The sequence below is a fragment of the Schistocerca cancellata genome, chromosome 4 (genome assembly GCF_023864275.1).
Source record: "Schistocerca cancellata isolate TAMUIC-IGC-003103 chromosome 4, iqSchCanc2.1, whole genome shotgun sequence".
Lineage (NCBI taxonomy): Eukaryota > Metazoa > Arthropoda > Insecta > Orthoptera > Acrididae > Schistocerca > Schistocerca cancellata.
Genome location: NC_064629.1, coordinates 732452108 through 732695900, shown reverse-complemented (window position 1 = coordinate 732695900; position 243793 = coordinate 732452108). Strand labels below are relative to the sequence as shown.

Here is a 243793-nt window from a genome sequence, read left to right as displayed (position 1 = left end):
CAATTCATCACACAAAACTTGTTTAACTATAAGATGCATTCAAATGAAAACGAGATGGGTGGAAAAACGTAAGTAAACAGTTTATTATTTCAAAAGTAATTGCCATAACTGTTAATATATTTACCCCATTATTAGAATGTATTCATGGAAAAATGTTTGCAGTTGTCTATGAAATCATGATTATACCCAGGTGTGCAATGGTCTTACCAGAAAAACTTCTGGAGCATAGGTGAAACAACCTTGACAACATGTGGGCACTCCCACACATTGCCAAGGTTGTTTCGACTATGCTGCAGAACTTTCACTGGGAAGCCCTTACACATTCTCCATACAGTATTGATATCTCCCCATGCAATTTTCATACTTTTGGAGACCTGAAGAAAGACATTTGTGGCCATCAATTTGCCTTTGACAAAAGAGGTGCATGCCTGAGTACAGCCATGGTTCTGTAGGAAACCGCAGACATTTTTTGATGAAGGCATTGATATTCTTGTCTCAAATTGGGATAAATTAATTAACAGCTATGGCAATTGCTTTTGAAATAATAAACTGTTTACTAACTTTTTACCTTCTGTCTCATTTTCATTTGACTGCCCCTTACATATTCTGGTACAGTGATTTTAAAATGTTTACAATGACAGTGGAAATAAGGAAGTCCCAGGTATATAAATCTATAGGAAAACTATTTATCTTTACTTACAATTTCTGCCAATTATTCACATTTCTGGTATCTGAGTAGGAAATCTTGATAGATCTGTTCCTAGTGATACAAGTCTTCAAATTTTTTAAAACAACTGTATTTCTTCCCCAAGTACATAAATGTGAAAGTCTGGATTCTAACCGCACATGAGTAATAATACTAGAAAAGAAACATATTCCTGAATGTAAATATGAAAGTATGCAGCTGAATAATTCAGCTTGGAAAGATATTTTAGAAAAAAGTAAATTTTAGTGTAAAAAATAAGATCCTGCTACCTGTAGGTTTGTAATTGTAAATAGAAATCATGAAGTATCCCAGGTGTATATCACACTAATGAGAGTGCCAACAATATTACTGTTTACTGTACAGAAAGCATTTTTCATAGTTGCTTCAAACTGTCAATGTATTGTAAGGTATGTTACACGTTTTATGAAAGTATTCATTTGTTCTGAGATGTGTGAAATAAAATGTCTATGTATGTGTGAGAAATCATGTGAACTAAGACTTTGTTACCTTCCTCTTCAGATATCTGAGTGATTCTGAAACATGCCAAAGAGACACATCTGATGATATGCTATAGGCTTCCAAAACATATATTCAGTTATGTGATTTTGAGAAACTAAACTGTGTTCCAAAATATTTTCTTTTTTAATTTACTATATTGTTTTCTCAGCTGTGGGAACCCCATGAAATGTATTTTGATTGTAAGAACAGGTAATCATCCCCTACATACAGCCATAGATAGTATTCATTGATAATGTACGAAAAAATTTGGAAGATAAATAGTCTATTACCTAATAATTGTAGCATCAATAGTGTTTCACAAGTATGTAAAGCTCAAGTTTTCAGTGAATAAGACATATGCCTTCAATGCATGTGTTTCAATGTAAGTGAAATGGCTTGAATAAATTGCACCAATATTTTTAATGTTTTTTCACTATATCTGAAATAACAGTAAGAGATCACTTTTATTAGCTACTGTATTTATAAATCACAAAAACAAATTATATATATAATACAACTTGAAATACAATATGTAATTGTCACTAATGACTCTGAGTGAGATCAGAATTTGTGCACACTTCTAACACTGAGGACAATAAAACTAAAATCCTTTCATAGATAGGATTATCTTTCTAAAGAAGAAAGACAGTGTGTCATAACCACAGATAGGTTTGCCTACAAAGAAAAATAGTTATTTCTGTGTTACATAAGAACCAGCCTTACATAACAGAGTATTAAACAGGAGATCATTCCACCTTCAAGCATAGTTTGCCTGCAACACTAATCTACAGTACACTGATTGAGAAATGTGTCACATAAATCATAGTGTCACTCATATAATTTTGTTTGTTGTACAGATGTATTCAATCCACTTCTATTACAAATTATGACAAATAAAAAATATTCTCCATGAAGGACAGAATTTTTAAATCCACATGAACTACAACATTTGTTTTGTACTACTTTTGAAGCAGCTGTAATATATGTACCTTTATGGAAGAACTACAGAAAATTTTAGTCTTCATTTACCTGAAGAACAAATGTCAGACAACAGTACAACTTGGTTTTAGGTTATTTCGAGATTCCTTTGGCATTGCCCATATCATCTACATTCAAAAATAGTTCAAACAGACCAGGGCACCAAATGAAAACACAATTAATATTCACTTGGAAAAAAAATTGAAAACTGGTTAGCAATATAATAAATAGTGGTAATCAATTTGCAATTTTGGTTTCCTTGAGAATATTAGCTACATTAACATTTGGCTTTGTATCCAAAGGAGGGGAAAAAAAGACTGATAAACTTTACCAGGAAATTATGAATCACTACTCAGTGTCCTAAAAAAGTGATATACCATAAAGACTGCTTTACCAAGTCCATCTGTATCCACAAAAACCCTTCATTATATATTTATTTCATATTTGTTTATTAAACATTAATGTAAATCTGTATAACTATCTTTCCTCAACACATACACTATTTTTAGCTTCCTTACTTCTGTAGGTGATGCAGTGAATGCAGTTTCAACTGCTGAGAGTATCATGGAATGCCTAGTTAGTGATTAGTGAAAATTTTATCAAATCTCTAGAATATATCTTTTATGTTATTTGGGAGGCATGATAATATTTGGAAATTATAGAATACTATTACTCTTATGGTTCTCCCAGGTAAATTTCCCATTGTTTCCTTGAGAAATATTAGACTACCAGTATTTCAGTAGTTCTTCCAGGTACAGCACATCAGCAAGTAATGTTATAACATTATTATAAATTATCTCTTACTCACTAATTAGCCCTGAGTTGACACTGCACTTACATAATTAGCCTGCCATACCCATGTTCATTGTTATTCTTTATCTTTGTGAAAAGAATATACATTGCAAATCAAAAAACCAAACATGACTTTCAACAATGTCTATCTCACTGTCAATTTAAGACTACCTCCTCTTTGGAAACATATGTCTTTAGTGCATGGACCCATCAATATGGTAACAGAAACTGACACATTCACTTTTTACCCTCAACATGAGCAACAATCCAGTGAGCAGTGTCAGCCACTTTGTGGTATATACCAGGTTGGTGATCGACAGCACATCCAAACCCAGCACTTGTGATTCCAGCAAGAGTCCAGCGTCCATTGACCTTCACTATCAGTGGGCCCCCTGAATCACCCTGTGCACAAACCAGTAAAATTTTTATAATTTACAGCAATAGATGCAGATATATTTAGACTGTAGCATTCAAAATTGGAAGCTATAGGCTAGTATATTTTGTATATCATAATTTCCAGATATTAAATTATATTATCATCTTTTAACCATTTTTAAAGCAATCACCACATAATAATCACCACATAATAATGGCCTCCTATATCCAATTCTAACTCTTTTATTAATAGCACTTTGTGCAGAGTAATAACTTGTACTAAATCAAACTCTTTAAACCTCCACTAAATTTCTGTACATTTTTTCAACATCACATAGTTAGGATTCAGAAAAGAGTACTTGCTTCAAATGGTTCTGAGCACTATGGGACTTAACATCTGAGGTCATCAGTTCCCTAGAACTTAGACCTACTTAAACGTAACTAACATAAGGACATCACACACACCCATGCCTGAGGCAATATTCAAACTTGCGACCGTGGCAGTCACGCGGTTCCAGACTGAAGCACCTAGAACTGCTCGGCCACTCCGGCTGGCAAAGAGTACTTAAAAAAGAAGAGAGTGAGAGACAGACAGACAGGGAGAAGAGGGGACAGGGGGGGAGGGCAGTTAGGGGGGATGATATAGAATTTCCATATTCTTTTTTCGTGCGACAGAGACGTTATCCTCTATCATAAATATTTAGGAGCCAGTTCCATTCATTAACAAAACAGGGATATCACAACTTAGCCTTCTTCATTGTTAATTTCCCAAAATGGGAACTTTAGAAAACCTAAGAAAGGAAAGTAAAGAGGAAAGATAATATAAGCTAAGTGGGGTAGGACTTCAAACGGGCTGACTTGGAGCAGGAGAGGCACCACGGGACATTTTAATTTCCACTGTCTATACTTTTACAAGTAAATGCATAAAACTTTGTCAGTATAACCAGGAAGGATTCAGGATTCACACTTGTAGCAGTGGAAGTTCAAAAACATAAAAAAATAAATTTTTGACACGTGAAATTTCATCATTTTTTCACTTACTATTGGCTGCATTTGTTGCTATAGGTACTCTTTTCTTCATAAGTAAGTGAGACTGTTTGATGAATTTTGCAAACCATATAAACCATACTTACAGGTGTATGAAACCCTAGAATTTTCCAAATCTATTAAAAACTGTGGTAAAAATTGAGATAATTAACTACAAAATTTGATTTTTTTTCTAAACATAAAATTTTTCATAAATTAAATAGATTCTAGAGTTTCAGACACCTGTAAGTATGGTTTGTATGCTGTGCAAAAGTCATCAAAGAATCTCTCTTACTTGTGAAGAAAAATGTACCTATAGCAACAATTGCAGCCAACAGTAAGTGAAAAAATGATGAAATTTCATATCTAAAAAAATTTATTTTGTTATGTTTTTTGCACTTCTACTGCTAAGAGTGTGAATCCTGAATCCTTCCTGGTCATGCTGACAAAGTTTTATGAATTTATTTGTAAAAGTATAGACAGTAGAATATAAAATGTCCTTCTGCTATGTTTTACGTGTAATCACATTACTGAAGTATGAAACGGGAGCCTGTGGCACCAGTGTACTGTATGGAAATATTCATTTAAATTTCTCACCTTTCCAAGTTTTCATGTAATAGCTACATTGGGATACTATTTTTACTTTTTTATGTTAAGAGAAAGTAATTATTCTATAAATTAAATTTGTTCAATTTGACTAGAAATGACATATTTCACATTTTACAATAATTTGGTTACAAAATTTATTATAACACTTTATTAGCCATTAAATCAAGAACTGTTATAATTTTCTTAAAGCAGACTCAGTTTTTCATAGAAAACAGTCATATGCAAAAAACATAAACTGTTTATTATTTTGAGGATGTGGCGTATTCAGTAAGTCAAAGATTATCCACGAGGTTGACACAACTGTTCTTACATTGTTCACACTGACCTCATTTCTTTTATTGTTATCCCATTATTGTCCTGCTATGAAAGTTTGATCCTAATTTCTCCATTTGTCTTCCTTTTGTTGGAGATAGACCATGGCCACTCCACTAGAAGTTTGCAACAAAGGGAACAACAAGCGGTGACCTGGTTTTAGTGGTTGGAATTTGTATTGGGGACCACAACCCATCAAAGACTTTTGGCAAAATACAGGAACATTGCCTTGCTGCAACAGAGCATCTATGAATAGACTGCAGAGTTAAAAATAGTCGCACAAGTGTTACGCATGTGGAAGAAGTCGGATGACCATCCACAGCCACAAATGATGAGCTTACACATGACATGGCTCTGGTGGACAGAAGAATAACTACTGATGATGTGGCACATCATCTGCAAGTTAGTCATGGTTTTGCCAATTAAATCTTCCACAACAGCCTTGGGTTTCATAAAATCTGAGCAAGATGGATCCCAAAACAAATCACAGTGTTGCATAAACACTCGTTTTTGGACATCTGCCAAAACCATTTGGATCACTATGGTAATGAATGTGATAGCTTCTTGGACAAAGTCATCACTGATGACAAAACATGAATCCACCATTATGAGCCAGAGAGTAAATGGCAGAGTATGAAATGGAAACACCCAAAATTCTCCAGTAGGCAGAAGTTCAAAACCCAACCATCTACAGGAAAATCGATAGATTTTTTTTTGGGATGCACAAAGCCCAGTACTGGAACATTATCAGGAGTGTGGAACAAACAACAAACAGAGCACATTACAGTGAGATGTTTACTGATAGGTTAAAGCCTGCAATTTCAAGCAAATGCTTAGGACTATTGTCGAAAGGTTTTGTGTTGTTGCATGGCATTGCCCATCAACATACCCCTTCCCACACTGTTTCAATGCTCCAGAAACTCAAGTTTCAACTAATGGTTCATTATCTGTATACTTCTGACCTTGCACCTTCCAACTATCATTTATTTGGTCCACTGAAGGAGACATGAAGGTGTAGTCAATTCACCTCAGACCAAGAAGTGAAGGACATGGTGTACGCATGGCTTGATGGTCAGTGAAAACTTTCTTTTCTGAGGCAAGCCTGTGCAACAATGGACCAAGTGCATTGAAAAGCAAGGGGACTACATTGAAAAATGATGTTACCATATGTGTGCTCTTTGTAGTGCGTAAAAGGAACACCTACATTGCAGATAATTTTTGACATACCCTCTCATTTAATTATTTTTACCTTTATAAATTTAGATGAACTCAAAGGATGTGTTTTCTTTGTAACTGTTCACTCAGGTATGCAGAAAACTATGTATGATAGTTAATTTGACCAGTTACTATCTCTGGAACAATATAGAACTTCATGCTGAAATATACTGTTGGTCATATGCACCAAAAGTTAGATAGTCTTTGTTTTGAGCTTATATGGACCAGTATTTGTCTAGATGCAGAGCTGTAAGTTAGTCTTTCTCCTGTGGACAGAAAATGCACCATGTACATCTTTTATGCTGAATGCTTTGATTTGTGTTGAAAATGCATTTGAAATGGTTTATGAACTTGTGAGCTGAAAACACAGATTAGTATGAACTCTGTGTATGCTTGCAACAAGACTCTTGTTAGTGAGGTGCAGAAAGCTGATGCATAAATTTCATTGCTTGCCATATCTGGATGGGAAATAAATCAAAATGTGACAAAAACATGAGTAATGTTCAACAAATATGGATCTTTACTTCATCCCTTGAGAAGACAAACTCTGGAGCCACAAATGCATCCCCAAAAAATATGAGTATTAAAATGTTTTTCTCAGTGCAACAACCGTTTTAGAACTGTTTTTAACACTGCATTTACATAACTAAATGCAATTCATTGTTATCAAACTATGTAACAAGGACTTTTAATTGGACATATGGAGCAGCAGTGTCAGAAGTATTACAGAGATCCTGAAAAACCTGAACAAGCAGGCTCTTGAAGATTGACATCAACTATTCTCCAAAAGACTAATTATGAAGTTTCAAGAACCAGTATTAAGTGAAGAATGAAGGTCTTTACCACTGCCCCCTATGTACTTCTCCCACAGGAACTGCAAAGAGAAGATTAAACTAATTACGGAATTACTGTATTGCACAATAAGATAATGTAATATGTTCATCCAAATGTGTGCTACAATATAACACTTCCCCTGCCCCTCACCCCCCCCCCCCCCCCCCCCCACACACACACAGTTAGATAAGAAATCATGTATCATGTAATATCGTAGCTAGTTTCATATAAGCTTTTAACTGTGTCCCTTGTACATACATAAATGTGTAAAATCAAATAAATTTGTTCTATTGTATTCTTGGCAGGATGGACTCAGTAGATAGCATTTTGCTATCATGTGCTCTTTTTAAAGTTATATATTTAACCAAATAAGGTTCTGACACATGCAAATGTTAGTCTCTAACTAATGTGAGCATTATCTTTCTTGTGAAACTGTGATCTACTTACAATTATACCATAAACTTTGCCAAATAAGATTCTAACTCATGCAGTCTTTAGTCCCAAACTAGTGTGAGCATTATCTATCCTTCGAAATTCTATGACTGGAGATTGCATTACCTGTACCTCATACTCTGGATCATTGTTGTGGATCCAATTTCTGTCTATCCTAACCTTGTTTCATCTGTGAGGATCTCCTACCTATACCAGAACTACTAGGTTCCTACACACTCACTTCCTCACACTTAAGACTATTTCTATATGGTCATGACTACCATCAAAAGATTTTAGACTCTGCAGCAACTTGTTCATTTCTAACTATGGTTATGCATCATATTAGCAAATAATTTTACAGTTTGTTCAACTGTATTTCTGTATATTCTGGAGTTATGACTTCAGAAAATATTTAGTTTAAGAAATGACTAATGTAAGCAATGCAAATCACTGTGACATCAGGGAAGGAGAGGGGAGGGAAGAGGGGTATATATCCATATACATTGGATACTTTCTGTAACCACCTGCCCAACATCACCTCACCTAATGAATGAAGGTGCAAACCATGATAGAGATAATGCTACTGAGACATGGATGACACATCTTTGATAATCTCATGTCAATTTTCCACTGTAGAAACTTGCTCTCCAGATTTTCTATTTACGTATCAAGCAGAGTAGTTCATCAAAGATTTCTGTACATCATTGTGGTAAAATATCCATATTAGTATGAAGAACATTTGAAGTACTGTTTCTGATACTCACAGTTAGATAATAGTTATCAGAATACAAACTATGCATCATGAATAAATGCATAAGTAATCATTACCAAATTACAAGTTGATCAGCTAAAACCTACTCCTGGCTTAAAAGTAATATTTACTCAAAAATTTTATTATCAGTGCAGCATCCCTCAGTACATTTTCAACCTTTCGTGCCCTTTTCCATTTTTATTTGCAAACTATATCTGATTTCTCTTAGTTGGTATGTGCTTTTAGCCATTGTCTCCCAAACACTGATACTACAGAATGTGTTGACATTAAATTCAGTGTATCAGTAAGTCTGCTGCATATTTCTCCAATTGGCTTGTTTCACCCAGCTAGCCCAGTATGTGATCCATATTCATCACTATGACTACCATCTGGAATTCTTAATTGTTATGTCTTTCTATGTATGTACTGAGTCTGGAAAGTTTTACTGTCTATATGACACATAAGATTGGCAGTACAGGATCAGATACTCATTCCACCTTTGGCAGAAGATTTGTATGTCTTTTTTTTTTCAATTTTTATTTATTTATTTATTAAGCATTCAAAAGTATATTTTCTCTAGGAAATGTAATATTATTTTGGAAATTTATGGACCAATAGTTAGTGTGATTAATATTCCCAGAATGTTCCTGTTGCCATCCTCAGTTATGTATTTATTTTATTTCATAATTTATTTGTCAAGTTCTGTTGGACCATCCGAGCCATGTCTTTGTCATGGAACAAGTCAGTACATAGTTTACAGAATGCTGTTTAGAAAATTTATAAACAAAGAATTCAATAACTAACTAAGCACAAAAAAGACAATGTAAGAATAAGCAGCATATTATGGAGAAAAGTCCTTAACTACTGTGAGGAACTCCTATACACAATAGAAAGGGTGTGCCACAAACAAACCTTTCAACTTGAATCTGAATACATGGGGTTTATCACTCAATTTTTTCAGTTCTGTTGGGTGTCTATTGAAAATGAAACTAGCTAAATAGTGCACACTTTTCTGTACAATGTTTAAGGAATTGTTATACGACAATATAATGTGTTTTCCATTCACCATGCTCCCTGAATGAATATTGTAGATGCTTCTGAAAAAGTCACTATAGTCAACAACATAACTCATGATGAAATATATATACAAGGATGTCAGAGTTAGAATCCTGAGACATGTGAACAATTGACTACGTGAAGTTTGCAAATTGACACTGCAGATCGGGCTGACCACCAATTTCTGGTCGAAGAATATTGTTGATGAATGCATAAATTTGTTCCAAAATGTAGTACTATACAAATTAATAGAGTGAAAGTAAGCAAAGTAGACATGCTTTCACCTTTCTGTATCAAGAGACAGTGGAAATCATTCCTGTTGTGAAGATAGTAGCAATTCAGTTTCTGCACAAGACCTTGGAAGTGATACTTCCAAGAAAGCCCTCTGTCTACCCCCGACCTTACAAATTTAAAATGTTTTACTTCACTGCCTCTTTGACCACCTTTGAACAATAAATTTCCACTTTTACAAGAGTTTCATGTCATAAAATGCATGCATTTTGTTTTGTTAAGGTTAACGGTTAACCTGTTCTCTGTAAGCCACATGTTGGTACCAGCAGCAAAATGCATAAATGTCTTATGAACTTTTTTGGTCAATTTTGCACTCAGGTGTCATCAAATATTGTTGACCAGATACTTTGTATCCATGTTTGACAAATTTAGTATTGTTTTACTTAATAACATGTTATAGGCATTTTGAGTCTTTGAGAATGTTGTAAGGCCAAAATGTGTAAGGTAGTACAAGACTAATATTAGTTTTTGAGTACATGCTGATGTTATTGACGACATTATTATCTACATCATTTACATTAGGTTCCATGCCTTTCACAGTAACAATTGTCTCATCTGCAAAGGGAACCATTTTTGTGTCATTTGTCATGTTTAGTGGTAGACCATTGATATATACCAAGAAAAGCAATGGGCCCATAACAGATCCCTGTGGCACTCCTCAATTTACATGACATGATTTAGATTCAAACCTCTTCTCCATTTGTCGACACTGGAGGACAACCTTCTGCTTCCTCCTTTGCAGGTACTGTTGAGCTTACCCCTGAATCCATAATGTTCCAGCTCATGCGAAAGTATTGCATAGTCCACACATATCAAATGCTTTTGTTAAACCAAATAAAATATTTTCTGTTCACAACCTATTGTTGAGTTATCTGTTTTATGCAGTAATGTTAATTCATAATCAGTACCCTTTAAGCTTCTTAAACAACACAAAATCCTCGGCACACATTTAATCCACAAAAATTTACTTTACTACATAATACTCGTGGATTTTCTTCTTTCATTAGGTTATCTCTACTGCTTAAACTTAAAATTATGTCTTATAAGGTAAATGTGTTACATTTGGTTGAAGTTTCACATTTTCATCAATTGAAGTGGTTTAGAAAATTCAAAGTGTATTATGTATCCATTGCAGAATAAATATATTGACCCAAAACATAACTGTTAATTTTTTACATTTTATTTAGCACAATAAGCAATGCCATAATGCATGCTAATAGTTTTCAAAAATCATAAAAAAAACTATTGGTAATGTTTAAGCTATGTCTTTTTTTTTTTTTTAATAATATAGTTTATGGCAGCATTAGAGTTACATGTTACAGATGCACTTGTTAGTTGTGAAAGCATCCCTTCAGCTTCACATTTTCAATGACAGAAGGAATAGGAACACAGTACATATAGCTTACCAAACAAGCATCCATGTGTCCATCACTGTGACCAGCACAAAACATTTCAGAGTACAGTTCCAAATTTATATTCTTATGTTCATGCCACTTTAAACATTCTTCATCACTGAGAATTGGTACTGTAGCTTTCTGTAAGATATTTGTTCCAGTCTTCCCTAGAAATTAATAAATGTGATCAGTCATATCTTTACACAGACTCAAGTGAAAAAATAAATAAAAATAATAATAAATTACAATAAAAATGTCATCCACAGACATGTTCACATTGTTTCTGTCTTTCTCTTTGAGCATACACTGGGATGTCTATGGATTCATTGCAGGGAGTTCAGAGAGAAAGTCTTGCAGAGTACTTTTGAACAAGTTTTCAAAAAATTGTCTTGAGCAGCTAGTTCAACAGCCCACACACAATGTAAATATTTTACACCTTATAGCTACAAACAGGCCTGACCTTATTGATGGTAGCAGTACAGAGACAGGGATTTGTGATCATGATGTCCTCATAGTGACTATGGTTACTGAAGTTAGTAAATCAGTCAAGAAGGCTAGAAGAGTGTGTTTGCTTGATAGAGCAGATAATCAGTTGTTAGCATCCCACTTAAACAATGAATTCACATAATTCAGTTCCAGTATGATGGACATAGCGGCATTATAGGCAAAGTTAAAGCTGATTGTACCGGGTGATCAAAAAGTCAGTATAAATCTGAAAACTTAATAAACCATGGAATAATGTAGATAGAGAGATAAAAATAGACACACATGTTTGGAATAACATGGGGTTTTATTAGAACCAACAAAAAAAGTTCACAAAATGTCTGACAGATGGCGCTGGACAGCAAAACGTCAGTGTCTGCGCATGACAATCGTGTATAAAAGGAGCTGTAATGAGAGAGAGAATCAGATGCGCCAGCAGTCACAGCATGTTGACATTCCCTGAAAAGGCACTTTTAGTGAAGCTGTATTATCAGAATGGGGAATGTGCTAGTTCAGCATTATGATCCTATTGCCATAGGAAGGGGATTCGAATGAGTAAAGGTCCGTTGACAAATGCAGCTGTAGCGAGAATGATTTCGAAGTTCGAAGCCACGGGTTGTTTAGATGATAGACCCCATAATGGCTGCTCGAGCAAAAGGCACAATGCTGCTTGCTGCTGTTCAGGAAGAAATGGAGACTGTAGCGGGTTCATTTATGCACGGGGAAGTCAGCACTCGTGCAGTTGCATGTTGCAATGTCATTCCATACACTACTGTTTGGTTGGCACTTAGGCGTACCCTCTGATGCTATCCGTACAAAATCCATCGGCATCATGAACTGTTACCTGGCGATTTAGTGAAGTGGAGGGCATTTGTGGTGTGGGCGTTTCAAAAGATGGCGGAAGATGACAATTGGTTGAGTAATGTGTTGTGGACCGACGAAGCTCATTTCACACTCCGAGGGTCTGTCAATGCCCACAACTGCAGAATTTGGGCTACCGAAAATCCTAGAACTGTCGTGGAAACTCCATTACACGACAAGAAAGTCACAGTATGGGTTGGATTGACCACATCTACCGTTATTGGGCCTTTTTTCTTCGCGGAAATGCGTGATTCTGGTTTTGTAACTGCTACTGTGATGGGTGAGAGGTACGCCGATAAGTTACAGAATCGCATCATCCCCAGCCTGGCTGATAAACACCTGCTGGAACGTACGATGTTTATGCAGGATGGCACTCCACCCCATATTGATAGATGTGTGAAAGATCTCTTGTGCGCGTCGTTTGGTGATGATTGTGTGCTCAGCCGCCACTTTCGTCATGCTTGGCCTCCCAGGTCCCCAGACCTCAGTCCGTGGGATTATTGGCTTTGGGGTTACCTAAGTCGCATGCGTATTGTGATTGAGCGACACCTCTAGGGACGCTGAAAGACAACATCTGACGCCAATGCCTCACCATAACTCTGAACATGCTTTACAGTGCTGTTCACAACATTATTCCTTAACTACAGCTATTGTTGAGGAATGATGGTGGACATATTGAGCATTTCCTGTAAAGAACATCATCTTTGCTTTGTCTTACTTTGTTATGCTAATTATTGCTATTCTGATCAGATGAATCGCCATCTGTCCGACATTTTTTGAACTTTTGTATTTTTTTGGTTGTAATAAAACCCCATGTCATTCCAAGCATGTGTGTCAATTTGTACCTCTCTATCTACATTATTCTGTGATTTATTCAGTTTTCAAATTTATACTGACTTTTTGATCACCCGGTATATTATGCTCTGGAGAAGTAGTATGTACCGAGTAAATGGATTAAGGATGGAAAAGATGCACCATGGTTTAACAACAAAACTCAGAAAATGCTGAAAAAGCAAAGGTTGTTGCACCCTTAGTTTAAAAGAGAATGACAGGAAAAAAGTTAGTAGAGATTCACAATTCAATAAAAAAGATTGTGCATGAAGCTTACAACTACCATTGCCATCCCGTAGCAAAGGATCTTGCTGAGAACCCAAGAAAATACTGGTCCTATGTAAAATTGCTGCACAGCTCAAAGGCTTTTATCCTGTCATTCATTGCCCAGCCTGGTGTAACAATGGAAGACAGCAAATGCAAAGCTGAAGTTTCAAATTTCATGTTTAGGGAATTGTTTACACAGGAGAATCATACAGACATACCATCATTTAACCATCGCACATAGTCTTTTATGTAGAACATAGTAATAAGCACCCCTGGTATAGTGAAACAACTGAAAGAGTTGAAAACAAATAAGTCATAAGGTCCAGATGGAATCCCAATTCAGATTTACTATATGACATTGGCTCCTTACTTTATCTTGTATTTATCTTGAATCTCTCCCCCAGTGCAAAGTCTCAAGTGACTACTTATACCTCCCAAGGAGATCACAAATGTAAAATTAGAGAGATTCGAGCGCGCACAGAGGCTTTCCGGCAGTCGTTCTTCCCGCAAACCATATGCGAGTGGAACAGGAAAGGGAGGTATAGACAGTGGCATGTAAAGTGCCCTCTGCCACACACCGTTGGGTGGCGTGCAGAGTATAAATGTAGATGTAGATGTAGGTGAGTCCTGTATGTAAGAAGGGTAAAAAACAGACCCACAAAATTGCAAACCAACATCCTTAATATTAGTTTGCTGCAGAATTCTTGAACATATTCTCAGACTGAATATGACAAATTTCTTTGAGATGGAAGAGCTTCTGTCCATAAATCAGCATGGTTTTAGAAACTTAGCTTGCCCTTTTCTCACATGGCGTCCTGTGAACTACGAATGAAGGGCAATGGGCAGATTCCATATTCCTAGATTCCTGGAAAGCACTTGACACACTGTCTGATTGTAGAGTGTTAATGAAGGTATGAGGAAGCAGAATAGGTTTTCAGGTATGTGAGTGGCTTGAAGATTTCTTAAGTAACAGAACCCAGTATTTTTCCCTTGATGGTGAGTGTTCATAAGAGACAAGGCTATCATCAGGAGAGAACCAACAAAGTGTGATAGGACTGCTATTATTCTCTATATACATAAATAATCAGGTGGACAGGGTGGGCAGTGGCTGTTTGTTGATGATGATGTGGTGTACAGGGAGGCATCATCATTAAGTGACTGTTGGAGGATACAAGATGATGTAGACATAACTACTAGTTGGTGTGATGAATGACAGCTTGTTGTAATTGAAGAAAAAATGTAAATTACTGCAGATGAGTAGCAAAAACAAATCCATAATTTTCAGATAAAGTATTAGTAGTGTGCTGCTTGATTCAGTCACATTGATTAAACATCTAGGCATTATGTTGCAAAGTGATATGAAATGGAATGAGCATGTAATGATTGTAGTAGGGAATGCAAACAGTTGACTTCTGTTTATTGGGAGAATTTTAGAAAAATGCAGTTCATCTGTAATGGAGACCACATGTAGGACTCAAGTGCAACCCGTTCGTGGGTACTGCTCCAGTGTTTAGCAACCCCATCAAGTCAGATTAAAGGAAGACATTGAAGCAATTCAGAGGCAGGCTACTAGACTTGTTACCAGTAGATTCAAACAACATGCAAGTATTATGAAGATGGGAATCCCTGGAGGGAAGATGATGTTACTTTTGAGGAACACTTTTGTAAAAATTTTGAGAACTGGCATTTGAAGCTGACTGCAGAATGATTCTACTACCATCAATATGCATTTCACGTAAGGTCCATGAAGAGAAATTGAGAGGAATTAGGACTTGTACAAAGGCATATAGACAGCCATTTTTCCCTTGCTGTATTTTCAAGTGAAACATGAAAGAAAATGACTATCAGTGGAACAATGTACTCTCTACCACACACCATATGGTGGCTTCCAGAGAATGTGCTACTGTGTTGCCTGTCCCACTTAAATTTCACTTTTACATAATACTGTGATGCATACAAGGCATAATGATTATAATTTCAGATTTCTTCATATTAGTACATGAAGGTAAACTTAGCATGTTCTTTACCCAATGCTCCCCAAAATAAAAAATATTTGCTACTGAACACTTCTTGCCGTACTGAATGTTTGTGAATTCTATTGTTGTTCTACTTGCAAATTTATGAAAATTTTGCAGTAAACAGATGTGGATTTTACTCTATTTTTGTTAACCCTTGGATAAGTATGCCATTTTTCATAACATGAGTTCGTGCATTGCACACTTCGTACACATGTAAGAATAGCTGTATTTATGTTACCAAGGTAAGCATGTAAGAGCAAAACCAGAGTTAGTCTTAGTTTAAGTAAACAATGATAAAATAAACTTATACGATTTAAATCACTGTTTAATTAAACAATAATAAAACAAGCTTTGGCTCTATTACTCTGTTGCTCCATACAAGTCCTGCCCCACAGTAAAGACCCAATCAAAGCATTAAACAGTGCAGTTGTACCAGATCCCTGGAAACCATTTGTTTGATTACTAATTATGTTGTAGATAACTGCCTCATTGTGGAATTGTGCGGCTAGCTCAGAATCTGGATCATTTTCTTGCACAGATCATAAATTTTTTTCCAGCTAGCTTGCTGTTTATTTTATATTACTGCTTCTCACTTGGACATATGATAATACAACTTACTATTGTGTTAGCTGAAGCTGTAATGAAGGATTAAGTACAGGCTTGTAATTATAAAATAATAATGGAATGGTGCAACACAATGTTATTTGCGACTGACACAGTTTATAAATAGGTGCGCCTGCCTGAAGATTAAATGGCTTGCAGACAAAATATTGAATTCTGCCTAGGAAAATACCACAGTGAAAATATTCATTACATGTTTAACTTAGTTTACTACATAGCTCATCTGAAAAACATTGAATTATTTTGCTACAGGTTTCTTCACAAGCACAAAAATATTTACTTTTTAGAGATTTTCATAAGACTGAAAAATTCTGCCTTAGTTTGGAACATTTTGCTCAGAAACTTTAGAATATGCTTATAATTTGGGTTCTAGCTTTGGTCATGACATTATGCTCTAAAAAAGAAAACACTTGTATCCCTTGTTCATTCCATACTATGTTCCAGATAGTTATCATCTTGTTACCTCGCCACTAGAGGAGATCATTTGTAATATACAGTATGTTTTTATAATCTAAAGACTTTTGTTTGAATTTTCTGAACCAGTTCATAACTTGACTTAAGCCTGTGATCATCAGTAGCAAACAAAAGTATTCCTTGGTCTTATTTCCACACAGTGATCTGTTACAATTTGTAACCTGGGGTGCAGGAGCCGCAGATTAATGTTTTATAACTACAGTTTTTGAAGTAGCCTATGATTACATCACAGAATATATCAAATTTAAAATTTATACCACTACTATAGAGTGTATTTTTCCAATTTCCATTTCAGAACTAGTATAGTATTATGTTAAAATAAGGCCATTTCAGAAATTTTATATTTAAATCTCTGGTTAGTCTTACCTCATTCAATTTAGAAGTTGAAATGTTAGACAAAGCGTTATATCATTCTATGAACAGCTCAAAATTACAACTGCAGCCATGCATACGGTTCCCTACCATATCTAAGTGACAATTTCTCCTTTCTTTATAACCAACAGTGTTTGGATGCTAAGCTACCATTTGTCAAGTTTTATTGATTTGGAAAAAAAGTGGAGTACAGAATGTGGAGGAATCAAGCTGTACCCAACACACATTCTACAATGGGAAGATGAGTGGTGCTCAGTTTTGATGGAATAAGTATGCTAATAAGTTCCTGCAACAAAGTGTACCTTGTATCGAAACTTCCCAACAGAATAAATATTAGTCCCAGAAGGGAATTTGAACCCAGAGCCTTGCCTTTTTGGACAGAGCTCCTACCAACTGAACTATCCAACCATTTCTTACAGCCCATTTCAATGAAGAGAGTGTGAGAATAGTAATTCGTATAATTTAAATTCTGTCTTATCATGATTACTAGATGAAGATGATTGTCTAATACCTTCAGCTGATGTTTAAATTTTTTGAAAATACTAGTGAGAAAATTGTAAAAATTATATTTTAATTGTATTATTTTAAAGTATTCATTGTTTTCTGTTTCAATAGCACCTTAATAAAAATATTTTTGCACACTATCTGATCAACAGTATCCTAACACTTATTAATGGACATTAATATAAGGTATGTCCACCTTCGAACTTTATGATGGCTTGATTTTCCATGAGGTGTCTGAATGCCTGTGGGGAAATGACACAGCTTCATAAAATAACACCACCTCCTCTGTACTTCATTGTTAGTACCACATGTGATGGTAGGTAATGTTCTCCAGGCATTCGCCAAACTCAAACATTTCCATTCAACTGTCATATGGTACAGCCTGATTCATCACTCATTTACAGTGTCATTCTTTACACCACCTCAAGCATCATTTAGCACTGACCACAGAAATGTGTGCATATGAGGAGCTGCTCGGCTGTTGTACTCCATTTTTTTTTTAATCACAACCACTGTGTTAGCTGGAGTGTTGCAGATGGTGTAAAACCAGAACCAGGTGGCCATGTGACCCTTTAATGTGGGCATAAGTGATGGCAGTTAAGTGTTATGTACCTTATCTCATCAAAACTATAAAGACATCCATTATCAGACATTAATATGGGGTGTGTCAGTGCCTCACATTTATTATGGCTTGAACTCTGCTGCGAATACTTTCAATGAGGTGTCTGAATGTCTGTGGAGGAATGGCAGCCCATTCTTCCTCAAGAGCTGAAACCAACAATGATGGTTATTGGTTATATTGGATCCTGGGGTCTGTAGTAAAGTCAACATTCTAACTCATCCCAAAGATATTTCATGGGATTCAGATTGGGATTCTGAGCAACCCAGTATAATAATATTATTGTGCTCAGACCATTGCCTCATAGATGCTGCCATATGATAGGGTGAACTATTATACTGATACAAACAATCAATGTCTCCCAATGATTCCTCCGCTGTACACAGTACATATTGCTGTAATGTGATCATATTCTTGCACATTTAGAGCTTTTGTAAGTGCAGTAAGGTGACCACGATCTAACCACAAAAAACATCCTGCATACTATAAGACCACCGCCTCCATAATTAACTGTTGGCACTACTCATGAGGGCAGGCAACATTCTCCTGGGATTTACAAACTCCAAACCCTCTGATCAGATCATCAGGTCAAATCAGCTCATTTCCAGTCATCCACTGTCCAGTGGAGTCTCTCTGTACACTACTTCACGCATAACTTATCATTTTCTACAGAAATGCGAAGCATATGAGGAGCAACTTGACCACTGTAACACATCCTTTCTATCTCCCTATGTACAGCAACTGTGCTAGCTGGACTGCTGATAACACTTTGAAACTCATGTGATTTCATGTAATTTTTTTGGGATTACCCTCCACAATGCTCAACAGTCCTTGTCTCTCATTACATGAGGCTTGCCTAGCCTTGGTTTAGCTGTGGTGGTTTGCTGCATGTGTTCACCACAGCCACATCAGCAACATCTGACTTGGGCTGATTTAGAAGGGTTGAAGTATCACCAATGAATTTGTTGCTCAGGTAACATCCATTGACTTCCCTGTCTGAAGTCACTGAGCTCTCCTGAGTAACCCATTCTGCTGTTACTGCTTCTCTACTGACAATACAATGCCCTCTGCCTTCTTTTACAGTGGCAAGTCTAGTGATCAATTCTGCATTACATAGGTGTGTCCAGATATTTTTGATCAGATAGTCTATCTGAGGACACAATCGACAATGTTAGTGTTCATCCAGTTTTAAATGGGTTGTTAGGCTATGATGGCCAACTAACCATAACTGACAACATGACAACTATAAAATGTATGTTAACTGGGAAAATCATTAGAATAGTTACTGAAGTCTCAGTAAAAACCTTTAGAAGAAAACTGCAAAGCAGTGAGGGATATGAGACAGCAAATGTAAATTTTAAATTTAAGGCAATAATGAGTAAATTCCACTACTTTTGATATGAGGCAGCTGATGTAAATTATGAATTTAATGCATTTGTAATATATTCCTCTATGTTTTAATCAGTTGTTTTCCAGCAAAAACTAAAATATGTCACCAGTAGTGTATCAAAGAAACTGTTGATAACAAAAAGCATTTTAAAGCATTGTGTAGCAGAAAGAAAGAACCATACCTAATGATCAGAATAAGCAAAGATGTGGAACTGCTTTCATATTACAGTAGGTATTGTTGTATATGGAGAAATATATTTTAAAAAATCATAAAAGGTTTCATGTCATGTCAGAGATTAATAATTCTTAACACAAAATCAAAACAATATGGACTGTAGTTAGGAGGGAAATGGGAAAATTTAGGGACCATGGCAGTTTTGTAATTAAAGATAATGACCAAATGGTCCATGCTTCCTAACATGTAGCAAGTATCTTTAACAGTTACTTTCTAAATCTAACTGAGAAACTCAGTGCAGTCAGCTTAAAAGGAAAAGAATTGCAGCATGTGTGACAACCAGTGCCACAAGCATTCACTTAATTTGAGATTGCTCCAACTTTTTCCACTGTAGTAAGCAAAATAATTAAGTATCTTAAAAGAAAATGTGGTACAACCAGCTCAAAAGAAAAAGAATTGCAGTATATGTTACCAACAGTGACTCTGGCATTCAATTAATTTGAGATTGCTCCAACATTTTTCACTGAAATCGGCAACGTAATTAAATCAAGCAAAAATTGTCATGGATTTGGTAACATTTCAAGCAAAATATTAATAGCTTCAATAAAGTTACTGTACTCAACAATATATTTAGTGCATCACTTTCAAAAGATATCTTTCTAGACAGACAAAAGTGTGCCATGTCTTATACCCCTCTTCAAGATAAATAGCAGGACATTATTAATAAATACCAACCTGTTGCACTATCAGCTATCTTCTCAAAAGTTTTGAAAAAGGTAATGTGTTTAAGAATGATTGAGCACATCTGCAGATTCTGGGTCAGTCACAATTTGGATTCCAGAAGGGCCAGTTCACTGAACATTTAATCTACCATTTCACTGACAATGTTTTAAAATATCTTATTGACAAGATCTCTCCCACTGGAATTTTTTGCAGTCTGTTAAAGGCACATGCCTGTGCAAATCACAATATTCTTTTGCAGTTCATGATTTTTGAGGTATTATGAGTATGTGGTTCATTTCACACTTAACTCATAGGAAGATAAGGGGCATGTTAGGTAGCTCATGCAACCCATGTGATGAATATTCTTCTGAATGGAGACAAATTACTACTGGTTTTCCACAGAGATCAATTCTAGGATAGCTCATGTTCTTGTTATTGTTGCACCATGACCTAGTCTGGTGTAATGGACTGCCCAGTGTCAATTCAGCAGATCAATGTCACAGGGGGAGAAGTGCCTGTCAGCACAAAAGCAAGGTGATGTGAATTAAGAGACATTTTCAGAATGCAAGAACACTCGGTCAGCATGCTGGTGGTGTAGAACATGCCAGCGACCATGTCTGAAAGGCGAAGTTTGGACACCCTACAACAGTGGCAGGGCTCCAGCCTGTTATGATTTCCAGACTGAAGTGCTGCCATGGTGGAAAACACCAGCCAGTCTAGTTTATGTATAGACCACTTAATTTAGATCTTTACTCTCAGATGTTCATTGTGTTCAGTACTAACCTGAAGAGTATGGTATGCCAAGTTGCCAAGTGATACAATCTATGCCAGGAGATGACTATAAGATGAAGATTATTTGCAGTACAAGGTGAAATAGGCAGCTGCAATTCACATACTTTAGCACCAGTAGCTCCAGGTTTCCACCTGGGTTAAAGTCTGCATGTGGTCAGCTCTGTATCTTCACACCAATGGGTCACCCATTGGGTGACTACCATCTACAGACAGCCACCTCCCATGGGGGAAGGGGGGGGGCATTGAGTTTAAGTGTGGGTCAGCTTTTTGCCCAGCTACACTGTCACCGTTCTCTAGCCCATGCAGGTCTACATTGTTGCTAATCATTGCATGGGGTGAGCACATGCCATAATCTTCATTCAGGCTGGGCACCATTGTTTAAACACCATTGAATCCAGCACATTATACACTGAAGCAGTCAAGAAATGAGGGGTAGCCTCTGTCATCCATCACTGCTGGCATGCCACTTAACACCAGGACTCTGCAGCTGTGCATATGCCAGCAGCCACTGCCACCATCAAGTGCTGGCCTGGTGAGCAACTGCTGACAACAGCATACCATGTGACCATGGCCTACCATGTCACAGAACACAACAACCTTCTCTCCTGCTACAATTACATCTCCCTAACTGACATGAATAAAAGACTTTTGCACCTAGAGGTGTTTTATTGATGGTCTGCCATACAATTCCAATCTCCACTAACTCCACAACCCACATTCAGGTGGGAAACAGCATACCATCTTGATCTGCCAGCAGGCAATTCACTCACCACCCACCACCTCTACACTATATGCAAATGACTCTGCATTTTACTGATCGTGCAAGTGCAATAATAAAAGCCAACAGAGCAGCAACAACAGAATGAACAATAAGTGAAATATTCAAAAGTATTATTGATCTGTTCCTGGTATCATTTAACATAGAAAAACACAATTCATTCAGGCCTACACAGCACAAGTCATAAAATCATCACCAAAATAAGCTTACTTTGGATACTTTCATTCTTAGAGGCAGTATGAAACAATTTTCTGGGTAAATTCCAGATATAGACTTGTAATATTCCCAGCGAAGAAACATGGTGTACAAATATTGTTTAATGTCTATCCTTGAACATCAGGAAGATAACTGTTTAAAAGATAGCCACACTAATAACAGCATCACAGTGCATTTACTATTTCATGACATTTGTTTTGAAGAATCGGGCATTATTTGAAAATCATTGTAGCACCCATAAATATACACTAGCAACAAGAACAGCCTCCACTATTCACAACTTAATGTTACTCTTGTACAGAAAGGTGCAAAGTACGCAGTCATATAAAAATTCGACCACCTTCCTTGTGAATTAAATGTGTTAGCATATAATGAAGGTTTCAAAAATAAATCCAAATCATTATTGCTGATATTTGTTTTATGATTAGGCCATGGTCCAAGGCATAATTCTCTAATTACGTTTTTGTATTCCAATGCTGAAGACATCATCAGAGGCTTTAATGACTCAGAAAGCAGTTACAGTCTCCAGCACTGGAAGATGAAATATTAGGCAGAGAATTATGCCATGGACCTTGGCCTAATGCCCATAAAACATACATCAGCAATAATACAAATACTGGCTGTGAAAGCCCGCAGTCTATGATTAAATTGAAATAATTTGCACTTGATAACTCATTCCATTCCATATATGAATTTCTGGGTAGATAGTATGTACAGGGTTGGGTTATATTATTCAAATTTGGTTGTAAGTTAAGACTAAAACAAACAATTCCAATTTTGTAAATGGCCAACTTGTAGCCTTGTTTTTGCAGAGAAAATGTATGTTATTGGGTGCACCTATGACCCATTCCATATCATACGAGTTGTCACAAATATGATCCACAAAACATGCAAAAAAAAACTAAACTACTAAAGCATTTGATGGACAGACCATCCAAGTACAATTAATCTGAATTTTCAGTCTTCATAACTACCACCTGTACTTACTCTGAAGAGCCAAAGAAACTGGTACATCTGCCTAATACTGTGTAGGGCCCCCATGAGCATGCAGAAGTGCCACAACATGACGTGGCAGGTACTCGACTAAAGTTTGAAGTAGTGCTAGAGGGAAGTGACACCATGAATCCTTCAGGGCTGTCCATAAATCCATAAGATTATGAGGGGATGGAGATCTCTTCTGAACAGCACGTTGCAAGCCATTCCAGATATGCTCAATAATGTTCATGTCTGGGGAGTTTGGTGGCCAGTGAAAGTGTTTAAACTCAGGAGCATGTTCCTGGAGGCACTCTGCAGCAATTCTGGATGTGTAAGGTGATGCATTGTCCTGCTGAAATTGCCCAAGTCCATTGGAATACACAATGGACTTGAATGGATGCAGGTGATCAGATATGATCTTACGCATGTGTCACTTGCCACAGTCATATCTAGACGTATCAGGGGTCCCATATCACTCCAACTGCACGCGCCCCACACCATTACAGAGCCTCCACCAGTTTGAACAGTCCCCCGTTGACATGCAGGGTCCATGTATTCATGAGGCTGTCTCCACACCAATACACATCCATCTGCTTGATACAATTTGAAACGAGACTTGTCTGAGCAGGCAACATGTTTTCAGTCATCAACAGTTCAATGTCGTTGTTTACAGGTCCAGGCATGGTGTAAAGCTTTGTGTTGTGCAGTCATCAAGGGTATGCTAGTGGACCTTCAGCTCCAAAAGGCCATATCAGTGATGTTTTGTTGAATGCACATGCTGCAATTGTTGATTGCAAAGCATGGAAATCTGCATCAATTTGTGGAAGGGTTGCACTTCTGTTACCTTGAACTGTTCTCTTCAGTCATCGTTGGTGCCATTTTTTCAGGATCTTTTTTTGGCTGCAGCAATCTTGGAGATTTGATGTTTTACCAGATTCCTGATACTCAGGGTACACTCATAAATTGATTGTAAGGAAAAATCCCCACTTTGTTACTACCTTGGAGATGCTGTGTCCCATCACTCATGCACCAGCTATAACAGCAAATTCAAACTCACTTAAATCTTGATAACCTGCCATTGTAGCAGCAGCAACCAATCTAATAACTGCACCAGACACTTGCTGTCTTATATATGCACAGCCGACTGCAGAGCAATATTCCGCCTGTATACATATCTCTGTATTTGAATATGTATCTCCATACCAGTTTCTCTGGTGCTTCAGTGTATGTAATTATCAGTATTAATTCTGTTCAGCAATATTCACTGAAAAATGCCATCAAGGTTATATTTACATTCCTGTCTGTAGGTTAAAGGATCTGCAAGATCCATGAAAGAACATGAGACTAACAAAAATGTGTGCCGTAGAAGATGCCTTTGCAACACAGTGATATGTGACCCAGTGATACAAGTAAAAGGTGTATCAAAAACTGACCATATATGACCTACAAGCTGCTACAAGGCCTCAGACCAGTATTTGTACTATACTGACAGGATGTCAATGGGTGGTTAAGACAATATACTGGTTCTAGTTCATGACTGACTTTGCTGTACTACTTTTGGACCTAGAAATGACATTACCACTGTCACCAAACTCTCAGCTTATGTAATGCTGACTGTGATCAGAATTTAATCTGTCAGTTGTCGAGCCATGTGAAATGTCACCTAAATGTATTTGATGTGCCATTGAGCTTCCCTATACTTGCATGCTATGTGCCAAAAACAAATACAATAATCACTCTGTCAGAATCATTGTATCCAGGTCCATATAGATTGTTATGCCACCATAAACAGTCTTGTAATGTTGTAAACAAAAATTTGATTAATATATGGCATTGTAAGTGTCAAAATATGCATACCAACAGATGCACTGCAAGTGGCTGTTCCACAGTTTGCATCTGAGAAACCCAACATGACCATCTTCATGAAGGATTGAGGACTGCTGGTAAAGCTCTTTTCAAGAACAGTGCCTGTGCACCAGCACCCTGCAGAAGTTCTGGATGCTCAAGGGTATGAAAAAAGGCATTGGTCTGATGTCTGCTAAGGATCTTGAGAAACCTATTTCAAAATTTGAACAGACAGGCTCTTTTGAAGTGCATTTCCATCTCCAGGGATATGTCAACATGCAGAATTCCATAACATGGGCAACGGAAAATCTGCACACTCATCAACCGGTTGTGGCAGTTCTACCTACTTTTATTATTTTGTTGATCATTGATTGTTCTTGGTGTCATTGTACTGCATTGCTACACTGGCTGAAAAAATGGGTTGTGCATTCCAACACTGACTACTGCAAATTATGTAGCCGACAGATGCACAGTTACGTTTTACGGTACTTTAATTTCACTGTTCACAACCCCCAATAACACACAGTTGTATGGTCAGTGCACTATTGTTTAACCTTTGATAAGCCTCATTAATAGTTTTCAGGCAAAACTCCACATACTGCTACAATAGTTTCTTGTTGAACATCTACAAGCAGTAAAACTCAACCACAAAGTTCACAGTTCTTGAAGAATAATCAGGTATGTATGGAGCAGACACTGCCACTGTTTTTACAGACAGCCTAATTGTTTAGCACTTATTCCACAGTTAATTTGAAGCGTTATTGTTCTTTTAACCAACACAGGTTTCTCATCTGAAACTCGGCCGTGGACTGACTGCCTCGTGACCAAAATTTGGGCCCTTATATATCATCACAATAATCGGTACTGAAACAATACATTGTTCAAAGTTAAATTTACAAAAATTACAATTAAAACTTACCTCATTAAATTAACTGAATACATCGACAAATTGCATCTTTTTAACAGTTTCTTCTACTACAAGCGTTAAGCCAAATTATTTGTTTAAATCATGAAACTAAAAAATATATGTATGCAAACAATACTTTGGACAATACTGTTATTTACTTTGGAATTAATTAAGGGCTGGTTTTTCTAATATGTTTTTGAATATAGCCAAATAGATACTTTAAGATTACTAGCATTTTGTCTTCCAAACATTTATAATCAGTGCAGAATTTATATTTGTTTATATGTCACCAAAAGAATTTAAGTTAGGAAACAATTATTGATTTCATCATGTAATGAGAGATACTAACTAGGAATAGTCTAAATAAGTTAGAAAAATCAATTACGTACATAAAACTGAACACAAAATTAGATCTGGTGTTGTATTCTTTAAAACTGGGGGCCAATCTTTCTCTTTTATGAAAATGCAGATTATATTCACGCATGCTAATGGTTAATAGTTAAAGGTAACAAAACAAATTTAAGGAGGCAGATGGCAAAACAAGAGGGGAATTAAAATTATCCCAACTTGCTTCATAACAGGGCACCACTTTATTCTGCAAAGGTGACTCTGTGGTGTGGTTTTATGGCGTCGATTATCATAGGGCGGTATTTTTTCAAGTCCTGTGAGTCCTACTACCTGCACCATCACTGGTAAATTCTGTGAGATTCTTTTACACATCAACATCATTCCAGTGCTTCAACAGCATTGATGTGTGGGTAGGATCATTTTTATGCAAAATAGTGCCCCTCCACACATTGCACAACCAATGAAGTGGCTGCTGCAGAGGCATTTCAGATATGCTAGAATTATCAGCCATCATTTCCCTACAGCCTGGCCAGCCGAATCACCTGATCTTAACCAATGTGAATTCTGGCCATGAGTCATCTGAAAGATGTGTTCAGTGCTCCAATTATGAACATAGTTGAATTGAATGTGACAAATTCTGAACAGGACCCTCCAAACATCCCTATCTGTTGTGGAACAGGCTGTTTCTTGATTTCAACTTGTGGTAGAAACTGGTGAACAGCATATTGAACATGTCTTACACTACTCTTGTGTCTACAGTCTGGTCACAATTAGAAACAATGTTGTTTTGCTTGTTATGCAGTTTTTTGGTGTCAGGACAGTTAAAAACAAATGTCATTTTGCTTTTATGTGATTTTTGGCCCCAGGACAATTAAAAACCAGTGCTATTTTGCTTTTTATGTCATTTTTGTCCTCTGGATGATTAAAAACAGATTTTTTTCATCTGATGTGGTGCAACCTTGTCATGGTGGATGGCCTTACCTAACCAACAATGCCGCAGCTGTTGACTGCTAAACTTTGGCAGTCATGCACAATGAACAGTATGGATAGTGTAATGTGCAACTCAAACCAGAGCCATCACACTGTGATTCAATTGCCATTTGTAGCGAATTCCATTTATGTTAAGATGCTTACAGTGTCATCTATTCATAAAATTTTTGTTAGATGTTTCTTTGTCATTTTGAGCAGTGGTGTTCTTTCTACAGCATTTTGAAACTGGAACTTTAATTATGGACATCTTGCACGTGTCTCATCTATTTCCAATGAGCTTTCAAATAAGTGGACACATGCAGTCATCTCCTACATTAATTCAGTATCCACATAGTTCTGCTGATGGAGTTGTGCAGTGTCTACAAAACAGAACTACAGTATTTTCCTAAAGTGACTGGCAAAGTGAAATTTTTCTTGACAATGGCTCATCATGCACTGTGAGTAATCAAGTGCTCACCATGATACACATTCTTTAATGAAAAATACTGGCTTTTAATTTATGGCATTGATTCATATTTCTAAGAAGGTGGATTTAAGCATACATTTCAGAAGCTTGTAAGTGTGGCACACACATTTGTCTCCATATTTGAGGTATCACACCTCAAAAATGAAAGTAAAACCTGATAAAATGATGATGTAGAAAGTAGATTAGTCATGAAGTGAAGTTATATACTCTATGAAACTAGACAAACATTTTAGAAATGATGTGAAACAACTCAAATTGCATGAACCTTTTTTTTTTTTTTTTGTATAATCTCGTTCTGCATCTCTATGGATTAACTGAGAGCTTCTTGCAGAAACTTATAGTTTTTTATTAACGAATACTTTCATCATCTCGAAAATAATTTGGTGCTGTAAATGTGCTGGGCGACTGAACTATCAGTTACCCGGAAACAATGCCAGTAAAAAAGTAAGTCAACCAGTACCATTCAAACAAGTTTGACTAGAGTATCTAGTCAAACACTAAAACATATCAGTCAACTCAAAAAAGATAACAAAGATGAACACTTCACAGATTATGTTAAGACATACAAGAAAATTTACAGGAAGGTGATCAAAAAAGCCAAGACAATGCACAATGACAGTGTAATTGCTGGGTCGGCAAACAAGTCGAAAGCTATATGGAATGTAGTAAAAAAAGAAATGGGCCCAAGCAAAAATGTCAGAAATCCAGATGACTTTGTTTTAAAAGATGATCAAGGTGTGCTAGTCAGAAATCTTACTTTAGCAAATTACATTAATGACTACTTCATAAATAGTCCAATCAATCTGAGTAAAAATTGTTCTAAGATTAGTAGAACATCAATCCCAGAAGAACAAAGTGTTAATTCATTATTGCTACCTCCCATGAACAAATTGGAAGTTAATCGAATAATAAAAACAATAAAGAATAAAATGTCCTCAGGGATTGATGAGATACCTTGCTCAGTTATGATGAGATGTGCTAGTATCATATCAGACCCACTCTCACACATCATAAACATATCATTTTCAGAAGGTGTCTTTCCACAACGATAAAAAATTGCAAAAGTAAAACCATTGTATAAAAAGGGCAATATACATGAAGTGGGAAACTATAGACCAATAGCTTTATTATTGGTATTCTCAAAAGTAATAGAGACAGTCATGAAAAACAGAATTACAAATTACCTTGAGAAATTCAATCTATTGTATGTAAACCAACACGGCTTTCACAAAGGAATGAGTACAGAGTCAGCCATCACCCAATTCATTGAAAATATTGTAACGGGGCTAGATAAGAACAACAGTACAATAGGAATAAATATGGACCTCTCAAAGGCATTTGATACTGTCCAACATGATATCCTGCTAGACAAATTAGAATATGTCAGTATACAAGGAGTAGCCAAAAAGTGGTTTCAGTCATATCTCCATAATAGGAAACAGGTAGAAGAAATTGCAACAACAAACAGTAAAAACCAAAGTATTGTTTACAGATCGGATATTCAGACTGTGCCAATTGGGGTACCGCAGGGGAGTGTTCTAGGACCTCTCCTATTTCTTCTTTACATAAATGATATCAAGATTCCAGTAAATGGTACTCATATAACCCTGTTTGCGGATGACACAAACATTGTAGTAACTTACATAAACCGGGTATTGCCAACATCTGCAACCAGAGTTATAGAATATTTGCAAAATTGGTTTGAAGTGAACAAATTAATCATAAATATCTCTAAAACTAATTATATCCATTACAGGAAAGCAAAGTCACACTCTGATCTAGATCTCAGAATACAAAATAAAGAAATTGTGAGAGTTGCTACCACAAAATTCTTAGGTGTACATATAGACGAAAATTTAGACTGGAAATCCCATATCCTGCATCTCTTGCATAAGTTAAGCTCTGCTTGCTTTGCTTTACATGTTATTAGCTTTGTATGTAGTAGGGAATGTAGCAGAGCTGTTTACTTTGCTTATATACATTCTGCTATTACCTATGGCCTCACCTTCTGGGGTCATAGTAAGAAAAATCTCAAAACCATCTTCACTCTACAAAAACGAGCTCTTAGAATAATTACCAACAGTTCAAGGCTAACTCCTTCAAAGCAATTATTTAAACAGCAGAATATTCTACCCCTACCATGCCTCTATATACAGAAAAGCGTAATTAATGTAAAAAGAAATATTAACAATTTCCAGTCCAACTCGGATCTACAAACTTACAACACAAGAGAGTGCAATGACATTCATATAAAAAGAGTTAACAAGGCTTTGACACAGAAACAAACAAACATACAAGGAAGCAGATTGTATAACAAACTACCGGTAAAGATAAAAGAAATAAAAAAAATTGTCTTCATTTAAAGAAGCAGTATTCAAATTTTTAATGACCAACTGCTATTATAGTGTAAAAGAATACCTGGAATAGCTTCATACTAAACAATTATATTTATGTACTCTGTGCCAATAGTAATTTTTATCTGACTGTTGCTATGATCTAAATAAATAATATGTACAAAAGTGCTAGAATTGTATGTGTTATATCTAAATATCAACTGTGTATTCCATGTAAAAAGTCTTTCTCGTACATCAATGTAAATAATCAAAGTTGTAGATGCTATTTCATTGTGGTCTGATGTTATGTAGTCTACTATGCACATCTGTATTTTGTATAGTATTGTTCACTCTATATGTGTGTATATATATATATATATATACTATGTATTTTTTGACGAAATCCATGCAATGTACATTGTCTCTGGATAAATAAACTACTACTACTTGTGCTCAGTTTTGGTGAATATCAACTAAATGTGGAAAGTGTAGTTGCAGTAACAAATTATTATTTGAAGATAACTATGGTCAGTATCATAACTTTCAGCTAAATGGGGAAAATACTGTAATAAATACTAGCTGTTCAGATTACTAAACATTCTTCTTACCATACGTTGTGTCAGTTTTTCCCCATCCAGCAACAACACCTGTGTGTCCCATAAATGCTTCATTATGCTTAGGAAGGCATATAGGTAAAATGTTTTCTCGGTAGAAGACTGGCCGTGATAATCTAAGTAGAGCCAAGTCAAACCTGAAACAACACTGGAATATGTACTCTACAAGCATGAGCATACTTATGGTGAAGTGGTCTTTATTGTATGCCATTTGTATGAGCTTACGATTTCTCAGTGATTTTGTAAAATACATATTACATTAGTATGACTTTACAGTTATTGTTGACTTACTTTTCCTGGGTATTTTATACATCACATTTAAGACATAAATGAAGTAACATCTCATTAACAATAACTTCTTATTTTTGTAAGAAATAGGTAAAATTTGTATGTTTAGACCACATAATTTCTAATGTCTATGCCAGAAAACACTGGTTATTCTACATTAGGATAATCTTCCAGAGCAAAACTCACCTGTCAGGCTGTGTAATCCTGAACTGGAAATTTGGGTGAATTATTTTCTTTATGACTCTGAATGTTTCTTCTGGAAGGGGTTCCATGTACTGACCAGTGTTCTGTGTGTCATATTCACCCAGAAATACAATTATATCTTTCAGTCGTGCCCTGTTAAAAAAAGTTTGTCTTGGATTTTTTTGTTGCAAATGAGAACTTCAATGGTAAATTAATTAAAAATATATATAAGAATATTTTTTAAATGAGCTGAATAGGTGTATCATTTAAATTTCACATTAAATGTTGAAGTGTTTCATTGAGACACTAAGGGATAAACATGAGGTAATATTATAGCAATAAAATATAATACAGTAACAACATTGCAAGAAGCAAAATCTGATAAGTTATACATGCTTCAAAATACTGCGACAAAGTACTGGTGTTCTTCCAAACCTGAAAACGTTAGTGTTCTTGGATTTCCCATCTTTATCCTGTGAGGTTTTAGTATCTTCATATGTCATGGTTTTATGGAATTTTTAATGTTATTTACATGTTTAGTTATCAGTGATGATTAATTCTGAGAGTGATTAAGGAAGCTATGAATAAAAGTAATCTTTGAATAACAAAGATGAATTTTGAGTTGCCTGTGTCAAATGCTGTTTGTCTGGGAATGGTAGGTCTTGTCAAGATGAGTCAGTATAATGGAGATAGTTATCAGAATTCATAATGGGCAGTTCTACAGTATCAGTGTGAAACAGAGTAATGATGATTAGTGACATATTGTGTGTATGGTTACTGGAACTGCGTAAATATGCTGTGCTCTGTTTTGCTGCTAATCAGCCATAGGGAGAAGTAATATGATGCGACTTAGCTTGCACCATTATACCAAGATGGATAAAAAGGACAGAAGACAGGTGTTCAACATCCTGTCAGCGATGGAGTCGTCAGAGACAGAGCATAAGCTCAGATTAGGGAACGATGGGAAAGGAAACCAGCCATGCTATTTCAAAGGAACCATCCCAGCTTTTGCCTGAAGTGTCTTAAGGAAATTATGTAGAACCTAAATCTGGATGACTCGATGGTGATTTGAACTGCTGTCCTCCCAAATGCAAGTCCAGTGTGCTAACCACTTCACTACCTCGCTCAGTGCCATGATGGAAACAGCAGGACAGTGTCACAATTCTAATAAAGAAATTTTACAAAATTAAAAAAAAGCTTGAGATTAAAGTGAGATTTAAAATTTTTGTAGTCACCTGCCCTGCTCTTAGGCATTTCTGCTATGCTCCTCTCCTGGTGTAAATACTGACAGAAGTTTCATATTATTTATATTTTATTTTGTACTGAATTGTGATACACAGATGCAAGTATCTTAACATCTTTTGTATACATTCACACAGTAACTTCATATGTCATAATCTAACTCATTCCTTACATAATCTTCATTACACATTAGTGCATATTACAAGAAATAAATAGTGTTACTCGTCAGCATCAAGTAGGAATTTCTTTAACTAAAAAAGCAGCTTCATAATATTTGAATTCTTTCATAAAATATTTCACAAAAATTACATCTATTTACCTATATATGGAAGCTCTCTGCTTCATATATTATCTTCTTTTGGCTTGTATACTAAATATGGTATAAATCTGGGCCACATATTCCAAAGCTCATTTCCTAAAGCAACAGATTATCATGCCTTCAGATTATACAAGTAACTTCAAAGGAGGATAATCTGCAGTCAGCTACCTGAGAGATTAATTGTTACATTCTCCAAGCAAAACTATCCATAAAACAACCATTATCATTCTTTCTTTTTCAGAATAATTAGTGAAGAACAATTTCAAGTGACAATTTCCTGTGTGGTGTCAATGCAATCGAAACTAGCAAACCATTGTCATAAAAACATATCAACAGTTTCTGCTAGGTCATTGATTTCATACTGTTTCCCACACAGGAAATCTACTATATTTTCAATGTCTTAGGTTTCAAGAAACAAATAAAAACAATTTTCTTACACATTGAATTTGTACTAATATTAATTTTTTCTCTTTCTTCATATAATTAATATTTTTTGTTAGGGTTAACATCCTACTAAATACAAATTATTCATTGTGCAACAATACCTCACTTAAAGAATTATGCATGACTTTGTTGCTAGCATCCTCCTAGTATTCATTTGAAAGGTCTGGGAAACAACAGAATATTTAAATCATGATGACGGCACTGCAATTTGAACCGATTGCCTATTGAATGTAAGTCCATTTTCCTAATAATTCTGACACATAATTTATTAACCTCATTATTTGTTTCACACACTATCAATTTAGCAACTTGTTCTTTTTTCTTCTTCAGAATGCCACGCAAGAGCAACCATGAACTATGACAGTTGTAGAACTATGAAATAATTAAGAAAAAATAATTGTAAATACATAGTATTTATTGAAACAATGTAGGATATTGAAAACAAAATGCAAGACTGAAAATAAGAAACTGAGGGGGAGACAAGTTAAGGAATTCAACTGAGAGACACAATGAAGGAAAAACTTATAGTTATACAGAGAGGTTCAAATAAGCCTGTGTTCCCTTTTCTAGAAGAAACTGAAATGTAAGATGACAAAATTAAAACAAACAATTAAAAATAGCCAGGCATTATGCAGTTTAAATGTTAGTTAACTTCAGGGTGTCATTTGACTGCTGAGTAGTAGAGAAGTTCTGTACAAATGCTACAGAGGCACCACTAAATTTGAAAAACGGTTTAGTGAGGATTTCATGTTAGTAGAAATATCTTTAAAGAAAAAAAAAATTATTTGCAGATTATGACACTGTTGAAATTTGTAGTAAGAGAAGTGAACAATACTCTCCAGTTGGGCCTCACAACAGGTATGTTACTGCATGTTACATCTAACATGCAAATTTGAAGCGATGCAAACAACAACTTGTCAAAGCAGAATTTAGATGTATAGCAGTGTCAGCAACACAGAATGCAAGGCTTAGTGTACCTAATGCTTACTGAGATTACAGTTCAGTTTCCCTTTGTAATAAAGATAGTGAGACATACGAGGGTCACTCCAAAAGAAATGCACACTATTTTCTTTTTAAACCCATCTTTTATTCTAGATGTTTGAAAGTTTTACAGTGTGTAGATACATCCTTTAGGAACAATATTTTCTTTTCTCCACATAATTTCCATCCCTCTCAACTACCTTATGCCATCTTGAAACCAGCGCATGTATACCCGCACAGTAAAATTCTGGACCAACCTGTTGGAGCCACTGTTTGGCAGCATGCACAAGGGAGTCATCATCTTCAAACCTTGTTCCACGAAGAGAGTCTTTCAGTTTCCCAAAGATATGATAGTCCCATGGAGCCAGGTCAAGACTGTAAGGCGGGTGTTTCAGTGTTGTCTTTTGTGATCACTTACATGGTTTTTTTGACTGAAATGTGGCCGTTCATTGTCGTGCAACAGCAAATCATCCTGTTTTTGCCAATGTGATCGAACTCGACTCACTTGAGCTTGAAGTTTCTTCAGTGTCGTCACATACGCATCAGAATTTATGGTGGTTCCACTTGGCATGATGTCCACAAGCAAGAGTCCTTCGGAATCGAAAAACACTGTAGCCATAACTTTTCCAGCAGAAGGTGTGGTTTTGAATTTTTTTTTTTTTTTCTTGGGTGAATTTGCATGATGCCAGTCCATTGATTGCCTCTTCATCTCTGGTGACAAATGATGGAGCCATGTTTCATCACCTGTCACATTTCTTCCAAGAAATTCATCTCCTCCATTCTCGTACTGTTCCAAAAGTTTACTACATACCGTTTTTCTTGTTTCTTTGTGAGCCACTGTCAACATCCTGGGAACCCACCAGGCACAAACCTTTTTTAACGTCAACACTTTCAGTGTTTTGCAAACACTTCCTTCCCCTATCCCAGCGTAGCGTGACAATTCGTTCACTGTGATGTGTCTGTCGGTAGTCACCAATTCATTAACTCTCTGCACATTGCCTGGAGTGTTTGCAGTACAAGGCCTGCCGCTGCAAGGACAATCCTCAATATTGTCATACCTGCTTTCATCACGTAACTTTCTTGCCCACTGACTAACTGTACTGTGATTGACAGCAGCATCTCCATACACCTTTTTCAACCTCTTGTGGATGTTTCCCACTGTCTCGTTTTCACAGCACAGGAATTCTATGACAGCACATTGCTTCTGACAATCGTCAAGTGTAGCAGCCATCTTGAAGACATGCTGTTATGGCACTACTCACGGGAACAGGTTGAATTAAGTTTGAAAACAAGCAGGAAGGATGTATCTACACACTGTAGAACTTTCACACATGCAGAATAAACTGTATTTTTACAAAAATAGTGTGCATTTCTTTTGGAGTGACCCTTGTAAAACATACTTACCAAGGGAAATAACACATCCCTGAACAGGAGTAATGTAGTGGTTCAAACTACGACCAAAATTGTATGAGTTGATATGTGTCTAAAATTTATGTTACCAATACTGACATGTAAATGTCACTACCTTAAGTTTCTCTATCATGTAAGTATAATATCTTCTTATTTACACTGACAAGTCATCTTTCTGCTTATTTGACATATTGAGAACTTTCATGTACTAAGTTGCGTAATTATCTGGGATCCTCATTTTCAAATAATGGCCTGTTATCTATACAGACATCTTACCTGTGTATACAGTGGGCTGCTGTTGCAACATACCACTGACTGACAAGCACTCCTCCACACTGGTAACCCGCTATGCGAATGTGTGCTTGCCAAGGAAATTCCCCAAAGTAAGCCTCATTGCCACCAATTATTCGTTTCTGGAAAGTAAGCTGTGGTGTCCCACATTCTGAAAAGATATTCACCAATTAAAATGCAAAATGTAACTGTAAAGGAAAATATAATGCAGTCTACATAAGGGTCAACTTCAACACAGTTAGTTCATTTATGTCTCATAGTAACACAACTGACAACAAAATTTATGTAGAAACTCAGAAGAGGTCACGCTTTCTTCACCAATTATCATTTTTTTTCTTACATCAATATTTAAGTTTCAATATTAACAATATAAGTATAAAGGTTGCTACTCACTATTAAGATGAGTTCAACACAGGAGCAGTGAGAAGGCACTTACATATTAGTTTTCAGCCAAAGTCATCTTCAGAAAAGAAAATACACACACATTCATTCACACAAGCAAGCACACCTCACACAGACATGGCCGCCATCTCCAGTGGCGCTGCCTGAGATGTCAGAGATGGTAGCCATGTTTGTGTGTGAGAGAGAGGTGTGCTGGGTTGTGTGAATGAATGTGTGTGTGTTTTCTTTTCTGCAGAAGACTCTGGCTTAAAGACAGTATTCAAGGGTCTTTTTGTTGTGCCTGTCAGCAACTCAACATGTCATCTTCATGGTGAGTAGGAATCTATCTTATTCATATACTGTTGATGCTCTAACCTAGAGTTTCCATTGTTTAAGTTTCAATATTTCATTTTCTGGCATATTTTACATGGTTTCACATATATATTTTCATAAAATGCTTAACAAGTCATACAATACTGGTAAATTGACAGTTTGAAGCAGCTGTCAAAAATTCTTACTGCATGTTACATTAAATAGTAATATCAATGCCACTCCCATAAATGTGCTATACGTCTGGGATATTACATAGGTTCCATTTACAGTCAAAGACCCACAGGCACCAGAATCTTATTCTTCACATAGGAAATCGGTTACTTTCAAAAATATGTTGTTTCCAAGTTGAATTATTCAACCTTCTACTGCATACCTTCATATTTCCATTCAAAAATGTGCTGCTTTTCTAGTGTTATTACATGGGTATTGTTGGCAGTCAGACTTTCAGCTGTATGTACTTTGGGCAGGAATTCAGTTGTCTATGAAAGTTTGCAGAGTTGTGTCACTAGCTATCGAGGTTTGCTTCCGGCAGAAACTGTGAGTAAAGAAGAACATTTTTCCTGAAGATTTAAATGCTTGGGCCTTCCTTTACCCATTGTTATTCGCGACTTTTTAAAATCATTCTACTAGAACATATAAGAGGCAGTCAGATGAAAACGAGAGAGAGACGGAAAAAAGCAAGTAAATTGTTTGTTATTTCAAAAGTAATCGCCATAACTGTTAATAAATTTCTCCCAGTTTGAGACGAGATGGTCAGTACCTTCGTGGAAAAATGATAGTGGCTGCCTGTAGAAACAGTATTGTACTTAGTCGTGTACTCTTCGTCCAAAGCAAATCGAGGGCAATGAATGTCTTTTTTCGGTGATCCAAAAATATGTAGATCGTATGTGGAGAGATGGGGATTTTGTAATGGCTTCCCAGCTAAAATGCTGCAGCCTAGTCGAAGCAACCTAGGCAACATGTGGGCCTGCCCACGCTAAAGAAGTTTCACTGGAATGCCCTTATACATCGTCCATACAGTCCCAATCTCTCTCCATGCGATTTCCATAATTTTGGGGCCCTAAAAAAAGATCTGTGGCCGTCGATTTGCTTTAGACGAAAAGGTGCACGCCTAGGTACAATCATGTTTCCATGAAGCTCTTAACTGTCTTGTCTCGCTGTGGGATACATGTACTAACAGCAGTGGCGAATACTTCTGGAATAAACAGTTACTTAATCTTCACCGTTGCTCTGCCACTTGTAGATCTTTTTTAAATACTGTAGCAAAGGATGAAGATTCTGTGGTGATTCCCTCTATAAGTTTCTTGCTGCTCCAGTGATTATCAGGACCTTCCTGTGGGATCAGAGGTGTGCTTTGATACTGATTTAGCAACCAGTAGGTCAGAATTAGTGCTTAGAGTCCTTAAGTTTTACCTTTACGGTTTTACCTTTACAGTTTACATGGATGGCTGATATTAGGCAGTTATGTGGTCGAATTAAATATGATTTAACATTATTCTATGACCACAACTTTCATTGTAAACTGGCGACTACTAAACATGGACAGGAAAAAAGTGAAAAACATAACTGTGTCGATAGATCTTTATTGGAAAATTTGCATATTATATCGAAACAGCCCATAAGACTTTCCTCTAGAACCCCATATTTTCTTGCTAATAGGTGCCTGAGCCTTATTTCTCAAGGATACTGTTCCATTATTGGCTTAATGCTATGGGAATTAGTCAATCGGTTTGAAATTATAGCGCTTTATCCATACCGCGTTTTGGAGATAAAGAAACTAATATCTTGTCATAGTGATTAGAAGTATTTCGTTACACGTAAACTGCGAAGGCGTCTCCTGCAGTCAAGTGAAGGAAGGTTGTTCTGCAAATCTACCAGCGACGCAGTGCTCGCTCACCTTGTTCACTGAAGGCCAGCAAGGCCTAGAAGGCGGGACACACATGTTCACATATTTCAATAGTATGGAAACCTTACAAAAATTTAGCAAGTATTTCAACCAGTTTTTAATCCGACTTCAGAAGTTGCTGTATCCGCATTTTGACGATATCTGAAGACCATTTCCACTCATTTCAGTACGACAAACAGCCAAAGTTGTAAAATAGCTCTTGTTATTACTTGATCATGACTAGTTTCGGGTTTTTATTCATAAGCCACTCTCAAATCATCCATCCAAATCAGAATAAATATTACTCCACATATCAAAAAATCATGACGATCGTTATCCAAAGGAGTACAATGCAAGTGACCACGAAACCGGATACAAACAATCGCAGCGCGTTAGGTACGGCATGCAATGACCAAGGTTCAACAGTGACATCGTTATGCACTTGCAGAGGAATTACTCATTCGCTACCACAGGGTGGGTGAATACTTCCTTGGAATGATCGTCATTATGGACGAAGCCTGGGCTCTGTTGTACGAACAACGATTAAAGCGGCACTTCAACGAATGGAAACGCCCTGGTTTTCCTCTTCCACAGAACGTGTGCTGCGAGACAGTTAACCAGCTGGTACCAAGATGATGGATGGCTATTCTGGATTGCGATATCCATGGGTTAATCCTGTATCACATCGTACCATTACCTTCATCCCTCACTGCCACTGGCATTTCATCCCATCATTCCTCATGACAACGCACGATGCCACATGGCGAACCACGTGCAATAGCTCCTGCGTATGTGGGAGATATTGAAACATCCACCACATTCACCCGATATGAGTCCGTGTGATTATGATCTGATCACCAAAATGAAGTAAACCCTTTGTGGCACACTCTAAAACACAAAAGAAGCTATGTGTCCTTGGAGACTTTCGCGGCGGCACACTTCAATAAAGTCTTCTCGGTTTACAAGTTTCGCATTAAGCACTCGAACTTTCGATGGCTGTCTCCGTCATCGTCACGAGGAGTTAAAAATCACTGACTGCTGGGGGCAGGCACGGTGTTTTGTTTACACGGGCTGTCTCTCCTAAGATTCGTCAGGAACATTTTCTCTGGTGTTTCGGCAAGTGATTGCAATTTCTATTTTTTTTTTTTTTTTTATGTGTAGCTGGAGTCAGCCCAAACAAATGCTACTCGTCACGTCTTTCATGCGACGTCTAGTGCGGACGGAGAGCGTCGGTTTGTTTCCCTTTACAAACAAAATTATTTTTTTAAGTGGAATTTCACGTGTCCGTTCGACGGAGCGGTCACAAATTAGTCTACTTCGATATTCGTGTTATGAGCATGAATTAACAGGGACAATAAAACACGAAGGACAACCAGTACTGCAGCAGCGGCTCAGCTGTGGTACTGCATGGCAGTAGCAGTCAGCGAGGGCCAGGGCAGTGCTGGGCTGCTGGAGTAGTGGTTATTCTTCGTTTTTTTACTGTCTCTGTTAATACACATCGACAAAGGGAATATCGCACCAGAATAATGCGGGACCGCTCTATCCAATGGACACGTAAAATTCCACTTTAAAGATCATTTTGTTTGTACTGTAAAACAAACCCACATTTTCCGTCGACATTGGTAGTTGTATGAAAGTCGTGATGAGCAGTGTTCCAAGATGCTACTTCAGGCGGGTGTAAAATGAATGTGCGCGACATAGAATAATAAACTCTAAAATGAAGATTTGGCCCTGTCTGACTACCCCCTGAAGCAGATCTTAGGATCTCTTAATTCTATAAATTACAATCTAAACATACATGAATGATGAAGGCAACTAATCCTACTAAATGATAAACGTTGTTCTTGCTTATATATTTATTGCAGATTTAAAAAACCTTTATATTACAAAGTTTACATTTCCTAAGTAAAATTAGTAATCAATTTGCCCAACTCTGCCCCTTATTATGACTGCGCGGTCTAATCTCAATAACGCGAAATGACTGACATCATCTACGTACCAAACACTAGAAGACACTACTTTCAAAGATGATCTACGGTGGTGTGGAACCTCGGTGGAAATAAACTAATGCGATCACAGCAGTTTAGCTTTTATAGCCCTAATAAGCCGAAGCAATTTGCGATATCATCGTATGTAGTGCGTCCGGTGCGACAAAGTGATGGTTCTCGTACTCGTCTGCGACAACGGAAGAACTCCAGCCACAAATAGACTCTTTCAAACACTAGGACGGCAGAATGCGGTCCTCTGACAAATATACTCTAATACTGTTTTCTCTACTCTGTGTTCTACAGACGAGAACAAGGACGGAGTTCAGATAACGTCTCAACATAAGTATAGGCAGAGGAGGTGCTCTCAATTACAGAACGCTGTGAACTCAACGACGACCTCCAAATCGTAAAGGTTTCGCAACAGTACAGTACCTAACTGTTGTAACAATAAACTATCATGAGAGCAAAGACAGCAAGAACGTCCGTACCAACAAAGCTGATATCGAGTGACCGTCCACACCCGAGCGCTCACAACGGAAGACCTCGTCTCTCCACTGCTGGCCTCCCAGCAAGGCTCGGCTCCCCACCCTCGCAATTCCGAAAACGAATCATATTCCAGAAATCACGGACTATTCTCCCTCTCAGCAGATTCTTCCGAACGCCGATCAACCATATTTTTGTCTTTTGTCGTCCAGCGCGGAAAGTTTGCGAGGAAAAACCTGTACTCATACAGTGGTACGCTTCTGAGTAAAAGTCCTTGGAAATAACCCAGCCTGCGTGGTTTCCGAGGTGCCGCTTCTTCGTTCCTCTCACCTGCGTCCAAGATTTTCAGCGTTGGGAAGTATTATCCGGTTATTCTTCCGGCCCATTCTACAGGGTTATTACAAATGATTGAAGCGATTTCACAGCCCTACAATAACTTTATTATTTGAGATATTTTCACAATGCTTTGCACACACATACAAAAACTCAAAAAGTTTTTTTAGGCATTCACAAATGTTTGATATGTGCCCCTTTAGTGATTCGGCAGACATCAAGCCGATAATCAAGTTCCTCCCACACTCGGCGCAGCATGTCCCCATCAATGAGTTCGAAACGGTAAGGCTTCTGCTTTAGCCTTTTCCGTAAGATTTTCCAAACCGTCGGCTGTGGTACGTTTAGCTCCCTGCTTGCTTTATTCGTCGACTTCCGCGGGCTACGCGTGAAACTTGCCCGCACGCGTTCAACCGTTTCTTCGCTCACTACAGGCCGACCCGTTGATTTCCCCTTACAGAGGCATCCAGAAGCTTTAAACTGCGCATACCATCGCCGAATGGAGTTAGCAGTTGGTGGATCTTTGCTGAACTTCGTCCTGAAGTGTCGTTGCACTGTTATGACTGACTGATGTGAGTGCATTTCAAGCACAACATACGCTTTCTCGGCTCCTGTCGCCATTTTGTCTCACTGCGCTCTCGAGCGCTCTGGCGGCAGAAACCTGAAGTGCGGCTTCAGCCGAACAAAACTTTATAAGTTTTTCTGCGTATCTGTAGTGTGTCGTGACCATATGTCAATGAATGGAGCTACAGTGAATTTATGAAATCGCTTCAATCATTTGTAATAGCCCTGTACAATAGCGGCTGGCCGTCAACCTATTGTGCTCCAGAGCTCATGTACCACGACGTCTGTCAGCCACTTCCTGTGTTTAAGCAGGACCAACACCTATGTGAGCCTTCCACCAAGAGCTTGAGTTCTGTCTGCCGTTTCATCTCCACTGGTATTCCAACCTCTACTAGTATAGTCAATCATTCATTACGCCGTATTTATAATAAAGACACACCGTCAGCTTTCATGCCATAAGCGTTAACAATTATTTACAAGACGTACGTGACAATCAGTCTCCTTTATATATTCATATATACGATGTACAACCTATCACATGATACCTAATTGTGTTTGTAGCTCACGGCAAAGTATGTGGATGAATTCTTGTAAGGTGCGAAATTATAATCACCTTACAGTGTTTGTCTGGGACGACTCCAGCTACACATAGCAAAAACGAAACTGCAGGTATCTACCGACACACCAGAGAAAAAGTGTCTGGCGACTCTTAGGGAGCCAGCCTGTATAGATGCAAAGGCAGTATCTGGAACCTTTCATAGGGCGGTCCCTGAGAGACATCAATAGAGATGGGTGTGCTGACGGTGTACGACGCCTTCCATCGGTGTAGAGGAAGGTGACCGAGGTGCGGGGCGATTATAGTGAGAAAGTGTAATGTGATGAACATCTGTCAGTAAAGTCTTGTATGGATTATAACAGTGTTGCCACTATCCTTTTTATACATCCCATTTATTTTACTAATAATAAATCAGAATAAAGGAAAGTAGCTGATGCAGAGGCAACACTCGCCTTTCATTCAGTAAGGAACCATCCCTCCTACAGCTCCTACCACGTGTATTACTTATTTGATCGACAGCGCACTATATTCCTCCCGTTTTGTAGAAAAGAATTAGGGCAACGATACGTGCGAACCAGCCCACGGCCCACGAGTCTCTAGAGTGATCCATTCTTCCGGTCGAGATCTACACCTGCATCTACATCCATACTCCGCAAGCGACCTGACGGTGTGTGGCGGAGGGTACCTTGAGTACCTCTATCGGTTCTCCCTTCCATTCCAGTCTCGTATTGTTCGTGTCAAGAAAGATTGTCGGTATGCCTCTGTGGGGGCTCTAATCTCTCTGATTTTATCCTCATGGTCTCTTCGCGAGTTATACGTAGGAGGGAGCAATATACTGCTTGTCTCCTCGGTGAAAGTATGTTCTCCAAACTTCAACAAAAGCCCGTATCGAGCTACTGAGCGTCTCTCTTGCAGAGTCCACGCCGGTAAGCCTATTCAAGCAGTGGACGAACAAGTGTACTGTAACCTACTTCCTTTGTTTTCGGAAAGCATTTCCTTAGGTTTCTTCCAATGAATCTCAGTCTGGCATCTGCTTTACCGACGATTAATTTTATATGGTCATTCCAATTTAAATCACTCCTAATGCCTATTCCCAGAAAATTTATGGAATTAACTGCTTCCAGTTGCTGACCTGCTATATTGTAGCTAAATGATAAAGAATCTTTCTTTCTGCGTATTCGCAGCACATTACACTTGTCTTTATTGAGCTTCAGTTGCCATTCCCTGCACCATGCGTCAATTCGTTGCAGATCCTCCTGCATTTCAGTACAATTTTCCATTGTTACAACCTCTCGATGTACTACAGCATCATCCGCAAAAAACCTCAGTGAACTTCCGACGTTATCCACAATGTCATTTATATATATTGTGAACAGCAACGGTCCTACGACACTCCCCTGCGGCACACCTGAAATCACTCTTACTTCGGAAGAGTTCTCTCCATTGAGAATGACATGCTGCGTTCTGTTGTCTAGGAACTCTTCAATCCAGTCACACAATTAGTCTGATAGTCCATATGCTCTTACTTTGTTCACTAAACGACTGTGGGGAACTGTGTCAAACGCCTTGCGGAAGTCAAGAAACACGGCATCTACCTGGGAACCCGTGTCTATGGCCCTCTGATTCTCGTGGACGAATAGCGCGAGCTGCGTTTCACACGATCGTCTTTTTCGAAACCCATGCTGAATCCTACAGAGTAGATTTCTGGTCTCCAGAAAAGTCATTATACTCGAACATAATACGTGTTCCAAAATTCTACAACTGTTCGATGCTAGAGATATAGGTCTATAGTTCTGCACATCTGTTCGACGTCCCTTCTTGAAAACTGGGATGACCTGTGCCCTTTTCCAATCTTTTGGAACGTTAGGCTCTTCTAGAGACCTACGGTACGCCGCTGCAAGAAGGGGGGCAAGTTCCTTCGCGTACTCTGTGTAAAATCGAACTGGTATCCCATCAGGTCCAGCGGCCTTTCCTCTTGAGCGATTTTAATTATTTTTCTGTCCCTCTGTCATCTGTTTCAATATCTACCATTTTGTCATCAGTGCGACAATCTAGAGACGGAACTACAGTACAGTCTTCCTCTGCGAAACAGCTTTGGAAAAAGACATTTACACTACTGGCCATTAAAATTGCTACACCAAGAAGATGACGTGGTACGGACGCGAAATTTAACCGACAAGAAGAAGAGTCTGTGATATGCAAATTATTAGCTTTCCAGAGCATTCACACAAGATTGGCGCCGGTGGCGACACCTACAACGTGCTGACATGAGGAATGTTTCCAACCGATTTCTCATACACAAACAGCAGTTGACCGGCGTTGCCTAGTGAAACGTTGTTGTGATGCCTCGTGTAAAGAGGAGAAATGCGTACCATCACGTTTCCGACTTTGATCAAGGTCGGATTGTAGCCTATCGCGATTGCGGTTTATCGTATCGCGACATTTCTGCTCGCGTTGGTCGAGATCCAATGACTGTTAGTAGAATATGGAATCGGAGGGTTCAGGAGGGTAATACGGAACGCCGTGCTGGATCCCAACAGCCTCGTATCACTAGCAGTCGAGATGACAGGCATCTTATCCGCAGGGCTGTAATGGATCGTGCAGCCACGTCTCGATCCCTGAGTCAACAGATGGAGACGTTTGCAAGAAACACGAACAGTTCGACGACGTTTGCAACAGCATGGACTATCAGCTCGGGGACCATGGCTGCGGTTACCCTTGACGCTGCATCACAGACAGGAGCGCCTAAGATGGTGTACTCAACGACGAACCTGTATGCACGGATGGCAAAACGTCACTTTTTTGGGTGAATCCAGGTTCTGTTTACAGCATCATGATGGTCGCAACCGTGTTTGGCGACGTCGCGGTGAACACACATTGGAAGCGTGTATTCGTCACGCCATACTAGTGTATCACCCGGCGTGATGGTATGGGGTGCCATTGGTTACACGTCTCGGTCACCTCTTGTTCGCATTGACGACACTTTGAACAGTGGACGTTACATTTCAGATGTGTTACGACCCATGGCTCTACCCTTCATTCGATCCCTGCGAAACGCTACATTTCAGCAGGATAATGCACGACCGCATGTTGCAGGTCCTGTACGGGCCTTTCTGGATACAGAAAATGTTCGATTGCTGCCCCGGCCAGCATATTCTCCAGATCTCTCACCAATTGAAAACGTCTGGTCAATAGTGGCCGAGCAACTGGCTCGTCACAAAACGCCAGTCACTACTGTTGATGAACTGTGGTATCGTGTTGAAGCTGCATGGGCAGCTGTGCCTGTACACACCATCCAAGCTCTGTTTGACCCAATGCCCAGGCGTATCTAGGCTGTTATTACGGCCAGAGGTGGTTGTTCTGGGTAGTGATTTCTCAGGATCTGTGCACCCAAATTGCGTGAAAATGTAATAACATGTCAGTTCTAGTATAGTATATTTACCAATGAATACCCGTTTATCATCTGCCTTTCTTCTTGGTGTAGCAATTTTAATGGGTAGTAGTGTAGTATTTCGGCCTTTAGTCTGCCATCCTGCAGTTTCTTTTGGTGAATAGTTTCGAAGGGAAATGAGCTTACCTATACTGGTAACGTCTAGTAGCTGGTTATTCCTGTGATCTATATCCTCCCTGCGTGACGGGAGCCCGCTAGGCGAAGCCGGCAGGAAAGAGGCGGAAGGCGGCAGCGGCGGAGGCAGCTTGGGTGGGGGCGGTGGCGGCGGCGGTGGCGGGGGCGGCGGGTGCGAGTGGTGCGCGGGCACGCAGCACGTGAAGAGCAGGTCGGCCACCACGTCGAGCGGCCCGCCGGACGAGCTGCAGCCGGGCGTCAGCTGGCCGCCCACCAGCCAGCAGGTGAAGGTCAGCGTGCAGCGGTACGCCGCCGCGTTGTGGCGGCACGAGCTCGGGTATCCCAGCAGCGACGACAGCAACCGCCCGCCTGCCGGTATAAAACATTTTAAAGTACTTTAGGATTGAAAGCCACGAACGAAGTAGCGGGGTGAGGCTCACGCTGGAGGCACGGCACACATCCAGCCAGTCTCAAGAGACCCCTAAAATCAGCAGTCACCCGACTTTGTCAGTTCTTCACCCATACCATTACGACATTTGCCACGCGCGCTATGCATCAGACTTGAAACAACGCAAGGGGCTACCCCCAGAGTAAATCTTTGCCTTCAGTAATCCTTAAGATACAGTGAGGTGACCGAAGTCTTAGCGATATACACATATACAGATGGCGGCAGTATCGCGTGCTTTATGTATAAAAGGGCAGTGCACCGGCGGGCCTGTCATTTGCACTCCAGTAATTCATGTGGAAAGGTTTTCGACGTGATTATGACAGCACGACCGGAATTAACAGACTCTGAACGCAGAACAGCAGTTGGAGGTAAACACATGGGACGTTCCATTTCGGAAATTGTTAGGGAATTTAATATTCTGAGGTCCACAGTGTCAAGAGTGTGCCAAGAATACCAAATTTGAGCCATCATCTCTCACCACGGCAACACAATGGCCGACGGCCTTCACTTAACGGTCGAGAGCAGCGGCGTTTGCGTAATTGTTAGTGCATTACATTACATTAATACTTGTTCCTTAGATCGTGAATATGACATTTCGTAATAATGTAATGATTTGGAATGTGTAGGTTTAACATAAATTGTCTTTTCACGGTACAGTCTTTTTTTTTAACAATTACAGTTACTACTTCACACACTTTGCTGTTATTTTTGAATTGTTATGGGTTATTAATAACAAATTTCATAAGTGAATATATGTATTGTGGAGGCACTGTGAACATCCCGTGTTCCTTAAATAATTGCACCATGACATCTACCATTTCTTCCAGATTTAATAGAACCCTTCTTTTTGTCTTCCCATTCTTCTCCATCCCTTTTCAACAATTTGGTTTGGTGTCGTGTTCCAGTTCCAGTTATTCCACTCGCTTCCTTTCCGAAACATTCTCCCTCATAAAACCAAAATCATCTGTCGCCTTCCAACTTTCAGCAAACCCCCAACTACTGCTTACTTCGTCCTCCAAATCACCAAATTTCACTTCTCATCCAACCCTACAATCTCGTAGTTACGAACCTACCCAGCAGCAGTCTCGTCAACAACGGAAAATCTGTGGAACACCTTAGTCTAAGACCGCAGCTCGTGGTCGTGCGGTAGCGTTCTCGCTTCCCACGCCCGGGTTCCCGGGTTCGATTCCCGGCGGGGTCAGGGATTTTCTCTGCCTCGTGATGACTGGGTGTTGTCTGATGTCCTTAGGTTAGCTAGGCTTAAGTAGTTCTAGGGGACTGATGACCATAGATGTTAAGTCCCATAGTGCTCAGAGCCATTTGAACCTTAGTCTATGCAGCCATCAACGCATCTTTTACACAAACAACTTATCTTTATTTTAATTTAAAAGTGCTGTGTCATAGAGCGCCACTAAAGTTTTAAATATTTTGAAACTGTTAGCCTTAAAAGTAAATGTTCTTAATAGCTTGAATAAAAAGTATTAATGTTCTACGCCGGCCGCTGTGGCCGAGCGGTCCTAGGAGCTTCAGCCTGGAGCCGCGCTGCTGCTACGGTTGCAGGTTCGAATCCTGCCTCGGGCATGGATGTGTGTGATGTCCTTAGGTTAGTTAGGTTTAAGTAGTTCTAAGTCTAGGGGACTGATGACCTCAGATGTTAAGTCCTATAGTGCTCAGAGCCATTTGAATCATTTTTTAACGTTCCACAATAATATTTACTAGTTCGTTATGATCAGGCTTTCAGCCTCATAAGCCATCGTCTGGTAACTTAAGTTCTCTGACGCTGGTCGAAGAAGCTGAAAGCCAGTTCATAACGAACTAATAAATATTATAGTGGAACATTAATACTTTGTTTTCAAGTTATTAGTATGTCTATTTTCCTCCAAAAGCCGACAGAATGTTCCATAAGCATTAGCAAAAGTTTTTGTTACCGATGATAGTCGCCATCCCCACTTGAGCAGGACAAAGGGAATTGAATGCTAAAACAAAACAAAAAAGACTGATGACTATTCTCCCATCATCTTCCCACTACCTGTCCTGTGTGTTTCGTGACAAATTGCGATAATTTTAAAATATGAACTTTTTTGTTCAACTTACAGCCATTTGTAGGGGATGGACGCAGGTCCCATGTGCGAGAGAGGAATTAAAGTGGGTAAATAATGAGCTGTAATTGGAAGAGCTTAACGCAGTTGACGTGTGTTTTAACTTCTCACCATTTTAATTAGCTGCAATAGGTTTATTTTTTATAATTTTTTATAATTTACTACCTCATTTTAATAGGAAGAAGCGTATACGTTGCACCAGCTTCATACGTCTTTTCACGTGAATGACATTGTAACACATTTTGAGCAAATAACAGAAATTTTTGGAAAATTATCGTCTCTGGGAGTTACAGCTTAAATTCCGGAAAAGAAGTATTAGCCATAAAAATTTTCTGAGTTCTATACTGTCGCGTAAGAAACGATACTAATAAATTTTCGCAAATCAGTAAAGGAGAAAACTTACGTAACACTACTATCAGAAAAGTACACAGAGCACTAAAATGTATTTTTGCGCATACCTTTATAATTAACTACTTAATGAAAGTAGCAGTGAAAGAGAGAAACAGTAGACAGAGACTATCTGTGACACAGCTTAAGGAAGATGCAGTCTGTGGGAGATACGCAAAAATGAACACGTCATAAAAGCAAACAGATAAAAAATGGCTCTTAGCATTATGGGACTTAACTGCTGAGGTCATCAGTCCTCTAGAACTTAGAACTACTTAAACCTAACTAACCTAAGGACATCACACACATCCATGCCCGAGGAAGGATTCGAACCTGCGTCCGTAGCGGTCGCGCGGCTCCAGACTGTAGCGCCTAGAACCGCTCGGCCACCCTGGCCGGCTGCAAACAGATAGTCAAATGCGTATTTCATATCGGTTTAAGCAAAGAAGTCAAAAATTTTACCAATGTGGCAACTCCAGTTCAAACAACATTAGATATTCCTAAATCTTACGAACAAGTACTGCGGTGGGAAAACCTTTAACAGCTCGACCTTACAGAATTTTACTCAGAGCTTCGAGATACTTTCGACTTTTTATACAATGCATGAACCTACTAGGTGGGATATGAAATATACCTTTCCGGTGGGTCAAAATATGTTACTCGGCAATTTCACTTATTGTGAATGCACAGCATTTTGAGAAGTTGCTCTCATTCGGCTGAGATTATAAAAAAAGGTTTGCTTATTCCTCTATGGAGCAGCTCCTTCGGTAGGTTCTGCTAATTTGTTGGCCCACTAAGCCACAAAAGACGTTTTTGTTTTCTCATTAGCTACGAATGAAAGCCGGCCGGTGTGGCCGGGCGGTTGTAGGCGCTTCAGTCTGGAACCGCGCGACCGCTACAAACGCAGGTTCGAATCCTGCCTCGGGCATTGATGTGTGTGATGTCCTTAGGTTAGTTAGGTTTAAGTAGTTCTAAGTTCTAGGGGACTGATGACCTCATATGTTTAGTCCCATAGTGCTCAGAGCCATTTGAACCATACGAGTGAAAGACAGATCTTATGAAAGAAAGATCTTATTAAATACTACTGACGTTAGAAACTCACAAAAAATGGAGTGATTATTTTTAGTTGATGCTATCTACTTTCGGAGCAAGTGCGGCTCCACTGACACTTCGCGCGGAAGGAATCGAGAAGTCAGGCACGCCGAGTAGCGACAGGGAAACCGTGACACACAAGTTGCCTCAGTCGTGAACGACGGCGAACGCCAAGCGAGAAAAACTTGGCTGCAGTAATGCAGCTGAGCAGGTATTCCGTGACATTCCTTTTTAGCGAAGGCTTCACTTTCTGTCTCAATTTCTGAGAACTTCGCAGCTGTTCCTATGGCACACACCATACCTCGTAGTGGGCGTTGGAAATTTATTCGCAGCCAATACACAATGAGTGAAGTACTCGAATATCGTGTACAGTTTTTTGAACTCTTTTCAATACACCGTTGCAGACGGCATTTAATTTCTTCTGCTACTCTTGCATTATTACACGTCACCTTTGTCAAACAAACTGTGATGTCGTCATGATAAGAAATAGTACGGGGATTTCAAAACAACTATTTTGATACACTGCTAAAAATAATGTCCAGATTAGACTCGTACAGTATGTATGAACATCTACATCTACATCTACATGGATACTCTGCAAATCACATTTAAGTGCCTGGCAGAGGGTTCATCGAACCACCTTCACAATTCTCTATTATTCCAACCTAGTATAGCGCGTGGAAAGAATGAACACCTATATCTTTCCGTACGAGCTCTGAATTCCCTTAATTTATCGTGATGATCGTTCCTCCCTATGTAGGTCGGTGTCAACAAAATATTTTCGCATTCGGAAGAGAAAGGTGGTGATTGGAATTTCGAGAGAAGATTCCGTCGCAACGAAAAACGCCTTTCTTTTAATGATGTCCAGCCCAAATCCTGTATCATTTCTGTGACACTCTCCCATATTTCGCGATAATACAAAACGTGCTGCCTTTCTTTGAACTGCCGGCCAGTGTGGCCGTGCTGTTCTAGGCGCTTCAGTTTGGAACCGCGTGACCGCTACGGTCGCAGGTTCGAATCCTGCCTCGGGCATGGATGTGTGTGATGTCCTTAGGTTAGTTAGGTTTAAGTAGTTCTAAGTTCTAGGGGACTGATGACCATAGATGTTAAGTCCCATAGTGCTCAGAGCCATTTTTTTTTTCTTTGAACTTTTTCGATGTACTCCGTCAGTCCTATCTGGTAAGGATCCCACACCGCGGAGCAGTATTCTAAAGGAGGACGGACAAGCGTAGTGTAGGCAGTCTCCTTAGTGAGTCTGTTACATTTTGTAAGTGCCCTGCCAAGAAAACGCAGTCTTTGGTTAGCGTACCCCAGAACATTTTCTGTGTGTTCCCTCCAATTTAAGTTGTTCGTAATTGTAATTTCTAGGTATTTAGTTGAATTTACGGCTTTTAGATTAGACTGATTTATCGTGTAACGGAAGTTTAACGAGTTCCTTTTAGCACTCATGTCAATGACCTCACACTTTTCGTTATTTAGGGTCAACTACAACTTTTCGCACCATTCAGATATCATTTCTAAATAGTTTTGCAGTTTGTTTTGATCTTCTGATGACTTTATTAGTCGATAAACGACAGCGTCATCTGTAAACAACCGAAGACGGCTGCTCAGGTTGTCTCCCAAAACGTTTGTGTTGTGTGATGTCCTTAGGTTAGTTAGGTTTAAGTAGTTCTAAGTTCTAGGGGACTGATGACCATAGATGTTAAGTCCCATAGTGCTCAGAGCCATTTGAACCCAAAACGTTTATATAGATAAGGAACAACAAAGGGTCTATAACACTACCATGGGGAACGCCAGAAATCACATAAGTTTTACTCGATGACTTTCCGTCAGTTACTACGAACTGAGACCTCTCTGAGAGGAAATCACAAATCTAGTCATATAACTGAGGACGATACTCCATAAGCACGCAATTTCATTACGAGCCGCTTGTGTGGTACAGTGTCAAAAGCCTTCCGGAAATCCAGAAATACGGAATCGATCTGAAATCCCTTGTCAATAGCACTCAACACTTCCTGTGAATAAAGAGCTAGTTGTGTTTCACAGGAACGATGTTTTCTAAGCCCATGTTGACTGTGTGTCAATAGACCGTTTTCTTCGAGGTCATTCATAATGTTCGAACACAATATATGTTCCAAAATTTTGCTGCATATCGACGTTAACAATATGGGCCTGTACTTTAGTGAATTACTCCTACTACCTTTCTTGAATATTGGTGTGACCTGTGCAACTTTCCAGTCTTTGGGTAAGGATCTTTCGTCAAGCGAACGGTTGCATATGGTTGTTAAGTATGGAGCTAATGCATCAGCATACTCCGAAAGGAACCTAATTGGTATACAATCTGGACCAGAAGCCTTTGATGCTCGTTATTAACTCAGGATTATTGCTTCACTACTCCGAGGATATTTACTTCTACGTTACTCATGTTGGCAGCTGTTCTCGATTCGGATTCTGGAATATTTACTTCGTCTTCTTTTGTGAAGGCATTTCGGCAGGCTGTGTTTAGTAACTCTGCTTTGGCAGCACTGTCTTTGATAGTTTCTCCATTGATATCGCGCAGAGAAGGCATTGATTGTTTCTTGCCGATAACATACTTCACATAGGACCAGAATCTCTTTGGATTATCTGCCAGGTTTCGAGACAATGTTTCGTTAAGGAAACTGTTATAAGCATCTCGCATTCAAGTCCGCGCTAAATTTTGAGCTTCTGTAAAAGATCGCCAATCTTGGGGATTTTGAGTCTGTTTAAATATTGCATGTTTGTTTCGTTGTTTCTGCAACAGTGTTCTAACCCGTTTTGTGTACCAAGGAGGATCAGCTCCGTCGTTTGTTAATTTATTTGGTATAAATATCTCAATTGCTGCCGATACTATTTCTTTGAATTTAAGCCACATCTGGTCTGCACTTATATTATTGATTTGGAATGAGTGGAGATTGTCTCTCATGAAGGCTTTAAGTGAATTTTTATCTGCTTTTTTGAATAGGTATATTTTTCGCTTATTTTTCGAGGATTTGGGGATTAGAATATTCAGTCTCGCTAAGAGAACCCTGTGTTCACTAATCCCTGAATCGGTTTTGATGCTCGTTACTAACTAAGGTTTATTTGTTGCTAAGAGGTCAAGTGTGTTTTCACAAGCGTTTAGTATTCGTGTGGGTTCATGAACTAACTGCTCGAAATAATTTCATTGTGACCATTGCCCATCACGAGGTTATGTGCTGCCTGGTGGCGCTGAAGGTACGTGACACGGGAAGAGAAGTATATGAGCGGAGCAGAGACGAATGGGGATTCATTCTAGCGACGATAACTGGCCCAAATGCGGAAATCCACCGAATTAAGCGACTTTGACAGAAACCAGACTGCTATGGCCCAGTGCCCTGGTTAGTTAGTTTGTTAGTTACGTGTTCCATTGATCAATAGCACGGAAAACCCGTTATGATGTGGAACGTGTCAAATGCACAAGAAATGCGCACAGGAAACAAGTTTTTGTTGTTGTTTACATTATAGTGGTATACCTAGATATTTCTGTTATCTATCCCATTACCTTAGATGGCACAAAATGCATATATTATATCTCCAGATTTATTTACTCACATTCAAGAATTCATCTATTGTATAGAAAGAGTTGCCAAAGAGGTATGATTTCGATTTGTTTTTGAAACTATTACTGCTGTCTGTCAGACATTTTATTTCATCTGGTAGCTTATCAAAAAGTTTTATAGCAGCGTATTTTACCCCTTTCTGTGCCAAAGATAGGTTAAGTAAAGAATAGTGTAGGTCTTTCTTTTTTCTGGTATTGTAATCATGAATGTCGCTGTTGATTTTAAACTGGTACATGATGTTGAGAAAAAATTTCATTACTGAGTAAATGTACTGTGAAGCAGGTGTAAGAATTCCTAACCTTTTAAACAGATGCCTACAGGATGTGCGACTATGAACCCCACACATTATTCTAACTGTTTTCTTTTAAGCAGTGAATACCTTTTGCCTAAGTGTTGAGCTGCTCCAGAATATTATTCCGTATGACATCAGAGAGTGGAAGTATGCAAAGTATTTTAGGTTACTAATTTCTACATCCTCAAAATTGGCAGTTATCCTGATTGCAAAAGTTACTAAACCTAGTCGCTTTAGGAGATCCAAAATATGAATTTTCCAATTAAGATTCTCATCTATATGTACACCCAAAAACTTAGTATGCACTACCTTGGCTACTGACTTCTTTTGATGTGTTTTGTTTATTGAAGGAATTATACTTTCTGCAGCAGAGAATTGGATGTGCTGTGTTTTTTCAAAGTTCAGAGCAAGCCCTTTCGCAGAAAACCAATTAATAACTTTTCCAAAGACCTTATTTGTATCATTTTCTATCGGACTTTCTTTTACTGGATTAATAATTATGCTTGTATCATCAGCAAACAGTGTGAGTTCAGCATCTTGCTTCACATAAGAAGGAAGGTCATTCACATATACCAAGAACGGGAGAAGACCCATGATCGAACCTTGTGGAACACCTAATGTAATTTCACCCCAGTTAGATGAAGTGGCAAACTCATTTGAATCGCTTGAAGCACATAAAGAGACTTTTTGCTTCCTGTTCTGTAGATATGACTTAAACCACTCATATGCTGTTCCATTTATACCATAGAATTGTAATTTCTCTAACATAATGTCATGGTTCACACAATCAAATGCTTTGGAATAAGTCACAGAATATTCCTACTGGTGACATTTTACTATTTAAAGACTCTATTATGTGGACAGTGAAATTGTATAGTGCTGTCTCAGCAGAAGAGCATTTCTAAAATCCGAACTGTGATTTATTAAGTACCCCATTACTGTTGAGATGGCTAACCACTCTTGAGTACATTACGTTCTCAAAGATTTTTGAAAATGCTGTGAGCAAGGATGCTGGCAGGTAATTGTTGACATCTGTGGTTTCCCTCTTTTTGTAGAGTCGGCTTCCCGCGTGCTGCCGTCGTGAGCACGTGTGGAAAGTGGTTGAAGAGTGTTGAAATTACGAGTAGGTGACAAGAAGTTGGACGTCCACACCTCGTCACAGAACATAGGAAGGATAGCCCGCTATCTGTGGCAAATCTGACTCAAGGTACGGTGTTGGCACAGGCACAAGTGTTTTGGAGCACACCGTTCAGCGCAGTGTTGAACATGGTGTTCCGCAATAGAGGACCGCTACGTGTTCCCATGTAGACTCACCGAACAACATCGTCAATTAGGATTACAGTGTGCACGGTATCATCGAGACTGGACCGTGGATCGATGGTACCGTGCCGCCTGGTCGGATGAATTCCGTTTATTGTTAAACCAGGTGGATGGTCGTGTCTACATACGCCGTCATCCAGGCTCGCCACTGACGCAAGCCGGTGGGAGCAGTATTATGTTATGGGGACAGTCACCTGAGCTTCCATGGGACCTGCGGTACTATTCTAAGGCACTGTGACAGCTGTGGTCCGCAGCTCGTGGTCGTGCGGTAGCGTTCTCGCTTCCCACGCCCAGGTTCCCGGGTTCGATTCCCGGCGGGGTCAGGGATTTTCTCTGCCTCGTGATGACTGGGTGTTGTGTGCTGTCCTTAGGTTAGTTAGGTTTAAGTAGTTCTAAGTTCTAGGGGACTGATGACCATAGCTGTTAAGTCCCATAGTGCTCAGAGCCATTTGAACAGCTGTGGATTACGTGTACGTTATTAGGCACCACCTGTAACCCCTTATGACTGACGTCTTCCTCAACAGCGATGGCATCTTACAGCAGCATATCTGTCCGTGACAGAAGGTCAGAATCGTGCTGCAATGGTTTGAGGAGAATGAATGTGAACTCACGTTGATGTCTTGGCTATCACATTCAGCTTATCTGAATCCGATGAAAGCCAACTGGGACGCTATCGAGGGACAGCTCCGTGCCCACGAACCAACCGCCCGTAAATTACAGGAGGTGTGTGCCCTATGCGTAGGCATCCACATCTCCATCTACATGGTTACTCTGCAATTCACATTTAAGTGCCTGGCAGAGGGTTCATCGAACCATTTCCATACTACCTCTCTACCATTCCACTCTCAAATGGCGCGTGGGAAAAAGAAATACCTTAATCTTTCCGTTCGAGCTCTGATTTCTCTTATTTTATTATGATTACCATTTCTCCCTACGTAGGTGGGTGACAACAAAATATTTATGCATTCGGAAGAGAAAGTTGGTGACTGAAATTTTGTCAATAGATCTCTCCGCAAAGAAAACCGTCTTTGTTTCAGTGACTGCCACCCCAACTCGCGTATCATATCAGTGACACTCTCACCCATACTGCGCGGTAACACGAAACGAGCTGCCCTTCTTTGCACTTTTTCGATGTCCTCCGTCTATCCTACCTGGTAAGGATCCCATACCGCGCAACAATATTCCAGCAGAGGACGGACAAGTGTAATGTAGCCTGTCTCTTTAGTGGGTTTGTCTTCTAACTGTTCTGCCAACGAAGCGCAGTCTTCCCCACAATATTATCAAATGGTTCAAATGGCTCTGAGCACTATGGGACTTAACTTCTGAGGTCATCACTCCCCTAGAACTTAGAACTACTTAAACCTAACTAACCTAAGGACAATACACACATCCATGCCCGAGGCAGGATTCGAACCTGCGACCGTAGCGGTCGCGCGGTTCCAGACTGTAGCGCCTAGAACTGCTCGGCCACAAAGGCCGGCCACAATATTATCTATGTGGGCTTCCCAATTTAAGTTGCTTGTAATTGTAATTCCTAGTATTTAGTCGAGTTGACAGCCCTTAGATTTGTGCGATTTATCGTATACCCAAAATTTATCGGGTTTCTTTTAGAACCCATGGGGATGACCTCGCACTTTTCTTTGTTTAGTGCTAATTGCCACTTTTCGCACCATACAGAAATTCTCTCTAGTTCATTTTGTAATGGGAATTGATGGTCTGATGATTTTACTAGACGGTAAATTACAACGTCATCAGCAAACAATCTAAGGGGGCTGCTCAGATTATCACCTAGATCATTTATATAAATCAGGAGCAGCAGAGGGCCTATGACACTACCTTGCGGAACGCCTGGTATCACTGCCGTTCTACTCGATGATTTACCGTCTTTCACTACTAACTGTGACCTTTCTGAGAGGAAATCACGAATCCAGTTACACATCTGAGACGATACTCTATATGCACGCAATTTGATTAATAGTCGATTGTGAGGAACGGTATCAAAAGCCTTCTGGAAATCTAGGAATATGGAATCGATCTGAGATCCCCTGTCGACAGCACTCATTACTTCATGGGAATAAAGAGCTATCTGTGTTGCACATGAACGATATTTTCTGAATCCGTGTTGGTTATGTATCAATAAGTCATTTTCTTCAAGGTGACTGATAAAGTTCGAGTACAGTATATGCTCCAAAAATTGAGGTCAGTGATATGGGTCTGTAATTCAATGGGTTACTCCTATTTCCTTTCTTGAATATTGGTGTGGCCTGTGCTACTTTCCAGTCTTTAGGAACAGACCTTTCGTCAAGTGAGCGGTTGTTCATGATTGCTAAGAAAGGCGCTATTGTGTCTGCATACTCTCAGACGAACCTGATTGGTATACCATCTGGTCCGGAAGACTTGCCTTTCTTAAGTTGTTTCGCAACACCTAAGATATCTATTTTTATGTCACTCATGCTAACAGCTGTTCTGGTTTCGAATTCTGGAATATTTATTTCGTCTTCTTTCGTGAAGGAATTACGGAAAACTGCATTTATTAACTCTGCTTTAGTGGCACCATCATCGGTAACAATTCCATCGCTATCGCGCAGTGACGGTATTGACCTTTTTTTTTTTTTTTGCCACTGGTGTACTTTACATACGACCAGAATCTCTTTGGGTTTTCTACCATATTTTGAGACAATGTTTCATTGTGGAAACTATTAAAAGCATCTCGCATTGACGTCCGCACTAAATTTCGAGCCTCCGTGAAACTTAGCCAGTCTTGGGAATTTTGCGTTCTTCTGAATTTGGTATGCTTTTTTCGTTGCTTCTGCGACAGTGTTCTGATGTGTTTTGTGTACCATAGTGGATCAGTCCCGTCTCTTATCAACTCATGCGGTATGAAATCTATTGCTTTCGATACTGTATCTTTGAATTTGAGCCATATGTGGTCTACACTTACATAATTAGCTTGGAAGGAATGGAGACTCCTTCTTACGGAGGCATCAAGCGAATTTTTATCTGCTGTTCTACATAGATATATTTTGCGTTTATTTTTAGTGATTTTGGTTGATATGTTTTTGAGCCTCGCTACAATGACCTTGTGTTCACTAATCCCTGTCTCCGTCATGACGCTCTCTATAGATCAGGATTATTTGTGGCTAAGAGGTCAAGTGGACATCTGGTGCCACGAACCTTTGGAAACCTATCAGGTACTTGTCGAATCCATGATACGCAGAATCACTGCTGAACTGCGTTCAAAAAGAGGACCAGCACGATTTTAAGTACGTGGTCATAATGTTTTGGCTCATCAGCGAATAGTATACAATAATACTTTAATGCAGCTCATCTATAAATCATGGCTACGTGACTGAAGACATGAGAACATAATTTTTGGAACAATGGAATAACTCTGTAACTGGTGGAGCAAAAATAACGACTTAATTTGTAGTTTTAAAAACTATTAAGTGGTAAGCAGCGTTTTTTTTTTCAGATTCCTAACGACAGCGTAACATTCATGCGTGAATGTTACGCTGCGATTAACTATTACGTATCCGCATACATGTTTGAGCCCTAAGTGTTAAAAATAAATGCCTGTTTTACAGTGCTGAAACTGATGGCTTCGAATAACGCCCTCCTGTCTGTCAGACACGAATTGTTCTATCACAACACTAACGGTATTACACTTCTAGCGAATGTAATCAAAAATGATTCAAATGACTCGAAGCACTATGGGGCTTAACATCTGAAGTCATCAGTCCCCTAGACTTAGAACTACTTAAACCTAACTAACCTAAGGACATCACACGCAGCCATGCCCGAGGCAGGATTCGAACCTGCGACCGTAGCAGCAGCGCGGTTCCAGATTTAAGCGTCTAGAACCGCTCGGTCACAACGGTCGGCGCGTATGTAATCAGTGACGCTATAACACTGAACAGACGACCATTTTCCAGTCTTTCCGAAACATTACGGTATACTTTGACCATACCTCATCAATTAAATCCGCATCTCCATCGAGATCTGGTGGGGAGGGGGGGGGGGGGAGGGAAGGAATTAGGTGCGAATTTCAGTCAGCTTCTTTCTATTCCATTACTCGGTAATGTACAACTTCTCTCCAGTCTAATACTTGACTGGTCATACCGTCGCAAAAAGAGAGGAAAAGTACAAGAGCAGCACGTAAATTGCTTGTTTATTTGCCTTACTAAAACTTCGCTTTACAGCGTCCGACTACGTCACGCGCCCGTCTTCTTTATCCGTCAAAACAGCATTTGGCCTACTAGCCAGCAGTGCGCTGGGTACAAAGTAGCGGTGAACCGGATTCGGTTCGCACCCGCTGCTTGGAATCGGATGGAGGTCTAGCCGCGACGGCCAACTTGGGCGTGGCTTCTTGGCGACTTTCCAGTCACGTATGTGTGAATGCTTCTCTCCTTTCATATTTGCTCGGTGAAATTCGCAGTTCGATGACAAAAGAAATTTACACTAGGACAACGTTGACGGAACGTGCCATTGTTAACCTGAAATAGTCTAGCCAAATCACGAAACTCATGGATGGGTGGAATGATTCAAACGCAGCTCCTCTCAAAAATACAATATTGCAATGTCCGTGTCTGTAAGGAGTACGATGCAGTGGTACTTCGGACGTGCATCCGCCGATACCAGGCTAGCGATTTTCGATGAAATGTCTCCCCTGTACGGGAATTACAGAAAGTATACGATTCCAGGTTAATGACACATGGACGACGACCTATGGAAGTCTGCGTCTGGCCACGAAACCCGCACTAGTAGCCGAAATTGTTAAGGCTACCGCCCGGGACAAGCGGAAGATCCGGGTTTGAGTCCCGGTCCAGCACAAATTTCCAAAGTAGTCATTCCAGTATGTAGTTGGAGGTTGCCCATATTCGCAACTGCGAATACATTTTTCCTGTTGTTGTTGCAGTTTTCAGTGCAAAGACTGGTTTGATGCAGCCCTCCATGCTACTCTATCCTGCGCAAGCCTCTTCATCTCCGAGTAACTGCTGCAACCTACAGCCTTCTGAATCTGCTTACTGTATTCATCTCTTGGTCGCCCTCTACGATTCTTACCCCTCGCACTTCCCCTCAAGTACTAAACTGGTGATCCCTTGATGCCTCAGAATGTGTCCTAGCAACCGATCCCGTCTTCTAGTCAGCTTGTAACACAAATTTCTCTTTTCCCCAATGCTATTCAGTACCTCCTCGTTAGTTACGTGATCTACCCATCTAATCTTCAGCACCACATTTCAAAATCTTCTATTCTCTTCTTGTCTAAACTGTTTATTGTCCATGTTTCACTTCCACACAAGTACTTTCAGAAAGGACTTCCTGACAAATCAATTATACTGGATGTTAACAAATTTCTCTTCTTCAGAAATGCGTTTCTTGCCATTGCCAGTCTACATTTTATATTCTCCCTACTTCGACCATGATCAGTTACTTTGCTTCTCAAATAGCAAATCTCATCTACTACCTTAAGTGTCTCATTTCCTTATCTGATTCCCTCAGCATCACCCGATTTAATTCGACTACATTCCACTATCCTCGTTTTGCTTTTCTTGGTGTTTATCTTTTATCCTCCTTTCAAGACACTGTCCATTCCGTTCAACTACTCTTTCAAGCCCCTTGCTGTCTCAGACAGAATTATAATGTCATTGGCAAACTTTAAGGTCTTTATTTCTTCAGTCTGGAGCCGCGCGACCGCTACGGTCGCAGGTTCGAATCCTGCCTCGGGCATGGATTTGTGTCATTCCCTTAGGTTAGTTAGGTTTAAGTAGTTCTAAGTTCTAGGGGACTGATGACCTCAGATGTTAAGTGCCATAGTGCTTAGAGCCATTTGAACCATTTTTTTAATTTCTTATCGCTGGACTTTAATACCTACTCCAAATTTTTCTTTTGTTTCCTTTATTGCTTGCTCAATATACAGATGGAATAACATCGGGGATTTGCTACAACCCTGTCTCACTGCCTTCTCAACCACTGCTTACCTTTCGTACCCCTAGATTCGTATAACTGCCATCTGGTTTCTGTACAAATTGTAAATAGCCTTTCGTTCCCTGTATTTTACCCCTTCCATCCTTAGAATTTCTCTAAGTTTACAAATGCTATAAACGTAGCTTTGCCTTTTTTTAACCTATCTTCTCTGAGAAGTAGCGTCAGTACTGCCTCGCGTGTTCCTACACTTCTCCGGAATCCATTCTGATCGTCCACGAGGTCAGCTTCTACCAGTTTTTCCATTCTTCTTTTTCCTGTATCCTCTCAAAAAAAACAGGGAACTTGCACACTGGCTAAATAGGGGAGCACATTTAGCCAGTATGTAAGATCCCTTGTCGTAACTGCAGTGTTCTGACGTCATAAAAATGATTATCATCGTCAAAACTGCAGGAACAATCGATATTTTCCCTGGCTGATTTAGAATTACGTAGATAATCAAATCGGTACTCTATTCATAAATTGGCCTGGAAAAAGAGGATACTCTCTTAATTTGCTATAAAACATATTTTCATCTACATCTAAATATATGCCTCGCAAGCAAATTCACAGTGAAAGGCGGAGGGTACTTTGTGTACCACTGTCACTTCACCCCTTTCCTGTTTCAGTCGCCAATAGTTCGCAGCAAACCTCCGTGTGAGCTCGAATCTCTCTAATTTTCCATTCATAGTCTTTTTCTCAAGATATACGTAGCAGGAGGAAATCTATTGGTTGACTCTTCTAGGAACATACGGTCTCGGAATGTTAACTGTAAACTACACCGACATGCAGAACGCCTCCGTTGCAGTGTGTACACTGGAGTTGGCTGAGCATATCTGAGACGATTCAGCACTTACTAAAGCTGTCGACACACGGGACGAGTTTGCTTACATTGACGTGGCGTTCTACGAGTTTTGTGACGTCACTTCCCGCTATTTATCGCTGAGAAGATATTTTGTCACTTGAAACACAAAATAAGTTCTGCGATATTTCGGCAACGTGCACGTAAAGCAGAACCAATAGGAAGCAAGAACGCTCGCTTCGTCACAAGCAGAAAGTAAGACACCATACTGTTTTTTTCGGCCGGCCGGAGTGGCCGAGCGGTTCTAGGAGCTACAGTCTGAAAGCGCGCGACCGCTACGGTCGCAGGTTCGAATCCTGCCTCGGACATGGATGTGTGTAATGTCCTTAGGTTAGTTAGGTTTAAGTAGTTCTAAGTTATAGGGGACTAATGACCTCAGAAGTTAAGTCCCATAGTGCTCAGAGCCATTTGAACCATTTGTTTTTTTCGTGTTCAGTGGAAGCCCGTATCAGATGCGTTTTATGTTATACGTTATACCCAATGAATATATGCTGTTTAAAAGCACCAGCACGTTGAATGTCTCGACGACGAATCGTTATTGGTTCGATTTTTTATAATAAAAGACAGGAAACGTCATATTAGTGGTTAAAGAATTTTCTTATTTAGTTATTTTCATGTTATAACTCGCGTGTAATGAAAGTATGCCGTTTTAAGGCAACGACCCATTTAAGACTCATTAAACTGTCAATAACATTTAGGCGATTAAAGTACAGGAAACTTGGTCGATAAAAGCTGAATTTCAGCAGAGAGTAGTTGTGTGGGGCACCGTGGTACAGGACTAAGAATGGATCGTCTGTCCCGCTTGTCTAAGTTTTTTTTCCACCTTCACGTTTACTAAAAGGTTGTGGGGGCTCCGTATGAAATTAATAGACATACTTTCTGGAACATTTTATGTTATATAAATATAAGTGGGCTCTCTGTCAGGAGTGAGTTTGTTTGATTTGGTGAGCTTCTGTAATCTGATGCCTTTCCTGGGTGTATACTTATCTTTCATTTTTGTCTTACTACATGTTCATGGATATTAAAGTTTTTATTTATACATAGCACAGACAAACCAACGTGACTAGCATATTGTCAGAAAAGGAAATCTCCGATGTAACAGAGGCAACGCAGGAATTCTACGCGCGTCCATTTTTGTGCACAAACTGTACGATTTGTGAGCCAAATAAAGCTGACAACCGCGACTGGAGAGCACGGTGAGCGCAGAATCATGACAATCAGCTCGTGCCACGTGCCGACGGCGCGTGTGTCTCGCGTCGTAAGTTATCTCGACTGTGTGCATATGAACGTTAGCTACCTCGTTCCGTGTACCGACGGCTTAAGTGAACCTGTAACTAAACGCACCGCTCTTCTTTGAATCTTCTCTATATCCTCTTTCAATCCCGGTTGTTGATAGCATCTCAGACGTTGATTCACTTTATTGCGGTCGTGGACAACACCCAGCGATCACGAAAAGAATTAAAAAATGACTGTGACTGGACAGCTTGGGTCGCTAGAGCATATTATCATGGAGTGTACGATACACAGATACGTAACTCACGAAGAAAGATGTACGTTGAGAGACAAAAGCATGCATGACATAGTCAGATATAGAATTCTGTGAGGTGTTTTGAACAAGGTAAGTCAGGACACGTAAGCACATGAGTCAGACTTTTATCTGTCAGCGAGGTACGAACATTTAAGAGATGTAACCTAGAGACCGTCGCAGAAAAGTGGCGAGAGGAAATAAGACAGGTACAGGCTGGAAAAGGTATACGTACAGCTGAAGATCAAGTAAACGAGGCAGAACTGCACGAGGCGACAGACCATCGAATGAGTCCGTGGGTGTTTATAAAATGTCATACGAACAGAACGTACGAAAGACTGTAGTGCTCTCCTGTAAAAGCTTTTATCGATAAGTCAACTGAACACTATAAAAAAGATCAAAAATACTTTTATTTACTAAGCAACCTGTGTGGCTAACAAAATTATTCATATGGCTCTGAGCACTATGGGATTTAACTTCTGAGGTCATCAGTCCCCTAGAACTTAGAACTACTTAAACGTAATTAACCTAAGGACATCACACACATCCATGCCGGAGGCAGGATTCGAACCTGCGACCGTAGCGTTCGAGCGGTTACAGACTGAAGCGCCTAGAACCGCTCAGCCACTCTGGCCGGCTGTGTGGCTAACAGAAATCTTTTGAGCTGTGTCAAGGATGTAGATAAACAGAGTGCTCCTGTGGTGTGACACTCCGTGCGTGCCTCAAGAAACAAAGTGATGTAACAATCTTTTGTTCAGCAAATTGTTAAGGCCGACTGGAAGAAAATTTTATGTAACATCACATCGAGAAACCAGCACACAGGAGATATAGAGAACGGAGTGCCTGCTCGGAGCTGCTTTTGGTTCACGCGTTTCTTGCACTAATATCATGATACGAGAGGATTTCAGGACATAAGTTACAAATTATTATGGCAGGATAAGTAACTTTTATTGAAGTGATTCTTGAGTTTCTCCCGGCGTATTTGATAATCAAAATATCCACGGGTATGCTGCCGGTCTATAGTGTCCAACGGGCACAATATTTCGGCGATCAAACATGTCGCCATCATCAGGTGAACTGACGGACTGAGCTCCTGTGAACGTGCCGGCACGGAGATCCGTACGCTATGGCTGCTCAGAGGGAACTGGGTTTGGTCGCGGCGGCGGCCGATTTAAATACCCTCCGCCCGCGGCGCGCTCCCTCCGTCGTCCGCGCCCAGCGCCACGGTCGCGCGGTGGAACAGATTGCGACGGCGTCTGAGATGACGTCGGTGTGATGGCTCTGTCCGCCGTGGTCGTCACAACTATACGTCTGCTCGATTTACTCTTGATTAACCCGATCGCTGGTTCCCAAGCCTTGCTAAGATTATAGCCACAGTCCCGGTTTATGAGGTCGTCATTGGTGCGAATTTCGATGGCCTCTCTAACAACGCTGTCCCAGTATCTCGACGTCTGTACCAGAATCCTCGTGCGGTCATACTCCATGGCGTGATTTTCCGACAAACAATGTTCAGCGACCGCCGACTTGCTCGGATACATCAGTCGAGTGTGCCTCTGGTGTTCACGGCATCGATCCTCGACGGTACGCATCGTCTGACCAATATACGACTTGCCACATTGACACGGAATCTGGTACACGCCGGCCTTCCTCAAACCGAGGTCATCTTTGGCGCTCCCCACCAGTGCACGAGTTTTATTTGGAGGACAAAACACAGTTCCGACCCGGTGTTTCTTCAGAATGCGGGCGATTTTCCCCGAGAGTGCGCCTGTGTATGGAATAAATGCAATGCCTACCTCCTCCCTCGTGACTTCATCCATCTCAACAGGTTGTGCTGCAGTGGGTGGGCGGAGAGCACGTTGAATCTGCCACTCTGAGTACCCATTTTTTCGAAATACAGTTCTCAGATGTTCCAATTCCTGGGGTAGACTCTCTGCGTCAGAGATAGTGCGCGCCCTATGTACTAGAGTTTTAAGTACCCCATTCCTCTGTGAAGGGTGGTGGCAGCTGTCTGCATGCAAATACAGATCAGTGTGCGTAGCCTTCCGATACACCCCATGACCTAGGGTGCCGTCAGCCCTTCTCTTGACCAAGACGTCAAGGAAAGGTAATTTACCCTCCGTTTCAGTCTCCATAGTGAATTTGATGTTGGGGTGTATGGAGTTTAGATGTGTAAGGAAGTCAAGGAGTTTATCCATACCATGTGGCCAGATGACGAACGTGTCGTCCACGTAACGGAAAAAGCAAGTAGGTTTCCATACGGATGACGACAGGGCTTCCTCCTCGAAGTTCTCCATGTACAAATTCGCTACCACCGGTGAGAGCGGTACTTAAAACTCTAGTACATAGGGCGCGCACTATCTCTGACGCAGAGAGTCTACCCCAGGAATTGGAACATCTGAGAACTGTATTTCGAAAAAATGGGTACTCAGAGTGGCAGATTCAACGTGCTCTCCGCCCACCCACTGCAGCACAACCTGTTGAGATGGATGAAGTCACGAGGGAGGAGGTAGGCATTGCATTTATTCCATACACAGGCGCACTCTCGGGGAAAATCGCCCGCATTCTGAAGAAACACCGGGTCGGAACTGTGTTTTGTCCTCCAAATAAAACTCGTGCACTGGTGGGGAGCGCCAAAGATGACCTCGGTTTGAGGAAGGCCGGCGTGTACCAGATTCCGTGTCAATGTGGCAAGTCGTATATTGGTCAGACGATGCGTACCGTCGAGGATCGATGCCGTGAACACCAGAGGCACACTCGACTGATGTATCCGAGCAAGTCGGCGGTCGCTGAACATTGTTTGTCGGAAAATCACGCCATGGAGTATGACCGCACGAGGATTCTGGTACAGACGTCGAGATACTGGGACAGCGTTGTTAGAGAGGCCATCGAAATTCGCACCAATGACGACCTCATAAACCGGGACTGTGGCTATAATCTTAGCAAGGCTTGGGAACCAGCGATCGGGTTAATCAAGAGTAAATCGAGCAGACGTATAGTTGTGACGACCACGGCGGACAGAGCCATCACACCGACGTCATCTCAGACGCCGTCGCAATCTGTTCCACCGCGCGACCGTGGCGCTGGGCGCGGACGACGGAGGGAGCGCGCCGCGGGCGGAGGGTATTTAAATCGGCCGCCGCCGCGACCAAACCCAGTTCCCTCTGAGCAGCCATAGCGTACGGATCTCCGTGCCGGCACGTTCACAGGAGCTCAGTCCGTCAGTTCACCTGATGATGGCGACATGTTTGATCGCCGAAATATTGTGCCCGTTGGACACTATAGACCGGCAGCATACCCGTGGATATTTTGATTAACTTTTATTGAAAGTTGTGCTAAATCTCAAAGTGACGCAGATGCATGACAAAATGGCTCTGAGCACTAAGGGACTTAACATCTGAGGTCATCAGTCCCCTACAACTTAGAACTACTTAAACCTAACTAACCTAAGGACATCACACACATCCATGGCTGAGGGAGGATTCGAACCTGCGACCGTAGCAGTCGCGCGGTTCCGTACTGAAGCGCCTAGAACCGCTGAGCCACCGCGGCCGGCGCAGATGTATGACGCTATTTTTCAACGTTAAGCCGGCCGCGGTAGCCGAGCGGTTCTAGGCGCTTCAGCCAGGAACCGCGCGACTGCTACGGTCGCAGGTTCGAATCCTGCCTCGGGCATGGATGCGTGTGATGTCTTTAGGTTAGTTAGGTTTAAGTAGTTCTAAGTTCTAGGGGACTGATGGTCTCATATGTTAAGTCCCATAGTGCTCAGAGCCATTTGAGCCATTTCAACGTTATCGTCAAGTTTCTGCAAACAACGGTCGGAACGTTCTACCAATCGTTCAAATCCTCGACGATAGAAATCAGCTCCTTGGTTACGGAGCCATTCCAGAGCCACTGTGTGAACGTCTTCATCGTTAGAAATCTCTTTCCCTCCCAGACGTTCTTTCAGCTTGCCAAAAAGATGAAAATGGCATGGTGCAGGATCTGGACTATGCGACGAATCAGCATTACCCACTTTTGTGCGGCCTTGGTGAAATTGTTGGTGCCATTTCACTACCCTGGAAGCGACATATCGTTTGGTCGAAATACCGCCAGAATTCTGCAAGTTAGACGTTTTGGGCACGAGAATCGTACTGTGTGGCGTAATTCAAATTTAATGCACGTTTCCAGTTCCCGCGCTATTTCACTCACTCAGCGTAGTACACCTGTTATCAGTACAACAGCAACTGTGTCTGCAGGAAATCCAGAACACGTACTCTCTTCTGACAACACGCCACTCTTGTCACACAATGGTCTTAATGTGGGACAACATGTGTATGTGTAATTTACTTTCTGAAGTCCCTACGTATGATACTCAGTTATGTAATAGTTGATAAAAATGTGTCTTGACGATCAGGATAGAAAAGTAATTTACCATTCCAGTGCTACATCTATAAATGGGATTGCCGGCCGGAGTGGGCGAGCGGTTCTCGGTGCCTCAGTCTGGAACTGCGCGACCGCTACGGTCGCAGGTTCGAATCCTGCCTTGGGCATGGATGTGTGTGATGCCCTTAGGGTAGTTAGGTTTAAGTAGTTCTAAGTTCTAGGGGACTGATGACCTAAGATGTTAAGTCCTATAGTGCTCAGAGCCATTTGAACCATTTATAAATGGGATTAAAACAAAATAGACAGATTAGATAATGCTCTGATGTTTGTCCGATTACTAGAAATGAGATATTAGATATCGTTAGATAATGTAGATTAGGATTTTTCTGCCCGTCGGGGGAAGCAGTGACGCACGATGCAGTAACCGGAGCAATTCTATTGTACGTGAACATCTGAATCTGCTGATACCAAGATGCATTAGACATGAGAAGTGTGATTGGAAAACAGACACAGTTTTATTTTAATTTCATAAAACAAATTTGTAATGCATAATTTGAAGTAGATCACTAATATACTATGCTTCCGGTTTATGTAACAACAGAGACTGTACTATGAAATAATGACCTACGTTTCTTTTTTATGTACAAGCTAGCACGATTTTCCATAGTCAGTAGACGTCAGACTTACATATGACAGCAAATAAATATCAGTCCTACCTGGCACTGATCCCGGACTGATGAGTAATATTCAAGTACTGGAGAGAAACGTTTCAGTAGTAGCTACGTACTGTTCTGAACAATTGTTTTCAAATTACGACTAGCATGTAAGAGGGTTTTAAGCAGTTGCTTGCTTAGCCTCTTCACAGGAAGCAGGGGGAAGAGACCAAACAGCGATGTTATCGGTCTCATAAGATGAAGGAAGGATGGGGAAGGAAGTCGGTCGTGCCTTTTCAAAGGAACCATCCCGGCATTTGCCTGGAGCGATTTAGGGAAATCAAGGTAAAGCTAGCCGGCCTGTGTGGCCGAGCGGTTCTAGGCGCTTCAGTCTGGAACCGTGCGACCGCTACGGTCGTAGGTTCGAATCCTGCCTCGGGCATGGACGTGTGTAATGTCCTTAGGTTAGTTAGGTTTAAGTAGTTCTATGTTCTAGGGGACTGATGACCTCAGATGTTAAGTCCCATAGTGTTCGGAGCCATTTGAACCATTTGAACGGAAAACCTAAATCAGGATGGCCGGACGCGGGATTGAACCGTCGTCCTTCCGAATGCGAGTCCAGTGTGCTAACCACTGCGCCACCTCGCTCGGTGGGAAGTAAGTATTGATTGTTTGTAAGTTCAACTCAGTAAATGACTAAAGGTTTGGTAAGTCAGACATCATGTATATGGACTTAACGTCACTTTTTACATTTGCTTTTAAAAATCATGTACTGGTTCTCTAACTATACGGTCCAGTCGCATTAATGCGACCACCTCCTATGTGGTAACCACTCACATACGGCAGGTGGCAGCATTAGCAGCGTATATAAAGGGTATCGGTTGGGGAGTTGAGTGGAGGGGGGGGGGGACGCGGAAAACAGTTCAATCACTAAAACTTCCTGGCAGATTGAAGCTGTGAGCCGGACTGATGCTCGAACTCGAGAACTTTGCCTTTTGGAGGCAAGTGCTCTACCGAATGGCAAAGGTCCCGAGTTCGAGTCTCGGTCCAGCACACTGTTTTATACTGCCAAGAAATTTCATATCAGCGCGCTCTCCGCTGCAGAGTGAAAACTTCATTCTGGAGTCCAGTTATTGTCGTAATGCGGAAACAGAGTGATTTATCTGACGCCCAAAATGGCATGATCATTGGTTTTCGGGACAAGGGTGGGAGCGTTTCTGAAACTGCTATGTTCATAAACTGTTGTTGTCCTGCTATTGTAGAAGTATACGGTGCATGGCAAAATGGCACTATCTATGCCGGCCGGAGTGTCCGAGCGGTTCTAGGCGCCACAGTCAGGAACCGCGCGACCGCTACGGTCGCAGGTTCGAATCCTGCCTCGGGCATGGGTGTATGTGATGTCCTTAGGCTAGTTAGGTTTAAGTAGTTCTAAGTTCTAGGGGACTGATGACGAAAGAAGTTAAGTCCCATAGTGCTCAGAGCCATTTGAACCATTTGCACCACTATCTATAACCGGTGTCGAGGCAGCTGTAATGCACCACGGGACATGGATCGCAGAGGTGAAAACAATGGCTGCGGAAATGATTACGGGCGAATGGATGTGCAGCTGTTGAGCAACTGAACGCGCAGATGAACTAATGAGGTGCTGATAGTGTCTCCTCAACGACCGTTCAGCGAACGTTGCTGTGTATGGGCCTTTGCAGCAAGTGTGTCGTTCAGCACCCGAGCTGACTGCCGTTCATCGCCGACCAACGCTGGATTTTCCACGCCAGTGCCGTAGCTGAACGTCCACTGGGTGGCGAAAGGTGGCCTTTTCTGATGAATCACACTTTATGCTCCATCGGACAGATTGCCTTTGGTGTACACGGCGTGAAACGCCTGAAAGCAAACACACTGTATCTGTTATGGTCTGGGGAATGTTTCCGTGGAACTCCCTAAGGATCTCGTCATTCTGGAAGGCACAATGGATCAAAACATGTACCCATCTATACTTGGATACGAAGTCCACTTCTTCATGCAGTCTGCTTTTTCAAATGGTTCAAATGGCTCTGAGCACTATGGGACTTAACATCCCCTAGAAATTAGAACTGCTTAAACCTAACTAACCTAAGGACAACACAAACATCCATTCCCAAAGCAGGATTCGAACCTACGACCGTAGCGGTCGCACGGTTCCAGACTGAAGCGCCTAGAACCGCTCGACCACAACGGCCGGCTAGTCTGCTTTTTCCTCGGCACGATGGCGTCTACTAAAAGGTCAATGCAACGTGTCACACTGTTCGCAGTGGTCCGCAGCTCGTGGTCGTGCGGTAGCGTTCCCGGGTTCGATTCCCGGCGGGGTCAGGGATTTTCCCTGCCTCGTGATGACTGGGTGTTGTGTGCTGTCCTTAGGTTAGTTAGGTTTAAGTAGTTCTAAGTTCTAGGGGACTGATGACCATAGATGTTAAGTCCCATAGTGCTCAGAGCCATTTTTTTGTTCGCAGTGTACGTGCGTGGTTCGAAGAGCACCAGGATGGGTTTAACGTACTCCCCTGGCCACCAAACTCCCCCGATTTAAACTCAGTCAAGAATCTGTGGGACCACCTCGATCGGACGGTTCCTTCCACCGATACTCAGCCGAGAAATGCAACGAAGCTGACCACGGCACTGAAGTCTGCATTGTTCCACATCCCTGTCGGTAACTTTCAGGAAGTCATTGACTCTCTTCCTGCATGTCTCGCGGACGTCCGCGCTGCGAAAGAAAAAAAAAGAAACACGGTTCCACTGCAGACAAATATAAAGGTGACCTCATCACAAGGAACGGCAGAACTGGTAGCGATCTCTACTCTGTACTACTACATAAAGACAAGTCGTTTAAGTTAGCACGATACTCTAAAGAACATTTGGACGAATATACGCAAACGCCACATATTTCTGATATATGTAAGATATAAATACATACGTAATATATAAAGTAGAAAGGTTGTTACCAAAAATCTCGAAAAGTTCTTGACCAATTTACTTCAAAATTTTACACCATACTCTCAAGCACATTTGGACGGACGTAGGGTATATATATGTACAAACAGGAAAGAACCATGCATGAGCAGCGCCTATTAGACAGAGGGGGTCCGACAGCCGATCAGTTCCAGTCATTCCACCAGTAAGGAGGCACATGGCTCGTGTTGTCTGTAGTTCAACCATGTCTAGACGGTGAATACCGCGGTTCGATCGAGTCCGCATTGTTACTTTGTACCAGGAAGGATTGTCAACAAGGGTAGCGTCCAGGCGTCTCGGCCGGCCGGAGTGGCCGTGCGGTTCTAGGCGCTACAGTCTGGAAGCGAGCGACCGCTACTGTCGTTGGTTCGAATCCTGCCTCGGGCATGGATGTGTGTGATGTCCTTAGGTTAGTTAGGTTTAATTAGTTCTAAGTTCTAGGTGACTGATGACCTCAGAAATTAAGTCGCATAGTGCTCAGAGCCATTTGAACCATCTGAACCAGGCGTCTCAGAGTGAACCGAAGCGATGTTGTTTGGACGTGGAAGAGACGCAGAGAGACAGGAACTGTCGATGACATGCCTCGCTCAGGCCACCCAAGTGCTACTACTGCAGTGGATGACCGCTACCTACGGTTTATGGCTCGGAGGAGCTCTGACAGCAACGCCACCATGTTGCATAATGCTTCTCATGCAGTCACAGGACATCGTGTTACGACTCAAACTGTGTGCAAAAGGCTGCATGTTGCGCAACTTCTCCGCCGACGTCCATGGCGAGGTTCATCTTTGCAACCACGACACCATGTAGCGCGGTACAGATGGGCCCAACAACATGCCGAATGGACCGCTCAGCATTGACATTACGTTCTCTTCATCGATGAGTGTCGCATATGCCTTCAACAGACAATTGTCAGAGACCTGTTTGGAAGCAACCCGGTCAGGCTGAACTCCTTAGATACACTGTTCATCGAGTGCAGCAAGGTGGAGGTTCCATGTTGTTTTGGGGTGCATTATATGGGGCCTTCGTACGCAGCTGGTGGTCCTGGAAGGCGCCGTAACGGCTGTACGATACGTGACTGCCATCCTCCGACCGATAGTGCAACCATATCGGCAGCATATTGGCGAGGCATTCGTCTTCATGGACGACAATTCGCGCCCCCATCGTGCATATCTTGTGAATGACATCCTTCAGGATAACGACATCCCTCGACTGGAATGGCCAGCATGTTCTCCAGACATGAAACCTGTCGAACATGCCTGGGATACGACGTGACCCACTAATCACCCAGGGATCTACCCCGAATCTCCGTTGAGGAGTAGGACAATCTGGACCAACAGTGCCTTGCTGAACTTGTGGATAGTATGTCACGACGAATACAGGCACGCATCAATGCAAGAGGACGTGCTCCTGGGTATTAGAGATTCCGGTGTGTACAGCAGTCTGGACCACCAACTCTAAAGGTCTCGCTGTATGGTGGTAAAACATGCAATGTGTGGTTTTAATGAGCAATAAAAAGGGCAGAAATGATGTTTATGTTGATCTCTATTCCAATTTTCTGTACAGGTTCCGGGACTCTCGGAACCGAAGTGATGCAAACCTTTTTTGATGTATGTATATAGAGTGGAAATGTTGTTACAAAAAGTCTCCAAAAATTCTTGACTGATTTACTTCAGATTTTTACCTAATGCAATGATAAACATTCAGGAGGACATCTGCTACATATTTTTATAAGCGACAATGCATGGGTTTCCAGTTAAAATTGATTGCGAAAAAGAAAATACTGTGCTGTGCTGTGAATATGTACGGTTTCGTTTTCTTTATTGCGGTCAGTTTCAGCACTATGGGACTTAACAGCTACGGTCATCAGCCCCTAGAACTACTTAAACCGAACTAACCTAAGGACATCACACAACACCCAGTCATCACGAGGCAGAGAAAATCCCTGATCCCGCCGGGAATCGAACCCGGGAACCCGGGCACGGGAAGCGACAACGCTACCGCACGACCACGATCTGCGGAAAGTCTGAGCATTATTTCATAAACAGTATTTCTAGTAAAGAGTGTAGCTTTTTATGTGAGCGACATCAGTCATCCGTAGGAAAGGAAATTTACGTGAATATTACAACTGTGCGGTGTTCTGAAAACACGGTCACCTATGCAAGGTTATGGCTGGCAAGGCCTTCCCGAACTAGCATATTTTGTCTAAATAGCAAAAGTTCGTGTGATACAGGTCTGTTAATAAATAATTCGATATTGTGATGGCACAAGTCTGTGTAATCAGATACAACCATGCAGATAACGATTCGAATAAAAATTACACTGCAGGAAAATAATTAGTACACATTTATAGAAGTTTCAAATTCACCCAATATTTATTGTTGCATCAGCGCATATGGAGTACACGAAAAGATTACATTTACAGATCAATAGCACAAACAGTTTTGAGGTACCACGTATCGGCCCATGCTGAATCACTCATATCAGTACGTGGTGTAGCTTCCACGGGCGGCAATGCATATCCTGACTCTGACATGCAGTCGATGTTGAAAATTGTCCGGGGTGAGCCATGCCACGCCTGCTCGACCTGTTCACGTAGTTCTATAAGAGTTGTTGGTTGACGAGTCACTTTTCGTCCCACCATATCTCACACGTGCTCGATTGGAGGCAAGGCCGGAGATCATACTGGCCAGGGAAGTTGCTGCACATACTGCAGAGCACGTTGAGTTTCACGGGTAGTGTGTGAGCGAGCATTATCCTGTTGGAACAGTACATCACCTTCCTGTTGCAATAACGACAAAAGATCGGATCTACCAACGTTCTGCACGTACCGAGCGCTGGTTAGCTTCCCGTCCAGAAACACCAAAGGAGAACGAGAGTTGTAGCTTATCACACCCCAGACCATAAAGCCTGGAATGAGGCCACTGAGTCCTTGACGAATGCACTCCATGAGACAGCACTCTTCAGGTATATGCCGTACGCGCAAACGACAATCACTTGCGTTCAGGCACGATCTGCTTCTATCGCTGAAGACTACGGCGCGCCATTCCATCTTCGAAGTTATCCTCTGACGGCACCAGTTGGACCGTAAACGTCGAGGCTGCGCCGTGAGTGGGAAACGAGCTAGAGGTCTGTAGTCCCACTGGTAATAACCGGTTTGCAACAGTTCGTGTTGACACGTCTGTGCTCATAAGCCCTCTTATCTGTGCTGAGGTAACTGTACGATCTGCCACTGCTGCCTTACAATACGACGATCCCGGCGGGCATCTGTGTTGCGTGGACGTCCAGAACCTCGTCTACGGGTTGAGAATGTCCACGTGACCACTGACAATAGTATAGCTGCATAACTATGCAGCACGTCCAACTTGTGTGGCATTTCTCCGAAAGGACCATCCTGCCACTCGGAAGGCCACGAACTGACCTCTTTCACGTCGCCGTGGCACGGTTTCTTGCTTCACACGTCTGCACCACACTGAGCCTTTTGTCTGTGAGCATTCCCTATTAAAGAGTAGACAGAGATGGCGTTCTGGTAGCAGTGCCACTACGCTATCTGTTGGCGGACGACGTTGAAACTACACTACTGGCCATTAAAATTGCTACACCAAGAAGAAATGCAGATGACAAACGGGTATTCATTGGACAAATATATTATACTAGAACTGACATGCGACTACATTTTACGCAATTTAGGTGCATAGATCCTGAGAAATCACTACCCAGAACAACCACCTCTGGCCGTAATAACGGCCTTGATACGCCTGGGCATTGAGTCAAACAGAGCTTGGATGGCGTGTACAGGTACAGCTGCCCATGCAGCTTCAGCACGATACCGCAGTTCATCAAGAGTAGTGACTGGCGTATTGTGACGAGCCAGTTGCTTGGCCACCATTGACCAGACGTTTTCAGTTGGTGAGAGATCTGGAGAATGTGCTGGCCAGGGCAGCAGTCGAACATTTTCTGTATCCAGAAAGGCCCGTACAGGACGTGCAACATGCAGTCGTGCATTATTCTGCTGAAATGTAGGGTTTCGCAGGGATCGAATGAAGGGTGGAGCCACGGGTCGTAACACATCTGAAATGTAACGTCCACTGTTCAAAGTGCCGTCAATGCGAACAAGAGGTGACCGAGACGTGTGACCAATGGCACCACATACTATCACGCCGGGTGATACGCCAGTATGGCGATAACGAATACACGCTTCCAATGTGCCTTCACCGCGATGACGCCAAACACGGATGCGACCATCATGATGCCGTAAACAGAACCTGGATTCATCCGAAAAAGTGACGTTTTGCCATTCGTGCACCCAGGTTCGTCGTTGAGTACACCATCTTAGGCGCTCCTGTCTGTGATGCAGCGTCAAGGGTAACCGCAGCCACGGTCTCCGAGCTCATAGTCCGTGCTGTTCGTGCAAATGGTTGTTGTCTTGCAAACGTCCCCATCTGTTGACTCAGGGATCGAGACGTGGCTGCACGATCCGTTACAGCCATGCGGATAAGATGCCTGTCATCTCGACTGCTAGTGATACGAGGCCGTTGGGATCCAGCACGGCGTTCCGTATTACCCTCGTGAACCCACCGATTCCATATTCTGCTAACAGTCATTGGGTCTCGACCAACGCGAGCAGCAATGTCGCGATACGATAAACCTGAATCGCGATAGGCTACAATCCGACCTTGATCAAAGTCGGAAACGTGATGGTACGCATTTCTCCTCCTTACACGAGGCATCACAACAACATTTCACTAGGCAACGCCGGTCAACTGCTGTTTCTGTATGAGAAATCGGTTGGAAACTTTCCTCATATCAGCACGTTGCAGGTGTCACCACCGGCGCCAATCTTGTGTGAATGCTCTGTAAAGCTAATCATTTGCATATCACAGCATCTTCTTCCTGTCGGTTAAATTTCGCGTCTGTAGCACGTCATCTTCGTGGTGTAGCAATTTTAACGGCCAGTAGCGTATTATCAGAACATTTACTATCCCCCATGTGGCATAAGCCGTCATCGGATCAAAATCGACGACGTCTTTCCAGGTGTACTACTTTTTTCCTCGCAGTGTATTTCATATTTCTCACTGAACAATTTCTTTTTATTATATTATGAGATACTCGTGATATCACCTTCAACGCCCAGCATATCAATTTATTCGTTTTACGGAATTGCAGACGCAAATTGAACGAACCAGCTGCCAACTGCAATTGCGATGCACTAGCTGGTGTGTCATCCGAAAAAGACACAGCCAGGGCAAAAGCACCACAGGCGCAAAAGGGCGAGATGGTGTCACGGCCATAGAGACTCGCCACTTGCGCGAGTTTCACGAGCGCCACGGGCGGCGCTGAGAATGAAGATGTCGACTTCGCCTCGGTCAGTTGCCGGCCGAGTACAATCCGCCAATGACCGGACGACAACGGGCAGAAGCCTACTCGGAAGACGGAGGAGCAGCTCTCGCCCACTTGGTGACAGATCATCGTCCAGGGCTGACTTAGACAGGAACGTCGTTTAGTGAACTGAACAGCCAGTTGTTGTAAATTGCATTTGCTATGTACTGTGAACTTTATCTACGATTATTTGCACTTAGCCATTGTGGGCCTTTTTTGTGTTATGTTACAGGCAGTGTTGTAGACTTCGTAAGTCATCAAGTCACAAAGATAAGCAAACCTTTTAACTCATTTGTGTAACTTTGTTACTAATTTTTTGGAGTGTTGCAGAACCTTCGTTCTCCTATCCTGTTAGCTGACCCTGGGGCATAGCTGTGGAACGGTGGCATGGAGAAATTGTCTTAGCGGTGTACTGCACCAGAAGCCGTCTCACGAACTCTCAAACTCGGCCTTTACAGCAGCAGCGCCGAGGCCTTTACAAAACTGGCAACGAGGGTTTACAAAACTAGCCCCGCTTCTTCTGCCCCTGTCACAAGAATTAATCTTTAGCATGAATACGCAAGAATTTGGGGGGGGGGGGGCTTTGTACTGCGCTATGATAACGAGCAAAGTGGTCCCCTGGCTCTGCAGGTACGGGGAGAGTCCTTGGAGAGCAGTTGACCTCGGCGGCTACCTTGCAGCTAAGCGCCGTTAAGATTCTGCGCAGCAAATAAAAGTGATGGTAGAAGGCAGAGCTGAGGTCTGCCACTAGCAAAAAAAGGCATGGGGAGAAATAGTAGCTATCGCTTCGAAACAAGAGGAAGACACAATCTTTTGGAAAGTACATCACTTTGTTCGGCCACGAGATCTCTAGATCTGCTTTCGGAAGACATTCGATTCGGTTCCTCAAAGTTGATTAGTGAACAAAATGCAGTATAATATTCATCGGAGCAGCTTTGTGACTGGATTCAGAACTTCCTAGGAGGTAGAAGTCAAGAAGTCGCTCATAACAGGACAAAGTTGAAAACTGGTACAAAGAGAGAGGATGCGGCACACTAAGTGTTGGAGATAAACCCCAAAGTGCAGTCATTTCCACAAGAAAGTGTCCGTCATAATTTTAAAAGTAACGTCCGCAGTGACATCCCTGCTACTGGTCTCGGATCTGTAATCAATACGCTTTTCCACAGTGTATATATAAACAGTGTGAGCGCTGAATGTTTTGTTTTGTCGGTTGCAGTTTAAAATGATTGCAAAAGTTCTGATGCGTCACGAAGCAGTGATACTTGTAAATCATCCAAAGAGACCAAAGTTTCATGTGAAGCTGCTGCTAAAATCCTTAGAAAATCAAAGTATTCGTTGCGAAGTGATTCAAACGATATTCAGAGTCTGAAAACGTGTATGATTTACCGGAGAGAAGGCTAAGATGCCAAGCTATAATCGATAATGGCGGTGATTGGACTAACTATGAGGTAATTGTGGAGTTAGTAAAAATGGTTCAAATGGATCTGAGCACTATGCGACTTAACTTCTGAGGTCATCAGTCGCCTAGAACTTTGAACTAATTAAACCTAACTAACCTAAGGACATCACACACATCCATGACCGAGGCAGGATTCGAACCTGCGACCGTAGCGATCGCTCGGCTCCAGGCTGTAGCGCCTAGAACCGCATGTATTTTCATGTAAACATATAGTTATAATAGTGTATTTTATTTCATGCAGATAACGACGTACACTTTCTTGTGAAACTGACTGTAAGAAGCAGATTGCAGAAGCGACAAAATTCATACGAAGCATATTACTCGCATTCGGTAACTGCTGTAATACGCTGCTTAAAACGTCAAGGCAAACACTGTTTTGTAGAACAAGTTGTTTCTGGAATGCAAGAAAAGATTGTAGAAAAATCAGATAGATATCAGTGTGGGTTCCGTCTAAGAGAAGCGATAAGAAAAGTGCAGTGGATCAAAATCAATGCCCTTTTCACCAACTCTTTCGTCAGTACACAGCTACATACAATGCAGCTTGCTGGCTGCGATATGACGGCAGGTACTCTGAAAACCTGAGTTGATGTAATACCGACCGAGACAAACATGGAGAGTCGTGCGGTAGCGTTCTCGCTTCCCGCGCCCCGGTTCCCGGGTTCGATTCCCGGCGGTGTCAGGGATTTTCTCTGCCTCGTGATGAATGGGTGTTGTGTGATGTCCTTAGGTTAGTTAGGTTTAAGTAGTTCTAGGTTATAGGGGACTGATGACCATAGATGTTAAGTCCCATAGTGCTCAGAGTCATTGGAACCATTTGAAGCCATTTGAGCCGGCCGCTGTGGCCGAGAGGTTCTAGGCACTACAGTCTGGAACCGCGCGGCCGCTAAGATTACAGGTTCGAATCCTGCCTCGGGCATGGATATGTGTGATGTCCTTAAGTTAGTTAGGTTTAAGTAGTTCTAAGTTCTAGGGGACTGATGACCTCAGAAGTTAAGTCCCATAGTGCTCAGAGCCATTTGAACCATTTGAAGCCATTTGACAAACATGGAGAGACTGCATAATAGGGCTGAAGGTGGAGCTTATTACACAGAAGGCGGTTAACTGAGACGGAGTTTTGATATTTGCGTTTAGCACACTGGACTCGCATTCGGGAGGACGACGGTTCAATCCCGTCTCCGGCCATCCTGATTTAGGTTTTCCGTGATTTCCCTAAATCGCTTCAGGCAAATGCCGGGATGGTTCCTTTGAAAGGGCACGGCCGATTTCCTTCCCCATCCTTCCCTCACCTGAGCTTGCGCTCCGTCTCTAATGACCTCGTTGTCGACGGGACGTTAAACACTAATATCCTCCTCCTCCTCCTCCTTGATATTTGCGTACCAATCTGGGCTTTTCTAGTAGGAGAATGCGAAGTTCCGTACGAAAGCTTTGCGGAGAAACACTCAGGTAACTGCGACTGATGGTGGCTCCAGCTTGTCGAGGAGCTGGCCTCTGTATCTAGCCGGAATCAAATTTTGTTTTGGCCCATTAATGCTACAAAAAATCAAAGTTCACATATTTATTCGTAAAACTGAGACGAGCTCATTGACAATTCATAATAATCTGCACAGTGAAAATTGGCAAATTTACGGCATTTAGACTAACTTCGCCTTTACACCGACCAAAAATACTTTAATTACTACTTATTTGTTTTGTCGTATGGCATACATTAAGAGTTTTAGAATCACAATAGTAGTTATACATATAAAATGATTACTAAACTACTACATATCAACAGTTCAACACAGCTCTCCTGGATAATACAACACAAATCACAATAGCTACAGGAGAATATCGTGTATAAACAGCTTATCACACCCCTCGTCACGGTAAGAAAATCTCCAAAAGCACCCTTGTAGGCACGTGCGGGACATGTTGATACAATATTAACAACTGTCAGTCGTTCAGCACCACTGTCACAGGATGACGATGAAGATTTTCCTCACTTGTGGAGAGTGTCTGGACATCCACACGCCGTTCAGATGCGCCTCGGAGTAACCAAAATTTCCCGAGGCTGGTCAAATCCGGGCGGCTTTTCCTGGACGCAGGGCAGCTTCGGACATTATGGTCAGCTTTATTGCTAACAGCATTTCCTTTCATCGACAGCACTGAACTCATTTTCAGTTAGAATCCCGGCTGTGATAAGAGTCAGATGTCTTGACCTTAATCTGTTTCACTCCACAGGGAATATATCATTCAGTAATGGAACCCGGGGTTATCAACAATCTTATGGTTCACTTAATAGCGCACTGTTCCGTCTGGTATGGGAGGTGAAGTGTAACTCAAGATAAGTAACCACTATGTGGGAGTAGACCGTATTGAGTTACTAATTACGATTAGATCCGTATAGCTACGCAGACGTACAGTGTGTCAAAAAATAGCTACTGTCAGCTACTAGGTAATGCTAGACAATCTCTGTGATTTATCATCCGGGTCAGACGCTCCAGACTCGAATAAAAAGTAAGAAATTTGCCAGTTCAGTGAGAACGTTGTATTAATCAGGATAATAATATTCAAAGCCGGCCGGGGTGGCCGAGTGGTTCTAGGCGCTACATCTGGAACCGCGCTACCGCTACGGCGCAGGTTCGAATCCTGCCTCGGGCATGGATGTGTGTGATGTCCTTAGGTTAGTTAGGTTTAACCCTTTTTGCGTCACATTTAGAAAAAAAATTGGGGATAATTTTTTGTGATGAATATTTACTGTATATGTTGCACATATGCCATATCCATTGCAAAAGTTCTTTTGATGCTATTGGTTAATAAATAAAATAATGATTCCAAATGGCATCATTAGAAATTACACAATAATTACTCAAAAGAATGCATGCATAACTGTATTGTTAACTTACCGTATTTCTTTCCCTTGCCCTTGAGGAACTACGTAAAGTTGGTTCCATAACAAAGAATTTCAGTATAGACAGAATAAAACTAAACACAACAGTTATTGTTCACTCACAAATGGAGTAGCACAACTCACGACACTTCTCTGTTCTGCACTTCAAACAAACATGAAAGCAAACGCCACTGTGAACTGTTGGCCAAACTTGGAACAACGTGAAGCGATGCCAAACGGTATCATTGAAGCATTGGGAAGCTCAAAAAAGCCAGGAATACTTAATGATGCCATTTGGAATCGCAGACGCAGAAAGGGTGAAGTAGTTCTAAGGTCTAGGGGACTGATGACCTTAGAAGTTAAGTCCCATAGCGCTCAGAGCCATTTGAGCCAAGAATATTCAAATCTTTGTATGATGTATTTCTGATAGATTGATAGATTTAGCACTTTTGTTATTGAAAGAGAACTAGCCGATGTAGAAGTGACTGTCAAGTCTCAAAATAACTGGGGTGGAAAAGTAAAAACCTGTTGTAATAGGTTTAATGTAAAGATTGGTTAAATTTAAATAAACTGTTTTTTCAAAATTGTGCGCTTATCGATTGATGCAAGTCAGTAGTGCGAAGGAAGTGAGCATGTTTAAGGCGGCGCCTTCCCCACCTCATGGTAGAACACCGTTTTTTTTTTTAGCGAACCGTTGTGCAGTACAACTTCAAATTTTCGTGAGTGTTGGTGTTGAGCTTGAGCTTTCAGCATCTAGCGTGAATACTTATCGATGAAATATTCGTGCGATATAGACTTTATGCAGGCAATAGGCTCTCATGCTGTGAGGGATATTGTGTTCTCAGAAGGAGATTTGGACTGTCACATTCACAGCAGGGAAACAAAAACTGAACTTCAGTTTTTTTCCGATCCTTAGGCTTCTTAGATGCTAGCGTACTATATTGTGTTGACACTGGTGCTGGGGATCTCGTTCGACACGATACATTAAGCTCTGGTCCATAGCTACATCAGACACTGTAAAAAGTATTACGAAATCCGCTAGGTATTCTAGAATTGGTTTATGTAATTGGAACTGAGCTCACATTTGTAATCTTTAACTGAATAGCGATGACAATGGGTCGGGTAATGCGACCAAACTGGTGCTTGACGACGTGCAACCAGATCTAATTAAAACATTTATTTGGCCAGCATTATTGGCAACTGTACAATCAATGAATAAATTGCATTATTCAGTCAAGCTAATCACGTTGTGCCGTCTGTATTTACAAGATGTAGCTATTATTCACAGGACTGATCCCATGAATATTAATCGGAAGCACATGGGTGTTGGAAGGGCTACCGAGAGTCGTGTACCAGAGGTACCACAGGTACCTCAAGTACTCTGCTCTCCTGTCAATGGCAGGTGTAGGCATCCTGCAGAGAGGAAACAGGGACTCAAAAATGTTTCAAATGGCTCTGAGCACTATGGGACTTAACATCTATGGTCATCAGTCCCCTAGAACTTAGAACTACTTAAACCTAACTAACCTAAGGACAGCACACAACACCCAGCCATCACGAGGCAGAGAAAATCCCTGACCCCGCCGGGAATCGAACCCGGGAACCCGGGCGTGGGAAGCGAGAACGCCACCGCACGACCACGAGATGCGGGCAGACAGGGACTAGGAAGAACTCAGAATGTTATACCAGTCCCCATAACCAACAAGTCTGAGGTGCTGTCTTTCACTGAAACCGAATCTACGCCAGGAAGACACACTTAATCTTCTGGGAAACGTGTTGTGTCCTGTGTCAAGAGGAGGTCAGTGCTAGGGGTAGGGGTCTACTAATCGCTGGAAGTTCAAACGTGCAGAGACTGTTGGTATCTTATTTATAGATTCATCCGTTACTTCCTGGCAGAGCAATCCCATATTTAAGGTTAAATAACGAGTACACCGTTTATCTTCTACTGATTTTTGTTTATTTCTAACTAACTTTCAGCTTATTAGGCCATCTTCAGGAAACAACTGACTAGCGTCTGGAAGGGACACTGGCTCTTAGGTAACCAAATATTATAGGCGAAGATACAATTACCTGCACAGTGTTTTGCACAACGTTCTATACAAGTGATTGTATCTTCGCCTATAACGTTTGGTTGCCTAAGAACCAGTGTCCATTCCAGACGCTAGTTAGTTGTTTCCTGAAGATGGCTTAATAATCCGAAAACTAATTGTAAATAAACAAAAATCAGTAGAACAGAAACAGTATACTTGTTGTTTAAACTTAAAAAGGTTGGTATCCCTCAGGGAAACGGCAGCAAGGGATGGGAAGGAACACCTTGAGCACTCATTGTGTGTGCCTGCATCATAATTCAATATGTTAAAGGGGCTAGTCTGGCGACTACTAAGGGAACAGGATACAACCAACTGCAGGTGGTGGTGCACATTGAGACAAACGATGGCTCTCGCCTGGTCGCCTGGGCTCTCCGGTCGTTCTTGGATGATCTCAGAGACTGACAGAGAAGGTTGAAGATATCACCCTTACTCAACGGAGTTTCAACGAAGCTGAGAATCTACAGAACTGTCCCCAGGACAGATCGTGGCTCCCTGGTTCTGACCAAGTGCTAGGCTTGAACTAGGGACTGCGAAGGCTCCTGTAGGCTGCTACTTCCTAGACTTGAGCCATAGGTTTGAGAATGATAACTTTCTCCTAAATGGGTCACGCGGGCACTACATATCAGAGGCTGCTACCTAGGTAACTGGCTGTATGCGTTGCACATAAGTTTTTTTTTTTAGGTTGGGCCACTCTCCATGCCCTCCAGATAACGATAGCTATAGGAGGCGCCGGAGTATCAGTGGAAGATTTAAAAACAAAAAACAAAAAAATAGCACCCATAAATGAAAGTATTAAAATCCTAGCAGTTACCTGCCAATGCATTCGCAATAAAGTGTCAGAATCTGAAGCCCTCATAAAAGGCAGTGATGCTTGCATAATAATAGGTAGAGAAAACTGGTTAAAACGAGAAATTTGCAAAAGTAAGACTTTTGGGGAATATTTAATGGTATATCGAAAGGATAGTCTAATAGGAAATGGAGCTGGTGTACTTCTCGCAATAGACAAGATTCTGAGATCCACCGATACAGAAATCAAACCTATATGCGAGATTGTTTGGGCAATACTAAGTGTCAGGGGTGGGCATAAGGTTATAATACCTGGATATCTCTTTCAACAATCAGACTTACCTCCCGATCTAATTGTAAACTTTACAGAAAATCTTAGTTCGTTAGTACAATGTAATCATCAGAGGAGACTTTAATCATCTAAAAATCAATTGGGATAAAGATAATGTTGTTAGTAGCGGGCATCACAAAACAGCCTGCGGAACATTACGTAATGCCTTCTCTGAAAACTGCCTAGAACATATTGTTCAAAATCCCACTCATGATGGAAATACCGTACATTGGATCTAATGGCAACAAATAGACTTGACCTCATTGAGAATATACACATTGCAGCTGGTATCAGTGATCACGAAACAGTCGTAGCCACAATGGAGACCGAAGTAGAAAGAGAATCTAAAACAAGTACAAAGATTTACCAGATGTTGAAAATACTACTACAGTTGTAAGGTTCTTTTACTTAGAATACGGCCAGTTTCGGGCTCTCATACGCCCACCTTCAGGTGTTGTTCTGAAAATAGCAAGAGACGGAGATAATAACAGTTTTTACACGTAGCAATAAACATAAAACACAAAAAAGTTCCATAAAACATTTAGAAACCACCGGTCGGTCTAGGTGCTGAAAACCTAAGTCAATGGCAAGGTGACACCAGACATTACAGTGGACGACTGCCTGGATAAAGGAATATGCAGTGAATACCAGGACACTTACAGTTCGTGCTCTGACCCCTAGCGCCGCGGTGGACTAGTACAGAACGCGGTGTGTTACCAGCGACCGCAGAGCATGGTGTAGCGTACAAGGGGGAAACAAGCTGCTCGCCAGCGTGGCAAAAGTACTGCCATGTGTTGACGGGAAGAAGAACGCTGAGCCACTAGCTCGGCCGTTCACAATTTTAGTAGTGATTTACACTTAAAATGAAAAAAGCCATCACATAGAAAGTTACATGAAAATCGTTAAAAGTGCACTATGAGTGGTACATGAACATATTGAATAGGTCATCGTAGAACTGTAGCAAAACTGAATGGGAGACGGTGACATAAAATTTGCGTGTAAACCGTTAAACGCAATAAACTTTTCCTTTTCCACGAGTGGCATGCAAGTTTTTAATTTAGTGGGGATATATATGGCGACGTGGAACAACGCGCCATAGTCATCAGTTAGATGAACATACAAATGTGCCACTCCTATTTAAAAGCATCTCGCTATTGAACAAAATGGGAAGTAGCAAAACCTTACAGTCCATACTGTCAAAATCTATTATGCCAATTAATAGCTAGCAGCAACTGCACTAAAGGGACTCATTAAAAATGGGATCACTTTAAAACTTGCAAACTAAAAGTCGACAGTTAATCGAGGCTCACATAAGACAAGACCTGAGATGAATTTTACATCATGAAAGACAGGTAAATTTTAAATTAGAGGGGACACAGAAAATGACGCAGTACAATAATGTGCCATAGTCATAAGATGAAAAATAAAAAATGTGTAAATTTCTGTTACACTGAAATGCCAAAGAAACTGGTACACCTGTCTAATATCGTGTAGAGCCAGCGCGAGGACGCTGAAGTGCCGCAACACGACGTGGCTTGGACTCGACTAATGGCTGAAGTAGTGCTGGTGGGAACTGACACCATGAATCCTGCAGAGCTGTTCATAAATCCGTAAGAGTACGAGAGGGTGGAGATCACTTCTGAACAGTACGGTGCAAAGCATCCCAGATATGCCCAATAATGTCTGGGGAGTTTGGTGACCAGCGGAAGTGTTTAAATTCAGAATAGTGTTCCTGGAGCCACTCTGAAGCAATTCTGGACGTGTCGGTTGTCGCATTGTCCTGTTGGAATTCCCCAAGTCCATTGCAATTCACAATGGACATGAATGGATGCAGATATCAGACAAGGTGCTTATCTACATGTCACCTGCTTTGTGTCGTGCAGTCATCAAGGGTACACGAGTGGGCCTTTCACTCCGAAAGCCCATATCGATGATGTTTCGTTCAGTGGTTCGCACGCTGACACTTGATGGCCCAGCAGTGAAATCTGCAGCTATTTGCGGAAGGGTTGTACATCTGTCACGTCGAAAGATTCTCTTCCGTCGTCGTTGGTCCCGTTCTTGCAGGATCTTTTTCCGGCCGGAGCGATTTCGGAAATTTGATGTTTTACCGGATTTCTGACATTCACGGTACACTCGTGAAATGGCTGTTCGGGAAAATCCCCACTTCATAGTTACCTCGGAGATACTGTGTCCCATCGTTCGTGAGCCGACGATAACACCAAGTTCTAACTCACTTAAATATTGATAACCTGCCATTGCAGGAGCAGTAACCGATCTAACAACTGCGCCAGACACTAGTTGTCTTGTATAGGCGTTGCCGACCGCAGCGCCATATTATGCCTGTTTACGAATCTCTGTATTTGAATACGCATGCCTATACCAGGACATTTTACAGTATCGTTCTATATGCCCATATCGACGAAAGTGCAAGCATGCAGGTTTATTGGCCAATACTTGGGCTCAAGCCACAATGTAAATTACTTGCTCGTAGTTTAATAGGAACAATAGTACGTCAAATGTATTTGGAAGCCAACGTCTGAAGCAAAATGATGTTTCTAGCTGATCGTGGCATACAATGTGATAATTATTGAACTATGAAATAAAATAGTCATAACTTCTGGACGGTTTGCGTTAGGGAACGTTCAAATTGCACGGTTGGCCGCGGGTATTATGGGAATCAGTATGCGCATGCGCGCGCGCCGTTTGCACGTGAAAATGTTGTGGTACAGCGTGCCTGATCACGCAAAATTGGCGCATTTGGGAGACTGAGAATCCGCACTTCGCGATCGAGAAGTCTCTTCACCCTCAACGGGTGACTGTTGTGTGCAATGTCCAGTCACGGAATAATCGGTGCGAAATTCCTTGAGGGCATGATGACTACCGAACAGCACGTGAAGGTTTTGGAAGATGATTTCATCCCCATTATCCAAAGTGACCCTGATTTCGACAAAATGTGGTTCGTGCAAGACGGAGCTCGACCCCATCGAAGCAGGAGAGTATTTTATGTTCTGGAAGAGCATAGCATTCTGCCTCTGGGCTACCCACTGGCATGGGCCTCGAGTCGCCGCCATATTCTCCGGATCTGAACGTGTGTGACTCTTTTCTGCGGGGCTATAATAAAGACAAGGTGTACAGCAATAACCCCAAAACCATTGCTGATCTGAACACAGCCATTCAGGAGGTCATCGACACCATCGATGTTCCTACACTTCAACGAGTCATGCAGAATTTCGCTATTCGTCTGCGCCACACCATCGCCAATGATGGCAGGCATACCGAACACGTCATAACTTAAATCCGAACATCTGTAGTGACGTTAAGTTGCTGAAAAAAGTGTGTGCACGCCGTAGTTTGTAACTAATTTACTTTTTTTCATATAGCTCAATAATTGTCAACAAAGTCCGCTTTGGTCTCCTCCCCTTCAGGGTATTTCACTTTTTTTTCAGGTAGTGTATATCTTCATCTACGTGCATATTTCGTAAGCCACAGCAAAGTGTATGGCGGAAGGCACATCACACTAATAATAGCAACTTTCTGTCATGTTCCGTTGCAATTCGTGTGGCGTCACCGCCAGACACCACACTTGCTAGGTGGTAGCCTTTAAATCGGCCGCGGTCCGCTAGTATACGACGGACCCGCGTGTCACCACTGTCAGTGATTGCAGACCGAGCGCCGCCACACGGCAGGTCTAGAGACACTTCCTAGCACTCGCCCCAGGTGTACAGCCGACTTTGCTAGAGATGGTTCACTGACAAATTACGCTCTCATTTGCCGAGACGATAGTTAGCATAGCCTTCAGCTACGTCATTTGCTACGACCTAGCAAGGCGCCATTATCATTTGCTATTTATCTTGTGATGCATGTACCGTCAGACCGATGTTCACCAATTATGGATTAAAGTAAAGTATTCCATCAGCTACGTAATTTATTTGCTACTATAAATTCCCTTAACTGTTCCAGACCTCACGCCAGCCTGCGTGAGCTTAACGCGTGCCTTTCGGCTACCAATCATAGTGGCTTGGCTGTCTTGCCAAGTCACAACAATTCGAACGTAGGAACAGATGAGGTCAATACGCTGCGGTGCTCGACCTAGTCTGTATTAATCACCATCGTGGTCCCTACGCGCAGTGGAGGCACTAGAATGGTCGTACGGTCTTCCTCGAATACTGTATCTCTAAATTTGCCCTGCACGGTTTCGCGAGAGCAACTTTGTCTACCTTCCGAAGATTCCCATCTAATTTCCATGAGTATCTCTATCATGCTTTCGTATTCACTACAACGATTCTGGTAGCGCAATTCCGTATGCTTGATTTTTGCTGTCATGACTTCTTGACAAGGACTTCAAACGTTAGAGCACTAATGTAGAATCGATCATACAATCGTCTTAAACACGGCTCCCATCAAAAATGCACTGAAATTTTTCCAGAATCCTCGGAAAAATTTCACTCCTCCGTTCGTCTTTATGTACTACAGGATTCACGTGGTCACACCATTTAATACGATTTGGTAGTACTACTCCTAGAGATTTAAACTATGTGACAGACACCAAAAACTTACCACAAACTCTAAAATCATGTAATATCGGATTCTTTGTCTTTAGTTTGTGCATGATCTTGCTTTTATCCATATTTAAAGAGAACTGGTATTCTGTAATCTCAGTAGAAGTCTGATCTAAGTCGTTCTGCATTTCCTTACGATTATCCTGGGACAATACTTTCCTATAGATAGTGGCATCATCAGCAGCAAACAGTCTGAGAGCACTGTGAACCCCTTCTGATATACCGTCTATGGTTTACCCTTGGGGCATAAGCAAGGCTACTTCCCACTTTGTTAAACATACGTTATCCACTACATCGTAAGAGGTTCTGTTTGTTCATATTTCTTTGTTATAATCACTGTGAGGAAACGTCGCTAAATGTTATACTGAGTTATCAGTTGATACTATGGTACAGTGTCAAATGACTTAGGAAAATGTAGGAGGATAAAATTCTGTTTCTTCTGATTCAGCTGCTAATTGAACTTTAGCCATCATATGTATATAAACTAAGTCTTCTCAGTCCGTCCCTTCAGCAGGCATTCTACCAATTCTAGGAAGCTCAAAACTCTAGCTTTCTTGACCAACTTTTTCCTTTTGGTGGGCATTCTCATTGTACCAGCATAAAAGGAATTACAGACCCATATCTTCTCTGCCTCGTGATGACTGGGTGTTGTGTGCTGTCCTTAGGTTAGTTAGGTTTAAGTAGTTCTAAGTTCTAGGGGACTGATGACCATAGATGTTAAGTCCCATAGTGCTCAGAGCCATTTGAACCATTTTGAACAGGCCCATATCACTAACGTCGATTTGCAGTAGGATTTTGGAACATATACTGTATTCGAACATTATGAAGTACCTCGAAGAAAACAATTTATTGACACATAGTCAGCACGGATTCAGAAAATATCGTTCCTGCGAAACACAACTTGCTCTTTATACTCATGAAGTAATGAGTGCTACCGACAGGGGATGTCAAATTGATTCCATATTTTTAGATTTCCAGAATGATTTCGACACTGTTCCTCGCAAGTGTCTTCTAACCAAACTGCGTGCCTATGAAATATCGCCGGAGCTGTGCGACTGGATTCGTGATTTCCTGTCAGAACGGTCACAGTTCGTAGTAATAGGCGGGATGTCATCGAGTAAAACGGAAGTAATATCCGGCGTTCCCCAAGGAAGTGTTATAGGCCCTCTAATGTTCCTGATCGATATTAACGACATAGCAGACAATCTGAGTAGCCGTCTTAGATTGTTTGCAGATTATGCTGTCATTTATCGTTCTGTAAAGTCGTCAGATGAGTAAAACGAATTGCAAAATGATTTGGATAAGATATCTGTATGGTGCGAAAAGTGGCAGTTGACCCTGAATAACGAAAAGTGTGAAGTTATTCACATGAGTACTAAAATAAATCCGCTAAATTTCGATTACGCGATAAGTCACACAAATCTGAAGGCTGTAAATTCAAATACTTAGGGACTACACTTACAAAGAACCTAAATTGGAAAGATCACATTGATAATGTTGTGGGTAGAGCAAACCAAAGACTGCGATTTATTGGCAGAACACTTAGAAGGTACGACAGGTCTACTAAAGAGACTGCTTGTCCGCCCTATTCTGGAGTATTGCTGTGCGGTGTAGGATCCGCATCAGGTGGGACTGACGGAAGACATCGAAAAAGGACAAAGAAGGGCAGCTCGTTTTCGTTACGGTGGGATCTTCTCATGAAATTTCAATTACCAGTTTTACCTCCGACTGCAAAACCATTCTGTTGGCACCAACCTACAGAGGGAGAAAAGATCATCACGATAAAATAAGAGAAATCAGGGCTTGCACAGTAAAATTTAAGTGCTCGTTTTTCCCGAGCGCCGTTCGAGAGTGGAATGGTAGAAGAACAGCTTGAAATTGGTTCATTGAACTCTCTGCCAGGCACTTTACTGTGAATAACAGAGTTATCACGTAGATGTAGAATGTCTGCCACGAACTAATGATAGCACTATTCGAGAATATTGTGTGGTAACAATGATGAGAAAATAATTGAAAGTACCTTTTTTATACTTTTGACGATAGATATCAAAACAAAGTAAAGAAAGAATTATCAGTTTCTTGAAGACTGGAAAGCAAAGCTCATACAGAGCGGGATGGAAGCTGAGAAGGAGAAGGAGAAAGCGAAATAATAAATATAAATTTAGCTAATTCGTTATCAAAATGGTTCAGATGGCTCTGAGCACTATGGGACTTAACATCTGAGGCCGTCAGTCCCCTAGAACTTAGAACTACTTAAACCTAACTAACCTAAGGACATCACACACATCCATACCCGAAGCAGGATTCGAACCTGCGACCGTAGTAGTACCGCGGTTATGGACTGAAGCGACTAGAACCACTCGGCCACCAAGGCCGGCTCACTTCGTTATAAAAAAAACACTATATATATATATATATATATATATATATATATATATATATATATATATTTACCAAGTTTTCTGTGTTTATGAACCGAATATTTATCGAGCATTCTCTTCGTGCCACGTTCAGTTTTCTACGCCCGTTTCGGCAATCGATGAGTTGGTGGGTCTCAGAAAATACGATATATAAACAGATATAATATGATAATACACACAATACAGTTCACTCGATTCACAACAGATGTCGCATACGCCTTCCCGCCTAGATTGTGACGACAGGAAGGGCATCCGGCCACATTTTACGATGTGATAAACTTCAGGAAAGACAGAGATGCTCTTGATGCCTCATTAACAGCCGGCCGCAGTGGCCGAGCGGTTCTAGGCGCTACAGTCTGGAACCGCGCGACCGCTACGGTCGCAGGTTCGAATCCTGCCTCGGGCATGGATGTGTGTGATGTCCTTCGGTTAGTTAGGTTTAAGTAGTTCTAAGTTCTAGGGAACTGATGGCCTCAGATGTTAAGTCCCATAGTGCTCAGAGCCATTTGAACCATTTTTGAACCTCATTAACAACACTCATTTAAGACCTAGGGATTACTCTGTCTTATCATTCGTATACGTCCGTAGCCTTGCGGCTTTGTAGCACAGCACTTAGTGCCCTTGTCATCTTGAGGAAAATGTCTAGTTTCTTATTATCTCTTCAATGTTGTACCATGACTGTTATAGGTGCGCGACTGAGATTACGGTATTTAGGCTTGTATTTTTAGCGCCGGCCGTGGTGGCCGAGCGGTTCTAGGCGCTTCAGTCCGGAACCGCGCGACTACTACGGTTCGAATCCTGCCTCGAGCATGGATTTGTGTGATATCCTTAGGTTAGTTAGGTTTAAGTAGTTCTAAGTTCTAGGGCATTGATGACCTCAGATGTTAAGTCCCATAGTGCTCAGAGCCATTTGAACCATTTGTATTTTTAGCGGCTTCCGCTGCTGCAAACCCTATTCCATAACAGTAATTTTCCTGTTTGTCGAAATTGTCTCTTATATCAAAGATGTATCAAACACCACAAGCCTTCATCCAATTTATGTGATCTGCAGGAGATTTTTGAAGTCAGTGAACAATTCCAGCCAAGAGGTAGTAGATGATTGGACATGTATTTAGGAAACAGGAACCCGGGTATTTTTGACCTCATTTGAAGATCCGTTTTTTTTTTAAGGTCCAAATCAGTACCACTAAATTCCTACAACCCTTTTGCTCTTCGCAAATGACTCATAAAACAGTGCCATGCAAAGCACAGCTTCCAATTTACAGGAGCAACTGGTGACAGATTTCCTTTGTATACACGCTTCACAAAAAAATATCGTGTCCAGTCGATATTGAATTTACGAGAAGCAGAATAATTGCTCTGTGCTGAGAAAAGGGGAGCAGAAACAGTCGCCCGTTACCTGATGATACCAGTCGAGTATTCGCCTCCATCTATTTAGGACAACCACGGACACATGAATCTAGTAAAGTCGTAGTCGGATTTGAATGTTATTCTTCATGATTACTACTGTAACGTTTTAAATAACACATATATTGACAATATCTTTTCAGACACAAAGACACATTTTTAGCCAATTCGAAAACATCAAGTGAACGTATAACCAGGGAAAGCACACGCATTTTCAGCTGTTGGGAACCCTCCCTACGAGACTCTTCAGAAGTTCTGCAGGAATATTTTCCTATTCCGTACTCAACGCGATTACAGCCCCCGAAGGATCTGAAGTGGATCTAACCTCAGCAGAACAAGTTTTCCAAAAGCGTACCATTCGTGCCCTAGGGATTTAGGCCACTCTATTATCCAACATCATTACTTTCCGATGTCTCAGCAACGCAGGTGGTTTAATATTGGTAACTTTGTCGAGCACGACGTATAACTCAGGCAAAATTTCACCACAGGTAAGTCAACCACGTTCCTCAACTATCCCATCCATTATCGTCAGCTTGTGACTTGCCGTCCTGAGAAAATGTAAACTGGCGTCTTACGATAGTGAAATGTTCCTAGATCTTTCCATACCAGCTGGTGTCTAGAATCATTCATTACGTTCAAATCGGATTCACATCTAAACAACGCACTCCCTCATAGCCATTTAAACTGCCAGTCTCGGCCTTCCAAGAATACGTTCCAGTAGTGTGCAAATGTGAAATGCCCCGAGGAAAGTGTATTTACCCCAAGCCCTAGCAAAGTCAGAGCCAATTTCCGCAGGACTAGCAAATTTGAGTTTTTGCCATTGGGTTATGTAATGATATTCTATGTCTGTAGTACGCTTTCCACGATCTCTACGATTTCGAGCACATCTAATTATCTGGTAACATTAGCCTCCTCTATTCGTGAAATCATACCACTCGCGTCTCTTATAAACATGGTGACGCTTTGAACCGTCACAAATATACCATCTGCCCTTCTACACTCACAATCACTCAGAATTGGTCTTCTACAAATTATTTACTGTTAGCAGCACAATATGACTACAACTAATTACTTCCATCTTCGAACACTCTAGTAGAAGAGTTGCATATTCTGCACCGGTTCATAATTTGTAACATTGCTATACAGGGTGTAAATTTTAAGTTGACACACCAGAATAACTCGAAAAATAAGCTTCACACGGAAAAACGTGTAGAATCCAAAGCTGATTATTTTCGAGGGGGACATCTGCTGGTGCTAAAATTAGCCCGCCGTCCGAGACCCTTCGGGTTGGGGCTGCAGGCAACTTTAAAATTTCAAATGGGAACCCAAATGGTTCAAATGGCTCTCAGCACTATGGGACTCAACTGCTGTGGTCATCAGTCCCCTAGAACTTAGAACTACTTAAACCTAACTAACCTAAGGACAACACACACACCCATGCCCGAGGCAGGATTCGAACCTGCGACCTCAGCAGCAGCGCGGCTCCGGACTGGAGCGCCTAGAACCGCACGGCCACCGCGGCCGGCTCAAATGGGAACCCCCATTCTTTATTGCAGAATCAGATTCTACATAAAAAACGACGTACATTTTGTCTTAAACATTTGTTACGATTCTTGGTAGTTGGCGCTGTAATTCAAGATAATCCATGTTCTGAAACTTCCTGGCAGATTAAAACTGTGTGCCCGACCGAGATTCGCAGAAGAGCTTCTGTAAAGTTTGGAAGGTAGGAGACGAGATACTGGCAGAAGTAAAGCTGTGAGACCGGGCGTGAGTCGTGCTTCGGTAGCTCAGTTGGTAGAGCACTTGCCCGCGAAAGGCAAAGGTCCCGAGTTCGTGTCTCGGTCGGGCACACAGTTTTAATCTGCCAGGAAGTTTCATATCAGCGCACACTCCGCTGCAGAGTGAAAATCTCATTCTGGAATCCATGTTCTCATTTTTGCTTGGAAAATGGTTACGGATAAATAAAAAATACTTATTTACTTCTTGAATTTTGATTCGCTACAACTAAAACTCTCTTGCTCTCCTCATAGGCTGGGGTTTGAGAGAGAGGAATTAGTTTTACATATGTTGACTTATCCGAATCTAAGGAAAAAATTAATATTTGGGTCAACATTTGTAAAACTGTAATTCCTCTCTCTCTCAAACCCCACCATATGGGGAGAGAGGGGGAGTTTTAGTTTTAGCGAATCAAAATTTACGAAGTAAATAAGTATTTTTTATTTATCCGTAACCATTTTCCGCGCAAAAATGAGAACATGGATTTTCTTGAATTACAGCGCCAACTACCAAGAATCGTAAGAAATTTTTAATACAAAATGTACGTAGTTCTGTATGTAGAATCTGATTCTGCAATAAAAAAAAAATGGGAGCTCCCACCCACTTGAAATTTTAAAGTTGCCTCCAGCCCCACCCCCAGGGGGCTGGGGTGGCAGGCTACCTTTAGCACCAGAAGTTGTCCCCTCGAAAATAATCAACTTTGGATTCTACACATTTTTCCGTGTGAAGCTTATTTTTCCAGTTATTCTGGTTTGTCAAATTAAAATTTAAACCCTGTATAATTCGCTGTTCTTGTACTAACCGACATTTATTAAGGTCAGCGTCAACTACTTACTTGTTGGGGCCTTTCTGTCGGCTATGAGCTCTGTGTGTTAAGGAACAGATCTTCTGAAGACAGAGTTTATTTCGTTATAGTTTTCATTTATCTTTTGTGTACATAGATAAGAGAATTACTATTACAACGTAAGAGGAAAAATAATTTTTTTTATTAGTGAATATACAGGGTGATTATAACCAAACGCCGGCCTTGGTGGCCGTGCGGTTCTAGGCGCTCCAGTCCGGAGCCGCGCTGTTGCTACGGTCGCAGGTTCGAATCCTGCCTCGGGCATGGGTGTATGTGATGTCCTTAGGTTAGTTAGGTTTAAGTAGTTCTAAGTTCTAGGGGACTGATGACCACAGCAGTTGAGTCCCATAGTGCTCAGAGCCATTTGAACCATTTATAACCAAACTTGCGCTACTTGAGAGCGTCCCCCATCCCTTTTTTTTACAGAAATGAGTGATGATAGCACAATTAAACTTTGTGGGAACATTTATAAGGATATGCGGAAGAGAAATAACGAATAGAAATACACTTTAATTTCCACGTGAGAAGGTAACATTTGTTAATTGTGTACCATGTTTATGTTCCAGGCTGTAAACGTTGCTGATTGTGACAAATATTTGCATCCACTGCAGCCTGGAACCGCACTAGACATACCATTTCACAATTTTTCGCAGCACTTTTCGAACAATGGACCACGGAATGTTCAGCTGTCATGACAAAGCTAGTGCACTACTTGAAGATCGCACAATGCGTCCAGCCTTCTCATCCATGGCAACAGAAACGTCTACAATTTGTGGCGCAATTGGGCGTCGGCCTCTCCCAGGAGCAATTCCCGAATCGCCAGTTAATTCGAACTTCAGAACCATGTTCTTCTCTCCAGTGCAGAATGAGGACCTCTCGATATTCCTTTAATCTCGCTAAGAGCAGCAGCACTCACTATTGCTGTTGTTTTGATAAAACAGCTTGACGAGTAAAGTCCTAATCACCTTGTCCAGGCCCATGTCACTGTCTTCAACTGCGACACACACTGATCCTTGTGTTTCAAACTTACGTCGCTGTACCAGTACCGGTGCCTAACGGTAAGTCAATGCACTAACAATACTAACAACGTAAATCCTTCAGCACGAAAAAAAAAAAAAAAAATGGCTCTGAGCACTATGGGACTTAACTTCTGAGGTCATCAGTCCCCTAGAACTTAGAACTACTTAAACCTAACTAACCTAAGGACATCACACACATCCATGCCCGAGGCAGGTTTCGAACCTGCGACCGTAGCGGTCGCGCGGATCCAGACTGTAGCGCCGAGAACCGCTCGGCCACTCCGGCCGGCTCCTGCAGCACGGTCTTAACATCATTCCTATAGGCCTAGAGTTCGACACTTAAACGGTAAATAGCTTTCCGTCTATACTGGCTCAAGTAGCGAAAGTTTAATTATAACCGCCCTGTACGTGACATAATCAGACAGCTATGAATCTCTATCGGTTGTGGTTTCTTTGCAGTAAATTGACAAAGGAAAAATAGTGACATTGCCTATATTGTACTGGTTCAAAAATGGTTGAAGTGGCTCTGAGCACTATGGGACTTAACATCTATGGTCATCAGTCCCCTAGAATTTAGAACTACTTAAATCTAACTAACCTAAGGACATAACACAACATATTGTACTGGTACAATATGAGAAACTTGCTTCTATAGTTAGCTTTACAAATGCACTTAGCATTGTTAGTACAACATAATGATTCTATATAAATGAATTAAGTATTCTGTGTTTATTTATCTCAGAATCTGATTTCGTGTTCGTAGATTCCAGAACTCTTTTGACACCGTACATCACAAGCGCCTTGTAATCAAATAGCGTGCTTATGAAATATCGTCTCAGTATTGCTACTGGATTCCTGATTTCCTGTTAGAGAGGTCACAGTTCGTAGTAACTGACGGAAAGTCATTGAGTAAAACAGAAGCGATTTCTGGCGTTCCCCAAGGTAATGTTATAGACCCTCTGCTGTTCCTTATCTGTATAAACGATTTAGGAGACAATTTGAGCAGCCGTCTTGGGTTGTTTGCAGATGATGATGCCGTTTATCGCCTAGTAAAGGCATCAAAAGATCAAAACCAATCACAAAACGATTTAGATAACATATGTGTATGATGCGAAAATTGGGAACTGATCCTAAATAATAAAAAGTGTGAGGTCATCCCCATGAGTGCCAAGAGGAATCCGTTAATCTTCGGTTACACGAAAATCAATCAAATCTAAAGGCCGTAAATTAAACTAAATAACTAGAAATTACAATTACGAACAACTTAAAGTGGAAAGATCACATAGAAAATATTGTGGGGAAGGAGAACCAAAGATTTCGTTTTATTGGCAGAACACTTAGAAGATCCAACACATCTACTAAAGAGACTGCCTACACTACGCTTGTCCGTCCTCTTTTGGAGTATTTCTGCGCGGTCTGGGATCCTTACCAGATAGGATTAACGGAGTACGTAGAGAAAGTTCAAAGGAGGACAGCAAGTTTTGTATTATTGAGAAATACGCGAGAAAGTATCACGGACATGATAAAGAGTTTGGGGTGGAAATCATTAAAACAAAGGCGTTTTTCGTTGCGGCAGAATCTTCTCACGAATTTTCAATCACTAACTTTTTCCTCCGAATCCTACAATACTTTGTAACGCCGACCTACCTAGCGAGAAATGATCATCATAATAAAATAAGGGAAATGAGAGCTGCCACTGAAAGATACAGGTGTTAGAGAGTGGAAAAATAGAGAATTAGTATGAAGGTGGTTCGATGAACCCTCTGCCAGGAACTTAAGTGTGGTGTACAGAGTAGTCATGTAGCTGTAGACGTAGAATTTCCAGTCTTTAAATCAGACCAAGAATAGCATCCTGCAGTTGAGGATGCCATTGTTTAAACGATTTTGTAACTTACTGTTCAGGCTGTAACAAATAAATAATAACCACATACAGTCTGAAAAGCTTGTAAGGGTGTTGTAAGATACTTTCCGCTGAGAAATAACTGTTAAGAAAAAATTCGATTCGTTGCGCCATTTCCGAGTTAATTAGTGTCGAAGTTAGCCATCAGGCTGTTGGACGCACGTATTGTCGCCAAACGTGTTCTTCCATTGGTTTCCGAAAACCGAACAAGGGAGCGATACCAAAATCGGACATGGGATGGTAGTAAAGATCGAACTCCAGCCAAAGGCTGAGCAGTCTCAAATTGTATCTGGCGGGGCGCTTGAATCTGCGCGTGTAACGGCCTGGTTGGCTAACTTCAGTGATAATTCACTCGGAAACGGCGCAACGTATCGAATTTTTGTCTTAACGCTTATTTCTCAGCACAACTAACCCTGCAACACCCTCACAAGCTTTTCGGACCTCCCTGCATATCACGATAGTTCCTTTAAAGAATCGAACTCCCATGAATTAAACAGCTCAGACGTCTGATCACAAATGAGTTAATGTGTTAAATACTTGCTCGAAGCATGTAAGCGAACAGAGTTTAGAAAAGGTTTAAAACCATGATTGGTTTGTTAGAATTGCTAAGAGCTCTTTATGAAACACTGGATGCATACAAACTGGGTGATTTGCACTAAATTTTAATCAAAAACTAGTTTATCACCCATCACAATGTTTATGATGACATGTCTCTTGAACTGTTTGCCGTTGGAAGCGTATTCAGTGAAACGAGTGGATACTGTATGCAGTGTGTGCTACCAATAGAAGTAGTAGTAAAGAAGTAACAGATTAAAAGTCTTGCGTGATGAAGTTTTACTGCGCACCATGTCAAGCAAAAGCTAGTTTTTCACGCAAATGTTTACGACTTCATATCTCTCGAATTGCGTGTCGTACAATGATATGATTTTGTAGGTACATTTTGCGACATATGTGGAGTCTGTGTGTAAATTGTGTTGCAAATAGAGTTAGTAGTAAAGAAGTAATAAATTAAAACGTCATGCCTGATGTTGCAATTTTAATGAAGAAATAGCGGAAATATACCAAAAAATGGTTCAAATGGCTCTAAGCACTATGGGACTTAACATCTGAGGTCATCAGCCCCTTAAACTTAGAACTACTTAAACGTAAGGACATCACACACATCCATGCCCGAGGCACTGAAGTGCCTAGAACCGCTTTCTTTTCTTCTTTTTTTTGGTCGCTTTTGTTCGTTGCATCTGCACAAGGCGGACGTCGTAAGACATCCGTTTTTGTTCGTTGTTGATCGATTAACTCAGTTTTTTTTATTAACCCTCTGACCGAACACGCTGAGCTACAAACGGCCGGCGGAAATATAACAAGCGGTAAACGTTTTCCTTTCATTTTTTGTGGGGGATGTCAGCAAGAATAAGTTTCGAAAATGTTTTAAATTATGTGTAAATTTTGTGTTAAGTCACTAACAGTGTTCGTTCTAAATACTGGATGAATAAAGGCCGGGCGTTTGTGCGCCACCTGTTACGTTGCCTCGAAACGAACACACGGCTTTTAACTGTAATATTTGTCTTGTAGTGTTAAAATTTTAACATACGATTATTCGTATTAATGAGCAGATTATGACAGCATTTTAATTTTTTAAATTCGGTTACGCAGTACACGAAATATTGAAAATCAAATTTTTGTTGCCCCTGGAAGTCATTAAAAAATGGTTCAATTGGCTCTAACAAGGGAACCTCCCCATCGCACCCCCCTCAGATTTAGTTATAAGTTGGCACAGTGGATAGGCCTTGAAAAACTGGACACAGATCAATCGAGAAAACAGGAAGAAGTTGTGTGGAACTATGAAAAGAAATTAGTAAAATATACAAACTGAGTAGTCCATGAGCAACATATGCAACATCAAGGAGATTGTAGCATAAGGAGCGCCGTGGTCCCGTGATTAGAGTGATTAGCTGCGGAACGAGAGGTCGTTGGTTCAAGTCTCGCCTCGGCTGAAAATTTTACTTTCTTTATTTTCGCAAAGTTATGATCTGTCCGTTCGTTCATTGACGTCTCTGTTCACTGTAAGAAATTTAGTGTCTGTGTTTTGCGACCGCACCGCAAAACCGTGCGATTAGTAGACGAAAGGACGTGCCTCTCCAATGGGAACCGAAAACATTTGATCGCAAGGTTATAGTTCAACCGATCCCTCCACAGGAAAACATCTGATATATTCTATACGACACTGGTGACGGCATGTGCGTCACATGACAGGAATATGTCGTCGACCCACCTAACTTGTACACTTAGCGAATGGGTAAAACGATTTTTCTACCTTTCCCGAGTTAGGTTTTCTTGTGGATGTGATAATCACTCCGAAAAAAGTGATGAAAACATAAGAGTTTTTCACATAAACTGAAAATAAAAATTTAAACTTTTCACTCGAGGGAAGACTTGAACCTAGGACCTCTCGTTTGGTAGCTGCTCTCGCTAACCACGGGACCACGGCGCTCCGTGACAGTCAGTGTCCTTGATGTTGCCTATCTTCGCATGGACTACTCAGTTTGTATATTTTACTAATTTTTTTCATAGTTCCACACAACTTCTTCCTGTTTTCTCGATTGATCTGTGTTCACTTTTTCAAGGCCTATCCACTGTGCCAACTTATAACTAAATCTGAGGGGGGTGCGATAGGGAGGTTCCCTTGTAAGCACTTAACTTCTGAGGTCATCAGTCACCTAGAACTTAGAACTAATTAAAGCTAACTAACTTAAGGACATCACACACATCCATGGCCGAGGCAGGATTCGAACCTCCGCTCGGCTCCAGACTGTAGCGCCTAGAACCGCACGGCCACTCCGGCCGGGCAAGGAAGTCATTAAAGACGTAGCCGTTAAATGGGTCTCGGTATCGTGCTCCGGGTTTCGAGATAGTCGTTTAGAGGTGCAGTCTACTGTTCAGGGAACACGACCTTCCGTCGACGTGGCGGGAAGCGACAGCGTATTCGAGAGTACGGGAGCTGTGCTACAGAGAGCGCGCGGGATGCTACGGAGTGCAATCGAAACTCAGAGAGAGTGGGGCATGTAGGAGACGAGGTTATCTCACGGTCGCTACGAAGTAGGTTGGGCCGAGGCGTCTGCTTACAGCCGCCACACTGCTCCGAACAAAGCAAATCGTCTGTAGCTGTTGAATGAGGGAAAGGAGGCACCTGGGCAGTAGGATAACCCACTTCCGCCTGGGGAATGCATCCGCGCCCAGGCGCCGCTTAATCGTCCTGAAATGTAAACACGCCTCTTCCGGCTCGTATGTCTTCGGTTCTTCATACACGCTCCCAGTATACGGTTTCCCAAATGTGGAACACCGTGTTCTAGTTCGGAGTGTTTGTAAAGGAATAAAGGTAGTGACGCCTTTTTACATGTTTCGAGTAATTTATCGTGGTGCGTGTAAATCTGATCTCACTAGGCAATTTTATATTTTAGGAACTCCTAAGTAGAAGTTCAGTGATAGATACTCTGTTTTCGATGGCTTAACGTCTACCACGTTAGAGACAGCATATGTTAAGCTGCGTTTATTTACAATTCCGTTTTGTTAAAACTAGCTTACCGCCCGCTACTTCGCTCGCGCAGATGGTAATAGCTCCGAGCACTATGGGACTTAACATCTGAGGTCATCAGTCCCCTAGAACTTAGAACTACGTAAACCTAACTAACCTAAGGACATCACACACATCCATGCTCCAGGCAGGATTCGCTTGCGTAGACTGTAAGGTCTGCGCAGTTTTTTTTTAATCGAACTTTTATGTTGTTCACAAACTGCAACGCCTTCTAAACTTTTCACACTAATTAAGGCCAAAGAAGCATGGTCTTTTTCGAATGTACTTCTGACCAAAAACCGATTCTGATAGGTGAGGTTGGAGGTTTTTGTGAACCCTACCCTTTGAGTTCTTGTGGTGATATTTCCATAGAATCTATTGTCTCAAATGGTGCAAATGCCTCTGAGCACAATGGGACTCAACATCTGAGGTCAGCAGTCCCCTAGAACTTAGAACTACTTAAACCTAACTAACCTAAGGACAACACACACATCCACGCCCAAGGCAGGATTCGAACCTGCGACCGTAGCGGTCTCGCGGTTCCAGACTGTAGCGCCTAGAACCGCACGGCCACTCCGGCCGGCACTATTGTCTCCTAACACACATTTCTTTATTTCTAACTGAGAAGTGCAATATCAGAGTTCATAGATTCAGCTTCAAAAATGTTTTAGTATAACGAAATATTTTCTTCAAAATTCTTATCCCTTATTTCACTCCCTTAGGGGTTGAATTTCCAGGAATACTGAAACATATATTTCTTAATCTATGACCGAGACACCAAACACCAGATTTCGTAGTTCTAGCATCAAAACTGTATTAATAGTGAAATATTTTCAAAAATCTTTCATCTCCTATTTCGTCCCCTTAGGGCTGGAATTTCGAAAAATCCCTTATTGGATGATGCCTACAGTATAATATCAACACAATCTCAAGATTTCAAGTTGCTATCGTTAGGGCTTTGGGCTGAGCGATGATGAGTCAGTCACGACATTTTCTTTTACATATAGCGATGATGTGTGGTATCCATCTGAGCAATGTGTAGATTGCAATATATGAAAGTAGCGCATGTTTCTGAGAACGGAAGACAAGAGAAAGAATTTTTGTCATCTCAGATGTATAACAAACGAAACAAAAGTGAATACCAACGAAATCGCCGGCCGGTGTGGCCGCGTGGTTCTAGGCGCTTCAGTCTGGAACTGCGCGACCGCTACGGTCGCAGGTTCGAATCCTGCCTCGGGCATGGCTGTGTGTGATGTCCTTAGGTTAGTTAGGTTTAAGTAGTTCTAAGTTCTAGGGGACTGATGACCTCAGATATTAAGTCCCATAGTGCTCAGAGCCATTTGAACCATTTTGAACCAACGAAATCAAGGAACTATACAAACAACACTCAAGGAGGCCGGTGCATTTATTCACGATCACAGAAGTTGACTGTTATAAACCATAACAGTATGACGAGGTGAGGGCATAAAAAGCGCTGCACTCTTCAAACTGAGCCGCGCGGGATTAGCCGAGCGGTCTTGGGCGCTGCAGTCATCGACTGTGCGGATGGTTCCGGCGGAGGTTCGAGTCCTCCCTCGGGCATGGGTGTGTGGGTGTTTGTCTTTAGGATAATTTAGGTTAAGTAGTGTGTAAGCTTAGGGACTGATGACCTTAGCAGTTAAGTCCCATAAGATTTCACACACATTTGAACATTTCTTCAAACTGGAGCTCAGTGCTGAGTACAGAATTATTTCATTAATAATACTGCAAAATATACAGAAGGTTAAAAACGTATTCCATATTTTGAGAGATGGTAGTATGGACCAAAACAAAACAAAAATGCCCAGTAAACATAGGCATAAAAATGCATACCTTAAGAGCTAAGAGTACATGTTCATCATCGCTGCTATGGAAACATATCTCTTCTACTGCAACCTCTTTGTTATTACGAGCGGCCTACAGGATGCAGTAAACAAATGAGAATACACTCCTCTGTTTATTGTCCACAGATGTTAGTTCAAAATGGTTCAAATGGCTCTGAGCACTATGGGACTTAACATCTATGGTCATCAGTCCCCTAGAACTTAGAACTACTTAAACCTAACTAACCTAAGGACAGCACACAACACCCAGCCATCACGAGGCAGAGAAAATCCCTGACCCCGCCGGGAATCGAACGCGGGAACCCGGGCGTGGGAAGCGAGAACGCTACCGCACGACCACGAGATGCGGGCACAGACGTTAGTGTTGTTACTGTAAACCATATTCACTGATCTGCGTGAGTGCAGCGCAGACATTAGTTTCAACGGAATCAGTTAGTGTTTTGATATGTTTGTGACTTGCGTATGCTGAAAAATACCCAGAACATCGGGTAGCATCTGCACAATTATTCAGCCGCCCTTTCCAAACGCTGGTAGCCTTACTATGGTTCAAAATGGTTCAAATGGCTCTGAGCACTATGGGACTTACCATCTGAGGTCATCAGTCCCCTAGAACGTAGAAACACTTAAACCTAAGTAACCTAAGGACACCACACAAATCCATGTCCGAGGCAGGATTCGAACCTGCGACCGTAGCGGTCGCGCGGCTCCAGACTGTAGCGCGTAGAACCGGCCTTACTATGAATGGAAACAATATTGATCACCTCCTTTAGCGATGATTCACATGTGCAAATCGTATTTAACAGCCAGAAGATTACATTAGAAGCTCTGCTATTTCATAGTTACTAAATAATGTATTCTCATTTGCATATTCATTTTTTACTGCATTCAGTGGGTCGGTCGTAGTAGGAAAGAGCTTGCAGTAGAAGAGATGTGCTTCACAGTCACTAAGATGAGAAATTGCTCCTAGCTCTTAATGTATGATTTTTACAGCCTATGTTTACCAGATATTTTTCTCTCACCTATCGTAAAATGTACCGCCTCTCATAATATGGAACAGTTTTCAGTAATACCCTGTAGATGACTAGATGTTAAGCCCCATACTTTTAGATGAATTAGTTTTTCAGACAGTTTTAAAGAAAATTACGTAAAAAGGCTATAATGTGAGCAAGATACAGTGGCGTTGACCTGCTTCAGAACTGCTAGAAAAATATATGGTCACACTTGATAGAAACGACAATGTTTATGTCGTAAAAGTATGTATTTGCTTCCGAACGACTCCAGTTTCATGGAAGTATCGACTGCACCTGATGAACCACAAAAACATCAGTCTTTTCCTGGATTTATGCATCTTCTCTAATATCATCCGCATTGAACAGTTTATAAAACAGGAAGACCAATGAAATTCACTTTATTTTTTAAGTCAATGTAATTTTATATGAGCGTTTTATTCATTTTATAATACAATTTCCCAGCATCCAAAGCTCTTTTCTTTCTTGTTTTAGAGTTTACAGCAACTGCATCCCCTTGGAAAGGCCAGCTGACACGCTCCGAAGTTATACCGAGCGAGGTGGCGCTGTGGTTAGCACACTGGACTCGCATTCGGGAGGACGACGGTTCAATCCCGTCTCCGGTCATCCTGATTTAGGTTTTCCGTGATTTCCCTAAATCGCTTCAGGCAAATGCCGGGATGGTTCCTTTGAAAGGGCACGGCCGATTTCCTTCCCCATCCTTCCCTCACCCGAGCTTCCGCTCCGTCTCTAATGACCTCGTTGTCGACGGGACGTTAAACACTAATCTCCTCCCCCCCACGCTCCGAAGTAAATGCCAGCTTCCTAAGTGGTAACGTCATACGAAGTTTTTATGGTAGACCATTTTACCGTTAGCATGAATAAAGTTTCCGTTATAATAGAGGCATTAGTTCAGACATCTTTCGTATCTGACGAGTCTCAAAAAAGAAATTTACTACATTCTTCGTTAGCTTTTCGGAATATATTTCGCGTGTAATGTTACACTACTTGGTGAAGTCGATGTCAACATTGCCATGGCGCTTGTGTAACCTTTAGTAATCAGTAACATCATTTCCTCAATATGCTTTAGTCCGGAAACCAACTAATTAGTTCCGTAGCATCCTTCCCAGAGCGCAAGTTGTTTCATGCATTTACATAGCAGATAGTGAAGATATTGCGTGTAACTTCAAAAAATATGACGCGCTGGATGCATAAAATATTTTTAAAAAACTTGGTTTTCAAAAGAACGAAAATATTAAGGGAAAAAGGAAGATAAAACCCACACGCGCTGAAAAACTTCGCCGAAATTTTGGCACAGAAACTGAACCCACTCAAATGTACAGCCGTAATATTTCGGCAATGTTTCAACACTTTGAAACAAGGGTTTTGACAAATGATAGCACGTAATGCTATGTTTTTTTAGAGGTCATATTTATAACTTTTGTATCTACTGAGATAAAAAACGAAATTATGTACAGGGTGACCCAAAAGTCCATTAACATTTGAAAATGCGCTAATTCACGGAATAATGTAGGTAAAGAGGAAAAAATTGACACACATGCCTGAAATGACATGAGGTTTCATTTAAACCAAAAACGAGAACAAAAATGGGCCAGTAGGTGGCACTGAACAGCAACACGTCAGTGACGCTGTATGAGCACCAAGGCGTACCCTCCAATGCTATCAGCACAAAATCAAGCGTCATCATGATCTGCTAGTCACCGCTTTTGTGACGCGGAGAGTATTTTCGGTGTGGGAACTTAAAAAAAATAGGGAAGATAATGATTGGTTGTCTAACGTTTTGTGGATCGACGAAGACCATTTCGGAATCCGAGGGTCTGTCAACGCCCATAAATGCAGAATTTGGGCTACCGAAAATCCTAGAGCTGTCGTGGTAACCCCATTGCATGACGAAAAATTGACGGTATCGTGTGGATTTACCACAGCAACTGTTTCCCTTCGAGGTAATGCGGGATGCTGGTTTCCAAACTGTCAGCGTGATGGGAGCGAGGTACGCCGATATGTTAAACAATCGTATCATCCCTATCCTGGCTGATAAATGCCTGCTGGACTTTAACGTAGGATGGCGCTCCACCGTATATAGCTACTCATGTGAAAGATCTCTTGCGCGCATGTTTTGGTGAGGGTCGCGTGCTGAACCTCCACTTCCGCCATGTTTGGTTCACAGGTACCCAGAACCTAATCCATGTGATTGTTGGTTGTGGGATTACCCGAAGTCGCAAATCTACCGCGATCGTTCCACCTCATTAGGGTTGTTAAAAAACGCCACCCGATACCAATTTCTCACCAGACGTACTGATATGCTCTCCGGTGCTGTTCACAATATTGTCCCTCGACTACAGGTATTATTTTTGACTGACGGATGCCATGTTGATTTTCTGTAAAGTACGTCGTCTCTGCTAAAAATCAGTTGTTATGCTAATTACTGCTGTTGTATCATATGAAGTGTCGTTTGTTGGTCATTTTGTGCACTTTTTTCGGTTTCACTAAAATCCCATGCCATTCCAAGCGTTTTTTTTTTTTTTTTTTTTTTGCCTCTTTACATACATCATTCCGTGAAGTATTAAATATTCAGATTTTAAAAGACTTCCATCTCGGTAGGTGGAATATTAACGATAAAGGAAATGTTTACACTGTAAGACACCACATTTTCTTGAAAACCCTGTTTTGATGTCTCTAGCAGTTTTAGAAACGCTACTACACCCGCCAGCACGCAGAAGTAACGTAATACGAAGTGGCATGGACTCGACTAATGTCTGAAGTAGTGCTGGAGGGAACTGACTCCATGAATCCTGAATCCTGCAGGGCTGTCCATAAATCCGTAACAGTACGAGAGGGTGCAGATCTCTTCTGAACAGCATGTTGCAAAACATCCCAGGTATGCTCGACAATGTTCATGTCTGGTAAGTTTGGTGGCCAGCGGTAGTGTTTAAACTCAGGAGAGTGTTCCTGAAGCCACTCTGTAGAAATTCTGGATGGGTAGGGTGTCGCATTCTCCTGCTGGAATTGCCCAAGTCCGTAGGAATGCACAATGAACATGAATGGATGAGGGTGACCAGGCAGGATGCATCCGTACGTGTCACCTATCAGAGTCGTATCTAGACGTATCAGGGGTCCCATACCACTCCAACTGCACACGATCCACACCACTGCAGAGCCTGCAACAGCTTGAACAGTCCCCTGCTGACATGCAGTATCCATGGATTCATGAGGTTGTCGCCATACCCGTACACGTCCATCCGCTCCATACAATTTGAAATGAGACTTGTCCGACCAGGCAACATATTCCCGGTCATGAACTATCCAATGTCGGTGCCGACGGGCCCGGGCGAGACATAAAGCTTTGTGTCGTGCAGTCATCAAGAGTACACCAGTGGACCTTTTGCTCCGAAAGGTCATATCTATGATGTTTCGTTGAATGGTTCGGACGCTGGCACTTTTTGATGGCCCAGCATTGAAATCTGCAGCAATTTGCGGAAGGGTTGCACTTCTGTCACGTTGAACGGTTCTCTTCAGTTGGCGTTGGTTCCGTTCAAATGGTTCAAATGGCTCTGAGCACTATGGGACTTAACATCTGTGGTCATCAGTCCCCTAGAACTTGGAATTACTTAAACCTAACTAACCTAAGGACACCACACACATCCATTCCCGAGGCAGGATTCGAACCTGCGACCGTAGCGGTCACGCGGTTCCAGACTGAAGCGCCTAGAACCGCAAGGCCACACAGGCCGGCTAGTCCCGTTCTTGCAGAATCTTTTTCCGACCACGCCGATGTCGGAGATTTGATATTTAACCGGATTCCTGATATTCACGGTACGCATGCGAAATGGTTGTATGGGAAATTCCCCACTTCATCTCTACATCGGAGATGTTGTGTCCCATCGTTCGTGCGCCGACTATAACACCACGTTCAAACTCACTTAAATCTTGATAACCTGCCGTTGTAGCAGCAGTAACCGATCTAACAACTGCGCCACTCATTTGTTGTCTTACACACGCGTTGCCGGCCGCAGCGCCTTATTCTGCCTGTTTGCATATATCTGTATTTGAATACGCATGCCTATACCATTTTCTCGGCCCTACAGTGTAGATTCTTTGGGCGCAGCCCAACTGTCTTGTCGCTACACTTACTTTTATCCATGTAATCAGCAACTGCGTTTCAGAAATGCAACTAGATTCTTTCTCAATAGCCCAACTGTCTTGTTGCTACACTTATTTTGATCCATGTAATCTGAAACTTACTCTAAGTGTAAGAAACGATAATTCTCGAGTTGCAGGAAGTGTTCTTGAATCTGTTACTCGAAGCCGTCCGAGCATGATCTTACGATGGGGCCATTGTGTGGTCTGCAGATAACTTTTCAGACTCTAGTCTTGGCAGCAGCTGCACCGAGTCAGCCATTTACATTTCTCCAACCTAATTAATGAACTCCAAAAGCTACAACTTTTGTGGGGTGTCAGACTATCAGCTGGAGTGGAATACGAACCCTGATCTTGGATTTATTAAGCCTGTGTAACACTACACAGCAATCCGACAACAAATTTTCCCTTTGAATCTGTTTTTTTTTTTCCCCAAAGCTATAAGTAAAGGATCGGTTTCTCTGTGGCCCGGGCTCGAATCACGGAAAACCGAGCGAGGTGGCGCAGTGGTTAGCACACTCAACTCGAATTCGGAAGGACGGAGGTTCAAACCCGCGTCCGGCCATCCAGATTTAAGTTTTCCGTGATTTCCCTAAATCGCTCCAGGCAAATGCCGGGATGGTTCCTTGGAAAATACACGGCCGATTTCCTTCCCCATCCTTGACAAAAGCCGAGCTTGTGCTCCGTCTCTAATAACTTCGCTGTCGATGGGACGTTAAAACCAATATTCCTTCCTTCCTTCCTTCGAATCTGAGTTTAACACACCGTTTCAAGAAGAAAGGAAAGAAGGCTCAGCTTTAATCTCCTGTCGACGATGAGGTTTAGAAACGGATCGAGAGATCAGATCGGGGAACGGCAGGGAAGGAATTCGACAGTGTCAGTTTCAAGGGAATCATTACTGCACTTACCTCAGCGATACACGGTAAACAGGAAAAGTCTTAATCTGTATGGCCGGGCGAGGATTTGTGTTCCTCCATAACATACAATTTCGGAACGCCCTTGAAGTCAGTTGTTTGCTACGTGCTGAAATATTTTATTCAGTATGAGGTCTTCAGTTATGTTAAGTTGGCGTGCTCAATAAAATATTGTAAAAATTTATATCTTGTTTTCATTATGTCCAAATGATCTGAAGAAAGAAAAGAGTGGAGAGCCTTACGGCCGGGGTTTCAAGCTTATGCGTTATAGGAGCGGAGGAATAGTGCAATTTCAAAGTACCGTAAAAGTAAAAGGGCCTTACATTGCTGATTAAACGATCATCATGTTCGTCAGAAGTGATTTGGCAAAAACACGTGTAACACTCCCTCGTCTTTCCAAAATCTTCTAAATACGTAGACCACATTCAGAGGCTGCCACTGAAAGATAATTTTTAGTATCTGTGTCTTGAAGTTTGAGGACTCATCGGTTCATTAACAGCATAAGCACTGCGATACAATTATTTCTGCTATTTTTCTTAAAACTTTTTCGTCATACAGTTCAGTATCATTCGCTACTAAACAACTGATTAAGAGCAAAACAATTCATATTCGAATATTTACAAGGAGCATGCTAGAGAGATGGAGTCTAACATTAAAACAAGAGCGTACGAGGCCAAGACAACAGTCGAAGAAAGTCCACCCAAGAAAACGTAAATGATTTGGCGGACAGTGTGGGCAGCAATCTGCGGCTGTTTGCTGATGATCCTGTGGTATATGGTAAGGTGTCGAAGTTGAGTAACTGTAGGAAGATACAAGATGACTTAGACAAAATTTCTACTTCGTGTGATGAATGGCAGCTAGCACTTAATGTAGACAAATATATGCTAATGCGAATGAGTAGGAAAAACAAACTCGTAATTTTTCGGATACAGCGTTAATAGTGTCCTGCTTGGAGCAGTCATGTTGTTTAAATATCTGCACGATACGCTGCAAAGCGACATGAAATGGAACAGGCATGTGAAAACTGTGGCAGGGAAGACGAATGGTCGACTTCGGTTTATTGGGAGAATTTTGAGAAATGTATAAAATGCATGTTTGACCATCAGCTGCTTTTTTATTTAAAATTCAAATATCGACCCGTTTCAGTCACACACCATCTTCAAGGATTAGGGTTACAACAGTTTAGGCCACAACATCACATATGTGACTACTTAAGTAGTGGCCACGTCTCATATCTAGACCATGCCATGAATTCCAGTATAACACACAGGATTGTGTGATACACAGAAATTCATTGCATGTTCTACATATTAGACATGGCCTATATTTAAATAATGGTAGACGTGATGTTGTGGCCTAAACTGCTGTACCCTAATCCTTGAAGATGGTGTGTGACTGAAACGGGTCGATATTTGGGTTTTAAGTAAAACAGCAGCTGATGGTCAAACATGCATTTTATACATACTTGGCGGCTGTTAGTAGTCACCTTCAAAAAATGTTCAATTTTGGGAAAATGTGGTTCATCTGTAAAGAAGGCCGTGAACAGGACGCTAGTTCGACCTATTCTTGAGTACTGCTCGTGTGTTTGGGATCTGTACCAGACCGTATTAAAGACAGACATCGAAGCAATTCAGAGGCGGGTTGCTAGATTTACTACTGGTAACTTCTAACAACACGCAAGTGTTACCGAGATGTTTCCAGAACTAGAAAGGGTGTCTCTGGAGGAAAGAAGACGTTCTTTTCGAGGAACAATGTTGAGAAAATTTAGAGAACCGGCATTTCAGGCCGGCTGCAGAACGATTCTACTACAGCCAACATACACAGCGCGTAGGGTCCATGAATATAAGACACTCATTTTTCCCTCGCTCTGTTTGCGAGTAGAACAGGAAGGGAAATGACTAGTGTTGGTATAGAGTGTCCTTCGCCACTCACCGTACGGTGGCTTGCGGAGTATTTATGTGGATGTAGATGTAGATGAACAATGACGCTGACTCATAGCGCTAGCTGCCGCCCGCACAGTTCTGTATTGTTGACACAACAGATACCTCCTACACTGTTGATACAAATGAGTATGATCTCGTAAACTGTATTACGAATGTGAAGACTAATCCACATATCTTACACAGGGAAAACCCAAACAGAATGGCCTTGGAATTCGCGTCTCGCTCCTCACGAATACGAGACCATTTCCATTAAGCCACCTCACTCGGTGCTAAGTTTAGATGGAATTACCTCAGCGTAGCGAAGCTGTCCGGAATGCAGTTAAGCTGAAGGTCTGCTGCTATGTAAAGTGTGTGCGAGCGTATTTTTGCACCAGTCAGCGGGTTGTTTACTGGCGCTTCTGGTTCGAAAGTGCCAGCTGTTGTTCATAAACGGCCCTCGCTTTGGCAGAACAATCATCAAACGTCCCATCTACCATTGACGACAACGCTATTCTAATGTCAGGATAAGGTTGCTGCCTTTGTTCCCTTTCATTGTGTACTAATTAGCTTAAACAAGAAATGTATTGCTCCGTTCCACTTCGAGAGAAACGTTGAACGCGTAGTTTTATGTACACTGACCTTGAGGCAGCGAGTCTCGAATAGGCTGCTTCTAGCGTCGTATCTGCTGCCCTTTAAACCTCAAATCCGTTGATAAACAGCTAGAAGATACGTAAATGGAATGATATATATGGTGTGAGTTCTTCTGCGAAATCTTATACTGAAACTCTTAGCTTTGTAGTTTTACAAGAGGGAAGCGTATTTTCGCGAATTCTGTAACATGTGTTGACCTAATATGCAGAGGAGAAATTTAGGCTGTGTTCTACCTTCCGTGCCGAGGCACGCGAGAGAGGTTTCCTTTACCGGCTCTCATTGGCCGTGTTACTTACCCGTTTGTATGAGTTGCAGAAGACATGTGTACCGTGAATTGTTTTCACGTAAAATGTAGGACGCGAGATTGCTACAGCAGAGGCCTTAAACTTGCTCGCATTTCTCCGTAACTCATGATTGCTATTACCAAGACCAGTTTGTATGTTTTTCTTTTAATTCAGAACAATTAGTGTACTCTGTAAAACGCGTAATAAATACTCGTATACCAATACTTAAATACTGATTATTACTTTTAGAAAGCTAATATTCTATTCAATCCACCCTTCAATTTACAACTAATCGTGTTGCGCAATTATGTGCAAGAAGAGACTCCTGAAAATATGACCACATTTTTGCATCATCCCGATTCCCAGAACTCCTGAAGATAGAAGTTGTCTGTGGATGTTGTAACACAGACATAGTCCCTTTGACTGTTCAGAGATGACACCAAATCCGCAAAAATATTTAGGCAAACATGCACTAGCAGTGCCTGTTAGACAGAGGGGGTCCGACAGCCGATCAATTCCAGTCATTCCACCAGGAAGGTGGAACACGGCTCGTGTTGTCTGTAGTTCAACCATGCCTAGACGGTCTATACCGCGGTTCGATCGCATCCACATTGTTACCTTGTGCCAGGAAGGGTTCTCAACAAGGGAAGTGACCAGGCGCCTTGGAGTGAACCAAAGCGATGTTGTTTGGACTTGGAAGAGACACAGACAGACACGAACTGTAGATGACATGCCTCGCTCAGCCCACCCAAGGGCTACTACTGCAGTTGATGACCGCTACCTACGGATTATGGCTCGGAGGAACCCTGACAGCAACGTCACCATGTTGAATGATGCTTTTCGTGCAGCCACAGGACGTCGTGTTACGACTCAAACTGTGTCATGATGCGCCACTTCACTCCCGACGTCCAAGGCGAGGTCCATCTTTGAAACCACGACACCATGCAGCGCGGTACAAATGGGTCCACCAACATGCCGAATGGACTGCTCAGGATTTGCATCACATTGTGTTCACTGATGAGTGTCGCATATGCCTGCAACCAGACACTCGTCGGAGACGTGTTTGGAGGCAACCCGGTCAGGCTGAACGCCTTAGACTCACTGTCCAGCCAGTGCAGCAAGGCTGAGGGTCCCTCCTGTTTTGGGGTGGCATTATGTTGGGCTGACATACGCCGCTGGTGGTCATGGAAAGCGCCATAACGGCTGTACGATACGTGAATGCCATCCTCCGACCGATAGTGCAACCATATCGGCAGCATATTGGCGAGACATTCGACTTCATGGATGACAATTCGCGCCCTCATCGTGCACATCTTGCGAATGACTTCCTTCAGGACAACGACATCGCTCGACTAGAGTGGCCAGCATGTTCTCCAGACATGAAGCCTATTGAAAATGCCTGGGATAGATTGAAAAGGGCTGTTTATGGACGACGTGACCCATCAACAACTCTGAAGGATCTACGCGAATCGCCGTTGAGAAGTGGGACAATCTGGACAAACAGTGCTTAATGAACTTGTGAATAGTATGCCAAGACGAATACAGGCATCCATCAATGCAAGAGGACGTGCTACTGGGTATTAAAGGTACTGGTGTGTTCAGCAGTCTGGGCCACCACCCCTGAAGGTCTTGCTGTATGGTGGTACAGCATGCAATGTGTGGTTTTCATGAGAAATAAGAAGGACGGAAATGATGTTTATGTTAATCTCCATTCCAATTTTCTGTACAGGTTCCGCAACTCTCGGAACCGAGGTGACGCAAAACTTTTCTTGATGTGTGTGTTATCGACATATTTTATTTAAACTGTATTCAGTGCAAAGAGAATGCTAAAAGAAATTAATGAAATACTTAGATTTACCAGCTATCTTCTCCAAATATGAAGAATTTTAGAGAAACCGATCTCCTGTTTATGGCTTTGAACAGAATTGCAAGAAATGTGAATGAAAAGTCGTGATCTCAATTTCCTTCCGTCAGAAACATTTCAAAAGAGACATTAACAACTAGAAAATAGCAAAAATCACGCGTAATCGCTGTGATTTGTGCTTTAACTCTAATCGTTGGGGAGACGAGATGCCTCAGAAGGTGAATGAACATGAAATTTAAAGCTTACATTGAAGAAGAGCACTAAATAGTTCGTAGGGTCTTATGAAACTCGAACAGAAAGAGTTTTTACTGGACAGTGATTTATCAGTATCTTCTCCATTTTTGGGAGTGAGCGAGGTGCCGGAGTGGTTAGCACACTGGACTCGCATTCACGAGGACGACGGATCAGCCCCTTGTCTGACCATCCAGATTTAGGTTTTCCGTGATTTCCCCAAATCGCTCCAAGAAAATTCCGGCCTGGTTCACCTGAAAGGACACGGCCGATTTCTTTCCCCATCCTTAATACAATTCGGGCTATGAACTCAGTCTTCCTTCCTTCCTTTTCGTAGAGCTGTCAGTGGTAACTGAAAAGCAACACTGCGTGAAATAACCGAGAAACCAATGTGGGACGTATGACGAACGTATCCGTTAGGACAGTGCGGCGAAATTTGGCGTAATGGGCTATGTCAGCAGACGACTGACGCGAGTGCCAGTGCTAACAGTGCGCCATCGGCTACAGCGCCTCTCCTGGGCTCGTGACCATATCGGCTGGACTCTAGACGACTGGGAAATAGAGATGGGCAAAACTGTTCTTTTCAGAGATTGGATCAGAACTGTTCACTCCCTGAAATGAATTAGCTCTTTTTCATGACTCACCACTCATTTACAATAGAAAATAAATGGAAGGCACATTGCCCTTTAAACTTGGTTTATTCCAGTACTATACCTGTATTTTGATCTTATTTGATCCTATTTTGAAGTAACACAGATAATGAGTAAGAATTTTGTATTGTTTATTGAAATTTCCACGATATGACAAAGTTTTTGATCATTGATTTATTTTGCACTATCGTGGTTTTTTGGGTGATCGGAAAATGTTGTAACTTGAGATTTACATTAACAATATATTTGGCTATAATGTATTAAAATTTCATTAACCTCATACAAATACATCGCAAGCCATATATTTTTAAAGTGAACATTTCCTTCCGAAGACGCCTAAAATCGCAAAATTCGTACCAGAATGAGAAAAAAAATATAAATTTGACTGTAAAACGAAAGTGCTGCATATAGCCTTACGCAGAATAAAACAAGGAAAATATTGGTGTATCACATTTTGCGATACGTTTATCGGTTCGCTCGTAATTAAAGCGTAAATTCGAATGTCCATAATAAAAATCCTATAGTAAGAGGAGTCATCAGGAACCTAATCTAATCAGTTTAAACAAATAAAAATAAAATAAAAACAATTGATGTATACATAACATAATAATGTAATTTACATAGCGGTATTACTACGAAGAACAATATCCAGTGGGGACGAACTCCGATGCAGAGGCGCTGAGTCGAGCAGGTCGAGCCGCGAGCTGTATTACTGCATGAGCTGAGACTGCAGAGACCAGAGTGACACCTGAATCGCTTTGCTCAACGCTCTGGCTAGAGTCGAGACGGTGGGGTGAGGGTTGAGTGGGCGAGTTCCGAGGGTGGGGGGAGCGGTGAACTCACCCGCTCCGAGACAAATCGTCGGTTCCCTTGCGAGCATGTTTTTGCAAGTAGTTCCTATGCTATCCGCTAGGTGGCTCTCTGTCCTGTTGCTCGCATCAACTGCCCAGAGGGCAGGACGTGCGACTGAAACGATCGCCGACAGAGTGCGATGCGAAGTTAAGCTGCGCCAGACACTGCACATGGCAGACGACGCACAGAGGCGGCACAGCATATGTGAAACACAAAATCCAATGGGGCACTGCACAATGCAGGCAGCCAAGGTAGAAGCAGGGCAGAGGCCGGCGCTGGCTATGTTGTGTGGCGTGCACTGTGCTCTGACCAGCAGAGGCGCTGCTGATATGCTCCGTCTCTCTCTCTCTCTCTCTCTCTCTCTCTCTCTCTGCCGTGGGAAACGTTTGGAGCTACCGTTCTTTTTTTCTGAATCACTGATTGTTCACTCCTTTGAAAGATTCAACTCTATGAATTAGTTCAAGAGCGGATCCCCCATCTCTACTGGGAAACCGTGGCCTGGTTAGATGAGTCGCAATATCAGTTGGTAAGGGATGAAGGTAGGGTTCGAGTGCGGTGCAGCCTCCGCGGCGCTATGGGCCCAAGTTCTCGCTGTGGCCGAGGGGCTCTAAGCGCTTCAGTCCGGAACCACGCTGCTGCTGTAGTCGCAGGTTCGAATCCTGCCTCGGGCATGGATGTGTGTGATGTCCTTAGGTTAGTTTAGTTTAATTAGTTCTAAGTCTCGGGAACTGATGACCTCAGATGTTAAGTCCCATAGTGCTTAGAGCCATTTGAACCATATGAACCATCTCAACAAGGCACTGTGCAAGATGGTGTTGGCTCCATAATGGTGTGGGCTGTATTTACGTGGAATGGACAGGATCTTCTGGTCATGTTTTGCTACTTGTAGGCCATATGCAGCCATTCATGGACGTCATGTTCTCAAACAATTAAGTTGTTTTTAGGGATGACAACGCGCCATTTCACTGGACCACAGTTGTTCGCGATTGGTTTGATGAACATTTTGGACATTTCTAGCGAATGATTTGGTCACTTAGGTCGCTCTACATTATTACCGTCGAACATTTATGGGACATGATCGAGGGTCAGTTCGTGCACAAAATCCTGCGCCATCAAGACTTTCACAATTTGGACGGCTTTAGAAGCAGCGTGGCTAAATATTTCTGCAGGGGACTTCCAACGACTTGTTGAGTCCACGCCACGTCGAGTTGCTTCAGTACGCCTGGTCAAAAGAGATCTGATACGATATTAGGAGGTATCGCATGACTTCTGTCGTGTCAGTGTAGTTGTGTTACAGAATCAAAACATTTTTTTCTACATAAAGGTTTTAATATGTGAAGCAACTTCAATGAGATATGTTCTGTGTTGTTAACATGAGTGGGAAATAACATTTTTTTCTGAAAGAAAATTCCCAGTACACTGATAAGCCAACACGTAATGACCACCTGCTTAATAGCGTGATGTTACACCTTTGGAACGCTGTATAGCAGCGATTTGGCGTGGCATACATTCGACTAGCCCTTAGTAGCTTTCCGGAAGTATGTGGCACAAGATGTCTACGCGCAAGTCGTGCAGTTCCTGTAAATTACGGGCAACTAGTTTTTGGGCGCATAGCTGGCCTCCAATGGCATCCCAGATGTCTTCCATCAGGTTCATACCAAGAGAATTGGTTGACAAGACATCAACGTGAGTTCACCCCTAAAACCACTGTAGCACGATTCTGACCCTGTGAGATGTTATCCTGCTAGAAGATGTCATCACCACTGGAGAAGACCTCAGGCATGAAGAGATGGAGGTGGTCCGCATTAATGTTCACTTAGTCCATAGCTATCGAGGTGCCTTCGACTATCAACACAGGTTCCGTGGAAGCCGAGGTGAATGTCCTCCATAGCATAACATCGCTCCCACTGTTCACCTGGATGACGACAGATCTGGACACGATCGTCGACTTGGTGTAACAAGACATATGATTAATCTGCCCAGACGACACATTACCTTTCATACACTGTACAGTCTCGATGATCCCGCGCTTGCTACAGTCGTAATCAAAAATGGTTCAAATGGCTCTGAGCACTATGGGACTTAACATCTGTGGTCATCAGTCCCCTAGAACTTAGAACTACTTGAACCTAACTAACCTAAGGACATCACACACATCCATGCCCGAGGCAGGATTCGAACCTGCGACCGTAGCAGTCGCGCGGTTCCGGACTGCGCGCCTAGAACCGCTAGACCCAGTCGTAATCGATGATGTCGTATGAGTCAACATGGGAATCCATAGGGGGTCATCTGCTGCGCTGCTCCACGTTCAGTCATGTACACTGAACGGTGTGCTTCGAAACATTTGTGCCTTCATCGTCATTTAACTTTGAGAGAGGGGAGGCCTGCACTTGGAAGTTGAGTGATGAGGCGTCGACATCCAACACCTTGTCGTCTACTTGTGGTTTCACTTTCCTCGCATGTCTTGCCATAGATGCGCACAACAGTCGCCCTTTGTCGGTCCCAGGTGGCAGGTCAAAAAAAATTTTCCTTTGATAAAATGACTAATCTGATTGGAGTTCCCCATTTGCAGCCAGTATCATCGTTAGAATGATTCACAATTCGTCTTCGCTACACGTATGTACATTCCTTAGCGCGTCGAGTGCACGCAACGCCTCTCCAAAACATTGGAAGAATGGGACCTCTCCCGAAGTCGCCGCCATACTCGTCGACGATAGTAATCTAAGGTAGTGCTGAACCGCAGTTCATCGCCGAACATAATACAATGCCATTCATCAGCAGCTCATGCATCTGGTCACGGCACCACTCCAAACGCAGCCATAGCCGGCCGCTTTGACCGAGCGGTTCTAGGCGCTTCAGTCTGGAACCGGGTCACCGCTACGATCGCAGATTCGAAGTCTGCCTCGGGCATGGATTTTTGTGATGTCCTTAGGTTAGTTAGGTTTAAGTAGTTCTAAGTTCTAGGGGACTAATGACCTCAGACGTTAAGTCCCATAGTGCTCAGAGCCATTTGAGCCAAACGCAGCCATAGGTATCGTGGTGTTAACGGTAGCCTGCGCATTGGACTGTAGTTGCCTGGTCTGGCTGTTGCTAATCTCCGACCAGAATACTGCTGGAAGTGCATTACTTGTTCTCGGATGATAGGAGCAGATGTAAAAGGGCTACGATGTGCTTGGTATACAAGACGACGATCCTCCCTTGCGATGGTCAGACGATGTCGCCCGGAACCTTGACAAAGTGTATGACTGACATCATGTTCCCAAACAGGCCAACATCCAATCATAATTAAATCTGAAGGTCCCTCAAATCTGGATACTGAACAGTTCGACTATCTGACCAAATACAGTTCCATCCTTTCAAACTGTCAGGTGCTGATAACGCTGTCTCTCACGCGAACGCGGCATATCCGTCTCCTTCGCCTGGTAACAACGCTAAACACATACAGGATTAATCCACTCTGGTGGCCCTTCTACCTGTCACAGAGAATTGCATCTATAACACAGGTATGCGACATAAAAATTGTTTCAGATTTATTAAGTGATTTTTATAGTGTTTTCAACGCTGATTTCGAGAAAAATAGCGAAAAAATTCCATCACGTACAGTTAATTCACAAACTGCTTGTCTTGTTTTAGCTTTTTCCGATATTTCAGCACTCTAGTGAGTTTGAATTTTGGTTTTAGGATCTCCATAAACTGTTATTTAGCCGTTTTTATACTAGACATACATAAAATAAAGAGTAATTAGGAGAAACCAGCAGTATTTTCATGTCAGTGCCTGTCTGTCGCGCTGCCCCTTCCCCCGCCATCACCAAGCAGTGAGCTTCTGCTGTTGTCCTTCAATCCACAGTACCTCTTCACTCTGTGCTGTTCACGTGTTCACGCGCTTTTTCTGTTAATGGGACAGAAGAGACAGAAAGTAACACTACATAAAAAAAGCTTGGCCCTTGAGGAAAACTTACAGGTAGGGGTTAAAAATGTTGAGAGGAAAAGCCTTGTGGATCCCAAAAAGGTGTTACTTCCACCACTTCACATTAAGTTGGAGCTGATGAAACAATTTGTTAAGGCATTGCCAAAAGAAGGGGAGTGTTTCAGATCTCTTTGTGCACAGTTTCCTGGTTTATCCGAGGCAAAGCTAAAGGAAGGAATCTTTGTCGGACGAGACATTAGAAAACTAATAACAGATCCTAACTTGAAACTTCCTGGCAGATATAACTGTGTGCCGGACCGAGACTCGAACTCAGGACCTTTGGCTTTTGCGGGCAAGTGCTCTACCAACTCAGCTACCCAAGCACGACTCACGCCCCGCTACCTCGTCTCCTACCTTCCAAACTTTACAGAAGCCCTCCTACGAACTTTGCAGAAGTAGCACTCCTGAAAGAAAGGATATTGCAGAGACATGGCTTAGCCTTAGTCTGGGGGATGTTTCCAGAATGAGATTTTCACTCTGCAGCGGAGTGTGTGCTGATATGAAACTTGGGTAGCTCAGTTCGTAGAGCACTTGCCCGCGAAAGGCAAAGGTCCTGAGCGAGTCTCGGTCCGGCACACAGTTTTAATCTGCCAGGAAGTTACATATCAGCGCACACTCAGCTGCAGAGTGAAAATCTCATTCTAGAACCCAGTTTTGTGGACAAAATGGAAACAAATGAAAAGGCAGCATGGACATCTTTTAAATTAGTTTTTACCTGTTTCCTAGGAAACAAAAGAGATCCAGACTACAAGACAATCATCGTAGACATGCTCGACAACTTTAAGAAGCTGGGCTGTAACATGAGCATTAAAGTTCATTTTCTCCACTCACATCTTGTCTATTTCCCTGCAAACCTTGGTGATATAAGTGAAGAGCAGGACGAAATATTCCACCAAGACATCAAAGAAATAGAAAGAAGATATCAAGGAGGATGGAACGTCAACATGGTAACGGACTACTGCTGGATGATAAAAAGAGATGATCCTCAAAGAGTCCACAGCCGGAAAAGCAATAAAAGAAGCTTCGACAGAAAGCGAAAGCGTTAATATAAGGATTTATGAGCTTAAAGGGAAATGGAAGTGTACTGGAAATGTAGTTTAGAACATGATTTATAAATAAAATAAAATTTTATAACGTTGGAAAAAATTTGATAAATTGCTTAAATTTTGTTATTATACCCAAAAATACTTCTTTTTTTGTGAGAAAACCTGACGTGACAGAAAAAAATGGATTGCATTTTTGAAAGCAGCGCTGAAAAGTACATAAAAGTCAGCTATAAAATTTCAAACAACTTTCAAAAAATATTTTTTTTTGCAGACCTGTGTAATCATTTACATACCCGCCGAGGATGTGTAAGGCTACATGTATTCTGGGTGCATCATAGTTTTTGTCAGCAATTTTTTTCTGAATACTATTTTGAAGACCCTAAATCGCTATGTACAGTAATGGCGTTAAAAGTAGAGGAAAGGTACCTAATATGAGACACACTTTTGTAAACCCATTTGAAAGACCTAAAAGTAAGTGCAATTGTATTTTTTATGATGGCAATGAGATCTTACATTCCAGAATGAGATTTTCACTCTGCAGCGGAGTGTGCGCTGATATGAAACTTCCTGGCAGATTAAAACTGCGTGCCCGACCGAGACTCGAACTCGGGACCTCTGCCTTTCGCGGGCAAGTGCTCTACCAACTGAGCTACCGAAGCACGACTCACGCCCGGTCTCACAGCTTTACTTCTGCCAGTATCTCGTCTCCTACCTTCCAAACTTTACAGAAGCTCTTCTGGTAGAGCACTTGCCCGCGAAAGGCAGAGGTCCCGAGTTCGAGTCTCGGTCGGGCACGCAGTTTTAATCTGCCAGGAAGTTTCAGATCTTACATTATTTAATTTTATCATACAATTATCGTATTTGCAATAATAAACAATCTTTCAGAGTAGTTATTAAATCTTCACAAACAAGGCATTTCATAGAAATGAGATCAAGGTTTCCTAATATGAGACAGTAATAATATTTTGCTTTAATTATTTTATTACATAATAATGACTTATGAATACACAAATTTTACATGTTCATTCATTTCTGTTATCTTTCACTCATTTCATACTACTTAGGTTTATATTTACGACATCCGGGGTAAAAAAAATTGTCTTCTGTGACACCGCAATCTTCATGAGCCCAGCGATAACATTTCGTGCACTGTGCCCATTTCTCCCCGCGTTTGCCTTCAGGAAAGCGCCCAGTACAGAACAGACACTCTGCGTCATCGTCATCACTGCTGTCTGAATCCCCACTGTCATCAAGATGGACATCGGATGCCGAGTCACTAGACGATTCTTCTGCTTTAGGCCTACGATTGGAAGATTTTCTACTCTTCTCCCCAAATAACTTTCTCGCTGCTTTCTTAGCTTCAGCCTCTGATTTCTTCTGTTTAGATTCTTGCAATTGCTTCACATAAGGAGTTGAAGTTAGTAACGCAGCAGAGCACGAACGCGATGTTTGATCTATTTGATTAACTCTAGATGGTTTTGCGATGTGTGAGAGAGGTCTGATGTCTGCCGGGCTGGCAGCTTGACCATCATCTGTCCGCCGCTCGTGGTCTCGCGGTAGCGTTCTCGCTTCCCGAGCACGGAGTCCCGGGTTCGATTCCCGGCGGGGTCAGGGATTTTCACCTGCCTCGAGATGACTGGGTGTTTGTGTTGTCCTCATCATTTCATCATCATCCGGGAAAGTGGTGAAATTGGACTGAGCAAAGATTGGGTAATTGTACGGGCGCTGATAACCACGCAGTTGAGCGCCCCACAAACCAAACATCATCAGCTCGACCATCATCATCAGTAGTTTGATTTTCATTTTTGACAACTCTTTCTTGAAGAGCGTTAGCATGGCGATGAATTGAAAATTCACGTTCCATAAAGATGTTTCTGTTGCATGGGATGAGACCTGTTTTTCTGAAGGCATACACAGATGCTTCCATTTTTGCTGCTCGGTTGTAAGCTGCCCCAAATAACTTGGCTATTAATAATGGGGTGATAACACGACCTGGGTTACTTGCCAACCACGTTTCTATCTCTTGGGCATAGTAGGTTTTCAAAGGCCCCATAAATCGGACGTCAAGTGGCTGCATTCTATGCGTTGAGTGAGGTGGCAAACATACAATATGAACATTATTTTCACGTGCTTTACCTAACACATCGAGATTCTTTGTGTGGGAATAATGCCCATCAAGAATCAAAATGACAGGGTCATTTCAAGATGGTTTTACATGACTCACAAAATGATCAAACCACTGAGTAAAAATGTGAGTTTGTATCCAGACACTTGAATGACAATCTGATATTGATCTTGCAGGTGCACCGTCCATCAAGTTCCAGAAAACATTCCAATTCCTGATCATAAGACTAGTCAAAGTAATCCCTGTTTATGATAATTTAATCGAATTAAAATTTTACTACAATAAATGATGAAATATTGTTATCTCATGATAGTATTGCGTAAATTACATATAACAATTCGTGAGAGAACGAGTTCCCCCAATAAGCGATAGGTATCGTAATATGCGACACTGTCGCATATTTGGATCCCCATACTATCGCATATTAGAAATTTCGCCATCTTACACAAAGAATCTCGCACTTGCTAAAACCGGCCGTGGTGGCCGAGCGGTTCTAGGCGCTACAGTCTGGAGCCGCGCGACCGCTACGGTCGCAGGTTCGAATCCTGCCTCGGGCATGGATGTGTGTGATGTCCTTAGGTTAGTTAGGTTTAAGTAGTTCTAAGTTCTAGGGGACTGATGACCTCAGAAGTTAAGTCCCATAGTGCTCAGAGCCATTTGAACTTTTTTTTGAACTTGCTAAAAACGTTCGTAGTAAAATGAACCTAATTGTCAATAATTATAGGTAATACTGTTACAAATAACAACAATAAAAGAGTGCAGTAGTATCCACTCACCTTTAAGCTGAAATATTGTCTCAATACCGATGTCGCAAAAACTCCAAACACAAGAAATTTTGTATCAACCTCTACGTACTGTGTCCGGCTCGACTATGGCGTCCTGCTCGCTGTGTCGCCGTCTGGCACGCAGTAGACGTGTTTAAGAAACTCTCCACCAGAGTGCAACCCCTAACATGAGCACAGTTGGGGTGTCTCATATTAGGGAACTGTCGCATAATAGGCACCTTCCCTCTATACCTGCATTTCCAGCGCAGTTCAGTAGAGTTCGCTGAGACCCCGAACGTCTGCGGGATAAAGCTGCTTGTGTACACGGTTCCGTGTAAGTTGCCCGTGAAACTGACGCACAACACGGGTGACAGCAAGGGCACATTCAGTCGATATAGTGAGACACAAAATATTGCAGATATGCATAATGGTGGATTGCAAGGGATCATCACTACAAGCTGATGGTCGTAACTTCTAAATTATAGCTCGCGGGTATCACGAGGAATGGAATGTGAATGCTTTTATTACGCCTTCTAGTAGGACCATTATTTCTTGACAGTATCGATTACTGGCAGTTTTGGGAACAATTTTTACTACAACACTTGTCATAAATCGCTTTTGACACTTTGGGGTCGTGTTGCCATCTGCTCAGGTGAAGGAGCTAATGTGTTTGCTGTGCTATCACGAATCTGATCTTTTACTTGTTTATTAAAATGTGTGCCCTTCAGACTACATATCCGTATGATTCCCTTGATTGGATGGCATATTTTCATGGTTCTGTTTTGATGGTTGTTGTAGTTCTTTTCGTTAATGTCTGTCATAGGGTAAGCAGTGTATCCTGTATTCCTTCTGTTATTTTGTTCTATACTCATCTGTACAGTTCCTGCACGATTCGCTGGTATTTTCTCGTTCTTTCTACAACTGGGAACAACTGTTCCTTGATGAAGTGTGTAGTTCTCCATAACTGGATACTTAGCTGTTGGTAGTACTGAGTTATTTGATGGCTGGAGGTCGGCGTGCTTCACACAAAAATGGTTCAAATGGCTCTAAGCACTATGGGACTTAACATCTAAGGTCATCAGTCCCCTAGACTTAGAACTACTTAAACCTAACTAACCTAAGGACATCACACACATCCATGCCCGAGGCAGGATTCGAACCTGCGACCGCAGCAGCAGCGCGGTTCCGGACTGAATCGCCTAGAACCGTTCGGTCACAACGGCCGGCTGCTTCACACATGTGACGAACGTGTCGCGATATTTAACTGTACGATTCAAACGCTGACAACGTTTGCGTTATCGGGAACCGATTTCTGCACTGTAGAATTTTATTCGGATCTTGGTAAGTAGCAGGTACAGTAACTCGCCAATCCTTTTACCGCGATTTATATTGGTGAAATGTTTATCACGATTTTCAAATCTTTATCTGAAGGAAATTCGAAAGAGCAAAAGTTTAATTTCGCTTGTGACAAAGTCAATTTTAGTGGCTTCTCTGTCATCCTAAAGTGCACAATCAACAGACAACTTTGACAGATTATTTTAGTTGTTTCTCACGTGCTTCCTAACGATAGGATGTACTTACGTTCGATCCTGTTCTTAAATGCTTCCATGGTTTCTGTTATCTCCAACATTTCAGCCCGACTTTCATCTATTTGGTGGTCTTTGTTATCTAAGAATTCGCTGTTTTGTATTGCTCCGCGAGCGTTTGTGCGCTTGAGAATTTCAACCGATTTACAGGTTTTCGTCTCTTTCTTTTCAATTTTCTTCTTTTTTCCATTTTTGTGTCGGATCTTCAGTCATACTTGATACTCTACTCCCGGCTACCATCTAGCATGCTGTTACTGCCTGAATGCAGGATATTACCATGTAGGTCATATTACTTATCTGTTATTATCTGAATAGTCCTCGCCAGTATGGGTTACTTTGTCGTACTTTGTTGTATTGTGAGCATCATGAAATTCTTCCCGGCGGGTCCAGTAACGATGGTGTTTTCATTTTTCTAAGTCCTTCGTCTTACATTTGCTTAAGTGCTGTTTCTGTCAAGCAGTGTTGTAAGGGTGTTGTCTGCCTTTTTTGCTCGGTCCTGTTTGGGGCGCGGTTTTTATGTAGGGTTCCCTGATGAGTGGCGTCTGTCCACGAGTTCTGTCTCGGACCTAACATTCTGGCTTACAGGAACGTGATTTTATCTGCCGCACTAGGGACGATGGCTCTTCAGCATCCCTTGACCTTAACATCTAATCGTCTGGCCACCTAAGGCATCTCGCGTTTCTTACAAATCTGTCAATTTTACCGTGACCACACAAAGTGTGTAGACATTTCACACAACACTTTTGTTAGTTTCCCTTCAAATCGAACAAAACAAGTGGCGATGAACTTGTCTCGCTAGCAGACCTCGCAGGTGTATTCTGACGAAAGCTCTCGAGTTTCACCTCGTACCAACATCTGCACGATGTGCACTGCCGAGGCAAACTGTAACTTGTTACTGTCACTGGGATAATATTTATGTTAGCTGGGAATCGTCCGCGGAGATTGTAAAAGTAGCGTCACCTGCAGGGAACGAGTTTCATTGCGTTCAAGCACACTGACTCCGCCGAACCCCTGTCAGCCCAAGAGACAAGACTGGTGATGTTGTAACGGCTTTCATTGTCCAGAAAACAATGTGTCTCACTCTGCAACCAATATAGCAGGGAGACTCCGGAGCCCTAAATACTGTTTCTCGTTCAACCAAACTCTATATACCTTGTTTCAACAGAAAAAAACAACTATGTCAAGAAACGCGCAAACTTTCTTCAAATAATAGCGGTTACGAGTGCTTCCCTGAAGTGGACGTTCGCCTGACATCCATCTAATTTTTGTTGGGTGAGAATGGTTCGTCAATTCGGTCACTTGTTAATCACAATCCTTCGGTAACCACTGTTTACTCTCATACAAACTGCGTCCTGCGTGATCTCCGAGACACATGCGCAGGCTCTGTTTCATTCAATAACACGATATTTAGAGACTCTGACGGCACCAGATGGAGGCTACACGCCACATTGACTTCTTAGAGTCAAAGATAATGTATGGATCATTCTCATTCATTTTCGTATTGTCAAGTGACTAATACATGGCACGCAGTTCATTTAGTCACCTGTATCCCTCTTGGTGCTTCTGTTACCACAACAGTTGAAGTAACATGTCACTGCGTTCATATGTCGTGGTAGTTCCCAGAAAGCACTTTCCTTTATTGGAATTGCCTGTCTGTGGCGCACATCCGATGAAATACGCGGCACGTCAATAGCCAGCACCTGAGGTAAGTTTTTTTAATCAGTTCCAACTGTTTAGGTGCTTATTGACAGGTAGTGAAACAATCCTTCACCGAGATTTCTCATTTGAGGGTCCTATATCTTTCCATTCATGTGCAAAGCTCAGGATCATATCGGATTTGTTTATATGGTTTCACCTCATCTATCAAATTACGCAGCCTGTTTCTGTACTAATCTCGATGAAGCATATTACGCAAACATTCAGTAATACTGGAAGAGTTTTACCTACATATTGCTTTTTCGCGCTGTTTGACTAAAGCTTTCCCTTACACCATCCCACACTCTGATTTTCTGCAGCATTTTAGCATACGTGATTCATTGGTTGTGTTGTATATCAGCCTTAAAATTATTAGCATAAGTGTTCCACTTGTCAGCGAAGAAGAATTATAGCAAATCGAAAAAGCTATACTGATATACTGAATGAGTGAGACTTAACTCTTAGTTTGCGCGTTCTTGTGGTGTTGGTGGATAGAAGGGCACTGGAAGAAAGACACTGTGCATGTCACGAAAAATTAGAAATTATGAAACAACGACTTTCACGGTGGATTCTACGAATGTTGTTGATCAGCCAAGGTATGTATAGGCTGTCGTTGTTTTTGTGGTCTTCATTCCAAAGACTGGTATGATACAGCTCTCCATGTTACTCTATCCTGTGCAAGCCTCTTCATCTCTGAATAACTACTGCAACCTACATCCTACTGAATCTGGTTACTATATTGGGGTTGGGTTGTTTGGAGGAAGAGACCAAACAGCGAGGCCATCGGTCTCATCGGATTAGGGAAGGACGGGAAAGGAAGTCGGCCGTGCCCTTTCGAAGGAACAATCCCGGCATTTTCCTGGAGCGATTTAGGGAAATCACGGAAAACCTAAATCAGGATGGCCGGACGCGGGATTGAACCGTCGTCTTCCCGAATGCGAGTCCGGTGTGCTAACCACTGCGCCACCTCGCTCGGTTGTTACTGTATTCATCTCTTTGTCTCCCTCTACAGTTTTTACTCCCCACGCTTCACTCCAGTGTTAAACTGGTGCTCCTATGATGCCTAGAACGTGTCCTTCCAACCGAACCCGTCTTCTAGTCAGGTTGCACCACAAATTTCTCTTCTCCCCAGCTCTATTCAGTACCTCCTCACTAGTTACGTGAATTACCCATCTAATTTTCAGTATTCTTCTGTAGCAATACATTTCAAAAGCTTCTATTCTCTTCTTGTCTAAACTGTTTATCGTTCCTATTTTACTTTCATACATGGCTACACTCCATACAAATACTTTCACAAAAGACTTCCTGACACGTAAACCTATACTTGATGTTAACAAATTTCTCTTCTTCAGAAACGCTTTTCTTGCCATCGCCAGTCTACATTTATATCCTCTCTGCTTCGACCATCATCAGTTATTTTGCTGCCAAAATAGCAAAACTCATCTACTAGTTTAAGTGTCTCGTTTCTTAACCTAATTCCCTCAGCATCAACTAATTTAATTCGAATACATTCCATTATCTTCGTTTCGCTTTTGTTGATGTTCATCTTATATCCTTTTTTCAAGACACTGTCCATTCCGTTCAACTGTTCTTCCAAGTCCTTTACTTCCTCTGGCGCAATTGCAATGTCGCCGGCGAACCTCAATGTTTTTATTCCTTCTCCCTGCATTTTATTTCCTACTCCAAATTTTTCTTCTGTTTCCTTTACTGCTTGCTCAGTGTACAGATTGAATAACATCGGGGACAAGCGACGGTCCTGTCTCATTCCCTTCTCAACTACTGCTTCCTTTCCGTGCCCTTCGACTCTTATAACTACCATCTGATTTCTGTATAAATTGTAAATAGCTTTTCGCTCGCTGTATTTTATCCCTGCCACCTTAACTATAATAAAGGATACCCTTTGCCACACATACGAGCAAAGTGCCATTTACTTCGACTACGGACTGCGGAAGTGAACTGATAATGTAACAGCTCTTCGTTTTAAGTCGTACTACCTGTTGCGTACCGTAGCTGTAAGTACATGGACAGTCCATCTGCTCCGTGGGAAACAGTGGAAAAAGTGGAGCACCTGCTTTCTAGTTGGGCACCTTTACAACGCTGGGAACGGCCTTAAGTTTCCTCTCGTTCTTGACCTTAATTGTATTTTCAGTGTCCGCACATGATGGGTATTCGCTCATTCTGCATTCGGCTTCCGTTCATTTCAAAGGGCCGCGAGGGGTAGCCGCGCGGTCTGAGGCGTCTTGTCATGGCCCGCGCGATTACCCCCGTCGGAGGTTCGAGCCCTCCCTCGGGCATTAGTGTATGTGTTGTCCTTAGCGTAAGCTAGTTTAAGTTCGATTAAGTAGTGCGTAAGCCTAGAGACCAATTACCTCAGCAGTTTGGTCCCGCAAGACCTTACCACAAATTTCTAAATTTTCCATTTCAAAGGCCGGATGACTTTCCTGGGCCCACGTTAACAAAAATTGAACAGAAACTTCTTTTACACCATGTGGCTCTTAATTATCTAAATTTTGTTGTGTGTGTTTTCACTTTCTGTTTGACTGCGTTTTATTTTTGAGGCGGAGGTGAGGAATAAGCAAGAAATTTGCCAAGAGAGTTAATTGTTCGTCCAATTTTGATCCGGGTCTTATTTACTTTCGCACTTGGCAATGTAGCGCTGTCGCTAATTCATACGGGTGAACCTGCTGTTAACTCCAAGAACAATTTATTGGCGATAGCAGTAACAAGCAGTTTCATTTTTTAATTTAAAGCTTGACTGATATTATTAGATTTCCTTTATTTTCTTGCAACTTTTTTCTTTATTTTATCTTTTTATTGCTTTTCATGCTGCTTCGATTTCGAAAATTTCATCTTTGACAGCGTCGGTCTGAAAAGAATCCAATAGCTGAAGAAAAAAATAGTAAGTAGTAGTAAAAGGTTTTGATCAGTTGTAGACATGCTCACGCTGTAATAAATGGCATCTCAGCGATACATAAATAGATAGGTACTTGGCTGCCGCTTATATCAATCCAGATTTGACCTTTCGCGCTGTGGTAGTAGGGGAAGCCTACCAATGGGGCACCGAACAAATAGTCGAGCTGATACCAGTCGCCAACCTTTGGCACTGATGAAGTGTGGTATCGTGAAGAGTTCAAACCGGTCCCTGAATGTCAAGTGCAGCGAGGTGCGATATTTAACTGCACGTACTGCAACGGTATGACACAGCCTAAATAACCTTGAGCATCCTAAACCTTTACGTAAATAATAAGTCAGACATCGCAAAACCCGATATCTCTGGCAGTTTTGTGATTCGAGAAGCAGTACGTATGAAAACCCACAATGTAAATCCGCAGATAGTCAGCAGTTCGTGCTAATGCACCTGTATCTGCAGACGACGTCATTAATGCACAATAGAGCGATGGTGCTCGATATTGGTGGAGGAAGGTTTTCCATCACCTGGGTTTGGGCAGCGAGGGAGCGTAGGTGGTTGTGTGCAATTACTGATCACCAGACAGTGCAAGGTTGAATCCCAAACGGCTCGCGAAATATCTGCGTATAATACTTATTGTTGCTTGTCCATCTATTGGAGAAGGTGTTCAGCTCGACGACCCCCTTTGTACTGCTCGAGTTTAGTAGGATATGAAGCGGAACCAGGATTCAATTCCTCCTTCCGTCATCAGAAACGCAAACATAGTGTCGTTGCGCTCCACACATAATCACCAAAGCTTTCTAAACTCAAAAGATAGATTAAAGACACAAAACCCACACGTCTCTGTGAAAATACGTCTTTGTACAAGGAGGACAAAAATGTGTGTTACTAGGTGACTGAGCAACCCATCAGGCCCTACATCCAGCGATGCCATACAAGTTTTCCAAATTAAGTGTATATTTGTCTGTCTCGCTGTCCCCTCCCCAATGTTTCTGAAGTAGCTCCTTCACATGCCGCGTTTATGAAGCATACAGTATTCAGTTTTCAACGTGATGAAACTAAGCAACCACCCAGCATGCTACACACACCTTATACTCTTAAAACTGATCCTACCAGCAAGCTACGACACTACTGACACTTTCTAGTGAGCATTGTAATCTTTCCAATGTCTAATACAGCTCCAATCATGCACTTACACTATGACTGAAAGTGTCCGTGTGTGTGTGTGTGTGTGTGTGTGTGTGTGTGTGTGTGTGTGTGCGAAATGTGTTTCTTCTTGCGTTATTTCTCCTTAGTACTTATTAGGAGATACATGTACAAAACAACACAACAATCAAATGTTCAAATGTGTGTGAAATCTTATGGGACTTAACTGCTAAGATCATCAGTCCCTAAGCTTACACACTACTTAACCTAAATTATCCTAAGGACAAACACACACACCCATGCCCGAGGGAGGACTCGAACCTCCGCCGGGACCAGCCGTACAGTCCGTGACTGCAGCGCCCAGACCGCTCGGCTAATCCCGCCTGGCAAAACAACAATCCTTACGTCTCTAGAGAGTGGTTCAGCACCGTGAGATTCTCAAAACACAATGGTGTAAAATGAAAATAACTACCTTGAAACAATACTCCTTCATGACTGAACTATCTTTCATATCACTGTAAATTATATAACTAATATTATAAATTAAAGTCCCCCGCTACGTTGTTCTGTATGTATGTGAAAGCTTTCTCAGGAAGGACTGTAGGGATTTTGATATGGTTTTCGCTATTACGCAGAATGATTTATGAGGAAGATTTGTGAATATGATTTATTACTACTACACCAGACAAGTCATCCAGCCATAGATAAGTTCACTTAGTGCTGTCCGTGCGAAGCCGAGGTGGGTCGCTAGCATGATATAAGGATCGTACAGCAAATAAAGACAGTCCTGAAGAACTTCGTGTAGCCTTCTATAGAGTCAACGTAGAGATTAGCATAGGCAAGTCGGTTGTCATCTTCAGAGACAACGTGGCGCTATACTTCCACTCGTTGTCGAAATTGTCAATGTATGTTTCCCGTAATGCAGTGAAAACCAAAAACCGCCCCATCATGTTCACCACATCTTGAATGGGGGACAGGTGGCGTCAAGTGTGAGAAATATACATGTGAAATTTTTCATGTTGGGGCAGCCCTCTATGTGACGTTTTAGAAACAGTAACAGAATAAGCTGGACAACGTTCTAGGTGGATCTTGTGCTGTTAAGTGTTCTATCACCAGACATCAGAAGTGTGAAGTATTTTAGGCTATTCCATTGCCCGATACATTCCTGTGTATCAGTCTACAGTCCCCGAAGTCCAGCAATCAATCCTCAGCGGACCCCAAGATATTTTTCTGTCATTTATCACTTCTTTCATTCCAGACATCAATTTGTATATGTGATAAACGCCGAGTTGCGCCATAGTTCGGGATTCATGGTAAGCTGCAAATGCCCCTATAACTGGGTCGGTAAGAAAGCTCTAAGATCGGAAGAAAGCAACGGTTAGTCAGATCCATTAGGACCGTGCCTAGCTAGGTGCTACGTTGAAACCGACCTTCGAGTTGAAGGCAGCTTTATCTTGTCACGCCACTCACCAACGCCACACAGACAAACTGCCATCACCAACAGAGTGGCGAGTTGAACAATGATGATATTCGGACGGATGCCTAATGATTAAATATATGCTCGAAGCCTAGCTTTCAGCAAATGGTTCCTAATGCCGCTAGCTCACACTCTGGGTGGAACATAAGTTCTGAATTGTGCTGTAGACACGGTGACACTGGCAACGACTGTTTGTCGGAGGCACCGATCCAGGCGAGAATCAGGACGACGAGCAAGTAAACTTTCCTTGGATCGCCCTTAGGGGCGGTTCACAACGATACGATACGATATCCTATACGATACGTTGCAATAAAGGTCGACGCGACGCTTATCAGAGCAACACTCGTGTTCCCACTGTGGCGATAAAATATGCAATACGAGGTGCATTCAAGTTCTAAGGCCTCTGATTTTTTTCTAGTTAACTACTCATCCGAAATCGATGAAACTGGCGTTACTTCTCGACGTAATCGCCCTGCAGACGTACACATTTTTCACAACGCTGACGCCATGATTCCATGGCAGCAGCGGAGGCTTCTTTAGGAGTCTGTTTTGACCACTGGAAAATGGCTGAGGCAATAGCAGCACGGCTGGTGAATGTGCGGCCACGGAGAGTGTCTTTCATTGTTGGAAAAAGCCAAAAGTCACTAGGAGCCAGGTCAGGTGAGTAGGGAGCATGAGGAATCACTTCAAAGTTGTTATCACGAAGAAACTGTTGCGTAACGTTAGCTCGAAGTGCGGGTGCGTTCTCTTGGTGAAACAGCACACGCGAAGCCCTTCCCGGGCGTTTTTGTTGCAGTGCAGGAAGGAATTTGTTCTTCAAAACATTTTCGTAGGATGCACCTGTTACCGTAGTGCCCTATGGAACGCAATGGGTAAGGATTACGCCCTCGCTGTCCCAGAAATGGACACCATCATTTTTTCGGCACTGGCGGTTACCCGAAATTTTTTTGGTGGCGGTGAATCTGTGTGCTTCCATTGAGCTGACTGGCGCTTTGTTTCTGGATTGAAAAATGGCATCCACGTCTCATCTGTTGTCACAACCGACGAAAAGAAAGTCCCATTCGTGCTGTCGTTGCACGTCAACATTGCTTGACAACATGCCACACGGGCAGCCGTGTGGTCGTCCGTCAGCATTTGTGGCATGGATGACACTTTTAGCATTTTCAGGTCGTCATGCAGGATTGTGTGCACAGAACCCACAGAAATGCCAACTCTGGAGGCGATATGTTCAACAGTCATTCGTCGATCCCCCAAAACAATTCTCTCCACTTTCTCGATCATGTCGTCAGACCGGCTTGTGCGAGCCCGAGGTTGTTTCGGTTTGTTGTCACACGATGTTCTGCCTTCATTAAACTGTCGCACCCACGAACACACTTTCGACACATCCATAACTCCATCACCACATGTCTCCTTCAACTGTCGATGAATTTCAATTCGTTTCACACCACGCAAATTCAGAAAACGAATGATTGCACGCTGTTCAAGTAAGGAAAACGTCGCCATTTTAAGTATTTAAAACAGTTCTCATTCTCGCCCCTAGTGGTAAAATTCCATCTGCCGTACAGTGCTGCCATCTCTGGGACGTATTGACAATGAACGCGGCCTCATTTTAAAACAATGCGCATGTTTCTATCTCTTTCCAGTCCGGAGAAAAAAAATCGGAGGCCTTACAACTTGAATGCACCTTGTACAATGCTCCATGTGATTCGCCATACGACAAACAACAAGACACCACAGATCACGTTTCTGTTTTATTTTCAGTTGCACTCGTGTGCTCTTCTGAAACGACGTTATTGTGGCTTATCATTATTTAAAACTCAAGAAACTAACAAAGAAAAGGAAACACTGGCTGCGCCTATTCGGCGTTATAAATATCAATCATTAGTCAATTGTTTCTCGTGAGCTCTCCCAACACGAAAACAAATCCCACGAATTCTGCACAATGCATCCTGACAGTTTCTACTTTTTTGAGCAACTGCTATCAGCTATCCTGACAAAACAGCGAAAAAATTTTCGATGTGCTATTTCTTCTGCTGTGAAGTGACTCGCCGGTCGCGGTGGCCGATCGGTTCTAGGCGCTTCATTCCGGAACCACGCGACTGTTACGGTCGCAGGTTCGAATCCTGCCTCGGGCATACATGAGTGTGATGTCCTTCGGTTAGTTAAGTTTAAATAGTTCTAAGTTCTAGGGGACTGATGACCTCAGGTGTTAAGTCCCATAGTGCTCAGAGCCATTTGAACCATTTTGAAGTTACTCATTACAATAAGGTAAATTGGTGAAAGTGTGTGAATGACTTTAAAATGCCTCTATAAAAGTTAATTATTTATAAGACCACGTAGGGTGGTACATTATCCAGTGTGGTACGTACGTACATAAATAATGGTTACCATTTGTAGGATTTCTACAATTGTTCAGGAGCATTAAGAAGAAATGTTGCTGGATTTGAGGTGAGATCAGATGTAGCAGTGGGCTCGAAACTCTATACAGGGATAGACAATGTTTTTGAAGAAATGTAAGAAGCCCATGAAGATAAAGAAAATCCCGACGCGTCCTCTTTGGCTTCGTCCAGCTGCTCATTCAGAAGTAACAGACATTTAGCTTTCTGTTCACCTTACGCCTGTCACAAAGTTTCATGCAATCAGGGAACATACACAGAAAACTTCCAGTTAACATCATCAGGTGATGACTTCCGGCGTCTTTCCATTTCAGAAAATTTTTCATTTCCAGTTTCAGCTTATATCGGCAGTAAATGAAAAAGAGAAACTTGAGGCAGCTCCGACCTCCGCACAGCAGGAAGCATTAGCCTCGCGTGCGGGACGTGGTTGGAAACAGTCTGCAAAGCTTGCAAGGGTGTCGCAGGTTAGATCGCGCTGAGAAACAATTGTTAAAAAAAAATATATTCGATACGTTGTGCGGTTTCCGAGTTAATTAGCACTGAAGTTATCCACTCAGGCCATTACGCACGTGAATTCAAGCGGCCCGCCAGATGAAATTAATGTCAGTTGTTCTCATAGCTGTAAACAATAACGCGCGGTACTGGTCAGACTTTGGCTCGGGTTCGATTCCTACTACGGTCCCACGTCCAATTTTTGTATCGCTCTTTTGTTCGGTTTTAGGAAATCAAACGAATAACAAGATTGGCGATACCGTCTCTGGTAGGCCTCTTGAATTTGCCCGCGCGACGGCTTGATTGGCTAACTTCACTGCTAATAAACTCGGAAACGGTGGAGCGTATCGATTCTTTTCTTAACAATTATTTGTCAACACAACCTACCCTGCAACATCCTTACAAACCTTTCAGACTCTTTCTAACCACCCCGCATTTCACGTATTTTCTCGAGAATGGAAAGAGGTATCGCCCTCCTTCCACGCTAAAAACAATTTCGATACGTTACCTATATTTTGTATACAACAGCATACGATCTAAAATGCATCAAACGTAACCTGGCCAGTGACTACATTCTTCTCTGCAGACTTTCCAAAATATGCACGGCGTTTTACATAACTTCGCAGTGCCACAATAACGACGGACAATAACGAAAAGAAAACTCAGATTATTATCTAGCCGCGATGTAACACTATAAGATGCGAAAAAATAATTTCTTTACAGAATATTTTCCTCAAAATTGAATGGGAAAGACTGAATAGCGGGGAACATGCGCGTATCCCAAAACATTGGTTTTTAACTTTTTATGCGAAAACTTTTACTGTGAAACTAACTGCAGAGATTATGTAGCTTTTCTTCGTGAACACAAAACAGCTTTTTAGGCGCAATGGTTGACTTTGTATTTGCCTGTCTGTGCATCGTATGACACAACTTGAGTGCAGCGACCGGCACTCCGTGTTGTGCCGAGTGATACGACAGAGCTGCGTGTCGCTGTCGTATCGCTGTCATCCCAGTGCGTACTAGTTAACTCGCTTCCACAAAGTTTCTATGCGCTCCGCCGAGTCGGGTTGCTTCTGTGTCAAATCGCGCGTCACATCGCATATCATATAGCCTCAGTGTGAACCGTGCCTAAACTCGTCGGCACACGTACCGACAATTTGAACGGTGAGCGATGAGTTTGTCGAGTTGCTGACGTCGTAGCGTGGAAAAAGCACCTTGGGGAGTCTTTCGGAACGTGCAGTGCAATATCTAGCATGGGAGATATTCTGAACGTGCGTTTGAAAATGAGATGGAAGAACGCCACCTGGTTCACATGCACTCCATCTTTCTTCAGCAGAAGGTCCCGAGACGCCATATTGGCGTTCAGTTGAAGCCCATATGTATGTGTGCCGTTTCTAAGCATCAGCAAATTGAGGTTCTCTCGAAAACCCCTCGTTAACTGTATGATTATTGTAACAAAATGACGAGATACGTCATGTTGATGGTTAAAGAATTACACTACTGGCCATTAAAATTGCTACACCAAGAAGAAATGTAGATGATAAACGGGTATTCATTGGACAAATATATTATACTAGAACTGACATGTGATTACATTTACATGCAACTTGGGTGCATAGTTCCTGAGAAATCAGTACCCAGTGCCGGCCGCGGTGGTCTAGCGGTTCGGGCGCTCAGTCCGGAACCGCACGACTGCTACGGTCGCAGGTTCGAATCCTGCCTCGGGCATGGATGTGTGTGATGTCCTTAGGTTAGTTAGGTTTAAGTAGTTCTGAGTTCTAGGGGACTGATGACCACAGATGTTAAGTCCCATAGTGCTCAGAGCCATTTGAACCATTTTGAACCATCAGTACCCAGAACAACCACCTCTGGCCCTAATAACGGCCTTGATAAGCCTGGGCATTGAGTCAAACAGAGCTTGGATGGCGTGTACAGGTAGAGCTGCCCATGCAGCTTCAACACGATACCACAGTTCATCAAGAGTAGTGACTGGCGTATTGTGACGAGCCAGTTGCTCGGCCACCTTTGACCAGACGTTTTCAGTTGGTGAGAGTTCTGGAGAATGTGCTGGCCAGGGCGGCAGTCGAACATTTTCTGTATCCAGAAAGGCCCGTACAGGACCTGCAACACGCGGACGTGCATTATTCTGCTGAAATGTAGGGTTTCGCAGGGATCGAATGAAGGGTAGAGCCACGGGTCGCAACACATTTGAAATGTAACATCCACTGTTCAAAGTGCCGTCAATGCGAACAAGAGGTGACTGAGACGTGTAACCAATGGCACCCCATACCATTACGCCGGGTGATACGCCAGTATGGCGATGACGAATACACGCTTCCAATGTGCATTCACCACGATGTCGCCAAACACGGATGCGACCATCATGATGATGTAAACAGAACCTGGATTCATCCGAAATATGACGTTATGCCATTCGTGCACCCAGGTTCGTCGTTGAGTACACCATCGCAGGCGCTCTTGTCTGCGATGCACCGTCAAGTGTAACCGTAGCCATGGTCTCCGAGCTGATAGTCCATGCTGCTGCAAACGTCGTCGAACTGTTGGTGCAGATGGTTGTTGTCTTGCAAACGTCCCCATCTGTTGACTCAGGGATCGAGACGTGGCTGCACGATCCGTTACAGCCATGCGGATAAGATGTCTGTCATCTCGACTGATAGTGATACGAGGGATCCAGCACGGCGTTCCGTATTACCCTCCTGAACCCACCGATTCCATATTCTGCTAACAGTCATTGGATCTCGACCAACGCTAGCAGCAATGTCGCGATACGATAAACCGCAATCGCGATAGGCTACAATCCGACGTTTATCAAATTCGGAAAGGTGGTGGTACGCACTTCTCCTCCTTACACGAGGCATCACAACAACGTTTCACCAGGCAACGCCGGTCAACTGCTGTTTGTGTATGAGAAATCGGTTGGAAACTTTCCTAATGTCAGCACGTTGTAGGTGTCGCCACCGGCGCCAACCTTGTGTGAATGCTCTGAAAAGCTAATGATTTGCATATCACAGCATCTTCTTCCTGTCGGTTAAATTTCGCGTCTGCAGCACGTCATCTTCGTGGTGTAGCAATTTTAATGGCCAGTAGTGTATGTGTATGTGTTGCTGGTTCTCATCTCAGTGAATCCAAAAAGTGTTTTACTAGCCTTACTGTTTTCTAATGGGTTCTGATTCTTAATTATTAGTTTAATAAGCGCTTTCTCTCTGAGGAATGAGTTTGATCGCCTGGCTTAATCTACAAGACAGCGTGCACAACTTGCAGTAAGATATTTTGCACTTTATTGGTTTAAGTTTTATATTTCTCAAGCTGTAAAGATTCTGCTGCTAAATGGATCCAGTGATCAAGTAAGAATAACCTTAGGATTTTACTAAAAAATGAGAATGGTGAAATAATTTTATCCTATGTGGAGAACTACTCTATTTTTTTCCTTTATTGTCATGTTATTCCCGTCGCCCCTTATGAGCTCGAGGAATTGGGGGAGGGGTGGGGGAGGAGGGGGCAGGGAGCGGGCTGGACTGTCACCGCTCTTCAGTCAGATAAGCAAAATGTTTAAAACGTATTATAAACCTGGACATGGCGGTTGACAAAGCGAGTTATGGCATAATGTATGAATGTGGATTTGTTGATTAAGTAAAAGATGGACACATATGAAACGGCAAATGAATGTTACACAAAAGAGAAAAGACAGAAGGACAATTGCATAAGTTAAAAAGTGAAATGCCAGGAAGAGGGGTATCAAGGTATCACGGAAACTTAGCAGTTGGGATAGCGTGTACCAGGGTGTTTGTGTGGGTGGATATTTGAGGGAGGAATGCGGGAGAGTGAAAAAGGATGCCGTTCCGGACCAAGGCTTAGAATGAGGGTGGAGAGGAAGGGAGCCCTGACCGAGGGCGGTGGGGTGGGTTCTGTTTAGATCTGGCAGGACAGGTATATATCAGGGCGGATTTCATGGTCGGATAAGGGAAGGCGATTAAATTTCGTTAGGAGGGGACGTGGAGAAAAATTGGAAATTTGTGGTAAGATCTTATGGGACCAAACTGCTGAGGTCATCGGTTCCTCAGCTTACGCACTACTTAATCCAGCTTACGCTAAGGACAACACACACACACACACACACACACACACACACATGCCCGAGGGAGGACTTGTACCTCCGACGGGGGGAGCCGCCCGGACCGTGACAAGACGCCCCAGACCGCGCGGCGGACGTGGAGAGTGTGGAGGTGTAGTGTTGGGGGAATACGGTGGGAGAGGAGCGGCAGAGTATTAGGCTCAGTGAGCAGGGGGGAAACTAGAGGATGTGTAGTATCGAGTTTACGCTTAACGTAGAATATTAGAATATGTTCAGGATGGAAGAAGAGGGAGGGGAATTTTATAAGTTGGTGGGGGATGCGAGTGGAGGAAGGTATGCTGATTCGAAAGGCTAGGCTGAGTGCATTGCGTTCGACGATCTGTAGGATGTGATAAAAGGAGGTTGGAGCAGAAAAAAATTTGTAAATTTGTGGTAAGTTCCTATGGGACCAAACTGCTGAGGTCATCGGTCCCTAGACTTTCACACTACTTAACCTAACTTAAACTCACTTACGCTAAGGACAACACACACACCATGCTAGAGGGAGGACTCGAACTTATTACGGGGGCAGCCGCGCGAACCGTGGCAAGGCGTCCTTAGACCGCTCTGCTATCCCCCGCGGCAGGGTGGAGCTGCATTCCATGCCACATTTACATAGCAGACTATTGTAAATTTGTATTGCACAATTTGTAATGGAACTTTTATAAGCCGATTTCCTTACTGACTGGACATCGTACTTTTCTTTTTGCCCTATAACATGTCTACATATTGAAATTTTTATATATGAATACTACAGACAGAACAACATGACTAGCGTATGGAAAATTGAGCAAATGTGCCTTTTTAATTGAGCTAACGTTGCAATTTAACGCCCGCCCGTTCCGTAAACAGTGTGATGTGCGAGCTAGATACAGACAGACGGCAACTGCCGCTGGAGCGCACTACGATCGTGTATATCACGTTGAGAAAAAGTACCGTATGCACAAGCCGCACCGTTACCGAGCGTTCAGCAGCACGTTGAACTCGGCACGCTCAACGTTTATTTTCGCAAGCACGGTCCGTGTGCCGGCTCCTTCAGAAACAGCTCTCCTCCATCGTGCCGGACAAATGTCCCCTTTCGTGCCTGCAGTCTCAAATAATACAATAGTCTTCAAACCAACGGATCACTCTTTTAGCTTGCAATTGCTGTTGTTATAGGCTAAGAGCTTTTATGGTCAGTGCATAGTTAGTGCGTCGTCCACCATCCACAGAACGCAGCTTCGAATCATTACATCTACTACCTTCTATTATTTCCTAACAAAAATATGGCATTTCTATGTTACGTCCTTACAGAAGTTTTTTTTATTTTCTGCCAATGTAAACTGGTATGCTTAAGTCGCCAAGTGGAGAAGTGGCAGCCTACCAATACAAGCACCCAGAGCTAAATACTCATCCGATCCTATGATTTTTTCTGTTAGTTATAGGTTCTTTCACTTCTGACAATAACTTGTGAAGTGAAAGTTTTTGACATTAAACTGTACGTACCCTTATAACTGGCCGGATAAGTCAGTTTAAAATTCGTAAAAAGGCATACCACCTCCAAAGGTCCATGGCTAGTAAAGCACTACGGCGTTCAAACCAACCATTGGCCTGAGAACAAGTATACTTTTTATTTAGTGTAAACTGAGTCGGCACCAAATACATGAGACACGAATTGGTGGATGGGCAATTAGATATCATACTATATACGAATTTTAAACTGACCTATAAGCGCAGTACCGCAGATAAGTAACCTCGTAAAATCTGTCTACAGTCCGTAGCCGGCCAGTCGGTACCGATGGATAGCTGTGCCATCCTCTGCCCCTGGTGGCATTGGGTGCGGTACGGAAGGGCGTGATTTCAGCCCACCGTTCTCCCAGCCGTTGTGTTTTCGTGACCTGGAACTCCTACTTCTCAATCAAGTAGCTTGGCAGTTCGACTCGCGACTATGAGTGCACCCCGCTCCGGTCCTCCCACCAAGAAAATCTCTGGCGCGGACCCGCGTGGCAGTCAGCCATACCGACCACTCAGCCACGGAAGCCGACACCTCAGATCAATATACACCCTTATTTCGCCAATTTTCAAGACAAGTGTAGAAGGATATTGTGTGGTCTTAGTCGTTTATTTGTGCATTCAACGAAGGAGTCACGTCAGTTTTGTACAGTACCACTCGAGAGAGCACAGTAGGTATTTCTTGACACCGGTGGACAGCAGAAGAGCTGAAGGACCTACATCTGCATCTACGTGGATATTCCGCAAATCACATTTAGGTGCCTGGCAGAGGGTTCATCCAACCACCCTCACAATAATTCTCTGTTATTCCAATCTCGTACAGCGCGCGGGAAAAACGAACACCTATATCTTTCCGTACGCACTCTGATTTCACTTATTTTATTATGGTCATCGTTTCTCCCTATGTAGGTCGGCGTCAACAAAATATTTTCGGATTCGTAGGAGAAAGCTGGTGACTGAAATTTCGTGAGAAGTTTCCGCCGCAATGAAAAACGCCCTTTTTTTTTAAATGATGTCCACCCCAAATCTTGTATTATTTCGGTGACACTCTCTTCCTTTGAACTTTCTTGATGTACTCCGTCAGTCCTATCTGGTAAGGATCTCACATCTCGCAGCAGTATTCTAAAATAGGACGAACAAGCGTAATGTGGGGAGTCTCTTTATGAGATGCTCTAAGTGTCCTGCCAATAAAACGCAGTCTTTGGTTAGCCTTCCCCACAACATTTTCTATGTGCTCCTTCCAATTTGAGTTGTTCGTAATTGTAATTTCTAGGTATTTAGTTGAATTTACGGCCTTTGATTTGACTGATTTCTCGTGTAATTGAAGTTGAACCTTTTAGTACTCATGTGGATGACCTCGCACTTTTCGTTATTTAGGGTCAATTGCCAATTTTAGCACCATAAAGATGTCTTTTCTAAATCGTTTTGCAATTTGTTTTGATCTTCTGATAGCTTCACTAGTCGATAAACGACAGCATTATCTGCAAAAAACCTAAGACGGCTGCTCAGATTGTCTCCTAAATCGTTTGTATAGATAAGGAACAGGAAAGAGCCATAACACTACCTTGGGGAACGCCAGAAATCACTTCTGTTTTACTCGATGACTTTCCGTCAGTTACTACGAACTGTGACCTCTGTGACAGGAAATTACGAATCCATTTACATAACTGAGACGATATTCCATAAGCACGCAATTTCACTACAAGCCCGTTGAGTAGTGCAGTGTCAAAAGCCTTCCAGAAATCTAGTAATGCGGAATCAGTTTAAAATCCCTTGTCGATAGCACTCAATACTTCGTGTAAGTAAAGAGTTGTGTTTCACAAGAACGATGTTTTCGAAATCCGTGTTGACTGTGTGTTAACAGACCGTTCTCTTCGAGGTAATGCATAATGTTCGAATACAATATATGTTACAAAACCCTGCCGCATATCGAAGATGTGGACCTGTAATTTAGTGGATTACTCTTACTACCTTTCTTGAATATTGATGTGATCTGTGCAACTTTCCAGTCTTTGGATACGGATCTTTCGTAGAGCGAACGGTTGTATATTATTTTTAAGTATGCAGTTATTGTATCAGCGCCGGCCGCTGTGGCCGAGCGGTTCTAGGCGCTTTAGTCCGGATCCACGCTGCTGCTACGGTCGCAGGTTCGACTCCTGCCTCGGTCATGGATGTGTGTGATGTCCTTAGGTTAGTAAGGTTTAAGTAGTTCTACATCTAGGGGACTAATGATCTCAGATGTTAGCCGCGCGGGATTAGCCGAGCGGTCTAGGGCGCTGCAGACATGGACTGTGCGGCTGGTCGCGGCGGAGGTTCGAGTCCTCCCTCGGGCATGGGCATGGGTGTGTGTGTGTGTGTGTGTGTGTGTGTATGTGTGTGTGTGTGTGTGTGTTTGTCCTTAGGATAATTTAGGTTAAGTAGTGTGTAAGGTTAGGGACTGATGACCTGAGCAGTTAAGTCCCATAAGATTTCACACACCTTTGTACATTTTTGAACCTCAGATGTTAAGTCCCATAGTGCTTAGAGCCATTTGAACCATTTTATTGTATCAGCTAACAATACCTCCATTAACAGTTAATTAGTTCAAAAATTATCACTTCGCGCACTCAAAGTATGATCTTTTTATTGCGCAACTAAAAGGTCTTTAATGTGGCGGCTATTGCTACATCAATTGATTACAGTCACTGAAGAAAATTAACAATAATATCACTTATCTTGTATTTGCAATCCAACGACTCTCTCGCTCTGGCTTTGGCTCGTAATTAAAAATGTTGTCTAGGTGGCATGACTGTCGCTGTTGGTGCGAAAGGCACTCGGATGTTAACTACGCCGACTTGAAGAACTTACGAAGACAATCTTTCAGGATCAATTTGATGATTTATGTTTTTCATTGCAATGTGATTCATACTTTTTTAAACAATGGTCACTTGAAAATAATTCTTGACACTCACTTTTCACATTTATTAAACTTTTTATACTTTCGCATGTTCAAAACATTACATCATACAATTTCGCAGCCGTTACTGCTCTTAATAAAACCCACAACATTTTTCATTGTGCACAACTCAGACTCATCTTTTCATTTCCAACACAAGGTTAAGATTGTTCACAATCAACAGAAAAACGTGACTACTCTGTACGCTTCCGCGCCAAAAGTCACAGGCCAGCATCAAAGATAACAATAAGTACAAAGATATTCACACTAGATATTATATCGATTTCAACATCTCAAAATATCGACGTACATACATATAAAAATGAAACCAAATTTGAAAAGAGTGAAAAACGTGAGACATTACGTAGAAAAATATTCATTAATCTACGCTATCGAAAAATAGGGTTGGCGGGTGGTAATGGTTTCGCAAATAAAGAACCATTACACAGCATACTCTGAAAGGAACCTAACTGGTATACAGTCTGGGCCGGGAGACTTGCCTTTGTTAAGTGATTTAAGTTGCTGCACTACTCCGAGGATATCTATTTCTACGTTACTCCGTTTGCTGCTGTTCTTGATTCGAATTCTGGAATATTTACTTCGTCTTCTTTGGTGAAGGTATTTCGGAAAGCTGTGTTTAGTAACTGTGCTTTGGCAGCACTGTCGCCGATAGTATTTGCATTGCATACTCACCAGAGCTGGAGGCGTATGTAGAGGCAGAAGCAGCGGGGCTGGAGTACGCGATGACCGTGGCGAGCAGCAGCACCACGAGCCGCCACGCGCTCATGGCTCGCTCCAGCCCTGCAACAGCACGCCTTCTCCTTACTACAGCTCCGTTACACACATGTTTATTTGTGCACTGTACGTTTTATATCGCCGACAAAAAAAGTGCAGTATTCAGGAGGGGACGAGGAAACGTAATGAAATTCACCGGATGGGAGGGTACTTGATATTCCTTCAGTAAATATAAAATCGAGTCAGATTTACAAAGATCTTGGCAGTATGAGCTCACTTATCAGTATGACACTGCGCCCCCTCTAGCCTGGATGCATGCACTGATTCGGTTAGGAAGGGGTCATAATGTGTTCTATCAAATGTTCAAATGTGTGTGAAATCTTACGGGACTTAACTGCTATGGTCATCAATCCCTAAGTTTACACACTACTTAACCTAAATTGTCCTAAGGACAAACATACACACCCATGCCCGAGGGAGGACTCGAACCTCCACCGGGACCAGCCGCACAGTCCATGACTGCAGCGCCCAAGACCGCTCGGCTAATCCCGCGCGGCCGTGTTCTATCCTCTCTTGAGGCAATCTGGCCCACAACTGTTTTAGCTGGCGGTTGATATTCAAGATACCGGCACTAGGAGCGAGTTGACATCCGAGATGATCTCACACATATTCTGCTGGGGACAGATCTGGGGACCTTGATGGCCACAGAGTACCTCAACATCACGCAGACATTTCGTAGAAGCAGGTGCCGTGTGTGGACGAACAAAAAACAAAGAAGACAACACGAACATTGTCCTATTGAAAAATAGCACCACAGTACTGTCGTATGTGAGGTATCACATGTGGACGCAAAATGTCCATGATATACCATTATGCTTGCTAACCGTGTGCTGTAGTCATACGCGATTGCTCCCCATGCCATGATGCCAGGAGTAACACCGCTTTGTAAGAATGGCACAGTGCGACTCATTTCATCAACGGTCCACGCCTACCTGTCACGGTACCACTCCGAACGCAGCCGTTGGTGTTGTGATTTTAACGACACCCTACTCAATGGGAACGTAATTTCCTAGTCCGGCTGCTGCTAGTCTCTGACGAATAGGGCGGGATGACACAAAGTGTTGCTAGGGGTCCGTTACTTGTTCTAATACAGCAGGCGCAGATGTGAAGAGGTTACGATGTGCTTGGTGCGTAACCGACGATCCTCCCTTGTGGTGTTCAGACGTAGCCGGCCGGAACCGTATGCCTGCCCTTACGTTTCCATGCAGTCCATTGGGCCGCAGACCCATCCGAACGCCCCACAAATCTAGATATTGCACGATTCGCCCAGCGGGCCAAATAGAAAACCCACAATGAGGTCCCTTTCAAACTCTGTCAGATGCTGATAAGGCAGTCTCATACAAGTATATGACACCTCTGTGTTCTTCACAGTTATCAGTCAGCATCTGGCGCCCTTATCCTCTAGAGACACCTTGTATCACATGTGATACATCCGTTCAAATGATGTTCCTATACAATTTGTACCATTTTTTGTAAAAGCATCGAATGTATCGTATTCGATACACTTCGCAGAACAAGCAGGCAGCCTACTCGTAGTTCTCAGAATGACCACTAGGTGTCAGGAGCAGTCATTAACAAGTGTTTTCGGACGAGTAAGCATGGCTTCAAGAAAGAAACATTACTATTGTTAATTCGTCGTTTATTTACTTCTAAAGCAGTATTAAAATATTGTTAACAGTTCCTTGACTATAATTCTATCAAAAAAAGTGGCATGAAAGACGATTTTACTTCCAAAAAATCGAATTTAGTTGATGTATCATATTTGACACATTGAGTCTCTGTGACTACATTTCATATGCCTATGACCAAATGGCGATCGGTTGCATTTTATATTGTTCATTCGTTGTTTCAACGTTATTTTATTATTTTCGTGCGCATTTCACAACTTTAATAATGGGATAGGCATTTCTAATGCTATCTATACAAATAAAACCTTCCAAACGTGATTTAAAAATGAAAATCTAAATACGTATTATTGACAGATCTATCTGATTCAGAAATAGATCAGTTTCTGCACAAGGTCTTTGACGCTAATACTGTTGAAAATCTGATGTTCAGCACCACCGAGAGAAACAAAAACAACCCAGATAGACACGAAAAGGCAGGTGATGAAGAGGAAAGTGAAGAAAGGGGAGAGAACAATGAAAAGAAGAAAAGATTAGTTCAGCCAATACCACCAATAGCCAAAAGATACAAATGTGCTTTGCACATGCCAGAAATGGGTACAAAAAAAAAAACACAGATCAAGATGCAGAGGAATGGGTTGTTCAAAACTAACAAATGCGAGATGTTCTGAATGTATGATGTTTTTGTGCTTTACTTCGGAAAGAAACTGTTTCAAAAAGTTTCATACTTCATAAGAATGTCTTGCAACAGTTTTAAAAATTTGTAAAAACTTTTTGTAATTTTTTACTTATTATATTTTTAACAATTTATGTTTCAACAAGAACATGTAATGAGACAAGTGTAACAATTTTGTGTATTTTCTAGCATGAGGATGAATGTATGTCATGCAAATAAGCAAAAATAAAGTAAAATTTATTTCTACATTGTGTGGCAGATTGTCTTGTTAGCAACCCTATGTTTTGTATATGATACATGGCATGCAGAAGGTGTAAATATAAAAAAGTTATTCCTGGATATTTTACAATCAGTCGTGCCAACCAACACATTAAAGCTTGTTTTATTTTATTCACTGTATAACTCCGACTTCAGGTCTCTAGAGGCGTGTACATGTGCGAAGTTACATTGACATTCGACCACGCCCTCTGCGTACTTAACTTTTTTTGTCAGACAATGTACGTATCTTACTTTATGGCTCTAAGACAAGAAATTACGTATAAACTTTCTAATCTAAATATGCTAAAACAGAGCATTTGAAAGCTCAGTCAGCAGTAGAAATAGCTTATCTATCGATTGGTACACAAAAACTGGCATTCGCTTGATATTTTCGTAAATGTGTTCATAACAGCTATAAGTGTGTCGTAAGTGAGAGAACAACATACGAAACAGTCATACTGTAGTGCAAGATTGCCTGAATCTCGCACATAACATAGTCAAATGATAGTGACAACTAATGAGTAGAGGCATGGATTCGATGTGAAATCTTCTCAATTAAGTCGATCACATCTCCTCAATTAAATCGATCGTTGCACTACCGTCATACCAATACGACTGGAAGAATACAGAAAAATCGTGGAAATCAGCTTTACTGTATGATTAAATGATGATGGCGTCCTCTTGGGTAAAATATTCCGGAGGTAAAATAGTCCCCCATTCGGATCTCCGGGCGGGGACTACTCAAGAGGATGTCGTTATCAGGAGAAAGAAAACTGGCGTTCTACGGATCGGAGCGTGGAATGTCAGATCCCTTAATCGGGCAGGTAGGTTAGAAAATTTAAAAAGGGAAATGGATAGGTTAAAGTTAGATATAGTGGGAATTAGTGAAGTTCGGTGGCAGGAGGAACAAGACTTCTGGTCAGGTGACTACAGGGTTATAAACACAAAGTCAAATAGGGGTAATGCAGGAGTAGGTTTAATAATGAATAGGAAAATAGGAATCCGGGTAAGCTACTACAAACAGCATAGTGAACGCATTATTGTGGCCAAGATAGATACGAAGCCCACACCTACTACAGTAGTACAAGTTTATATGCCAACTAGCTCTGCAGATGACGAAGAAATTGAAGAAATGTATGATGAAATAAAAGAAATTATTCAGATAGTGAAGGGAGACGAAAATTTAATAGTCATGGGTGGCTGGAATTCGAGTGTAGGAAAAGGGAGAGAAGGAAACGTAGTAGGTGAATATGGATTGGGGCTAAGAAATGAAAGAGGAAGCCGCCTGGTAGAATTTTGCACAGAGCACAACTTAATCATAGCTAACACTTGGTTTAAGAATCATGATAGAAGGTTGTATACGTGGAAGAACCCTGGAGATACTAAAAGGTATCAGATAGATTATATAATGGTAAGACAGAGATTTAGGAACCAGGTTTTAAATTGTAAGACATTTCCAGGGGCAGATGTGGACTCTGACCACAATTTATTGGTTATGACCTGTAGATTAAAACTGAAGAAACTGCAAAAAGGTGGGAATTTAAGGAGATGGGACCTGGATAAACTGAAAGAACCAGAGGTTGTAGAGAGTTTCAGGGAGAGCATAAGGGAACAATTGACAGGAATGGGGGAAAGAAATACAGTAGAAGAAGAATGGGTAGCTTTGAGGGATGAAGTAGTGAAGGCAGCAGAGGATCACGTAGGTAAAAAGAAGAGGGCTAGTAGAAATCCTTGGGTAACAGAAGAAATATTGAATTTAATTGATGAAAGGAGAAAATATAAAAATGCAGTAAGTGAAGCAGGCAAAAAGGAATACAAACGTCTCAAAAATGAGATCGACAGGAAGTGCAAAATGGCTAAGCGGGCATGGCTAGAGGACAAATGTAAGGATGTGGAGGCTTATCTCACTAGGGGTAAGATAGATACTGCCTACAGGAAAATTAGAGAGACCTTTGGAGATAAGAGAACCACTTGTATGAACATCAAGAGCTCATATGGAAACCCAGTTCTAAGCAAAGAAGGGAAAGCAGAAAGGTGGAAGGAGTATATAGAGGGTCTATACAAGGGCGATGCACTTAAGGACAATATTATGGAAATGGAAGAGGATGTAGATGAAGATGAAATGGGAGATACGATACTGCGTGAAGAGTTTAACAGAGCACTGAAAGACCTGAGTCGAAACAAGGCCCCCGGAGGAGACAACATTCCATTGGAACTACTGACGGCTTTGGGAGAGCCAGTCCTGACAAAACTCTGCCATCTGGTGAGCAAGATGTATGAAACAGGCGAAATACCCTCAGACTTCAAGAAGAATATAATAATTCCAATCCCAAAGAAAGCAGGTGTTGACAGATGTGAAAATTACCGAACAATCAGTTTAATAAGCCACAGCTGCAAAATACTAACACGAATTCTTTACAGACGAATGGAAAAACTAGTAGAAGCCAACCTCGGGGAAGATCAGTTTGGATTCCGTAGAAATACTGGAACACGTGAGGCAATACTGACCTTACGACTTATCTTACAAGAAAGATTAAGGAAAGGCAAACCTACGTTCCTAGCATTTGTAGACTTAGAGAAAGCTTTTGACAATGTTGACTGGAATACTCTCTTTCAAATTCTAAAGGTGTCAGGGGTAAAATACAGGGAGCGAAAGGCTATTTACAATTTGTATAGAAACCAGATGGCAGTTATAAGAGTCGAGGGGCATGAAAGAGAAGCAGTGGTTGGGAAGGGAGTAAGACAGGGTTGTAGCCTCTCCCCGATGCTATTCAATCTGTATATTGAGCAAGCAGTAAAGGAAACAAAAGAAAAATTCAGAGTAGGTCTTAAAATCCATGGAGAAGAAATAAAAACGTTGAGGTTCGCCGATGACATTGTAATTCTGTCAGAGACAGCAAAGGACTTGGAAGAGCAGTTGAACGGAATGGATAGTGTCTTGAAGGGAGGATATAAGATGAACATCAACAAAAGCAAAACGAGGATTATGGAATGTAGTCGAATTAAGTCGGGTGATGTTGAGGGTATTAGATTAGGAAATGAGACACTTAAAGTAGTAAAGGAGTTTTGCTATTTGGGGAGCAAAATAACTGATGATGGTCGAAGTAGAGAGGATATAAAATGTAGACTGGCAATGGCAAGGAAAGCGTTTCTGAAGAAGAGAAATTTGTTAACATCGAGTATAGATTTAAGTGTCAGGAAGTCATTTCTGAAAGTATTTGTATGGAGTGTAGCCATGTATGGAAGCGAAACATGGACCGTAAATAGTTTGGACAAGAAGAGAATAGAAGCTTTCGAAATGTGGTGCTACAGAAGAATGCTGAAGATTAGATGGGTAGATCACATAACTAATGAGGAAGTATTGAATAGGATTGGGGAGAAGAGAAGTTTGTGGCACAACTTGACCAGAAGAAGGGATCGGTTGGTAGGACATGTTCTGAGGCATCAAGGGATCACCAATTTAGTATTGGAGGGCAGCGTGGAGGGTAAAAATTGTAGGGGGAGACCAAGAGATGAATACACTAAGCAGATTCAGAAAGATGTAGGTTGCAGTAGGTACTGGGAGATGAAGAAGCTTGCACAGGATAGAGTAGCATGGAGAGCTGCATCAAACCAGTCTCAGGACTGAAGACCACAACAACAGCTAGATAGTCTTCAGAATCGCCTTATTTTTACATTATGTGTGACCTGTAGCTGCCAACAGAAGTCAGCTACAATTGGTGAAACATGTTTAGGGACTAAACAAAACAAAAACAGTCTTCTTGCAAGAGGGCGGACATCTTTGTGAGTGGTTTGAGATTTAGACGAACCAAAAATTGTGTTCTGACAAGATTTTTGTGGTAAGTTCCTATGGGACCGAACTGCAGAGGTCATCAGTCCCTAGGCTTACATACTACTTACTCTAACTTAAACTAACTTACGCTAAGGACAACACACACACGCATGCCCGAGGGAGGACTCAAGCCTCCGACGGTCTGACAAGGAGGGCCCTCTTTAATTCATCGCTATTTTCTGTAAGCACGGGAACAAAGCTTAAAATTCCATTATGGATACTGTTGGCTTCAGATCATCAAATCAGTTAGCAAACATCCGATAAATTCGAAAATTTCTCTCGTGACGATGTATAAACAATGAAATGGATCAGCAGTTTTTATCGTGTATCGTGAGTACATGGTACTCTGCCCAAGCACTACATGAGGGTGCTTTAAAAAACCTGATTTACGTTAGGAAGTATCCTGAATCGAGCCGTGGTCCTATCTTTGTGTTACAGGTTTATATGATGCTCAAACCACGTCAGATGCACGACAGTAGATAATAGTAACGAGGTCCCGGCTTTACGTGTGATAGTGCAAGTGCAATTTCCTTTTTTCGTTGTATTTAAAATTTTAAACAGGTTAATACGCGATTTACTCCCTCGTGTAAAGTGAAAGTTAGAGCACTGCGGCAGCAAACTGTATTTGAAGAACAGAGAAGCAGCGCTGGATTTCCAGAAACGAATACAGCGATCGTCTCGCAAACAATACACACTGTTGCTCGAAACAAGCCTCCTCATATACGGCCAGGAAACGGTATACTTAAAACTTTCAGCCAACATAAACAAAGTAAAGAACTGTTTTGTCCGAATGACATCCGATAAAACCAGAGAAAATTAACTCTTTGGCCCCCATAGTAATCCAAACGAAAGTTAGATGAGAAGACACCAGCAGCTGATGAACGGTAAATGATCAGAGAGACAGACACAAAGAAATGATTATCCCATACTAGCAGTGGCTGTCGAGTAAAGATTGATATAAAATGAAACGAATCATTTCAGGGTTTTTGGGATGTTAGACTATAAGAGAAAACAAAACAAACCAAAATAGATATGGAAAATGTGGATGTTAGACTATAAGAGAAAACAAAACATAACAAAATTGATATGAACAAATGTGCCTGATATTAGTTTCTTTAGACCGCTGTTCCGTTACGCATCTATTATGTGGAGAAAACGCGCTGATGTTCTACATTAGGCATTCTAGAATCTCTTATCTTGTCATTGTAATCTTTATATGTGCATAGCTCGAGCATGTGGATTATCCTTGAATGAAGACAATTGAAATTACGACACTGTCTTGACTTTTAACAAATTTAGCGTACTTGTGCTGTTCAAGTGTTAGCTGATGACACTAATTACAAATTAGGGGTATTCTGCCTGCTCTATTCAGTTCTATGGATCATTTTTACCTCTTGTACACATGCACTCGTGGTTCCCTGCGGCCATTTGGTTGTACCTAAAACTGAGGACTGCTAAAGAGCTATGTCCCCTAAATGGGCATCTATTTTTCCTCAAAGTACACAATAAGAGATATCGTGGTGCAAGTGATAAAAAGACTTGTGGGAGTAGGCCAAGATTGTACTTAAAAGGTAGGGAAGAGTGTTGTACATGGATGTTTCTTCCTCGTTTCAATCTAATGACTGATCTTAGAATAACATGAAGGAATGCACACTAGAAACCACCATAAACAGTTCCCGGCATTTTCTACATTTTTGTCGCTGGGAGACATCAGACAGCGTTTTGTGCAACCTTTGTAAATATTACGAGTTCTACATAAGTGCTGCACAATACACTTTAAGGAATGAAAAAAAAAACACGCACCAAGAAGTAATTACCCGAATGGGGACAGAAAGTGATAAATGTGACTTACATCTACGGGAAAACAAATGATTACAATTTCAGAAAAATGGATGATTTATTCAAGAGAAAGAGCTTCACAAATAGAGCAAGTCAATAACGCGATGGTCCACCAATGGCCCTTGGGCAAGCAATTATTCGGCTTGGCATTGATTGACACAGTTCTTGAATGTTCTCCTGAGGGATATAGTTTCAAATTGTGTCCAGTTGGAGTGTTAGATCGTCAAAATACCAAGCTGGTTGGAGGGCCCACCCGTAATGATCCAAACATTCTCAACTGGGGAGAGACCCGACAATTTTGCTACCAAGTTATGGTTGACAAGCGTGAGACAAGCAGTAGAAACTCTCTCTGTGTGCAGGTGGGCATTATCATGCTGAAATGTAAGCCAAGGTTGGCTTGCCATGAAGGGCAACAAAAAGGCGAGTAGAATATCGTCGACGTACCGCTGTGCTGTAAAAGTGCCGCGAATGACAAGCAAAGGGGTCCCGCTATGAATGGCATCTCTGACCATAATTCGTGGTTGTCAGTCCGTATGACGGGCGACGCTCAGGTTGATATCCCACCGCTGTCGAGGGCGTCTTCAGACATGTCTCGGCCTGGAATCTCATTGAATAGACCAGAACTGTCTCCATAGATCAGTCTCGCTACGAATTGAACCCCAACGGCCAGTGAACACGCATCAAAGACACCTTGGACACTGGTGGTTACCAACCTGAGTATAGTCCATCATATGTTCCGACAACCAGCAATTATGGTCTGTGGTGGCATTTCTTTTCATAACGGGACCCCTTTGTTGTCATCTGCGGCACCCTTACAGCACAGTGGGCCGTCGACGATATTCTTCATCCCATTTCCCTGCCCGTCAAGCCACCCTGGGCTTACATTTCATTTCATGGCGAAGGCTTCTGCTGCTTAACTTCACGCTTGACAAACTATCTTGGCAGCAAGGCAGCCAGATCTCTCCCCAACTGAGAATTTTTGGAGCATTATGGGCACAGCCCTCCAAACATCACGGGCTTTCGGCATTATAAACCGAAAATTGGAACGATATCCCTCAGGAGGACATCTAACAGCTCTTATCAATTAATACCTAGCCAAATAACTGTTTGCATAATGGCCAGAGGTGGGCCATCACGTTATTGACTTACTCAATTCGTGATGCTCTTTCTCCTGGGTAAATCATCCAGTTTTTCTGAAATTATAATAATTTGTTTGCTTTTACATGTACATCACATCTACCGGTTTCTGTGCCATTCGGATAATTCCTTCATGATGGGTCTTCCTTTTTGGCATAGAGTGTATACTAAAGTTATTTGGAGGATATCGTTAATTTTTCAGTTAGAGACTTTCATGATGAGTAAAAATATGTGTATTATTAAAAGTTGTTACATAACACAAAGATGGTTAAGTTATGCTTTGTGGGCCATGCACCATCTTGTACCTTCAAACCAAAGAGATTCTACTGCCATGGAAAATGAGTATTAGGGCAAGGGGGGTATCAGTGCATTTTGTTAGTGTGGCTTGCATACATTCAGGGGCAAGCATAAATTCAGGGAAAACTTGATTGATTTATGACACTCTACCCTCCCCTTAATCTACTGTCCCACTCAGTTGTTTGTGACTCCTGCAGGTTGATTTATGACACTCTGGGGATAAATTGTCCTTGTGAGAAACACCCCACCCCTTCACCTCCCCACTTCCTTCTCTGCCCCTCTAGAAAATCCACTCACCTATCAAGCACAACTTTGATATAATATTAATTCACTAATTAATTAAATTGGTCAATTAATTAACTCCTCCTCCTCTGGGAAATCCTGCAGGACTCAATCTGTGCTGGAGAGGAAGGACCTCATGATATGAGATTAAAGTCAGTGTCAGTTACATGGCAGAGGATATACTGTTTATTTATAAAATTCAATTTTCAGGCACTGAATCTCTTTATTTGGTGGGAAAAGCTCATATCCAGTAACTATCTGTCCCAATTATGTAATTACAGTGCTGCAGTCTTGTTGGATAATTTTCGTGTGTGTGCTCACCATGACATGCATGGATCGACTGAGCTAGTGTACAGTGCCACCACCAGAGGACATCACACCCCCTGCCCCTCGCCCACTCCCTCCCCCCTTCCAGAAAAAATTGGCAGGAAAGAAATTCACTTGGTGCTGGAGAGGAAGGTCCTCATGACACAGAATTCAAATCAGTATCAGTAATATATTGATGCATATTCTTCATTTAATCAGTCAGTGGGAGACAGGGCTCCCCCACCTGGATAGAGTTCACATCTGCACCCCCACCCCCACCTCCCATGATATAATTACTGCAAACACTGGGCAATGGAATGAAGCGCAGTACAGTAGCCACCATCTGGAGTTTCCTGCATCATATACCACCAGCGCCATTGCTCAGAGGCCAGAGATAAGTGTCGTTGTGACTGTAGCTGCAGCTGTGGGTGCATGTGTCTGCCAGAGTGCACCATGGTGGGCCTTAAGGAATGATTGAAGTGGTAGGAATTCGGGTGTTATCAATATGTCCAGTGCCAATACTTGTCAGTGATCGATACTAAATTGCTTAATCTTTCATGGAGAATGCATGCAACACATGTGAACATGGAGACAACCAAGTGCATACTGAGTGTAGTTCACAATTCAGCTATCCAGAAGGCGCCACAAGGGTCGCTACCAGGACTTCTACCTGTGGCTACAGGCAAGACCTGACTAGCTGGGTGGCCGGAACTTTTCTTTGCACTCACTGCTTGCAACAGCCTTAAGCCAGAAATGTCTCATTCTGGTCACTGGACATCTCGACTACACACCCAGATGGCCGCCATAGTCATCCTAGAAAACCAGTTACATACTGATTGCTGTCATTACAATTAAATACACGATTGCAGCTCGAATCTGGTTACATTCAGCAATGAGCGAAGTATCGGAAATACCGCCTCCTGATGGCTGTGGCTATGGGACTAATCTCACACTGGAATACCAATATGTATATCCTCCTTATGACTGGACATAATCTTCTACGTAAAATCTTTCATGCCCCTTACAGCTGTGGATACACTGAAATCGCAATTTTCCACCTCAAATCCATACCTCCCATACAACTGGACATATTTATTTTCTTTCCACATGTCGGAACACTGACCACAAACCCCAACACATACTTTTTAACCCTCCTGATTAGTGTTAATTTTATCGCACATTCCCTACTAAGTATAATACTTCATCAATAGTTGAATTCTGTTTACACCAAACAATACCGAGCGAAAATTCGCGATGGAAGGACATGCTCCATTTGTTTTTCTTGCGAGTGGTACCTATGTGTCTTAGGAAGAGAGACATAATCATCTTTTAAGCGACCAGCTATTAAAAACATGATCACATTAACTAAGTTACTGTCACCCTCCATAAAAAGTGGTCTTGGTTCAACAGATACACATAAGAATCGGTAATGGTATCCCTGTTAAAAACTGTATACGCTTTATAAATGGAGGTATGGTATTGCTTATGAATGAACGGGCCTTACAGACATATACAACACTTTGAATAGAGACGGTGATCACAGGGGTGTGTATTAACAGACCGAAAGTGCGGGTGTACATCACCAGCAGTGTATGCTCGCAATAAAACCAGCCTTCTCGCCGAATTTAAAAACTAATTCAGCTAAGGAATGTGGTATTAAGCTAATATTTGGAACTTCCTCATGCTGCTGCTAGATACACTGCTGGCCATTAAAATTGCTACACCACGAAGATGACGTGCTACAGACGCGAAATTTAACCGACAGGAACAAGATGCTGTGATATGCAAATGATTAGCTTTTCAGAACATTCACGCAAGGTTGGCGCCGGTGGCGACACCTACAACGTGCTGACACGAGGAAAGTTTCCAACCAATTTCTCATACACAAACAGCAGTTGGCCGGCGTTGCCTGGTGAAACGTTCTTGTGATGCCTCGTGTAAGGAGGAGAAATGCGTACCATCACGTTTCCGACTTTGATAAAGGTCGGATTGTAGCCTATAACGATTGCGGTTTGCTGCTCGCGTTGGTCGAGATCCAATGACTGTTAGCAGAATATGGAATCGGTGGGTTCAGGAGGGTAATACGGAACGCCGTGCTCGATCCAACGGCCTCGCATCACTAGCAGTCGAGATGACAGGCATCTTATCCGCATGGCTGTAACGGATCGTGCAGTCACGTCTCGATCCCTGAGTCAACAGATGGGGACGTTTGCAAGACAACAACCATCTGCACCAACAGTTCGACGACGTTTGCAGCAGCATGGGCTATCAGCTCGGAGACCATGGCTGCGGTTATCCTTGACGCTGCATCACAGACAGGAGCGCCTGCGATGGTGTGCTCAGCGACAAACCTGGGTGCACGAATGGCAAAACGTCATTTTTTCGGATGTATCCAGGTTCTGTTTACAGCATCACGATGGTCGCATCCGTGTTTGTCGACATCGCGGTGTACGGACAGTGGAAGCGTGTATTCGTCATCGCCATACTGGCGTATCACCCGGCGTGATGGTACGGGTCACCTCTTGTTAGCACTGACGGCGCTTTGAACAGTGGACGTTACATTTCAGATGTGATACGACCCGTGGCTCTACCCTTCATTCGATCCCTGCGAAACCATAGATTTCAGCAGGATAATGCACAACCACGTCTTGCAGGTCCTGTACGGGCCTTTCTCTATACAGAAACTGTTCGACTGCTGCCCTGGACAGCACATTCTCCAGATCTCTCACCTATTGAAAACGTCTGGTCAATGGTGGCCGAGCAACTGGCTCGTCACAATACGCCAGTCACTACTCTTGATGAACTGTGGTATTGTGTTGAAGCTACGTGGGCAGCTGTACCTGTACACGTCATCCAAACTCTGACTGACTCAATGCCCAGGCATATCAAGGCCGTTATTACGGCCAGTGGTGGTTGTTCTGGGTACTGATTTCTCAGGATCTATGCATCCAAACTGCGTGAAAATGTAATCACATGTCAGTTCTAGTATAATATATTTGTCCAATGAATACCCGTTTATCATCTGCATTTCTTCTTGGTGCAGGAATTTTAATGGCCAGTAGCGTACTTCTCAGTTTGCTTTCACCTACTGATTGTTAGTGTATAGTAGAGTAATAATGTAAGACATACTGTAAAATGCTTATTGGCAAGTATTTCTCAATTGAAACACTTTTAAATTTGAATAAAATATTTGTTTCTAAATGTACCTTGGAACAGTTTTTCATATTTGGAAAAACCTTAATTTTCGGGAGTAATTTCTCTAATTTCAGAGAAAGACTACAACACTCATTAAGTGATTTCTGTCATTTCAGCAGCACCATTCCACAACGGTGGTTTTCGACAGACATGCTGCCCTATACAGAGATGGATGTCTACCGGTGTTTTTCCTTCGGCAGTGCTGTAGTTACTGCTGTCCACGAATTACAAGTGCAAGACGAGTGCAATGTTACCTCTGTCTCCCTGCAGAACGACGTTAGGATCGCGCTTCGCAGACTCGAACTCACGACCCCCAGTCGGCTGCTCCAGCGGAGACCACAGCCTGCTGAGATGTGCTCAGCTCCAGAACCTAATTTTGAAGTCCCTGTCTTGTCTACCTGAATCGAACAACCTGTTGTTTCCTCTTCTCCCCCCCCTCCCCCCTCCCGCCAAGAAAACATGTACTCTCTGTCCGCTAATGGCATAATTGCTTCTTCAGCAGAATAACCCACCAAGAAAGTGTTTGACGTTAAAAAACTCCAGTGACTTCCCTGGCCTCCCCTCTTCTCTAAAAAGCTTCCCTCTATTTGATCCGACGTCACAGCATCAGATGGATTATACCAATCGGCGTTTTCATGTCAGGCAGCTAGCCCCGTTTCTCAGATCCTGGGAAAGTTAAAGAATTGTGCGTGAGAGTAGCTGCTAATCCTGTGCCATCTTCATGTTTTTTGGATAGCTGTAGAGTCTCATTCGCTGAAGAGACTAGTCTAAGCACGGGCAGTGATTCAAATGGTTCAAATGGCTCTGAGCACTATGGGATTCAACATCTTAGGTCATAAGTCCCCTAGAACTTAGAACTACTTAAACCTAACTAACCTAAGGATATCACACACACCCATGCCCGAGGCAGGATTCGAACCTGCGACCGTAGCAGTCGAGCACGGGCAGTGTGACGGCCTCCTGCTGCTACAAGTTCTTTCTCCTATCCCACAGACCTCTGCTCGGCGGGCCAGAGTAGAAAAATGCCATGAAACCAAACAATAGTTGCAGTCGTCCAGGGAGCCGCTCAGCATCTCTCTACCTGTGGCATGCCCCAGTTCTGTTTCCGTGAACCCCTGTGTCCCAGCTGCATATCAAGCACCGCTTTTTTCTGTCGGATCCTGTGTACACCCTGTATGTGATTCACAAGCTCTCTCCGAAAAACGGAGAACAGACCCAGCATCAGTTTAAATATGAAAAAAGAGAAGAAGTCACCAATAAGTCAGCACATACAGTCACTGGAGTCGTATTTGCTCTTCAAAGCTTTTGTTATTAGATCCTGTCTCATCATTCTCCTCAAGTTGAATTACTTACCATGTTAGCTGAAAAGAGGTGAACTGAATGACTTGCCGATTTTCATTACTTTTTAACAAAATAAATTTAAAAAAAAACGAGAAACGCTAGCAATATGTGTTTCACAGTGTATCTGAGTATCATCATATAGTTCCAGTGTATAATTAGAGACCTTATCAAGGAATAAAAATGTTTAAAACCACATGTGAAATTTTTGTCATATTAGGCTCATAAATGTCCATATCAGCTTTCTTTTTTACATTTAGAGGCCAAGGGGTGCGCCTACTTCTTTTCCTATTAAGCACAAATTACATGAATTTAATTTCTTATCGAATGGGGAAAATTGTGGGGGCAGCACAAAGGAAAAGCAAAACTTGGGAAACATGATCCACCCTTTTCCACACATGTGTCTCAGACACTTCAAGGTTCATATAAAAATTTTGCCACCGTTTCGCATATCATATGATCGTTCTGCAACTCTTCTGCAGCTGGCGTGATCTAGCGTTAGTTTTCAACATCACAGCTAGCAGGAACGTTCACAGTGCTTTTCATCAGTTGTACCACAAGCTTAAATAATACGCAGACTGTCTCAGAAGCACGAAATTTAGTCAGAACAAATATCAGGGATCAAAAATTCCGTAGAAATTAATGAACACGATCATTTCGCTTATGGCTGCTAGTCAACGTTAATGGTTCCAGTTGCAATTTTGACAAATGGTCGTTATCATGCATACATAATGGGTTCTCTAGCACACAATAATAATGCTCTAAGTGAAGTTAATGATCCGAATCCCAATCACCCCGGTGGGAACAAGGTATCTTGTAATCCAGTCACCAACGAGGTGGTACAATTGCCGAAATTGAGACGTTATGTTATTTTCGTTGTCAAATTATCTCTTTGCCATCGTTAATTGGGATCCGCCTCATGTTTTACATTTGTAGCACTCATAATGTATGTTTGACAAGTACCACTTGTCTGAATTACAACGAATACAATTTATTAAAATCCATAGGCTTAAAGGGTCATGCTCATAAGCTGTTCAAGATTGTGGACCAGTTCATCATCAAACTCAAAATAACTCATTTCCACTTTCATTTTCAATATAGCCTTGAAGAGCTATTATTTTCGGTGAACGGTTGATGACAGTAAAAACGGTTTACAGCTAGTGACATGTAGGGTCATCCCTCTCTTCCTTACATGTTCCACGCCAATAAATAACTGTCTTCACGCCTGTTTGTATAGTGTATCGACAGCTAAATTTTTACGTGCGTGTTTTATGTGATGTTACCTACGACTGACAAAAAAACTGTGGCATGTTTGGACATTTCACGTCGAACCATTCTGTGCATATCAACAACCTTTAATTATCTTCTGTTTCTTGTACAGTCTGCTCCCATAAACGCATTAAGCAGGTTTGTTGGCGTAGTTATTTTCCACTATAGTTATATGAATATTCGTTCATAAACAGGTCGCACTTTCCTTGGTGTAATATAGCTATTTAATTTACCAAGTCCCTTGCACCTTTTAGGTGGAAGATTTTCTCAGAGGATGTTCTGGAATAGTATACAGTTTCGTAATTACATGTAGTAAGTACGGGTTTAAAACGGTTCTCGTCCAAATGTTTTCATAAATTAATAGGACGTAGAGCTGGTTTATTTTCGCCTATCTTGACGATGCCCATGTCTTTTCTCATGCAGCCACAGGTTGAAAGACGCACTTCCATCTCGCGTACTTATTAAACTGATAGTTAGATAATTTTCACATCTGTCAACACCTGCTTTCTTTGGGATTGGAATTATTATATTCTTCTTGAAGTCTGAGGGTATTTCGCTTGTATCATACATCTTGCTCACCATATGGTAGAGTTGTGTAAGGCCTGGCTCTCCCAAGGCTGTCAGTAGTTCTAATGGAATATTGTCTACTCCCGGGGCCTTGTTTCGACTAAGGTCTTTCAGTGCTCTGTTAAACTCTTCACGCAGTATCATATCTCCTATTTCATATTCATCTAGATTCTCTTACAATTCCATAATATTGTCCTCAAGAACATCGCCCTTGTATAGACCCTCTATATACTCCTTCCACCTTTCTGCTTTCCCATCTTTGCTTAGAACTGGGTTTCCATCTGAGCTATTGATATTCATGCAATTGGTTCTCTTTTCTCCAAAGGTCTCTTTAATTTTCCTGTAGGCAGTATCTATCTTACCCCTAGTGAGATAAGCCCCTACATCCTTACATTTGTCCTCTAGCCATCCCTGCTTAGCCATTTTGCACTTCCTGTCGATCCCATTTTTGAGACGTTTGTATTCCTTTTTGCCTGCTTCATTTACTGCATTTTTATATTTTCTCCTTTCATCAATTACATTCAATGTATCTTCTGTTACCCAAGGATTTCTATTAGTCCTCGTCTTTTTACCTACTTGATCCTCTGCTACCTTCACTATTTCGTCTCTCAAAGCTACCCATTCTTCTTCTACTGTATTTCTTTCCCCCATTATTTATTGTCAGTCGTTTCCTAATGCTCTCCCTGAAGCTCTCTACAACCTCTGGTTCTTTCTGTTTATCCAGGTCCCATCTCCATAAATTTCCACCTTTTTGCAGTTTCTTCAGTTTTAATCTACAGTTCATAACCAATAGATTGTGGTCAGAGTCCACGTCTGCCCCAGGAAATGTCTTACAATTTAAAACCTGGTTCCTGAATCTCTGTCCTATTCCATATATTCAAAAAACATCATAAGAGGGGCTTACTATATGTGAGGAGATTATACAGAGAATATTTTGTATATTTCTCCTAAATAGTTTCTGAAAAAAAGTACATATATTATTTTTGAAAATAAAATTTTAAAAACCTATTAAAAAGTTAAATATATATAATACAAGGGAGTTAACAACAATAAATGCGTCAATTTCAGGTAAAGCGTGATACAAAAGTTCATTGCCGTATCTTCACAACTTTGGATTTGGTTCTTTTGTTTTAAATAGTGTGTTTTTCATAAACGCCCCCTGTCTTAAGCAATCTGTGGAAAGCACGGAAAAACTAAACCAGCACGGAGAGCCCTGTCCAGCCGATTGCAGGTCCTGTGATATGACCACGGCGTCGCCTAGCTCTTTGCAGACTTGTTGTGAGTAGCAGATATGTAATACGCTTATCTTTGAATACACATGTGCAGCCTACAATTTATTGGAGAACAAAGAAAAAGTGTATTAAACAGCCACACTGTAAATGCGTGCAGACACGAAACAAAGAATTGTTAAACAGATACGACACTTTGAAACAAACAATATATTATTGCGTGGAATGTGATGAAGACTTTATTTTGTCGCTAAAGACAGGTGTTTGTCGACAGAGGTTGGTCAGCTGGTGGCGTGCAGGCGCTGCTGCAGCCTTCAGCGTTGCGCCTCCTCGACGGCGCCGTTCCACTTGCGGGTGTGGGAGGCGGCCGCTCGTAATCTGTTTTAGAAAATACCGTTACGGGGCCCACTTACAGCCACATTCCGCAATTTGTACGCTTCGATACGTCCACGGCAGCCACCGCGTGTGCTGCACTCTGCCTTCCTAGACGCACGGCTTATCCCGTATCACCCGGCGCGTTCCAGATAACCGTATCTGCTTTGTTTAGGAAACCAGGCTCGACATAAATGCTACCAGTCTCGTTAGCACATACGAAGCACTGGAATATCGGTACGCCTCACTACGTTATTATTCGTTCTTATACCTTTCTAGTACATATTCGAAGGCATGATACATTGGCTTCTTCTTGCTTTATTTATATTTTCGTAATTATTCATATATTTAAAGTTGAATATCAGTTGTTCTCTTGATTCTGGTTTATTTCAGACTAGTTGTCGACTTATTGGGCCATTTTCAGGAAACACCTGACTAGCGTCTGGAAGGGACACTAGTTCTTAGGTAACCAAACATCATAAGAAAAGATACAATCCGCTTGCGTAGAGTGTTGTACATCAGACTTGTTTCTTATCATTGAAATTGCGCTTTACCCAATGGAGAATATTAAACACAATAAACAATTAAACCACACTGTATTACAGGTTAAATGGATACAATGCTAAAGTTTATGAGGTCTTGACAGTGGCTGAGAAATTGTTAAACTGAGCTGTCTTCATCTATGTTATGCAACAACATATTTTTTAACATTTTAAATTAAGCCCCAAGCACAGACAATAATACACACAACAATTCAATACACTATCTTACAGTATTACAGATTATATGGTTATGATATCATTGTTTGTGACGTATCATAACCATAGGCATATAACATATAATACTCTAAGATGGTGTATTTAATTATTACGTATATTATTGTCCATTGCTTGGGGTTTAATTTACAATGTTAAAGAAACACATGTTTGTTGCACAACATAGATGAAGACAGTTCAGTTTAACAGCTTTTCAGCCACTGTCAAGACCTCACAAACTTTACCATTATAATCATTTAACCTTTAATATTGTGTCGTTTAATTATTTATTGTGCTTAATATTGTCCATTGGGCAAAGGGCAATTTCAACATTAAGAAACAAGGCTGATGCACAACATTTTATATAAACGGATTATGTCTTTGCTTATAATGTTTGGTTACCTAAAAACTAGTGTCTCTTCCAGACGCTAGTCAGTTGTTTCCTGAAGATGGCCCAATAAGCCGAAAACAAGTTTCAAAATGGTTCAAATGGCTCTGAGCACTATGCGACTTAACTTCTGAGGTCATCAGTCGCCTAGAACTTAGAACTAATTAAACCTAACTAACCTAAGGACATCACACACATCCATGCCCGAGGCAGGATTCGAACCTGCGACCGTAGCGGTCACGCGGTTCCAGACTGAAGCGCCTTTAACCGCACGGCCACACCGGCCGGCGAAAACTAGTTTGAAATAAACAAAATCCGTAGAACAAAAACAGTGTACTTTTTATTCAGCCTTAAAATACGGAATTTTTCTATCAGAAAGAACGGAGGAATTCATAAATATTCATATATTATTTCACGGCAATCAACTCTGCTCTTTGTCTGAAGGCTTACACACGGTGAGTCATATGAGATGTAACACCCCTTTTATTTCCTAGAGGTTCCAGATATCAAAACGAGGTTTTCTGCAATTGATAGTATGATGTGGGCCACATAATGTTTTGTGCGGATAGTGCTCTGAAACCTGGTTTCTACCGAGATATTGAAACAAGTATAGCTTTTTTTAAATTGAACCGTATACTTTTCATAAATACATTCAGTAGCTCGTGGAAAGACAGTTACAAAGTCCGAGAAATGTACTATCGTAAAATTGCAAATCAATATGACCAGAGTCAGCTGTTGCGGTGTAAACATCATCACTCAGAGCTCTTGTGCCGGACTCTGTCGTTATATGTAGCGGGAAAGGCCTACGTTACTAAGATAAAACCTCATTTCCCATACGACATTGATACAAGGTCAGCAATGATATTTGTTTATGGAACTACAGCATATATTAGCTTCTGGCACATCAGATGTGATTTATTGTTAGGAAAACTATTTTAAAAGTGCATACGTTCAGAGGTTTTTGTGGAAACGACTAAAGTTTGAGCAGGCAATTTTTCAATAACATTCCGAAAGCATTTGTTTGACAGTCGCAGTATTAAAGTAGCATATCGAACTTCTCCTCATTGCTGTACGTGACTACATGCAAGAAATGCTGAAGCAGAAATGAGACGGTTCTGCTAATTCTTGACAGGTAAACGGCATTTTCGCCTTCGCAGCGCAGTAGCCTATTTCGGCTGACTTGCTTTTCAACTTTAGAATGTTTCTCGCCTTTTTTTGCGAATCGTTTCAAACTTAACATTAACGAGCACCAGATCACTGTACGTATCTTTTCAAGCGGCTTCGGATGCCGTTAAAAATATCATTCTATTTAAAAAATCATACTTTCTGTAATATCTTTATCGTTGCAAGAGGTACGATTCTATATTAAATACCAAGGTACGTGCCCCTTAACGTAGTACCATTTGCTTAAAACCTTGATTCGATATCTGGAACCGTTCATGTCTTACGTGACTCACCATATATGCTGACAATCTTGCCATGATACTAAGCCATTATTATTTTCCTGCTTTAGTACTATGTTTGTGTCAAAGCTGGTGAGTAATATTCACAATTTCCTACTTTTTCGTGTATTCGGTTGTTAAGTATACATATCTGTGCCTAGTACGTATTTTTCTGGATGATTTCGTTTCGATCATTGCTACATGTCCACGACACGCCCGACATATGGCTATACACACATCAAAAATGTTTTGCATCACCACAGTTCACAGAACTCCTGAAGATAGACGTCGACTGTGGATATTGTGTCACAGACACAGTCCCTTTGACTGTTCAAAGATGTCACTAAACTCGCTCAAAGATGTAAGCACCCATGCATGAGGAGCGCCTATGAGACAGAAGGGGTCCGACAGCCGATCATTTCCAGTCATTCCACCAGGAAGGAGGTACACGGCTCGTGCTGTCAGTAGTTCAAACATGCCTAGACACTCAATACCGCAGTTCGATCGTGTCCGCATTGTTACTTTGTACCATGGAGGGTTCTCAACAAGGGAAGTGTCCAGGCGTCTGGGAATGAACCAAAGCTATGTTGTTCGGACATGGAGGAGATACAGAGAGACAGGAACTGTCGATGACAGGCCTCGCTTAGGCCACCCAGGGGCTACTACTGCAGTGAATGACTGCTACCTACGGATTATGGCTCGGAGGAACCCTGACAGCAACGCCACCATGTTGAATAATGCTTTCCATGCAGCCACAGGAGGACGTGTTACGACACAAACTGTGCGCAAAAGGCTGCATTATGCGCCACTTCACTCCAGACGTCCATGACGAGGTCCATCTTTGCAACCACATCATGCAGCGCGGTACACTTGGGCCCAGTAACATGCCGCTCAGGATTCGCATCAGGTGCTCTTCACCGATGAGTGTCGCATATGCCTTCAACCAGACAATCGTCGGAGACGTGTCTGGAAGCAACCCGGTCAGGCTGAACGCCTTAGACACACTGTCCAGCGAGTGCAGTAAGGCGGAGGTTCCCTGCTGTTTTTGGGTTGCATTATGTGGGGCCGACGTACACCGTTGGTGGTCATGGAAGGCGCCGTACCGGCTGTACGATACGTGAATGCCATCCTCCGACCGATAGTGCAACCATATCGGCAGCATATTGACGAGGCATTCGTCTTCATGGACGACAATTCTCGCTCCCATCGTGCACATCTTATGAATGACTTCCTTCAGGATAACTACATCGCTCGATTAGAGTGGCCAGCATGTTCTCCAGACATGAATCTCATCGGAAATGCCTGGGATAGACTGAAAAGGGCTGTTTGTGGACGACGTGACCCACCAACCACTCTCGAGGGACCTAAGCCGAATCGCCATTGAGGAGTGGGACAATATGGACCAACAGTACCTTGATGAACTTGTGGATAGTATGCCACGATAAATACAGGCATGCATCAATGCAAGAGGACCTGCTACTGGGTATTAGAAATTCCGGTGTGTACAGCAATCTGGACCACCACCTCTGAAGGTCTCGCTGGATGGTGGTAGAACATGCAAGGTGTGGTTTTCATGAGCAATAAAAAGGGCGGAAATGATGTTTATATTTATCTCTATTCCAATTTTCTGTACAGGATCCGGAATTCGCGGGACCGAGGTGATGCAAAGCTTTTTTTGATGTTTGTATTATGTCTTGTAAATCTCGCCTTTAAAGGTGATAGTCTGCCGGTATAGATTTAAAAATTAATGAGCGTTATGTCTAATTTAAAAATCAATGAGCGTTATGTCTAATTTTTTATGTTTGCCTGTGAAACGCTCATTGTTTCTCTCTCTCTCTCTCTCTCTCGCTCGCTCTCTCGTTCGCTCGCTCGTTCGCTCAGTCGCTCTTCCCGCCTCCCTCTCCTTACTTCTACCTTGTCATACTAACAATTGTGGTAGTAAATAACTTTAATTTTCTATGCAATACGCTTAACTGTTGATAGAGGTATTTTCTGATATTTCAAATTTCGATGTTGTTTTCATATTCCGATACGGCTTTAAAGATGAGTTCCAAATTGACTACAGAGAAGGAAAACTGTAAAATAAAAAAAAACTTCAGTACAAAAGAATTTCTTCTAAGTAAGTTAACACTGCACTATCTGGAAATCTTTTGTCATACGGTATTCCCTTGTTTTAAATCATACAAGTACCTACACAAGCGATATGAAATGACTATTTGCATACACGTAGAATAAAAATTTTAACGTCCAAATGAAGCAATAAAAAGACATCTTTGTTATTATAATGACAAAACGTTCCGCACATAGTAATGTCGGCTCTAACAGCAGACGTTAATTGTATTTCTCTTACTCGCTGTCCATCAATGTACAACACTAAATTTCCTCAGACAGTGTCCATATTGGACGTTTGGATTGGGTATGAAGGCCAGGGTCATGACGAACATTATAGAGGGGCTATTTCCAGTTTATGCTGGAAAAGTTAACTTGCTGCCTATCTAATTGCATTTATTATTGATTTAGAAAAGTAAATCTAATATATAGTTGTGGCAGCTGCAATAACATCAAGACGCACCTTATCTTGTGGCATTAAAGTCTCCCATGGACACTGTTTCATGGCAATTTTTGCGTTATGATGAATCATTGACGAATCACACTACAGTTTTTCACGAGGGCGTAGGATTTTCTGTACTGTGTAGATAGGTGGACGTGATTATTATGCAGTGTAAGTTACCTTTTCTACTTATTTGTCGTTGCACAGCCCAGCAAACGAGAGAAAGTTACAATAATTTGTCAATTGTGCATCACTGCGACATGATGGGGAAAGGAGTATTCAGCTGCTGGGCGGTTATCTCGCTATGAAGTATGTGCTCATAAAAAGACTACATTACCATCCCCTGGCGTGAGAGACAACTTTTGTTTGGAAGAATGATTGAATAAGCTTAAATTAATAGATAAGGGGTGATCTGAACTGTGTGCAGTACTTCATTATGTGAGTCGTTCCCAGAATCAATTTTTCACTCTGCAGCGGAGTGTGCGTTGATATGAATCTTCCTGGCTGGTTAAAACTGGGCCGATACTCGAATCTGAGAAATTTGCCTTTCGGGGACAGGCCAGGTACTCCACAACTGAGTTACCCAGGCACGACTCGCTGCCCATCCCCAAAGCTTTGTCCCCCAGGTTCGAGTCCCGGTCCAACAAACAATTTTAATCTGCCAGAAAGTTTCGAGTGAGTCATTATTTGAAAATTATTTTGTCAAAATCTGAGTTCAATGGGTGAGTGCGAAAATACTCTGTTTATTTCTAAATCAATTTCAGAATGTCTGCAGGCAATGTCTACATTTTTGTGCAGATACAGATGTAAGTAAAACATTATATGCGTATCTCTGAGCCATCTGCACGCACTGGTCACTTGAATGGTTCATCCACAGAACAAGAACAGTCGACAACGTCACTGTTGCTGCTTTCCTCCTCTGAAATAAGGGACCCTGCGCTCTGCACACAATTCAGTATCATGTAGCATATAAGAAACGACTGAAGTACTTCCTTTTATTAATCTCATAACTTTCCAATAAAGAAACGCATTATCCATATTGGACGTTTGGATTGGGGATGAAGGTCAGGGCCATGAGCAACATTATAGAAGGGATGTTTCCAGTTTATGGTGGAAGAGTACTGTTAAACAGTTAAGTAAATGCCTTCATCTTCTCCCTGTTACTTGTTTTTTTTTTTCATTTTTCGGTCAGTGACGCCACTTTCTTCTCTGTTTCTTCATTATTTGTGGTATATAACCTTCCTCATTCTCTCACGTCCATTGCTGCTAGTACCGTCAGTTTAAATTTATCTGGTGTAAAAATTATGTCTTTGTTGTTCTGTTTTTCATGAACTAATATACATACTGTATTTTTCTACTATTTGTGTGACTGCTTACTACTATTTATGTTATGCTTACTTCAAAGTGTTGTTTCTCGTATTAAATGTAATATCTGTTATAACATTTATGTCGTTATGCGAGCATAATATAAAATACGTCGAATGTCTGGTTAGATGTAAGAGAGGGCACAATAGCCCTAACCTTGCCATGATAAATAGATCAAGTAGAATAAATAAATAACGAGAAGCTGGGATCAGCCGACTGTAAGAACATATGGACTTTTGTCTAATTATTACTGCCAAATAAAGAAAAAATGAGATTCGTTTATAAATTTTTGCAACCTGTAGACCCCAGTACGAATACATTAATATAAGAAAAGGAATGTAACGTCTCGTGAAAATCATATAAAAATCCAAATACGTTGTTCTACAAACATTCTTCAGCTCACAACATACTGTACGTTTTCCGTAGTGACAGTGAAGACAAAATTATATATATAATATATACCCAATAATTGTATCTACGTTCTCACAATACGTTTTTTAGAATTAAACCTACATCATCAGTTGAAGTGATTTAAACAGAAATCTTGGATTTTGTGTACACGACTTTCTGGGAATTCTCTGGCATTTTTTGGTAGCAGAAAGTCAAAATAAAGATCATGAACTTGAGAAACGATGGTGGGTAGCGCGTGCGAATGTGGTTAGGGAGGGGTGTCGGGAGGTCAGAGATCGTTGTTAGGGGACTGAAGAAAACGAGAAACAGAATAAGCACATATGGACTGTTACGTTTTGCAGCTAGAATCAGAATTCTGTTATCTGATGACACAGAGCACAGGATGCTAAACAAATAACTCCTAACTCACTTTTTATTAGATACTTATGGGATGTATGAGCTTTATTCTATATTTTATACAAATGCAGTAAATATTTACTGGTTCTGGGGGTTCAGATTAGCACTGTGTTAGCAGTGGCGGCAATTTTGTAATAAATGGAAACGTACAGGGTAATGTTCCTTGTGATGATGTACTAAGGTGGTAACTATATAATAATTGCTCACATTACGGGCAATTTACCACAGGTAATACATTTCAGTTTATTGCAGGCTGTTATTTATTGGTTGTTGTAGCACACGGCTTTCCATTTATATAATATACACATATGTGTCACATGAAGTGGAGTGCCATATGTTGGTGTGTTGGTGGAGTCGTGGGGTTTTATTTATCTGTGTGTCTGGAGTATTTCTAGACTGCCTACGTTTTCTATTTTCATCTTAGTCTTTCAGGAATAGGATACTGATTTTTGTGAAGGCAACATGGTGTTGTATTTCATGTATGCAACTTCTGCTGATTAACAGTTCTTTTTTAATTTCTCAGCGTTGCCATGTATTCTTTACTGATATCAGATTATCTGCCTGTTTGACCTACATGGAATCAACCACAATCTGAATTTGCATGGTTCAACTGCTCTGTTATTTTTCAACTATTAGATTGTTACTCTCCAAGATTTTTCCCAGTGTTAAAAAGAGTACCGATAACTTGGTATTTTATATAACTGAGACTCGGATGAGAAATATTTCTCAGAAATCGGGTGATGAAGAACGTACAAGGAGTGTTCAAATGAAAAGTTGCGAAACGTCGTAACAACCAAACCGGTTGAAACTTTCGTATGCCGCTTTGGTATAACGTAGTGACACATTAATGCAATGGAAGCATGCGTCGTCATCTCCCCCTAAAAAATTCAAATCTGTGCCCTCAAGAGACAAGGTGATGCTCACTGTCTTTCTCGACGTCCGAGGTCCGATACTCATCGAATTACTCGAGCACGGAAAAACCATTAGCAGTGACCTGAACTGCGAGACACTCTGTAGCCTATGCAAGCCCATCAAGAGAAAACAGCCTGGGCTACTTACGGAGGGAGTGATTCTGCTCCACTACATACAAAGGTTACACAGAGAGTAATGGCCACGCTCACGCTCAAGTGGGAGCAGCTTGAGCATCCTGCCGGCCGCTGTGGCCGAGCGGTTCTAGGCGCTTCAGTCCGGAACCGTGCGACTGCTACGGTCGCAGGATCGAATCCTGCCTCGGGCATGGATGTGCGTGATGTCCTTAGGTTAGTTAGGTTTAATTAGTTCTAAGTCTAGGGGACTAATGACCTCAGATGTTAAGTCCCATAGTGCTTAGACCCATTTGAACCATTTGAGCACCCTCCGTACAGACCAGACATGTCGCCCTGCGACTTCCAAGTCTTTCGTCTGCTAGAAAAACACCTCAAACGGATGCACTTCAACTCGGACGACGAACTGAAGGACAACGGTGGAGGACTGGCACCTATCGCAGCCATAATAATTCTGGGAACAGGGAATCCTTCAGCTCTTGAAAGAGTAGCATAGTTGTGCTCAGATCTCTGGTGATTACCTTCTAACCAAGACTTCAGTTATACTTACAGTGTTGTTTCCTACCTGTTCTTTTGAATACCCCAAACGTTTTACTTCTTGCGTGCTTGTACAGTCCGTTTACAATGGATTTACATGGAATTTCAATATGAATTGTGGACCGTCGTACCTTTTGTACTGCGCGTCAATAAATTTTGAAATTCATGTACCTTATCCCTAATCTTTATGGTCAGGTCTAGTTCACTCTGTCATTTGCATAAGCTAGTCTGTGAAATTTCTCTATTACGAAGACTATCGAATAAATTGTTCAGCTCGTTTAATCCATCTTTAGAGCCAATTTTTTAAAAGTGTTGTGTGAGTTACCTGCGTACATCTACAAATTAATTTTTTGTGGTATTGTAGTCAGAGTTTAGAATATCGTGTTCCAGGTTGTTGATGTGTATTTCACATAGAAAGTCAGACTTTTAGTCCCCACTGCCAAACCATCTGTTTCATCGCTACATTTAATACTCAATTTAAAGCGATTCTGTGAATACGAGGGTTGGAACTTTAGTAGTGGCAACTATTTATTCACAGCTCGTACAACATAGACACGTGTTTCAAAGTTTTACCGACCTTCAAAGTAGTCACCAGCATTGAGTATAACACGTTGCCAGCTACTTTTGTCACAGTAGTGTATAATGTGTGTCTATTGCACATTATTCTGTTTATGTAAATTGGAATTTGTAACTAATCGGATTGGTTCTATTGTGGCAATGAAGTATAGTTTCTGGAAATTAAATGAGGCCATTGCCACACCATTTGCAATTTTCTTTGAACAATGTGTAAATTGTAATATGTTCCTTAGGTTTTACTGTTGTTAAATGTATTTGTGTTTTATACAGTATGAACATTTTTGTTAAGTCTGGATGTTGAAAAGCTGGTACATTCCGTTATTGGTTTGACAGGCTTCCCACTTTTATGAATTTTCGGTTGTACTCTGAGGGAGGGTGACTGAGAGTTCGTGACTATAATGTTCCTGGTTTCCTATATAGTGAGTAAGAAGTCTGTATTGATTGATAGTGGCTTTATGTTGGCTGAGCAAGGCTGATGGGATGTTGATAATTGTTGAGGTGTAGCTGACGTGGCAGGTACGATTTTCTCTGGATACGAGAATTTGTTCACAATTTTGACGCTCTAACACGCCAACTGGACATAACTTGGCACAATATCACTCAAGAAGACATCTCGCAACTCTGTCAACCAGTCCCAAGCCGAATAACTGCTTGCGTAGGGGCCAGAGGTGGACCAACGTGCTATTGACTAGCTCAGTTGTGAAGCTCTTGCTCTTGAATAAATCATCCAATATTTTTGAAATCTAATCATTTGTTTGTCTGAGGATGCACATCACATCTACCCGATTTCCGTCGTATTCGGATAATTGCTTAATTGCTCCGCTATTTTTTCTTTTTTTAGTGTGTGCGTTGTTAAAAGTTCACTTGTCTTCTTCTGGACATTATTATTTTGCGATGTAAAACATCTTCTGTAGCGACAAGAAACAAGATTCAGTCGCAAATACGCAGCTGGTAATAATGTCAGTGAAACTATCCCATAGAATCGTTATTAGAATTGGACCTTTTCACGCCATAAATCATTTCACACAGCCAGGTAGTTAATCCAATAGTGTTGCCGTACAGTATACGAAGTATTATAGGGTTGACTACTTCTAGACGCTGAAACTGTCACTAAGGCAATAAGTTACGACTATTTTTTATGAAAGTTAATGAAGTCTTCCACTCCGCTCCGCAAAACTATGAGCTGAAATAATGTTTACACTGGCCAAGGAAAATACAGGATCAAGGTTTCGATCTAGCAGCATTATATTTATCTCTCTGACTTGCTCTACAGTTGGCTTGCCACGAGATTTAATGCAACCATAATACTTAGCATGATACTAGTTTACGTATGTCACTGCAAAGTCTCATATTCGAGCAGTCCCATGTTCGCTAATGAACTTTGTGGACAAGACAGGGAAAAAAAGGAAGGCAGAGTTCAAAGCCCCGTCGACGGCGAGGTCATTAGAGATGAAACAGAAGCGCCCACTGGGGAAAGAAGGAGGTTGTGCTCTTTCAGTGAACCATCTCTCCATTTTCCTTAACGGTTAGTGAAAAACTTAAATCTGGGTAATCGGATGGGGATTTGAACCGTCGTTCTCTTGAATACCAGTCCAATGTCTTACCAATGTGCCTCTTCTGTCAGCCAACAGCACTCATCGTGGCATAGACCTGGATTCCGTGAGCACAGTGTCTTTTAATACTGAGCTTCTGCTGAGCAGAGCCACTGAAAATGATGCAGCAATAAAGTTTTGCTACTTGAGTGGGCTCTCATGAAAAACGAATGCTCGTAGGACAAGGAAACTTTGTGGACACACTTGTAACGACATGCGGAGGAGAGATAACGAATAATCCATGGACAGAGACGCATTTTAATTTCCACGTTGTAGAGTAAAACCTGCTAATTGCGCACGATGTATACGATCCAGCTTACACACGTTGCTCAGTGTGACGACCATCTTAATTCGCGACAACCTGGAACAGCACTAGAGATCCCATTTCACAATTGTTCGCAGCAGTTTTCGAACGGTGAATCATGGACTGTTCAGCTGTCGTGAAAGACCTCGTGCACATCTTGTAGATCCCATATAGCGCTCAGCATTCTCAGCTATGACAACAGTAACTTCTTCAACAATTTGTGGTCCAATTGGCGATCGATCTCTCCCAGGAGCAATTCGCAGATAGCCAGTTAAATCGAACTTCCGAATCATTTTCTTCAGCGCTGATGAGTAAAATGTTCCTCTCAGATTTCCTTCAATGCGTCGACAGTCGTGAAAAGCAGCAGCACTAGTGCTGTTGTTTCAATAAAACAGCCTTACCAGTAAAGCCCTGCTTACCCTACCCAGACCGATGTGACTGTCTGCAACTGTAATGCAAAGTGATGCTTGTGTTTCAACCCCACGTCGCCGTACCAGTACCGGCGCTTACTGGCATGTGATGACAATAACACTACGAACACCGCAAATCCGGCAGCGCACAGTCTGAACGTCATTCCTATGAATTTGGGTACCCATACGGTAAATAGTTCTCCGTCTACACTGACTCAAGTAGCGAAAGTTTAATTATAAACACTCTGTATGTTGCCCTTGTCAAGTGAGAATCCCCTTCTGCTCCTGTGCGATTTCATTATTTCATTGAAACACTAGATTTGCGCTTCGACGAGGAATAAGGGAATAAAATACCGCAACACATCAACTTCTGTTTTTTTGGAAATATGACCCTGCTGTTTTACACGAGTTAATTTATTCCTTAATTAAATCAGTCATTAAACCAATAGTTCACTTCATGGTATCCATAATAAAAATAAGAATAATCTTCACAAAGATTTAAAGTCCGCCGGCCGGGGTGGCCGAGCGGTTCTGGGCGCTACAGTCTGGAACCGTGCAACCGCTACGGTCGCAGGTTCGAATCCTGTCTCTTGCATGGATGTGTGTGGTGTCCTTAGGTTAGTTAGGTTTAAGTAGTTCTAAGTTCTAGGGGACTGATGACCTCAGAAGCTAAGTCCCATAGTGCTCAGAGCCATTTGAACCATTTAAAGTCTCTTAATTTTGTCCAGAAACGTGTCCATTATTCAGGGGCACTGATTTTCAGTCACTTGCCAGAAGCCATAAAAATTTAAATACTAATACAGTTTTGGTTAACGGGAGCGTAAAGAATTTATTGGTGACCAACTCCATCCACTCCGTTGATGAATTTCTTATAATTTATATTAAAAATCAAGAAATTCCTCCAGCTGTATTTAAGGTGTCGATTTTATTGTGGCAACTAGTTTCAAAACCGACTGATGCATATATGTTACTAATACTAACAACTGATGCGAGTATTACTACAATCTGACTTCTATACAAATTCAGTGTAGTAATGTGACCGTTGTAAATATGTGACGTAAAGTGAGTTTTCTACTTCATGATGCACGGCTACAATAGCCTATGAATTATCGTATGTATCTCATTGTATTGAATATTTACATTTTCTGTGATAAGATTGTTATTAACTTTTAAAAGAAAAGTTGTTCAAGTTTTTTTTACTTATTCCACAGTCATGAGGACCATTTCACTTGGGATCTATGGAAAGTACATTAGCATATCTCTTTTTCTTTGTAAATATTTATTGTGTACTATGATTTTCTGACATGTCCTACATTGTGGAGGATCTCCTCACTATGAATCTGTTGGAATGAAAAGTTCATCTATTCTAATATCAATATACACGGTCCAGTCACACTTATGTTACCACCGCCTATATATATGAAGATGGTATCTGTTCTTTCGGACATGTCCGAGAGAACAGATACCATCGGTGACCATGCAGCTCGTTAAATGAAATTACAATGAAATGAATACTCCTAGCTGCATACAGGCGTTGATATTAGTCAACGGGGACAGTTGAAAATGTGTGCCCCGACCGGCACTCGAACCCGGGATCTCCTGCTTACATGGCGGACGCTCTATCCATTTTTTTTTTTCATTTTGTTCGTTGTTGATCGTTGTGTTTGGTTATTGCGGACGTCACATGACATCCGTGCAATTTCGTTTGTTGATCCTTCCACTCAGTTTTTTAGTACAGAGACCAACCAGCTCTCTGACCGAACACGCTGAGCTACATCCAGCTGAGCCACCGAGGACGCAGAGGATAGTGCGACTGCAGGGACTTGTCTCTGGCACGCCTCGCTTGAGACCCACATTCGCATCTTATTGTCCCGCACTGTATTGATAGTGCCCCTGCCCATGATACTCATTACTTGCGGTTTTACTGCCAATTCCCGTAAGAGTTCGGGCACTGTTTGTGAATCTGCACAGAAGAAGATGGTCAAATGGCCGGTGAGGCTTATATATATGGTATCTGTTCTTTACCATCTTCATATATATATAGTCAAGGCTCACCGGCCATTTGACCATCTTCTTCTGTGCAGATGCACAAACAGTGCCCGAACTCTTACGGGAATCGGCAGTAAAGCCGCGAGTAATGAGTATCATGGTCAGGGGCACTATGAATATAGTGCAGGACAATAAGTTGGGAATGTGGGTCTCACGGGAGGCGTGCCAAAGATAAGTCCCTGCAGTCGCACTATCCTCTGTGTCCTCGGTGGCTCAGATGGATAGAGTATCTGCCATGTAAGCAGGAGATCCCAGGTTCAAGTCCCAGTCGGGACACATATTTTCAACTGTCAACGCATGTATGCAGCTAGGGGTATTCATGTCATTGCAACCACCGGCTATGTTCAGCGTCAACATGCAATAAACACTCACAAACGGTAGGTGACACCACTAGCAGTTGATGGTGTATAAAGCGCGTCGAGGGGGGGGGGGGGGACGCCGAAAACAGTGCAGTCGTTATTCGTTATCGTAATGCGGAAACGGAGCGCTCCATCTGACATCGAAAAAGGCATGATCATTGGGTTTCAGGCCAAAGGTGAAAGCATTCCCCAAACGGTTAAGTTGGTAAACTGTTCGCATGCTGCCGTTATTAAAGTATACATTGCATGGCAAAATGGCGCTATGCAAAACCGGCGCTGAGGCAGCTGTGGTACTCCACGGACCGTGGCTGACAGGGTGAACGACGGCTGCGGAGATGTCTACAGGCGAATAAACATGTTACTGCTGAGCAGCTAACCACCCAGGTGAACCAAACGGCTCTCAACTGTGTCTCCTCAACGAGTGTTCAGCGAACGTTGCTGCGTAGGTGCCTGGTTCATGCACCCATGCTGACTGCTGTTCATCGGCGATGAAGGCTGGAGTTTGCACGCCAATAGCGCAACTGTACGTCCACTGAGTGGAGACAGACGACCTTTTCAGATGAATCACCTTTTATGCTCCGTCGGACAGATGGCCGTTGACGTGTATGGCGTGAAACCCCTGAAGGCATAAACCCTTCAACAGTTGTCGGAAGGGTCCAGGCTAGAGGAGGCAGCGTTATGGTCTGGGGAGTTTTCATGGAATTCCTAAGTGATCTCGTCATTCTGGAAGGCATCTATCCTAGTGGGTCGTGTCCACCCTTGCATGCAGTTTGTTTTGCCTCAACACAATGGCATCTACCAGCAGGACAATCCGAGGTGCCACACAGTTCTCAGTGTACGTGTGTGTTTCGAAGACCACCAGGATGAGTTTACCGTACTTTCTTGGCCACCGAGATGCCCGGATTCAAATTCAATCGAGAATCTGTGGGACCACCTCGATCGGGCTCTACACGCCATTGATTCTCAACCGAGAAACCTAGCGCAGCTGGAAACGGCACTCGAGTCGAGAAGGCTCCACATCCCTGTCGGTAAATCCCAGAACCACACCGAGTCTCTTCCTACAAGTCTCTCAGCGAACTGCGCTGCAGACGGTGGTTATTCTGGCTTTTGACAAGAGGTCACATTAATCAAATTCAAATAGTTCAAATGGCTCTGAGCACTATGGCCCATAACATTTGAGGTCATCAGTCCCATGGAGAACTACTTAAACCTAACTAATCTAAGGACAGACATCACACACATCCATGCCTGAGGCAGGATTCGAACCTGCGACCGTAGCGGTCGCGCGGTTCCAAACTGAAGCGCTTAGAACCGCTCGGTCACATCGGCCGGCCCACATAATCCCACTGGCCAGTTACAATATGAGTTTTTTTATATTGCTGAGCAACAGTTATACAATATTTTTAAAGGAACACACCACCATTTGTCTGTTTTATTGTTTATTTAATTACAACCTAGATTTCGGCCTTTTATGCCATTTCAAGTATTTGCTAAAAGCAAAAATTGCATACAGTAAGACCACGTAAAATTTCAAAAGATGTAAAATGTTTTAAACAATTAATATAATTTGGTGTATGATTACAAAATATGTACTCACATTTTACGTCTTTAACATTAATTATGTCTTTAACATTAATAGCCATGTATCTAGACACTTTGTCATTTTAGTACTAGGTTGTTCTATTACTCGAACTCTTTGATTTCATTACGATTTAAGGACATGTGCTCATCTTTTATTTACGAACGCAAGCCTGCTTTTACTAAATATGACGGGCTCCCACGATTATTTATTGATCTGTTACAAGACGGTGATTTTACATCTGGTATTTCGTGGGGAGCCAATATTTTTCTTAATTTATAGTCAACTCAAAGACATCATTTTAAGTGTCTTGAAATATATGTTAAAGACATAGAATGTATGTACATATTTAGTAATTATACACCAATTTACATTCATTGTGTAAGACATTTTCATATTTTGAAATTTTACGTGGTCTTAATGCATGCAATTTTTGCTTTTAGCAAGTACTTAAAATGACATAAAATGTTGAAACCTGGGCTGAAATTAAATAAACAATAAAACAGTCAATTGGTGATGTGATCCTTTAAAAATGTTACAATATGTCTGTTTGCATGGCCATCTTACGCTTCACCTGTTAAAAGACGGAGAAATCAATAATAATTAATCTTAATATCTATTGTTTCAAGCAAACGCTTACCTATTTTTCAATTAAAACCTCATTTATGATTCTTGTGACTCTGCTGGTGATAATTGTGTATTAGGTGGTAATGTTCCTTCAGAAGCTTCCGTAGCTTCCGATTCGTTAATCTACAACCATGTATTGTACACAAATGCTGTGTTTACAGATACATGACCAGTCCTACTTGGGGCGTAGACCTAGTTAACTGGAGAGTGGGAAGGGAAAGGGGTGCTTTAATATACTGTGTTTCTTACGGTGTCATAACACTGCAGGCATGAAATTAAATCGATCATAAGTTACAGTCGTGAGCAGCTTTCGTAGAAACATGACTTGATGAATGTAATTTAAGGAAAATCTGTATTCACCAAAAGTGCCTTGTTCAGCTTAACAAGTTCTGAGCTGCCTTTTTTATTCTCTAATAATATGATAATGTATCACAAGTCGAAGGATAAATTATCAGTTATTATTACTAGCAAATGATACCAAGTAGCGTTACTTATTCTAACGTACTTCGTGTGCGATATTCTATCTACATTATCATATTTGACGCTATACCTTTTGTTTTTAATAACGCTCAGCAAGGATTCGTAACTTTAACTTCCTGGAAACAAAGATCACGTATTTCTACACAGTTTGAAAAAATATACATAAATATTTTCACGTACTTTCCACAATCTTTCACCACAAACGAACCTCATAGACATCCACATACACTATCTGATCAAAATTATTTGGACCTCTATTAGTGGACATTAATATGGCGATTGTCCACCATTCCTCTTTATGACGACTTGATACATAACCCACACGGATTCAGAAAACATCGTTCCTATGCCACAGAGCTAGCTCTTAATTCCCATGAAGTAATGAGTTCTGTCGACAAGGGATCTCATATCGATTCCATATTCCTAGATTTCCAGAAGGCTTTTGATACCGTTCCTCACAAGCGAATATTAATCAAATTGCGTGCATATGGAGTATCGTCTCAGTTGTGTGACTGGATGCGTGATTTCCTCTCAGAGAGGTCACATTGTTTGCAGATGACGCTGTAATTTACCGTCTAGTAAAATCATCAGACGATCAACTCCAATTACAAAAAGATCTAGAGAGAATTTCTGTATGGTGCGAAAAGTGGCAATTGAAACTAAACAAAGAGTATACTATAAATCGCACAAATCTAAGAGCTGTCACTTCCACTAAATACCTAGGAATTACAGTTACGAACAACTTAAATTGGAAATACCACATAGATAGTATTGTGAGGAAGGCGAAACAAAGACTGCGGTTTGTTGGCAGAATACTTAGAAGATGCGACAAACCTACTAAAGAGACAGCCTACATTACACTTGTCCTTCCTCTGCTGGAACATTGCCGCGTGGTGTGGGATCCTTACCAGGTAGGACTGAAGGAGGACATCGGAAAGGTGCAAAGAAGGGCAGCTCGTTTCGTGTTATCGCGCAATAGGGGTGAGAGTGTCACTGATATGATAAGCGAGTTGGGGTGGCAGTCACTGAAACAAAGGCCGTTTTCTTTGCGGCGAGATCTATTTACGAAATTTCAATCACTAACTTTCTCTTCTGAATCAGAAAATATTTTGTTGACACCCACCTACCTTGGGAGAAATGAACATCATAATAAAATAAGAGAAATAAGAGCTCGAGCGGAAAGAATTAGCTGTTCCTTTTTCTCACGCGCCATTCGAGAGTGGAATGGTAGAGAAGTAGTATGAAAATGGTTCGATGAACCCTCTTCCAGGCACTTAAGTGTGAATTGCAGAGTAACCATGTAGATGTAGATGTAGAACACTGTTGGGAACACTTTCAATGAGGTGTCTGAATATCTGTAGAGGACGCCAGCCCATTCTTCCTCAAGAACAGAAACCAGAGAAGGTAGTGATGTTCGAAGCTGCAGTCTGAAGCGAAGTCGACGTTCTACTCATTCCAAAGCAGTTCCATTGGGTTCAGGGCGGGCTCCGGCAGATCAGTTTATTTCAGGAAAGTTGATGTTCACAAACCACTGAGTTACAGATGTTGCTTTATGGTGGAGTGCATTGCCGTGCTTATACAATCAATCATCAAAAATGGCTCTGAGCACTATGGGACTCAACTTCTGAGGTCATCAGTCCCCTATAACTTAGAACTACTTAAACCTAACTAACCTAGGGACATCACACACATCCATGCCCGAGAATCAATCATCATTTCCGAAAGGTTCCTCTATGTACTCGTTACACAGTTCTGTAAAATTTTTCCATATCCTTCCCCATTTAACGTTTTCTTAAACACAATAAGAGGACTACTCCCTAACCATGAAAAACACCCCCATGCCACAACACTATTTCCGTCGTATTCCATTGTTTGGATGACAAGTAACTTTCTCCAGGAATTCGCCAAACCCAAAACTTTCTGTCGAATTGCCAAACGGTATATGGTTATACAGCACTCAAAATCACTCGTTTCCAGTCATCCACCGTCCAGCGGCGTCGGTCTTTACAGCATCTCACGCATCGCTTAGCAGTGACTATAGAAATGTATGGCTTATTGGAGGTGTACGACCATTGTACCCCATTCTTTTTAACTTCCCACGCACGGTCATTGTACTACATTTACATCTACATGGATACTTTGCAAATCACATTTAAGTGCCTGGCGGAATGTTCATCCAACCACCTTCACAATTCTCTATTATTCCAACCTCGTATAGCGCGCGGAAAGAACAAACACCTATATTCCGTACGAACTCTGATTTCCCTTATTTTATCGTGGTGATCGTTCCTCCCTGTGTAGGTCGGTGTCAACAAAATATTTTCGCATTCGGAGGAGAAAGTTGGTGATTGGAATTTCGTGAGAAGATTCCGTCGCAACGAAAACGTCTTTCTTTTAATGATGTCCAGCGCAAATCCTGTATCATTTCTGTGACACTCTCTCTCATATTTCGTGATAATACGAAACATGCTGCCTTTCTTTGAACTTTTTATGTACTCCGTCAGTCCTATCTGGTAAGGACCCCACACCACGTAGCAGTATTCTAAAAGAGGACAGACAATCGTAGTGTAGGCAGTCTCCTTAGTAGGTCTGTTACATTTTCTAAGTGTCCTGCCAATAAAACGCAGTCTTTGGTGAGCCTTCCCCACAACATTTTCTATGAGTTACTTCCAATTTAGTCCGCCGCTCGTGGTCTCGCGGTAGCGTTCTCGCGTCCCGAGCACGGGGTCCCGGGTTCGATTCCCGGCGGGGTCAGTGATTTTCACCTGCCTCGAGATGACTGGGTGTTTGTGCTGTCCTCATCATTTCATCATCATCCAGGAAAGTGGCGCAATTGGACTGAGCAAAGATTGGGTAATTGTACGGGCGCTGATAACCACGCTGTTGAGCGCCCCCAAAACCAAACATCATCATCAACTTCCAATTTATGTTGTTCGTAATCGTAATTTCTAGGTATTTAGTTGAATTTACGGCTTTTAGATTAGACTGATTTATCGTGTAACCGAAATTTAACGAGTTCCTTTTAGCACTCATCAGGATCACCTCACACTTTTCGTTATTTAGGGTCAACTGCCACTTTTCGCACCATTCAGATATCTTTTCTAAATCGTTTTGCAATTTGTTTTGATCTTCTGATGACTTTATTAGTCAATAAATGTCAGCGTCATCTGCAAACAACCCAAGACTGTTACTCAGATTGTCTCCCAAATCGTTTATTTAGATAAGGAACAGCAAAGGGCCTATAACACTACCTTGGGGAAAGCCAGAAATCACTTCTGTTTTACTCGATGACTTTCCGTCAGTTACTACGAACTGTGACCTCTCTGATAGGAAATCACAAATCCAGTCACATAACTGAGACGATATTCCATGAGCACGCAATTTCACTACGAGCCGCTTGTGTGGTACAGTGTCAAAAGCCTTCCGAAAATCCAGAAATACGGAATCGATCTGAAATCCCTTGTCAATAGCACTCAACACTTCATGTGAATAAAGAGTTAGTTGTGTTTCACAGGAACGATGTTTTCTAAACCCATCTTGACTGTGTGTCAAAAATGGTTCAAGTGGCCCTAAGCGCTATGGAACTTAACATATGAGGTCCTCAATCCCCTAGACTTAGTACTACTTAAACCTAAAGGACATCACACACATCCATGCCCGAGGCATGATTCGAACCTGCGACCATAGCAGCAGCGTGGTTCCAGACTGAAGCGCCTAGAACCGTTCGGCCACATCGGCCGGGGACTGAGTGTCAATAGACCGTTTTCTTCGAGGTAATTCATAATTTTCGAACACAATATATGTTCTAAAATCCTGCTGCATATCGACGTTAACGATATGGGCCTGTAATTTAGTGGATTACTCCTACTACTTTTCTTGAATATTGTTGCGACCTGTGCAACTTTCCAGTCTTTCGTTAAGGATCTTTCGTCGAGCAAACGGTTTTATATGATTGTTAAGTATGGAGCTAATGCATCAGCATACTCCGAAAGGAACCTCCACTACTGGCCATTAAAATTGCTACACCACGAACATGACGTGCTATAGACGCGAAATTTAACCAACAGGAAGAAGATGCTGTGATATGCAAATGATTAGCTTTTCAGAGCATTCACACAAGGTTGGCGCCGGTGGTGACACCAACAATGTGCTGAAATGAGGAAAAAAATGGTTCAAATGGCTCTGAGCACTATGCGACTCAAATTCTGAGGTCATTAGTCGCTAGAACTTAGAACTAATTAAACCTAACTAACCTAAAGACATCACACACATCCATGCCTGAGGCAGGATTCGAACCTGCGACCGTAGCGGTCGCTCGGTTCCAGACTGTAGCGCCCAGGACGGCACGGCCACTCCGGCCGGCTGACATGAGGAAAGTTTCCAACTGATTTCTCATACACAAACAGCAGTTGAGCGGCGTTGCCTGGTGAAACATTGTCGTGATGCCTCGTGTAAGGAGGACAAATGCGTACCATCACGTTTCCGACTTTGATAAATGTCGGATTGTAGCCTATCGCGATTGAGGTTTATCGTATCGCGACATTGCTGCTCGCGTTGGTCGAGATCCAATGACTGTTAGCAGACTATGGATTCTGTGGGTTCAGGAGGGTAATGCGGAACGCCGTGCTGGATCCCAACAGCCTCGCATCACTAGCCGTCGAGATGACAGGCATCTTATCCGCATGGCTGTAACGGATCGTGCAGCCACGTCTCGGTCCCTGAGTCAACAGATGGGGAAGTTTGCAAGACAACAACCGTCTGCACCAACAGTTCGACGACGTTTGCAGCAGCACGGACTATCAGCTCGGAGACCATGGCTGCGGTTACCCTTGACGCTGCATCACAGACAGGAGCGCTGCGATGGTGTACTCGACGACGAACCTAGGTTCACGAATGGCAAAACGTCATTTTGTCGGAAGAATCCAGGTTCTGTTTACAGCATCATGATGGTCGCATCCGTGTTTGGCGACATCGCGGTGAACGCACATTGGAAGCGTGTATTCGTCATCGCCATACTGGCGTATCACCCGGCGTGATGGTATGGGGTGCCATTGGTTACACGTCTCGGTCTCCTCTTGTTCGCATTGACGGCACTTTGAAAAGTGGACGTTACATTTCAGATGTTTTACGACCCGTGGCTGTACCTTTCATTCGATCCCTGCGAAACTCTTCATTTCAGCAGGATAATGCACGACCGCATGTTGCAGGTCCTTTACGGGCCTTTCTGGATACAGAAAATGTTCGACTGCTGCCCTGGCCAGCACATTCTCCAGATCTCTCACCAACTGAAAATGTCTGGTCAATGGTGGCTGAGCAACTGGCTCGTCACAGTACGCCAGTCACTACTCTTGATGAACTGTGGTATCGTGTTGAAGCTGCATGGGCAGCTGTACCTGTACACGCCATCCGAGCTCTGTTTGACTCAGAAGTGGTTGTTCTGGGTACTGATTTCTCAGGATCTATGCACCCAAATTGCGTGAAAATGTAATCACATGTCCGTTCTAGTATAATATATTTGTCCAGTGAATACCCGTTTATCATCTGCATTTCTTCTTTGTGTAGCAATTTTAATGACCAGTAGTGTAATTGGTATACAGTCTGGACCAGAAAACGTGCTTTTATTAAGTGATTTAAGTTGCTTCACTACTTCGAGGCCTCGCGGGATTAGCCGAGCGGTCTAGGGCGCTGCAGTCATGGACTGTGCGGCTGGTCCCGGCGGAGGTTCGAGTCCTCCCTCGGGCATGGGAGTGTGTTTTTGTCCTTAGGATAATTTAGGTTAAGTAGTGTGCAAGCTTAGGGACTGATGACCTTAGCAGTTAAGTCCCATAAGATTTCACACACATTTTTGAACTACTTCGAGGATATTTACTTCTACGTTACTCATGTTGGCAGCTGTTCTCGATTCGAATTCTGCTGGACTGCTGGTAGCGTATTGGATGTCACGAGTGATTCATCCGCTGATTTCATGCGATATTTTGCAAACGCCCTCTGTAGTGCTCGACGGTTCCTGTCCGTCAATACATGAGGTCTGCCTCAGTTTAACTGTGATTGCTCCTTCACCTTTCCACTTCGCAATCGTGTCGACTTGGGCACCTTTAAAAGAGTTGAAATATTCCTGATGTATTTGTTACTCAAGTGACATCTAGTGACTAGTCCACGTTCGAAGTCACTGAATTCTTCTGAGGGACGAATTCTGCTGTTATTGCTACTCCACTGACAACACAATACTCTTTCCTTTTGCACTGGTGCGCCTGCCCCTCGTGACATCTCGTGGCCAATCCCGCATTACATTCTTTTGATCATATAGTGTGTGATTAATTCTGTCTAGCTGAAATTGTATTTTAACTTATCACGATTAAATTTTACGGCTTACACTTCGCCAACTGTAAAAGAAAACCTTCCTCAGTTTCATACGTAAAGAATCGGTTATTGTATGTTCCCTTTGTTAACGCATAAGCGTCGGCTACTGTTTATTTCAAGAGAGAACTTCAAAGTCTTTGTCCCGGAACTCATCACAGAATTTCAAAATGTGGAATGACCAACAGAATCTCTAAAATCTAAGAATAACCTTCAACAGACACGCCTAAAAATTCAATAAGTATTGGCGAAAGTCCAGCAAAATGAACACCATCTACAGCATTGTTTAACATTTCGCAGCAATGTTTCAGTTTCTGCACACACGGTTCAAATATGATACGTTCCCTACTTCGCTACATTCGCCAGTGACGGAACTCTGCAAGGAACTGATAAGTAACTTCCGTTTGTCAGGCTTTAGTCAACCGGCAAAAAGCGGCTTATATTCTGTTAAACTTTTGCGCTCTGGGCACTAGAACAGGCTTATTTTTTTACCGAATATTCCAATCTAAAAATAAACTCCGTGTCACTATCGGTCACGCAGAACCTGACCTGGTGACTGACTAGACGCTGCTTCATCCTCTACCACTGGACATCAGTATTAGAGAAAAATGCCGATGGCACACCATCCTACATGCCGTTAATGTTGACTTCTGTGAGCGCAACCTGTACTTGTTCTTCCAGTAACCTCTCAGCTGTCCAAACGAAGCTCAATTCCACTCGTCCCAGAAATGAAAATGTCTTCAAAAATGGCTCTGAGCACTATCGGACTTAAATTCTCAGGTCATCAGTCCCCTAGAACTTAGAACTAGGTAAATCTAACTAACCTAAAGACATCACACACATCCACGCCCGAGGCAGGATTCGAACCTACGACCGTAGCTGTCGCACGGTTCCAGACTGTAGCGCCTAGAACCGCTCAGCCACTCCAGCCGGCGAAAATGTCTTCGCCACACCAGAGATCTAACAATGATTCTCATTATAACAGTCAGATCCAATGACTGCTCAGTTACGAAGGCGGAATTATTTTCTTCTGAAAGTACAAATAATTTGCAGTACGAAGTCACAGGCTCAGATATGACGAAGTTTCGTGTAATGAAAGACGGTGCAGCAATTTCTGTGTCCATATGCGACACAAGCTTTTGTAGCCGGTGTCATTTTAAGTAAAATCCTTCTCGACCTTTGACAACGCCAGTTTTAAAATAAACTAAATCTTAGTTTACGTGCCATAATACCTAAACCCCAGATTACATTTTACGGCATGAAGTGAACATAAAACAAGAAGAATTTTACTCGTAGTTCAGACTCAGTTCTCATTTTGGTAATTCGGTTTTCTAATAAATTGCATAAATTTTACCGATGGGCTGGCATCGCACCTATTTTTCTATTGGTGAATATCTAGCTAATAGGTTTTCCGAGTAAACGGTACTGAACACATTTACATGCAAATCTGGCGCGCAAACCTGTATATAGTCCGTTACCTGGAACATATTTTTGCGCAGTTGTCGTGCTTTTACCTGGTAGTGCGCGTTCCTGGAATAATAACTCTTAATGTACATCTCTCAGAAAAGTAACCTGCTTTCTTACAGTAACAGCCTATTAAGGGAACAGTTTGTGAAGACCATCTTTACTACTTACTGGATTTTTCGCAGATCGTGACCCCACAAAATTTAGAAACCCCTCTTAATGTGAATATTCCCTATTTTTCATTTTTTTATGCGATAATGATGGTGTTGAGCAACCGTTTCCGAAACCCGGTTAAAGAAAATAAATTATTTCTGCAGATCGTGACCCCACAAAATTTAGAAACCACTGTTAATGTGAATATTCCCTATTTTTATTTTTTATGCGATAATGATGGTGTTGAGCAACAGTTTCCGAAACCCGGTTAAAGAAAATAAATTATTTCTGCAGATCGTGACCCCACAAAATTTAGAAACCGCTGTTAATGTGAATATTCTCTATTTTTCATTTTTTATGCGATAATGATGGTGTTGAGCAACAGTTTCCGAAACCCGGTTAAGGAAAATAAATTATTTCTGTAGAACATTCTCAACATTGTGTTTTTCATTTATGGTTATAAAGTTGTTCTATCATCAAGCGACAGATGAATCAGTTGACATAAAACGACGAAGAAGTCGCGCATAAATACTATCGTGTAGCAGGCGTGTTATTCAACAGCGTTCTGAAACTGAAATTTAAAGAAAATGCTGCTAGGACAACCACCTCCGTATAAGAGCGAACAGCGCGCCTTCCCGACCCATAGAGGACCTAGGTCCTATCCCTACTACACTCCTGGAAATGGAAAAAAGAACACATTGACATCGGTGTGTCAGACCCACCATACTTGCTCCGGACACTGCGAGAGGGCTGTACAAGCAATGATCACACGCACGGCACAGCGGACACACCAGGAACCGCGGTGTTGGCTGTCGAATGGCGCTAGCTGCGCAGCATTTGTGCACCGCCGCCGTCAGTGTCAGCCAGTTTGCCGTGGCATAAGGAGCTCCATCGCAGTCTTTAACACTGGTAGCATGCCGCGACAGCGTGGACGTGAACCGTATGTGCAGTTGACGGACTTTGAGCGAGGGCGTATAGTGGGCATGCGGGAGGCCGGGTGGACGTACCGCCGAATTGCTCAACACGTGGGGCGTGAGGTCTCCACAGTCCATCGATGTTGTCGCCAGTGGTCGGCGGAAGGTGCACGTGCCCGTCGACCTGGGACCGGACCGCAGCGACGCATGGATGCACGCCAAGACCGTAGGATCCTACGCAGTGCCGTAGGGGACCGCACCGCCACTTCCCAGCAAATTAGGGACACTGTTGCTCCTGGCGTATCGGCGAGGACCATTCGCAACCGTCCCCATGAAGCTGGGCTACGGTCCCGCACACCGTTAGGCCATCTTCCGCTCACGTCCCAACATCGTGCAGCCCGCCTCCAGTGGTGTCGCGACAGGCGTGAATGGAGGGACGAATGGAGACGTGTCGTCTTCAGCGATGAGAGTCGCTTCTGCCTTGGTGCCAATGATGGTCGTATGCGTGTTTGGCGCCGTGCAGGTGAGCGCCACAATCAGGACTGCATACGACCGAGGCACACAGGGCCAACACCCGGCATCATGGTGTGGGGAGCGATCTCCTACACTGGCCGTACACCACTGGTGATCGTCGAGGGGGCACTGAATAGTGCACGGTACATCCAAACCGTCATCGAACCCATCGTTCTACCATTCCTAGACCGGCAAGGGAACTTGCTGTTCCAACAGGATAATGCACGTCCGCATGTATCCCGTGCCACCCAACGTGCTCTAGAAGGTGTAAGTCAACTACCCTGGCCAGCAAGATCTCCGGATCTGTCCCCCATTGAGCATGTTTGGGACTGGATGAAGCGTCGTCTCACGCGGTCTGCACGTCCAGCACGAACGCTGGTCCAACTGAGGCGCCAGGTGGAAATGGCATGGCAAGCCGTTCCACAGGACTACATCCAGCATCTCTACGATCGTCTCCATGGGAGAATAGCAGCCTGCATTGCTGAGAAAGGTGGATATACACTGTACTAGTGCCGACATTGTGCATGCTCTGTTGCCTGTGTCTATGTGCCTGTGGTTCTGTCAGTGTGATCATGTGATGTATCTGACCCCAGGAATGTGTCAATAAAGTTTCCCCTTCCTGGGACAATGAATTCACGGTGTTCTTATTTCAATTTCCAGGAGTGTATTAGCGAGGACTTATTCTGGCACGAATACGGAAGACGCGTCCACTCAGTTTCGTGAAGCCAATCGCTGACCTTTTTACAGGAGGAGCAGTGCATCTCCGGTTTCTGAAATACATAATAACGACTGGGAGAGAAGCATTCCCTTCCAAAACTGCCGTACAGTTTACGCATTAGATAGACGGTGCTCTCCAACCTTTCTGAGTCCTTTACTCCTGAATGCAATCAGATGGCGACAGGAGTGGCTGAGCGGTTCTAGGCGCTTCAGTCTGGAACCGCGCGACCGCTACGTTGCAGGTTTGAATCCTGCCTCGGGCATGGCTGTGTGTGATGTCCTTAGGTTTGTTAGGTTTAAGCAGTTATAAGTTCTAGGGGACTGATAACCTCAGATGTTAAGTCCCAAAGTGCTCAGAGCCATTTGAAACATATTGCAATCAGATATAAGCTAGTACCCCACCTCTCACCCCCACCCTTCGCTCTTCACCATCAATAGAGCGCGTAAACAAACTTTGGAATTAAAATAATTACACTCTACCGCCAAAGAAACTGGTATAGGCCTGCGTGTTTAAATACAGAGATATGTAAACAGGCAGAATACGGCTTCCAAGTACATTTGACGTACTATTGTTCCTATTAAACTACGAGCAGGTCATTTACATTGCGGCGTGAGCCCAAGTATTGGCCAATAAACTTGCATGCTTGCACATACGTCGATCTGGGAATATAGAACGATACTGTAAAATGTCCTCTTTTACACTGAAGCGCCAAAGAAACTGGTGTAGGCATGCGTATTCAAATACAGAGATTCGTAAATAGGCAGAATATGGCGCTGCGGTCGGCAACGCCTATACATGACAACTAGTGTCTGGCGCAGTTGTTAGATCGGTTACTGCTGCTACAATGATAGGTTATCAAGATTTAAGTGAGTTTGAACGTGGTGTTCAGTCAGCACACGAGCGATTGGACACAGCATCTCCGAGGTAGTGATGTGGGGATTTTCCCGTACGACCATTTCAGGGATGTACCGTGAATATCAGGAATCCGGTAAAACATCAAATCTCCCACATCGCTGCGGCCGGAGAAACATCCTGCAAGAACGGGACCAACGACGACTGAAGAGAATCGTTCAACGTGACAGAAGTGCAATCCTTCAGCAAATTGCTGCAGATTTAAATGCTGGGCCATCAACAAGTGTCGGCGTGCAAACCATTCAACGATACGTCATCGATACGGGCTTTCGGAACCCAAGGCCCACTCGTGTACCCTTAATGACTGCACGAAACAAAGCTTTACGCCTCGCCTGGGTCCGTCAACATTGACATTGAACTGTTGATGACTGGAAAGATGTTGCCTGGTCGGACGAGTCTCGTTTCTAATTATATCGAGCGGGTGGACGTGTGCGGGTATGGAGACAACTTCATGAATCCATGGACCTTGCATGTGAGCAGCAGACTGTTCAAGCTGGTGGAATCACTGTAATGTTGTGGGGTGTGTGCAGTTGGAGTGATATGGGACCCCTGATACGTCTAGATACGACTCCGACAGGTGACACGTACGTAAGCATCCTGTCTGATCACCTGCATCCATTCATGTCCATTGTGCCTTCCGACGCACTGGTCAATTCCAGCGGGACAATGCGACACTCCACACATCGAGAATTGCTACAGAGTGGCTCCAGGAACACTCTTCTGAGTTTAAATATTTCCGCTGGCCACCAAACTCCCCAGACATGAACATTGTTGAGCCTGTCTGGGATGTCTTGCAACGCGCTGTTTAGAAGAGATCTCCACCCGCTCATACTCTTACGGACTTATGGAAAGCCCTTCAGGATTCATGGTGTAATTTCCCTCCAGCAGTACTTCAGACATTAGTCGAGTCCACGCCACGTCGTGTTGGGGAACTTCTGCTTGGTGGCGTGGTCCCTATACGATATTAGGAAGGTGTACCAGTTTCTTAAGCTCTTCAGTGTATTTTACACTGTTATTTTTAAAAATGCGGAAGATAAATGATATATAGTTTTTGTAGGTTTATTTATTTAGAACAACTTTGTAACCATAATGAAAAACACAATGTTGAGAATGTTCTACAGAAATTATTTATTTATTTATTTGTTTATTTACACGTCAAGTTCCGCATGACCAAATTGAGGAGCAAATCTCCAAAGCCATGGAACGTGTCAGTACATGAAATTACAACATAAAAGTAATTACAGATAAAAATAAAATGTTCATGAAACTGAAAAAGTTTAAGTAAATGCAATCAACAATACAACAAGAATCAGCTTAATTTTTCAAGGAGATCCTCAACAGAATAGAAGGAGGAAACTCTTCAGTTTCGATTTGAAAGCGCGTGGATTACTGCTAAGATTTTTGAAGTCTTCTGGTAGCTTATTTAAAATGGATGCAACAGTATACTGCACACCTTTCTGCACAAGAGTTAAGGAAGTCCGATCCAAATGCAGGTTTGATTTCTGCCGAGTATTAACTGTGTAAAAGCTGCTTATTCTTGGGAATAAGCTGATATTGTTAACAGTAAAAAATATATTGAGAGGCTAATGTCAAAATACCCAGACTAGTGAAAAGGGGTCGACAAGAGGTTCGCGAACTTACACCACTTATTGCCCGAACCACCCGTTTCTGAGCCAACAATATTCTCTTAGAATGGGAAGAATTACCCCAAAATATAATACCATACGACATAAGCGAATGAAAATAAGGAAAGTAGATTAATTTTCGTGTCGAACGATCACTTACTTCAGACACCATTCGAATAGTAAAAATGGCAGCATAAGTCTTTGAACAAGATCCTGAACGTGGGTCTTCTACGAGAGTTTACTATCAATCTGACCACCTAGAAATTTAAACTGTTCAGTTACACTAATCGTATGCCCATTCTGTGAAATTAAAACGTCGGGTTTTGTTGAATTGTGTGTTAGAAACTGTAAAAACTGAGTCTTACTGTGATTTAGCGTTAGTTTATTTTCTACAAGCCATGAACTTGGGTCATGAACTGCACTATTTGAAACCGAACCAAAGTTACATAAAACATCCTTTACTACCAAGCCAGTGTCATCAGCAAACAGAAATATTTTAGAGTTGCCCGTCATACTAGAGGGCATATCATTATATAAATAAGGAACAGGAGTGGCCCCAACGCTGACTCCCGGGGCACCCCGCATTTGACCGTAAAACACTCAGACCACAAATCGCAGACATTCTCGACATTGTGAATAATGAGCTTTTGCTGTCTGTTGCTAAAGTAAGAGGTGAACCAATTGTGAGCTACTTCCCGTATTCCGTAATGGTCCAACTTCTGGAGCAATATTTTGTGATCAACACAATCAAATGCCATTAGTTAAATAAAAAAAGATGCTTTCGAAACCTTTTGTCTAATCCACCCAGTACCTCACAGAAAGCCGGTTGGAGTGGCCGAGCGGTTCTAGGCGCTACAGTCTGGAACCGCGCGACCGCTACGGTCGCAGGTTCGAATCCTGCCTTGGGCATGGATGTGTGTGATGTCCTTAGGTTAGTTAGGTTTAAGTAGTTCTAAGTTCTAGGGGACTGATGACCTCAGAAGTCCCAAAGTGCTCAGAGCCATTTTTGAACCTCACAGAGAAAAGAGAATATAGCATTTTCAGCTTGAGCAGAAATGCTCTGAAGTCAGAGTCAGGAGACCTATAAACAACAAATAGAAGCTTAGTTGCACTAAATTGAAATGCCCCTGCACAACATTCAAATATATGTTCAGTGGAGTGCCGTGGTACGTCTATGGACTCAAATGGAATACTGTTTTTTACGTACATGGCCACTCCCCCATTCCGCAAGGAACTCCTTGAAAAACAGCCAGATAATCTGTATCCTGGTAAAGGAAGCCTCTGAATTCTCAAATTATTTAAGTTGTTCTCCGATATACCAGTAATTTCATTCTCAACATCTATAAGCAGTTCTCTAACTTTATCTCTAAAAAATGGTTCAAATGGCTCTGAGCACTATGGGACTTAACATCTATGGTCATCAGTCTCATAGAACTTAGAACTACTTAAACCTAACTAACCTAAGGACATCACACACCTCCATGCCCGAGGCAGAATTCGAACCTGCGACCGTAGCAGTCACGCGGCTCCGGACTGAGCGCCTAGAACCGCTAGACTACCGCGGCCGGCCTTTTATCTCTAATATCTCTTATATTTTGCTGAAGTATGCTAACTCCTTCTCTACTTGAAAACATGACGTCCTCTGAATGTAATTTATTATTTAGAGGGACTACTTTTTAAGCAGGTATACCTATCAGCTGACTTCAATCTAAAAAAGGTGCAGCTCTAACACCAACTACTACAGGAATTTTTCCATGAGTGATCCCACCACCACTCACTACACCGTCACCTATAAGCTTTGCCAGCCTCCCCTTCCCATACCTATTCAGATGCAAGCCGTGCCTAGTGAAGTCTGATCTACTGATAGACTCAACTAGCACCACTGCAATGTGACCCGTGCCCTCTGCCATCAGTGCCTTCTCCAGCCCCATGTTAACGCGCTTAACAGCCGCATTAAGATGAGGCTGAAACAGTTGCGCGAAATACACATTAGTGCCACCAGTTTGAGTATCTACCTTAACCAGATCACCACCTACATCATATTCCCCTTCCCTATCAAGACTGTTCCCTGCTCCACCCACATCACTACTTGATCCTCTTTCGTAAAATTCCTACATAACTCCCCTATGCTGTCAGTCACCTGAGCCAATCCTGCACTAGGCTTCACAGTGCTGGTGACCTGGTACTCACTCCCCAACACTTCCTGCAACTGCTGGCCAACACCTCTACCGTGTGAACTACCTATCAGCAGAACTTTCTTCTTTCTATTAGATTTTTCAACTGACTTAGGCCTCGTAACTACCGAGGACTGCTGCATGTTTCCTACATTTACAGCTACAAGAGGCTCCTCTCCACTCAACTCTGACAGTTGCTCAAATCTATTGCTTATACGCAAAGTACAACTGTGTGAATACCTCCTCCTCCTCCTAGCTGCCTTCTTACCAACTGCGAGTTCGCATTCCCCACCACCCTTCCCGGCCGCGGTGACCGTGCGGTTCTAGGCGCTTCATCCGGAACCCCGCGGCTGCTACGGTCGCAGGCTCGAATCCTGCCTCGGGCATGGATGTTGTGATGTGCTTAGGTTAGTTAGGTTTAAGTAGTTCTAAGTTCTAGGGGACTGATGACCTCAGATGTTAAGTCCCATAGTGCTCACAGCCATTTGAACCATTTGAACCACCACCCTTCACCTCCTCAGCCTATCTAGTTCCTCCTTCGTGTATTGTAGCTGCACCTGAAGGGCACAGAACTTACGCTCCTGCTCCTCTATCACCTTATTTCTACTACATTCTGCATTCCCAGGAGAGTATCTCCTAGAATGCTCACTGGCTTCCATACTGCATTCCCCCCAATGAAAATACTTTGAATAAATCCCACACCGTAACCCACTACTCACAAGCCTACAACAGGGCCCACACTTCTCACTCACGGTAAAATTTACAGTTACTGAAAAAAACTAAACGTCTACGTTACCAAAGTTCAGTAACACCAGTAGAACTACGTATAAAATTAACAATAACGCTCTCAAAATTCTCTCTCTATTAAGAAAGCAACCACTTTTATTAATACTACTAAACCACAACTAATATCAATACCAACCAAACGTTACAAAATTTATTAGCTAAAACTAAAATTCAAGCGGCCACAGGAACACTCAACGAAGTTAAAACAGTGAATGAAAATTTTACTGAAATGTTTCGCTAGAAACAATAAGAAACGCCAGCTGAAACTAAAGCACGAAATTTACTAAACGACTTCAACGAACAGGAAACTCCAAAAAACACAGCGAGCGAACGAAGGTGTTTTATTAAATCCCTAACTTATGAGTCAATAAAGTAATTCGTACTGCTTATTTCTGATTACCTTTTTTTACAGAATGATCAAGCAATTCTCAGTGCAACGCTAGTACTACGTACATCTCCTTCTCAGAAAAGAAAGCTATCTATCCATATTGAAGGTCGGCACTTGTTACAAAACATGTTTCCTCTGCACCACTACTCTAACTAGCGACACTTGCTTCACCCATACCCTACACTCGCACAGAAAATCGAACAAGTTAAAAGAAATGGTAGAAACTGGAAGGCTTCAAGCTGATGATGGTTTGTATCTGATCACTGCCGATTATAATAATCATCATAACAATAATAGTGTGTCACCCTACAGCGATGTAGCAGCCATTATATAATTACTGCTGTGTTGTGATGTCAATTAGTTCGTTTGCCTGTTGCTAAGCGAAGAACAAAGCAATTTCTGTTCCATTGTGGGAGCTGTCTACTGGGTTAGAGCTTAAGTTCGTAGCGTTTTTCCGTAAGTTTAAAAAACACGACGGATATCCATAACACATACTTTAGTCATCAATTATATATTCTCCTTCACCATTTACGACAGTCTGCCAACACTGGGGCAACTTTTTGATTCCGCGACTGTAGAAATCACGTGGTTTTGAGGTTAACAACTCGTCGAGTCATGTTCGGAGTCCATTTTCATCTGGAAAGGAGGATCCTTGAAGGTTGTTGGACAGAGAGCGGAAGAGGTGAAAATCTGAGGGTGCAACATCAAGTGTGTAAGGTGGATGCAGAATGACTTCCCAACCCAACTCCTGAACAGTAATTTTTATCAGTCTAGCAGAATGTGGGCGGGCGTTATCGTAGAGAAGCATCACTTCAAGCAGTCAAATTGATGACGAGTAGCAGAGATACACATATTGCCACCCGCTGATTTTTGTTACTTTGGTTAGAGCTTGCAGAATACTTATTTCAACATTCTCTGTTACCATCTGTTGCTCTTTCTTCTACATCTTCTTGATTAGTATGTGTCTTCCAAGATGACAACAACTGGGTTCATAGACGTATACATTCCTGGTTTGACACGATTCTAGCACTCTATCACACCTTGACTGGTCCGATAAACTACCTGATCTTAATCCCATTGGATGTCTCTGGCACTATTTGGAACAGCTGGTGAGACGTATTATGAACATCTCTGTTATCTGCTGTACGGCACCTAATCATTAATGAGTAGCCTCAGCTGCGCATGGGATGCCTGACTAACATGTGAATTTTCTTTCTTCCAGAACTGAGACCATTATAAGGACTGGAGGCGGTGTTATCAGTGTTATCGTGATTTGGTGACTTTTTTTAATCCAGTTAGCTTATTTCCCCTTTACATCAAAACAAAGAAGTAACTCCGTGATGACGGCAACTCGCGCTACTCCATCCTCTATCTCGGTGGTTCCCAACCTGTGGGAAATTATCCCCGAGGGGTAAAATCAAATTTTCTGAGGGGTGAAAACGAAAAGGTTTGAGTGTGTTTTGGTCACGAAACTAAATTATTTTTAGAGGAACATTACTATTATTATTATTTAAAAAGACAGCAATACTGATTACATAACCTTTTTGAACCTCCTCATTGCATACAAATGTCAAACGGTGGTGAAATGATCACAGTTCATCACATTTGCCAGTTCTCGAGTGACTGGCGTGGGTCATTGTGGATTAATGTGTTTAAACGCTCTTCATCCAACCCCAAAAGTCATCCTGAACGTGGAGGGTTACTGATGTCAAAACGATTCTCATTAAGGCGAGTAAACCATTCCCCTGTCGTGCTCTCTCCAACGGTATTATCCTCATACACGGCGCAAATGTTTCTGGCTGCCTCCGCATCTGTGACACCTCTATTGTACTCAAACAGAAGAATGTGTCGGAAAAGTTCCGATTTCTCCACTTGGCAGTCCATTTTCCAATTTCCACAACCCCACTCACTATCTCCAAATGATAAAAGGACAAAGTGTAAACGTAAATACCAGCAGTGAATAACAAATAAGAAAAGACGTTCGATAAACCTAATCTAACCTAACATACCAACATGCAAAACCAAAACGCTACGAACTTATGCACCAACCTAATACATCTGAAGAAGGCATTTTCACAGGATATTTGAACACGTGCTAAGTACATGTGTCAATTTCACTGTCACGGTTGCGTGATACAAAGTACAAAGTATGTACGTAGTGGGTAGATTATGTGAGAAAGATGTTGTTCATACACTCATCTCACAAAATGTAACATCCGTCACATTGTGTCACGCATTAATGTTAGTGTTTTTAAAAATGTAATTACTGAAAACTTATGTAATCAGTATTACTGCCTTTTTAAATAATGATAATAGTAATGTTCTTCTAAAAATAATTTAATTTCGTGACCGAAACACGCTCAAACCTTTTCGTTTTTACCCCTCAGATAATTGGATTTTACCCCTCGGGGATAATTTCCCCCATGTTGGGAACACCGAGATAGAGGAAGGTGCAACGATAGTCGTCTTCATCACGGAGTTACTTTTTTGTTTTGATGTAGACGGGAAATAAGCTAACTGGATTAAAAATGGTCATCACATCACGATAACACTGTTAACACCGCTTCTAGTCCTTATAATGGTCTCAGTTCTGGGAGAAAGAAAATCCACATGTTAGTCAGGCATCCCATACCCAGCTGAAGCCACTCATTAATGATTAGGTGCCGTACAGCAGATAACAGAGATGTTCATAATACGTCTCACCAGCTGTTCCAAATAGTGCCAGACACATCCTATAGGATTAAAACCAGGTAGTTTATCGAACCAATCGAAGTGCGATAGAGTGCTAGAATCGTGACAAACCAGGAATGTATGCGTATACCTCTATGAACACAGCTGTTGTCACAGTAACCTGAATGAATGAGCCACAGTCATGATACAGAATAAACTCACAAAATATCACAGAACTGTGTCCAGGCCGGACTACAGACTCCACACATTACGTCTACATCTACATCTCATTGGAAGAATCCTAAGGAAATGCAATCCGAAAACAAAGGAAGTAGGTTACAGTACGCTTGTTCGCCCACTGCTTGAATACTGCTCAGCAGTGTGGGATCCGTACCAGATAGGGTTGATACAAGACATAGAGAAGATCCAACGGAGAGCAGCGCGCTTCGTTACAGGATCATTTAGTAATCGCGAAAGCGTTACGGAGATGATAGATAAACTCCAGTGGAAGACTCTGCAGGAGAGACGCTCAGTAGCTCGGTACGGGCTTTTGTCAAAGTTTCGAGAACATACCTGCACCGAAGAGTCAAGCAGTATATTGCTCCCTCCTACGTATATCTCGCGAAGAGACCATGAGGATAAAATCAGAGAGATTAGAGCCCACACAGAGGCATACCGACAATCCTTCTTTCCACGAACAATACGAGACTGGAATAGAAGGGAGAACCGATAGAGGTACTGAAGGTACCCTCCGCCACACACCGTCAGGTGGCTTGCGGAGTATGGATGTAGATGTAGATGTAGATCTACATGATTACTTTGCAATTCACATTTAAGTGCCTAGTAGAGGTCCAGCGAGCCACCTAGCCATTTTCTACCGTTCCACACTCGAACAGCGCGCGAGAAAACGAGCACTTCAGTATTTGCGTGCGAGCTCTGATTTCTCTTACTCTATTATGATGATCATTTCTCCCTATGTAGGTGGGCGCCAACGAACTATTTTTGCATTCGGAGGAGAAATCTGTTAATTGAAATTTCATAAGAAGATCGTGCTTTAACGAAAACTGTCTTTGTTTTAATGATTGCCACCCCTATTCCCGTATCATATCCGTGACACTCTCTCCCCTGTATCGCGATAATACGAAACGAGTTGCCCTCCTTTTTACTTTGTCGATGTCCTCCGTCAATCCTATCTGATGCGATTCCTACACTGCGGAGCAATACTCCTGAAGAGGATGGAGAAGCGTAGTGTAGGCAGTCTCTTTAGTAAACCTGTTGCATTTTCTAAGTGTTCTGCCAATAAATCGCAGACCTTGGTTCGCTTTCCCCACAACATTATCTGTGTGATCGTTCCGAGCTAAATTAATAGTAGTTGTAATCCCTAAGTATTTACCTAAATTCACAGCCTGTAGATACGTTTGATTTATCGTGTAACCAAAACTTAGTCTATTCCTTATAGTACTTACATGAATGACTCCACACTTTTCAGTCAATTGCCAATTTTCGTACCATGCAAATGTCTTGTCCAAATAATTTTGTAATTGGTTTTGATCATCTGAAGACTTTACAAGTCGTCATCTGCAAACAATCTAAGAGGGCTGCCCACATTGTCTCCTAAATCGTTTATATAGATCAGGAACAGCATAGGGCCGATAGCACTTCCTTGGGGAACGCCAGATATTGCATCTGTTTTACTCAATAACTTTCCGTCAGTTACTACGACTGGTGACCTCTCTGATGGGAAATCACGAATCCAGTCGCACAACTGAGACGATACTACGTGAGCACGCAATTTGATTAGAAGTCGCTTGTGAGGAACGGTGACAAAGACCTTCTCGAAATCTAAAAATATGGAATCAGTTTGATGTCCCCTGTCGATAGCACTCATTACTTCGTGAGATTAAAGAGCTAGTAGTGTTTCACAAGAAAGGTATTTTTCTGAATCAGTGTTGGCTATTTGTCAGTAAATTGTTTTCTTCTAGGTAGTTCATAATATTCGAACACAGTATACTGTTTCAAAAACCTACTGCAAACCTACGTTATTGAAATGAGTGTGTAATTCGGGTTTCACGCATCGTTTGGCAATCGGTGCACTAGCAGCCGCCGGTCGTTGTGCTCGAACGGTTGTAGGCGCTTCAGTCCGGAACCGCGCTGCTGCTACGGTCGCAGGTTCGAAATCTGCCTCGGGCATGGATGTGTGTGATGTCCTTAGGTTAATTAGGTTTAAGTAGTCCTAAGCCTAGGGGACTGATGACCTCAGATGCTAAGTCCCATAGTGCTTAGAGCCATTTGAACCATTTGATTTTGAGCACTGGCAGCCAAGCGTCATTCAAAAGGAGGCAAAATCGCGACTTATCGGACCACACTACACGCGTCCATCCTACTACTGTCACAGTTTCTGTGTTGTTTGGCCCAATGAAGACGTGTAGCCTTATGTTCCTCTGTAGGCAATGGGCTTTTGCGTGGTACCTGACTCCAAATGCGCACTGCATACAGTTCCCTCCGCGGCCGGGCCTGTATTCATTAACTGCAGTAATTCCTGTCGGAACAGAAACGCATTGTGACTGACAAGGCGTGACACTCGTCTCTGGTTCTTGTGGGTTAGGATATCTTTGCGACTAATGTTCTCACGCCGTGTTACGTGGCTACGAGCGGGTTTAGTCGACCACTATACAGGGTATGTCAAAAAAATGTATACTCACTTTGAACTGTCATAGACAATTTATTTCCCGTTCTACAAGGTTAAATATCTGTAAGAAAGTAATGTTATGTTTCTTCAACAGGTGGCAGCAGTGGCAAGGAAGTAACTGCAACACGGCGGACGTGCGTTTGAGCTTAGAAGCGCGGAAGCAGATAATTAAGTGGTACTGGAAGTTTGAGAATGTAGCTGCGGTTCGAAGACAGTGGAGAAGTGAGTATGGTACAGAACCACCTTCAAGGTTCACAATTACACGTCTACGAAACAAATTCGAAATTCGTGGAACATTGTGTGATGTGCATAAAGGTCGATCAGGGCGACCTCGTACAGCTACAAGTGATGATTCCACAACTGCGGTCTTGGAACTGTTTCAGCGTTCGCCTCAAAAATCTTCAAGGCAAGCGGCACGTGAGAGTAAGGTAAGAAGTGCTACGCATTCTGAAGAAAGGCAAGTTTCGTGTGTACATTCCAAGGCTGGTGCAACAGCTAAGTGACGAAGATCCAGATCGAAGGTTAGAATTTTGTGAATGGGTTCAGGAGATGGTGAGACGTGAACCGGGATTTATGGGTAGCATAATTTGGTCGGATGAAGCCCAATTCAGACTCAATGGAACTGTCAATAGGCACAATTGTGTGTACGGGGCTGAAGATAATCCTCACATTACAGTTGAAAAGGCTGTGAATTTGCCTGGTGTAAATGTGTGGCGTGGTTTGTCTGCAAGGGGACTCATTGGGCCTTTCCGCTTTGAAGGTACTGTTACTGGAGAAACGTACCTAAGAATGCTAGCTGACTCCATATTCCCTACCATTCGTGCATTATACGGTAATGATGAGTTTTATTTCCAACAAGATGGCACCACGCCGCACTATCATAGGGACGTACGAGCATACCTGGATCAGAATGTGCCAGGCCAGTGGATAGGACACAGCTTACCAATCGAGTTTCCTGCACGCTCTCCAGACCTCACGCCGCTGGATTTCTTCTTATGGGGCACAGTAAAAGATGAGGTGTACAAACGTAAACCACGTAACCTGGACACACTTGGGAATGAAATTCAGGCAGTGTGCGCAGAAATCTCATTGGACACTTTGGTACGATGTACGGAATCAGTGGTGACTCGTACTCAGAAATGTATTGATGCTGAAGGCCACCACTTTGATCATTAATCACATTTGCAAAGTACATTTATTTTTCCTAATGGACTTTAAGCTTTCCATTTCCAGAAATTTAACATTGTAGAACGGGAAATAAATTTTCTATGACGCTTCAAAGTGTGTATACATTTTTTTGATGCACCCTGTATTATTGCAAATTGGAGTGGTGGCGCTTCGGTGGGCTAAACTGTAATAATCTAGGTAATCAGAGTTATCAAGTGAATGGTCCATCGCACAAGGGCTAGAAGCTAAGTTCTTCATCTGCTGTGTCTGTTTCACTGAAATCCGCTCCAGTTTCATCCGCCGTGTCAGTTTCAATATCACTGTCTTGCCCATGTGCAGCGTATTCATCTTCACTCTTCAGACCAGCGTTGATTATTATATTCTCTATTGCTTCTTCTATTAACCCATCTCTGAACCAATATTAATTTTCAGTTTCCTTTAAATGTTCGCGAACTTTTAACTTCTCACGTTGGAGGAGAACAAGACAAGTGCCATAACCCGATTTTCCAGAAGATGATGATGTTTGGTTTGTGAGACGCTCAACTGCGCTGTCATCAGCGCCCGTACAAAGTCCCAACTTTTACACAGTCCAATTTTGTATACAGACCAATCTAGCCACTGTCACGAATGATGATGATGAAAGATGAGGACAACACAAACATCCAGTCCCCGGGCAGAGGAAATCTCCAATCTGGCCGGGAATCGAACGCGGGACCCCGTGATCCAGAGGCAGCAACGCTAGCCACTAGACCACGAGCTGCGGACCGATTTCCCAGAAACTTCGCTCAGTGGAAGAGGACTCAAAATAAGCGGACTCTTGTCTCGCCTTATCCGTAGATACTTAACCGTATCTGAGTAAACGACGGTCAAATTTTTCGACGTTATTTGGATACTGTTTAAGGCGCAATAATATTAGCCGAAATTGTGGCACAGTGGCTAACATCGCGCTTCACACTTTTGCGCCTCGTGTTCGAAACTCGTTTATTGTTTTTATTTATTTTACTTTACTTTTTTACATTTATCTACCCCGCGTGGTCTCAGGCGCCTTGCCACGGTTCGCACGGCTGCCCCCGTCAGAGTTTAGAGTCCTCCCTCGGGCATAAGTGTGTGTGTTGTCCTTAGCGTAAGTTAGTTGAAGTTACATTAAGTAGTGTGGAAGCCTAGGGACCGATTACCTCAGCAGTTTGGCCCCATAGGAACTTACCACAAATCTTCAATCATAAATCTCATTTATCTACACATGTCCTTTGAAGATTGTTATACGAATGTTTCTTATCGAGTTAAGGTATGCAAGGACCTTAAATTAATTGCAAAATCACAACTGGGTTTCACAATAAGTGTCGTACGTTTACTGTGCAGTATGTCTATATAGTATCTTCAGGGGTGACAATCTTGTTAAATTCCAATACTTCATTCTTATATCAGTTCATATATTAATTCTTCACCTTTATTCTTGTGTTTATTCTGTAGGAAGATTTGGTGCATTCCCTTGGATGATATCGATAGTAGAAACATTCGAAACAGTAATTCCAAATACCACGGGCATCGCGAGGAGACAGGTTTAATACAGTGATCGTTCTTCGTATGAATCTCATCAGGAAAGAAAAGTCGTTAACATTGCTGAAGATTTCACACGTTGACGATAATTTTGTCCGAGCGGTCTAAGGCGCTGCAGTCATGGACTGCGCAGCTGGTCCCGGCGGAGGTTCGAGTCCTCCCTCGGGCGTTGGTGTGTGTGTGTGTTTGTCCTTAGAATAATTTAGGTTAAGTAGTGTGTAAGCTTAGGGACTGATGACCTAAGCAGTTAAGTCCCATAAGATTTCACACACATTTTTCAATAATTTTGTGGCAAACAACGTATAACGGATCACTTTACCGGGAACTGGAGCTTTCAGTTGATTGCTAATGAAGATACATTAAAGAAATTTCAGTGAAAACAATTTCAAATAACTTTCCCACTAATTTACTTTTTTTAATTCATTCACCAGATATACGATTAGTAGATGAACAAGGACAACGTTATTTCAATATACATTGGAAAACATTCATGCAGTAATCTTCTATGGACATGGGTAGACAAAATGAAAAACAAAAATAAACATAATAATCAAGTTTCGAACACGGACCGCAAACAGGAGAAGCCACTTCGGTTCAACTATTTTCATGATAAAAGGTACATAAACTGCCTCTAAATCTTGACAATCATTTTCTCAGCAACGATCGAGTGTCTACTGATGAACCGAGACATTTGTTCGCTTATTTTGACTCCTCTTCCACTGAGCGAAGTTTCTGGGAAATCGGGTTAAGGCAGTTGCCGCGTCCTCTTCGTTAAGTAAAGACTCTTTGTTTTTTTTTAGGGTAGTTAAATTAAGAAACAGTTGTTTCTGCAGTGTTTTGTTTCATTGCATTCCACGTTATGTCTTTAGGGTTCAAATCACGATGGTATGGTGGGAGCCTCAGAACAGTATATTCATTACGCTTTAAAACAGAATCTGCTTGAAAGACAGGATATGACTTATTATAACACTCAATTTGTAAGAACACATTTCTTAATATGTGGAAACAACTATATTTTCTATATCCTACAAGATAAATTTAGTGAGTTTAAGTGTGATGATCGTCTCGTAAGCCGAAAACCGGCAGCTGAGATATTAGAAATCAGTTTCTCTTCTAACCCACAAAAAAAAAAAAAAAAAAAAAATGGTTCAAATGGCTCCGAGCACTATGGGACTTAACATCTGTGGTCATCAGTGCCCTAGAAAAACCGGTACACAACTCAATAAAATAATCCTGTATAGCAGAAGCAATATATTGTTTTTCATTTATTATAACTAACAACCGACGGAAGAATCAGTTAACATGAGCACATTTCTTGTTAAGCTCAGTTCAAAACTGATTTTGTTCGGAATGAGGCATTCATTTATGTCCTTTTACGAGTTGCAGAAGTGGGGGCTTTATTTCTCTGAACAGTATGACACGGCACGTTATCAAGAAAAACAATATGGCAGCTGGGGTATTAGAAATCACTTTCTCTTCTAACCCAAAAAAAAAAAAAATAGTTCAAATGGCTCCGAGCACTATGAGGTCATCAGTCCCCTAGAACTTAGAACTACTTAAACCCAACTAACCTAAGGACATCAAACACATCCATGCCCAAGGCAGGATTCGAACCTGCGACCGTAGCGGTCGCTCGGTTGCAGACTGAAGCGCCTAGAACTGCTCGGCCACATCGGCCGGCTGTTCTAACCAAATGTGATAATTATAGCTATTCATATCACAGTGATAATCTTGGGATTTACATTTCGAATCATAAATTAATTCTGCCCTCTCTATGAAACAGCGTGAACAACAACAGCTTTTTGGCGTGCACTGGTATAAGTCATTACACTCGGAATTTCTTCATGCTGCTAGCGCTTTTTCATGGTATAACGGGTATGTATCCACGTTTCGACCATGAATACCATTGGTTTATTTTACCCCTTTTCGTTATATGTAATTCCTCTGAAGTATTCTGCATACTTTGCAACAATGTCAGAAAGTAATTTTAGGATGGTTATTTTATTTTTACACTTTTTGAAACGAAATACTGTCTCTGTCAATCTTTTCTGAAATTTTTCCCATCTCCCGCTGGAAACTTTTCTCATTGTTTGAAAATATAAGCAGTTTTCTCAACGTTGGAATTTCCTCCTGCTCTCGATATTCCAAAAATTTTCTTCGCATAAGTGCTTTATCGAAGTCATGTAGATAAACCCTCCGCCACGAACCGTACAGTAGCTTGGGGAGTATGTATGCAGACGTAGATCAACCATTTTATTAGAACGCCAGTGTTTTCTCGGAGTTTTAAGTTCTTCCCCAGTTTCTTTTACTTTCTTAAAATCTTTCGACGTGTATTTTAATGTTCTTCCTGACTTCCCTACCATTTTTGCCACCCGCAAGATTGCTTTCCGCATAGGTATCATCGCCTGATTCTGCTTTTTTCTTCCTGGCAAAAATGTACAACTTTGAATGGAAGCTATTTTTCACCTGAATGTGTCCACTTTACCAAGCGTCCTCTATTTTCCATTCTCAAGGGTACCCAATATCACGGAAATCACCGCACTACACTACTGACGATATTTCATGAGGACATACAGAACCACTTGATAGTGTATGCGCAGCTGTCCTGAAAGCACTGGGCAGCACTGTACTTGTTTATTGCAACGTCACCGCCTGTTACCGAGCGAGGTGGCGCAGTGGTTAGCACACTGGACTCGCATTCGGGAGGACGAAGGTTCAATCCCGCGTCCGGCCATCCTGGTTTAGGTTTTACGTGATTTCCCTAGATCACTTCAGGCAAATACCGGGATGGTTCCTTTGAAAAGGTACGGCCGATTTCCTTCCCCATCCTTCCCTAATCCTAGCTTGTGCTCCGTCTCTAATGACATCGTTGTCGACGGGACGTTAAACACTAATCTCCTCTTCCGTCACCGCGTGTTTCTGATAACCGTCACGGGAGGCCAAGTGCAATAATATCGTGGTCGGCTAGTACACCATTCCTTATAGACACGCATAGCAGTCCGTGTTGATACGCCATCAAATCGGGTAACTCCATCCAGGGTGTGATCTTGGGCCCATCCAAACACGACGCTCCTTTCTGTCATTGTATCACGTCCCCACACGCATGCGGTGGACTGCGGTGACTACGGCCGTTGTGAAACACATGAAACGTATTCGCAATTGCGAACGCAAAAAACCATCGGCTGTATAAGAGATCAGCGACGATGAAAATCTGTGCCAGAGTGGGACTCGAACCCAGATGTCCCACTTGACGCGAGCGGTCACCTTAACTCCACTAGCTATCCGTGCACGACTCTCGGCCGCACCCAGACTTCCGTATGTCGCAGTTCCTACGTCACAACCTGTACTCATACACACATTATGCAATCCCGTAAAGGGGGAGGACATTTTAATTGATGTCGATGCCTGTTATCGGCGATTTTTGGCACTACTTAAAAGAAAGACACTGTACGATCCTCAGTAATCCCAAGTACCAGCAATACTTCTCAGATTTTCTCCGGAACGTGGACCATAATCCACTTCGAAGCTGGATTATCCTTGACAGGAGAAATTGAAACGAGGATCACCCCTTCTTTTTTTGTTAAGAGTGAACTACCAACAGCAGCTACATTGATTCGAGAAAACATGGCCGACCGATAGGCCGAGCGGTTATAGGTGCTCCAGTCTGGAACCGCGCGACCGCTACGGTCGCAGGTTCGAACCCTGCCTCGGGCATGGATGTGTGTGATCTCCTTACGTTAGTTAGGTTCAAGTAGTTCTAAGTTCTAGGGGACTGATGACCTTAGATGTTAAGTCCCATAGTGCTCAGAGCCATTTGAACGATTTGAGAAGACACGTATCGATAATTCCGCAGTGAGTAGCGATCTGGAGCGTCCTCACTTCGTAACCAGACGACCGCTTTGTTTTTCTTCCTGTCTGGTAGCCGACTACAACCTTCCGCTCGAATTTATGAGGTATGAGATGGCGCGAGTATTTGCAACAGATTGGCGACGATACCAAAAAAATTCTTTCCATCATTTCCCTTGATGCATTTTGGCCCTCCTGGATCCTATGCCCTCCACCCTTTTACACTACTGGCCATTAAAATTGCTACACCACGAAGATGACGTGCTACAGACGCGAAATTTAACCGACAGGAAGAAGATGCTGTGATATGCAAATCATTTCAGAGAAGTTCCCAACCGATTTCTCATACACGAACAGCAGTTGACCGGCGTTGCCTGGTGAAACGTTCTTGTGATGCCTCGTGTAAGGAGGAGAAATGCGTATCATCTTGTTTCTGACTTTGATAAAGGTCGGATTGTAGCCTATCGCGATTGCGGTTTATCGTATCGCGACATTGCTGCTCGCGTTGGTCGAAATCCAATGACTGTTAGCATAATATGTAATCGGTGCGTTCAGGACGGTAATATGGAACGCCGTGCTGGATCCCAACGGCCTCGTATCACTAGCAGTCGAGATGACAGACATCTTATCCGCATGGCTATAACGGATCGGGCAGCCACGTCTCGATCCCTGAGTCAACAGATGGGGACGTTGCAAGACAACAACCATCTGCACCAACAGTTCCACGACGTTTGCAGCAGCATGGACTACCATCTCGGAGACCGTGGCTGCGGTTACCCTTGATGCTACATCACAGACAGGAGCGCCTGCGATGATGTACTCAACGATGAACCTGGGTGCACGAATGGCAAAACGTCATTTTTTCGGATGTATCCAGGTTCTGTTTACAGCATCATGATGGTCGCATCCGTGTCTGGCGACATCGCGGTGAACGCACATTGGAAGCGTGTACTCGTCATCGCCATACTGGCGTATCACCCGGCGTGATGGTATGTGGTGTCATTGGTTACACGTCTCGGTCACCTCTTGTTCGCATTAACGGCACTTTGAACAGTTGAGGCTACATTTCAGATCTGTTACGACCCGTGGCTCTACCCTTCATTCGATGTCTGCGAAACCCTACATTTCAGCAGGATAATGCACGACCGCATGTTGCAGGTCCTGTACGGGCCTTTCTGGATACAGAAAATGTTCGACTGCTGCCCTGGCCAGCACATTCTCCAGATCTCTCGCCAATTGAAAACGTCTGGTCAATGGTGGCCGAGCAACTGGCTCGTCACAATACGCCAGTCGCTACTCTTGATGAACTGTGGTATCGTGTTGAAGCTGCATGGGCAGCTGTACCTGTACACGCCATCCAAACTCTGTTTGAATCAATGGAAAGGCGTATCAAGGCCGTTATTACGGCCAGAGGTGGTTGCTCTGGGTACTGATTTCTCAGGATCTATGCACCCAAATTGCGTGAAAATGTAATCACATGTCAGTTCTAGTGTAATATATTTGTCCAATGAAACCCGTTTATCATCTACATTTCTTCTTGGTGTTGCAATTTTAATGGCCAGTAGTGTAGTTCTGAGGGGCAGAACGGGACATCGTGGCCAGGCCTCGGGTTGGGACCCGGCCCCTTCCACCCCTCGGCAATGGCCAAAAAAAGGTTAGGGCGTCCGCTGGCATGAAGCGGGTAATCCTGGTTCGAGTCTCGGTCCGGCACAGATGCTTCATTGTCGTTGTCTCCTTACACCACAGATGGTCAATTCTCTGCTATGACTTAATGTCAGCCTACAGTGATTTAGGTAAACCACAGAATCCTTTCATTCGAGTGGCCGCATGTTCATCTGAACTATGTCCCTCTCGATATTTCAAGACCAAAATTGATACCACGTTATTCTCAGACTTGTATGATATAATGAAGCAGTTCTGTTACACGTGACACGACTGTCAAGACGTTATCGGCGACAGCAATGGAAAATGAACGCGCTCGCCGCGATAGGCGATAGCGCCTAGGTGGGAGGTCTCGTGCCTCATGCGATACAAACAGCCTGCATAGACGCCAGGTCTCAGTACTGTTAGCAAAGATACTGTGTACAACATCATTACTTTTTATTGCAGAATTCGAAGTATACATAACGCTCAGCTATAATAATTATGTTTGGGTAATACACTGACGCTAAGTACTCGTACACGTAACCGATGAGCACGCTGATTGTTCATTCTATGTCAATACTGACCTGAAAAAGAGCATAGCTCGACGGAGTAAAGTGTATATCTAGAAGTGCAATGGTGCATGCTGTAGCTACTCCAGGAACATAATCTACATGTATACGTGCTGTTTCAGATAAGGTGTCCCTCTGTAACTTACAAAATAATAAGTGACATAAATATTGATTTAGACAAGCAGACTAATGTTACTCTTTCTGAGTAGTTATGAGAGTAGTTTAGTTATTTTACAGAGAGTTACAGCAACGAAGATTATTTTTTCCATCATGTGGCTGATGTGTTTAAACCGTGTACTTATCAATTTAAAGCAAATTCCTATCAATTTTAGTTAGGGAACTAGAAAAGTTCAAAATTTTAAGAGTGGATGCAACATGCTCTACATAAATTGACTGTGTTAGATGGATGTTCTGGTGGTGGAATGTTCATTTCAGTGAGGTGTTCGAATGAGTGTCTATTTTCCTGAATGCGAAACTTACTGCGCTTTATAAACGATCTATGGACGAGATATAAAGTTGGTGGTGTCACGGACCGGTAAGCTTCCTCGATGCACTGCTTGAAGCCACGTTCGGTTAGAGTGGAGAATGTATACTTACACTGCAATATACAAGAAAAGTTGTAATGCACAAACAAATGAGGTTCAGTCTGCCACGGATATGGACGTCGTTTAAAAATAGCATACACAGCCAACGAGTGCGCTGACAAGTTGCTGATGCTCGTCATTAGCTGACTAGGACATCGTTGTCCTCAGGAATACCTCGCACGGTCGACTGTTTAACACCAGTAGATTCTTCGTGTGCGGGTATCTAAAGAATCGTGTTCGTGTCACCGAACCCACAACTCCAGATGACTACAAACAGGATGCTTTTTGTTCCGTGACACGAGCACAGGTTGTTTAGCACGCTCATCAAGTTGTGCGTTCATGGAAATGGGCACTCGTCTGAACACCTCATTTAAGTGAGTACGCCGTCACCAGAACATCCATCTGAACATAACCAGTGTATGTACAGCACGTTGCGTCCACTCCTAAACCACTGAAAATTTCTAGCTCCATAACTGAAATTGATAGTAGCTTGGTCTCTAAACGGATTAATTACATCAGCTAACTCGTTACTGCAACTCTGTGAAAAATAACTAAATAGCCTGTCTTCATCTCTTTTCTCCTAGCACTTTCCCGTTAAGAAAGTTAGTGATTAAGATGTTGTGTCTGATGACATGTCTAACAAATTGTAATTTTGTCTTTTCAGTTTCCTTTAAAAATCTTCTCTTTCCGTTTACTTCCCTTAAGACTTTCAGGTTGGTTTTTCTTACCGTCCAGATCGTTCTTTTCATTTTCCGCCATATCCACATTATAGCAACTTGAAGTCGATTCCTGTCCAATTTACCTAGAGTCCTAATATCACTTCCATAGAGCAGTGTACTCCATACAAATGATTTTGCAAAGGATTTTCTGACGTCTATATTTATATGTTTGCTAGTTAAAACATTTGTCCTAGTCATAAATGCCTGTTTTGCCAGTGCAATCCTTCTCTTCACTTCCACTAAGATTCTGCTATGTTCTGTGATTCTACTATCAGAATAACAAAATTGTTTCACCTGACCTGCCATTACAATTTTTATATTGATTTTCATTTCTCCCATATTTTTCCGTACTGCAATTATTTTTGTTTTCCGTTTTTTCTCTGTTAATTTCCGTAGTTTAAGCGTAACTGGCAGAATTTGCAGCATTCTATTCACTTCTTTTTCGACGTCTGCAGCTTTCATGATGTCATTAGCAAATGTGATACAATGTATCCTTTCACCACTGGCTTTTATTCCTTTTGTTTTCTGCTTCATGATCTAAACAGCTTTCTCAATGAACAAATAAATGCAGAGATAGGGGACATATTTGTCTAACTCCTTTTTCTAATCCTGGCCTCTTCTTCTACCATAGTGATGTTTATTTTACGTTTACATACCTAAATAAAAATTCATTTCACTTTTTATCTTGTAATTGGCAGAGAAAAACACCTAACCTGAAACACCCGGCATATACATTACTGTTTGCAAAAAGTGAAACACCAAGACCGAGTAATGTGATCACAATGAAATTTATTTCACCGATTAGCGACATGACACTACACAAATAATTAGCATTACAGACCTGTACATGCACTGTGACTATGGAAATTCATTACAGAATAGCGCCACCACGTGCTGCAATTAGAGCAGCCGGACGACGTGGTATGGAATAATCACAGAGCCCCTAAATATGCTGCTGGGGAATGGTTGAAATGGCTCTGAACACTATGAGACTTAACATCCGAGGTCATCAGTCCCCTAGAACTTAGAACAACTTAAACCTAACTAACCTAAGGACATCACACACAGCCATGCCCGAGGCAGGATTCGAACCTGCGACCGTAGCGGTCGCGCGGTTCCAGACTGAAGCGCCTAGAACCGCTCGGCCACTACGGCCGGCTGGTGGGGAATACTCTGCCGTGCGGTTTGTAGTTGCGTCCATGAAGCATCAACTGTGGCTGCAGGATCACCTGAACGAACAAGCTGCCGACTGCCCATATCCGAGACATGTTCCAGAGGCGGCATATCAGGCGAACGGGCAGGCCAAGGAAACAGTGGTCCTGTCGTTCTCCGAAGAAGGCTTCCAGATTCCTTGCCACATGCAGCCGGACGTTGCCCTGCTGAAATATGGCATGTGGAACGGCCTGCATGAGGAGCAGTGCCTCGGGCTGTGAAACCTCCCTGATGTAACAATAGCTGTTCAGATTGCCCTCAAGATGTCGGAAGCCAGATCGCATGTTATAGGCAATGACGACCCAAACCATCACACTTGGCGTTTGTCTTCTGTGCCGCTCAACAAGACAGTCTGCCCGATTGCGTTCACCACGACGGCGTCGAACGCGTATGCGGCCATCAATATAGGACAAGTTGAAGTGGGAGTCGCCCGAAAACGCTACATTTTGCCACTCAGCACGCCAGTGTCGGCACTCACGTGCCCATTACAGTCTGCGGCGATGGTGGGTTCTAGTCAATGGAAGCCGACGCAATGGCGCGTGTGCCACCAGTCCAGATGACGGCGTCGAATCGTCGGCGCAGACGTGTCCACACCCGTTGCACTGCCAATATTGTGGACGAAGCTGTTCTGTCCGTTACGGTCGATCGGAAAAGATGGCAGTCATCCCGCGCTGTGGTCACGTTGCATCATCCAGTACCCTGCCGGCGCAGTGTACAGTTTTATTTTCTTAGTGTTCTTCCAGTGGGCTTTAGCCTGCCATTTGCTTTTTCCCACAACCAGTTTTATGTGGTTACCTCTAGATATTTTACACTTGCTACTGCTGCTACTGCTACAAATGATCACAAATAGTAATGGATATTTCCGTTTATTTATGTGGAATACGTTACGTTCATTTGCGTGGAAAACTCGTCACGGGCGGAGTACAATGGCCGGCCGCGGTGGTATAGCGGTTCTAGGCGCGTCAGTCTGGAACCGCGTGACGGCTACGGTCGCAGGTTCGAATTCTGCCTCGGGTATGTATGTGTGTGATGTCCTTAGGTTAGTTAGGTTTAAGTAGTTCCAAGTTCTAGGGGACTGATGACCTGAGAAGTTAAGTCCCATAGTGCTCAGAGCCATTTTGAACATCTTTTCTGTATACAAGAGCTTCGGACGTTATCCACTAGATCATCTGTACTCACTGCCAAACAAAATAAGTGAAGCACCGTGACGGCGATGAGGAAACGAAATGAGACTTCGTGGTTTGAGAGGGTATGTGATGTTTCAGTGACTGTTGTTGTGGTCTTCAGTTCAGAGACTGGTTTGATGCAGCTCTCCATGCTATTCTATCCTGTGCAAGCTTCTTCATCTCCCAGTACCTACTGCAAAAAGTGTTCAAATGTGTGTGGAATCTTATGGGACTTAACTGCTAAGGTCATCAGTCCCTAAGCTTACACACTACTTAACCTAAATTATACTAAGGACAAACACACACACCCATGCCCGAGGGAAGACTCGAACCTCCGCCGGGACCAGCCGCACAGTCCATGACTGCAGCGCCTGAGACCGCTCGGCAAATCCCTGCGCGGCTACCTACTGCAACCTACATCCTTCTGAATCTGCTTATTGTGCTCATCTCTTGGTCTCCCTCTACGATTTTACCCTCCACGCTGCCCTCCAATACTAAATTGGTGATCTCTTGATACCTCAGAACACATCCTACCAACCGCTACCTTCTTCTAGTCAGGTTGTGCCACAGTCCGCCCCCGGTAGCTGAATGGATGCCGGCACGGTAGCTCAGCGTGTTCGGTGAGAGGGTTAGTCGCCCTCTGTAATAAAAAAAAACTGAGTTAATCGGTCAACAACGAACTTAAACGGATGTCTTACGACGTCCGCCCCGAGCAGATGCAACGAACGAAAGCGAACAAAATGAGATTAAAAAAAAAAAATGGTCAGCGCGATAGAATGTTATTTCTAAGGGCCCGGGTTCGATTCCCGGCTGCGTCGGAGATTTTCTCCGCTCAGGGATTGGGTGTTGTGTTGTCCTAATTATCATCATTCCATTCCCATCGACGCGCAAGTCGCCGAAGAGTCGTCAAATCGAAAGACTTGCAGCCGGCGAACGGTCTATCCGAGGGGAGGCCCTAGTCACACGACATTTCGACATTTTTTTGTGCCACAAATTTCTCTTCTCCCCAATTCTATTCAGTACCTCTTCATTAGTTATGTGATCTACCCATCTAATTTTCAGCATTCTTCTGTAGCACCACATTTCGAAAGCTTCTATTCTCTTCTTGTCTAAACTATTTATCGTCCATGTTTCACTTCCATACATGGCTACACTCCATACAAATACTTTCAGAAACGACTTCCTGATACTTAAATCTATACTCGATTTTAACAAATTTCTTTTCTTCAGAAACGCTTTCCTTTCCATTGCCAGTCTACATCTTATATCCTCTCTACTTCGACCATTATCAGTTATTTTGCTCCCCAAATAGCAAACTCATCTACTACTGTAAGTGTCTCATTTCCTAATCTAATTGCCTCAGCATCACCCGATTTAATTCGAGTACATTCCATTATCCTCGTTTTGCTTTTGTTGATGTTCACCTTGTATCCTCCTTTCAAGACACCGACCATTCCGTTCACCTGCTCTTCCAGGTCCTTTGCTGTCTCCGACAGAATTACGACGTCATCGGCAAACCTCAAAGTTTTTATTTCTTCTCCATAGATTTTAATGCCTACTCCAAATTCTTCTTTTGTTTCCTTTACTGCTTGCTCAATACACAGATTGAATAACATCAGGGATAGGCTACAACCCTGTCTCACATCCTTCCCAACCACTACTTCCCTTTCATGCCACTCGACTCTTATAATTGCCATCTGGTTTCTGTACAAACTGTAAATAGACTTTCGCTCCCTGTATTTTACCCCTGCCACCTTCAGAATTTGAAAGAGTTTTCCAGTCAACATTGTCAAAAGCTTTCTCCAAGTCTACAAATGCCGTCCGCAGCTCGTGGTCGTGCGGTAGCGTTCTCGCTTCACGCGCCCGGGTTCCAGGGATCGATTCCCGGTGGGTTCAGGGATTTTCTCTGCCTCGTGATGACTGGGTGTTGTGTGCTGTCCTTAGGTTAGTTAGGTTTAAAAGTTCTAGGGGACTGATGACCATAGATGTCAAGTCCCATAGTGCTCAGAGCCATTTCAACCATTTTTTTTTACAAATGCTAGAAACGTAGGTTTTACCGAGCGAGGTGGAGCAGTGGCTAGCATAATGGACTCGCATTCGGGAGGACGACGGTTCAATCCAGCATCCGGCCATCCTGATTCAGGTTTTTCGTGATTTCCCTAAATCGCTCCAGGCAAATGCCGGGGTGGTTCCTTTGAAAGGGCACGGCCGGTTCCCTTCCCCGTTCTTCCCTAATCCGATGAGACCGATGACCTCGATGTCTGGTCTCCTCCCTCAAACAATCCTATCCAATCCAAACGTAGGTTTACCTTTCCTTTCAATGATTAAAAAGTCGAATCAAATCTACAAAGAGCTCGGCAGTAAGAGCCTACTTATCAGTATGACGTTGCTCTCTTTGACCTAGATGCATGCACTGATTCAGTTCGGAAGTGTGTCACAAAGCCAGTGTGTCCCCTCCTGATGTAAGCTGGCCCACAACTGTCGTAACTGGCCCTTGATACCATGGGTACAGGCACAGGGACGGAGTTAACGTCCGAGCTGGACCTACATGTGTTCTGTAGTGGACAGATCTGGGGCTCTTGCTGTCCACGGGAGTGCCTAAATATCACGCAGACAGTTTGTGGAGGTACACTACTGGCCATTAAAATTGCTACACCAAGAAGAAATGCAGATGATAAACGGGTATTCATTGGACAAATATATTATACTAGCACTGACATGTGATTAAATTTTCACGCAATTTGGGTGCATAGATCCTGAGAAATCAGTACCCAGAACAACGGCCTTGGTACGCCTGGGCATTGAGTCAAACAGAGCTTGCATGTCTTGTACAGGTACAGCTGCCCATGCAGATTAAACACGATACCACAGTTCATCAAGATTAGTGACTGGCGTATTGTGACAAGCCAGTTGCACGGTCACCATTGACCAGACGTTTTCAGTTGGTGAGAGATCTGGAGAATGTGCTGGCCAGGGCAGCAGTCGAACATTATCGGTATCCAGAAAGGCCCGTACAGGACCTGCAACATCTTGCTGAAATGTAAGGTTTCGCAGGAATCGAATGAAGGGTAGAGCCACGGGTCGTAACTCATCTGAAATGTAACGTCCATTGTTCAAAGTGCCGTCAATGCAAACAAGAGCTGACCGAGACGTGTAACCAATGGCACCCCATACCATCACGCCGGGTGATACACTAGTATGGCGATGACGAATACACGCTTCCTATGTGTGTTCACCGCGATGTCGCCAAACACGGATGCGACCATCATGATGCTGTAAACAAAACCTGAATTCATCCGAAAATTTGACGTTTTGCCATTCGTGCACCCAGGTTCGTCGTTGAGTACACCATCGCAGGCGCTCCTATCTGTGATGCAGCGTCAAGGGTAACCGCAGTCATTGTCTCCGATCTGATAGTGCATGCTGCTGCTAACGTCGTCGAACTGTTCGTGCAGATGGTTGTTGTCTTGCAAATGTTCCCATCTGTTGACTCATGGATCGAGACGTGGCTGCACGATCCGTTACAGCCATGCGGATAAGATGCCTGTCATCTCGACTGATAGTGATACGAGGCCGATGAGATCCAGCCCGGCGTTCCGTATTACCCTCCTGCACCCACTGATTCCATATTCTGCTAACAGTCATTGGATCTCGACCACTGAGAGCAGCAATGTCGCGACACGATAAACCGCAATCGCGATAGGCTACAATCCGACATTTATCAAAGTCGGAAACGTGATGGTACGCATTTCTCCTCCTTACACGAGGCATCACAACAACATTTTACCAGGCAACGCCGGTCAACTGCTGTTTGTGTATGAGAAATCGGTTGGGAACTTTCCTCATGTCAGCACGTTGTAGGTGTCGCCACCGGCGCCAACCTTGCGTGAATGCTCTGAAAAGCTAATGATTTGCATATCACAGCATCTTCTTCCTGTCGGTTAAATTTCGCGTCTGTAGCACGTCATCTTCGTGGTGTAGCAGTTTTAATGGCCAGTAGTGTATGTGCCAAATGTGGATGAGCATTGTCGTGTTGAAAAACAAATCCCCGACACTGCTGAATGAAAGGTAACTCGTGAGGATACAGGTTAATGTTGTGCCAGCAGGGTTCCCACAATCACTATCATCTGAGACCTGAAGCAATACCCGATACCTCCCAACACCATGACACTAGCAGTAACACCACTGTGCATGTCCAAACGTTGGAAGAATGAGACCTCTCACAGGGCTGCCACCTTACTCGCTGACGATGGTTATCCAGGGTAGTACAGAACAGCGATTTATAGCTGAACACAGTGGGAGGCCAGTCACCAGCACGCCATGCTTCCCAGCTACAGTGCCACTCTAGACGTAGCCTAGCTGGGGCAATAATTCCCAGGTATGGCTGCTGCTGGTCGACAAACAATGGTGTGAAATGACACAGAATCTTGCAGAGAATCCATTACTTATTCTTGGATGGGAAGCCCAGATGTGAAAGGGTTGCGATGTGCTTGGTGTAAATACGATGATCCTCAGGCTTCGCGAGCTGTTCCAGATGCACCTGGTGCGCCACGGATTTCGCTGCAAGTGTCCCAACGCTGCTTCATATGAGTGCAACAGCCTGAAGTGTGTCGACCGTGGCCAACACAGCAGAAACCAATTCCTCTTCTTTTCACACACGAATAAACACAGTAGGACCCAAGGAATATTTGCTCCTTTTTCGTATACCTTTTACGGAGAACAGTATGAACTCTGAGAAGAGAGTAATATAAGCTCTAAAGCTTGGTACTTGGTGCCCCATTTTTTTTATGTTGTCTCAAGGAGAGAGAAGTTTCATCTGTTTTCCTCCGAAACACAAGATGAGAGAGTGCTGCTTCATCGCCAGAAAAATACTTTGTTTTTCCAGCATATACTTGCACTCCATCCTTCCTCAACAGTGTCGTAGCTTTTGTGTCGACCAATATCAGCGGTCTGCACAGCGATTGTCATTGGACTAGTTGCACCCGTAATATGCGTATAATGCTTTCTCGTGCAGTAAGTGAAAGACTCAGTGGAGACGATGAGACGACCTCGATAAATACTCGACTGTGTAAGTCGCAGTGGTGCTCTACGATGACTGCTCTCTCACTAGGTTATTCAAGTGGTATATTGTCACATTTACCGAAATGCGGGAAGTTTAAACATATGTAACGCATGTAGATATGGTATTTTAATGATACTTTCCCAAATGTCTGCTACAACAAGGGACGGTTCACAACGCCTTTCGTCAGACAAATCTTGTCCTTGTGCGACCCACTTCCAGTCATATACAGATATCGTCTTCACAGCTCCTAACATTTTCCTCAGGGCACAATATCAAACCGAAACGCCGTGTTTCAAAGTTTTCATGGAGTTAGATTAACGTAAATATCTTCTACTTCAAGTCTTTGCCATGGTTTGCTTGCATTAACATTAACAGATATTATTTGGTTGAAACGAACACTTCTGTTGGGTTCAATAGACAGTGATAAATGAAACAAAGAGAGTCCCTTCGATAACACTACTCCGAAGAAACCCAACGTGTATACAAATTATGATCAGTTTTTGTATTCAGTGGTGTGAATTCATCACCATCAAACGGAACAGTTTTTTTTTACAATAAACATCTAAATGTAGACTTAGATGTTGCACATGGGCTAAAGCATTCTTGATAAAAGGACGATTACTCGGTTTATCAACCATGGTCTCCAGTCGATGTTGGAATTTAATTTTTTTTTTCTTTTCCAGTCAGATGTTCTTTCTCACACTCTTCTTCATCTATATCATCTGTATATATACCGAGCGAGGTGGCACAGTGGTTAGACACTGGACTCGCATTCGGGAGGACGACGGTTCAATCCCGCGTCCGGCCATCCTGATTTAGGTTTTCCGTGATTTCCCTAAATCACTCCAGGCAAATGCCGGGATGGTTCCTCTGAAAGGGCACGGCCGACTTCCTTCCCCATCCTTCCCTAATCCGATGAGACCGATGACCACGCTGTCTGGTCTCCTTCCCCAAACTAACCAACCAACCACCTGTATATCTTGTGTAGTGCTCGGTAGTTATAGTTTCACACTTTACCAGGTAATAGCCGGCCGCGGTGGTCGTGCGGTTCTAGGCGCTCCAGTCCGGAGACGCGCCGCTGCTACAGTCGCAGGTTCGAATCCTGCCTCGGGCATGGATGTGTGTGATGTCCTTAGGTTAGTTAGGTTTAATTAGTTCTAAGTTCTTGGGGACTGATGACCACAGCAGTTGAGTCCCATAGTGCTCAGAGCCATTTGAACCATTTTGAACCAGGTAATAAATATGGAGAATTATTTTCATCATAAATGCCATTGCCATTACTCCAGATGTAAAAGATTTCTCTTTTTGTAATTCAGGCTACAATTCACTGGCTGAAGTGAAGTCATTGGCCTATGAATAATCCACAGTGCCAAAACATAATGCGGATTTTACCGATGTTTTCATTTCAGGTTTCTGTTTTGGAACGTCCTGCACGTGGATCGTCTTCCAGAGAAGTATGCCCATTTAGAATTAAGCTTCCCAATCACTAACTGCTTAAAATTAAAGAACAAATTCAAAATTAATATTCACCAAATTTTTATGAGTGTCCGTCGGTGATGTAGAGTTTAAAATAAACAAATTTAGGAAGATATAAGTATCTGAATGCATAAATTTCTAGTTCTATAGCAAGGCGTGGACAAACATTATTCTAGTGGTCACAGTGTCACATGACTGAAGCTACACTCCTGGAAATGGAAAAAAGAACACATTGACACCGGTGTGTCAGACCCACCATACTTGCTCCGGACACTGCGAGAGGGCTGTACAAGCAATGATCACACGCACGGCACAGCGGACACACCAGGAACCGTGGTGTTGGCCGTCGAATGGCGCTAGCTGCACAGCATTTGTGCACCGCCGCCGTCAGTGTCAGCCAGTTTGCCGTGGCATACGGAGCTCCATCGCAGTCTTTAACACTGGTAGCATGCCGCGACAGCGTGGACGTGAACCGTATGTGCAGTTGACGGACTTTGAGCGAGGGCGTATAGTGGGCATGCGGGACGCCGGGTGGACGTACCGCCGAATAGCTCAACACGCGGGGCGTGAGGTCTCCACAGTACATCGATGTTGTCGCCAGTGGTCGGCGGAAGGTGCTCGTGCCCGTCGACCTGGGACCGGACCGCAGCGACGCACGGATGCACGCCAAGACCGTAGGATCCTACGCAGTGCCGTAGGGGACCGCACCGCCACTTCCCAGCAAATTAGGGACACTGTTGCTCCTGGGGTATCAGCGAGGACCATTCGCAACCGTCTCCATGAAGCTGGGCTACGGTCCCGCACACAGTTAGGCCGTCTTCCGCTCACGCCCCAACATCGTGCAGCCCGCCTCCAGTGGTGTCGCGACAGGCGTGAATGGAGGGACGAATGGAGACGTGTCGTCTTCAGCGATGAGAGTCGCTTCTGCCTTGGTGCCAATGATGGTCGTATGCGTGTTTGGCGCCGTGCAGGTGAGCGCCACGATCAGGACTGCATACGACCGAGGCACACAGGGCCAACACCCGGCATCATGGTGTGGGGAGCGATCTCCTACACTGGCCGTACACCACTGGTGATCGTCGAGGGGACATTGAATAGTGCACGGTACATCCAAACCGTCATCGAACCCATCGTTCTACCATTCCTAGACCGGCAAGGGAACTTGCTGTTCCAACAGGACAATGCACGTCCGCATGTATCCCGTGCCACCCAACGTGCTCTAGAAGGTGTAAGTCAACTACCCTGGCCAGCAAGATCTCCGGATCTGTCCCCCATTGAGCATGTTTGGGACTGGATGAAGCGTCGTCTCACGCGGTCTGCACGTCCAGCACGAACGCTGGTCCAACTGAGGCGCCAGGTGGAAATGGCATGGCAAGCCGTTCCACAGGACTACATCCAGCATCTCTACGATCGTCTCCATGGGAGAATAGCAGCCTGTATTGCTGCGAAAGGTGGATATACACTGTACTAGTGCCGACATTGTGCATGCTCTGTTGCCTGTGTCTATGTGCCTGTGGTTCTGTCAGTGATGATGATGATGAGCGTTTGGCGTCATTGGCCGGGAGGCCCCTCGCGGGGCAGGTCCGGCCGCCTTGGCGCAGGTCTTATTACATTCGGCGCCACATTGGGCGACCTGCACGCCGGATGGGGATGAAATGATGATGAACACAACACAACACCCAGTCCCTGAGCGGAGAAAATCTCCGACCCAGCCGGGAATCGAACCCGGGCCCGGAGGACGGCAATCCGTCACGCTGACCACTCAGCTACTGGGGCGGACGGTTCTGTCAGTGTGATCATGTGATGTATCTGACCCCAGGAATGTGTCAATAAAGTTTCCCCTTCCTGGGACAATGAATTCACGGTGTTCTTATTTCAATTTCCAGGAGTGTATTTTCGAACTATGCCCCAATACGAAAGATCAAAGATTAGCGCCAATTCTGTTTCAAACCGAGAAGTTTTCGTCCAGTTCTCCTATGTCAGAAGTACACAAGTATCTCACCAATTTTCCTTTATAAAGTACTAAAATATGTATACCATAGTTCATGGCGTGCAGCGCATGCATGACATATCAACGAGTTACTCTGCCGTAAGACATCAGAATCCGTAGATTTCTTGTTGCACAAATCTCGAGAAATATCAGGACAATCCCTGAAAGTTCGTCAACACTTTTGTCCTGTGTATTTCATTCAGATTCTCGCCCTCACCAGATTATTTTAGCCAGTTACCTTTGTCAAATAAGCTTTTGTCAACGTCTTATCATGCGTTCTGCAGATCTGACTGACTGTACTCCAACCATCACTGTTCGTATGTACCCAGTGTAGCATATTATGTGTTCCTAGTGACACAACATTAATTTAGCGTTCTGTTAGAGGGAGAAGTGATATATGCTATCCGTAGACGTTCACGATAGTAGCACATGAACATTCGACCAGCTTCGCGGTTTTCGAGATACTCGTAATAATAATCTGCCCTTTGTCAAAGTCGCTTATCTCAAAGGATTTCCCTATCTGCAGCCGATATCTTCGCGTGGGTGATCCCCCGTTCGTGTCTGCTCTGCTCACATACTTCTCTACCGCTCCACGTGCAATAGCGCCACCAGCCGACATCCAACGTCTCTGTGGGCAGTGTTCATAATGTTTTGGCTGGTTAGTGTATGTTTTGTATGAGTTCACTAAATGGCTCCACGCAAATCCCGCGATTGTTCCTTCGAAAGGGTACGGCCGATTTCCTTCCCCATAGTTAGCAAAGCAATCCCAGCTCGTGCTCCGTCTCTAATGACCTCGTTGTTGACAGTACGTTAAACTCTAATCTTCCTTCCTTCCTTCAGAGTGGCGTAAAATTTCTAATCATCAGATTTTTTGTCATTACACTGAGTTAAATTCCAAACTTCTCCACCGAGTCTCAGGTACTGAGTGCATGTGACTTTATTTACACTGTGATCATAAAAGTCATGGGATACCACCTAATATCGTGTCTGACCTCCTTTCGGCCGGCCGCGGTGGCCGATCGGTTCTAGGCGCTTCAGTCCGGAACCGTGCGACTGCTACGGTCGCAGGTTCGAATCCTGCCTCGGGCATGGATGTGTGTGATGTCCTTAGGTTAGTTAGGTTTAAGTAATTCTAAGTTCTAGGGGACTGGTGACCTCAGATGTTAAGGCCCATAGTGCTCAGAGCCATTTCAACCATTTTTGAACCTCCTTTCGCCTGGCGTACTGCAGCAACTCAATGTGGCATGGACTCGACAAGTCATTCGAATTCCCCTGCAGAAATACTGAGCGGCGATGCCTCTTCATAACTACAACAGTGTTGCCGGTACAGGACGTTGTGCACGAACTGACCTCCCGATTATGTCCCACAAATGTTCGATGGGATTCATGTCAGGCGATCTGGGTGGCCAAATCATTCTCTCAAATTGTCCAGAATGTTCTTCAAACCAATCACGAACAATGTGGACTGGTGACATGGCGCACTGTTATCCATAAAAAATTCCATCCTTTTTTATGGGGGGGGGGGGGGGACCATGGAGTCAATGAACGGCTGCAGATGGTCTCCAGTAGCCGAACATAACGATTTCGTCAACGATCGTTTCAGTTGGACCAGAAGGTGCAGTCCATTGCATGTAAACAAAGCCCACACCATTATGGCCGGGCGGAGTGGCCGAGCGGTTCTAGGCGCTACAGTCTGGAACCGCGCGACCGCTACGGTCGCAGGTTCGAATCCTGCCTCGGGCATGGATGTGTGTGATGTCCTTAGGTTAGTTGGTTTAAGTAGTTCTAAGTTCTAGAAGACTGATGACCACAGCAGGTAAGTCCCATAGTGCTCAGAGCCATTTGAATCATTTTTTGAACACCATTATGGGGAAACCAGCAGCTCGCGCAGTTCCTTGTTGACAGCTTGGAGCCCGCATCTCGTGGTCGTGCGGTAGCGTTCTCGCTTCCCACGCCCGGGTTCCCGGGTTCGATTCCCGGCGGGGTCAGGGATTTTCTCTGCCTCGTGATGGCTGGGTGTTGTGTGCTGTCCTTAGGTTAGTTAGGTTTAAGTAGTTCTAAGTTCTAGGGGACTGATGACCATAGATGTTAAGTCCCATAGTGCTCAGAGCCATTTGAACCATTTGACAGCTTGGATCTGTGGCTTTCGTGGGGTCTGCTCCTCACTCGACACTGCCATCAGCTCTTACCGACTGAAATCATTTTACAGCCGTCTAGGGTCCAAGCGATATAGCCACGAGCCCTGGAGAGGCGCTGCAGGCGACGTCGGGCTGTTAGCAAGGGTACTCGCGTCGGTCGTCTGCTGTCATAGCCCATTAACGCCGCACTTCGCCGCTCTGTCCTAACGGATACGTTCGTCGTACGTCCTATATTGATTCCTGCTGTCGTTTCATGCAGTGTTACTTGTCTATTAGTACTGGCAACTATATGTGGAAGCCGCTGTTCTCGATCGTTAAGTAAAGGCCGTCGGCCACTGCGTTGTCCGTGGTGAGAGGTAATGACAGAAATTTGGTGTTATCAGCACACTCTTGACACTGTGGATCTCGGAATACTGAATTCCATGACGATTTACCAAATGTAATGTCACATGCGTCTAGCTGCAACTACCATTCCGCTTTCAAAGTCTGTTAATTCCTGCCGTGCGGCCATAATCACGTCGGAAACCGTTGCACATGAATCAGCAGAGAACACGTAACAGCTCCGCCAATGCAGTGCCCTTTTATACCTTGTGTACGCGATACTACCGACATCTATGCATGTGCATTTTGTTATCCCATGACTTTTGTCATCTCATTGTATTCTAACCTGCCTGTCGGATGGTGACAGTAAGTTCGGCGACTACCTCGGTGCTATTCGAAAAGACCACCTGTTAACGAATTTCGGCTGCCGTCGTGAATACTGAACCACAGTATTCGAGGTGTTTGTGTTTTAGGGAGAAAATCTTAAGATTCTACGTAATGAGACATCTTTAATAGTGGTGTGCGTCATGGATTTTTATGTCTCAAAAAATAGATCCACGCACTGCGTGTGGAAGTGGAGTAACGAAGCTGGAAGGCAGATGCCGCAGAGCTGATACTTTACTTTCTAGTTCTAAAGGGACAACACTAGTGTCATATACGCGTGGACGTGAGGATAGTGTTTCATTTCTAATTGCGTGAGCCTCTTTCGGATCCCACGTTAACGATGATGATGATGATGATGATGGATGGTTTGTGGGGCGCTCAACTGGGCGGTTAGCAGCGCCCGTACAAATTCCCAACCTTTGCTCAGTCCAGTCTCGCCACTTCCATGGATGATGATGAAATGATGAGGACAACACAAACACCCAGTCATCTCGAGGCAGGTGAAAACCCTAACCCCGCCGGGAATCGAACCCGGGACCCCGTGCTCAGGATCGAGAACGCGACCTCGATCGCATTAACGAGACTGTCTCAAATGTCTCCCTCCGTCGCCTCTTTGAATATTTAAAGGGCGTGAATATCAGTAGATGCCGAAAAGCGTCACTCTAAAAGATGGGATGACATTAAGACGCTATTTTTAACTCCGAGAAATTTTTTACTATTCCTGACATGATATTTTCTTTATAGCGTCCTGTCGTTCTCTTGTAAGGCCATTTAGAAGAATCTCGTGGCTATTTTCTTTTTCTAAGAGTGGGTTCAGTGTTGAAAATGGTAAACAAACATATCACAAGCTCACGCCTCAATCAAATCGCTGTTAATGGACCCTGTTGGTCTGCTTGGATCATTGGTTCCAGAGGATGGAGGTAATTTAGCTCTGTTTTGGACGACCTGATCTGATCTGTGATGGATATGTTGCTACACCAGTCACTGTAGCTTTGATTCTTGGATGGCTTCTATTCTCTTTTCGACAAACTAGATTCGTTTTCGTTTTTGCCGTAGACCCGCGCAATGGAATTATGTCACGGATTTGAAAATATCAGAAATTATTATGCTTTGCAAATGAGTATCCATACACGTGTTTCGCCGTTCCTACACTTTGTTACTATAATATTTGAGCGATCATGTACAACGTGGACTAAACGTGAAACCAACAAGTCAGCGACAAAGAAAAAATGGAACAAGTAGCTTACAAATCCGTTGTATAAAGGAATGTTAACTCTGTGCATGAACGGTGGGAACTGGGGTGAAATAATGACCTCCATTTCTACCATGCACTGTACGATAAACACTGAGCTATTTAGTGTCAGAATTGCAGGAAATATTGCTGTGAAAAATATCTGCTAAATTTCCCACGTCGGTGTGCAACGGAAGTCTTCTTGACTGCTACGGAACAGAGGCGCCTAAAACATTTGTGAGACAGTTACAATTCGCCTCTTACACCCACAAAGTACCAGTCTCCCGCCGGCAAAACTCTTTTTCAGGCATTTTATTGTACGTAAGTTTGAGGCTGGACCCGACGTTCAATGTCGCCTACACTGTCTACAAAGCAATTATATATACATAAAATTCCGCGATATATCGATCTACTCGACACCCCGTTGAGTAAAGCAGCTGTGTCACCTCTTCCAATTTGATTGAAAATATCCACATCTCAACGAACACAACAGAACCCAGTGTGCTATTTGTAACACTGTCATCAATTAATGTGCATGTACGAACCACTGACAGAAACCTCTCTGTGTTCTACCTCTGCATACGTCTTACTCTTAAGCTTTCTGAATATGGCATGCCAGTGAAGAGGGTGTAACGTTTGTACCGTTAGTTTTCTGCTGAACTGAATAGTTATCTCCTTGACAGTAAAAGTATCTTCATTTTATTCTACTACACTGAACAGTGGAACTCCTAGAACGCGAAAATGTCCAACGCAGACAAATCTACTAGGAACGTTACAGATATTGCGTAATAGGCAAACGATTTTCTGCCTGGCGCTATAGCCATATTAGTCCTTACAGGGATTGATTTGTACACTTCGAAGACGTTTGTCGCTCCCAGAAAATAATAAGAACGTCAGTAAACAATAGCAACAATAATTTTTATCATGGAGAAAACGAAGCAGAATCCTGCGAAACCTAGCAATCACATTCATAAGTTTATTTATGTCATTTAACAGTGTCGAAAAAAATCTGTGATTTTTCTTTTTGAGTATGAATCTTTCGTACAATAAATGACACAATTTTGAAGTTCTTTCAGATCAGAGTTTTCTTTTAGTCACACGAACTGCTTGTGTGTATTTGGATCAAGACAGGACTTCTAGCAGTATGTACCTAGTTATATTACAGGCACCTCCATGGAGAAACAAAAGATTCGCGTCTGCGAGGGAGCATAAGAGACAGGCGCAACAATTTGAAAAGAAGTGAGGATACTGCGCAGATTAACTAAGCGACACTTGAGAAAATGATAATTTTGCATTGTTATGACATCAAGAGATCAGAAACGATTCTACCAAAACGAAGCGCGCCGAGGATGGTTTCTGTTTCAGAAAAGGAAACAAAATTGACATGCTTCAGCGTATCGCGAGGCTCACTGAAATATGTAGCTCACCGTTTGCTAGAAGGCCCAAACGAATCTTGCGTTTGCAGCGACAGTAATAGACAAATGTAAATGTCGTGTGACTAGGGCCTCCCGTCGGGTAGGCCGTTCGCCGGGTGCAAGACTTTCGATTCGACGCCACTTCGGCGATTTGCGCGTCGAGAGGGATAAAATGATGGTGACTAGGTCAACACAACACCCAGTCCCGGAGCGGAGAAAATCTCTGACTCACCTGGGAATCGAACCCTGGCTCTTAGGATTAACAGTCTGTCGCGCTGACCAATCAGCTACCGGGGGCGGACAGCGATAGTGATGCAATTGTGTAAAATAAGTCGTGCTATAACCAAGTCATTCTGGTCGCAGTACCTGATGTGATACCAAAGAAGCACTGAAGGCAAAGTAGTTGCTACAGTCCATTTGTAGATTATTAGTGCCAGGCGAATTTCGCGTTGTGTAACGGAACTTAAATAGTTTATAAAAAAAAAATAGGGCTGAGTCCATGAGACTTATGTTAACATCATTCTGTAAGTATGACAACACCTATAGGATTCCGTGTAGTCTGGAGTACAGAGTTTTTATTTATTTTAGAGTTCTCATACACTTCTAAAAGTGATTGGATAACCATTAGTTCTCTGCGATGTAATAAGTTTTTTGTGTCACCCATAAAATTTAGTTCTCGTGGTATGACATCTCTGAAACTAACCAATTTATTTATATCAAAAATGAAAATTTAGAGTCTTGCCACCCCGTGGATAAATTTCTGTTGAAGCCAATGGTGTCACCCAGTTTCGTGATGCAGGCAAATGGAATTGACGCCGTTTTGACTACCTGCACATTAGCTTCGGAGTTCAGTTACGGGTATCTGATGTTCTGGAACTCAAAATGAGCGTAAACGTAGAGGAACGAATCTTTTGTCTTTGAACTTTCTAACACCGTCACCCACAGCATATCACATAAGCTTGTTCCAATTTAGTAGATGATGTGACCTGCTGTCAAGTTTTACATTTAATGTAATTCATCATAGGCCCAGAAGTTCCTCATTTGATACACTGAATCCCAATGCTTCTAAGTGCCCTCTTCTGTAAAAGCATCAAGCGTTCCAACAGAAAGTAAAATACACGTACAAATTCTGGGAAACTTTTGCTGCAAGTCTTTCGAACAGACAAAAGCAAGTTTCAAGAGCCATCGACATTGTAACCGATGGTCCCCATTTTAACTTTGTCCCTTACATTCTGTGAAGAGAAGGGAATTAATACACTGAACAGCCATTGGTGTCCTGATCTTTACGTGAACAGCAAATTAACCGTCCATCATATGCATGACACATAAAAAGAAAATAACAACGGAAAACGAAAGAGTGAGAATGTGAAGGAATTGCTTTACTTAAAAAGCAGAACCACAAAAGACACCAAATAAAGATCAGAAGGAGTAGGATTACCAAATAAAAAAAAAGAATTCAAGAGGTGATGTTCCTTTTCACTGTCAAGACTTGACCAGGAAAAAATTACTCTTAAAAAGATATTTTCGGAGAACTGTGTTTCATTACTATGGAAGGAAGAAAAAGAGTGGTAAATATCGTCTGAACATTTCTTCCATAGAAGAATGCTGAGGATTAGCTTTAAGGACACGGTAAAAGATCCAGTAAGATTCGTTCTATTAGACAAGAGACAACAACACTTTGTGAAACATTATAGGGAGCAAGAAAACCACATTTACCGACCAGATCCAGTAACATGACAGGTTTCTAGGATCTACACTGGAAGATATGGTTGCAGAGCAGGAATTCAGATGAAGACGGCGGTAATAGTTTCTTTAGTAGGTATCTCTAGATGCTGGTTGTATAATTATGTTAAATTGGAATGAAGAGGGAAACAGAAAATAAAGCCCACTGAAGAATACCACAGTAGAAGAATCTACAGACTACCCAACTAAAAGAGATTAGGAATGTTTTATTTTTGTTTTTAAGAACCAGGTTTTGCAGTTGAAGACAAAGCCATAATAGCTTATTGTAAGTAGGAAACCGCTTCTGAGACTGTCTACATATGTAGCTGCAGCTGTGTGAAGACTGTCCGGTTGCAGGCACCAGTACTCGCCTTTTCGTGGGATGCTTTCCCTGGTTCAAGGACGGGCACACCATTCCTAAAGCGGACACGGAGCCGCTACCTGGCGATGAAGCTGAGCACACAGCAGCGCATGTTGGGTTAGGACTCCAGGTGACGGCGGCGCGGCTGCAGAGGCACTGGAAGGCGGCCGACGCTCCGTCCAGAGGCCCGCTGGCCGCTGCGCTTGTGGGTGGGGGCGGTTCCTAACTGTGCCTCAACCTTCGAAGGCCGCCGCCGCCGCTGCGCCGCGCCGCGCCGCGCCGCGCCGCGCAGCGCCGCGCATGCGCAATGACGTCACCGCCTAGCGGGCCAGCTTCCGTTCCGTTACTGTAACTCGACAGCAAAGGGTGTCCCATCTGCTCTGTGCTCGCCCTAGGCATTTTGGTCTCAAATGGCAGGATAAACAACAGATGCTTGAATCACGCAGAGCAAAACATTGTGGATACACGGAGACAAAACCACTTGAGCTGTGGGCCTGGGACGCTCTTCCAGTCCGTTCTTGCAGCAGAATGGCATTGCCGATTTTTTTTTTTTAATTACACCCTCACGACGACGGTTCGCCATCTCCTAGGCAATCAGGTGCATTGGCGACCGCCCACACACTGGTCGGACCTGCTGCGTGTGCAGTAAGCAACATCTATCTACATCTACATGATTACTCTGCAATTCACATTTAAGTGCTTGGCAGAGGGTTCATCGAACCACAATCGTACTATCTCTCTACCATTCCACTCCCGAACAGCGCGCGGGAAAAACTAACACCTAAACCTTTCTGTTCGAGCTCTGATTTCTCTTATTTTATTTTGATGATCATACCTACCTCTATGTAGGTTGGGATCAACAAAATATTTTCGCATTCGGAAGAGAAAGTTGGTGACTGAAATTTCGTAAATAGATCTCGCCGCGACGAAAAACGTCTTTGCTTTAATGACTTCCATCCCGACTCGCGTATCATATCTGCCGCACTCTCTCCCCTATTACGTGATAATACAAAACGAGCTGTCCTTTTTTGCACCCTTTCGATGTCCTCCGTCAATCCCACCTGGTAAGGATCCCACACCGCGCAGCAATATTCTAACAGAGGACGAACGAGTGTAATGTAAGCTGTCTCTTTAGTGGACTTGTTGCGTCTTCTAAGTGTCCTGCCAATGAAACGCAACCTTTGGCTCGCCTTCCCCGCAATATTGTCTATGTGGTCTTTCCAACTGAAGTTGTTCGTAATTTTTACACCCAGGTACTTAGTTGAATTGACAGCCTTGAGAATTGTACTATTTATCGAGTAATCGAATTCCAACGGATTCCTTTTGGAACTCATGTGGATCACCTCACACTTTTCGTTATTTAGCGTCAACTGCCACCTGCCACACCATACAGCAATCTTTTCTAAATCGCTTTGCAACTGATACTGGTCTTCGGAAGACCTTACTAGACGGTAAATTACAGCATCATCTGCAACCAACCTAAGAGAACTGCTCAGATTGTCACCCAGGTCATTTATATAGATCAGGAACAGTAGAGGTCCCAGACGCTTCCCTGGGGAACACCTGATATCACTTCAGTTTTACTCGATGATTTGCCGTCTATTACTACGAACTGCGACCTTCCTGACAGGAAATCACGAATCCAGTCGCACAACTGAGACGATACCCCGTAGGCCCGCAGCTTGATTAGAAGTCGCTTGTGAGGAACGGTGTCAAAAGCTTTCCGGAAATCTAGAAATACGGAATCAACTTAAGATCCCCTGTCGATAGCGGCCATTACTTCGTGCGAATAAAGAGCTAGCTGCGTTGCACAAGAACGATGTTTTCTGAAAGCTTGCTGATTACGTATAAATAGATCGTTCCCTTCGAGGTGATTCATAATGTTTGAACACAGTAAATGCTCCAAAACCCTACTGCAAACCGACGTCAATGATATAGGTCTGTAGTTCGATGGATTACTCCTACTATCCTTCTTAAACACTGGTGCGACCTGCGGAATTTTCCAATCTGTAGGTACAGATCTATTGGTGAGCGATAGGCTGTATATGATTGCTAAGTAGGGAGCTATTGTATCAGCGTAATCTGAAAGGAACCTAATCGTTATACAATCTGGACGTGAAGACTTTCCCGTATCAAGCGATTTGAGTTGCTTCGCAACCCCTAAGGTATCTGCCGGCCGGTGTGTCCGTGCGGTTAAAGGCGCTTCAGTCTGGAACCGCGTGACCGCTACGGTCGCAGGTTCGAATCCTGCCTCGGGCATGGATGTGTGTGATGTCCTTAGGTTAGTTAGGTTTAATTAGTTCTAAGTTCTAGGCGACTGATGACCTCAGAAGTTAAGTCGCATAGTGCTCAGAGCCATTTGAACCTAAGGTATCTACTTCTAAGAAACTCATGCTAGCAGCTGTTCCTGTTTCAAATTCTGGAATATTCCATTCGTCTTCCCTTCCCCAGGAGATTTTTAAGTTTTAAAACTTAATGACAACATGAGCACATACGCCAAAACGAGAGGATAAAACATTGCCGAATACGCGAAATTAAGCAGGCAAGTCATCAAGTATGGTTATACTACGAGAAAACCAAGAACCAGTGATCTTCTGATGTCAGTGTCGTGTCGTGTGTCGTGAATGGTCTCCATCACCGAACTAAGCCCGTTCGGAGGTCTGGATCTGCAATGTATGCGTAAATTAATGCGCAAAATAAACATCAATGGATAAAAAATAATTACAAACATCGATATTAAATTGGTCTTCAAGAGATCCAAGCAACTTTTAGATCACGTTTGCGAAAAGTTTATAGCTGAATGCTAAGTTTCTTACCTAGGCTCCATCCGTTTTCTCGTCATAAACCTTCTAATTGAAGTTACTGTATGAAAACTATTCGCCTTTGCCGTTATCTAGCAAGATGGAATTATCTGACGCTGAAAATAATTAAAAAAAAAAACTCCGGTCAGAGGCTCCACCACTCGCCTCTTCATGGGATGCTTTCCCTGGCTCAAAGGACCGAGCGAGGTGGCGCAGTGGTTAGACACTGGACTCGCATTCGCGAGGACGACGGTTCAGTCCCGCGTCCGGCCATCCTGATTTAGGTTTTCCGTGATTTCCCTAAATCACTCCAGGCAAATGCCGGGATGGTTCCTCTGAAAAGGCACGGCCGACGACTTCCTTCCCCCTCCTTCCCTAATCCGAAGAGACCGATGACCTCGTTGTGTGGTCTTCTTCCCCAAACAACCCAACCCCAACCTGGCTCAAGGACGAGCATACCATTCCTAAAACGTCTTACATACTGTAAGGCGAACAAATAAATTCGAGGAAAGTGCCCTAATATCTCTAATTTTTTGGTATCCCTACATGCTCTTGCAATTTCTCTATCACTGCAATACTCAGAACTCGATCATACGTCAAACAGACCTGACATGTCAGGTGTCGTCAAATCCCCTGCTCTGATAACTCAACTCTGTCTCTTCATACGCCGGCCAGAATGGCCGAGCGGTTCTAGGCGCCACAGTCTGGAACCGCGCGACCGCTACAGTCGCAGGTTCGAATCCTGCCTCGAGCATGGATGTGTGTGACGTCCTTAGGTTAGTTAGGTTTAAGTAGTTCTAAGTTATAGGGGACTGATGACCTCAGCAGTTAAGTCCCATAGTGCTCAGAGCCATTTGAATTTTTTTCTCTTCATACGATATCTTCTAATGACAATCAACTTTCAGTAGAAATCGCATTCCAAATTTATACAGATTCTTTAGTTTAGGTGCTCTGAAACACGTTACTCGATTAAGGGATGGTTCCTTTTTTAAAAAAATAGCAGAAACAATTTTGTGTTCTTTGCGGGAGCTTATGGCTCCTAATCAGCAAAATAAACTCTCACTCTCCAGTCTCAACTCAAGATCTGAACTGCTACATTCTGAGATACAATGGAGTTTCAGTCATTCACTATCGACGAAAACCTCGATTCTCCAACAGAATCAGTCAACATGTAGGCTGTAAGATTCGTCTTCTTTATTATATTCATTTCTGTACGGAATCATGCGGATGCCCTGTGTGTCCTCTTAAAGAACTGTGATGAACTGTTCGTCGTGCTGTAACTTACTATTAAAATCATAGTCAGCTGTAAGAGGGTGTGCTGAAAAGTAATTCCTACGAATTTTTAATGTGAAAACTTTTAAATCTTTTTAAATAAAACAAACGTTGTTAACATCCTACATCTTTGTTCTTCATAGCATATTTATTTCTCAACGAAGTCATTCTGGCGACGAACAGTTTGTTGATGCCTTGATTTTTCTGACAGAGTCACAACCTCACCTCTGCTTGCATCGCGTCGTCAGTATCAAGCTGAAATCCTCAAAGGTGTTGTTTAACTTCTGGAAAATCTGATGGCACCATGTCGGGACTGTTGTGGAAGATGGTAGATGAAACTGAACCCCAAGGCGTCGAGTTGCTGCAGGTGGGTCAGCGCTCGTGTGTGGTCTGGCATTGTCAGCTGAAGGAAACGGTGTTCCATGTGTGGATGAACTCTTCAAATTCGGAACTCGGTTACAACATGCTGCTTCTCATGCACCGACATAGCTACGTGGGACACCGTCATGTTACACGCTACAATTCAGAGCCCTTTAGCGACAGAGAGCTACAAATAGTTAGACCTGAACAATAAAGATGTTGATTATTAATAACGTTTGTTTTATTTTAAAATTTTAAGAGCTTTCACATAACAAATTCGGAGGCATTACGTTTCAGCAGATCCTCGCACATTATAGACATGATTAATCCTTTTAAGTTATGTTATTGGTAGTTTTCTTTCTTTGTCTATGAACTCGTAGCATTGTCATGAATTTCATAGCAGTGCGGCCTCAGTAACAGCGTATTGCTGTACTTCAATCCAACATGATTTAAAATAAAAAAGTAGCTCATGTGAGATAATATCAATAAACTGATGAGTTTAAAATACAACGGCGAACAAATTTCTAATGAAAACACGATTGTTTATACGACTGGTTTTGCGATGTAGCTAACGATTCCTTTGCTGGAGGGTTAGAGATCAAGGTTGTCGTATGTTGTGGACAACCCAAGCTAAAGACGTCAAAGGTAGGAGGGAAGCTGGAGAGACTGGTGACGGTATGGATACTAGCTGAGGGAGGAGGGGACGGTTCGTGGGGATCGGAATCCTTGTGAGCAGGAGAAAGTAGCAGTAAGAGATAGATAGCTATAGCTGGTACGAAGGTTGGGAGTTGGTAATGTGGCATGTGTTTTCTTATTGGAGCCTGGAACTGTGGACATGATAAGAGGTTGAGACTAAAGCTGATATCTACATCTACATCTACATTTATACTCCACAAGCCACCCAACGGTGTGTGGCGGAGGGCACTTTACGTGCCACTGTCATTACCTCCCTTTCCTTTTCCAGTCGTGTATGGTTCACGGGAAGAACGACTGCCGGAAAGCCTCCGTGCGTGCTCGAATCTCTCTAATTTTACATTCGTGATCTCCTCGGGAGGTATAAGTAGGGGGAAGCAATATATTCGATACCTCATCCAGAAACGCACCCTCTCGAAACCTGGACAGCGAGCTACACCGCGATGCAGAGCGCCTCTCTTGCAGAGTCTGCCACTTGAGTTTGCTAAACATCTCCGTAACGCTATCACGCTTACCAAATAACCCTGTGACGAAACGCGCCGCTCTTCTTTGGATCTTCTCTATCTCCTCCGTCAATCGGACCTGGTACGGATCCCACACTGATGAGCAATACTCAAGTATAGGTCGAACGAGCCGCCTCCTTTGTTGATGGACTACATTTTCAAAGGACTCTCCCAATGAATCTCAACCTGATACCCGCCTTACCAACAATTAATTTTATGTGATCATTCGACTTCAAATCGTTTCGTACGTATACTTCCAGATATTTTACAGAAGTAACTGCTACCAGTGTTTGTTCCGCTATCACATGATCATACAATAAAGGATCCTTCTTTCTATGTATTCGCAATACATTACCTTTGTCCATGTTAAGGGTCAGTTGCCACTCCCTGCACCAAGTGCCTATCCGCTGCAGATCTTCCTGCATTTCGCTGCAATTTTCTAATGCTGCAACTTCTCTGTATACTACAGCATCATCCACGAAAAGCCGCATGGAACTTCCGACACTATCTACTAGGTCATTTATATATATTGTAAAAAGCCATACCATTGGTAGACGTCATCAGGAAGTTCTGAGCGGGAAAAATGGGGCCCGATAAAGATCCCTTCAACATATGATACACAGTGGTAGTGGGAGAGCGATATAGTCGTATATTGATATACGCTGTCTGACAAAAAAACGAAGCACCCAGAAGGGAAGAGGAAACGAAGTTAAACTTCAAGGTAAGGGTCTCATAAAGCCGTTGTATTCTCTCATGAGACAAACGGGCCCATAACTGTTGTAGCTTGTCCTTGATATCCTTGATCCTGACAGTGGGACGGAGTTGACGTCCTAGGTGGTCCCACATATGTTCTATTGGGGACAGATCTGGGAATCTTGCTGGCCACGGGAGTGGCTCAATATCACGCAGACAGTTGGTAGACACACTGATATGTGGATAACCATTCTCCTGTTGATAAATGGCAACACGATATTGTCGAATGGGAGGTAACACGTGGGGATGCAGGATGCCCGTGACGTACCGTTGTGCCGTTTAAGCTCCCTCAGTCACTACCAGCCGTGACCTTAAGTCATACTAGATGGCTCCCCACACCATGATGCCAGGGGGTACACCCCTTTGACTCTCTAAAACATAGAAGGAAGGGGACTCTCCCCAGATCGCTGCCCTATTCGCCGACGATGATCATCTAGGGTAGAGCAGAACCGTGATTCATCTCCGAATACCAGCGGAGGTTCGAGTCCTCCCTCGGGCATGGGTGTGTATGTTTGCCCTTAAGATAATTTAGGTTGAGTAGTGTGTAAGCTTAGGTTCAAATGGTTCAAATGGCTCTGAGCACTATGGGACTTAACTTCTGACGTCATCAAGTCCCCAAGAACTTAGAACTACTTAAATCTAACTAACCTACGGACATCACACACATCCATGCCCGAGGCAGGATTCGAACCTGCGACCGTAGCGGTCGCGCGGTTCCAGACTGTAGCGCCTAGAACCGCTCGGCCGCCCCGGCCGGCTGTAAGCTTAGGGACTGATGACCTTAGCAGTTAAGTCCCATAAGATTTCACACATATTTGGCCATTTGAACATCTCCGAATACAACGCGACGTCGTTCATCAGCAGCCCGTGCAGTGCGGTCGTGGCACCACTGCAAACACGGCCGTTTCTTTCGTGTTTTAGACGGCAGCATACGCATTGGATGGTAATTCCCTGGTCCGACTGCTGCTAATCTCCGACCATTGGTGCGGGATGTCATGGAATTTTGCAGTGAGTCTATTACTTGTTTTCGGATGTCAGGGCATATGTGAAGGATTTACTACGTGATGGGTGCACAACGCGGCAACCCTCCATTTTAGTGGTCAGGCGTGGTCGAACGTAAGCTTGACGACGAGTATGCCTATCATCAACAGTCCCGCTTTGTGCAACGTAGGGCCATTGTAACATCTGAATGCCCCAAAAATCTGAATATTCACGATTCGGCCATCTGACATAGTGGAGACACACACACATATACAGGGTGTTACAAAAAGGTACGGCCAAACTTTCAGGAAACATTCCTCACACACAAATAAAGAAAAGATGTTATGTGGACATGTGTCCGGAAACGCTTAGTTTCCATGTTAGAGCTCATTTTAGTTTCGTCAGTATGTACTGTACTTCCTCGATTCACCGCCAGTTGGCCCAATGAAGGAAGGTAATGACTTCGGTGCTTGTGTTGACATGCGACTCATTGCTCTACAGTACTAGCATCAAGCATATCAGTACGTAGCATCAACAGGTTAGTGTTCATCAAGAACGTGGTTTTGCAGTCAGTGCAATGTTTACAAATGCGGAGTTGGCAGATGCCCATTTGATGTATGGATTAGCACGGGGCAATAGCCGTGGCGCGGTACGTTTGTATCGAGACAGATTTCCAGGACGACGGTGTCCCGACAGGAAGACGTTCGAAGCAATTGATTGGCGTCTTAGGGAGCACGGAATTTTCCAGCCTATGACTCGCGACTGAAAGACCTATAACGACGAGAACACCTGTTATGGACGAAGCAATTCTTCGTGCAGTTGACGATAACTCTAATGTCAGCGTCAGAGAAGTTGCTGCTGTACAAGGTAACGTTGACCACGTCACTGTATGGAGAGTGCTACGGGAGAACCAGTTGTTTCCGTGCCGTGTACAGCGTGTGCAGCCACTATCAGCAGCTGATTGGCCTTCACGGGTACACTTCTGCGAATGGTTCATCCAACAATGTGTCAATCCTCATTTAAGTGCAAATGTTCTCTTTACGGATAAGGCTTCATTCCAATGTGATCAAATTGTAAATTTTCACAATCAACATGTGTGGGCTGACGAGAATCCGCACGCAATTGTGCAATCACGTCATCAACACAGATTTTCTGTGAACGTTTGGGCAGGCATTGTTGGTGATGTCTTGATTGGGCCCCATGTTCTTCCACCTACGCTCAATGGAGCACGTTATCATGATTTCATACGGGATACTCTACCTGTGTTGCTAGAACATGTGCCTCTACAAGTACGACACAACATGTGGTTAATGCACCATGGAGCTCCTGCACGTTTCAGTCGAAGTGGTCGTACGCTTCACAACAACAGATTCGGTGACCTATGGATTGGTAGAGGCCTCCACGCTCTCCTGACCTCAACCCTCTTGACTTTCATTTATGGGGCCATTTGAAAGCTCTTGTCTACGCAACCTCGGTACCAAATGTAGAGACTCTTCGTGCTCGTATTGTGGACGGCTGTGATACAATACGCCATTCTCCAGGGCTGCATCAGCGCATCAGGGATTCCATGCGACGGAGGGTGGATGCATGTATCCTCGCTAACGAAGGACATTTTGAACATTTCCTGTAACAAAGTGTTTGAAGTCACGCTGGTACGTTCTATTGCAGTGTGTTTTCATTCCATGATTAATGTGATTTGAAGAGAAGTAATAAAATGGGCTCTAACATGGAAAGTAAGCGTTTCCGGACACATGTCCACATAACATATTTTCTTTCTTTGTGTGTGAGGAAGGTTTCCTGAAAGTTTAGCCGTACCTTTATATATGCACTCTGATCGCCGTTCTACCTGTCATAGAGAACTGCAACTCATTTACATACGCACCGACGGTGAGTACGCGTACGAAGTTACGTTGACACCTGACCGTGTCTTCTGAGTGCTCAACATTTTTGTAAGGTATTGTATCTGCTGCAGCGGCCCGGCTTGGAAAGGATTCAGGAGAGAATAAGATATTGGTTTTAGATTTGATATGAGATATAGAATTTTGAGGTGTGTTCGAGGAATTTGAGTAGAAGAAGAGTGCTGTACTCAATACGTAGATTCGCCTGGCTAGTCTGCATTCAAGGTTTAGTGTCACATATTTTTGTGTTTCCAAAATGAACTTTCATTCTGTAACGGAATGTGCGCTGATATGACACTGTGTGCCGGACCTAGACTCGAACCTGAGATCTTTTACTTTCGTGGGAAACGTTCTACCGACCGAGTTACCTGAGCACGACTCAGGACCCGTCCGCACAGCTTTACTTTCGCCAGTACCTCATTTCTTACCTTCCAAACGCTGCAGAAGTTCTCCTACTCAGCTGGTAGAGCACGTGTCCGCGAAAGGCGAAGATCCTGAGTTCGTGTACAGGTCCGGTACACAGTTTTCATCTGCCACAAAGATCCATATTTTAGTATGTTAGTAAGATATACACTACTAGGCCATTGAAATTGCTACACCACGAAGATGACGTGCGACAGACGCGAAATTTAACCGACAGGAAGACGATGCTGTGATATGCAAATGATTAGCTTTTCAGAGCATTCACACAAGGTTGGCGTCGGTGGCGACGCCTACAACGTGCTGACATGAGGAAAGTTCCCAACCGATTTCTCATACACAAACAGCAGTTGACCGGCGTTCCCTGGTGAAACGTTGTTGTGATGCCTCGTGTAAGGAGGAGAAATGCGTACCAACACGTTTCCGACTTTGATAAAGATCGGATTGTAGCCTATCGCGATTGCGGTTTATCGTATCGCGACATTGCTGCTCTCAGTGGTCGGGATCCAATGACTGTTAGCAGAATATGGAATCGTTGGGTTCAGGAGGGTAATACGGAACGCCGTGCTGGATCCCAACGGCCTCGTATCACTAGCAGTCGAGATGACAGGCATCTTATCCGCATGGCTGTAACGGATCGTGCAGCCACGTCTCGATCCCTGAGTCAATAGATGGGGACGTTTGCACGACAACAACCATCTGCATCAACAGTTCGACGACGTTTGCAGCAGCATGGACTATCAGCTCGGAAACCATGACTGCGGTTGCCCTTGACGCTGCATCACAGACAGGAGCGGTTGCGATGGTGTACTCAACGACGAACCTGGGTGCACGAATGGCAAAACGTCATTTTTTCGGATGAATCCAGGTTCTGTTTACAGCATCATGATGGTCGCATCCGTGTTCGGCGACATCGCGGTGAACGCACATTGGAAGCGTGTATCCGTCATCGCCATACTGGCTATCACCCGGCGTGATGGTATGTGGTGCCATTGGTTACATGTCTCGGTCACCTCTTGTTCGCATTGACGGCACTTTGAACAGTGGACGTTACATTTCAGATGTGTTACGACCCGTGGCTCTACCCTTCATTCGATCCCTGCGAAACCATAAATTTCAGCAGGATAATGCACAACCACGTGTTGCAGGTCCTGTACGGGCCTTCCTGGATACAGAAAATGTTCGACTGCTGCCCTGGCCAGCACATTCTCCAGATCTCTCACCAATTGAAAACGTCTGGTCAATGGTGGCCGAGCAACTGGCTCGTCACAATGCGCCAGTCACTACTCTTGATGAACTGTGGTATCGTGTTGAAGCTGCATGGACAGCTGTACCTGTACACGCCATCCAATCTCTGTTTGACTCAATGCCCAGGCGTATCAAGGCCGTTATTATGGCAAGAAGTGGTTGTTCTGGGTACTGATTTCTCAGGATCTATGCACCCAAATTGCGTGAAAATGTAATCACATGTCAGTTCTAGTATAATATATTTGTCCAATGTATATCCGTTTATCATCTGCATTTCTTCTTGGTGTAGCAGTTTTAATGGCCAGTAGTGTATTAACATCCCCCTCGTATATTGCAACGCGCAGCGCGCTATGTTGTGGGGCAAGAAGGTGAGCCAAGCCAGGATCGAATTTGCGCGACGCATTAGCGACCACCGGCCAACCTGAGTGTGTTTAGCACACGGTTTCCACCCTCGTTTCGGTAAGTTGTGGGATGGTCCCCACTTTCCGCCTTAATTTTTAGTGAAGTTGTGTGTGTAAACAAGACATTGTTTCTGAAGTTGAGTGGCCATATGAGACATCAGTTGTCACTTGATAGTCATTTGGTATTACCGATAAAAGCCATTATGTTCTATTATGGCTCAGGTAGTGAGAATGCTGAAAATTATATGAATACATGGTGTGATACCGAGCATTCATTTAACTGATTCGCCTCCATGGGCAACAAATCCACATACTTCATTGTGGATTGCAATAACGTCAGACCTCCTGCGGGGATCTCAAAGCAGGGAGCATGGAGGACATGGATCAGGGCTGCGTATAGGTGGCGCTAGATGGGAGTGTGTCGGTCGAGAAGCGTGCTGGGATAGCCCGCGTAGTTGTGCTGAGAACTGTGTGTGCAACGGTTAACGCAACTGCCTAGGAAGCTGGCGATCCCGGGCTCCAATCCTGGTCGTGCACATATTTTCACTCGTCGCCTGTGATTCCGTATACAGTCGTAATGCAGCTGACATCAATACACACATCCTTTTCCTTTCCTTTCTCCCCTCTCCACCTTCACATTACATATAATGTTGAAAAGCTTTCCCCAGAGAAATAAAGCTACATGCAAAAAAAGAACCTAATTATCTTGAAAAGACAGTGAACTAGGTTTGTGATAAAGTACACTACTGGCCATTAAAATTGCTACACCAAGAAGAAATGCAGATGATAAGCAAGTATTAATTGGACAAATATATTATACTAGAACTGACATTTGCAATTTGGGTGCATAAGTCCTGAGAAATCAGTACCCAGAACAACCACCTCTGGCCGTAATAACGGCCTTGATACGCCTTGAGTCAAACCGAGCTTGGATGGCGTGTACAGGTACAGCTGTCCATGCAGCTTCAACACGATACTACAGTTCACCAAGAGCAGTGACTGGCGTATTGTGACGAGCCAGTTTCTCGACCACCATTGGCCAGACGTTTTAATTTGGTGAGAGATCTGGAGAATGTGCTGACGAGGGCAGCAGTCAAAGATTTTCTGTATCCAGAAAGGCCTGTACAGGACCTGCAACATGCGGTCGTGCATTATCCTGCTGAAATGTACGGTTTCGCAGGGATCGAATGAAGGGTAGAGCCACGGGTCGTAACACAACTGAAATGTAGCGTCCACTGTTCAAAGTGCCGTCAATGCGAACGAGAGTTAACCGAGACGTGTAACCAATGGCACCCCATACCATCGCGCCGGGTGATACGCCAGTATGGCGATGACGAATACACGCTTCCAATGTACGTTCACCGCGATGTCGCCAAACACGGATGCGACCATCATGATGCTGTAAACAAAACCTGGATTCATCCGAAAAAATGACGTTTTGCCATTCGTGCACTCAGGTTCGTCGTTGAGTATACCATCGCAGGCGCTCCTGTCTGTGATGCAGCGTCAAGTGTAACCGCAGCCATGGTCTCCGAGCTGATAGTCCATGCTGCTGCAAACGTCGTCGAACTGTTCATGCAGATGGTTGTTGTCTTGCAAACGTCCCCATCTGATGACTCAGTGATCGAGACGTGGCTGCACGATCCGTTACAGCCATGCGGATAAGATGCCTGTCATCTCGACCTCTAGTGATACGAGGCCGTTGCGATCCAGCACGGCGTTCCGTATTACCCTCCTGAACCCACCGATTCCATATTCAGCGAACACTCAATTGGATCTCGACCAACGCGAGCAGCAATGTCGTGATACGATAAACCGCAATCGCGATAGCCTACAATCCGACCTTTATCTAAGTCGGAAACTAGATGCTACGCATTTCTCCTGCTTACACGAGGCATCACAACAACGTTTCACCAGGAAACGCCGGTCAACTGCTGTTTGTGTATGAGAAATCGGTTGGAAATTTTCCTCATGTCAGCACGTTTTAGCTGTCGCTACCGGCGCCAA

General features: G+C 42.7%; 1 protein-coding gene across 1 annotated transcript; it reads right to left on the bottom strand.

The window, feature by feature from the left end:
* Positions 1-1645: 1645 nt before the first annotated feature.
* On the bottom strand, positions 1646-230667 carry LOC126184522 (serine proteinase stubble). Its single transcript, XM_049926922.1, has 8 exons — positions 230467-230667; positions 145342-145449; positions 46126-46482; positions 36014-36179; positions 31345-31494; positions 30865-31007; positions 11282-11436; positions 1646-3376 (listed from the first exon to the last, which is right to left on the bottom strand). Exons 2-8 carry the CDS (start codon positions 145433-145435, stop codon positions 3212-3214), a joined length of 1230 nt encoding a protein of 409 aa, XP_049782879.1. The 5' UTR covers positions 145436-145449; positions 230467-230667; the 3' UTR covers positions 1646-3211.
* Positions 230668-243793: the final 13126 nt, after the last annotated feature.

Excerpts from the sequence above, each read along its gene's own strand:
- LOC126184522 (XM_049926922.1), bottom strand. The coding sequence starts at position 145,435 with ATGAGCGCGTGGCGGCTCGTGGTGCTGCTGCTCGCCACGGTCATCGCG. Across the intron at positions 31,495-36,013 it reads GCAGCCCACTGTATACACAG|GGCACGACTGAAAGATATAA; the intron begins GTAAGATGTCTG and ends TTTTTTTAACAG. Across the intron at positions 31,008-31,344 it reads AGGATTACACAGCCTGACAG|GTTTGACTTGGCTCTACTTA; the intron begins GTGAGTTTTGCT and ends GTGTTGTTTCAG.